General features: G+C 43.2%; 13 protein-coding genes across 19 annotated transcripts; 6 read left to right on the forward strand and 7 right to left on the reverse strand.

Annotated features, from left to right (window-relative positions):
• Nucleotides 1-10046: 10046 nt before the first annotated feature.
• On the reverse strand, nt 10047-17810 carry arf2a (ARF GTPase 2a). Its single transcript, XM_080487478.1, has 5 exons — nt 17728-17810; nt 12670-12824; nt 12467-12577; nt 12255-12379; nt 10047-11626 (listed from the first exon to the last, which is right to left on the reverse strand). Exons 2-5 carry the CDS (start codon nt 12812-12814, stop codon nt 11465-11467), a joined length of 543 nt encoding a protein of 180 aa, XP_080343604.1. The 5' UTR covers nt 12815-12824; nt 17728-17810; the 3' UTR covers nt 10047-11464.
• Nucleotides 17811-19917: 2107 nt separating this feature from the next.
• Nucleotides 19918-25350, forward strand: wnt9b (wingless-type MMTV integration site family, member 9B). Its single transcript, XM_080488213.1, has 4 exons — nt 19918-20149; nt 20608-20861; nt 22268-22533; nt 24017-25350. The coding sequence occupies exons 1-4, from the start codon at nt 20064-20066 to the stop codon at nt 24476-24478; spliced, it is 1068 nt and encodes a 355-aa protein (XP_080344339.1). The 5' UTR covers nt 19918-20063; the 3' UTR covers nt 24479-25350.
• Nucleotides 25351-35863: 10513 nt separating this feature from the next.
• gosr2 (golgi SNAP receptor complex member 2) lies at nt 35864-39576 on the forward strand. 3 transcript variants are annotated; one of them, XM_080486901.1, is made up of 6 exons: nt 35864-36050; nt 36247-36311; nt 37167-37275; nt 37713-37845; nt 37958-38098; nt 38374-39576. In XM_080486901.1, the coding sequence occupies exons 1-6, from the start codon at nt 36022-36024 to the stop codon at nt 38533-38535; spliced, it is 639 nt and encodes a 212-aa protein (XP_080343027.1). In that variant the 5' UTR covers nt 35864-36021; the 3' UTR covers nt 38536-39576. The 3 variants fall into 3 exon arrangements, with proteins under 3 accessions (XP_080343027.1, XP_080343029.1, XP_080343028.1); XM_080486903.1 differs by having other exon boundaries at nt 38164-39177; XM_080486902.1 differs by having other exon boundaries at nt 38210-39173.
• Nucleotides 39577-40531: 955 nt separating this feature from the next.
• On the reverse strand, nt 40532-68399 carry gpatch8 (G patch domain containing 8). Of its 3 annotated transcripts, XM_080487056.1 has the most exons (8): nt 68314-68399; nt 63604-63681; nt 56083-56155; nt 47751-47818; nt 46266-46352; nt 46001-46144; nt 45773-45903; nt 40532-45622 (listed from the first exon to the last, which is right to left on the reverse strand). In XM_080487056.1, exons 1-8 carry the CDS (start codon nt 68356-68358, stop codon nt 41668-41670), a joined length of 4581 nt encoding a protein of 1526 aa, XP_080343182.1. In that variant the 5' UTR covers nt 68359-68399; the 3' UTR covers nt 40532-41667. The 3 variants fall into 3 exon arrangements, with proteins under 3 accessions (XP_080343182.1, XP_080343184.1, XP_080343183.1); XM_080487058.1 differs by lacking the exons at nt 63604-63681; nt 68314-68399 and adding an exon at nt 50647-50676 and having other exon boundaries at nt 56083-56118; XM_080487057.1 differs by lacking the exons at nt 63604-63681; nt 68314-68399 and adding an exon at nt 50635-50676 and having other exon boundaries at nt 56083-56107.
• A 4110-nt stretch (nt 68400-72509) lies between these two features.
• map3k14a (mitogen-activated protein kinase kinase kinase 14a) lies at nt 72510-86898 on the forward strand. Of its 2 annotated transcripts, none has more exons than XM_080488713.1 (16): nt 72510-72565; nt 80377-80649; nt 80735-80816; nt 81088-81298; nt 81592-81984; nt 82067-82201; nt 82294-82423; nt 82845-82973; nt 84415-84519; nt 84590-84747; nt 84838-84988; nt 85522-85815; nt 85910-86019; nt 86123-86261; nt 86347-86447; nt 86533-86898. In XM_080488713.1, the coding sequence occupies exons 2-16, from the start codon at nt 80391-80393 to the stop codon at nt 86701-86703; spliced, it is 2568 nt and encodes an 855-aa protein (XP_080344839.1). In that variant the 5' UTR covers nt 72510-72565; nt 80377-80390; the 3' UTR covers nt 86704-86898. The 2 variants fall into 2 exon arrangements, with proteins under 2 accessions (XP_080344839.1, XP_080344838.1); XM_080488712.1 differs by lacking the exon at nt 72510-72565 and adding an exon at nt 79209-79377.
• A 1035-nt stretch (nt 86899-87933) lies between these two features.
• On the reverse strand, nt 87934-91983 carry LOC308124134 (apoptosis regulator BAX-like). The gene is made up of 6 exons (XM_080486961.1): nt 91723-91983; nt 90719-90767; nt 90457-90615; nt 90137-90272; nt 89952-90056; nt 87934-89163 (listed from the first exon to the last, which is right to left on the reverse strand). Exons 1-6 carry the CDS (start codon nt 91751-91753, stop codon nt 89065-89067), a joined length of 579 nt encoding a protein of 192 aa, XP_080343087.1. The 5' UTR covers nt 91754-91983; the 3' UTR covers nt 87934-89064.
• A 3449-nt stretch (nt 91984-95432) lies between these two features.
• On the forward strand, nt 95433-105552 carry tubg1 (tubulin, gamma 1). The gene is made up of 11 exons (XM_080488575.1): nt 95433-95601; nt 96299-96411; nt 97830-97997; nt 98439-98507; nt 99672-99751; nt 99829-99955; nt 102094-102180; nt 102792-102941; nt 103027-103179; nt 103265-103426; nt 104606-105552. Exons 1-11 carry the CDS (start codon nt 95553-95555, stop codon nt 104801-104803), a joined length of 1356 nt encoding a protein of 451 aa, XP_080344701.1. The 5' UTR covers nt 95433-95552; the 3' UTR covers nt 104804-105552.
• A 398-nt stretch (nt 105553-105950) lies between these two features.
• Nucleotides 105951-141598, reverse strand: plekhh3 (pleckstrin homology, MyTH4 and FERM domain containing H3). The gene is made up of 13 exons (XM_080488576.1): nt 141011-141598; nt 135854-135909; nt 126693-126787; nt 121549-121731; nt 119894-120051; nt 116423-116546; nt 114385-114682; nt 112201-112408; nt 111851-111978; nt 110655-110775; nt 109742-110230; nt 109398-109589; nt 105951-108095 (listed from the first exon to the last, which is right to left on the reverse strand). Exons 1-13 carry the CDS (start codon nt 141143-141145, stop codon nt 107925-107927), a joined length of 2358 nt encoding a protein of 785 aa, XP_080344702.1. The 5' UTR covers nt 141146-141598; the 3' UTR covers nt 105951-107924.
• A 12049-nt stretch (nt 141599-153647) lies between these two features.
• On the forward strand, nt 153648-174029 carry cntnap1 (contactin associated protein 1). The gene is made up of 24 exons (XM_080487692.1): nt 153648-154494; nt 159109-159210; nt 161468-161661; nt 161950-162103; nt 162772-162975; nt 163169-163353; nt 163443-163592; nt 163759-164020; nt 164136-164285; nt 164375-164549; nt 165166-165272; nt 165393-165515; nt 165800-166003; nt 166092-166248; nt 166330-166457; nt 166542-166715; nt 166808-167026; nt 167126-167365; nt 167439-167678; nt 167760-167887; nt 168901-168994; nt 169119-169349; nt 169432-169476; nt 171815-174029. The coding sequence occupies exons 1-24, from the start codon at nt 154440-154442 to the stop codon at nt 172012-172014; spliced, it is 3921 nt and encodes a 1306-aa protein (XP_080343818.1). The 5' UTR covers nt 153648-154439; the 3' UTR covers nt 172015-174029.
• A 2266-nt stretch (nt 174030-176295) lies between these two features.
• ezh1 (enhancer of zeste 1 polycomb repressive complex 2 subunit) lies at nt 176296-194225 on the reverse strand. Of its 2 annotated transcripts, XM_080488095.1 has the most exons (21): nt 193851-194225; nt 191970-192153; nt 190872-190997; nt 190254-190376; nt 189932-190049; nt 189092-189325; nt 188594-188696; nt 188161-188324; nt 187061-187152; nt 186791-186953; nt 184853-185037; nt 182589-182680; nt 182367-182395; nt 182138-182263; nt 180178-180356; nt 178367-178462; nt 178187-178268; nt 178014-178094; nt 177843-177927; nt 177686-177731; nt 176296-177464 (listed from the first exon to the last, which is right to left on the reverse strand). In XM_080488095.1, the coding sequence occupies exons 2-21, from the start codon at nt 192147-192149 to the stop codon at nt 177330-177332; spliced, it is 2439 nt and encodes an 812-aa protein (XP_080344221.1). In that variant the 5' UTR covers nt 192150-192153; nt 193851-194225; the 3' UTR covers nt 176296-177329. The 2 variants fall into 2 exon arrangements, with proteins under 2 accessions (XP_080344221.1, XP_080344222.1); XM_080488096.1 differs by lacking the exon at nt 176296-177464 and having other exon boundaries at nt 177522-177731.
• A 6991-nt stretch (nt 194226-201216) lies between these two features.
• On the forward strand, nt 201217-206236 carry ramp2 (receptor (G protein-coupled) activity modifying protein 2). Its single transcript, XM_080487880.1, has 6 exons — nt 201217-201532; nt 202097-202159; nt 202255-202284; nt 204267-204296; nt 204394-204571; nt 204654-206236. Exons 1-6 carry the CDS (start codon nt 201373-201375, stop codon nt 204901-204903), a joined length of 711 nt encoding a protein of 236 aa, XP_080344006.1. The 5' UTR covers nt 201217-201372; the 3' UTR covers nt 204904-206236.
• Nucleotides 206237-218446: 12210 nt separating this feature from the next.
• On the reverse strand, nt 218447-220284 carry LOC308124102 (echotoxin-2-like). Its single transcript, XM_080486919.1, has 4 exons — nt 220169-220284; nt 219984-220032; nt 219380-219522; nt 218447-219287 (listed from the first exon to the last, which is right to left on the reverse strand). Exons 3-4 carry the CDS (start codon nt 219481-219483, stop codon nt 218834-218836), a joined length of 558 nt encoding a protein of 185 aa, XP_080343045.1. The 5' UTR covers nt 219484-219522; nt 219984-220032; nt 220169-220284; the 3' UTR covers nt 218447-218833.
• Nucleotides 220285-220734: 450 nt separating this feature from the next.
• Nucleotides 220735-223136, reverse strand: LOC308124701 (uncharacterized protein). The gene is made up of 3 exons (XM_080487899.1): nt 222585-223136; nt 222340-222448; nt 220735-221420 (listed from the first exon to the last, which is right to left on the reverse strand). The coding sequence occupies exons 2-3, from the start codon at nt 222441-222443 to the stop codon at nt 220991-220993; spliced, it is 534 nt and encodes a 177-aa protein (XP_080344025.1). The 5' UTR covers nt 222444-222448; nt 222585-223136; the 3' UTR covers nt 220735-220990.
• Between the last annotated feature and the right edge of the window lie 49523 nt (nt 223137-272659).

Here is a 272659-nt window from a genome sequence, read left to right on the forward strand (position 1 = left end):
ACGCTCCATCTCCTCTCTGGGCAAATGAGCTCAAATTAACCAAAAGAAGAAAATGTGAGGAAGTGAGATGTGCGGAGGGAGGTAAAGCATTGCAGTTGGTCAGTCCTGTCGCGGCTAATGGATCCTGATCAATTGAGAAGTTAAGGTGGAGGGAGGAAGCACAATGGCAGGAGAGCGATGGAGAGATAAAAGAGGATGGAGGGCGTCTTCGTGATGAGAGTGATGAATAATATATGATCAGGCTGCTCATGACTTACACAGCAGACTGGACTGTCCGTCATGTCCAGCTGGTCCACGGGCTCAGGGAGACGATACGTCAGGTGCAGCCTGTCCACATACATTACAAAGAAATTACACATTTTTCTTTCACATTGACAAGGGAGTCACAAAGACTCTTTTTTTTTTTTAAACTGTAGGTATTTAGGACCACTCAAGACAGGGAAGATCTGTCAATGTAATTCTAGTTTATTTCAGAGAACTTAATCCACATTTAATTAATAACTTCTCCCATGTTATTTTGACTTTAGATTTTATTATTAAAAGCCGCTGGGATACGTTGGCAATTAAAAAGTCTGAATTTTATTGTCCTTTTATTTGAATTATCAGCTAAGTATTTTTATACAGAAATGTATTACTTTTTCACTTTCTTTTTCGTGACATTTTTTTCACACGTAAAAGAGAAAAAACATGTTTGCCAAAGTTATCCCAGAGCACCGTATTTTTCCAGCTGCTGGAGCTTCCCTGAAGCTCCCTGAAGCCCCCCCAAGGAGAGAACCACCCCACAATTTAAAAAGCAATAAATTCAAGAATGTAAAAAAATAAACACACAGCCTAGTGAGTATTTGCTCATCCCAACCAATAAAACTTGTCCCTACTGAAAATGTTTCACATTTTTTTGAATATGTGGTATTTCTGTTCTCAGATATTCTGAATTTTTGAATACCAGCTCTATGAAAGTGTGTGTGAATTCATCTGGAGAACAAGCAGAACAGTCAGACCTAAAAACAGAAAGACAAACAAACCCAAAAACATAAAATGCCTCCAGTCCATGGTTGTCGCTGGCATAAAAAGTAAATGAGGTTGTCAGTAGTCTTGCTACTGTTTATACTGACGCTGACAGAGAATTACGTTGCCACTGATTCAAACTGGCACATATTTTAAAAATTAAATTAGTCCCTCAAAGGCAAGTAGTAAAATTTAGCTCCCCTTGAAGAACAGAATGTTCCAACTAGAAGCAGTAATTCTAAATGGATTATTTGGATTTTGAATAGCATTTATTTGCAAATATTCAGTGTAAAACAAAAGAGGGTGAGAAGGGAGACAAGCAGAAGGGAAGAAATTAGAAATGCGGTGAAACTTGGTGGTAAAATATTCTGTCTCCTGCTGTGAAGCCAGATACCCGCAGCAAAACAAAGACTCTTATTTGGATCTCCATCTACCGTAGCAGAGGTGTCCAAACTTTTTCCACTGAAAGCGAAATACCAAGAAATATACCGACTGCAGGTACGTGCGCTACAGGAGAAATCTCTACACTCACTTGATATCTAGTGTTATTTTTGTTGTGTCTTTTTTGATTACCAGCTACATTTGTAAAGTAAAACACAATCAAGTACAAGTTTAACATGTGAGCCATATTCCAGGGAGGATCAAAAATACACCACAGGCCACAGTAGTTTGGACACGTCTCTGTTCTATACCTGTCTTATCTAGCACAGGTTTGTGGCTGATCTCATCTGACAAAGGGCGAGAGACGCAACTCACCCTGAAAGGTCGCTGGTCCATCACAAGGCGGAAAGACGCACAATGACGAACACACGAAGTCACACCTACAGACGGCACAGTTTACCTTATATGATTATCTTTGGGACCTGTCCAGGTGGGATTGGCTCCAGCGCCCTGCGACTCTGCACAGGATTAAGCAGGAGAGGAGATAAATGGATGGATTATATTTGGATGGAAACTTGATTGATTACTGAACATGCAAACTCCACACAAAAGCCCTCTCGGTCCTCAATCGAACTGGGGATACTCTCAAGGTGAGGTGAGTGGGCTGTAGCCACTACATCACCGCTATACGTTATATCCAATATCCTCGCTCGCTCAAAATCTTCTCGGTAGCTTCAATGACTGGAGTTTACACAAACACTCCACAGGACCACTCTACCTTCGCGTACACCAAAACCAGTGGTGTGGTCATGTAGCTGAGAACTTCCAGATTTATCACCGAGAATTCACCTTCACCGCAGCCACAAAATGTTGCGCCGTTTCACTTCAGCAGACATAATATTATATCCCCGCTCGCTATTATTTACATCCTGCAGTGGCTTTTCCAACAGTCCATTTCATGTGATATACAATATGTTGACATGAACACCTTGCACCAAGCATGTGGACTTGACAAGGAATATATATGTGTCAACTTTAAGTTTTATTGCTCCTTATATAGCACTGCTGTGCGGCTATATTTCACATTGTGTATATGTGCACAGTCAGTAAACAAACATAAAAATGCTGCTGCAGCTCTAATAGATTATCAGCCCGGAGAAGCCACAGCTGACGTGCAGAGATGATCGCTGTCATCTGCCTCATTTGTGAACCGAGCTCACCGTATTCCCCTCTGACGCATGCTTGAAGAAAATAATGGCGGAGGCTGGGCAGGGCCGGTCTCCACCTCGGGTTTTGTAGATTTTACCGAGCGGGAAGATTATTGCAGAGGTGCAACTTGCTGAGTAAGTGGCTCTAAGGAGCTGATGAGCGTGCTCAGCCACTGTTTTCTAATAAAATGGCATCTGCCGATTTATTGCTGGCTCCGGAACTGACCATACTGCAGAGTGATTTATTAGTGGGCTTACTCTTAGAAGAAATTGGCTTTTCATTTTAGTTTCAGATTCATGTTCGTAGAGGGCATTTTTTGGTTGGGCCCTAAGGAGTTAAAAGAACCCAGTTTTGCCCTGGTTGTCCTCCTTCCTTCTCTCTATCTCAGCCCATCGACCCAGAAACCCTTCAGTACATACAGCGGCACAATAGATCTGCCCTCGCTTCAGTGGAAACTGGCCATCTGAGGTTATTAGAGGGGGGCTGGGGAGGAATGTCAATGACAGATGCGGGAGGATGAGACAACCTTGGCAGGCAGGGGGCAGAGGTGCTCTAACTGTGAATCAAAAAGAGAAAAAGAAGAGCTGTCATAACAGATCAATTATGTAAACACTCTATATGCACATACCTAATGCACACAGTTGCATTTGTGCCATTGTAACCTTGAGACCACCGCTCAAAGACACTGCAGGTTTAGCAATGTGGCAGGTAGGACCCTCCATGTCCAAAGGTAACAGGTAAGACAGACTAGTTATAATAGTATGCAGCGAGCCTTCAATAAACAGTGAAACAAGGCAAAAACCTTCCTCATTTAACCAATTTCACAGCAGCGGGATTGCTGCTGTCACATTTGTTACTGTGGAAACAATACAGAACAATGTCCACTGGACGCGGCCAGCCAAGTTGAAAAGAACAATAACAAATCGCTGCCAGAAACTACACTGGACAAAAAGACTGTGGAGCGCACAAACTTTGGTCCGATTAGATATAGTGTGCGGCCGGTCCCCTGAGAGGCGCCTTAAACCACCAGGGAAATACTCCATGATTACTGAGATACTGTGGCTGACTGAGTCAGGAACCACACAGAGCATTGTTCATACTGAAACCTGTCAAATACACAAACAATGATGTCATGAAATGAACTGCATCACAACACCAAAGACACGTGTGCCACCCTGAAGGCAAAGAGCACATTATAACCTCCTGCTGGAAACTAGGGTATGGTTGTGGCAGCGGGCCAGCGAAGCAGGAGGAGGTAACTACCTTTTAGGGAAACATGGTGCAAAACTGTTAAAGCTCATAACTGGAGGCAAAATGTAATTAAGTACATTTGCAAGTGTTGCACAAATTCAACGCCATGATTTCCTTTATACACTTTATAACAAAAAATGTTCCAGAGAGGTGAGCTAAGCTACTATTCTTTATACCACACCTACTAATTCCCAGTTTACAAAACAGTGAATCTAACAGTTGATTTGAGGTCATCATTTCAAAGTCCAATGACCTCTGATGTTTACAAATAATTTCTAAAGTTGTTAAAACAGTTCTCCAAACATTCCCACCTGTGTGGCTATCAAAACGGAATTCATGCGCAATCATTTTCATTATTTGTGTTCAAGTTTGACATTTTAAATTCCACTTTTGCCGTGAAATTGCCGAAACGTGCTGAAAGCAGCAAAATCTCAAGAACCCGAGTGCATTTGCATAAAACTTCTCCAAACATTTTGCTTATTTTAAATTACTTCATGTCGAAATTGTTGTTCATTGTCTGGCAGTGTGGGTACCCAGTTTCTTTTGAATTTTATGCACACTTAATATGAATTGGAGTTATTTTGAGCCATACTCAGCTCAGTGACGCTGCTGTTTGTGTTGTTAGCATCTTAGCACAAACAGCTAACACCCGCCTGAATCAGCCACAAACAGGTTATAACAAGTAAGTATCTGATGAGAAGATAAACAATAATACATCTCTCTGCATAGAACATTTTTCAAGTTAATGTGGGCTTGACTATACGTTTTTTTTTAAACAGGTTTTGGCCTCACCTGGTTGATTAAGCCTTAATTTACGCTCTTTCCGCAAACGACACGCCTCTGCGTCACAGAAGTATGTTGCAGTTGCGCGTAGTATCGACGCAGAACGTGTGCTGAAGAGGTTCTCGGTCAACGCATCGTGTTCGCGTGTCGTTGGCGTATGGAGTATAAATTCCTCAACGTCGCATTGACGGTGAACGTCTCACCAAAGCACATTCAAACAGCCCCGTGATGTACAGCGTGTAAATAAAGAAAGGCCCTTTTACTGCTGTTTTATGATGTATTTTACTTTGAATCCTGGCACGCTGAAGAAATATGATGTTATTTTGAGACCACTATAACGCACTTTGCAGACATAGCAACAGTTTTGTACATTATAAATCCCAGTTCACGTCCAGGTAATATGTGCGGATCGATACAGTAATGTCATACATACGACACTAAACGTGTGTTTTTCTCCTTTTTTAAAAGAATTGATTCTTATGTTGGCAGATGAATGTTTACAGTTTTTTAATCAATTTGATTTAAACGTGTGTCTTCATCATTAAGGAAAGGGACGTAATTCAAGTCGAGTGGTAGGAACTACTTCTTCCGCCACTTCATAATATGAACTTTATACATTCAGGTACAAAAAAAATGAAATCGGCTCAGATGCTTTTTGTCATGTGCTATAAACATGAATAACCATATTTCTGAAATATTTGAAACAATTAGTGAGAAAACGTGTCATTTTATGGACATATCTTTTCACAAACCCTCCCATTTCTCAACACATTAAGTTTCAAAACATTGAATTGGTGTTGTTGATACCACTTGGCTTGGGTGATAGTGACAATATTCCTGATTTCAAAGCTTGTGGGCCTTTCAATGTGGGGTTTGCATGTTCTCCATGGGGTTTCTGTGGCACTGTTGTTACCCCCCACAATCCACAAACATGTATTTGGTGTGAATGTGTGCGTCCTTGGTCTGTGCCTGCCTTGTGATGGATTGTTGACCTGTCCAGAGTGTACTCGCTGCTCCCCACGACCTTGAGTTTGATCATACAGTCCACAAAGATGGATGCATGGCTTTTGCACGTCACATCACATTGTTTCCACTGTCTGGATTCGAACCAACAACGTGCTGCTCTGAGCACTCACAACATACTTCCATTGACAGTTCCAATAGAGTGAATTTTACATCATTTTCAATGATTTACTACTCAAGATACATTTAAGTCAAATGATCCAACGTTTGACAACAAAAACAATCATTTTACAAATGTTTCTTCTTTAATTACCACCAGCTGCAATAATCATGGCATAACTCCACAGATTAATGATAATTCTTTGACAAAGGCAGCAGTTCCAGGTTGGAAATCATTAAAACTAAATTTACATTAATCATCTTGAGCAGTTGAAAACATCACTGAAATGTCATATATGTCACACTTCTCAGCTCTACTGTCAGATCTAATCATTTAAGAGCACTCTGTGGATAATTACCTCATACATTTATGATTATTTCACCGTTTTGGGATCTTTTTGTTTTTTTCATTGCGAGTGAAGGAGATGTAACGTGTTGAGTCTTTCTCATGCAATGCAACCACATTTATCCTTCTTCACGTTTAATGATAGAGCTTGTTCACGGAATTCACAAATATCGGCTGTGAAACTGAGGCATCCTTGACCTCAGTTTTAATCCGCTGCCAATCAAGCGGCCGAATCCTGTGTTTCCATGGCGATGTGAAAGGGTAGAGATGACTCGTGTCTTAGAAAGGTGTAGTCACAAGTGAACTCTGCTTTCCTTTGGCATTGTGTGTGTGTGTGTGTGTGTGTGTGTGTGTGTGTGTGTGTGTGTGTGTGTGTGTGTGTGTGTGTGTGTGTGTGTGTGTGTGTGTGTGTGTGTGTGTGTGTGTGTGTGTGTGTGTGTGTGTGTGTGTGTGTGGTCAGGATTTCCAATACCAGTCCAGCTAGAGGCGCACTGCTGTGCACCTTCTGTGACTTCTGCATGCCAGCAAACGCAAGCAGACCGTGAATGTTCCACACACATGCATCCGTACGCAGGGGACAATGATTACACACCAGATATGAAGAAGAACGATCTTGTGAACCGGTGTACTGCAGCATTCAGTTAAGGATGTTTTAACTCATTAAAAGTAATGACGTTTATGCCCTTTTCAATTCAAAGCGAGTGCCCATTGATTGATCCACTTCATTGTTATAGCAGATCAATATAACCTGATGGTGCAGTGTCTCCATCCCCTGGGATCGAGGTCATTGATGGTGGAAGTCCACCAATAGAAATCCAGATTCAAGATAAGATGTAACTGCAAATACATATTCAAATAATTAGGGAGAGTTGTACATTTACATAACTACAAATGTGTGAAATACAAGTCAGAATATGTTAAATATACACACACACGGTTCAATGTTAAAATGATATCAAGTATAAACACATTTTACAGATGTACATAAAAACAGCACAACTGAAAGAAACAAAAACATTTTAAAAATCCATTGAGGATGTCAGCGTGTATTTTTGAATACTCAATACTTTCCAAAGAGAGATGAGTAGAAAAGGAGGCTCTGTTTTTCATATGTTAGCTTTTTTGTATTAATGAATCCATGAGATATATATATATAATATTCGTCTAAACAAAAGCCGCAGCATCGCCTTATAGTTTTGTGGTTAAATTCAATCACCCGAGAAGTTTAAATCAATATTATTGTAGGGTTTAATGTTGTAAGCATATCTAATTTTTCCACTGATCTGAAGCCGGGCACAGAGGAATGCTGCAAAGTGGACATCCCAGCGGGGTGGATGAAGGGTTAATGTGCTGTGAAAATAAGGAGTGTGATGTGACACTTGAAGGTGAGATTTGGCGGCGCCACAGCCAAAGGTCAAATAGAGCCCGGGTGGGTTTGGGTGGAGTGTGATTCTACATATCTTGGACAAATTATTTCAGGTCTTTTCAGCTTTATTTGACAGCTTGAGTGTGTGAGAGGCTCACACACATTTCTGGATGGCTAACGTGAGGATCAGTGACAGTAGATTGGAATCCACAGAGGCTGTGCGGAGGCGAGCAGCACCCCAGCTTCCACTTACAAAGCAGGACGGTTAAAAAAAAACAAAAAAACAAATGACCATATCGGGTCAGTGATCGTTGTGTAATTGAAATGAACGGATACCAGATAATGTGAGGTGAGAGTGGACGTCTCTGGGACATCCTCTGTTCAATTAAAAAAAAACAAAAAAAAAACCCTCAACGAATCAAAACCCATCCTCATCCCTGTGCACCCCGAGCTAAATGAAACCCACTCTCACAGTCCTGTTCTCCGTTTTCTTTTTTTCCACGTCTGCTCAGTTGCACTCTATAAATACATAAGGTGCTGTTTCCAAGGTAACAACTCTACGGAGGATTGGCCACCTGAATTTCAGATGGAGCGGGTAAAGGAGGGTGAGGAGCGGTCGGCTGGTCTCAGACTGGCAGGAATACACCCAGACTGCTGATGTGTGTCCCACAGCGAGCATCAGTCTTCATTAACCCGGCGTGCCGCCCCAAAAAGCCTCACCTCAGGCCTGTGACACTAAGACGTGTCGTTAAAAAAAACCCCAAAAAAACTCTATCAGTCTCAGAAGGAGGACGTTTGAACTCTGGGTTTATTAATAGCTTACACAGCAATATTCCCACGCTGCCTCCCTGTTACTGTGATTACACACATCAGACAGCAACAGTTTAATTATATACTAATAGAGTCACCTGTTGAAATAAAAGCACGTTTTTATTAAGAAGCTTTAATTTCTGGATAGTAGAGATGAATTTAAGCTGTATGGTTTCAGGGTGAATTTATTAACCAAGTAACACTTCACCTACAATTTGTTTTTCTGCCTTGAAGGCAGAATCAGAAGTGTTGATACGTTGAGCAGATCATGTTTGCTCTCTAGTGGTGAAAATGTGGAACTGCAACCTTTTTTTTTTTTTTTTTTTTTTTACATCAAAACTCAATGCAGGAGCATCAAATAAATGTTTTACATTATCTAATAAAAAAAGAGTGACGTTTACAAATAAATACAGATTTAATATATAAAATGAAATATTTTAGCATGAGTCCAAGTCAATGAAACGGTATATTTCATAAGACATGTTTTTTTGTGTGTCTAAAATACTTGAATATCAACTAATATGACTGACTAGATCTAAAATGACCAGATACACATTTTTTTCAGCTCCACTTACATTACGTTGTGTCCAACACTGTGTTAAAGCAAAACTTTATTCTATTTTTACAGTCATATTTTACTGGAAGACTAAAACTCTGTGCCAGAGAGTCAAGACATTAAATACAATTGTCTAATTGTTTCATACTTTTATTCCGATTTCACTTTAATCCACTTCATTACTTTTGAAATCAGCATTTTTTGTACCAAGAACGTCAAGAATTTAAATTAACATTCAAACATTTGCATCTGCACATATACCTAATAGGTGCAGTATTTTAACTGAGAAAAGTGAGGATTTCTATAAATTGTTTTGACATTGTGAATTTCTATTCTTTTATCTTGAGGAAATGACTTTGAATATAGATTTTATTTTGTATTTGAAATGTAAAACTCAAGAACAACTTCTCAGGAGTGTGTTAAACCCTCAAATCTCAGAACCTGAAGGAGATGAAGTGTAAATGTCACGCTGGGCACGTCGGTTTTTAATCATTGTGGTTCTGCTTGTGTCGTCTACATATTCTGGGTTTTCCCTCGCACAGGTGATACCAAAAGGTATAAAAGATGTACGAGTGAAATCTGGATTACTTGTTTGGTATGAATTATCCCATCAGTAAAAAACTAATCCTCGATCTGAAAGCTCCCGAGTGATGACTGACAGGTACCGCTTTCAATATTAAACATGCACTATAAGGCATATCACACAGAGGAGCGTCAACAAGGATCAATATAGTAAAATATTCCGTTTAAATTTTCACTAAGAGCCATTTCAGACGCTCCGTCACCTACTACTCCATATAATCCATCCGCTGCATTAAAACCTGGGCACATTGTGACATTATGTTCAGGACCGAGAGGAGAAGCAATTTTACCCAAAGTAAAAAGTGGAGGCACAGTAGATGTACAATAGAAATCTGTATTATAGTGCATTTATCAGATGTTACAAGACAAGTTAAAAAAACAAAAAAAAACAAAGCATAAGGTAAATAAGAAATACATATGCACATAACCATGTCATTTGTACAGAAACCATTCTGAAAATTAAAGCTTCACATCTGAACATGGGGACGTGGAGAGATGCCGAGAAGAAAACACACTTTCTTTACTGGAGTTTATATACACTCAGGTTTCTTGTTCTTAAAGAAATATTAGAAGGACGAGAGCTTAAAGGAGAAACGTCTAAATGTCCAGTTGTAAGAAAACAAAGAGTGTGTCTCTTTTTGAGGTCACGGTGTGACGTTCAGTCGTCTCCGCCGAGTCGAGAGCTGGTAGCTTCTGATTTCATAGCGGTTGCAGGAGCTGTGTGTGTGTGTGAGAGTGTGAGAGTGTGTGTGTGTGTGTGTGTACGTACTATTGCTGCGGGCCAAACTCATGCAACCTTTTAACTGTCTGCTGGTGTAGAACATTGAGGAGGGTTAGTGTGTTTTCACTGCAGATGAGGCCGTGCTGATGTAAAAAAAAAAAAAAAAAAAAATACTATAAACACGCATTGTATAAAAAAAACTCAATCCTGAAGCATTTACAGAACGGACTGATACACCTCCGACACAAATGTACCGTCGATCAATGAGATGGAGGGCGTGTGACCTTGTTGCTCGTGGACGAGTGGAAACCTGAACACAACGAGCCGTTGGTCCCCGAGAGCTTCGTCTCCCCCCCCCCCACGAGGACGACGCACCTGTCGCTTCGGCTCACGCTAAACTGAAACCAGGCCATGCGTGGATCCATCAAAAATCAAAACACCTAACCAAGGGAAGGACATAGGAGTAAAGAAAGAGTACAGTCTACCAGTGAAGAGAAGAAGAAGGAGTAAAGGCCTTGTGGCTGCAGCGGGCTGGATGGAGCTGAGACACCCGGCCTCACTCGCTGCAGCGACACTCGCACACCTCCACACATGTAAACATGCTCTGCCACTATTATTGCCTTTTCTAGAGCCAAACCACTGAACGAAGGAGAAACACGACACCCAGGAGAAGCAGAAAGTCACCAGATTGAATTGTTTTTTTTTCAAACTAAAGATACATTTTCTCTACAAGAATAGAAGCTAAATATGACTAGTCTCATTAACGGGTCCTGCAGCACACAGACTTTATTTTATTTTTACATTTTCAAAACAAACAAACTGCCTTTTTTTTTGTTTTGTTTTTTGCAAACCTGACACAAGTTACATTTCAGTCCCCAGTGCGTCTCCGCTGGGTGCATATGATAATGAGCAGTTCTCAAAATGGCTTTTGACGTCGCAGGGTGAACCGCCATTACCTTTTTGGTTGTTCTCTTTACAGACGACACACACACACACCTTGCCTTGTGGAGCTCGGAGCCGACACCGGAGGAATGAGGCGACTCCAGAGCTGACTGTGATCCAGAAGGCACAGCCGAGGGGGGGGGGGGGGGGGGGGGGGGGGGAGGGGGACTCTGCTCACACTGCCATGCACACACACACACACACATATCCATCCACACAAACCCATACAGTTCACAAGATGCAGGAAAAGCACTGGCCAGAGGTCCAACGCTTCGGAGGAAACAGAAAGAGAATAGAGGAGAGAGAGTCTAAGACCAGGACCAGTGCAGTCTCCCAGAACACTGCAGACACGCTGACAGGCGGCGGCGGGGAGGAGGAGGAGGAGGAGCATCATTTCACGTTCTTCAGCTGGGTTGAAAGCCAGTCCAGACCTTCGTAGAGGCCGTCTCCGCTGGTAGCGCACGTGGCCTGGATGTACCAGGAGCGGTTCCTCAGGCCGTGCAGGCCCAGCCTGTCCGTGATCTCGGCTGCGTTCATGGCGTTGGGCAGGTCCTAGAGCAGCGGGAGACGCTTTAAGGAACGATACTGAGCCAAGCTGTCTTACACGGAGGTCATGTGACTCGCTGAGTGCACAACATGTGACTAGTCACATGACGTGTTGGGACTTCTGCCGGGGAGAAGTCATACACTTTGTGTTTCCACAATAAGTTGTACCCAGTCAAATGTTTCTTCTTTTACATCTTTTAGAGACTCACTGACTTATAGAATGGAGCAGATATTTCATCAGGAACATTTAAATCTTCAAACTTTATTATGGGTGGATTTTTTTTTAATCAAATTCCCTTATAAATGGTGTCAAGTGACAACCCCCGCCCTTTAAAGGGGTGTTTCTTAACTCATCATAAAATAGAAATACAGTCTTGTCTGCGTAATCTGCAACAGCAGCAGCACTTTTCAGAGACCAGCTCAAACTAGTGGAGAGATTAAAAAGAAGGCTTGACCACATTGAGAAGGTCCATCAGTTCTGGAAATTGTCTACTCTGAAGTCTTTTTCTGAAAATACAAAAATCTAATCTGACTTAAAGCATATTTTACAGTATATTAAACTGTCATGCAAAAAAACATACCAAAAGGTTCAAACGTTGTCATGTTAAAGGGCCCAAATGACTCCATCTCTCACCTGTTTGTTGGCGAACACGAGCAGCGTGGCGTCTCTCAGCTCGTCCTCAGCCAGCATCCTCATCAGCTCGTCCTTCGCCTCGTTCACTCGCTCCCTGTCGTTGCTGTCCACGACGAAGATGAGGCCTGAAAAAGGGGAAAGAGGCCACGTTTGTGGGGCGGTGGCTGAGGCAAGTCTTCACCCATTAGTGGTAATACGGCAAATTCTCTCACCTTGAGTATTTTGGAAATAATGTCTCCAGAGTGGCCGGATCTTGTCCTGACCGCCGACGTCCCACACTGTAAAACTGATGTTCTTGTATTCTACCGTTTCAACATTAAAACCTGCACACAAGAGGAAGACGGAGGATTGGTCGAGTCGTCTTGTGGGACGTGCCGAGGGATCGGTTCCTCTAATCATGCAGCAGAGCGCTTACCAATGGTGGGAATGGTGGTGACAATTTCTCCCAGTTTGAGCTTGTACAGGATGGTCGTCTTTCCCGCAGCGTCCAGTCCGACCATCAGGATCCTCATCTCCTTCTTGCTGAACAAGGATCTAAAAAGGCTAGAAAAATTCCCCATCGTGGCTCTCCTGTAGAGGGGGAAAGAACAGGAGTGAGTTTTTTTACTTTGCAGCCACTTTAAAGAACTGTGGAAGATTTATGTTGCTCCAGTTTTTTGTTTTGTTTAATGGCTGAAAAATGCTTCAGCTGGTTTCCTAACTTTTTCTTGATGAAATTGATTGTATGTTTCTTGCAGAGACTAACTGAAGCCTATCCAAACCATTTCTGACAGCAACCTTAAGGCCTCGTACACACTGCAGGCCCAATTCAGATATTTGCTCACAAGTGACCCATATCCCACCTGTTTTGTGGCCGTGTGAAAGCTCTAATTCAGATTTTTTTCTTTTAACCCGATTTCTACTCAGGCTAAGATTTGGGCTGGCTTTTATCGAGGTGTGTGGTTCTTACATTGTTTGGGCTGGAAACCGAGTTACATCTGGCAACTCTGGTGCTGACCGGCGTGCCATCTATATTTACTTGCTTTAACAGCGTTTTCTACGCATGCACTCTGAGGCCCGAAACCGTCGGGTCGCATGACTTTCACACGGCAGTCTGATAGAGGTCACGATTGTAATGCAATGTGAAAGAGCACACAGAAAAATCGGATCCCAGCTAAAAAATCGGAATTGAGCATCAAGCCCTGCAGTGTGAACGTAGAAGTGACACAGAGTAGAAAGCAGATCAGGCAGGGCTGGATTACGCTCTCTGAGGTAAATGGGATTGAAGTTCAACCTGCATCACTGTGTCAGTTCAACTGGGCAGTCAGGTTCAGCTGCATAGTTGAGACCATCTTTACATTCCGGTAAGCGTTTCCTGCAGTGAATGCTGCTCTAAGTGCAGAAATTCATGCTCAAAGAAGAAATACTACAAGCTAAATCAAGGGAGAACACCTAGTTTCTCTGATAAACGACAGTGGTTTTTCATTTTGTTCCCAGTTTTCTGTTATCTATAGATACATATCGTCTATACTGTATGTATATACATATATATGGCAGGAACCAATCAGCCGAGTAAAGAGAAACGACAGTTCATAATGACTTTAAGAACTGAAGGTCAGTCAGTCCAGAAAATTGCAAAAAACTTTAAATGTGTCCTCAAGTGCTACGACGAAACTGACTCTCATGAGGACCAACCCAGGAAAGGAAGACCAAAGCCCTCTGTTCCACTGCGCAGTACGTGGCCGAGCGGGGCAGAACGGGAGGTTACGGTATGGCAAAGCGCACCCAGGACCAACTCTGTGGCGCGTTCCCACCACAGAAAGTACAGTAAAAACGTAGGCGGGGTTGTGAATCGGAGACGCGTTCAGCGAAAAACAGGAAGCGGCCGGCGGCCGTCCCAGTCGTTCTGAGTGACTCAGGTTAAACGCTCTCATTGTGAACAGAAGCGTCCAGCTCCTGTTGAACCTCCTCCTCCTGTTCCTGTTCCTGAGAGGAGCGTCTGTATTCCGTTAAAAGACCGCGATGTTGTGTCGCGCGCCAACGTTTTAATAAACCCAGTTAACAAAACAACCAGTGAGCGGAAAGCGCTGTATGTAAACAACGGACGGTTTACGGCCGATGAAATAATTCAATATTGGGGGCAGATGGAGAGTGACGATTGTCACATTGCATTGTCGCTCCTCCACACGGAGCCGTTCTTCGGTGCTCGGTACCCCAACGGAGGGGAAGCAGAAAATCGTACCCAGTGGTCACGGTTTCTTTCCATACCATCCACAACTTTTTCAGTCGGACCACATGAACACCCACCCTGCCACGCTCAGGCACAGAAAGTGCGGTGGAACCTCTGCTGCTAAGGATCCGTTCATCGAGGCACCAGCCTCAGAAATCCCAAGCAGCTCAGATCAGAGCCCAGATAAATACCTCCAGAGTTCTAGTAGCAGACACATCTCTACATCAACTGTTCAGAGGAAACTTTATGGTCAAATAGTTGCTAGGAAAGCACTACAAACGAAAAGCAACAAACAGAAGATATATGTTGAAGTCCAGAAACAATGGCGTGCTGCCAGATGACCTGGTCTCCACAGTCACCTGACCTAAACACAATCCGGATGGTTTGGGATGAGATGAACCGCAGAGTGAATGCAAAGGGGCCAACAAGTGCTCAGCATCTCTGGGACTCCTTCAGGACTCCTGGAAAAACCTTTCAGGTGACAACCTCATGAAAGTCATCCAGAAAATTCCAGGAATGTGCAAAACAACAATCAAAGCAAAGGGTGGCTATTTTGAAGATGTTTTGAGATATTTCACGCTTTTTTTGTTTACCCCATAATGCCATACGTGTTCATTCATAGTTGTGATGCCTTCACAGAACACACACTTCTTCAGAATCTACAATGTAAATAGTCAAGAAAATAAAGAATAAAAACATTGAATGAGAAGATGTGTCCCAACTTACTGACGGGTAGTGTGTGACATCCTTCAATTGTTTGTTACCAGTAGAAATGTGTAAACTGCTTAACAGGAAATAACATAGTTCCCTTTCATATATACGTGAATTTCTACATACCCAAGCAGTATTAGCAGTAAAGTATTACTCTGCATTAATATGAAATGCACAATATGACCTCGATAAGCCCAAAATATAGGAATCAAATGTCTTTATTGTGAATGCATTGATCTAATGTCTTATCCCATCTATCACCTCATATTGTGGCTTGACAAATAGTGTTAAACTGTCAAATCTACTGATAACATTACTGGATTTAGATGTTGTATAAGTCGACGTTTCCATGCCACAGTCTCTTCCCCCCCCCACAGATTTCATTGATGACATGTCTCAGCTTGTTTTCATCTGCTGTTATCTGTGAAGGTGAAGACTGAAAGAGATAAGCATCAGTGAGGTGGGGGAAAAAAAGGTGTGATCTTCTGGTGTAGAAACTGAGTGACAGAGTGAGAAATTATTGAGTCATTATTTGTGTTTGGGATGGTTAAAAAATGATCCAAAACTCTAAACCGCTGCTGTGAAGTTGCAAAGGCAATATTGATATTACCTTACACCGACTGCCAGATCTAAAATGCCACAAATAACAATGGCTTCATCACCAGATAAAACTTAATTATAGGTGCATAATGAAAGTGAACAATGTCTGGTTTTGACAGCAGAACGAAATGAAATGTATTCAACAATGCAAATAAATCTCTCGACACTTTCACAGATACAGTGTGTACTTGTGATCAGCAGCTGAGGAAGATCATATGGCAGGAGCGCGGCAAACGCACCAGGCAGTGTCACATGAGGAATGAGAAGTACGTCAAAATACCAATTAAACGAGAGCTGTTATAGAAGGCGAGTAAACCAGTGAAGGATTATAGATAAATTAAATAGAGGCAGTGACAAGGTGAAACCGGGGATTCCAGCTGAAGCGCTTTCAATCCAAACAGTGACATGATTTCTAATAAATTAAGAGATGGGTTATTAAACTATTATTATGGCCCTAATAAGAAGATGACTTTATAAGAAATCTTTTAGCCAAATGCATTAGTTTTTTGTGAAAGCAGTTCGACAAATGTATGGAAAAATTTAAATGTTTGTGTTGTGCGTGTTTGCCTCCAATAGGCAGAGCCTTGGGGGGGTGGGGGGGACAAAAGCCTCATTGGTGTACAATCTAGATTCATTTTGTGGGAATCAACATCTGTTTGGGTATTTTCTCCTTTGTGAGTTATTTGCAATTTGTTTGTAAATAGTTCGGTCGATTCTTCGTAGTCCTTGTTTGTCAATTTTATTCTTCCAAGCTCATACCAGGCACCATTTACTGTTAAGCCCTGTATGTGTATATATCGATCTCTAATATTACTTGTGGGTTTTTTTTATTTATTCTAATACATATTTTAACTTGTATTTATTCTGTGTGTTCAATGCTGTGTGGAGAAACATTGCAGGGAATGTCCCTCTGGGATTAATAGAGTATAAAAGATGAATGCTGGATATATTTTGTGACAGATCTACGAATCCTGAACAAAATTGTATTACTTTATGGTACATGAGAGGAGAATTTAAGAGTTTCTACAGAGACTCGTCAGAAAACAGTGAAAAAAACAATTGAGCCAATTCAATATAGTACTTTTATAGAACTACTAAAAATGTTGATCGTGCATACTTTAAAGAGGCTGGACGTCACCCGTCTAGAGTTAAACTCAAATGCCAAACAATAACCAGGGACATCTGCAGATAAATACTTGCATTTATTTTATTTATTTTTTTTGATTTTGAGTAATCTGCTCTAATCTGAAATGCACGTCAAACGATGTTGAATCACAATGGAAATGAACACTACCACCACTTTCTACGCTGATTAAAAAAATAGCCCAACACAGAGATAACAAATGTCAGCCAGTATTTCAAGTTGGAACAAACGAGGCCGAAGCTTATTATCACACAGGAATGAAAAACACTCTCGGGACGTCATCTCATTATTATGAATACTTCATTGACATATACATAGCCGCGGGGTTAAATAACACGACGGAAGAAGAATACAAAGATTCAACGAATTTGGTTTTAGTTTTAGACGTTTTCAGTAAATCGTGCTGCTAATCAAAGCTGAAAGGGAAATAATCTGAACGTTATGTGACAGCTTATTGACGATCGCTAGCTAAACTACTGGTATCCCTACTAATATCGCGCTTCCATTAACAGCAATAAAACACTGAAAGTACAACTAGCAATAAAAGAAAAACGCAGATATGTTAGTACGTGGTTTTGCTGAAGGGCGGTCTGAATGAACAGAAAAGAGGTGAAAAACTTCCAGCAGAGCTAAAGTTGAAGTGCTAAGGAAACAGCTAACGAACTTTACAGTGTCACGCTGAGCTTCAACAACTCTGAACCGAACCAAACACAGAGCACGTTAGCGGGTCTTCGGGGGTATACTGACTTAAGCGACACATGTACACAGAAAAAAAATGACATTGAATGTTTCCAGAAGGAGATTTGTACCTCTTTCAGAGCTTCTCGGTCCTTCTTCTGCTCTGCTCTCTAACAAAATGGCGTTTTCCGGCGTCGTCTTCTTCTTCGTCATCACCGCCGATCTTCTTCTTCTACCGTTTATCCTGCATTGAAAAACAGAAATTTGGCTCATTTGCGCCAAAAAAATGTGCGGCGTAGACTGGAATGACATAATTCTGTGAATCTCTTTTGATATAGTATTACTGTAAATAGTCTATTATTATTATTATTATTATTATTATTATTATTATTATTATTATTATTAGTAGTAGTAGTAGTAGTAGTAGTAGTAGTAGTAGTAGTAGTAGTAGTGTTGTGGTTGTTGTTGTTGTTAATATGTATATTTTTTATTATTGAATTTCTTTGTTTCTCTTTTGCTGCGACACTGCAATTTCCCCCTAGTGGGACTAATAAAAGTTTATCTAATCAATCTAATCCAATTATTATTTTTCCATTTTCTTTTTCAGAATTTATAAAATAATAATATAATACAATATAATAATATCTGTGTTCAAATAGCGGCCGGGACCTTTCAGCACAGAGTTTGCATGTTCTCCCTCTGCATTTGTGGGTTTCTTCCAGGTCCCCCACAGTCCAAAAACATTCAAGTGAAGTTAATTGAGGACCCTAAATTGCCCCTTGGCGTGAGTGTGTGTTGTTGTCTGTTGCTCTGCGTTTGCCCTCTGATAAACTGCCTGGAGACCTGTCCAGGGTGGATCCTGTCCTCACTTAAGCTGTAATTGGCTACAATGTGCCTCGACATTAAGGGGTATGGCTGGATGGATGTATGGATGTATGGATGGATGGATGGATGGATGGATGGATGGATGGATGGATGGATGGATGGATGGATGGATGGATGGATGGATGGATGGATGGATACTCAATATGTGCTTTGTGTGTAACAGTTGTATTATACGTTGTATTATATCAGGAGTGTCCGAATAATTTGACATCTTTGATCGAGTTAAAGACCTCAAAGGCCAAGAGTCCTTGACATCATTATTTGAAATGTTTAAAAAAAAAAAAAGATCTTGAATCAATTTTATGTACTAATGTGTAAAAAGATAGACATGGGTGATCAAATGTATTATGTTTTGGCATGGAATGGAATTCAACCACACAACAGAGGCTTTGATGTGAGTGTGTGGGAAGGTCTCCCTCTCTGTGTTTAATCTGATCTGTGATGGACTGGTGACTTGTCTAGGTGTGTATCATGCCTCATCATTATGGGATTCAATCCAGGAATAACCCAAGGTCCTTTGGACAGATCTGTATCAAGGATGGATCATATACTATCCCTGTGTTACATCTAAAAATACATGCGCTTCCGTACAGATGAAAGATATCAATTGATGATCCTTATTCTCATTTAGTCGGGCTGAGCAGACATGAGGTTGACCATTTCTTTTAGGGTGAATCCATATTTCTTCCCAGCTCCTCTGCATTTACTCCACTAGATGGGGCTCCTTTCAAGGTCATCCTTTACTTTTTCTTTTCTTTTTTTTAACGCTATAGCTTCAAGTGAGTCGGAGAGCAGAAGTTGATTGAATGAACAGACTTTATGGTTTCAAGTCCTTTAATTTCAGAGTTCTTGGATCACTCCGCTCTCATAACATTTTGGTCTTCTTGATTTCTTAGCGCTGTTCTTTAATTTGTTTGCATGGCTTGGCAGGTTTATTCACCCTAATGGCAACGGTTATAATGTAATAACTTGGATGACAAAAACAGAGAGAGGATCTGTTTCTGTATTCTAGTCCCCAGGCCAGAGTGTAGACAGTAAGATAGATGGATAGATAGATAGATAGATAGATAGATAGATAGATAGATAGATAGATAGATAGATAGATAGATAGATAGATAGATAGATAGATAGATAGATAGATAGATAGATAGATAGATAGATAGATAGATAGATAGATAGATAGATAGATGGGTAGATGTTACAACACTTTTGACATTTCTTGATTTCTTTTGGGGCCGTAATCATAATGCATCCAGACCCGAGTGTGTCTGTGGTTTAAAGTTTATAAAGCCAATCTATCACAGTGGTCGTGCAGCTCCGTCCACCTGGGTGGTGTTACAGTGGGAGGGAGCGCGCAGTGTTGGAGGCTCCAATGAGGGTGCAGCAACACGACGCCCCCCCCCCCCCCCCCCCCCCCCCGGAGAGCCCTGCCTCCCAGCGGACCGCTGGGCCCGCCGCACCGGGCTGGAAGTCTCAGAGCTTGTCCGGGCCCCCCGCTTAAAGAGAAGCGCCGATCAGACGGCACGGACTTTCTCCACTGAAGAAGAATCATCGCGATGAGGAACAGCGCCGACCCGGCACCATGCGCTCCAGGCTCCCGAGGACCGCCTGCCTACTGCGGATCATTGCACTCTGCATCCTTCTCTCTCACACTGCTGCTTACTTTGGGTTAGGTTTCTTACATTTTTCACAAAGATTAACTGTTATACAATAAAATACATTTTTCGAATTTCAAGAATTGTTTAAAGTTTACGAAGTGCGTAAAATAACTTTTACGCACTCCATATTGCGCACGCGTAATAAAGTACTTTAGTTAATGCGTTGTTTGAAACTTTAATTTCGAGCTCTATTTTCAAACATTATATCAGAATTTACTGCATGTCATTACTTGTGCGTTAAAGTGGATTTCGATCAGGGGAAAATTAATTAGTTTGTTATTTTTACGCGTTGTTCTAAAGGAATTAATATATAAATTTAAAAAAAAAAAAACTGAGGAGAAATCCAGAAATTCTGTGACATTTAAGTCGGATAAAACAAATACCTGGAAGAAAAATAATTATCAGAATGAAAGATTGTGTTGTTTGTTGTTTACAACGTCTAACCCTTTTTTTTAATGGCGTCCGCAGGCTGACAGGTCGGGAACCCCTGGTGTTTCTACCGGGTCCCTTCTCCAATGAAGCTTCTACAGGGAAGGCCCACCTGAAGCAGTGCGAGCAGATGACTCTGACCCGGCGGCAGAAGAGACAGTGCCGCCGGGAGCCCGGTTTGGCCGAGACGCTCCGCGAGTCGGTGCGCCTCAGCCTACTGGAGTGCCGCTATCAGTTCAGAAACGAGCGCTGGAACTGCAGCCTGGATGGCCGAGGAAGCCTCCTGAAGAGAGGTGAGACATCCACTCAGATCTAACTTTACTTTGATTGGAAGAGTCAAAGTAAAAATGTGTTAGTTTTTGCTTGAATTTGTTTTATTTTGATGCTTATTTGCCACACAGGTGCATATCTCCAGTGCTTTATGTTTTAATGATATACTCTCATAATGTCCTTCTTTTCCAAAAACAAAAAAGCGTGTACGAGCAGAACACAAACTTGCTGCTGAAACACACTTATACCTGCGGGGCTCGGATGTTGGAGATATTCTGTCAAAAACAGCAAGATATACTGGTGGAGTCATTTCCAGTTACATGTTTGAAAAAGAAAAACCTTTAAATAATCAGGCACATTTAAAGTCATTAAAGTTGGCTTTACAAACTTTTAGAGTTTAATTGTCATGTAATTCCACACTGCATATTGGAGAAAATACGATCAATCAACATAAAGTGTGCTGACTGTATTTTTTTTTAATCAGCAGCGTGAAAATACTATCAAAGTATCTTGTATTTGAGCTATTTTTAGATGTTTTAGTGGAATTAAAACTGTTCCCACAATGTATCTTTAAAATAACCTCATATTACCGAGTGTTTCCACCTCAGCTGCCTTCAGAGGAAAATATTTGCCCTTTTTTATTTAATGGTTGAATTCAGTTCACCTGTGCAGAACAACACCACTTGGAGTTTTTGCTGTTACAAATAAGCTTTTTGTCATTTGGAGAACTGCTCTGCCTTCGTGCCTCTTGTTAAAATTCTGTTTTGTAAAGTTCACCTCCCTCCAGAAAATTATTGCTACTTCTCCCTGAAGTAGCTCATTTGAATATTGCATAGTTTTCCATTCAAGTATTGATTAGGATCTTTGTACTGCACACAGCTCAAAGCCCCCGCAGATCCACTGTGCAGTAGAAAATGCCCCCAGGATGCTCCAGGCTTTCAGCATATGGATATCAGTGTGTGGGAGAACATGAACAGGTCAGCACAGAGGTAATGAGGGAGTAGAACGCCAAGAAATGTGGTGTGGCGGAGAGCGCTCGAGCCCTGTGGTTATTTTTATCTCGGTAAAGTGCCCATTCCCAGAGGAAAAGGGTGGTGTGATTACCCACTTTCATCTGGGAAAATCCTTCCTAGTCAAAATAATAATTAATTGGATCAAAATATACCCTGGCGATGGCTCTGCGTGAAGCAAATAACAGTGCACAAGTAATGGGAAAGGTCAGAGGAGGAATTATGACACGAGAAGCGCTGCAGAGTCGCTGATGTTTTTGTAAACCATGACAACCCAGTGAGCCTTTTGTAAACACTTGGTCTTCAAGGCTTAATCAGAGGTGTTGGCGACTGTGACTTATGAAGCGTTCGAACCTGCATGCAGTTCCTGTAAAGAAAAAGCTGAGATTACATTTTTTTTTATTATGCTGCGTCCCCAGCGTTCAAGGAGACAGCGTTCCTGCTGGCGGTGTCCTCTGCAGCACTGACCCACGCACTGGCCAAGGCCTGCAGCTCGGGCCGAATGGAGAGGTGCACGTGCGACGACTCCCCCGGCATCCAGCATCGAGAAGCGTGGCAGTGGGGGGTCTGCGGCGACAACCTCAAATACAGCACCAAGTTCCTCAAGAAGTTCCTCGGCCAGAAGAGAGTCAGCAAGGACCTGAGGGCTCAGGTGGATGCCCACAACATCAACGTTGGCATTCGGGTGAGCGCGGGAGCATCCCCACAAATGTCCTGCGACAAAACAAGCACACCTCTCTCGCACATGATTTACGATTCCGCTGCTCTTGGAGCCCATGGCGAAAAAAACAAACCAAAAAAAAAAAAAAAACACACTGCCAAAGCCACAATTAGCTCAATTAGTTGCGTTGCGATTGCACACAATAATTACACCAATGACACGCTTCCACGCATCAGTTCTTACAAAACTCTAAACTCCACCTGTACATATTTCTCTTTGCCAGCCAAACAACCCCCCCCCCCTTACTTGCTGCCACTGCCGTCCCGGGCGGATATCACCGAGGCAGCGAGCAAAGACGTGCAAGTGAAGGAGACAAGATGGCTGTGGGATGGTTGGAGCCAGGTGTTTTCAGGCATGATAAAGCTTGCTGTGCGGGCCAACAGAAAATTAAAGGTCTCCTGTCGGGGAGAACGATTATAACCGTGGCCTCTTTTTAATATACGAGCAAGCATTTTTCTCCACTCACTGGATCACTGTGCTCTTCATAAATCCGCCTAATGTTCATAACCACCACTGTGCAGCTCTTGAAGCAGGAGACCCCCGGGGGGGGGGGGGGGGGGGGGGGGGGATGGGGGTCCCACTCTGTGCCGCTCAAAACCTAGACAGAAAAAAGATAATGGGAAAAAAACAGGAAGCGGAACACCTTTATGTTATCTCATCAGTTCACTCTTTTCCTCACTTTACACCGGGATGTGATCGAAAGGAGACCAGGAGCCAGCGTGAACAAAAACGTGAAGTGCTCGGCGTCCGTCCCCCCCCTCATCTCACAGTAATGGCGCCCTGAAGACCCTGAGGGGTTCATACCTGTAAAGGGAGGAACTGAGCAGAACTCTTCAACCCAAAATTTGCCCTCTGGCGTTCGTTCTCTTTCTCTCGCGCTCTCTCTCTCTCTCTCTCTCTCTCTCTCTCTGACCTGTCTCTGGCCTCTGCCGAGACAGCAGCTCTCAGCCTGACTGATTGTACCTTCATCAAGCTCAGTCAGCGACGAACCCGGCGGACGGGCACTATTACAAACCGTCTTCGGGAACAGAAACTCTTATCAATGTTTTGTGTGAGTGTGGCTGTTACTGTACACATGGCAGAGAGATTCCACCGTCTGAGCAGCCTGTACCTTCTGCCCCGGGCTTCGGGAGAGGAGCACACAGAGCTAGTTTCAACACATTGAGGAAAAGAAAACAGCAAGAGCTGTCCAAGTGAGCAATGTGAGGTGGATGAAATACAGCATGCCGAACAGTCCCCCTCAATCCATTATGTCAAAATTTTTGACTGAGGTGAGCTAAAGGCACATATCCGCAGACTGCCACCCCTAACCCCGAACCCCCCCTCTGCAGGAAACGGTCTCACTCTGTCCAGATAGACCTCCCAGATAAGAGCCCAGGTAATGAATCAAAGTGAAGGAACTGACATTTTTCTCTTTTTTTTTTTTCTTCCTTCACTCCATTCTCAGGCGGTGAAGAGCGGCCTGAAAACGACCTGCAAGTGTCACGGTGTCTCCGGCTCGTGCGCCATACGGACTTGCTGGAAGCAGCTGTCTCCTTTCCACGACACCGGGCGGCTGCTGAAGTACCGATACGACCTGGCGGTGCGGGTCCTGAGCGTCACCAACGCGGCCACCGGGGAGACGGAGCTCGCCAGCCCGCGGCGCCACGGCCAGAGTCTCCGCACCACCGACCTGGTCTACCTGGAGGACTCGCCCAGTTTCTGCAGGCCCTCACGCTTCTCCCCCGGCACCGGCGGCCGGACGTGCGCCAAAGACACGAGCTGCCAGAGCCTGTGCTGCGGCCGGGGCTACAACACCGCCATGCGCCTCACCAGCCTGTCCTGTCACTGCCAGGTCCGCTGGTGCTGCCACGTGGAGTGTCAGACGTGTGTGAGGGAGGAGGAGGTGTACACCTGCAAGGATCCATGAGTCTGTGGGCAAATGTGACTGAACTGTACTCCGCCGATGGATCTCACACCTCACACATGTTAGTATGGGAGGAATATACAACTGTAACATTATGACATTGTTGGTTATTGACTAAGCATCACCCATTTCACATTCTCTGACCGGATGCACTGAGACACCCACTCTTCTGGGAAAGAGGGAAAGAAGCGCTTAATAATACAGGTACTGGACTGGATTGGACGCCACCAGCCGTACAAACTCTGCCCCTCAGCACAGGGGCAGCCCACAGTGACTTTGTTGTATTGTAATCGTCCTCCCTCATTTGACTATTTATTGTGCCATTCTTTGAGTCTGTTGTACTGCTGCTTTTACACTTTAACTCTTTGAATCAAGTGTTGCCTGAAGGCTGGAAAAGGCCTGAAAAGGAATTCACCTGTCTGTCTGTCTGTCTGTCTGTCTGTCTGTCTGTCTGTCTGTCTGTCTGTCTGTCTGTCTGTCTGTCTGTCTGTCTGTCTGTCTGTCTGTCTCTCTGCTGGATTGTATTTTCTGCTGTGGAGAACGTAGTTTTTCTCTCAGTTGGAAAAAAAAAAAAAAAAAAAAAAAAGCACTTAAGTTGCTATCGCTATATATGATACAAAGTGTGTATTTAATCTTTAATAAATATAAAGTTTTCAGATCGAACCACTGGAATTTGTGAGGGCCGGTTGGAGACCACTGAGTAAACGTCGTATCTACATGCATTAACAGGGTTACCGTGTAAAGAAAAGGAGCCGGGTTTCAGTTGATCTTATGGAAATGTTTATGGAAATCTCCACATGTGGACTAATAATGTGTGCAGAGGAGAACAAAGGGTAATGGCGAGCGAAACACGCACTGTCTTTGAAATCTACTTTAAAAAAAAAAAGCTAAATTTGTGAACACACCAAACCTGCTCTTCTACTTTATTTTATTTTTTTTTATTTTTACTATTTATAGCAGCACACACTTTACTACACTTTTAAGTTTCAAATTGCCAGGCTGAACCGTTTTGTTTTCTTAGTCATCCACATTTCGTTTCTTTGAAGTCGGCCAATCACGCTCCTTAGTCTCCAAACTTGCTAATCAAAGAAAATCACTGTTACTTACTCTTCTCATATCCGACTTTATGAGTCCATGTGTGCGGGTCAAAAGTGCACGTTGGACCCAGAAGGTTCATTTTAATTGGCCAGTTGACTTTTTTTTTTTCTTATTTTTTTTTTTCTTTTCCTGTGTGATTCTGAACTGTGTATATACGATATGAATATAACTCATATCAGGGCTCCAGGCGTCTGACAACGTGGAATCGTAATTTTCTACCTCACTTTATCTTTTGGCAAATATCAGTGAGATTTATGAGCTATGCAGAGTTTTCCTCTCTGTGGATACGGCTTTCCTTCTGCATTTCACTTGTACAGTTCTTTTGAATTGGTTACCCAATATTTCAAGAGTTAATTTTTTATCATTTTTTTTTTAAATATGTTGTTGCTTTGCATTCTTATTTATAACAAGGTGAATAAATGGATGCATATTTGTAAGAGCTACGGGTTTGCTGTGTGGTGTTCAATTGCTGCAGGCACTCCTTCATGCCATCAGACACACACACACACACACACACACACACACACACACACACACACACACACACACACACACACACACACACACACACACACACACACACACACACACACACTCAACATGCAGTAGTTAAGCAAGCGCGCTGCACCTGCCTAAAACTCTACGACCTGCATCTGTTGAGCACCAAACCACTTCCTCCTGGTACGGCCCTGCCATGCTTTTCTTCTGTAAATGCTGTGGTCTCTCTGCGTCACACTCAAACACCCAGTAAATGCAGGAAGAGGGCGAGGAGAAGGGCACGCTTACAGGTGTTGTGCCTTTGGCCCGGCGCACCGGCCATGATGACGGTCCTCGCAATGTCAAAAATACTGATGTGTCATTTGGTGACTGTCGTACAAGCATCTGGCCCCTCCAGTCACCATTAGAAAGTTCTAATCGGCCGCCCAGGAACAATGATGAGAGCACTTTACAGCACTATTATCCGTGAATCACAACTTTCCACTTATTCGTGAGGCTTCAGTGAGCCTACAGCACACAGAGGGCTATTGTATGGGGAATTTACTGGTGTGTGCCCTGGTGCTTTTGATGTTGCTCTCTAATTACGTTGATTACACATGATTATTCCTTATTAGAACATCAGCTTGAGGCCCAAAGTATTGCAGAGAATTAGAAGATCGTTTTGTCATGACTTCAAAAAAAAAAAAAAGGTCAGTTACCTTAAACATACCGTTGGGCATGTACAGGTATCGTTAGAGCAAATTATCTAAGACTGATGAGTACAGTCATCTCAATATTGATGGGAATTTAAGTAATTGCTTTCAAGTAAAATACAGCAGAAAAGATTATAGCAAATAACACAACTTCTCGCCATTGTCAGGTCACGTGTAGGTGGGAAATAAATGTGTGTTTTGTTATAGTGCAGAAGAGGAAATACACTTTGAGAAACGTTTATATTGCCTCTCAGATTCAGACACTGGCTACAAAACAAAAGCTCTCGCCACTGGAATTAGAATACAATATTTCACTTATATAGCGCTTTTCAACCACTTGAGCAGTTTCCAAAGCACTTTGCACCGTTAATCAGATTCACCCATTGACACACACATTCTCACAGCAGTGGAGGCAGCGAACATGCGAGGCACTCAGTCCATCCGTTAGGAGCAATTTGGGGTTCAGTGTCTCGCTCAAGGACACTTCAAACATGTTTGACAGAGGGAGATGGGGAATTGAACCAGAAACCTTCCGATTGAAAGACTACCGCTCTACCATATTAACTGAATTGATGCATAAGTATTTGAAAGATACCTTCAAAGCACTTTCTCACAGAAAGTTTAATCAGTTTTTCATTTATAAGCAATTAGTATTTTTACAATAAATCATAGTGAAAAGGAAAAGTGAATTTCAGGTGTTATAGCAACTAGATAAAATTCTAAAATAAGCTTTACTAGAAAGCCATAAGTCACACTAGTTGCAGACTTAAGATTGAAGTATTAAATCTAGCCCAGAAAGAATGTTGCCATTTATACCCTGAGGAGCTGTTAACAGCGATATCTCATAATGATAAAATTCTGCTTTCGAAAGCAAAAAATGTACATTTGGTGCGGCCTGAAAGTTGAACTCTCACAAAATTCAACGGACTTTCAGAATAAGAACAGGGTTGCTTCTTTGTGAACCACCATGTTGTCGTCTGTCAAGCAACAGAGTGATATTGCCTGTGCGAGCCTTCCCTCGCATCCTCAGCTAAACTAATTTCCTCTTTTCGACATCAAAGCCCGAGCTTTTATTTCAGCAGGACATGAAATGCGTCAGCGTCTTTCTGATGGCTGAGGTCGAACGAGTTCATGTGGGTAGACTACTGACTCACCGTATTAACTCACCATATTATAATATCACAGATCAATATTTAACTTTCGTCAACATGAAAGCTGCATAAAAAAAAACAACGAGCCACATTCCTCTCAGCAGAGCTGCAGGATAAAGAACGAGACAGAGGAGTGTGTCACGGGCCGTGGCCCGGGCCCGGCCGCAGATATTGAGGGGCATGAAGGAAAGAGATGAGGATGGAGGGATGAGAAGGGATAGCTCGTGGCCCCAGGAGGCCTATCCCCCACTGCTGTTGTTGTTGTTTTATAATGAACTCCTAAAGCCTTCATTTCCCTCACTCCCCTGAGTGTAGGGGGGGCAGTGATGGGGCCTGCTGAGTCCACAGCCGGTTTCGCACGCACAAGCCCCGAGGGTGGTGGTGGTGGTGGACCGAGCAGAACGGTGTGGTGTGCAAGCTCCCCTGCCTGTGCCTTTGAAACAGTCCTGACGGGTGAGACAGGTGAGGGCAGAGAGTTTTTTGGGGGGGGGGGTTTGCATACGTGTGCCCTGCTGAGCACACCTGTGGTCACTGCAGCAGGAGTGATATGTGAGTGTATGTTTGTAGTGAGGGTTTTTTTTTTTTTTTTTCCTGTGCGGGTATTTGCCACAGCCGGGATGCTCCCTGCTGGAGCTTCTCTCACACATAACACAGGTAATGTAGGCTGGTAGTAACACTATCTCAGAGAGACTGCATTGGTTTGGTTCAGGTAAAGGTTACTACGCCGGGCTGAGCTGAAGTGCTCTGATAGATGAAGATGAATTAGCAAACCAGATATATCTCATATTTTGAGTTGCCTGGCAAAAAGATATTATCCATAGCAACTTACATAGCTGTCGGGTTTATACATCACTCATTTACGGAAGAACAGTAGATGGCAAGTGAAGCGTGGAACGTTGGGTAGATACCTCCCTCAGGGACACAAGGCATGGGTCCGTCCTGTAACCGGAACCTCCGAGCCCCCAGGTCAAACATCCAAACCAGACCTCCGCCTCTTATGAGACGATTCGAAGATAGCATCAGGGCAGGGCCTGATCCCCACACCCCGAAATCCCACCGAGAGAGTGAAACGATGAAGACGAAGAGGAGGAAGATGCGGGGGTAAAAGAAAAAAAAAAAAAAAGAGGAAAAAGAGCGGTGGAGAGTTGTGAATACGACATGGGGTAGGAATTTGGAATGTGAAATGACTAATGCAATTGCTCAACCCACAACAAGAACATGCACTGCCTCGAGCTATCACAAGGCTGAGTGCATACCTCGATGGGGGGGGTCCAAACTCAAGTGGCCGGGGCAAGCCGGGGTGACGGCGGCAGCTGAGCCTCTCGCGGTGGGCGATGAGACGCGTGCGTGTGGGGACGGTGTGTACATGTGTGACGGTCAATTGAGCAGGCGACATGATTGATTTCCACCTGCAGATGGAAGGAGAGAAGGATCAAGTACAATCTTGTTACAGTATGAATTATCGGGTCGTAAATAATGGCACATAAAGTTATGGCAGACAGGAAAATAACTATTAAAACCAAGAAAGGAGTGGTCCAACAACCTGCATATTCTCTTTTCCAAAGCACATACCTAAAATAATCTGTCCAATCAGTTTGAAAAAAGAGATTATAAAATGATTCAGAATCAATTCAATCAATCTCCTACTGGATTTAATAGAACATCTTGAGCTTTCATACAATTGGCTGAATGAATCAGTACTTTGCTCAGTATTACTCTATTGATTAGTCAAGTCACTGCTTTAACCAAACTAAATATCTCCAAGGATTTCTAACAGATTACTATAAAAATGTGTCTCAAATGTGATGAATCTTTCTGACTTTTGTGAAGATCTGACCCGTCTGTGACCTTTACTCCATTGTTGCTCTTTTTTTTTTTTTTTTTATCATTTTGACTTAAAAACCTTGACAAAACCTTTGAGCTTACTTGGATTTGGTGACCACTTATTCTGGTTGTCCCATTATAATGATTGAAACAAAGATGGGATCTCTGTGATCTTCCTATTTTGTTAAATAACTCTTCCCCATCATTTTTAAGCTCATATATTCCTTTAGTTTTAATTTGGAAATTAAATTAGGGAGGAAGTAGCAGATTTTTTTTTTGTCAATACCTTTCCCCATTATATCATTTTTATGTTCATTTAATCTACATGAGGCTGCCATCGCAATATGGCGACTAAAGTAACCCAGACATCTCTGTCCCGTACAGACGTCTGCTCTGGTGGATCCCCAAGTTGACCATCAGGGAGGTAGTAGTCTTTCCAGTGCTTGTGCTGGTTGAATGTACCTGCTTCACCCCTCTTCCTAGACTGTGGCATTCAGAACATGACAAAGGGCTTGTGTGGCCCAGCGATCTCCAGAGCCTAACCCTAACCCTAACCCTCAGGAGCAATATGCTTGATGTACAGTCACCCAAGGCACACAGATCTACAGCACAAGGCAATGTGCTTGGGGCAGTCGGTGGACGGTGGCCCAGGAGTCCTCTCCCAGGCTAACCCCCAGCACACAATTATTGTTCCACTATTTGACTTTGGCTTGGGCACCTTTGTCTACGCTCCCTTCGTGTGATTAGTAGTGGGCAAAATTACTTTATATTATATTGTTTGACAAAGTTTCCCAGTGAAATAAACACAAACACTGGATACAACAGAGCTGCCAACAAGATTCCTAATGCTACGAGCAGAGCCTTAGTTTGAGAACCGAGGTTGAGGACTGTATCTGCACAGATAGATGCAAATGTTTACTGGATTCCTCTGCAGCCCGCCCCACGCCCCCCCCACCCACCCCCACCCATTCATTGGGAAGCTCCTGGGGGAGGCTGTTCCCATGCTGCTCCGCCGGAACACCTGCAGCTCCAACAACAGGGTTTACATGGCAGCCGGGAAGATAGGACACGATAAGACCTCCTGCAACCTTCATGGACGACTCCTCCGGCTCAACGTATGGTACTCCTCTCTGCTTTCTCTCACCAACGCACTCACATGCACACTCTGACCTCCATCGCACCCAAAACAAAACGTTCCCACGTCAACAATGTCCAAGACAGAAAAACACCCAGATAAAGTCCAGACCTGTGTGTTCTCTCTACCCAGCAACACCGTCTGAAAAATAAGTCTGGTATGTTGTTTCGACAATCGTTTTGTAATATCAAAATAGCTGCTCAATTATTCTGTCTTGGTTTTTCATTTTTTTTTTTTTTCCATGACTGTGCACAATTAAGTTGTCACTGTCATGACAGGATTCAAAGGCGAGCGTTGTGAACCACACGCTCCGGGTTACAGACACGCACGGCTTAATCACGAGCCCACGTCGGGGAGCGGGCGCATGACTGTGGCTCCGAGGCTCGCAGGCAGGGGAAGCCCGGCGCGGCCGTCCGTGCCATCAGTGTTTATGTTCCCCGCTGGGCCGTCATCCAGCCACAGGGGTGGACAGCATCTCTCATCCTCACAGGTCTGGGTATCACAGGTGGTATGGCCGCAGGGAAGCGTGCGAGCCGACAGCTGTACGGGCCACTTTGCTCCCCACGTGGACAAATGAAATCAAAGAAGAAGACTGGAACCGTCAAAGCCACTAAAAGAGAGGCAGATTAGGTCAAAGTGGGGCGGTTTTCAAACATTTTTAGAAATCATAAAAGGTGATTAGATCGGAAGCTGTCAATAAAAACTCAGATCAGGGCAACAATGGAAAAACAAGGCCGCAACAAAATGTGTTGAATTCATTCAATTCCCGTCTTCGCAAATGAATGTTTAAAAACAAGACTGATTGATTATATAGATAACATGATTAATGTGTTGTTTTCATTATTATTGTCACAGTCATTCATGTACACCTGACGTTCACTGCACACCTATAGACAACGGGAGGAAAATAGATTTTTAGCTGTATAAGGTTGAATTTATGTAAAGTATGCTGTATCGGTTTGAAATGAACAAAAAAGAGCTCTCACTTAAAATAAAAATAAAAAAGAGTCTTGACATACAAAGTTGTATGCCTACCTAATAACAATTGAAAAAGAGGATCTGGATCTCTTGAAAAGATCATTTGACTGAAGAAGACAGGTTTGTTGGCTTCAAGTTGTCATCTTATGCCAAAGCAACTGCTGGAGAGAGTAAAACTGCCAATGCCGGGCCGATGTCTGGAGCTCATCGCAGCTGACATCAGACCAAAGTCACTGTGAGCAGATATTGGAAAGTTCCAGTCACCGATTGACTCCTCACACGGAGAAGGACAACACGCAAACGCCACACGAAAAGCCCGTCACGCTGAGCTGTGAGTTTCTCACCACAGCCACTGCCTGTTTACTTAATGAGCCAAATCAGTTTTTGCTGTACCAATGTCATAAATGAGGATGAAGACATCTGAGAGCTGCCAAACGTTAAAAGCAAGAATAAACAGCTGCTTGTTGAAGCACCACTCAGCCCGCAGGCGTAAACACATTACAACACGATGGACATCTGCTGGTTTGTGCCTCGTCTCGGTTCTTCTGCGTCAGCTTGTGGGCGCTTTCCTCCTGCTCTGCAGCCGTGCCGCACCTTGTATCCACTCGCTGCATCAACTCCAGCAACAATCGACGGGACACAGAGGTAGAGCCAAGACACCCCCCCTCCCCACACACACACACACACACACACACACACACACATACACCCACCTCCAGAACTGTGTCCGGACCCCCTTTTTCCACCCAAAACCAGGGGAGACTGCAGGCGCTTATGAGTTTCTCCTGTCATCTCTGACAGGCCTTAATTTTCTTTCATTCAGCGTCTCATCAGCGTTTCAAAGGCGAGTGGCTCATCTCCCCCAGGGGAGGAGCGAGAAGATCAGTGTGCCTTCCAAAAATGACTGGTATCCAAAAAATTGTTGACCCAGGGCAATTTTTGCTCCTCCATAATTGGCTTCTTCACTCTGCCTGTCTTGGGCAATCACTGCAAAGTTATGATTTGTTTTTGCTGCCTGGAAAACATCATTAAATACATTGTGCACAAGTGATTCAACAACATATCATTTTCCCCCTGGTGCGCAAACACAGCGTTATTGCGGGGAGGTGGGAGGTTGTGTCGGAGGTGGTCTTTGGAGAACACCGAGTGCTTTCTTCTACTGCAAAACAATAACTCTGCAGCCACGTTGGGCTGATCCGCCTTTAAATCTGCTTTGGTTCCAGTGAGGACCCCCCAAAGGGATCAAGTCTGCGTGATGAGAAACAGCATTCTTGAACACGACAATGAGCGGACCTGCTTGAGGAAAACAATGGGATTTCTCTTTTTAATCAGGGAAAGCACAAACATTTAAGTAACTGCTGTGATTAACTGCTATTTAAAGCCCTTTTGCATTTGACTTGATTATTATACACATTAGCATTATACCTCAATTGCACTACATGTATTCTCTCTTTTTTTTTTTTTAAACAGGTAGCTCTTTATATCGATATTTTTTATGCGAATATGAAATAAGCTTGATAAAGAAAAACAGTGGGTGAAGCTCAAGAAAAGTAGAATAAGCTGACAATGACTCCTGTGATAACCATATCTTCGATCTGTTGGCTGGATCTCTAACAGCAGACCTGGAGGTTTGTGATCGGTGTCACCTGCCTTTATCAAGTCTGCATCAGGTCCTTCATATTTCTCTCCTAACATCCTCTGATCCTCAGCCTCAGATGTAAGAGCAAAAGACATACAAAAGATGCGGCAAAATGGCAAAGAAAAGCAATACACAGCCAGCAGCCTTCTGTTACACACTGAAAAAAATATATATTCTCAGTCATTTCCACAAACACAAAAATCATTTGTTGAGTTAATGTAATTTAATCATGTCACACATTTCCATCTATTCACATTAAGTAGATTGAATCCCATTTATTCATATTATCTGAACAAGATGTATTAGAATGTACCACTTAACTACAAGGGACTCAATATGCTCGTGTTACTCAAACATATTTCTGATATGTCAACTGAAAAACTGCATCGTTGATTTTTTGGAGTGCACGATGTGCTTTTTAAGCGCTTTTATTCGTTAAATCCTGACTCTTGATTTCACTTATTTTGACGCACTTTGACTTAAACCATGTTGTTTACCACAGCTCACCCCCCCGGGAACGTCACGGAGGGAAAACTCTAAACCGTGTGAGAGAATCCTAACTATGCCCTACAAATTCATGCATGACAGTGACGTCTGTGGACGGACGGAGTGGAGTGTGTGATATCTCGGTCAGTCGGAGTGGCGTGATGGAGCTCCACACCTGGAGTCTGGATTCCAGTTTGTGCCTGTGGTGCTCAGGTGTGGAGGGAAACCAGTAAGCTCATCTCATCCTCTCCTCAGGGCTCGAACATAAAGGACAGACGGAGAGAACCCCACGACCTTGAGAGAGGGATGGAGGGAGGTAGGGTGCCTCACGAAATGCTTTCGGGGGGGGGGGGGGGGGGGGTTGGGATTACTCCTCTCTCTCTCTTTTTCTGTCTGTCTGTCTGTCTCTCTCTCTCTCTCTCTCTCTCTCTCTCTGTGCACATCCAACTGCGCTGCCCTGGAGTTATGTTATGACAACCAAAAACGGTGAGCAGCCAGAGCAAGAAGTGGCATGAACGGATCTCAACGTTTCTGACATGTGGGGGTGGGTGGAGAGGACCTCTGCTGAGAAGTCTCTAGCCTGAAGATACAACCATCATCTCTGGCAACAAGCTGTCTGGGGCCGACTTGCTCCCGATTGCCGAGCTCGAAAACAAACACACCGGCAAACGGGAGCCAGGAACTGGCCCACGCCACCGATCATACTGGGGGGATGAATTTGCTCCTGCTGCTTCCGGGGAATCATCGATCTTTTAATGAGGCGGCGGCACTGTGATGGAGGTCTGGGGCAAAAGACGATTGAGATGTGGTTCGCCCCGAGCATGACTTTCCTCATTATAAGTCACCCCCAAAAAACTTAATGTAAAATGTCTCCCAATCCGTCTGGGAAGTCCAGTCATGCCACTTTCACACAGTACTCCATGACAGAATCCTATTTTTCCCCTTCTCCGACGTCCTCTTAACATGACTCGTAATCTCACCTGACAACTAAATCTTTGATATTGTTACTTTTGGTGTGTCTCGCAGCTGGCGGCAGGAAAGAAGCGTCTGGATGGACAAACAGGAATACTCTGACACCTCTCTGTGGAAAAAAAAAAAAGAAGAAAAAAGAAAAAGGATGGAGTAATTAGACAGAGTCAGGGAGAGCTGACAAAAGCTGGCCTCGGGACATGTTTCTCAGAGTCTTTCCTGTCACATGTCGACATGTCAACAGATTACGTCGTACGCTCTCACAGCCTGTCTCGGGAGGCCAAGAGATCTCTGTCAACTATTACATGTAAAATAATATCAAATGCAATGGGAAAAAGAAGCCTACAGCCCGGCTTCAGATAGAGCAAGTTTAGCATCAAGTGTACCACTGGCAGAAAATTGTCATTATAAAGGATTTTGAACAAGTATTCAGTGTCTACGTGACCTTAAAGTTAACATTTACTGTCTTGTATTCACCTCAGGGATATTACAGTGCTTAGAAATACAGAAACATGGGTCATTTACGAAGGTAAGTTAAGAAAAGGTATTTGTGTTTTTTGAACAAGATGACTACGACAAGTCACTTTTTTGTGTTTCTCAAATGAAGGTACTAGGATCTCTATAATCGTAGTTTGGAGTGAAGAAATTGTTCCTAAAACTTTTTACGACTGTATACTACATCAGATATTTTCATTAAGTATCGGCCCTGATTTATCATAAGTATGGGGGAGTTTGTAATCTTTTTCTATTTAATTTAAGTATTATCGTTGGTTAAATAGTAACTGTACAGTGTCTGTCACCTTAAATCTGTACTGAATGTACCTTTGGAACTACAACCGTATTAAAAAGCCAGTGAGGAGTGAGCGCTCTTCACTTCCTCCTTCTCCTCTCGCCTGGATGACGCCGCGCGACTTCCGCTTTCCTTTCCGTACACAAACTACCGTTGATGACGTGTAGCTAGCCTCTTAGCCTTGCCACCTGTCTGAATAAAGGTGTCCCAAACAGAGCCAGCAAAGGACAGCAAAGTCGGGTTATAAGGCGAAGCGACGCGGAGCACCACCGTCACACCGCCAGACATGGAGACGCTTTACCACCAGACAAACAAGTGAGTGTGTGAGAGTGAAACTGTCTTGATTTCAGCTAATATTAGCCTGTAAAGTTCATCTCTCACTACAGCAAACCGTTATAATATGTGGGATGTTTAGTTTACAGCTTGTGTTGATACATGTTCGGTAGAAGAGTATTGATTTCATTCATTATTTGTGCTGCTGCTCACTAACGGTTTGTCTCCTGTGGATCAGGCACATCCAGGAGGTCCAGTCTCTGATGGGATCCCTGGAGAAGACAGACCGTCAGTCAGTGCACTGTGAGTTGGGCTGATCTCCGCCACGGCCCCTCCACACATTCCACTACACGTGTCCCCACTCATGTGTGCTTCTTGTTGTGGCTGCGTGTGGCCGGTACACTCTGGGCTTGTACTGACAGAAGGGGAAGCAGGGCTCCTGGCTCCCAGCAGGGTTGTTATGGTGCCAGGGCAGGAAGCAGGAGGGTGGGCACCCAGTGACACACACACACACACACACTGGGAGGGCTTCTCGCAGATGATCGTGGGAGCCGAACCACCCTCTTCCACCCACTCTTAAGAAGATGACATCAACTTGTATTTTTGACCCGAGAGGAAGGTGATGTAAGGCCACGCAGCTGAAAATGAGATAAGGCGATGGCCGGGTCCACGGAAACTCAACAGGCTCGTCAATGAGGAACCAAAAAGGGCCGTTTCCTTTTCAATTAACATTTATTATTTAGGCAATCAAGGAAAACGCACAATAATCCATCCATGGTCTATATGGCTTCATCCTGCGCAGGGTTCCTGGAGCCAATCCCACCCTGGATAAGACATCGCTCCATCACAAGACAAACACCGAGACAAAACAACCACACACACTCCCATTCACACCACCGGGATATTTAGGGTCACCGATCAACCTCCCATGCATGTTTTTGAAACACGCGAGGAAACCAGAGAACCCGCATGGGAAACTTGCCTTTAATATTTATTCTTGAGTTCAGTTTTTTTTTTTTAGCTTTCTGGTAGTGTTGAGCGTGAAAATCCGTTTTGTCCAAAAGGAATAAGGTCTTTATTTGGGTGAGTTGCAGTTGATGTTTCTCAGAGATATAAAATGAAAACAATTCCGTTCTAATTTTCTCTCTGTTCCCCCAGTGTTGGAGAACGAGCTGCAGGCCAGAATCGACCAGATCTTCACTCACTTGGAGCGCCTCGAGATCCTCGCCAGCAAAGAGCCGCCGAACCGCCGGCAGAACGCCAAACTGTGAGTTTGGAATAGAAAAAGAAAAACTTTCTTTAAACTTAACGGTTATTATGGCACTATTTTATTAGTCTGGCCCACTCAGGGTGAAATCGGATCTCGATACACATTAAATACACTTAATTCTAAAACATGTAATGTACTTTTAAGCCATAAGTCATGACTGAGTATATCCACTAGTTCAGTTGAAAATAGAACAATTCGGTTTATTAGATTTTCCCTCATTATATCTACATTTGTTTACAAAATCTTTGTTTACACCTTTAATTGTGTGCTTTTGTATTTGAGTAAAATTGAAGCAATAGATTCACTTTTAGTGTAATTTTCTGGTACGAGTTCCACCTCTGGAACCTCGTATGAGGATCCAAAAGGAAGTTCTAACCACTGATGACAGAGAAAATAATCAGACACATCTCTCTCTCTCTCTCTCTCTCTCTCAGACGAGTGGATCAGCTCAAGTACGACGTCCAGCACCTCCGCACCGCCCTGCAGAACTTCCAGCACCGCCGCTACGCCCGAGAAGCTCAGGATAGGGAGCGCGAGGAACTGATGAGCCGCACCTTCACCACCAACGTGAGTCACCGGAACAGAGGCGTAGGGCGCGAAGCAGAACGCTTGTTGTCCGGCAGCGGCGGCGGCGGCGGCCGCCAACAGACGCTGATAAAGCTGTGATCTGACCTCCCAGGATGCAGACACCTCCATCCCCATCGACGAGACGCTGCAGCTCAACTCCAACCTGCACAGCGCGCACAGAGGCATGGACGACCTGCTGGGCAGCGGCAGCGGCATCCTGAACGGACTGCGGGATCAGAGATCCACGCTGAAGGTGCGTTCAGACGGGCGGCGTCTCGTTGTTGGTGAGAGAGGGAGGGAGTGACTCCATGTTTCCAGGGAGGAGACGGGCTTCCTGGTTTGACCCCCGGGCCTCTCTTATCAGGGCGTGTCGGCTGATCGCAGCCCGCTCGTCTCCCCGCGAGGAACTCGTGGAGGGCGTCGGCGTCGGACTCTCAGAGCTCCGGACAAATGAACCGTAAGATAATCCCGGCACTGTGGTGCAGCGTTTTAACTCTGTGTGTGTGTGTGCATGTGTGCCGCCCGCAGGGGACCCACAAGAAGATGCTGGACGTGGCCAACATGCTGGGGCTGTCCAACACGGTGATGAGGCTCATCGAGAGGCGAGCCACGCGGGATAAGTTCATCATGATCGGCGGCATGCTGCTGACCTGCGTCTTCATGTTCCTGGTGATCCGATACCTCGGCTGACCTGGCTCCCCCCCGGACATTCCTGCGTCACGTCATCCCTCACAATATGAATTTTATATATCGTGCCGTTACCTTTTACTCTCTTCAAACGGTTTTTCAACCAGTTTTATTGCCGGCACTTGTGAAAGACTTGAGGACTGACGGAACCTTCGCCATGAGACAGTGTTAAAGAGTCCAACCGAGGCTGGAGGAGGACGATCCTGACCGCCACTGCCACAACATCCACTTCTACCAAAACCACTCTGCAGAACGACAGGCCTCTCACTTTGTTTTTTGTCCTGTGATAGTCTTTTAAAAGTAGAGATACTTCCGTAAAGAAGCTTCGAACACTCAGTGTTTCATTACAATAATCTGAGGAGAGTCTTGTGCCCTCAGTTATGGGGAATACTTGGCCAATATCAATAAGGTATCGCTCCTCCTAGAGTATGAAAAACATGTAGCGGGCGGCTTTCAGGAGAACAAGAGAGATGTCCCACATATACTGAGTACACAACGGTGAGCTCCAGCTCCAGCTCCAGCTCCAGCGGAAGTGGACGGTCTTTTCTAACCGTGTGTGTGTGTGTGTGTGTGTGTGTGTGTGTTCGCCCTCTCGTCTCACTATGAGTGATTTCTCTGAGGAAAATAAAATCTAGCATTTCCTTCTGTCTTCCTCTCGTGGTTCGGCTGGGAACACGTCGCAGGATCCGGTCCCATTTCTTGTGGAGATGTTAAAATGAATCAAGATGACATTTTAATGTTAAAACTCAGTGGAGCGCCATCTGCTGTTCATGTACTGCTATAACAAGCTCCAGGTCTTCTCCGCCTGCCTGGCAGCTCCGTCTCCAGGCATTAAATCCACTTTCCTTTCCCAACTTGACCCATCGACCTCTGGTTTGTGGGAAGATTTCAATAGTTTTTCCTCTAAAAGTGGAATGGCAACCAACAACGGAGTCGCACTTATTTGAAACCCAATTTCAAAGAGTCATTTTCATGATTTCCCACCAAAGTTTGGAGTTACAAAACATTCCCACGATCCAGATCGAAGAAAAATAAACTCAAAATTACAAAATCAGAGTTCACTCTCATGAAATGTCTCAGGTACAATTCAGATATAGTTTTAGAGTTTGTTGGTCATTTTATGCATTCGAACTAATTGAGCTATTTTAGCTGTTAATAGTTGGTTTTCCTCCTTCCAAACAAAAGCTATACAAGCAATATTTGTCATTTAAGTGTAGTTTTTTCACCCGTATTTCTTCATTTTGGAATACTTTGAACCATTTTGTCTATTGTCCATCGAAATCCAGCTAATCTGGGTGTTTTTAGCTCCGCGGTCTGGAGCCTTTTTGACCAAACGAGGAATAAAACATGAGCCACAAAACATGTTTAACCTCTAAAATCAGGCTGACAAGACTTAGAAAGGTTTCATACTTGGTTTTCATTTAAGATGGTAAAAAATATATTACAGCCATTTGATCATTTGATTCAGCAGTTTCTTTTTTAGCCGTTTTTTTTTTTTGAGTTTAGTTTAAGAAGTTTTGCACTTTTTTTTCCTTCAAATTTGAAACTTTTTTTTTTGAAATTGTAGTCATTTAAGCTGTTTTGGGAGTTTTTCCACATTTCGTGTGGTTTTAGTTTGTTAGCGATGAGTCCTTTTGAAAATAACAGGTAAAAATAAAATAAAAATGTATATTTCTGTATAATTTTGAGAAAACTTCAGGGAGCTGCTGACAGAGGCAGATTGAGGTAAATAATAGTTGTACGACTTTTCAACTCTGTTTCCACTTAAAAAGTTCAGTGCTTGTTAGTTCAGTGAACTTCGCGCACAAATATGATACAAAAGGTGGTTTATTAAGCTCATATTTACATGTTATTGAGCATAATCCAGCACACTCATGTACCGACCAGTCCTCATGTGAGACGGAGCGATCTATTCCAGGTGGGTTTATGAAATCAACCATCTAGATTAAAGTACCTCGATGACTCTTTGACCAACATGTGGGGGTAAAAAATAAGAAAGTGAATTCAAGATTTTATTTGCTGAAACAGAGTTTAGGGTTTTTGAAAAATACAGAATTGCTCGTTTTTTTTTTGACAGATCAGTACTGCTCTCCATCCTGGCGCGTCTCCGGCAGGATGATTTAGAAACCACCTGGATAAAAACACACGCGTCCGTCACCCAGTTCGACTCCTCTCCAATGTTATTAGGTTAATCTACAGCAGATTTATTTACAAAAATACACAAAAGCCAAATACGGCTCTTCTCCCGAAGAGCATTTTTGGAAAATAACTTAAAAACAGAAGAAAAAAAAACACAATTATTGCAGTATACTACAATCTTATTGTTAAATGATGCTGAAGCACCATCTGGATGTACGTAGTTCAGTGCAATTCATTCAGATGTTCCCTCACTGCGGGGAACACGCCTCCATACCCCCTCCCCCCCCCCATCACATCTCTCCTCATTCAGAAAGGAGCTGGGATTCTCTCTGATGGTTGCGGGTGGGATTCTTCACATTACACACTGATATATGTACAACTTTACTGCGTTACAAACTATTTGGAGACCATTAAGGAGCGAGTAGTCATATGACAACATAAAGAGAGTTAAATCAGTTAAATCACACAGTCCAAGCTCTCTACACTGAAAATACCTTTTCCTTCTGCGCTAACGTGATACATGGTTCCTGCTGCTGGCTCGCTCCGCTATGCGTCTCTTTGGCTGCCGAAATGAGCAGAAACTGTAACATTATTTTCATTTGAAACAAAAAAGAAAGGAGGGTGGGTGGGTGGGGGGGGTCTCCAGTGCTTTTCTCAGACTCCTCTGGCTGTTGGAATATCGGCCAATATCGAGAGGAGGTCTCTTTAAATCTACACCCTGTTTTATAAATTCAGCAAAAACCTTGAAAAAACAAACAAAAACAAAAAAAAACCCTCATGAACTAGAAGAAAACGTTAGTGTCAACTGTGAAGCCGACGCCGGCCGCGGCGCTCTGTGGCTCCACCTCTCCGCGCCGTGCAGGCCAGGAGGGCGGAGCTGAGGCTTCCCGCCTCGCTGGCCGAACGCCGCAAAGACTTCATCTGAAAGCCCGAACCCAGACGGAGCAGGTCAAGTCTTTCTTCTGGCTGTGAACTCCACGTCACTGCCACCGGCGCTCAGGAGCCGTGATTGGGTGGATGCTGGAGGTCCTGCCCTGAGAAGATTGGGTGGAGGAGGGGGTGGAGCTGGAGGGCCGCTGCCGCCGCCGCCTGCGAGGGCCTGGGGGTGAAGAGCGTGGGGTAGAGCGCCGTGTGGGGGACGTGGTGGAGTGCCAGCGGGGTGTGGTGGAGTGCAGAGGCGGGGATGATGTGTATGGGCTGGCCGGAGAGGAAGGCGGTGTGGTGGGCGGGAATCAGCCCGGCGTGGCCCAGCGAGTGTCCCAGAGAGTGACCCAGAGAGTGACCCAGAGAGTGGCCCAGGGGCGACAGGGAGATGGGGGTGAGGTGGTGCTGGGGAATGTGATGTACCTGGGCGAGCTGAGCGTGTGCGGGGTGCGGGTGGTGGGGGTGTGCTGGGTGGATGCCCATGGCCGCGGCTGTGGCGGCGTGGTGCTGCAGAATGGCGTGCTGTACGGTGGTGATGGACGTGCCCGACGCTACAGACACGGTTGGTTGTTGAATGTGGATCTGCTGCAGGGCCGGTGGAGGCGGAGCCGGAGCCAGGTTGGCGACGGCTGCCGAGGGGAACGTCTTGACCTGCTTGGCTAGAAGCTGCTGCTGGATGTGCTGCTGCGCCGCCTGCTGCAGCTTGCTGTACTTCTCCATCTCCTCCGGGGTGAAGGTGATGGGCTGACTCTCCAGAGGAGCCAGGCCGTCCTCCTCCGCCTCCATGCCGTCCTCCTCCATGTTGGGAGGGGGGTAAGCGGGGTAGGCGTGCATCGGGGGTTGCTGCTGCATGTCGGGCATGAGGGAGTCCATCATGGGGTTCTGGGAGGGGTCCTGTCCCGGTTCTCCCGGGTATTGGGGCATCATGATGGCGGGCTCCTGCTCAAACAAGGGCCGGGGTTCCTGGTGCACCGGCTCCTCAGGGGCGGGTTGTTCCGTCTCCTCCGGCACCACTGTGATCTGAGGGGCCTCTTCAACCTTCTGGACCGGTGGTGCTGGAGGCGGCGGAGGAGGAGGGAACTCTCGGATGGGCTCCACCAGGATGACCTCCCTCTCAGCCTCAGAGCCTTTCCCTGCTCCTGATTTCTCGCCGTCGCTCGGTCTGGTGAGGGGAATCACTGGCTTCTTTCCCGCCTGCAGTTTTCCAAACAGTGGCAGCATAGCTTTACTTCCCAGGGTGGGAGGAAGTTTGGGCCCGAAATATCCCTGTGGCGGGTCCTTAATCTTGATCCCGGATTTAGTTCCTGTGCCAGAATCATCAGAATTCTTCTTGGACTGAACCCTCTCCAGCAGCTGGCGAGCGGTGAGGGAGTTCTTGTGTTCGCCTGCATCTCGAGACCCACCTGGCCTCAGACCCAGCGAGCTGGACGAGTGCGTGTTGCGGTTAAGGCCTCTGGATGAAGAGGAGCGCGGCGACTGGGAGCGGTAGATGCGAGAGCGGTTGAAGTCTCTGCGGTGGGCGTCGCTGTCCCCTCGGGTCCTGGGCGCTCGTCTGTGGGGGGAGCCTTTGTTGGAGCTGGAGGAGCGGCTGGCGGAGCTGTGGCTACGGCTGTAACTGCGCCGCCACGATCGGGCGCTGGTGCTGCGGCTCCAGCTGCTGGAGCTTCTGGAGCTGCTGCGGTGGTGCCGCCGGTGCCTCTTCCTGCGGCTGTAGCTGCGAGACCGAGATCGCGAGTCCTCTGAGGAGGAAGAGGAGTACTGGTGTCTCCTGGACCGTCTGCGGCTTCGGCTGCCCCTCCGTTCGTACTCAGAGTCCGAAGAGCGTTTGGAATGCCTCCGCCTGCGACCCTCCGCGCTGTAGTCGCTGTAGCTGTCGGAGTAGCTGCGGCTGCGGTGGCTGTAGGCGCTGCTGCCCGCAGAGGAGCGCTCTGAACTGCTGGAGTAGGAGCGACTGCGGGAGTTCTGGCCTCGCTGGTGTCGGCGGTTGCTTCCCCGCCGCTCGCCGCGCCTCGACGAGCGGCTGCAGGAGCGTCTGGACTCCTCGCTGTGGTGGCGCCGCTGCTCCCGCGGACTGGACCTGTGATGACGGGAGCGCTGCGTGCTGGAGCCTCCTTCTTCTTCGCTCTCGCTGCTGGGGGGCCGGCCCGGCCCGGGGCTCTTCTGGGCCGAGGTGGAGCAGGAGGCACTTTGAGATGCACTTGAGTCGTTCTTCTGTCTTTTCGGCCCGCTGTGCTCTTCTGATGCAGTCGCTTTATCGGTACTTTTCCCACTTCCTCCATCCTCTCCTGCAGACTTGGAAGGCACTTCCTTGGCAGGACGTTTCCTCTTCCCCAGCTCTGCCCCCGTGCTCGTGGAGGCTCCGCCCCCTCCACTCGTCTGCTGGGTGGAGGAAGCAGCGGCTTTATCTTCTGACTTTGGTTTGGCTTTGTCTTTATCAACCCCCGTCGCCTCCTCCTGATCCGGAGCCTTGTTTTTGCTCTTCTTTCGTTTGTGTTTTTTCTTCTTCTTGGGCTTTTCCTTCATTACCGCCGTCTCTCCTTCAGCTCCTTCTCCTGCTGCTGCTGCTTTTTCTTTTCCTTTGCGCTTTGAGTGCTTGGCAGACTTTTTGTGCTTCTTCTTCTTCTTTTTTTTCTTGCCACTGCTGCCAGTTGTGGCCTTCTGCTCCTCACCCTGTGGCTGGCCGGGCTCTGCTTTTGGTGTTGACTTGTCTTGGTCTGTGCTGGTTCCTGGTTTGGTAGCAGAATCAACTTCAGCTGTGGGAGCAGCTCCTTCTTGTCCCTTGTCATCAGGCTCTTCGCTGGCCTTTGGAGACTTTGTAGCTTTCCCGCCGCGCAGGCCTTTGTTGCGGGACAGCTTGAAATCAAAGTAGAGGGGATTGCAGCTGTAGGAGAGCGAAGGCTGAGCTTTAGTGAACTCGAGGAGCTCCGAGGGCCACTGCAGGGTGGTGCTCTCATCTTTACTCAGCACTGGAAAGAAGGGGCCAGAAGGGATCTTCGGCCCGGTGTTTGAATCTACAGCATCTTGTGTGCTCTCTGCCTGTGGAGTGGGTGAAACAGGTGCCTTAGAATCTGTGTCTGCCACACATGCCGATGCCGATGCCGATGCCGATGCCGCCGCCTCCTCCTCCTCCTCCTCCTCTTCCTCCTCCTCCTCCTCTTCCACCTCCACCTCCTCCTCCTCCTCCTCCTCCTCCTCCTCCTCCTCCTCCTCCACCTCCACCTCCTCCGTTTTCACTTGTGGTAATGGAGACATCGTCTCTGGCTCAGCGCTTGATGTGACTTTTTCTTTTTCCACTTTGGGCTCGGTCTCGTTGGTTTCCATCTGTTCTGTGCTCTCTTCGGGCATTTTCTCCTCCGGCACATCTTCTTCATCTTCATCGTCTTTGCTCTGACATTGCTCAGAGGCCTTCATGAACAACAGAAACTGAAAGTGTGGCTTCACCCGGCAGTGAGCTGGAGGTATGTAGTGGTAGTACTGAGGCTCCTGTCCGGCGTATCCTTCTTCCTTTTTCATCATCATCTTCAGTTTGTTGAGAGTGGAGGCCAGCGAGCCTCCGTCATCGGGCTGCTGTGCCTCGTCCGTCCCCGTCACACCACCTGTTTCTACAGCTTCGCTTCCGACCGATACTCCCTTCGGGCTCTCCGTGCCACAGATGGACACTTCCTCCTGTACTGCAGGCTTTTCTCCCTCTTGGCCCTCTTCTTCCTCCACGGCCTCCTCTCCGTGATCTGCAAACACAGCAGCTACCGTCTCCAGCTTCACGGGGGCTTTCTTGGCAAAGGAGAAGGACACGCTGACTTTGGACGCAGCGCTGGCGGTCGGAGACGACGAGGGGTTCTTCCCCAGAGAGAAGCTAATGGTTGGGCTGGGCTTTGGAGAGGTTTGACCACTTTTATCTGCCAGCGATCCTTCTAGAAGGCCATCTGTCAGAGCGGGGCTCTCGAGGATCACGCCGTCAATATCCTCTGCTTTCTCTCCGTCCACAGCCACTGTCGTGGTTTTGAACATCGGTCCACTACCGGGAGTCCTGAAACACAAAAGCAGGACAAATGGTCGCTGTGGCTCATAATAAATCCATTAATATCAACAAATAAATGACCTTTTCAAGCAAAGCAGCCAATAGATAGTAAATGTTGACTCTGTCCAGCAGAGGGCACTCCAGGAAATAAATTCTCACCGATCTTGTTGTTTCCTCTGCTCGGCCAGCTCATGTAATCGTCGCAGCATCTTTTCTTGCTTCTTCCCACCTTTCCGGGAACGGGACGACACATTACGAGCAAACTCTCTCTGCTTCAGCTCTTTCAGCCTCTGCATGACGATGACGAGAGAGGGAGAAACCAACATCGAAAGGGTCAGCGTTTCCATGCCTCTCTCACATTTTCACATCTCAACAGAGCACAAGTACCTGTTTGTGAGCGTGGTCGTAGGAGTTAATGTGGTTGTCGAACTCCTGGTGTTTGGTGTACTGTTTGTCACAAAGCTCACAGTAGAAATTAGCTCTCAGGTCTTCCAGGGCCTTCGCGATGGCTTTTTCCTTTTCCATCTGGTCCTATTGTAGTGAGAAACAAACGTCAAAATGAAAAAAACGAAGAGAGCGAGAAATGTATTCCCTTCAACACCCTGATTACTGCATTTCTCCTGCTTACAGGAGTACAGACAGAAAGCCTCACCTTGTATTTTTGCCGCAGTTCTTCCGTGTCCTCCTTTTCGACCTCGAGCACTCTCCTCTTCTCTGTGGCATCCTCTGCATAGTCCAGCTGAAAAGGACAAGCACAGCAGTTAAAAACTCCAGCACAAAACACTTTGGAATTAACAACGGCCGCTCAAATTCATCTAACATGACATTCAAAACATTAACCCATTAAAACCTGGACTGACATTTGTGGAGCTTCTCCGTGGAGCAGGATGAGATTTGAGTGCACTTGTGATGATACAAAGCAATGGAAAATTAAATGGATCATGGTCCCTGTTATAACTGATGGACGCATGTCATTCTATACAGGAGAGGCATCTTACGGTCTCCGAGTTCATATAATGTGAAGATGTGCAGTTTTACTTTCACAGTTCCATGGAGTAGAAACTAATAACCTAATAACTGCTGGTGTTAATATAACTAATAGCCTAACCCACACATCCAGCCTCCCTCAGTCAAACAGATCATGATTTTGTACCTCCCATTGTACTATAGTCTATGTCAAAAATGTGATTGGGACGGTTTCATTTAAATTGAAGGAAAATGTTATTTTGGAATTTGAAATATTCTAGATCTAGTTGAATCATTATATTTCATGGAGGTGACAGCAGGCAAACTAGTTGTGGGCAAAATGACTCGAACATTTCAGGTTTTTGTGCAATACATACATTTGTCTGCAAGCAAAAGAGCTTTAAGGAATCTGTTTTGCTTTTCATTAGATTCTGTTTTGATTGTTTTTCTGTATTCCTTGAGCTGATGTATGTCATAGAGGAACATAAATCAATATGAAAATATTTCTGAAGTAATAACTGTCATTGAAGGCTTGATGCTTTACAAAGCCTCACGAGTCTCCTAACTTATGGTGGATTCCTGCTTTTTTTCTTCCAGGCATACTTTTAGATAGCAAGCCCTTAAAACTTGTTGTGTAGCCAATATATAGGCGACCCACAGTCAGAACACTTGCACTGAAACACACTCTCTCGGTAGATGTTTGATCTATACATTCGATTGTCCAGGGGTAGCATGAATAGATCCACGTTGACAGATTAGTATGTGGTGTGAGTGCTACATTCATGATGTGTTATCCTGTCATAACAATGTGTCAGCAGCTGGTGAAGCATGACCGATAAACCGAGTCGTGTCCAACGCTGCCGAGCTTTACATGACTCCAGCTGAAACCGGGCCCAGAGCACAGCGCGCTGGGCTGCTCCAGCATACGGTTTCTGCTGTGTACATTACATGGATGCTCCCAATGATTTTTCCAACAGGCTCCCCCGGCTACCAACCATGAATACCAGAAGACGAAGGATTTTTCCCCCCCGTTAGTACGAGACTGAGTGTAGCCAACTGGCAGACATCTTTGCGGTATTGAAACATTTATCGCGTTGAACAATAGGAAACAGATTTATTTTGCTCACACACTTGGAACTAAAGGTGATAATGGATAAAACAGGCCTCTTACCTCCATCTCCATCCGTCCCATCCCCATGACATCATACTTAAGGATAATGGGCACAGGGTCGGTGCGTCCTGAGGGAAAAGAGACAGAAAGACGGCGAGGTGACTTTTTGAAACTGGGACGAAGGACCGAGTCGGAGACAGCCTGCTTTTAGAGCATAGGGTGCTGGGGTTAGAGAATTTTGCCTTGAAGTGCAAAGAGACCAGAAAGCTACAGTGAACCAAACGTCAGCCATTCTCACAGCTTACTGCAGCCACCTGCTACTGGCCAATGGAGCCTCCCTGTTCGGTTGGATGTGGCTGCTGGTTTGCATGTTGAATAAGTCAAATTCGCTGCACTCTAGCCCTGAATTAAATGAAGATAAGGGCAACAGGACTGTTTTGTCGTAGGTGTTACTAGTGAGAGATAAATATGCCAGAAACCAGCTTTGAGCTTGGTCTGTGTTTCTGTGCGTTTCAGTGGAGTTGTGTCGCACTTCCTTCATCTGTTCACAGCAGAATCCCGTTAAACCAGAATGCCAAGTTTATCAAGGACGCCACAGCTTGAGGGACTGTGAGTGGTGTTTGCGCATGTTGTGTGTGTGTGTGTGTGTGTGTGTGTGTGTGTGTGTGTGTGTGTGTGTGTGTGTGTGTGTGTGTGTGTGTGTGTGTGTGTGTGTGTGTGTGTGTGTGTGTGTGTGTGTGTGTGTGTGTGTGTGTGTGTGTGTGTGTGTGTGTGTGTGTGTGTGTGTGAAGAGACTTGCACGAGGCCTGCGCAGCTGCACACTGATCCACTGCGACATTCTCCACGAGGGGGACAAAGCCTCCCAATAATGTTCAGAGGCGCATTGCATTATTTCATACTGTCTGCACGCTGCCTGACCCTTTGCAAGTCCCTGCTTACTGGCCTGAGGTCCAAATGTGCTCCCTTGTCCTGGGCCCCCTTCCTCATCACGACTGCAACTGAAATATTTTCTTCCAACTACTTAAGCTATTTTACGTAAGCTGTGAAAAGGGCTAGATCAGAAGGAAATTAACTGTAGAAAAAATAAACCAAAGACAACCAAAACAAAAAAAGAATGAAACATTAAAGATATAAAATAATATATATATATATAAATCATAACTACTTTGGAGATTGACAAAGAATTGCTTAATCCACTCATAATCAGCCAAACAAAGCAGAGAGAAAGAGTCAAATCAAAAAAAGGACACAAGCACTGAACTACAGCAGAGTGACGTCACAGGCCAGGTATCGCCATGGTGACAGTGCAGGGATGGGGGATACTTACCTGGTAAAACATGGGTATGAGTAGGAGGAGAAGGAGGGGGAGGACAGACAGGTAGAGAGATAGATAGATGGATAGACAGACAGACAGACAGACAGACAGGGGAATCTCAGAACAAAAAGGCATAAAAAAAAAAAATTTGGACTAGTCTGCTGCTCCTGATGCCAGCCAGATAAAAGAATCTGTCTTACTGATAGTGATTATCAATTCAGTTTGGTTTCAGTTTTTTTTTCTTCCCACATAGACAAAAATTTTATCCACTTATGGATTTTCTCTGTATACCGCTGGGCATATGGTAAAACCACACCACTGGGCTGAGACAGGTCAGACAAACTGCTGTGAAGCTCCATCAAACGGTCAGTGGTTTAAATGTATTTTTCCTCTGTGTCAAAGTCAATTATATTCCACGTTAAAAATCAAATATACAATAAAGAGGCTGTAAACAAACAAGTTAAGTAGTAAGGCAGTAAAGAGAAACTGGAGACCCATTTTTACAAATAGGTCATCCAATAGGTTAACTTTTAAGATTGTATTTGGCTTGGTCCTTTCACGGGTTGCCAGTTAGTCTTTGCAACTTGGCTGGCTTTAATTTTTTATTTTTTTTTAAAGGCAGATGTCTCAGTCAAAGTTGAAACTAAACAGATGGCAGTGTTTTGGTGAGAAATGGATACAAAAGCTAGTCTCATGTAGACACTTGTCTAAAACGTCTGGCTGAATTTAATAACTGCAGCGAGTAAATACCCACGCTATGATTTGAAGTTTTACAATATACCACAAAAGCAGATTTGAACGATTTTTCACTAAAATGTAAATTTAGTGCTGCAAAGTCATCAGTAAGCATTCTTTTAAATTCAATGCTTCCCGGAGACAGGAATTTGAGAATATGATTTATGTAAGTGCATTGTTTTTGATTTGATTTGATTTGATTTGATTTGATTGCCGTCTTTGATTAACTGAGTCGTCCCAGCCCGTCCCATGTAAACGGCCTGCCTGGACTCTCAGTCCCACTGCAATGTCTGTCAGCTGGGCAGGCGTATTACTCAGTAGCTTACTCTGAAGATTGAGGAGGACATGAGAAGGAAACCACTGACTGTATGATTTAGGCATCACAGCGGTCAACTGGTGCACATGTGCTTTTGTGGTCTTTGTCAAAAAGCGGCAGAGAAGTAAAAACAAACAAAAAAACATAATGGTTTTGGTTTGTTAGCCAGCCACGGCAGTGGTCTGTCTGAATGGAGTCACGAGCCAGGCCCAGAATTAAAGATTAATGAACAATTACAGTCATCCCAAACTATCACCAATCTTTAGACACAGTGACAATACTTCCACATTACCCATTCCAGTGGAAAAGAAAGGGACCAGACAAAAACGATGTGCATCTAAATCACAGGGTGTGAATCACAAGGTTTAAAAAAAAACAAAACTGAAAACAAACAAAATGACAATGTTCTAAGAGTAATACATATGCATGGTAATATACAAGCAGCAGAATGAGGACTAATACAGATAATTTAAAGCCTATGTAGCATTGGTGCTCTGATGAGAGGAAAACGAAACAAAAAAATGGGAGAAATTAAAACAAACAAAAACAATTCAATTGGGGGATAAAATAACATTTACCACTAAGTTTACCATCAGCACAACATGGGCAGGATCAAATCGCTGTAAAAAAGAAACACCAATTGGTTAAGCAGGAAGATTGAGGCACATAGAGAAGGGAGGGTGGGATTTGGGGGTGTGGTTGTGGGGTTTGGGGGGCGGTCATTACCAGAGGAGCTGTCATGTGTCACCCCCCCACCCCCCCACCCCCCTCATCCCTTCATTAAAGGGCTAGGTGCTTACAGGGATTTCCTCTCACCACTCGAACCCAACCACTTGTCCCAGTCCCCAGGCCCCTCGCCCGGCATCGCCTTGCTTTCTCCACCAGAACGTGCCCCAAGGAGCCGGACTGTCACCCCTCCACACACAAGCCTTTTCCACTACAAGAACTTAGAACCACGAGCTCAACTTGCAGCTGTTATTGCAGGGCCTGCCTTTGTTTCCACTGTCCTCCCAAAAACAGAAGAGTGGGCTAACGCGAGGCTAAACCTAAGCACGCTTAAGGAGGCACTATTACATCTAATGAATGCAAGTGAAAGGGAGTGTGCATACAGATCTGTTGCAGGTGATTGATGCAAAACTCCATAATAATGAGTTTACCTTGTATTAAATACACACTGAGGCGGAACCTCTCAAAATCCTTTAAAACCCTAAATACCAATACTCTGATGTTATTGTGTGCCTTTTGTGATCAGTCCTTTTTAACTCATTTTGCATCCCCCTCATGCTTTATAAGACACCCTGAGCAGCTCTATCAAAGCCAGCACAGAGCAGAGCAAAAGTCTGATAATGACTAGATTCACTGTTTGTCCAATTCACTGTTGAAGTTACCTTCCACATATACATTAAGAGATTCAGTTACCCAAGAACTGATCCTGAAAGTCAATAAGGAATGGGGATGCACAATGGTATTGGCACAACATGGGTATCTGCCGATAAACACAAAGAAAATGAAACATCGGAATTAAATATCAATGGTTGCATGTCGGATATCGGCACATATCCCTAATTAGAACAATTAAATCACATTCTGAACAAACATAAAACTGCCATATCAGTCTCACGTCCTTCAATCACTTTCTTCTGATCTCTCCATTTTGTAGAGCACAGTGGAAAAAGCAAAGAGTACCTCTGCCCAACAATTTCTCATAAGGTTCAAGTTATGTGTGGCTGCGGGTCATTAAGTTCCTGCAGTGTAAAAGCAGCTCAAGTATAGCAAACATATTGTACACCCATATCACTGAAAACCCCGCAATCCTTCACAATTTACCCGGGGCAAGCAGGAGAAAAAAAATAAGAGAAATCCCATCAGATAAGTACTTTTGGAGGAGCTGTACTGGGTGAGGGAATGACTAAAAACAGCCAAGTTTCTGATGGTATATCGCCTCTGACAGGTGGCCCATAAAAAGAGCCTTACTGTCTGACAAATTCATAAATCAAAAGTCTGATTTTGGCCTTTTTCTCTTGTACGGTCGAGTACGCAGTCCGAGTGGATCGATGCCTCCAAGAACGACCACCATTTTCCCCCAATGAGCCTTTTGCCTCGCAGACGCTTGTCAGCCCAGTTAGCAAATCTCCCTGAGATTCTTTCATTTCCTCACTAGCCTGCAGCCAGCAAGCTCATTTTGGGATGTGCTTAACCCCAGAACAAGTGAACACAAGACACACATAAAATGTACCTGAGGGAAGAGCCAGCAAGGCTTTGAGCAGTGCTTAGAGTGGGTCGTGTGCAGCCATCACAGTGCAATCTCTACTTAAGTGCAATTATATATGTGAACCTGTATGAAGCGTTAAATTTCCCTATCATGTGCGAGATGCATGTGCTACCTCCAACACTGCTTAAAGCCCCAGGTGATTGACAGTTTGAGGCAGGCAGGAGTGCACTTCTGGGACAAACATGCTGTGCAGGAGGGGCAAAGAAACAGGGGGAGGATGGGAGCCTGTAACCATGGGGACAGAGACACTTTGGGTGCAAAAGGGTGGAGAGGTTTTCCCTGTAAGTTGACTGTATGGCCCGGTCAGTAGCACACACGTACACACACATCTCAGTCCCACATAATGACCACACACATACACACAAGTTTCACAGGTTTGGAGGTAGAAACAGGCAAACAAGCAAAGGGGGGAAAACTTTGTCTACTCTGCAAGCCATTCAAAGACTGAGCCGTGGTTACAGCCAATCAGATTACCCGACAGCAGCCACGGAAACTCAAAGAGAAAGAAAACAAATCTAAAATATGTCGAGATGATGATTCTAGACGTGATGAAATCATGGCTTCTAAATCTACCTTGATTTCAAATGGATCTTTGTTCTTTGTACAAATCAAAGCACTTTGCTCTTAAAGCATATTGAAATAAAGGTTTAGTGATTATGAAGCAAAGAGGAGGAAGCTGACAGAGGCCATTAGCCTATGATACACTGTAAAAGGGGTGTTACACTGAGGTCAACTGCAGAGTGGGAGAAAGAAAACACACCCACACGCACGCACACACACACACGCACGCATACACACATACTGACATACAGAGGGGATCCAACAAACCTTACCTAAAAGGGGCAAAAGGGACAAAAGAAGAATAAGAACAAAGTCAATACAGTGAAAAACTTAAAAAGGGGACACAATGCTTTCACTTCAAATATCTTCTGGTAAGGAGGACAGGAAAGGAGAGGAAGATTACAATGATTATCCAGCAGACTTCAAAAAGAGGGTTGCTGTGGTGCGATCGTGTTGTGAGCCGACTCCTAGGTACACATCCAAATTTGAACTGAGATAGCGGGCTCCGATGCTGGGCCAGTAATTCCTACACAACAACTGGACACAATTTGCCGCAGTCTCATCTGCCCACAAAGCAGAATGCTTATGTAACCACATGAGTGGTGCCAGCGGCAAAAACAACAGCACAGTCAGCCCCTGCTACTTGTTCTCTCCTCCACACAAAGCACACATCCTTATCACATCAAATAGAATGCTATTCAGCCGTTCAAGGCCACGTAGAAAAAAGAAAAAGAAAACAATGACGGACACTGAATGCTAAGCTCTGAAATTTTGGCCGCGTCTTAAACTTGACAGCCTTCCCATGGTCTACTCTGGTCCCTGGCTGCAGTGGAGCTGAGAATACCTATGAGACGACACAGGGAACCAGCACCATATATGTGCATGAAAGAGAGGTGCTGCAGCAGCGACAGCTCAACAACCAGAACGTCCCTGCAAGATCAACCTTTACACGCTCGACATTTTAATGAGAGAGAGGAAGCATGCTCACCTGATAATACCGATACCGAATGAAAAACGATATTCTACTACACTGCAATGATCAAACAAGGATATGCAAAAGTAGATATGTGGTAAAGTAAAGACATTTCACTAGGTTCCCTGGTAGGTAAATAGATGGGATTGTGTGTTTTTATATTGTCAAGCAGATGCAGCAAGTATTTATCTTTTGTTTCTGGTGTCTGATATGTCACATATTTGAGAATGTCCAAGTCCATAACAACAAATAGGTTATGCACATGACAGACTTCCCATAATCTAACTATGCTCTCAACAAATCCAGTTAGGCAGCGTCCATCTGGACGCAGATTTCTCTATCTCTTTCCATTTAAGCTGTACATTTCTGCAATTACTGCAAGCACTGTGAGAACCTCCAGCGTGTGGAGGTGTAATGTGTCTGTAGCATGTGCTGGATATACAGCACTGTAGAGGGAGCAGTGTGCTTCTCATTAAAATGCTGATATTGAGAACAGATGCCACTGCTGGGGCTGAAAGGGAGAGTAATGCATTCGAGCAAGAATTGCACATGAGCAACAAAGAGAGACGAATGGATCCAAATGGCGAGAATACTATGAATGCAGAGGGCAGAAATGTCCACGGTAAGCCAGACTAAGTGGAGAACATTATGCAGAGAAAAGTAGTCCCATGTTTTATGGTGACATCACTTGTGGACAATGCTTTACATCATCCACTCTTGGCAGAGTTCACAGATGGGCGAGGATGTGAGGAAAGACTTGGGAAGAGTCAGAAAGTCAGAGAAAAGTGAAGATAGTGATTGGAACAGGAAACCCAGCGAAGAGACAGGAAAGAGCGGCGTGGAAACATGCCAAGGCTCTGCACCACAGTCTCTGAGCCAATGAGCACAGCAGGGTCGAGCTAATGAGGCGCAAACGTCAGCCAAGACCAACCCACACACTCAGCTATGCTCAGTCTTCTACCTCTCAGAGCAAGTCAATATCACCCAGGCCATTCAGTTTGAGAGGCAAGCCAAGAGAAAGTCACATCTTCAATGCAGCTTTTCAGCAGAAGCTCTCCACGTCTTACAGGAATAATTGAATTTGTAGAGGTTACAATACAGCCATGCACTAAAAAACACCACACTTTACCCTGGGGGAGAAAATTCTTTGAAAAAAAATGACATGTATAGATTTTCAGTAATTTGCATGTTAGATGGGATTTGGACCACAAGCAATTGTGGGTTAAAACACCATTCAGGTGTGATTTCTGAGGCACAGGTAACACAATAATAGAGAACAACATGTTTAAAGACCTATCAGACACCAAAATGCTGCACAATCACTGATCACTAAACTTGATTTTACTTGAAGTGGCAACTATTTTGTATGAACAGGAGTCACACGGTGCCAGTGTTGAAGGTAATTTATCGGGAATGTGCAGCGAATGCGAAGTGATTGTCTAACGCAGCGTCTGACCCGGTGATGTTATGTGGCACGGCCACATTCAAAATTACAAGAAATAAACCAGGTTTAACTTTGGTACTGGATGATGCAAATGACAAACCTATAGCAAAACATTTGAGTGAACATTCCCTTAAATCCAGACAAGACCTGAGAATTACTGGCTGATTAGAGTGTTTAACACACAGCCATGTTGGATGTAGAGGCCGTGGGCGTTTTCAAAGTCTTTCATTGGGCGCTTCTGTGCCCACCCAAAAAAAGAAGAAAAAAAAAGCTCTTATTCTAACTAAAATATCATTGACCAAGATGAAAAGCTAAACATGTAAACTGATCAGATTGTTTACAACTGAGGGATTGAGAATGACGCCCAATGAGGAAATGAATACAACAAGGCCGGAGGGCAACAAGCACCCTGCCACATCAGCCAACAGTATGCTTAGCTCACATACATGTATCCTGTTCCCTTTCATCTACCCAGCCCCGGGGTCTTTTCTCCCAAGAACATTTTCTCGCTTTTTCAAGTTGGAGGGAAGGGCAGCAGAAGATCAAGAAGAAATGGTATGGCCATTAAATAAAAATCCATTTTATCCAGCAACAGACACAAAGGAAGAGGTCAGAAAAAAGGATGTGAAGAGAAAAGGAAATCTGCTAGTACACGAAAAAAAATAAAAATAAAAAAAATTAGAAATGGGAAGGGGAAAGAAAATGGCATACGGTAGAGTCACGAGTTTCAACAGCATTTAATTCAACAACAGGGGTGCTACAGAGAGTGGTCTTACCCTGCATGCTTTTGCCAAGGCCTTGCCCCAACTTCCAGCCATGTTTCTGAAGCAGCCGGTGCCCGATGTTATCCTGGTAGAGAGAACAGAGGAGAAAAAAACCAAAAATATTCCAATAATAAGAGGAGCTTTAGCCCGTGGGCACGGGTCAAAATAACAGACAAACAAACAAACAAAATAAAACACTCAGATCACGCTATCATCATAAGCACAACCACCACCACCATCACCATCGTCATTATCGTCATCACCTACAGCGTGTAACAATCAGTGTCTTCCAGCATAAGGAGTGATAAGGGCGGCTGGGGAGGGGCGGGAGGGAGACTCGGAGGAAGGGGAGGATTTCCACTATGATAAATACATGAGGCTCTATGTGGCTTGTAAACTACGAGATAAATCCTTCTACAGGAGTCAAGTTTAAATACCTTTATATTTCCAGGCAAACAAATAGGGCATGAGCTACTCTAAATGTGTTTGATGATTAAAAAAGAAAAATACACATTGAGTTACATCCACTATCTAAGTTAGGAGGAGGACGAGGAGGTAGAAGAGGGAAATATATGTATCACACACGTACATATATGAACTACTAAAGAGCAAGATCGTAGCACACAAACAAAAGTGACACAGAACAGGTATGGAACTCTAGCATTAACAAAAACAAAGACCAGAAACTCCAAGCTTGCTGTGATTCTGTAACCATGACAGGGGGGAGCACCATGAAACATACGCAGCTGTCACAAAATAATATAGCAAGAGGAAGAGACAGACGTGGAGCTAGTGGGCCTTGGATTACCATTACAAGGCCCAGGGTGAACAGAGAATGCATGTGTGAGGGGGGTATGTGGGTGTGCAGGTGAAGAGAGGGACACGGTGTGTGCATGTAGCCCCAGGATATATACTAAAAATAGCTGCTGTGAATGTTTTTGGACGCCTCCAGCCTCTCTGATCCGTTATCGTTTGTCAGATCCCAATCATGTTCACACTTTCTATTTAAAAACCTGATTAGACATAAATGCTGTTAGCAGGTGGATTATTTTTAAATGTTTTTATAGATAACACTAGTATTAAGAAAGCACACTACATAACAGACAGCATTTTGGTTAACATTGCTGTTTTTAATCGCACATAGCTAAAGTCACCATGCAACAGGGTCTTAGTACTTGAAACACACAGCTGTGATGTTACATTTGTCTAAATGACACCAAAACACAATAAATACTTAAAACAGTGTGTATTTCTGTTCACATGGTTGCAGTAAAAAAAATGTATGTTTATAATAATCTGCTTCTTGGTTATATGGCTGTAAAACATCAGCAGTTGTTTTGCTGCTGTAGTAGCAGGTAGTCAGATTGTTTCTCAATCAAAACTAGTGGGGAAAAAGTCCACATGATGTATTCAGGCTCAAAATGGTGCATTCACGTCCCGAAGGCTAAATTTTCAGTAATGTTAAATAGGAAGCAGGTCTTGCAAGTCATTGTCATTATAAGCTGTGTCATCTTCTCCGATTGGGTATTTTCACAGCATTTCCCGGTAAATGAAGTCAAATTAGCAGTACGGCTGACACTGCCAACAGCAGCAGCCGTCGTTCAGTGCAGGTTACAATCCAAATGCCTGCTTTTTTCCCTGACATAGCTTATATGCTATCTTGTTCCGATTATCTGACAAAACGCACTGGTTTTACTGGACAACATCTCTTCAATTTTGAATTGCAGGTTGCAATAGCTTCGACTAGTTGTGAGCAGCTGCATGATAATGATAGTTAAGTAGCCTTGAGACTTGAGGCCATCTACTATAATCATTTCATGCCCTCTTCAATAGAAGCATTTTTTTCACTAAGATTATCTGACCAACAATGTGGACAAGATCAGGCCATTGATAAATAAGCCAAGATGCAAGAGAGGAGTGCAAGAACATACACAACAGAGATCCCTAGCACACCGTGGGGCTAAATGTGCATGTCGGAGACCATTATATCACTAGTATGAGTCAGCAAGAAAACAAAAACATTAAATGAAATGCAAGACCGTCCCACCACTACACACTACAGTACATCCTCAGGCACAAATAAACAGGAAACAATGAAATTTCTTGATAAGCAGTGTTGTTCTGTTGTGATTATAACTATTCCAGGCTTGTCTAACATTCACCAGAGTGCTGCATTCTACAAAAAAAGACCATACAAACCAAATAAAAAAGGATATTTATAATCACAAAGAGATTGACAACTTTCACAAACAGAAGGTGAAGGGATTGGAACAAAAACAGAAGAAAAAAAAAAAACAGCATGCAGCTTTTTGTTAAAACGTTTTAACAAAAAGGGTCGTCGGTGTTAGTAGCTTTCTGTGAATGGCACACATACAGAGGGGTGGGCTGGGGGCGGGGTGTGGGCTGGTGGGGGTGGAGGGTAGGTTAACAAAACTGCAACTGGTGTTAGTCTCAGGTGGATCAGGCACAGAGAGAAAGGTGATGGCTCAACAGGGCTCGATTAGCTTCTTTTTGACAGGAGGAGGTTGAGACAAAAGGGGGGCAGAACAGAGCAGGCTGAGCCATGGTGAGGGTGAGAGTTCTGGGAGGTGGAGGTGAGCTGGGCTTGTATGGGTTAGTGCATGTGAAGGGGAATGGTAGTCTCACGCACACAGCATACACACTGCATCTCCGCCCATCGTGCTGCAATTGGGATTGCTTTGCTTTTTTCAAACACAGTTGGTATTTCAGAGCAAACTGTTGCCTTCCTTTACCCAATTTTACTTTCCTGGAAGAATAAAGTATGTCAGCTGTAAACACATTGAAATGCCACTTCACCACCAAGTTGATTAAAAGAATTTATTCATTCAATTATCTGGCTGACATTTTCCTCTGGGCCTCTAAAGAGAGGTGGAAGTGCTTTGCTTTTGCTTCCCGCCTCTCTTTTTAGTATTTAAATCTTGCATGCTTGAGCTGCCGAGCTGTCTCTGTGTGACTGCCAGATCCTTTCCACTGTAGGATGATACAAGACAAGACTCTAAGTTGAGCCTCACGTGTTAGAGTAGACTACATCACGAAATACACGCTAACGGATCCTGTACATCACTGAGTAACTTGTTGATCATTTGTCATTTCTGGATGTACCTTACAAGAGGGCATTTCTTCTTATCTAGCACACACAGCGCCCTCCCTAACTTCATTGTGTAGGGGAACGCTGCAGAATTTGCTGCAGTGAACGCCACTGCTGGCACTGACATTGGGCTTCATTTTGTCCTTTGCAGCAGTATAATGCTGCAATGAAGCTCCACATACGGGCACTTATCGATTTGGGAGAATTAGCTGATCTGTGAGGCCAGAAGAAAGGGTTCCTTTCCTTTTGCCTGTTCACTGGCTTGTTTATTTTGTTCAGCCAAGTCAGGCCAAGGACAACATAAATATAAACCTCTGCAAGTTTGCAGAAGTCAGGCTTTCTCCTAAATGAAATATCTTTCATCGGTTTTCATACTTTTCTGAGCTTCATAAACAAAATAAAAACAGGAAGGCAAGGCTGGATGAGGCAACAGTTGCAACAGTTCAAAGATGGGCTCGGTAGAGGTTAGAGGACGGAGATGAGGCGCAGACTGAGTGTTGAACAACAGATGGGTGCACCAAAAGTATAGACAGACAGACGGATGAAAGCAACGACGGCGAGTCCAACAGCAGTGCAAGTGGAGTGAAGGCATTTCCATACGAACCTGGCTTTAAAATACTGGGCTGTCAAAAAAACAGTCACACGTGACACAACGTAAGAAACCGGCCAAACGCTTTCAACTGCAATTCTGCTAGCTTCTCTAGATCTTAAAAATTACAAAATCTCTCTCTGCTATTAAACAAACATAACACTGTATACAAACAGAAAAGGTAGGCATTTCAATAAATCCACCAACTGACTGTTAATACAAGAGAAAGAAAAAATAGAAAATGTTAACCAAACAAAAGAGATCTACAAGAGGGGGTGTTTTTTTTATAAATTTTTTTTTACAAGGTGTGCAATGTGCAGCCATTGGCACAATTCATGGTAAAAGATATGGAGGACAGTGATATGCAGGGGACCCCACCTCGAGACCTCAGAGGATTTAGTATTATTGATAGAGTCTGTGAAAACCTTTAATGGTACTAAATGCAAGTTTGTTTGTCCTTGTCTGGAAATGACAAATTACTTGGATGACTAAATTAGACGTAATGTCAAATATACAGACTAACAGTAAGCTAAATAAGCTCAAGCATTTACTGACTTTATCCACATAACACACAAAAGAATATTTTAGCAGCTCTGTGCATTTCTGGACAATCGTACCCACCGCAAGTGAAAACCACTCTCTTGGTATCTCAAAAGACAAATCCCAGAAAGGAAAACGGCCTTTTTCTTTCCCCCAGTGGATGACAGCAAGTGCAGATGTGTCAGATTGAATATGAAGGATTTGAAGATTTTATTAGGTGCGAGATGGTTTAAAAAAAAAAAAAGAAAATCCAAATAAATTGAATCACAAAGAAGCAAATCCAGATTATTTTATAAAAGTTTATACAACAATTCAAGAATACTTACCTCCTCTTTCTGAAGCCCCATTTCAAGGACTGGACATTTAGCAATGTGTAGTTAATCAAGGTGACCAGACTTCTTCTCCGTGTGTTTCTATCAGTTAGCTTTTAACACTCCACTTGAGCTCCAGCCAATTTAAAAATCCCATTAAGATTTTCACCAAGACTCCATCTGTTTATTACAACACTTCACAATATACTACCTATTAATATTAAAAACAAAAAATTCTATAGGTTTCCTTACCAACTCCAAGATAACAGCTGTAACAGTGAGACTTTGACCTGACGTAGCAGCTGTTTTACCTAAAATATCCTTTCAGGCTTTGGAAGCTGCATCAACAACAATCATATGTGACTTTTAGATTGGTATGTGTGTTTCTCAGATTAGTGGTGTGTTTGTGTGGTTTCTGTGGCTCTGAGGCTGCCCGCTGCATATCGCTCTGGCACTGGGTCAGGTAAGGAGAGGGGAGTAGAATGGAAGGTTTTGAGGGACCAGAGAGGGACAACAGATGTTGGGAGGAATGAGTTCTGGGAGAAACAACTGCAGTAGTGATTAAGACAAAGTGTTTAGAGTAAAATCGTACTGAATGCTACCAAGTTAACACATGCAATGCAAAAAACAGTGTTAGAGAGAAACAGCAGAGACCAAAAGGGGAAAGACAGGAAGAGAAAAAAGATCCCAATAAAGTACCACAGACCTCTAGCTGCCTATAGATCACACACAGTAAGTGGCAGGGGAGGGGGTCCGAGAGGCTGGGCCGAAGCATTGAAATACTGGTGGACAGCTGAAGCGAGCCCTGCCACCTCCGAGGTTTGCACTGAGGTGGCAGGGACAGGGTGTAAACCTGATGACTGGCTTCAACATATCAGGTGGCACTGAGTAAATAACTTGATGTAAGTTCATTGTAATTGGAATTCCATCATAAATAATTTGTTCCTTTCGTCACTTAACATTAAACATGCAGTGAAGTGAAGTGTTCGCCGCATTAAGCTGCTGAATGCTGACATTTCTAAAAGTTATTACAACTCTTCACAATTTAAAATGTCAGTAATAATTCATCCTGTCTGCTTCTTTGTGAATGAAAAAAGTCGGGTGTTTTCACTTTTATGTTGAAAAAGTGAAGACAAAGACATGATGTGGTTGCTTTTTTCCACGGCCGTTTGGACTGTGATGCTGTGGCGCAGCCCTCGACACCCCTCCACAAATAATAGCGCAGGAGCAACGTCTCCACTCAAGCCATGTGAGCAGGCCACCTCTCTCTTTCTGTTCTCCCTCTCCACTGTCCAGACACATTGGAATACTTTAAGAACATTTTAATGTTCCTGGCTTAGCTTTGACATCAAAAAAACACATGCTCAGGGTATGAATACAATCACGTAGGGATAAGAAGCACATGTAAATGTCATTTGTGTGATGGTTACGCTTCCTCTTGCTATTGCCTAAAACATGTTAACATCCATTTGTAGCCTCCATCTCAACTGTTTAATGTATTAAAGTAGCCATTCATGTTGAGTATCTGATCGTTTTATGCTTGTTTTATCATTTTAATAATGATCTTCAATATGTTTATGCATTTTAATTCACAACAAATAAATCAATACCATTTAAAACAAATGGCAATGATTTGCTGCTGTTTAACCGTCCTGCTTAAAAAAATGTATCCTGACATTGTGGAGCTGAGAGGAGTCCGGGCCTGCTCACCAAATGCTTCAGAGACAGAACGAGAGGAGGGGGGGGGGGGGGGGGGGGGCAGACAGAAGAGCGCTGCCTGCGCTATTATCCATGTGCCTCTTCAGCGAAAAATGCAGTCCCAGTTGCACAAGCACCATGCCAGCACAGAATGACAGAGGGTACTGTACACCGAATCACTGTGTAGTAGGGAGGGAGCGAGAGAAATAGAAGGAGAGAGAGAATAGGTATCAAGAGAAAAAAAAAGAGAGAGAGAGAATAGGTATAAAGTCAGAGAGAGAGAGAGAGAGAGAGAGAGAGAGAGAGAGAGAGAGAGAGAGAGTCAGAAGCGTTACAAGGACCCTAAAGATAGGAGTAAGAAAGCAGAGCGTGCAAATACAAACCGGGTCATTGCTGCTTAGCTAATAGGGGCCAATTCGCTGCAGGAGAGAAATGTCGAACACCCCAAGTTGTGTACAATAAGATAACTGTCCTATAGACACAAACACTATACACTAACACAGAAATTCTAAAGCTACAAAGACACACACTCACTCAAACACAAATGTAACCATTCACACCATCTGATGTGCGCTATCTTGTTTGCTAAATGGGGTTGAATAAGCACTGCCTGCATTTCATCAACAGCTGCAAAATAATCAAGATACCTCAATGGAAACTCTTACTAATCTGTACATTTTCAATAACTTCATCATTTTCTTTTTGCCAGCATGCATCTACAGGTTTTTTTTATGACTGATAAGAGTTCACAGAACGAATCAGAAGAAGATTGAATGTTACACAACTCGGCAGTGTCCTCGATCTAAACAGCTGTTTCAGAAATTAATCTTTTCATGTATTCTTTGAATGAGATTAAAAATTGATGGACAGCTCGAGTATTTGGATGACAGTGCTTCAGCCACCCCATGCTTTTAAAGTTATCTCTTCTCACAGTGCTAAGATGACTAACAATGACTAATGACGGACTGATACAGAAATCTGACGTTTATCTGTAAGCTCTTCATCAAACACAAAGATCTAGCATTTACTTCATCAGGTAAACTATCGACACGGGAGATGGAGTAGGCAGAGGACATGGGAAGTTGGAGGGACTTAAAGGGTATTAATGGACATGAGACAGGTGATTCTACAAGTTAGGTGGCAAGTGTGTTCAAGAAAACACTGGATGCATCTATACGGGCAGTATGAATGAAGTAAAAAAAGGTGTGGTTCTTATTCCTCCCTGGACCAATCATATCCACTCTCACAGCTGGTCCAATGGTGCAGATTGATGGATGCGGCCTTACCGATTCGATGGGCTTGTCCAGGGACGCCTGCTCCAGCTCCAACTGGCCCTCTTCATACTGGTCAAAGTGATTCCCACCCTGCGAGAGACACGGTTCAGTGTTTATTCAGGAAGCAGTGCCTACTGAAACATTACTTGGATAACCAGTGAAGAGAATATAATGAAAATAAATGGCAGTTTTGAGGTTCAATTTTAAAAAAGGAATAATTAGTTCCTGCCCTGATTGACACCCATCCTTGAAAAACAATGCGGAAAAAGTATTCAGTGATGTGCACAAGAGAAACTGGATTTTTAGAGACCGATTGGCTTTATTGTCGAAACAATGAAACAGCGTTGTGCAAGTTGACGGATGACCTGCCTGTTTTCTGCACTGAATGACAGGCAATCACATAAATTGAACAGGACAATCGCTTTGTTGTGGTTTTGCTTTTCAGAACCCAAACATGTTCATTGAGACCGAGGTCACATCTCCGCTTGTGTTATTCATGGTGACTGACAAGACGGGTGTCTTTTATCTAGTCATCCATCTTCGAAGTTGCTTTATCCACCGCAGGGTCATGATGCAGTGGGATCGATGCCAGATTACAGTAAAAAGAGGCAGGTTACACCCTGGACAGGTCACTAATCCAGAGCAAACACACAGAGACAGACACTCACAACTACATGCAAATAACGCCCTGTTCACATAACGTCTTCAAGTGGAAAAAGCTCAATTTTGGTTGCATTTTGGGCATCCGTTTACATGACAACGGTGCTCGGGGTCACTGAAAAGGCAACTTTATGAGAACAGCTCTCAAGGTGGAACTTTTATAAAATGCTTGGGCTCGGGCTTCGTGTACACAGTGGAAAAACTGCGACTCTGCATGCGTACCACAGCTGTAGTAAATATTTCTTCTGCAACAACAATGGTGGTCTCCAGAGTGTCATGACTTCAAGTCCATATTCTCCCGGGTCTTGGTAGTTTTATAATATAACTGAGTCACTGTAATACCAATTCAAATTTGCTGCATGTCTAAACAAATGTCTGTGTGCTCCCACTGATAATGTTTATAGCATATTGTTCTATCATGCATGTTTGTGTGGTTTCTTTACAAAAACAAACAGCACCCACTTGTGGTCCTGAAGGAAAATACTCTGTTTTCAGCTTTTCTGCAGTTTCTCTGAAAATGTACATCATTTTCAAAACGTTGCAGTGTCAATGCAAAACCTTTCTGAAATAAAGAATGCAAAAACGATGCAATTTCACTTGAATTGTCATATGAACGAATGCTAAAAGTCTTCAGTAAACCTCCCAAAAATTTTTATTTTGACAAAACCTACTCATGGAGTACATGAAAAGCCCACACAGAAAAGCCCAACACAGACGCAAACTTGTCACATCTTGGCCTAAATCTTCACTCCATGTTTTTCATTACATACAATGAAAAGAGGGAAATAGTCAATATTTACAGAAATATTTAGAAAATCGATATTAAATGCTGTATCGATGCAGTTCTTGATTCCCATCACATTTTCATTCATTCTGAAGAGGATATTTATAACGACTCGGGGTGAAGTGGACGATTGCTTTCTATTTGTTCAAACAGTAAATGAAGACTTCCTCTGCATAATTATTGTCCCAATTTGAAGCAAACTGAACACTTCTGTTTGAGCCCACGTCTTGGGTGGGACAGAGTGTGAGTAATAGGATCACTCCTCCGACCGAAGGTGGGAGTTGAGAGAACAGTTTCAGCTCTGTGACAGATGGCTTCCTCTCTTCAGCAGCAGAGGAGAGACGAAGGTCACGTTTGTGATGCCTTTTACTGACCTGCTCACAAGCAGAAATCTCACTCTGAACCCAAATATGTATATATCAAATACACACTAGCTGAATCAAATATACACTAGCTGAGAACATACACAGTTGGGCATTTACATTGAATCTACTTGGATATTTTTGAAGTTTGTCTGACTTTTAAGGCTGAACTGGGGCATTGTAAAGCATTTTGGAAAACGGCAACGCTTAAGTGCTCTGACAATACAGTAGTATAAGCTTTACCCATGCAGTAGTTTTAACCACTGCACTCTCCAGGGAATCTGGTTTTGCAGAGATAAGCAATTGTTCACATAGGCCCACCATAATGAGGTGATTTGATGCCACACGGGCAGTCATTAATTTAGATGAAACAGGACCCTGCATCGGCATGAGTAAAGCCCGGGATTATGAGGAGGGGAGTTGCTGGGGAAGAGCAATGGATTTATTTATGAACAAATCGATGGCTCCCTGCTCCTCCGCCCTCATCTCTTTTCCTCCTGACTTTCTGCTCAGACCACTTAATGTGCTTTCAGCACCGCTCTGGCCCACCACGGTGACTTCTTATTTTCCTCTTACCTCAGACTGCACAAATACATTGATATTGCTGCATAGAGAGATGATCCTTGCACTGTCCTCTGATTTGCATTACAAGAGTCCATTGCCATTTGTGCTCCATCAGCTAAGTGGATGCTATGTACCACATTAAGAAACCAGAGAGCCAGTGCTTTTCTGCAGGTGCACCTAACTGGCTTTGTATTGTTCAAATGAAGACATACCAAGCTTCAACAACAATGTGAATCAATAGAGGGGACTGCGCTGTGTGTGTTTGGATATTACCTAGACCATCTGTGGGTGTTTCCTGTGCTCTGTTGCTTGGCTGCAAGCTCAAATCCATGGAGTCAGAGAGAAACTTTCTGAATACTGAGCATATGAATGCCTTCACAGCCGATCTCGCACACAGAGCTCTACTGTGCTGAATTGTTGCTCCCTTCAACTGACTCATTCAGATCACACAGTGATTTAGCTCTTACTGGCAAAACAGCTGAAAACAGAATTCCCCAGGCAACAGCAAGACATTTCACCAACTGTTTGTCATGCGCACTGTTAAAACTTTGTGTTTGTAAATTCATTTTTTCCTGACACAATAACCCTGTAAACACTGGACACTTAAAAAATGGCTACAAACTGGACAAAGTTGAACACGGGAAGAAAATAGAACTAGAAAAGCCCATATTGGACAAACCATAAAGCACGTTCTTATCGAAGAACACTTACACATCCGTTAGTGGGCGCATAGGGGGAAAGCGCACTATATCACTGAGATGTAAGGAATAGGAATGAAGCAAATACATACAGGCATTTCCCTCAGGATATTCATTCAAATCCCCAATCTGAATAAGCCTGAGCATTACCATTGATGCAGACACTACTTTTCCTCTGCAATATGTTGGGATGACATAAAGAAGTAATGTCTTTTACATCAGCAAACATTTTAGCCATCAAATCTGTTTGCAGGTTTCACATTGAGAATTGTATTGATGTTTGTACAGCACAGTATTATCACTCTTCTAACCAGACAATGCAATGTGTGAAAGGTTACTTCCTCGGTTCACAAGTTTGGAAGGAATTTTGAAGTCACACACCAGCCTGTACTGTTATCAAGAATGGGGTGAGAGTTGTAGGTTTTGGAGGACGCCACGTGACAGATAGCATGTGCAGCAGGATGACATCTGAGGTGCAAATTACCACAGTGCAGCTCCAGTATCCCCAAAGCAGACATCAATTTACAATTATAACCATGGCTGTTGAACCAGTTCTGTCACAATGTTTCTGTGGATGACGACACAAGCCAATGAGGAAACCCAAGGGTTAAAAACCAGTCCAGTGGCTTTGGTATCAATGGTTCATGAACACAGGGAGGAAGCATGATGTCAACTGTTTAAGTTAACAGAAAGTACTCAAGATAAAGCAAGTGTGTTTACATTTGCAATCACACTACCGGCTATCCACTTATGAATAAGTTTATTCTACAGTCTCGTCAGCTGTATTAGGATTTACTGGGTGCGGTCTGAAGATCACAGATAAGACAAGTTGTGAAATTGAGCCACTCAGCTCCAAAACTACTGCGAATACACAACCCTAACAGGCCTCATCACAAAAACAAGGCTGCAAGAGTAATTCAAAACCATAAATGACCTCGAAATGTGGCAAAACATTGGATTTCTTGTCATCCCAGAGCTGAATAGGCTTCCTATAGACCTAGAAATACACTTTCGCGTTAAAACAATCCACTGCCATACAATCACAACAAAAACGCGTGGTCCAAATGTGCATTCAAGAAAAAAGGGAACAAAACACATATAGTGCTGTTTAAAGCAAGGAGTTATCAATAAAATATTTGACTGAACCAACACGTCGTGTACTTTGCAGCGGATGGAAGACAGAAGTGTCAGAAATGTGACTGTCACTGATAGTATAAACATGCTAAGTAGCTTTTGGAGTAGCTGTCAAAATGATGCAGCCATTTCTCCCCGTTGATGTGCGTACAGGCTAGGCTACATGCTAACCCGCTATCCATCGTTAGCATATGTCGATAAATAACGAGTAAACTCAAGGTCACAAACCAACGTGTTTCACAGTGGACTTGCTTTAACTGCTGCACGCCTAAGAGGGTTATAGTAGCCGGGGCGGGTTGATATTGACGCTGATAACTGGTGACATGAGTCGAATATAGGACGTTATGGAAGTTCACCTCAAAAGAGCCGCAGTTAGCATAGTTAGCTTGCAGTGCTAGCGAGCGGAGCTAAAGCGAAATGCGGCAGGCGGTTTGTTACAAAGCCCGGCGCTCCGCGCAGTGTTCAAACACCACGGCGTGTTAGAGTAGGTCGAAACGGGCAGACGTTTAGGATGCATTACCTGGAAATCACGCTCTTCGTTGAACCGAGAAAATCTGTCGGCCATTTTCTGAAGGCAGCAGCAGCTTCTGTGCTCGCTCCGTGTGTGTGTGTGAGTCCGTCAGAGGAGCGCGGTGAGCTGGGGACGCGCGCACCGCACCGCACCGCACCGCACGAGTCGCACGGAGTTTAGCAATGAAAAATACAATATCAGTCGATAAAACTCAATCTTCGGTAGCTTACAGACGTCTGCTCGAATATTAAAAGTTTTCTTAATCGTTAAACAATCTTCTACACATTATGTTATGGTTTGTAATTTTTTGTAATTGCTTTTATAATTAATTATTTTCAGACATGTCAAAACATATACAAAATACAGGGAGATACAAAAGAAAAAAATATCCATTATAGTAATATGAATTTTATTTATTTATATATATATATATATATATATATATATATATATATATACTGTATACACACACACACACACACCCACACACACACACACACACACACACACACACACACACAAATATACACATGTATACACATGTATACATAAATATACACACATATAAACCCCTTGTAAATAATCTATATAACTAAATCTATATTTTATCCAAAAAAAAATCCATCCATCCATCCATTTGCTATAGCGCTTACTCAGGGGGTGCTGGAGCCAATCCCAGGTCACCCCAGCTTGTGGACAGGTGGTAAGTGGAACACCCTGAACAGGTGCCCAGTCTATCACAGGTCAAAGACACAGAGACAGACAACAACACCTCCTCACATTCATACCGAGGGTCAGTTGAGGGTCACCCATTAACCTCGCATTCATGTTTTTGGACTGTGGGAGGAAACTGGAGTACCTGGAGGAAATTCACGCACGCGCGCACACACACACACACACACACGGACACACACACACACACGGACACACTCACACACACGCAGAAAGAACATACTCCTCACAGAAAGCCAGTATTTCAACCTGGACCTTCTTGCTGTGGTATGAGAGCGCTAACCACTACTCCACATCACATATACTGTAATCTATCTCCAAGTCACACACATCTAGAAAAACATATACCTACACATATAAAACAAATATAACTAATTCCACATGTCTGAAAGGGGGTAGAAAGGCAAAACATAAAATCCACATTTCGCAAACTTCTAGACCAAATACTTTTTTTTTTTTTTTTAATTTGAGCCAAGATTTGTTTTTGGATGGAGGGATCGATATGTATTCGATTTTGTTAATCGCATCCAGGCTTTGTTTTGACTGCAGCACCCTGGCTTCACAGACAGAAGGTTGCGGGTTCGAATCCAGGCGAGACTTATCTCTGTGGAGTTTCTCCCTTTGCATGTGTGGATTTTTCTCCAAGTTCCTCTCACGGTCCAAAAATATGAACGCGTGGTTACTTGGTGCCTCTGAACTCCAAACTCCTTCTGGACATTTAAAAGCCGAGAATACCAACAAGGGACACAAATTTGGGAAATTTGTAAGTTGTAAAACACTGCATGGTTTTTTTTTTTGTAACAATACAACTCAGTAGGAACTTAGAAAGCAAGTTTATCTTTCTTTTAAATGGTTCCACACTTGTAAGGAACATGCATTTGTAGGAGGAGCCGAGCCATTCCACAGCAGTTCTGTGAATGGTTTCCACCACATGCAACTGAGATAAATTCATTTCTGCAGCTCATTCCATCGATGTATGTTCCTTACAAATGTTGCACCTTTACAAATGGAAAAAAACACGTTTTCTACAGTTGTGGATTAAGAGGCACTGATACAAAACAGAATATCTGATGAAAACACAACTATCCTTCCAACAACTTTGTAGCGTTCATTTTTTAATTTTAAATTAATAAAGCCCTCACATGAACGTCACTAGTGTTTTGCAGCCTTGTTTGGCAGGTTTGTGTCTTGGCCTGTAATCATGTAATAAATATCCCACATGTTGTCTGTTTTATATTTGATGGACAAATTCACAGATCACAAGCTCAATGCACAACAGATGAAAACTACGTCAATGTACAGATCCTGCTGAAGATTTTCAGATGATTGTTTTTCTGATTTCTTCTAGACTCAGACTCGAAATGTTTCTCTTTCCAAGTGTCAATAGCGCAACACACTTACCTAAAATATGTCAAGTTACCTGAATCTAGTGACCTAGTTGGCTGAAGTTACTTTTTTGTTGTTGATCATCTTTTTTTTCTGTTTGGAAAATTAATGCTCACTAATCCATTCTGAGCACTCTCAGCTCACGGTGAGATTGTCTCTTTTGTGCAGCTTAAAGTCCCCAAACAAGCAATCAAAGCTAATTGGTGACTTTAAAATTGCCTGTAAGAATGAATGTGTGAGTGTTGTTGTTTTTATTTCTGTGTTAATCCTGTGATGGATTGATAACCTGTTCAGGGTGTATCCTGCATTCACCACTAAGCTGAGATCAGTTCAAACAAAACCACAAATCTGAGTTGGATAAAGCTGTATGGATGTATGCATGATGAAATTATTAAACAATTTTGCAATTGTTAGTGTGAACTGAGGTAAATATCGGTCAGTCATAACAATCAAAACAAAAAAAAAAGTAATAATATAGATCTGTGTAAATATTTAATTTCTCAGAAATTGTCAAACTCAATGAAGAGCTGAAAGAGCCATCGCTCATTGAACCATGTGTCACGTGCTTCCAAAATATGAAATATGTCTTCATTTCAAGCTTGAAATGAAACAAATCTCCCACAAAAGGAACAATGGGTTGCATAGCTGTACATGAGAACAAACTGAAGCCATTATGACTTTTCTAGGCCTCATTTATTTATATGGAAACGGCCTGAAGAGAGGAGCACCTGTAATGTTTTTTTTCTACTGGAACAAATTGCATAACTGTGTCATCAGATTATATGACAACGGTTCATAAAGCCAAACAGGAATATCAACAGAGGTTGATATTTTTTTACTCGTGGAAAAAGCGTTGTGAGGAAACCGATTCTCCTTCCTGCTTTATTCATGTTGAATCTCTCACAAAATTCACTACAAAGGAGACTTCAGGGAATTTTACACTGAACTGCAGCAAGAACTGTCACTCTCTTTGGCCTGCAAATATATGACAGTAAGATTTCACTATTTCAGGAGCAAATCTGTGTAAAATTCATCAACCGACATTGTATGCCACAGAAATATGAATATCAGGATGAATGTCAGTCCTAATGAGGAGCTCATAGCGCTGTATTTCAAACAAAAAGTGCCATAACATCAAGCTGTTCTAGTATGAAGGATCACTACCTTGGATTGGCCAGTACTGGAAACTTTTGGTCATGTAAGTCCTCCTAATTACAGAGTATCAGCATGGGCGGCATTAAACTCAAGGACTGATTGAGATGTTTATAAAATTATTGAGCATGAAAGACACTGATGTTTAGTAGTCCAAGTAATTACACTGAATTACATTAAACAGGTCATTAACTGGGACAGAACATCAGGCTTTATCTAATATTGCATGTAAACAGACTCTAATGTGGTCTGTTGTGAACTGAGACATGTCTGGTTGCCTTTGGTCAGTAGACTATGGCTCCACCTAGTGGCAAAGAAATGTCAATACAGCAAAATTGGAACGTAAGTAAATTGAAAGTAACTAACTATTGATTGGTTTGAATTACGTATATAACGATGAATTGCAAGAAAAGCTGGAAAGAGGCCTAAAATATCAACAAGATTTTGAAGTAGGAGTTAAAAAACGGAAATGTGAAATAACTAATACAATATACCCCCTGAAAATGTGCAAAATGCAATCCAGAGTAACCCCAGAATAGCTGTAATTGTCCAAGGATATGCAATGTGCAATGAAATTTTCGTAATATCATCAGACATTTATCAGAAATGGAAATATACATGCACTTTATTTGAACGTTTTTTGCACTGAATGCAATTTATGACAATTTTTTGACCAACAAACTATAATTTTAGTTAAATTTTAAAATGAGCGCATGTAACGAGGACGGGTCGTTTAATTACCAAAATAAATTGTCACTTCCGGTTACATGCAGAAAGTCCTACTGCAGCGCAATAACGTTTGGTTAAAAAAATATATCCACTCGATTTTATCAATGAGAAGAGCACACATCTAGATTCTGTGGCCATACTAATTACATTTATTGTTACAGTGAACGAACATCTTGGAATATTCTGAAAACTAACCGGAAGTTACTATCTAGGTAGAGAGGTGAAGATCGCCATCGGCCGACGCCTACAGACTGGAAGAACGGTAAGAGAGAAATTTACCTTTTTTACCTTATAAATAAAGAAAATGGGCAAACTCTCGCGGACGTCAGGGGTTTCCTCGGTCTTGGGAAAACACGTTTTAATGGTTCAAATGTGTGACTTGTCGACGAATAGCGCCAACTATTGTGGCAAAGTTTTGAGTGAAATGGCGCTTACTGTGCAAGAGAAGGAAGTTATGATTTTGGTACATCGAGGAGGAGTAACGGTACTCTCAGCTTCAACTAAAAAAAAAAGACAATAACAACAACAATTTAACACATCTCATTCAGTTTGAAGAGGACTGTGAGATTTATTCCAGTGAAAGCCTTTCTCTTACATGCCGTTGTGGAGCAGATGTCTCCAATTAAAATCTGCTTTTACCCGTTTTAATCCCACAAATAAACAACTTTTAGCTCCTACAAGCTTCTAATTAATTCGACATTACAAAATGGAATACTGTGCAAGGTACGAAAAGCTTTAATAAACCTCTAATGCGCTGAAGAAATGGGAGTTATTAGTTATTGGTTGCGACTTTGTAACTCCCGTGTTGTCCAATGTGTTTAACTTGGTGTGTACATGGTTGACATATGAAACATCAGGCCGCTGTTAGCTGACATCTACGGGATTGGTTTGTTTACATGAGTCACCGGGGCACCAGGCATTGTTTGTCAGCTCCCAAGTTGTGTGCTGCCTCTTCGAGCACAAATGCAAACCAGGGACCATTCCCATGGCCCTGACTCAAACTCCTGGTCTGCATTTACAGCCTTGGCCTGCATCCATGTTTAAAACAAAACCCCACAGTGCAAATGTCTTATCCCCATGCCCTTTACTAAATGGCAAAGAAGTGCAGATAAGGCTTTGTTCTCTATGTTGTGTTCCTTCTTTACACACAGAGGGAAGTGCACCCTGGATTCTAAGCAGTGCACAAGTACTATAATGATGTTTGCTTGAGTTATATTTTCGGGAACTCATCATTGATCTACCCACTCAGACTGCTATCCGTCAGAACGGATATCGGACAGTAAAGAAACCTCATACAATGTGAAGCACTGAGGACAGAAACCGGTTAAATCAACATTTTGTGACTTCATCTTCGCAGGAAAGTCCATGCGATAGATGACCATTTAGGTACATCTCTTGATCGTTAAACATTATGTTTGTGCCTGTCAACAACAATTCCCTTTTCTCTTCCTGTAAAAGGGTGTCAAATTTTTAGATGACTCATTCTGCATTTGCAGAAATTCACTGTTTCTCCGTCCAGTAGAAATGCAGTTTAACTTGAACCTCCTGTGCACCAACAGCAAAGCTTTGGTTAATGGTGACTGAAACGATGTGTTCATGTTACGTGTTTATAACAACATATCGCAGTAGGAAGTGACCCTTATGGCACCGCTCCATGTAACCAGAAGTCATTTCAAGGTGACGTCTTTAAATGTCTTTTGTCTGACCAACTGTTCAAAACATGTGCCATGTTTACAGTAACATAAAACTGAGAATGGCGACAACACGAGCAAACTGGGATAAGAACGTCTCACACGTCTTCTGAGCGAAACCGATGATTGTGCTGGAACGTGACATTGTTTCAAATCTCCACAGTGAACGAACACGACTTCATGTCATCAGGTGAATCCAAATGATTCTCAGCCTCGACTCCGCACGCATACAAGGACATCTTTCTTCGTTTTGTTTGTCCGGAGCGATGAAGTAACTGGAAAGAGGGAAGTTGTGAGACGCGACACAGAGAAGTTGTGCATTGAGGGTGATTCTGAGGAGGTCCGAACATGTGCCGTCCAGGTTGGGACTGGAACATTTCCTGAGAAGCAGCAGATCCCTTAAGTTTAACTTGGCTGTATATTTTCTGTGTCCCACTCCAGGTTGGGTCCCTTTTTCCCCGTTCTTACTAAATGCTTTGGAATTTCATTAATCCGTGTGAGCGTGCAGCTGAGGTTGGCTCAACATGGCTGCGACCTGTAGAGTTTTACTTTGCATAGCTTAACTTTTGGAGCCATAGATTGAACCTTTAAGGCTGTAATGTTGTTATTCACAGTTTCAGGCTTATATCTGTAATAACACAAATAATACATAACATTTTTTTTTTTTTTAAGCCTGCCGTTACTATGTGACACCTTTACTGACACAGCGAGTTAAACAAAGCGAGTTTCCAACAGTTTACTTGCTCCTGGATATTGCCCTGGTTTCTTTCTTTTTTTCCGCACAGATTTATTTCCCGCTTGACAACAACGCATTATAATGGCATTTAATGAGAATTACCACGTACGCTTTTCATACAGCTGCTGGTTAGAGCCTGACCCTGGACGATAGGGGGGGTTGGCTAACCCTACACCCCTCAAGAGGGATCGATGTGTTCGCTACTCAGCCTGAAAATAGATTCACAGTAAGGAGTGTTGAACAATCTCATACAACAAGATTAGGCTAGTGCGCTCTCCGAGTTCCCCTAATGCCAACACCACGCAGTCAGTCTGGGTTTACATGAAGAGACTTGTTCTGGTTAAACAGTCTGAATTCAGAGAAGAGCCGAGGTGAGTCCTCTAACATTGCTTGCAACAACTTACTAAGTATCCCATGTGTATCTGAATTAGATTCTGATGTACTAAATATCCTTTAATTAAAAGCAAAAACAACTGCAGGATTTCTTCTGCTTTATTTGATTGCCCGACACTCCAGACGGAGAAACAGTGACTTTTTTTCTTTACTTGATGCTATTTATCTGTTAAGGATGCATTTTCTTACAGACGGACTGACCTTGCTTTTTTGGTTTTATTTAAATATTTGAGAAACTTTTAACTGTCAGATTATTTGACCTTATTAACAAAAACATTTGTACCATGGGAACTCTTTGACTAACAGAGCATCAAAAGGCAACATCTGCTCCATATGACAGTGTTCAAAGCAAAGAGTTGTTTGATGACATTGTTGTCATGACAAACGGTTTGGTTATCACTCAGTGTGAAGTGCAAAATCACTTTAAGCCTTTCATTTATGGCTTCTCACATATGTCGTGCATGACAAAGCCTCTGAAATGATATTCAGACCTTCCTGCATTCTGTTGTAGTTTTCGTCTGAGAAAGTCATTGTGCAGAGTTCCCTGTGGTATAATGGTTATCACTCTCGCCTCACGGCGAGAAGGTGAGGGGTTTGAGGCTTTTATTTGTGGGGTCTGTATGTTCTCACTGTAGGTGTGGGTTTTCTCTAGCTTGCCCTGTTTCCTCCCACTATTAAGTTCAATTCAGAGCCAATTACAACATGGTCATGTCATTGTGCTTTTACCGAGAAAAACCTCGAAATCCCACACAAGCTGGCAAAAGTTGAAAAAGTAAAAGCTATCTTACGAGGAGGAAATCTCTGTATAACAAATAGCAACTATCACCTGTTCTGGTGGGTTAGGTGCATGTGAGGGCACGTGATGTCGGTCAGTGACCGTTGCCTTTAGGTGTGACTGTGACTGTTGTTTGGCTCTCAGTTTTCCCCGTGATTGACCTGACACCCATCCAGGTTTGACCCTGCCTTAGTTAGCTGGTATTTGCTGGTATTTGCAGTGTATGGTATTTTGCTGTCGATAGAGAAGATAAGCAAGATTGTTTTAGGCCAAGTTTATGCTACGACATGTTACGTGAAAAAGCATTTGTTTTTGCATTTTTGTTTTAAAAAAAAAGTTTTGCGTTTACACCGCAACGTTTTGAAAATGCACTCCGTTTACACGGAAACAGCAGGAACACTGAAAACTGTAGTTCTCATGTTGGGCCACAACTGGGTGCTATTGTTTGTTTTTGTAATGAAAATACACAGACATGCGCGCGGAGAACGGTAAGCTATAAACATTAACTGGGAGCACACAGACTTTCATAATGATAGACGACCAAGTTGGATTGCTACTACGGTGAATATCAACTATAAAATTACCAAGTCCCATCAGAATATGGACTGGGAGTCATGACACTCTGGAGGCTGCCGTTGTTGTTATTTTCCATCCACTTGAAAAAGAATTATTTACTGCGACCGTGGCGCACATTTCAAAAAAGTTGCATTTTCCTCCGTCTGTACGAAGACGGAGTCAGCGCGTCGGCGCGGTTGTTAATCATTACATCCAATAGAGGGAAGTGCAAATTGTTGGTTTCTTGCGGGACAACGTTTCTAATCCAAACATTGATGAAACAGGATCAAAACTGTTAAAGTAAGTATTTGTGACCCTAATGGTATTTAAATTTGGTCTGGGGGGGGGGGGGGGGGGGGTCATTTGTTACCTTATGATTTAACCTTTGCTTCACACCCCGCCCCACACAAACCGCTCCCCCAGGTTCTTCAGACACTCTCACAGATCATAGCATTACAGTGAAGCCAAACTTTGGTGCAAACCACTACTCCCGGCCACAAGTCAGGCAAAGCCCGGCATCATCATTTCAAGCACTTCTGACTCAGACAATGCCTGGCACTAGTGAATGTGAAAATAACTAATAGTCCTTCAAATTGATAAATGATGAGAAAGTGTACTATGCACTGTCTGAAGGAACGATCAAACGCACTGAACTGAGGTTCAGATAAATAAGATACAAGTTGTTTTGATCAAATAAACATATGGTTGTATCTTATTAAGCTGACTGCGTCTATCGTGGCCACCCGCAGTGAGCACTGAGCCAGCCTCGTGCTGGAGAAGCAGCACCTGTGAGGCCTTCATGACATTTGTATGAGTAAAAAAACACACAAAAAACCCAATTTGTCTGAGGTAATACACTTGTAAACTGCTATTGTGTACTGCTTTTTGCAGTTGTAGTTGGTTGATGAGGATCTTTGCTCACAGCAGGATCTTTATGGGGTTGGTGAGGGCTGGCCCAAAGTTCAACTTAATTTTTATTTCTCAAAATGACGACATGCAATATAAACTCAATATTTTTTTCTCAATAAAGTTTTGCCTCAAAGACAATTCTGCATCAAAGTCACTGGCGCAAACTGCAACATTGGCACTTTGATTAACCACCAGCTGCAATAAAATAAACACGTCAATACTTCAGAAAAATGGCGAAAAAGAAAAGTGGCTTGCATTCAAAGAAAATAGATGTTTGTCGGTAACGATATTGCAGAAACATCCACAAATCCAAATGTTTTAGTGCAAATAAATAGAAAGCATGCATGAAAATGTAATATCTTCAAAATAAGTACAATGTCAACATCATGCCAGTTTTAAAGGATGTATCCTGGCGTCAAATACAGTGAAATGTTTCTTCCAATACTGCTGCAACTCACAGACCACATGTTTGACACAACTTTAGGCTCATCTATTACCTGATGCGTTCACGTATTCAAAGGTCACAATCTCGCTGAGTCAGTTAAACTTTATGGCAGAGGTTTCGTAAAAGTCAACGAGAAGCCAGTATGAAATCATATGTTAATGCATGGGAATATAATTAAAGAAGACCCCATGTGTTTAATACCCACTCGTGTGCGTTCGCGTGTCTCCCTGATCATTCAAAGGGTTTTTCTGAGGCAGAGCAGAGCACAATGACAGAAAACATGACGGAAACATGCGTTCTCTGCAGATTGTGTTTTTGTCGTCTTTGTCCGTTGCTATGTTATGTCTGTCTGCAAATCAGAAAATCTCGATAAATCGTAAAATTTCAGTATATCGCCCAGCCCTAGCGATGGGTGAACAGCTTACGCAGGATAGTGAACAAACAAATCTTCGTACAGTTTTGTTGTCTGACATTCCTTTACGGGTATGATTCACACAAGTTGTTTCCATGGCGTCTGAGGGTTAACCTTGTTGGTCGGGTTTTAAAGCTAAAGTATTTCCAATTGAGTGACGTGATGTTTTTCGTCTACGCACTATTCACCTCCTGCTGATGGATATCAACGAGCTCACAGGGCGACAACAGGACGATGTGATTTATCGCAAGATCAACTTTAATTAATACTTAGCTTTCTTTAAACTCTATCCAACCTCTTAAATCACCACCAGGATGAAGATCCGCCCTCGTTCATCTGTCAAATTAGCTGTCAGATTATCAATCAGCTATGGAAAACATTTGGCTTATAACTTGTGAGTGCAGACTGTTGATCCACTCTTGACAAATATTTACCAGTTACTGCCTAGTTGTCTGTTGATGTTTGAAGGATTAAACACATAGAGAGAGTGTGTGTGTGTGTGTGTGTGTGTGTGTGTGTGTGTGTGTGTGTGTGTGTGTGTGTGTGTGTGTGTGTGTGTGTGTGCGTGCGCTGGCTATAAAGCACATACACAGTAGTATCAGCTCAACCAAAAGGTCACGAAACTCCAACATTTTACTCAGTGTGGAGGTGAGAAAGTCATAAAACTAATGTGTACATTACGTGTATTCACAACTGTATGCACTCTACCTACGTTGTGCATTGTTGATAATGTCCTTTGTTATTTGTAAATGTAAAGCCTATCAGATATGTCGAAGCTGTTTAGAACAAAGAGCTGGCATGTTTTTAATCCCAGTTAAACGTCAGGCTGATAATCAAACAGGTTATCCTTTAATCTGCAGCAGTTAGTGATAAGAGTGAGAGAGGCAGTGCAGGGAGAGAGTGAGTGAGGGAGGGGTGAATATGAGGAAGTGGAGAAGCATTTCCGATAAGTCACCATCAGCCGGCACCTCCCCCGAGCTGGCAGAGAGCCAGCGTACAGCCGCACAGCAAACAGAGCGGCAGGGAGCGAGCCGAGACGCCGCCAAGGAACGCGACATGGACGAGGTCGACAAACAGAGCTCCTAATACATGTAGCTGGCCGGTTATTCAGAGGCGACACACAAAGCGAGAGAGAGCGGTTCAGATTGGCATCCAGTGGTACGTCTACATGCTACTCACACACACACACACACACACACACACACACACACACACACACACACACACACACACACACACACACACACACACACACACACACACAGTGATTTTCGTGGTTGTGTTTGTTACACTGCATTTGTGTCTTTAGTGACCGTTCTTCAGCAGACATGAGGATATCCATAATTATCTCATATGGCTTTAATTTCCATCCATTCATGATTTGATGTCAGTTTCTCGGCTGGATTGCATTTATAAGATTAGTTTCTTTAGCATCTGCTATCGTTTCATTTAAGATTTCAGGACTCTGAAGCTGCATTCAGGTGGGAATTACTGTCTGATGCAATTGGTTTTGTGTCGGCCAATCAAAGCCACAGGTGGAAAACCCAACATATAGATGTGGCCAGTCTTTGGTGGAAATTCAGCTGGACCGCGCTTTGCCTCGTTTGCTTCCGCTACAGAGCGCTCGCGTTCAACGATTCAGTTGCATCTGTCAAAACAAGGCCGGGGTTGTATTTCCTGTCTCATCTGCTCACCGCAAACTTTCAAAGTTTCACTTCAGCTCGACGATCAAGTGATACTCATGCCCTTGGGTGTACATGGCACAGTTTACTGGGTTCAACTTCAAACAAGCGCCAAAGGAGCAAATTAGAAGTCATTGCACATGTGTGTGTGTGTGTGTGTTTTGTGTGCTATGTTGAGTCACGATTTTGAGCTTGTCTGCTTTGATTGTTTACAATGAGTGCTTATTGGAATAACATGAACTGGTTAATCCTGGTACTCGCATAATCAGGCATGACTACAGTAGAAAAGTATGAGGAACCAAACTGAAAAAAATAAACAGACCTCAGTTGAAATGGTTTCATATATTGAAATGAAGTCCAACTATATGGATTTTAAGCTCTTGGGTCCTATTATGTGAAAACGTTATTTACCAAAGGGATTTTATCACACCTAATATCTGACCGATCCATTTTGTACGATGTTCTCTCTTTCCAGATCCAGCAGACGAAATGGCAGTGAGTCAGAGGATTTTCAACTCGACGGCGCCGTTCTCCGGTTCGCCCAAAGCCGAGCTGAAGGGCTCGTACCCGCCGTGCTGCAGCGCGGAGCAGGAGACGGAGGAGGGGGAGGAGGAGGAGGAAGGAAAGGACAGCAAAATGGGCTACATGCATAAATGGGCCACAATTAACAAACTCCTGACGCGCGGGACTGCAGAGCAAGTGGGAGAAATGCCCTTTAAGACCTCGACCATCATCGCTCAGGCAGAATGTGAATATGCCACTTTGTTCATTACATTTAATATTATAAGACAAGGAATAGTTGTGCTTGAATACATGTTAACTCTTTCCTGTAGGTGAAACCCAGGACTCCCAACAGTTTAGTCCCTCCTGTTCTGAACGAAGCTTTGTCCCCTCTCCTAATTGCTTCACGAGCAGGTATGGCCTTTACTTTACAACCTTGCCAGCATTTTATATTCATGCCTAACTGTTGGGGCGTTTCAGTGATGCAATCCATTTAAAATGCAATCTTCTGCTGCAGTGTGTACAATCCCAAAAACCCTGAGTAGATTTGTTTCCCTCTGTGGTGACGTGTTTACCAGTTTAGCTTTTCCTTGCTTGCTCGCTGAGATGGCTCGCAGTGAAAACATAGCTTCGCTTGAATTTGTACTGAACTGTAAAACCCCGTTTTGGACTCTTCCTGGTCCAGGATTTCTTCTGAGCAAAACAACGTGGCGTGCCCAACGACAGCCTGCGTCCAGGAGCCGAGCGGCGTACCAGAGCGCGTCGCCCCGAGAAAGAAGACCCGGAGGAGGCAGAGGCGTAAAGGGAAGAAGCAGCTGGTGAAGCAGCGGCAGAGACACAACACGTCCTCCGGAGTCCCCGAACAGGAGAGTGGGAGGTCTCTGGTCCAGATCCTGGTGAGGACCGAGAGTCTTTTACCTAGCGCTGGCTGGTGTGAGCCGTGAGGTTTTATTAGGTGAGCTGAGCGGGGGTTTTCAGTGTGAATCATCTTCACAGATAAATTGCCACATTCTTTTGCAGTCAGGAGCCGAATCCTTTGATACGACCATGCAAACATGGGCCGTTTGTAAAAGTGAAACTCTGATTTCAGACAGCGCGGTCTCTCCTGGCCTTGAATGTTTGACTCTTAAACGAGTTAACCTGAGAAAGAAAGGATAATATAAATTTTAATTTTTTTTTGTCTTTGCAGGATGAGTCGTCACTCGGAGGGAGAAGCGACCTCAGCACTTCCTGCTGCAGCAGCATTGAAAGCTTGGAGGATCAGGACCGGCGGCGTCCTCTCAACAGCCAGCAGATCTACACATGCACGGGCTCCAGCTGCTCTCCTCTGAACTGGCCCCGTCAGGTGGTGAGCCTCCTCTCCGGCCTCCCGTCGTACGAGCAGGGCAGCAGCTCGGACTCCCTCAGCAGTGTGGGAGACTGCTCGCTGGCTCTCGCAGGCCTCCGGGGCAGCGTCAGCCAGGGGGACCCGTGCTACGCTGGGCCGTTTTTCAAAGACGTGGAGAGGGACGCCAGGGAGGACGAGGATGAGTTCTACAAAGCTTACTCGAACGGCAACGAGGGGTTAATCTTTTACGATAAGGTACCTTCTTGCCTTACTTTCATCTGCTTTCTCACTGTAAAATGTGCTTCAACCAAACGTTCTGCTGCTCTTCTCCTGACAGAAAATTCAGCCTGTGGACTGTGAATACAGGGAAGGGAGGGAGTACGTGCTCTCACAGTTTATTAAGCAAGGTTCATTTGGGGAAGTACACAGTGCTCAAGATGTCAACACAGGATTTAAATTTGCCGTCAAAAAGGTAATAAAGGCACATGGTTTCTCTTTGATATGTCCCACTGCTTAGTGCAAAGCTTTAAAAGCCTTTTCTTTCTCCTCATTGTTTTCTCGCAGATTGACCTGAAGAAGTTCAGCAGTGAGGAGGTGGGTGCGTGGAGTACCTTCAGCTCTCCTCGAGTGGTGAAACTCTTAGGAGTGGTCAGAGAGGGGCCCAGCATTTATCTCTTGATGGACCAGAAGTCTGGTAAAGAAACAGGATTTTCATCTCATCGCTCTTTCTTTCACATGGAGCACATTACCGTTGCCACTAAGAACCAACACAACACATCTGATTTTCATTGCACCCTTTAAAAAAAAAAGAAAGAAGATCTTTTCATTAAAAAGACACACTCCAGACTGTTTCTTGTCTCTTGTAATCCCACAAAATCTCAGCTTTTCATGTGCAAACACATGTGCAATAGGTGAGATAACGATGACGTAGGTGACTCTGGGATGTCAAGCTCTCCTCCAAGTGTCCTGGAGTGATGCCTCGATGGTCACAAAGACTTCCCACTTGATTCTTTTATCAGAAAACTTCACAAAACATTTCAACCACATACCTTTAATCTGTCAGAATCACCAGTGCCTCGCTTCTTGTCCTCCTCTGACCTCCTCTGTTATTGCAGAGTCTCTGGGTCAGCTGATAGTGAAGCGTGGCCGGCTGCCCGAGGATTTAAGTCTCCACTACCACTCTCAAGTCTCCACAGCGCTGGAGTACCTGGTGAGGAAAAAAGTGGCGCATCTAGATATTAAAGGTACGTTATACAGCCGTTTATTTAAATCATTTTGAAATGTAAATGTTGATGACATCTGGAAAACACACTTGAACTCCCCTACACATCTTTGAGTTCTACTGTCTATCTATTTTATTCCATAAAAAAAAAAAAAGTAAAATAGAAAGCACCTGAATGTGATTGACGACATGACGTAGACTCACTAAAAACTCTCAAGTGGACTGGGGTGATGTTTACAGTGTTTCTGGTCAAATGGTCTCATCATTAACTGCGTGTTGAATGTGATGAATTTGTGGTCAAAGTAAAGCAGAACCTACCTCAACGTTTGGCACAACTTTTTAATCATTCTCAGTCTATCAGCGTTAGGTTGGAAGAAACAGGAAGAAGCGTGCAAGCTACCCAATATGGTCACTTACACAATAAAGGGCAATTCAGGTTTTTCCCAATGAACTGCATGAACTAGAAAAGAAACTATCTTAATAGCTAGTATCTCCTTAAAGAAGGAAGTGTTCCTTCATTGTTGTTTTTAGAAGATCCTCTGCCTCAGCGAGCGGACGTAAATGTGATGGCGAGACGAGTAGAAAGCCTATTTGGCGTTTGAAGAGTCGCAGCTTAGTAAGAACAGTGAAACGAAATGTGTCACGTCGACTTTCACTTGTTTTGATCACCTGCGTGGAACATAAACAGGATGAGAGGGTAAGTCCGGTTCCTAACTCGCTCTAACTAACTTGGAAGTTTGAGTCTCCGTGCAGCTGTTCAGTGGAATGAAGGCGTTATAGATGCGGGCTACAATTGATCTTCAGGCACCTGTGTTTTGAAACCAGATTGCCACAAGACGGGCTGGGAATTTCCCACAGTGTGACTCACCGCCGCTCTTTAGAAACGGCGCATGTGCGGCGAATCAGGAGAGCGAGCCATAAATGGGAGAGTGGAGCGGAGGGGGGAGGAGAGCAGGAAGTAGAGAGAGAGAGAGAGAGAGAGAGACAGAGAGAGAGAGAGAGAGAGAAGGAAAAGGAAAATAAGAGCACACAAAGGGCAGGAGATGAAAAAAAAAAGTGTTGGAAAAAGAAGGAAAGTGAAAAACTGAAGAGGAACTGATTTAGAGGAGGTTGAGAAAAGAGAAGCTGGCTTGTTGGGAAAACTTATTTTTTTGTTGCTGTAGTGTGACTCAAGCGCCACCTGGTGTCTGGAAAGCAAGCACCAAATGTCTTTGTCTGCTTACTGTTAGTTCCCAGTTTCCACATTGAAGTGTTTTGTGCAGCAGCTGTCCTCCTGTGACTTAGAGTTTCCCCTTTTCATTTGGCTCCTTTGTCTTTAGGCCCGTTTCATGTCCATGCAGCTGCCCCGTAATGATGTAATCGGCAAACTGCACAGCACAATCGTGGAAATGAACCAAGTGCCATCAAGAGCACAGATTAAAGAGGAGGATTACTGACTCTGCCTGTCTTTTTTGTCCCCACAGCTGACAACGTGTTGCTGTCGGAGGACGGCCGAGACACCTTCCTGTGTGACTTTGGACACGCGGAGAGACTCGACAATCAGGGGCAGAGTCTCAGTCGGTCCAAAGGTGAAGAGTTACTTCATAGGTTCATGTAAGAAAAGGGATTGTTTAACCACTGTCTCCTCATTCAATACAGACCTAAAGGGCACGGAGACCCACATGGCCCCTGAGATTGTAAAAGGGGAGCCCCGCGGAGCCAAAGCAGATGTGTGGAGCAGCTGCTGTATGTTACTGCACATGCTCAATGGGTGTCAGCCCTGGACCAGATACTACACCTGTAGACTTTACCTGAAGGTGCTCCTCGCGCAGCTCCGCCACACGCGCTTACCTTTCAAAGGATCCTCAGCAAGGTGTGACTGGATCTGCTCTGTCTGATGGTTGCAGATCGCCAACGAGCCGCCGCCCCTGAGAGAGATCCCCCCCGACTGCAGTCCCCTCACTGTGGAAGTTATCAAGGCGGGACTCCAGAAAGATCCAGCCAAAAGATCATCAGCATCTGATCTCAAAGAGAAAACGAACAGAGCTTTAAGAGAAGGTGAAGCTATGTTGCACTAATCTTTGCAGTTTTTAAATAACACATATCTGGATCTGAAGTACTCGGTCTCGACAACAAAAGGGTTTTCTATGTAACTCCAGGGTTTTAGTTTCCTTTAGAGGTTTTCGGAGTGTGAGCCCTCTCCTCTCAGAGTTCAAACCACATGGCAGCCCCCCAATTCTCACACCACATGTGCTTTTTCTCACACCAAGTAAAAATCCTCCTGATGTTTTTCACATTATGAGATATGGCTAACTGCTGTTGGGTTCCCCAGACAGTCAAATTCCTCTCATTTGAAATCTCCAGTGTATCTTTACAATCAGCAAATGTCCTGCCTGGGACTTACGTGATTCTTTTAGTTTGTCTTTGTTACACTTCTAATCTGAATCTGTTCAAAGTCAGAAAGGATTCCTCAGTTTCCCTGCTGCGCTCCCCCGATGCTCTCTGTTACTGTGATGAGACTATTAGATGCCAACCTGCCTCTCGTGGTTGGAGCACAGGAGATAATGTGATGTGATGTATTTGATGTGCAGTGGGAGGACTCACCAGTCCCGTCAGGGGTCCCTACACAGAGCCCCTCTACACACCCAACAAACCCCCAGACTGCCTGCAGTTCCTTTACAACGACTTCCAGGATGAACATCAGGAGTCTGTGGAGAAAGCAACAACGGCAGGGGGAGCAATAAAGATGCCATACCGGGAGGAAGACTCCGAGGCGGAGCAGAGCTCACCTCTCGGCCCACAGATGCTGATCTCTGAGCCAAACTGCAAGAGGAGCAACAAGGCCAGCACGGTGCCTGAACTCGAGCTGCGCAAATTGGAACGAGGTGAGTTTTGGTTTTTTTCTACTTAGTTAATGTGGCGTGAACCTGGTGCGTGTTTTGGGTCCTGCTCACTGCTCTTTTGTTTTTGTTTTTGCAGATTTCTATCTCAGCAGCCTGTCACAGCTTCACTCAGCTGAGATGCAGGAGCAGCTCCTGTCCTGTCTCAGCAGTGATCCGTATTCCAACTGGGAGCCTTGGGACAAAAAGGTACCGTTAGAATAACATATACGATTGGACTGAACACATGTCACAATAACAGTTGGTCTCATGCATTAACCTGTCCGTTGTTTGGTTTTCTCACCACCCTCAGGACTCTGGCCGCTGGTCGCTGAGTCTCAGAGACGACTTGAGCTCCGGCGTCTTCTCCACCAACAGTCAGCCCAACGTGCCGGTGTTCAGCGTGGATCTGCTGGGTCACGCACAAGTACCACCACCCTGCTGCTTTGAAGGTGCGATGTGAAACGTTACAACACATGGAGCCTCCTGCCATATTCCCAAAGTATCCGTCTCTGACATGTCTGCTCTGCGGCTCAGGTGTGGATGTCTGCATCAGAGACTTCAGCCGGAGAAGCATTCGCATCCGAGAGGCGCGCCGGGTGAAGGTGGGCCACATCGCCACAGGAATCAGTGATCAGGTGAAGACCAGCAGCATCACACTCACTCATGTCTCACTGCCTCAGTGAACAAAGACCAAAGCTCACATGTCCTTCTCCCGTTCAGATCTCAGAGAGAGTGTTCACGCTGGAGACCCCGCACGGCCAGCACGTCGCTCACGACGGCGAGGTGCAGGACTCCGGTCTGGAGCTCTGCTGCGTCTCCGCTCCAGACTTCTGTCCCAGCTGGAGGTGGAGGATCAGAGACGGAGTGCTGGAGACCCGGTCCAGCCTGTGACTTTCATGTTTTCCCAGTAGCAGTGTATGTGACTTTCACTTCTGTTGTCTTGTGCCCTCATCTGTGTTGTACAAAACAACACTTGCTGTTACAATTCCTTTTTTAGTTTCATTACAGAGATTTTGACTGAGCTGTTTACAGGTTGTGCCTTTTTATATGATGTTTACATGGAGTCAATAAAGATATTGAACTGTGCAGAGTGAGTGAAAGATTTCTTCATGCTCATCTTCTCTGGGATGGTTATCATGAATTATGAATACATAATAAGTCTCAGAGACGTTTACTACTTGGAAGAAGTGAAGAATATTTGACTTTCAGGTGAAATTTATGGAAGATGTAAGAAGTTCATGCCACACTAACACGACAGGTTATAATAGCCAGTAACACAATCTGTGACGCTCTAAACACACACGACGCCATACACACACTGCTATTTGCCCTGTACAGTAAAAACCGCGATTCATCCATGAAGGTCACACCTAAAGTGCCATCGACTGAGCATTTGGCCACTCGACTCGTTTACGTCGACGGACTTCAGTTGGATGTAAAGAGCAATACAAATAAAATGCATTATTATTATTGTCCTGGCATATTAAGGACATGGGTTTTGTGCTGGTTGGAGGGAGAAGGAATTCAAATTTCTGTGTCCACCCTTCTATGAATTACCGTCATGCGTGTGAAGGAATTACAGTTCTGGGATACAGATAGGCGACCGGTGGGCCCCGATGTGGCCCAGGGGCCACTTATTGAGGACTATTGGTTTAAGTAATGTGATTAAGAGAAGTAAGATTCTTTCCCAGCTTAAAAAAAGAAAAGGCTCAAATTTTATTCTTACAGGAAACAAAAGGTAAATCAGCAAGAACACGACAAACTTATTAAACAACCTGGCTTCAAAAAACCCTATTATAGCTTCATCAACGTTGACAATATAATAGGGGTAGTAATACCAAATTCTGCCCAATTTGAAAGTTGTAGAGAAATAAGTGATAAAGATGGACGATATATCCTGGTCAAAGGCAAAATATGAAGTGAGACAGTAACACGAGTTAACGTATATGCACCCCTGGAGAATAGGAAACGTTTGTTCAAGACCCTATTTGATCTTATCGCATTGAAAACTGAAGGTATTTTAATATGAGGAAGTGACTTTAAAGTCATATTACAAACCCGGGTTTAACTGGATATAAGAATTTTTTATCAGCGTAATTAAGGAATCCCCACAACCACACATTGACTTAAAAGATTTATTTTCCTTATTACAACAGACAATGTCACTGCAAAAAGATTTCCAGGGAGACTTGAAACATTACAAATGTGCTAGAAAAAAGGTGAGAACTTCAGAGATTATCAAAGGGATTCCATTGTTTAAAAGAAAGAAGAAAAACCCAAACACCAAGGCACTGACAAACAAGAAGAATGTAGAAAAAGCTTTCTGCTGTGTTGGTAAGGTTGCAATTTGACTTACTGGTGTAAAAATACAGTACTTGTAATACATGTAAAGTGAGGTAAGCATCCGTGAGAGCGATCCAGCACATTGTGTGTCTGCGGCTGCTTCTGAGAACCAAAGGAAATGTCACAGCTTCCCTCCCCGACACAGAATTTATATCAGCGGGAGAAACGCGAAGGAGAGGAAATCTGTTAAAAACACCCCCAAAATGTTTAACAGGAGATTCGGTCCGTCATTTTATTTATATATATATACCAGCGGAAACAAAACTTTGCTCACGAGTCTCTGGCCTGGGACCTTTATTGTTGCCTGAGAAAAGGTTTGACAGATCTGGAGAGAAATAGCGGAAATAACTGATTGGAGCTGTGAGCTGGCTTCATCTACAGCATACATGAAATGAATGAAGAGAGTTGGGAAGATCAACAAAGCAAGGTGCATGAAGAACAGAAAACCCAGAAAATTAAACAAAACCACCCCCAGCCTATAAGAAGAAACTTCTCAATTGAATGAAAAACAGAAAGCAGTGACTTGTTCTTAAATCAAGTAACTCCAGCGCCATGTAAAAAATAAATTACTTAAAAAGCATTCCTTGTTCAAGTCTGACACCCTCTCCGGCGTTCCACGTTGTGCATTTGATCACACGCTGCTCGCTTCCGCTGTGGCTTTCAGGGATCGTGGGCAAGGCGGCGCTCGACATCCAATGCGCCCCGTCCTCGCACGTGAATGGGGAGACAACGAGCGCTTCTTCAAATACAAGCTCTTCCCATTCAGCTTGTTCACTCCGTCACTTATTCTGTTGTCTTTCAGATGTTTTCACTTTATATTTGTTGTTGTTGTTGTCGACCCTGTCCCCGGTTCCCTCGCCGTCGGTTCTTTCCTGTCTTCCTCCTCATCTTCTCTTCGCGCGACCCCGCTCACATCTTGCGAATGACGAGAACGGTGGTGAGAACTCCCGCCAGGAAGACCCCCACCGTCTGCCATGTTGGCGTCCCGAAGTGAGAACGGATCCCCTCCTGAGGACAGTCACACCAGATCATGAACAGATCGGAACAGACAAAAACTCCTACGTCAGCTCACGATAGCACCATTACACCAAACATAACCGTGGCTCATTAATGTGGTGTTTGTTCATCTCTTGGCTGCTTCGCTCTCTGACGGCCATAGAAGATCAGAAGATCAGCATTCGTGCTTTTGGGTCTCAAACAGCAAACTTCTGGTAACAACACCGTTTCACAACTTCTTTGTGATCACCAACTTAAAAAAAAAAAAGTATTTTCACATCCAATACTCTTATTTTCCCCTTCCTGTAAAACTACATCAGACGTCTCATCAGAACCAACAGCAGCTCTGGAAATGGGCTCAGAGTGGAACGCACTTCGTATGGGACCACAACGTAAACACCAAATAGTTTCATTGGTTGGTTTTGTGAAAAAATTCACATTTTCATCACGTATATTCTCACTTTAAAGTTCAAATATAAAGGTTGTTATGGCACAATTTTACCGGTCTGGCACACTCAGGATGAAATAAAGCTGTATGTGACCCTGAACTAAAATAAAATAGATATCTAAACACACGCACATGTTAATAGAGAGACCTCTGTTATACGACTGTCCGATCACACGCAAGATTCATTCAGAATATGAGCTCCTCAGTGCCATCCAAAACAAAGTGATACTGAAGCCCTTCCAGATATTAAAAGGTGATAGCACACTCTACAGCCTGCTATGCTTTCACACTGTAGTGGAAACGGACTTTTAACCACCTCCTGGTGAAGTTAAAAACATTTAAAGCGTCTTACCCAGCCACCTTGCTCCTGGATCCAGTTGATGACGTGTTCCCGGAGGTAGTCAATCGTCCAACTGATGATGATTCGGATGATATCGGGAACTTTGGTTACGAGAGCCTGGAAAGAAGCAGAGACAAAGTTTATAAACAACTCCATGAAATCTTAGAGTTGAACATCAGAATCACGATGCGGCTTACTTTGATGACGAGTCGACAGGCGAAGTAGAAGAGCGCCACCACCCTGCCCCAGTTAAATTTCCCATCTGAGAAGATCTCGATAGCAACTTTCATGAACATGTCCTTCGTTGGACTGAGCGGCGAGTCATTTATCAATCTGGAGGGGAAAAAAAACAAAACACACAGCGATTACTCTACATCTATTTTGGTCAAACCTGAAAGATCTGAGCATGTTTTAACTTTCCATAAAGTTACGTTTTATGCACTTTGTCAGCGTCACTATTCTATGATCAATTAATGGTTATAAAACACACACTGTTATCAATGGACCTCAGGCCTACCTTTGCAGTTCTACATTTCCATCCAGCTCGTCTCCGATCTGCTGCAGGCACTGGGCGAGTTTCTTTTCGTTCGGGTTGCACAGTTCTGGTGCGCCCAGCTGTGCCCTCGTCACAACGGCACAGTTGTCTCCATGCCTCTGGACCCGCTGATAGATGAAACTGCAAGAACACAGTTACAGTAAGTGAACACAGTCAACTCCCATCTGATGACTCTCCGTTTCAGTTTCACTTAGAGGAATCCAACCGTGTGGCTCCTACTTACTCCTTTAACAGAACTGCCCCGATTTCCAATATCTGGTCTTTGGCATTTCCTGGAAGACAAACATTTATGAGCTACAATTCCTGCTATAGTCATCAATCTGATTACAGTAATAAATTACATAAAAGCCTGCTTGTTTATTTGCACAAAATACGAATATACAACAGAATTAGAAAAAGATTAAACCAGAGAGGAGATAAGCTCTCCATCAATAAACATTAGGTTACTGAAAATAAAGACAAAGAATCAAGGAACAACAACCAGTGGAAATTAACAAAAGTCACCCAAACCACACAACTATATCAATAATTTGGCCTTTAAAAGGAGCCATAGAGCATTTTAAGTGATTTATCTAGAGAATCCCAGAGTTTGGGTTCACGACATTTGATAGAAAGTTGATGTTTGGAGGCAGAACAAAGTGGAAACCTTTGTCTTTTGTGTTGAAGTGGAGGAGGTTAGAACAAATACAACATGTTCAGTACGGGCGTATTAAACCATGGCAGTTCTCACATCAGAGACATAACACTTATTTCGTGCTGAATAAATGACCTATTATTAGTGCTGTTGTTGAGATTACCTCGATGTTTATCTTGGTATTTCGATATTGAAAGAAAACGGCACCGCATGAGACAAAAGTGTGTTCAGCTATGTTAATTCACCGAAGTTAAACAATCCTGTGACACCAAAATACCTCGACATTCTCTACGCTTAAAAAAAAAGCTCTCTGCATTTCAGTTTTTTTTTTTTTTTTTTTACAAACATCATCTAACTCACTAAGTTGATATTTGAACAGTTGTTCAGGAAAAACGCAAAGTGCATGCTAACCACGTAGCTAACAGTTAGCGTCTGTTGCTAAGCTAACTTCTCGCGGGTCAACTTCGTTCGAAAACGACAATCAACAGCCACAAACTGAGAGGCAGTCACTAATTATCCAGATTAACGGCGTCTGTCGTGCAGTGTATCGGCTCTGTGGCGGTGTAATAGTACAAACTGCGGCTCGCTGGTACCTTGGTCGCCTCCTCCCGGGTGTGATGCCATCTTGTCTGCAGCTTCTACTTCTGTACAATCATGTGACAATATTTATATCGTTTCCCCGGCCGGCTCAGGCGTGTTGGGTCATATGTGCCGGGGCCACAGTCAGAGTTAAATAAGAGGCCGTGACTCTTTTCGGGAAGTCCTATTTCGTTACGGTTTTTACCACCGTGTTGTTTATCAGAGCTCATGCTAAAGTTAGCCTCCGATCCAGCGCGGCTGATTCGCGCCGCTTCAAGGGAAACTCAACTGACAACACCGAGTCGCCGATTCTCCAATTTTTGAGAAATTTAAAGCGGCAAAAAACATGTCAAGACATTTAAGTTAAAGCCTCGGGAACATAACTGAAATACGAATGTATATTTTTATTAGTGTAAATAATACAAAGAAGTGTTTTCTCTCTCTCTGTCAGAGACGTTTATAAAGTGTGTTTGTTTCCTACCTAATCTAAAACTAAATATATTTTATCAATCCCCTTCTGGAAACTCTTACATTTGTCTCTCAGTTTTCTGGACTGATAAAGCCAGAGATGTGCAACCCTTAGTGGTTCTATGAAGCAAGTTATCAACTCATTTCAACCATATGGAACAGATCACGTGCTCTTTCAATAAACATCACTCATCGATTGATTATTTCTCATTTTAAGCACTTTGGGTAGAAAAGAATCTGGCTAAGCCGACATCGTGACCCTAATAAGTCAAGCTGGGGGCGGGGATATATCTCAGGTCACTACTTAGTGTGTAGAGTAGACAGATGGCCACATCTGCCCTGAAGCTGATCAACCAGTGACCACTGTCAGGTTGTTGGTCTGTGGACATCGTTGGGAAGATGCAGATACTTGAGTGAGTACTGTTTTATTGTATTTTTCACTAACAGTATTCATGTGGTCACTGGCTCTTTCAATAATCACTGTCCATTGTTTGACAAGCTGTTAAAGTACTCTGGGTAGATAAGAAGCGAACATCGGGATCTTGATAAGTTATGAAGGGTAGAACTCAGGTCACATCTTAACGTGGAGTGTGTGTGTAGACAGATGGTCACATCTGCCCTGAAGCTGGTTCAACCTGTGACTGCTGTCAGTATGTTAGATCAAACATCGATAGGAAGTCATACAGATGTTCAAGACATCATATTGGTCAATGTAACACGGCAGCTTTTTGAGAAAAGTAAATTCACACAAACAATTTGATGAAATGTTATTTATATAGTGCCAAAGTCATTTCAAGGTACTTTTATAGAGAAAAACGCAACAAATCCACATGAGCAAGCATCAGCGGCTGTGGAAAGGAAAAACCCCTGGAGCAGGAAGAAGCCTTTATCAAACCAGGCTCATAGGTGTCCACACACACACACACACACACACACACACAGACAGTGGCTCTTTTTAAAAGTTTCACATCACTGCATTTTTCCTGTCAGAGTCCAGGGAAAATGTAAAGCAAATGCAAAATGTGACTGAAGATAAAGATAATCATTGTCACAGGCTACAGTAAACTTCCAATGCCCTATATTAGTTAACAGTATACGGAAACTTAAAAATTACTGAACAAAAATCAAAATGTACAGTATTTTACCACTACAGTAAGATGCTGTTTGACAGTGCCTACAGCATATTGCTAAATGACAATGAAATACTTACGTTAATTACCCTAAAGATATGGTGAAGCAATTTGTATCATTGCAGACGTGTGTGTGTGTGTGTGTGTGTGTGTGAGAGAGAGAGGGACACTGAACAATCCTAATTTGTCTGGAGCGCTTTCACCTGTTTGTTGTTGACTTGCCCCTACATAAGGACCACAAAATTCCTCCAAAAAAAGCAACGAGCATTACAAAGAGATTGTAGAGTGGAAACTAAACAATCGTCTACCTGATAGCCTCACATATCAAAGACTTGTCATGTAAAGACGAGCAGAGAGTTTTGTGGTGCACGGTGAGTTACGTCATAGGTGAAGAGTTTCTCCAGATTGTCTCTGTGGCAAAGAGGTGAGGCAGCACACCTGATTCACATCAGGCACTTAATTAGGAAGTTCTCCTCACTAACTTCTCGGCCCTTTCAGTTGCCACCTGAAGAAGAAACAAAGTTAGACATGTTCTGACAGAATCCTGCCCAATTTGCACAGAAACACTTTAGTCAAATAAAGTTAGGGTCTTACCTCACACTCCGGAGGCGCCTGAGATGGATAATGTGCCTCTCTTCCAAAAAGGAAATATGGACTATATTTGGTGGTCAACTGTTTTTTTGTTTGCAGAGCAAACATTGACTGTAGATTTTTGTCCTTGGCCAGTTTGAGGGACCTGAAAATGCACAGTAATCAACCTCACAATAGCTTTTCTTGTGTGCTACCAGTCCCTTTAGTTAACTTACCCCTGGATGGTGCCATTGAGCTTTTCAACCAAACCATTGGTTTGGGAGATGGTATGGCGCACAGAAAACCCGCTCAATACCCCGTTTTAGGTTCACCTTGGGAACGAAATTACAGGTAAAAAGTAGGTACTCACGCTCTAAGAAATATGAACATTTGTTGTGATCATAGATGACTGTACCTGGTTCTTGAATTCCGTGCCCTGAGCAGTGAGTGGTCTCTGCGGTGCACCAAATTTGAGGTAAGCAACAATGTACAGTGTGACCTCATCAGCCGACTTCGTTTTCGGAGGGTAGGCCTTGGCCCACTTTGAAGTAGTCAACCATTACACGTGTATTGATTGGCTCCCTCATTGGGTCCATGCCCACCATTTCAAATGGCTCAGTGACCTGAAAATAGATTTGAGTTTGTTGCCAGACACCTGGGGTCAACATTTATCTGCTCAACAAAATAGGGCTGAAACTCACCTGTGTTGATTGTACTGGTACTTCTCTTTTAAAAAGTCACCCGTTTGGCCTGGCAATGTGGACATGGTAATCTGGGAGACAAAAAAAATATGTAAAGAACATTAACGTACAAACGATTGCATTCAAGTTATTAGGATAATTGGTTATACACTGACACATCACCCATGTAATGACAGTTTACTTACCCATTGGCAGGCGTGAAGCTCCGTGCAAGGCCAATAATACCAGGTAATGATGGCATGATGAGTTTTCAGCACCACAGTGTGGCCCGAAGGCACTGCAATGGAATTCCTCAGATGGCGTTTACCTCTGCTGCAGTAGTGATGACCTTCGCTAGGTGTTCCTCTCGTTTTGCCTTCTGCGGCTAATGTACCATAAAGAATCACCTGACAACGACAATAGCATGTTAGAACCATGAAGTGACACTGTGGCAGATCCGTTCGTCCACATGCAGTGACGGCTTTTCCACACACCATTCTTTATTAATTAACAGAACGCAACACGCAGCCACTTTCAAGCTCGTGCCTGCGCTTCTCCCGCTGGCCACACCTGTGTCCGAGCAGCTCCTCCGTTATGGACAGAGAGCTAATTAAGCACCTGATGTGAATCAGGTGTGCTGCCTCGGCTCTCTGCCACAGACTGTGAGGCCACGTTTACACGTAACTGGGTATCTGACACCAGGCTGAGACGCAGTACAATACAGGGTTGCCTGATTGTGGTTCGGTGTTTCTTTATGATATTGTCATTGTGTCTTCATTCATTTATCTCCTTAAATGTATCTGTGACATACGCCGGTTTGGATTGAAGCGCTTCACCCTCCGGCCAGCAGGTGGCAGCGGGCGGCGTGACGTCACTACGCATAGGAGGCAGGGTCAGAAGAAGTCGCGTTGAAGTCGTCATTAAGCGGGAAGGGGTTGCTCTGTTTTTATTTTTTAGCTTCCAGTTTGGCAAATTAAGGAACGACTGAACTCAAACATGCCACGGGAGATCATCACCCTCCAGCTGGGACAATGCGGAAACCAAAGTATGTTATATTACGTTAGTTTTATGACTGCTCGCGCGCTGACCGTTTTGCTAGCAGCAGAGTTAGCTTGCTGAGCTGTGGAGCTTTGTGAGATGTAATGTGACACGAACAGTCCATTTATCTTCAAATGTAACACAAGCCGCAACGCTGCTGTTGCTTCTTGTCTTATTTATGTCTCTATTTTGTACGTGCACGTTCGCTGTTCTATTGTCAGCTATAGGTGATGTATAATCCACATGAGACGTCCCACACACTGACTGAATAGAATTACTTTAACTTTGCTCCACACAATAAATAGAATAGAAGTCAAAATACCAATGTGACAGAATAAAGATAAGTATTCTTAAGCTTGGGGCTAAACCGTGATTATTTTAAGCACAGAAAGAATGAAATTAACAGGAAAAACATTCCTGCAGCTGACCAGGACATCGTGGAGGGGAGGAGAGAGATTGTTCAGGATGGAGCTCAGTTTGGACCAAGTCCTCCCCTCTGAGACCTGCACCAAAGACTCATAGAATTCCTTCAACATAGTGCAAGATGTTGCCTCAAAAAAATACTGACCGCTTTCACCCTTCTGTACAGGGTTTCGGTGGTCCTCACCCAGTCCAGTTTATTGTCTTATGTATACCCCAAGGTATTTGTTCTCCAGAAAGCAACACTGTCTTTTCGCTGACGTGTCCCTTATTTTGCTCTGCAGTCGGCTTCGAGTTCTGGAAGCAGCTGTGTGCAGAGCACGGCATCAGTCCAGAGGGGATCGTGGAGGACTTTGCAACAGAAGGCACAGACAGAAAGGATGTGTTCTTCTATCAGGTAATGATAGCTGACATGTACACCTCCACCTCATCACCTGGATTCCTTGAAGTTAAACTCATAGAAATGCACATACTGTATGTATCAAAGTCTGTTCAAATCGTATCTAATCATGATGATTGTGTGGGAGCCATTTCTGCCCAATGTTGGCAGGCTATATGATTTATATAAATATTTGTTGTTGTTACCTTATTTGGACTGTTGGTGGCAATAATTAGATACAGGTTGGATATGTAGAGGGCACAGGTGATGTGAAGAGGAAGGCACAGGTAAAGGGAGGGCACACAGTTCTCACCAGATCAAGAACACACGATTGGGACAAATCTACGCGTTGCTACAAGAAAACCCCCGCATAGTCATCATTTACTTTCATCAAAGAAACCATCGACTAAACTGCAGAGAGACTGACTGGAAATTCTGTTTTTGGTTCAATCCTTTTTCACCTGTGTAGTAACGGCAATAACTGAACATTGAAAAAGTGTCACTGCTGATTGGCTTGCTATGAAGCTTTCTGCAGAGCTTCATGGTGACGCCTCCATTCAATTTGGTTGTGTTTGAGCAGGACTCTGGCCCCCTGGATCAGGAGTGCCCATCCTTACAGTGGTGACTTGAGAAAAGCATTCAATTACTTTAGTTTTGTACTCGAAAGAACAGTCCAGTCCACAACCAAGACAAAGAAACACTTATTGACTTTATGTAGAAGTCTTTTGTGAAAGCGTTCTTTATAAAAATGTTTGTATGTTGCTTCATCTAGAAATATGAGGAATGTTTTTTAGAGCCGAAGAAATTTCTTTATAGAACCAGTAATTTGAAATCTTAAGTCTTGCGCCCTGATGGCGGACATTTCATTTAACATCACCATTATTTGATGTCTGATGAGCCTCCACGGAGTACATCTGCTAGTTTTTTACTCTCTTAGTTGTGAAACTTCTCTGGACTGGTCATGTTTTGAATGCAATATTTACACCCACCACATATAATTCTGGTCAATTCATATCTATTTCCATATCCTTTTACTTTTTTTGTAATTCTTTCTATAAAACTGTCATTATCCAGTGGAGATTCATATGCAACACTGCTTGTGTCTCTTCTGTACTAATAGTAGCACTTGCTTCAGTTCATACTTGTGGATGAATGAAATAACAATGTGTCTCTTTTCAACTCACTTTCCATTTTTACAAAAATAGCTCACAATTGTAGACCTTGCTTGTACATAGTTTGATCATGTTATTGTTTTAATTACTTGGGTTAAGACGTGGCAGAAGTTGCCCTGTCTGTCATTTGCCCTGCTATGAGTATAACATGAGTAGCCACTAGATGGCAGACTTGTTGTCTAGAAATAAAGGTTAAGGTACATTCACAGGTACAGCCTGCAAAGCATCCCCACATAACCTTTATGTGTTGATAAAACTCCACAGGCTGATGATGAGCACTACATCCCTCGAGCCGTTCTGCTGGATCTGGAGCCCCGTGTGATCCACTCCATCCTCAACTCCCCTTATGCAAACCTGTATAACCCGGAGAACATCTACCTGTCAGAGCACGGTGGCGGCGCTGGAAACAACTGGGCCAGTGGCTATTCACAGGTGGATACTACACATAATGTTTCTTTTAGCCTTCCTTCTTCAGCCCATAATAAAATACACACATGATCTAGATCAGTGTTAGTCCGACCTGATGCACATTCTATTCTCTCAGTATCAACTTTTACCATCAGGTAGGTAATATAGAGGCTGAACCATTAAAGAATGTATTTGTACTGATCAATCAAAACCTTGTGTGTAGATTTTAACAGATTATGCAAGGAGTCTTGACACACACTCACACACACTGTTTGATGAAGTATAATATGTTCTGCATGTGGGCTGTATTTCAATTGTGATTTTATTAGTTTTCCCTAAGCAGCTCCATGTGACTGCACTGAAATCTTCCTGAAGAGACCAGAAAGTCATTCCTATCTGATATGATCAAGTGTGATAAGTGTATTGCCTCTGACGCTGTTGTTTGGATTTTACTTGGATTCTCAGGGCAAAAAAATTCAAGAGGACATCTTTGACATAATCGACCGGGAAGCAGACGGCAGCGACAGTCTGGAGGTGAGCTCATCACTTGTCACATGTTTACGTAGGACGGGGTGTAACTTGGCAGTCTGGCTTGTGATACGGCCGTGAGACCTATTATATTGTCATGACACTTAAAAGCAGCCGGCTACTGAGGTCTGAACCTCAAACCTGCAGGAAAGGATCAAACATGTGATACTTGGAGCTGATGGTTATTTTTAGAGCGAGCCTGTAGACTTAGACTTGTGGATAGAATTGACTCTTGTAGTTTTTCTGTTTATTTGCGATCGTTTAGCATCTCTTTGTAATCATCTTTTATGGTCAGTTTCATTGAGATGGTTTTGCTTGGTGCCTCTTGGCTGTCATCGTGTATTTTTGATGTCTTGTCTTTGTGGTAACACTGTGTTGCTTTGTAGTAGTGTGGCTGGTGTCGTTTTGTATCTTCTAGTTGTCGCTGTGTGTTTTTGTGATAAAGTGTCTCTGGAGTTGTGTGGTTTTCTTTCCTAGTTGGCTTCAGTGACATTTTTCAGGTGATGCTCAAAGTGTCTAAAGTCACAGCGTGGCATTTTTAATTCCACTCATACGTAACTGCTGCGCTGTTCAGACATACTCTCGTAATCTTTGTTGTGGTGACGTGCACGTAGAAATGAATGAGTTGATAGAAACAGCATGTTAAGCTGGTGCCGGAGCCTGTCATCTCGAAAACCAGCCGTGCCCCTCTATTATTCTTAGCCTCCTTTTTTTTTTTTTTTTTTTTCTTCTTTGGGTGCACTTTCTTCAACTCCCAGCCTCCCATAAAATAACACTCCCATTTCCCCTTAAAGGTCTGCAATTTCTGTACCTCATTCATATTACGACCCCACATTATTATTTAGTGTGTGCCCTGGTAGATGGAGGTGGGCCGTGCTGCCGTGGGCATGTGTATGTTGGCAGGGTGTGGCGTGCAGCACGTCTGGTGATAATAGCCGGGCGAGCATGGAAGGCAGGTATTACAGGGCTGCGTTAGGGGGTGAGGGAGCCTATTTGTGAGGTGGGGCCGCACTCCATTTATATAACTGCTAAGGAAGAGAGGCATTTGCTCACCCACACACACATGCTGGGCTTTTCTGCATCAGTAGTTTACAGTAAGCTCCACACACCCGGCGGCGCACGCTGTAGCCTGAAATTGCAGGCAATGAGTAACTCTTTTGTCCTCTGTAGGGATTTGTCCTGTGCCACTCGATTGCAGGAGGCACGGGCTCGGGCCTGGGATCGTACCTACTGGAGAAGCTCAACGACAGGTCCACAAACACACATCAACCTGCGTCCGATTTCCCTTGTGGCCTGGTGTGTGAGCGTTATATTTCCCGCCCTTCAGGTACCCGAAGAAGCTAGTGCAGACGTACTCCGTCTTCCCAAACCAGGATGAGATGAGCGACGTGGTTGTTCAGCCGTACAACTCCCTGCTCACACTGAAGAGGCTCACTCAGAACGCAGACTGCGTGGTGAGCGCCAAGACTCAAGAATTACTTCATAACTTCACAGCATAACATGAGAAGTGTGGCATTTCCTCTCCTCAAACAAGCGGTAGTTAGTTTATAACTGAGCAACTTCTACCAAGTGAAGTCACAACATGGAAGAAAACATCTCCCGCTGAGCTCAAGCAGGAAAGTGAAATAACTTCTCATAACGACCGGACAGTGAAGCTGCCAGTAATGTAGTGATGTGATGTCAGACTGTTAAACGAGTCTGGCTTCAGGATGTAAACTTCAGCTTCTGCAGTCAAAATGCAGCAAGCACCTCTGCGCAATCTGTTAGCACATCAGAGAACACGAATTCACACACAAATATGTTTAATCTGTCTCCAAGGCCTGTTATTGTCGTGCATTAAAAACTTGTGTGTTTTATAACACAAAGTCGCACTGAGACAAACCAGCTTCTGCCAGGCTTAGTTTATGAGCGTTTTTATAGATTAAAATGATCCTTCACACCCTAAAATAATGACTACTGATATGAAAACAGTGCTACTTTCTTGCTCAACAGCACCATTCTCATATTAGTCTTGAAAAATATGTCTGTTGCATTACTGGACTTGTTTTACGTGTGCTGTGTGTAGTGAAAGATGATGATAATGTGGTAATGAGGGATGTAATATTCCACAGAAGAGCCCAACACGTAGAAACAACCAACAAAAATGTGTATGTCCTAAGGTAGAAAGAGAATGGCAGAAGCAAAGTTTCCTCTCTGCGTGTGAAGCCTCGGGTAAATACAGACAGAAAAGTCTACTAAAAAATGTATTAACTTTAGAATTTCAGTGATCGTCATCTTGTCCAGCCACCTTGTTGACTGCATGTGGAGGGAATATCATTGATTCGTTACTAAACAATATTGATAACCGATTAAAAGAAGCACATGTGTAAAAAAAAAGCAATAAAGCTTTGTCATCACAGTCGATCCAGACCTCTAAAAAGCTTCTTATGGACAATGTTCAATCATTTTTACTGATATTATGAAAGTTCAAAATGACTCGGCTGTTTTTTTTAATATATTCCCTGTTTTTTCAAGAAATGAATGAATGATTGGTCTCTGGCATAATTTGACATAGAAATTACAAACGTCAACAAATGCAATTTAACTGACCAAGAAGAGGAACAGACTGAAGCCAGTGAATAATTTGTCGGTCCTATATATTCGGACTGACTTAGAATTTATATAACTTCCAGCTACACTTATATTCATGGTTTGTTTCTTTTTGTAGTTTTTCCTGACTGACCGAACTTGTTTACACCCGTTAGTTCAGACCTTCTCTCCCATGAGTCAACCATAATAACTCCAAGGAAGACTTCCAGATAAACATTCACACCAGGATAGTTTGAACAGGAAGTGAGGAAAACTTTCACCCCTTTACTTGGTTTGGTTTACTCTCCCCACTGCACAAAACAGACGGAACCACTCCAACAAGGTCATGTAGTTAAAACATAGGGGACCTGGCTCTAAGTTTTGGATGATATTTTAATATTTGCTCGTTGATCTGGAGAGTTCTGTAAATATACTGCAAATGTGCTTGGTTGGGTTTCCTTCAATCTATTTGTTAGTCTGAAGGGTTTTCTTGACTAAAACTCAAGAGGATTCGAGGCTTTGAGCCCTTCTGGACTCCGCACGCACACACCAAAAGTGATGCCCTGATGTTTCTCCTTTTATTTAAAACCTCCTTGTAGCAGACTAATAAAGACGCGGCTTCACCAGTCCAAGTTATTTAACGTCGGTCTTGAACTGGTTATTGTATCAGTCCGCGATGCTGCGACAGTCTAATGGTGTTTCCTCTTTAATGCCTTCTTCCTTCAGGCTCTCGCACAAGACTCTCATGTTGATTAGATTAGCCGCAGGGCTAATAGAATCTGCCCAAGAAGCGGTCCCCCTGTTGCTACTGCACAGTGTTTCTGTTATGCTGAGCTCTGCTAACAACAGTTCACTGTGTGGCTCCTTGAGAGCTTCCTTCACTCTGCTGCAGTGCTTTCTCACTCTGTCTTCACCATCAGGCCAGTGGATTGACTTTCACTGTGCTGCTGCTCCTCTCGCAGGTTCTGTCCTGGTCCGTCCGCTAATCACTCCCCCTGCCTTCCTCCCTCCCTCCCTCCCTCAGGTGGTGTTGGATAACACAGCTCTGAACCGCATCGCCACAGACAGGCTGCACATCCAGAATCCCTCGTTCTCCCAGATCAATCAGCTGGTGAGTAACAGGCAAGCTGCCACGCCACGGCCTTGGCAGGTTTTTACGGTCTACCTGTCTGAGTCTGAACAAAGACGGACTGTACTGAACATAACAAAAAAAAAAACAACAAAAAAATTTTTTTTACAAACTAGTTTGGCGAGTCAGTTGCACGCCGGACTGGATTTCAGTTTTCTTAGAAACGAGCCGCACATGGCTGCACTTTTCTGTTGGTATGTTCGCTGGTTTCAAAAGGAGCCTCACTTGGAAGTTTAAGCTTTTTTTGGTCTCTGGTGGGAACAGCAGGCCAAAATATACATTTCTTTTTTTGTTTCTTTCTCCAACCTTATGGTCACTTCTCAATTGTTTTATGATATCTTGAAAGATGAAAACAGTTAAAATGTGAGACTGAGCATTGTCTGTCACAACTTTCACTTCATGAGATTTAATTAGTTTGATTACATTTTCTCACAACCACAAAATAAAATTGAGCCACTGAAATTACTTGAACCACTCCAGTCATGTGGCCAGTCTTACGTAACAGAAGAGTCCTGGAAGTGACGTAAACGCCTCTACAGATTCCTGATCTCAACCTCACGGGCTCAGGGTGTTATGAACTTCCCTCCATGCAGGTCTCAACCATCATGTCCGCCAGCACCACCACCCTGCGCTACCCAGGCTACATGAACAATGACCTGATTGGCCTGATCGCCTCGCTCATCCCCACGCCTCGCCTCCACTTCCTCATGACCGGATACACACCGCTGACCACCGACCAGTCGGTGAGTCGTGTGTCTTGTGGTGATGGTGCACGAGATCGAGAAGATCGATTGTTCTAAAGAAAAATGTCACGTCGCTCTGTCTCAGGTTGCGAGTGTGAGGAAAACCACAGTGCTGGACGTGATGAGGAGACTCCTGCAGCCCAAGAACGTGATGGTGTCCACTGGCAGGGAGAGACAGCCCAGCCACTGCTACATCGCCATCCTGAACATCATCCAGGGAGAGGTGGACCCCACTCAGGTACCGCGGGCAGAGTGGAACTCTTCTCATGAAGATCAAACATCCTCATGTGTGAGCTGTGATTTTAAAATGTTGTCTGCTGTAGGTGCATAAAAGCCTCCAGAGGATCAGGGAGCGCAAACTAGCCAGTTTCATTCCCTGGGGTCCGGCCAGTATCCAGGTGGCTTTGTCCAGGAAGTCTCCTTACCTGCCCTCAGCGCACAGAGTCAGTGGCCTGATGATGGCCAACCACACAAGTATTTCCTCCGTAAGTACACACGGTGACGTTGCGTCACCTCAGCCTGTTCTGTAGCATTCTCCTCCAGCTATGTGGTGTAGCGGAGCCGTCCGTCTGTCTTCCGTTGTGCTTTAGGGTGTCCAAAAAACCCCCATAAGCTGGAGCTTTAACCACCACAGCAGCAGATCCAGGGACATTCCACAAAAAAAATAACATTTTGGATTGTTTTGCCACTAAACTAGACATTTCCCCAGATTTATTTTTTCTCCTTTTGTCCAAATCGTTTGCTGCGGAGTTGAAATACAGTGCAGCTTTGTTTTGGCTGTGGCTCAGTTGGGAGCGCTGGTCGTCTTCCTGTCTGTCGAACTGTCCTCGTGTCCCTGTGCCATAGATACTGAACTCCAAGCAAGTGCGTGGAAATTCAAAGTCCGTTCACTGTTTTTCAATGTGCAACTTAAAAGCAGTATGATCAAAAAATCTCTACTGAGAGTTTCAGGACACCTCATAAACAGACATGTACATGTCCTTTTTGCAAATATGTTAGAAATCGGGTTAACACAGCTACATTTCTCCTCAATACTTTGCAGTCTCAGAGCAAGTATTTCTGTTTATCGATGTTTCATTCTTTTGTATCTGCACAAGTTTTTTCAAAAACAGAAGCCACAGTCAGATTGTGTGCTGAAGACGAAATGAAACAAGCTAAAAGCATCGGAGTCAGAGAGCCACTTCTGCTTAAGAAAAGATTATTTTAATGTCAAATTGAACGAAAACCCTCTGCACCGCTAAGACAGTTCCAGATGTTTGGAAAATAACGGGAGCTTTGAGTCTGACATCACCTTGTATGTACTCCAAAATAAATCTTTTAATGGTTTTTCTCAATTAGTGTGTGTCAGTGCGTCAGATCCCGTTCTAATAATCTGACTTTTACGGTCATTTACATGACTTGAGAAGAAAGCCAGCTGCATCCTGAAGGACCCTGCCCACTCTGGACGTCACCTGTATTGCTGTTGCTCGAGTCCATTCTGATTTCTGACAACTTTAAGTCTTTAATTTTCCGTAACGGGAAATTGCAGCTATTAGGGGAAGTTAGTATATAGTATTGGTTGCAACACAGCGGCGAGGCGGAAACCGCATGAAATTTGTAAGGGAATTGGCGTGTGACCTCCGAAACTCGCTGAGAATCCTTCCTCATTGTCTCCCGTCCCGCAGTTGTTCGAGCGGACGTGCCGGCAGTACGACAAACTGCGTAAGCGCGAGGCCTTCCTGGAGCAGTTCCGCAAAGAAGACATATTCAAGGAAAACTTCGATGAACTGGACAACTCTCGCGAAGTCGTCCAGCAGCTGATAGACGAGTACAGTGCGGCCACGCGGCCTGACTACATCTCCTGGGGCACACAGGAGCAGTGAAACAGACTCTGTCTCGGCGCACATGCTCCGATTCAGTTCAGGTTCCGTCTTGACTCCCCAACAATGTGTCACCTACATTCAGGTGTCACCGTTTGGCTGAAGCTGCTGCTGTAAAAATGTATTTATTGGCTTCGTATAGCATGTTATAAAGCGTTTGTGTCTCAAAATGCAAGAGACTAACATGAATCCATCGTATTAACCAAAAAGTTAACTTTATTTGTAGACGTGCTGGTGATTCGTACTCCTGTTAACAGTTCAGTGGAGCTCGTCCTGGAACTTCTGTTGTCTACAAAGAAACCCACCTGTAAGTGTGTATTGTTGCCTGCTTCAGCCATGTGACACAACCTGTTGCCTTGTTTTGGTCTATTTTTATACAGATTACAATACTTTAGTGTCTGCAGGTGATTTACAGTCGAACGTCCACAGCCTACAGAGCTTCCTTTTTAAAAGATGGGACGGACATCCCAGACATTTGTCTGCTGCCGACATACACAGATCTCAGTTATCACCGCACACGACCAGCAGGAATGTCCTTGTTGAGGCCGGGCTCCAGCCATACATTAAAATACCTGCTTTGACATTCACTTGCTTAGAAGAAAGTAACATTTGCACAGATGAACACGACGTACAGGATGAACCTTCCACGTCTCCGCCTGTAAAGACACTCTTCTGTGAATATACCATCTCGCGTTGCTTTGCTTGTTGGACCTGTTTCAAAATGATGAATAAACACATTTTCTAGAATTCTGTTTAGTTTTTTCAAAGGTGTCGAGATGCTATCTGAATTTACGCTCGTATCGTTTGACTTCCTGTATCTTGGCACTAAATGAAGGCAAAGCGAGTCCGTCTGCAATATGATATAACGGCGTGTTGCTCCTCACCTGGAGCCGAGGGGACCCTCCATCTAACTCGGTCAGGGCTCATTAGCCCGGGGGAACGTTACGGCACTTAGCAACGCCTGCTCAACTGGCCATTGTTTTCCACCAGAAGACCTTGGGAGGGAGGCAGCGCTCAGCTGAGCGCCTGGCGCCAAACTTTAGCCCTTTCTGAAGTGTGCCTGGCTGAAAAGCAAAAGTCTTACCAGTCTGGAAACATACAACATGATTAAAATGGTGTTTTTTTTTTTTTTTTTTTTTTTATTAATTACATACAGTATTTATAGTTTCTTATTGCACTCCCAAGTTAGTTAGAAACAATAGTGCAATTAACTGTACACATATTACATAAAAAGGTACCATGCAGCATACAAACCAGCTTAATACAAAGCAACATCTGCAGTTTTGATTCTTTACATACATGTAGCTTGGAGCTGCCTGCAGCTGCAGTAGAAAAAGCAAAAGACCTGCTTTGTGGGCAGGAGACGGGGCTGACTGTGCAATGACTTGTCAAGGCCTTTCATGGTGAGACGACTTCAGTTCTGGTTATTGCAATGGTGGGGGGCGGGTAGCAGACAGTACAACAGTATTATCTTTAGAAGTCTCTATGGTCACTACTATAAAAACATAAATTGTACAATCTACAGTACAGGAAGTCTGGTGTTTAGGAAAAGTGAGAATAACTGACTTGAGGGTGTGGGATCTGTGTGTAAAGGGTTAATTTCTTGTTAAAGCTTATTTATTGAGGAAATAAAAAAAAAACGTCTTTGGTCCGTGCTCAAACCCATGACTTGGCAAAACTTTGGCTTCGCAAGAATACTCAGATGGTGAACACAAACAGGGAGCAACGCAGGATTCACATATGAGCTACTTCGGGGAAACCGAGCCACAAGAATCTGTTCGAGCAAATCTAATTAAAAAAAAAAACAAGTCTGGGTCTGCAATTAAGACATATAGGACAGTAAAAAAGAGTTATAAAAATATCCACGGCCTGATTAGAAAAGTTTAAGGGGACAGACGGGGCACTGAGTGAGAAGCACAGAGCCAGTTCTTCTGTGAGTTTCTTCATTACTCTGGGAAAATAAACAAAGAAGCACCTGTTATTTTCAGCAGAACAGAGCTGAATTAGGATGGCAGCTGACGTACATAAAATTATCCAATAAGTCAAGTGTTAACCAAGTTTCCTGTCACGGATGACAGCCGAAGACAAGCAGCACGGACAACGGTGGAAACCAAACAGCTCGGAAATGCTTTGGTTTCTGTGTTCAAACAAGAGGGGGGGGGGGGGGGGGGGGGTGGTTATCAAATACACACGCAATACCAGCGCTCAGTCACAAAACTGATAATCCTGAAGGTGAGAGGCTCCGTAGCAGCCGGAGTGACTTCACTGCAGAGCTCAACATCTGTTTCCAGTTCCAAGTTCACATGGCTCGCTGCATCAACAGTTCCAGGTAACGCTCACCCGGCCGGGACCTCATGAGAACGGCCCATCTCCTGATGGACGTGTCAGCATGAGGGCATGTGAGGGAGTGTTTGTGTCACTGAGTGTTCTCAACACTATTCCAGCAGTGCATGAAGAAGAAAGGCGACCCAGAAATGGCACACTTTGAGAGTGCGTGTGTGTGTGTGCGTGCGCGTGTGTGTGTGTGAGAGAGTGTCTTTTCACTCCAAGTCAGCTTAATGTCGCCGCAAGTCTCGACTCTCCCCGATGTCGCAGGAAGGCTCACGCCAAAGTCTCACATTCTCCAGGAGGTGGCGAGGGGAGGTGTGCGTTGCCATGTAGGGGAACGGAGACGGTTGCGTGACAAGACGGGGTGGGGGTGTGTGTGTGCGACACCTCATCAGCAACCACATTGGTTTCTGTGGGTTTTCTGGCCCTCGCTTGCTAAACAGAGCCCCGTTGCCTTCAACCCAACTGCCCCCCACCGCCCCCCCACCCTCCCCTCCCCTCGCCCGACTTCTCTCCTTCATTGGCTGGCTCCTCGGACTGGAAAGCTCGAGCCAGGGGTTTATTTTTCATGGATGGGGAGTGAAAACAGCCCTCTCTTTGTTTTGGCTGTGCTGCCGTTCCCAGCGGAGGAGGCGCCCAGGGTCCTAAAGGAACTGGGACTTGGCCTCATTGGGGGGTGGAGGGAGGTGGTGGTGGTGGTGGTGGTGGTGGTGGTGGAGGAGGCGAGACCACGTGTGGAGAAGTGAAGATGATGGGAACCTGTGGTAGAGGTTGTGAAGGTTCCTTTTTTTTCCTTTCAGACCGGGTGCGAGGGCAGCTCCAGGAGGGCGGTGGGCGGGGCGGAGCCCAGGTGACGGAAGCCCACCTCGGTGCCGTCTGTGATGGTGATGTCCGAGTCCTCCCCTTTGCCTCGCTGGCGATGGATGGCACTGAAATACGCATTCATCAGCTGCATGATCTCAGTCAGCTGTGGCAGAGAGAGAGAGAGAAAGAGGGAGAGAGAGGTCAGATTAGTGGCAGTCTCTCAGTGTCTGTCTGGCGCTGTCGCAGCAGGGCGGTGAGCGATGATGTCATCCAGCTGCTAGAAAAACTGGATCCTCCAGAAGCAGCGGATGATGTCTTTTGGCGGGCGCTCCGGGGACGCGCGCACACCCCTCGATCGGGAAAACTTTACAAGCCGTACATGTGTGTGCACATTTCAACACTTTGACATATTTTGTCCTGCAGCTGTTGCAGTAAAAAAAAAAAAAAAAAAAGAGACCAGTGTTCGTGTCTCTCTCCATTACCCGGACCATGGCGACCCAGACCGCCGAATCAAAATGGGAACAAACTTCTTGATTCTTTGGGGTTTTAACCGTCACCTGCTCTTCAACTTTAACTACAAGCCTCGAATCGGCGGCTAATCTCGCCCTCACCCTCAGCTCCAGGCCTGACCATAATCACCCCCTGCAAATCTGCTCCTTCCTCCTTCCTGCTCCTCGCCCAGCAGCGACCAAAGGCCCCGTGCACTCCTCTCAGAGCCGCTTCATAAAAGCCTTCCTGAGCTGCACTTTAATTCGCCTGTGCCTCCAATAAATAAATAAAAGCCACTTTTGTGCCCCAGTAGAGATCACAGAGGGATTTTTTTTTTTTGTTCCATGTGGGAAGATGCAGGCGAAGTCAGCTCAGTGAAAGGCGAGATTTGTTCTCAATGGAGAAAAAAAAAAAAGTTTGGAAGAGTGTCCATATTTCTGAGAAATGTTTTGCCTAATATTTTAATCTAACCGCAGCAATAAAACTCAGCCGCGTTCAGTTTTATTGGCAGGAAGTTGGACTCTCGGAGGTTGCCATCAGCTGCAGAGGAGACGCAGGTTGTGTACTCTCTATTTAGGACAAATTAACGTGCGTCTCTAAAGTGGGACGAGGAGCTGGGGGGGGGGGGGGGGGGTCATGAGCAGTGCAGAACAGTATGTGATGATAAGGCCACTTGACGCTGCGCTGTAAACAAATCGGATCCTGGAGACACGATGTCAAAGCTCAATACAGAAACATGTAGAGGGACTCAGGTGCGTCGCAATATATTTACATATACATATATTTTAGACTTTCACGCATAAGATGGAATGTTTTGGTTTTTTTTTTTTTTTTTTACCTCAGCCTGGGATTATCACAATCTGAATTCCACAAATACTTTGAAAAGTTTTCTTTTTAGTTTATATGTTTTGAGTGGAGGAGTAACAGGAAATGTTTCTTTTATACACAGACCTGTACACTCTGGTTTGGTTTATACCTTGGTGGTTTCGAATAGCAGATCCCGATCCCCGGCTGTGATCTTGAAGGTGTTGCTGTCAGAAACACCGTAGGAGCAGATCTGGCCATAAGGGAAGGACTCCAGCGCCTCCGACTCCCCTTGCTTGTACAGAGACACAGATGTAGCAGCTACACCCAGCCACAGCTTCTGGGAAAAACTCCCCGTCGAACTCTGCAGGCAGGAAGAGGCAATGAATGTCAGAGCTGCTCTGAGTTTATCCCTTAATTCACCTCAACATCCAAAGTGGCCCCGGAGCCCTGAGGGAGCAAAACCTCCAAGAACAAAAAAACAATGACAGTGAAGCGAGATTTCTCAATACTCACAATATAAAAATCCACTTCGTAAAGAGTGCATCCAAAGCCTGACCACTGGCGTGCAATTGTGAGGTAGGCGGCGATGCTGTCCCCGCGGCTGTAACCGGCCAGCCCTTTCCAGCGCTCCAGGATGGATCCCATGACGGCCGCCGCCTCCTCCTTCAGCCGGCTCCGCAGGCGCAGGTCCTGCTCCACCCTCTGCTTGTGCGCCGCCGTCGCCGCGTGGCTCCACAGCGTCCCCGCCAGGAGGCCCGTGTGGAAGCGTTGCGTGGCGGGGCAGCCCTGAGCCGCCACCTGGCACGGAGGCAGCGCCGGCGGGGCGGCGAGCGACATGAGGACCCGGGCTTCCAGCATGTCGCCCGGGAACAGCTCGTCCAGGGGCGGGCAGGGGGCGTGCGTGCTGAAGTCCCCCATCAGGCACTGGAGCCTCAGGGCGGCCAGCGCCTGCAGGTCCTCCTCGCAGGCCGGCAGCTGACCGCGCACCACCATCTCGTGGCACTGCGGCACCGAGGTCAAAGCAAGGACAGAGAGGAGGTACAGATCATCAGTGAAAGCCCCAAGTCCTGTCATCAACCCTCTCCACCCCTCCCTGTTTTACTTTGTCCCATAACTCTTTTTATAGGAGTCCTCGGGAAAAATGTTTTAATGAAGCCAGTGCTGGCTGTGTGTTTTACCCCCGCTGCACTCCAGCCAGTGCTCTTAGTCATGCTTTTTATTGCAATCACAGCCCGTAAGACATTACAAGCTGTGATTGCAGACTGTTGAGTAAAAACGTAAATGATCCCAATAAAATCTGAGGAATGAATCACTGCAGGACGATAAATTAGATCTCATTATCAGCGCAGGAACGGTCACTTGCAACAAAGACACACCGACCGGGGAGCTTTTCTGCCCTTTTGAGGCTCGTGTTCTGCTCCATTACCTGCTCGAAGAGGAAGAAATATTCGATGCTGTCCACTGATATGCTGTCAGCATCGAGCAGGCAGTAGAGCTTGAAACACAGCTTCCACTGGGCTTTAGACTCCGACTCTTTGGCGGTGAGGCTGCGCAGGAGAGAGAGAGAGAGAGAGAGGAAGACGTCAGGGAGGCAGACGCAGCGAGCTGAAGGCTCTGTGGCAATATGTTACGCATTAATACGGTTACATAACATGTTGAGATATCGCCGACCCGAATGTGCAACACCGTAGGTCAAAGCTGTAAAATAACATATCGATTCTTCAAACTGGCTTGTTTTAACCACTTCAAAACAGCAGGGACAGAAATTGTCCCTGCTGTTTAAAGTAACTGTATAATGAGTGCTTTTAAAGTAATTCTTTATTTTTTGCTTAAAATTGTCTTTCCTGTTACACTCATTCTAAGTTATAACTTTTACTTTTTACTCTATCTTATACTTTATTTAGAATGTTTATCTCAAACTGTATGTCTTTTGTAATAATAAGTAATATTCTTATTAGTCAAGGCACACAGTAAGTACAGTTTAAAACACTTGGGCTTAACTGCACTGTATCTTTCATTGAAGTGAACACGTTAAATCAGTACTTCTGTCCCACTCAGTGAGTACTTTCTCCACCTCTGCTGTACTTTAGCTGGTTTAATGTTTGCCTGAATGCCACTCGATGCTGACTGGACCTGCTAGAAAAAACACGGGTCCTTTTTATTTCCTTATCGTCCGACTATGCCTTCAGCAATCATATGACATCAGGCTTCGCCGCGCTTATCCAACAGCGGGCCGGCTTCGCTGACACACATACGGACACGAGTCCAGTTTCCCAGCAGAAACTGGTGTTTGACCAACCAGACCAGACAAGGTCGGCAGCTATCTGCTGGATATACCAGATAACATTCTGGAGAAAACAAATACAGTGTCGATCACAGTGGGGTGTGTTTTCCTTGAACCGGTGACAAAGTACTCTGCTGCACTTTCGGACGAGGTGTTTTGACTGCGCGACTGTCCACTTGGGTTTATTGTGTCATCGCTTCCCTTGGTTGTTGTGTTTTGAAATCCCCATGAAAAGAAAACGACATCTTAAGAGTTTTTAGCATGAGCGCATGGGATTATGTTTCAATTATCTTTTGATCGGCGTCGAATAATTGTCAAAACAGACAAAAGGTCCATACCTGGTCAGGATGTCTGCGATCAGAGCGCCCCCTGTGACCGGCTGCTCCCACAGTGCATTCTGCTTGTACAGTGCAAATGTGTTTTTACTGTCCTGCAGGCCCAGCTTCTCCTGCATCCTTCGAACCAGCTGGAGAGGGGGCAACGGGGACGAGCGGTGGAAAAAAACAGACGGGACAGAGAACTGGTTAAACTCGCGTGTGTCAAGAATCACAAAGGAGGCAGGAAGTCAATTTTGTCGATTCTCACGGCATCGGGCTACGCTAAGAAGTTCTGAGCAGGAACACATGAGAAGCTGGAAGAGTGGGAGAAGCCGCTCTGCCAAGTGGAATACACATAAATGCTCCCAAACCTCATTGGCAGTGGTGTGAGAGCTGATGTAGAGCTGGCAGGATCCGGGGCCAGGGTAGTGCACAGTGCACAGCATCTCCTGTCGGCTCATCAGCATCTGGATCTCCTCCCAGGATGGCACGCACTCCCGACACTTGGTCTTCTCCAGGGCCTCGCTGATGAATGACGCGTAGTTATCCATCTCCGACTCGGGACTCTGGCTCTGGATTCTGCGGAGAAATGCAACCAGCGTGAGGGCGTGACACAGACTGGTGCCTTTGTTGGTGTTTCTACATATTTGCCATCGAAATGAAAACGTTTAATCCCCAAATAAGAGAGAATTAGTTAATCCCAGTGATGTCAGCTGTGACTGCGAACCTGCAAAGTATTATGTTTGTGATTACAGACTCTGCGTCATCCTTTTTTGATTCTTTATTTTCTTTTGGCCGGCGATGCCGGAGCGTCAATGAGGCGAAGAATGACAAATGTTCTCACTGTAGCTGTGAGGGACTTAAAAGCCTCAACATCCCTCAATCCTTCAAAGAAAGGGAAAATAGCAAAGAAAACATGTTTGACTTTGGGTAGCGCACGAAACAGGAAGAGGAGTTTCCGTCCCTGTGAACCAGAGTGACCTGCAACTTCCTCCCAGCGGAGTGTCCACGAGTGATCAGTGTGTGTGTGCGTGTGTGTGTTGTTTCAAAAACACAGCACACAAGCAGCAGACAACACGCTCCGCCTGGAGTCTGAGGCCTCGCACACTTTGTGAGTGTGAAAGGTGCGAAACACAACCTGCCCGAGTTATGAGCCGGGCCTCGTGTAAACACCGAGGGACAAATAGGAAGGAAACAATTATCCTCCAGAATACACAAAGCAACTGGGAGGACAGAGGTGGACAGCAGGGCCTCAAACTTTTTAACCAGATCCGGAGAAAGCCGCTCAGTCACTCTGACGTCCTGCTATCTCATAACTCCGTGGCCAAAGGGTGGGATTTGTCCTACTGAAACATAATTAGGAATGTTCCACTGAGTCTCTGCGATCCTTCCCCTCTCCTCTCTTTGCCCCTTCTCGGATGTTTCCTGCCCCCCCCCCCCGCTTTCTCTCGGCCCAGCCGATTCTCTCTGACAGCAGACATTCCCCGGGGGTTTCTCAGGGCACTGGGGAAATGGAGGAGGGTTTCTGGGCCCGCTGCCCAGCTCCAGTCTCAGCTCTGCCCAGCTGCAGCCTAAACGCTGATCCGCCGAGCGAGAGAGTGCGTGAGAGCGACAGCAGGGCATATCAAAACACAGAGCCAGCGAGTTCCACAGCGTTATTATGAATTGCCATTGCATGCAACTGTTCCATTAGCTCAAAGGCGATTCCCAGTACAGAAATATAGATAGAAGGCTGTAGTGGGTTGATGGCACGGCGTTGGACAGGGAATCTGGAGCAGGAGATTAACGCTGCTAAAAACTTAGATTAGCATGCTTGACAGCGGGGGCTAATTCAGACCTGCAAATCCAGCAGTCGAACACTGGATCTGTTCGGGGGTCACGCTAACAATGTGAAGGCATATCATGCTACTATATCTAAACTGGTGGTCAGGGATGCTGGCGCCTGCTTTCTTGTCCGATGTCTGGACCTCAGATTTTTGCTGCTCCTGCAAACTGCTGCTCCACGTGCCAGTTCAACCTGTTCTCTATCTACCACCGCTATAAACAATAGACTAGATGAAAGGGATGATATCTTGTGGCTTAAAGTCAGTCTCACCATCACTGCATCCTGCTGCTAAATGTTGGAAGTGAAATCCAGAAGCTGTTACTCGTTAAGTGTTTTTAAATCCGGAATACATGTCTGAGTCACCCGTGGACTTCAGTACAAGTCCGTGAAATCCCTTTTGTCGATATAAAAACAACACGCGACTCTGCAGTGAACTAACCGCTGCAGTTTATTACCTCAAACTGTCAACATGGGCGGACACGCTGAAGTGTTTTGCACCTGTCTTCTAAAAAGTCATGTTTCCCAGTGGGTCCCACCAGAGCCAGGAAAAACAACCCCATGTTTCCACTTTTAATTACAAAGTAGGAGATGATGTCAACAGCTTTCTCCAGTCAGGATGATGCCAAATCAAATATGAATAAATGCCACCTGAATGATGGTTGTAAGCTCTCTGGAGGAAAAACCCACGGAGGGTGCATGTTTAACCAGGGCCGGTCGTTGTGTCTCTCACCTCTTGAGGTGGAATCGTAGGTACTTGAGCACCGTGGGGCCGGGCAGGAAGGTGCAGCTCATGCAGGTGAGGAGCTGCCAGTAACGGAGATGCGCGGCGGTGTACGGGGAAGGCGTGTAGCTGGTCTGCTTCACCAGCTGGCAGTAGACCTCGTCGCGGAGCGGCCGCAGGTCCAGGCAGGTCTGCAGCACACCCTGGATGATGGGAACCGGCTCTCGCGTCGACTCCAACTGCTGCAGGCAGTTGAAGAGCTTCACGGCCTCCTCACGCACCGAGCCGTAGCCTTTCCCACTGTGGTCTGCAGAGAGGAAGAGGAGGAAGAAGAGGAGGAGGAACACAGTGTTAGGCTTCAGCAGAATTTCTATTGCTTCCCCCTTTTTGAATCATATTTCTGAGAAATGTTGGTGTTTTTGGAGGTACATTGTGCGTTTTACAGAGTCTGTCGCCACAAATTGCACAGCAGACTTTGCTAGTTTTTACGCTGTTTGTTCTTCTTGCTGCAACCAAGATCTGAACCAAGGAGGGGACTGTACATGGTATAATTTGGCCATTTTGACATCACTAAAGTCTGCAAATGACACATAAAAAGCCATAAATCGAAGTGAAGCAGCAGTAAATCTCACACGTTTCACAGAATCTTTTTTAGAATTTACATTCTGTTTTTAAATTTAAATTTTCATTTTGAACTTTGAATAAAACATCCCCCCTGAAGGTTGCATCTCGAATCGCAGCCTGGATATACTAAAGCTTTGAGTATCTTGTCTAATCTACTTTAAGTGCACCTGTTGGCACTTGTTTTCATGAGGCAGCCGAGCCAGAAGAGGTGGTTGTATTGACCTAAATTACGCTGCTTAATACTGCCTCTCAGCAAATCAAATAACACAGTAATCATAGCGATTACACTTCCACTTGGAAAAACTGCAGCTATAGAAAGCGAAGTCTTCGTCAGACAGAGCCAGTAGTGTAGCAGTGCCTGGAGAAGTGAGCGCGCGCCTAATAAAACACAACAAATAGATTATTTTTCTTTAGGCAACCTCACTATAGAGAAACACCTGTGGTGCAAACATTGACACATTACTTGCATTTTGGATTAACCTAAAAATAGGCCAATGTTATACACACAGTCTCACTTAAACTTTGCCTACATACCTGCAGCATGGAAAGACGATTACTATTTCATTATTAGACACAAAAAAGTAGACGAAAGCGTCCAACTGACTGCAAGCTACTAAATAAAAATGACATATTCATGTATTTCGAGAAAACTCTCCTTTTATCTTTAGTCCACTCACAAAGGAAAGTAACACGTAGTCTGCAGTTTCTTTTTTTAAACTCTCTCTTAGAACAATGTCACCCTGACTGTGCCACCACTGTTTACGCAGCTTTTCATTAAAACTAAGTTTGGTGCAAGATGCAAATCGTCGAGGATTTAAAAGTGGCTGCACACGACACTGACTGAGCAATGAGTTGGTAAATGCCGTAGACGGTGTCCAACTTTTAGGCAGGTGTCGGTGCAACTTATCCATTCATTCATACAAGAAAGGTCTCTGACAGGGTATAGATTTATTCTGCAAGATCTAGACTACACACGCTCATAGTCACACTTTTTGGCAAATTTACAGTCACAGATTAGCCTCAAAGGCAGGTTTTGATGTGTAACTGAAGAAAATCACACACCAGGGAGAACATGCAAACCCTAACTAAAGATAGAAAGGCCCCGGAGAGACTATCTTGCGATGAGGTGACAGTTCTCACCATTTCAGCATCAAGAAACTATCTGAAAGTGTACCAAGGGTCACTGCATTTGAAAATGAAAACAAAAACACTGTTGTCACTAATGAGTCCTTGTTTTTGCACCAATGCATAAACATTCTGCAGACTTTTACTGTACATTTGACATTGATTTCATGTCAAAGCGAAGGCAGATTCAACTCGTCAGCTCTTCCACAACGTGGTGTAAACATGCACCACCATACCATTTTCACCTGTGACTGCACGTGTTCCGATAGAGTACGACATGTAAATGTAGAGTACTCACATGTGTGCTCCAGGCTGCCGTAGGGGAAGGGCAGCAGCGGTGCGTACAGGGGCCCCTGGGTGTACTTCAGGATGGCGTTGTGCTGGTAGATGTGCTCCACTACCTCGGGGTTGAACTTGTTCTCCTAAAGTACACATGGAACGGAATCAGTAAACACGGAGCTGAACAAACACTCACATGCATTCAATAAATCTGAAGGTGGTCATTGAGTGTACGGTTGTGTGCCTGAGTGTGTGTGTGTGTGTGTGTGTGTGTTTGTGTGCTCGGGGTGAGCGGGGTCGATCTGACCGGGGGGTCACAATTTGGCGCTGGCAACTTTCAAAGAAGCAGAAAGGTCAGGTGGTGACCCAGCAAACCACACTTGCGCGACTGACACAGTATATATTTTATCTGCCGGTGTCAATGAGTTTAGTGTGCGTGTGTTTGTGTCTTTCAATGCCCGTGTGGATAGATGCCTTCCAGCGGTACAGATGGCTTCCACGCCGCTGCCCTCTAGCACCTGTTGCTCATTAGTAACGTTGCCACTGGTCTGGCTCTCTCCTGACTCTGCAACTCTCCCCCCCCGATCTCGTCGCCCTTTCTCTCCGGCTACAAGACGAGCCAGCTTTCTCCCTCCTCAGTGGGGCAAAGTTGACACATTCTTCTCAAGTGTTTGGTGCAGGCTGGTGACAGAATTGTCTGTTTGAACTGTGGGAATAAGATGCTGCCCTGTGGACCATGTGCACTTGGATACCGTGACATGACTGCCCAGATGATAGCCGTATGCTGCACATACGTACATGCTCCGGCCCACAGACACTCTCTCCTTCCCTGTGGCCTTCTTGTGCCCCATGCAATAGTTTGACATTTTGGGAAACTTGTGGTCTTGGCAGCAGCAAGGTGAGAATAATGATACAGCTCACACACTTTGGCAGCAGTGGGCGAACTGCGCTAAACTAAACTTTTCACTTCCTCTTTTTGGGCCGTTTTAGGTTAAACATGGATAAAACTAACAGTTAGCTCTTTTTCCTATAAATATCTTTGCTGGGATTATATGACTGTTTGGGTTTAACGATGCATCCATGCAACAGGGAACTGGAAAGTTACAAGTTGGGAAGCTCCCACTTCCCAGTTTACAGTGTTTTTACATGACAATGACAAAGCAACTACAAGGCCGCTCCCACCAGCTCGGCTATATTGATGCTTTCACAGTCCAAAAAAAGTGACAAAGCCGCCCTGTTATCACCTACAAGAGAGGGATAAACTGAATTTACTCTCACATCACATTTTCTGTGTTGTCATAACTATTGCAGCAAAACTTGTGTAATTTATTTCTATGAGTATCAAACAAAAATAAGATTTGCGCTGCCATCAATTCAGTGAGTTCTCCCTCCTCCCAGTTCCCAATTTGACCACATTTCAGATTTTCCCCACGGGGATGTGGGAACTTTCCCACCACCCTATTAGTCAAGACTTCAACATAAAGTGTCAATAGAGTGTTATAGTTACCAAATGGAGATTTAACTTTACTTCTGTATTGAAAGAAGCAACATATATGACTTTAACGTCGGGACTCATTTACATCTAAGAGATTATTGACACACAGAAAAGAAAAAAATACTCTTTTGTATCCGTCAGAACAATTCGAATAGCGCCAAATGGTAGAACGGATGAGAAAAAGATGTGATCCCAAATACAGGATGCCCACTCAACGAAATGTCTCGGACAGGGAAAACTAGTGGCCACGTCTGAATCAGATAAAAGTGACAACAAAGAAAGTTCAGCGTAACAAGACCATGGCTGCCACTCTGGATTTGAGTTAATTCTACACTCTCACGCTACACATGCCCTCACCCACACAGAGCAGCAGCTATTAGTTGTTTTTCACATTAAAAGCTTTCGTTATTGGCTGTGGTGGGCGTCGTGAGGTTCCCCACTTATTTATTCAATCATAACTTACTACCCTTGCAGATCGTATCCAACATTCCTGACTTTTAATAGGTCAAATTATAGTTTTATCAACAGTAAATTGAATATTTTTATAAAAACCTTAAAGTATTCACTATTATTTTATGTCATAAATTATCAGGAGCAAATCAGATGGAACCATTAATCTATCTGGCATCCAATCTTCTTTCAATCTTTAAAACGAACCTGCTTGGATTCACTGATGCATATTTTCAGTGTTTCAGAAATAGATGCAACTCCAAAGTGTTTACATCCTGCATGCCTCAAATCGAACCGCAAGCTGACGTTAAGAGTCCCTGAGCACCATATTCACCGTTCATAGATTACTCAGAATAAACGAGTCAAGAAAAACAGAAACAGTTTTTCTTTTTAGGTTCTGAGCTCTACCTTTCACCAGATGTCACGTTTCTTTTTTTTGGCTGGTCTCATCCACATTTTAATAAACTCTTACTTCGGGAGAGCTCAGTTTTCCACATTTAATGTGTTCTTCAGATCCCCTCCATATTTTTCTCTCCCTGTCACAAGTGGCCTCTGGCTGTGGGTCCAAGTCTAAAACTGGAGCCCCTCGCTCCCCTTTGTGTCTGCGGCTGGAACATGAATCTGTACTTGAAAGATAAGCGAGGCAGCCCTGTTCACACAAAGCCACTTCTGTTCATTCTCTCTTTGATTTTTTTTTTTTTTTTTTTACAGCGTCCTAATCTCATGCTGGAGAAGGAAAAGGCCTCACCTATTCGACAGAGCGTGCCAATATGTAAAGGTGACAGAGAAAGTTTCAAAGACAAAGGAGGGGGTTTATGATGCAGTAAAAACACAAGATAAAGCGAGAGGAGCACCTTCATCGTAGGCCCCCTCTGTTGGACCAAAATATAACCCTGGCCCCTCCTGGCCAAGCAGACGGGGTTAGACATAGGCGGGCAGATTAAGCACTTTCTTTGAGATTAGAGACTCTCGTTGGAAGATTAGTGCTACAGGAGGCCAGGCAGAGGACTGCTTATCGGGTCCTGCTGCTTCACGCTGAGCCCTCCTCCTCCTCCTCTCCAAAACTGCCCTGCTCTTCACCCCGGGGACAGACTAACGCAAGACGAGTCATCTGTCTACTCAATGAGATTCCAGCACGCTGTGTTCTCTAGCAACCCCATGTCTAAAAATATGGTTGTCCCTTATAAACACGCTCCCTGCACGTGAGAGGGCAAAGCAAAACACGTCCTCTCAAATCCCACAACGTTTGGAGGCCTTCAATAAGTGGAAACGCCATTATCTGAAGAGTGACCTTTCTGCTGCAGGTCTGTTATTGTTTCCTGTCCCGGTGTGGTGGAACACGATGAGGTCACTGAAAAGAGAAAGACCGGCGGGGTAAACTTTGGACTCTGGGTCCAATGTGGTTGTGTAGTTTTTATCGTAACAGACTCCGGGGGGGGGGGGGGAGTGACGCCGAGCCCGACTGTTTGGTTGTTCTTATAACAGGTAGTTTGGCACTGTGTGTGTGTGTGTTTGTGTTTTGTGTGCCTGCACTGTGTGGCCCACCTCGATGTCTCGGATCAGGAGCTGCGTCGGCGTTTCCACAGGCGATTTGGTATCAATGATTTTCTGGATGGCGCAGGCCCAGTGCACGGCCTCATTGAAATGCTTGGTGAACAGCCTGTAGCAGTGTGCTCTCCCATAAACTGTAATGCTCCAGTAACCTGCGGGGAATCACACACATACGCAAGCAAAATTCACATTCATCCATATATCTGAATTCAAAATGGTTAATGACACACAATACACCTTTTTTGTTTTGTCATTTAAAATGTCAGGATATACTTGAGGTCATGACAATCAAAAATCTCAAAATTTGAGAATATTACATAAAGATATTTTGCTTTTTATAACCAGAGGCTAAAGGTATAAACATTAGGATTAAAAAACGGTATTGAAATAAACGACAAAGCATATTTTTATTGATATTGTAATACTTTTTGACATGTCTGTAGACCATTAAACCATCAATGTACGCCTGGAATTAGAAAGCGCTCTTTGTAAATCGTGTCCACAGCCAAAACCAACAATACAATCTGCACATTATCTCACAGTGTCATTTAATTAAGAAAAAAAAGAACAATAATGTCCTTTTTATATTTGACAACCTGCATATTGGCCAAGACTCTCTTTCCTCCACTTCCTCTCTCAGTTTCACTGAGGATCAGAGGTCAGCTTGTGGAGGAACCTCAGACCACACCAAAACCAAAAGAAACAACAGTTATTCTGCAGACGTGTTCCTGTCAAGCCCTTATTCATTGGACAATACGCAATAAAAGTGAATAAAGCGCCACGCTTCCCCCTCGTGTAGAGGAAGTTTTAGACGTGCCCCAGACAGCATAACATAATCTGCAGCCCCACGGCTGTTATCAGCCTTTCCTGCTACGTGACTTCGCACCATGTTCCTCCTCCTGAAGTACAAACCCAACATATGGAGGTATTTCAACTGTAATCACAAGTAGGGTGCTAATTGTTTATTTTGAACCTGAGAGGAGCCTCTAAATTACTGTTGTAAAGGCTTAATGACACAAAAAAAAAAAAGAGCTCTTGAAGGATGTGACTTTTATATGACAAGAGGAACACATAGCTGTTTGGAAATGAAACAGAAGGGACTGTTGGATGCACACTTCTGTTCAGAAAAATCCCCTGGCATATTGAGTGAGTAGGAATTATATATGGCTTTTGGTTTCGGCATTTTAAGTGGTTTGCTGATGTCAGCAGTGGCTAAATCCTGTCCACTGATGGACGGACAGGCAAGCGTGCATGTGAGAGGATGAGACATGCAAACTCATCCTGGTGACCTTCCCCGTACAGCAGACACTTTCCTTTTAGTTAGTTACGCCTTTTGTTTCCTGCATCCGCGAGGGAGAAGGGAGATCCCCCCGGAGATTACAGAAATGAGAGGTTTGTAGCCCAACCTTGGGTCAAGTTTGGAACTTCCCAAACAGGAAGGGACGAGGGCCGACAGCAGATTACCGACACACGCTGAGTTTAGAAAAAAAAAAAAAAAGAAGAAATTCCCAGGAACTTTTAAAAATGTCACTTCACCATGAAGGGGATAACCACAGGTCTGACTGGATTTCACAGAAATTAAGGGCATGTATACATAGCTGTGAGTCGGCTGTGCCTCAGGCCAGACTTGTGTGCTTGTGTCCACTCACCTGTCTCCTTGTACGTCTGCTTGTCTGGCCAGATGACGGAGCAGAGGTTGGTGAGCACCAACGTGCCCAGTCTGCGGGCGCCTTTCTCCGACCCCATGTAATAGTCGAGCGAGTCCTGGCTCAGCACAAACCAGTACCGACGCTGCTTGATCCACTTGCCTCGCACCTCTAGTAACAGCCAACCTTAAAATAGGACGCACGCACACACACACACACACACACACACACACACACACACACACACACACACACACACACACACACACACACACACACACACACACACACACACACACACACACACACACACACACACACACACACACACGCACACACACACGCACACACACAGAGTGGATCATGTGACGAGCCAACCTCAGAACGAAGCAACATGTGCCGTAATTGACTGGCAACAGAAACAAATCTGTTTTTAAAGCTGATTACTCAGCCATTCACTTACACTTACCAGATCCCACCCAGAAATTTGGATGTTGTGTACAACAGAAATAAAAGCAGGATGCAACATTTCATAAATCAACTTTGTATTCACAATAGACCAAATATCAGATGTTAAATTTGAATTTCATGGCACCAACACAGCACGGATACAGTCACGGAGACAAAGGTAAAGAGATGTTATGAAGAGATGTGTTTCTTCATACAATCTGACGCAGAGGACAACAATCTCGAATCATTAAGTGCTATCTTAGGGTAAAAAGATGAATTAAGAGTCCTCAAAGTTCTGGTTAAGTTCTGATCTGAAGGTCTGTTAGGGTCTGTTTACATGAAAAGATGAAGAGATTTAAACTAGCCTACATCCTCGAGCATCCTCTTTCCTGCAGAATTCCATAAAGAAAATGCACATTCACCTCGAGGAACTGATGCTTTTTTAGGGTGCAAAGGGTAGTGACGCTAAAACGCTTCTGTTCATTCACTTTGCATAGCTCTAAGTATTAACAATCAACTGCTGACATCTAATTTTTTGAGTTTAAAGTTCTTGTTTTACACTTGAGAATCAACTCAGATGGTAGCATTTCCTAAACAATAAAGTTAAAGTAACCAGTACCGCCATCAGTACACTCGAGTCCAGCATGAGATCCATTTTTTACTTTCCCTACTTGCCACAAGAATAGTGGAAAACACAAAAATCTGAATTACACACACCAAGACAGACATCTGCCTTTAAAAAGCTCTGTGGGCTCGGTTGGTGACGACTTCAGCCATTGCCGCGACACCACATCTCCATTAAGAATAAACCTAAAGCTATGTAATTGTTGGGGTCGAGATGAGCGGATAAAAATGCATCCAGATAATAGCACACGCTTTATAGGTAGCGTTCAGCCAACGTAATTACCCCGTCAGAGGTTGACAGAGTGAGGAGAGAGAGAGAGAGAGAGAGAGAGAGAGAGATACTGTAACAGTGTGACAGAATCAGACAAAGACTTGCTCAGAGGCATGACTGCTGGTCTCGTCGCCACAATGCAAGACTCTTGTGTTCAAACTTCTGAGGGACTTTAAAATGACTGCACCAGCAGAGAGCCACTTGTTCACAAAGCGGGGGCTTCTTACCCCCCTCGGCTATGCGTGCAAATCGTCCCACATACGTATTTAATCCCAGAGTAGATAAATTAACTACTTTAGTAAAGCTCCGTCTCGGTGCTGGCCGGAGGGAATCTGGCACAGGAGGATTGAAGAGTGCTGGCAGGAGGGTCAGAGTTTATCCAGAGGGCTGATGGGGAGTGATTAACAAGAACACCTGGACCAATATAAAGCTGAGTGGGGCTGCAGAGGGGGGCAGGGCAGCGCCAGATACGGGTAATGTCACTTACAGGCGGCAGGGTTGGAGAAGTTGCACTACAGCAGTTTAGTGATCGCTTTAGATTCTAGTTGCATTTTATCACGATGTTGTGTCACAGGTTGATCAAACTTCTCTTTAACACACATCAAGCATGTGACTTCTCATCAAATACTTTTGCTCGCCAGAGCTGGGAAATGGAGATATGGAGGCTTTGGGGAATTCACATTAACAGAGCAGAGCTTTCAGCTCTCAGGTTTTGCGTCTCAGTTCAGGAGGTTAACTCTGTCTAAACCATTAATACCCGATTGAAAAGTTGAGGCTGCCTCTGGTCACACTGGACCATTTTCTCAGTTATGCTGCCCTAGGTTTAGAGTGGAAATCTGATTCCAGGCACTTCTCTCTTCACCTTACTTATATCTGTATGCATGTTACTAACTTTGTCTATGTATTACTATAAAAAAAGAGCCCTAAAATATAACTTTTTGCCCATGTTCTCTTCATTAAAGGAAGGATTGTGCTCATTATTAGAAGGGAAGCAGGAACTTGGTAGCTATTTTTTTTTTTTCAGGATTGGCCAAAGCGCAGATGTGGTGCGAGCTGTTCATGTGACTGCATATGGCTTGTGACTGCTTTTAAAGCAACAATTAGGCAATATACCCTCAGCTTTCAAACCCCGTGAAAACAGTAATGACGCCACGCCAGCATCCCTACTTCCTCTGTGGTCAGAAAGCTGCGTGCCACCTGTCAGCCGGCGCTCATTTCAACAGCATCACTCTTCCCCCTGCTCACACCCGCCTCCTATTTACTTTCCTCTGCTCTATTTCTCCTCTCTCTCTCTCTCCATGTTTTTTTTATCCCTGCCTCACAGTGGTTTTCCCAGGCAGTCGAAGATACCACTGTCTCGCTTCTGCTGTGAAATGAAAAAAAAAAGAAAAAAAAAAAAGAGAGCGAGGAGGGGATAAGGACTTGGACTGCCAGGCTATGTTTTCTCCCATATATGATATAAGTAGCAGCCTTGAACTCGCCATAAACCCACCCAGTATAGCCCAAAGTAAAAACCCTGTAGGTACTTAACACCACCTCGGGGGGGGGGGGGGGGGGGGGGGCATCAAACCCAACGTGAAATGGATAAATAAAACTCATGAGGTAAACTGGGCTGAGCTCGCTGACAGACGGCAGCGTCAGACAAGCCAACCGGGCACGCCACTGCCACCCCGACGCCCTGTCACAGACTCTGGACGTCCCACAGACGCCGCTCTCTAAAGCGACGGGGTAACGAGGAAAGCCACAAACGGGAGAGACGGAGAATAGAGGGAGAATAGAGCAAGAGACTCCACGGACCCCCTGTGCCCCCCTCCCGTGGACTTCCATCTGGATCCCATCTCCGCGGCCTGCTAATGTCTCCCCCGGGGGCCACGGCTCGCCCTTAATTTGTTTCATTTGTGACCTGTGACCCCTCAGTGCCCTCCCCCCTCAAACATAGACTGAGAAAACAATCTCTCTCTGTGCATTTTCATCTTTCTGCTGAAAGCCTGCTGTCACTGACTGAGTACTCAGTGCGTGTTCCATAGATTTACCTGCAAATCACATTAGGATTGAATGTGAGCAGTACAAATATCACAAAAAGAAAAAAAACAAAACACTAAGAAACTTTACACAAAACTAAAAAAAAATCAACTACACATTTTTCAAAAGCAGCCAGGTTATTATTATTATTATTATTATGACTGCTGCATCAATTTATTGGTATTTCATCAACACAAATAAATAGAATGGAAAACTGATTGATATATATGTTTTCAAATCTTTGCGTGCAAGACACTCAGAGTTAACTCTTGATGATATCCGACAGATCCAACGCGAGGTTACTGGAGCATGAGTGACTGAATCATGTGAGGAGTCATTTTCACTGGAAATCAACAAAGGTATGTCAATAATCCAATGTGGACATCTAGCTTTACGATTCATCCTCGCATCACCACTCTATATCTGCAATGTTGGTGTCCTATTTTAGATACGGGGGCGACATTCACCCCGCGTAGCCTCAGGCTATCCTGCCAGAGAAAAAGAAAGGGACAAGGGAGGAGAGACCATAATGGAGTCACTCTTGAAAACATAGTCTAGTGCAGCGTATAGAGAAAAGTGAGAGGGATTATCTAACACCCCAAGGTGCCCCGCTGTGATTGTGTGGTCTAGTGAAGTGTAGCGACCGATGATGATGATGATGATGATGATGAGGTGCAATAGCTCAGATCTGGCACGATGGCAGCTCAAAGGAAACCAGCTGTCCTGGTATTTTGGAGGGAAACCCTCCTCTTGTAACGGTGAGAGTTGGGGCAGCACTGCGAGGGAGGGGCTCTCGCTGAGGGCGCATGGTAACTGCTGTCAGAATTAGGCAATGAGACTGTCGCCGCTCCAAACAGGACGTAACATATCCCAGCGCTGGCATATTCCCGCTCCAGTTCAGTAGCAGGCCAAGACAGAAAAAAAACAATTAAAATGCACGAGAATATCCTCTGAGATCATTCCTCAAAAGCATCAAACACGCGTGATGGGGCTCATGATGCCAGGAGCGAACCTTGACTTAAATACACACACATGGAGGGAGGGAGGAGGTGAGCCACAAAGAAAGAGGCTGGCTGCAGGAGCTCTGACACGAGACAATCAGCCCCGTGAAATCTACACCGACAACAAGAAACAGCAGCAGAGAGGGTTTATTTATTAACTGGAAACCAGATCACAGTTGCTACTAGACATTTGTTTTTTTGTACCTACTGCTCTACAGTTAAATTCCTGGGTTTGTAAAATAAAAAGTCAAATGCACCATAGTGAAATACAAATGTACACAATAAAAAAAAGTGGATCAAACAAAGTTCGGACTTTACATTTTGACTTCTAAAAAGACTGACAATCAACATTTTTTAATGATTATTTGCCAATTCAACAACAAAATATATTACTTTGTCACAATGTGAGAATACGGTAGCGTGTGTATTTCCCACAGCACCTTACTTTTCTTATTGATTAAGCATCAAAACATCCTGTTTGATTGGGAACAAATGAACCCTTTGCATATCCACGTGTGCATGTCAAGCAGAATATATATAAATACCTCAGTAAATTGTCCTTCTGGGAGCTTTATTCACTATATCATAATGACTATAGTTGAAAGCTCATATTTCTATTTGTTTTCCCAGTACTTTTACTTCAGCGAAGTCTGTGTTTTTTGTTAACTGACTTCAGCATGGCAGTCTCATAACTGACGGCACAGGTACAGATCTTCAAATCAAGGGATCGATGACAGTGATGTGATTTTCCGTGTGTGTGCTGCAGAAGTGACACTCACCTTTGACCAGCACCTCGGGGTCCTCCTCCAGGCCCATCTTACTCTTCTCAATGATCAGGCTCTTCATCTCGTCAGGCGCTTCAGAAACAGTATGCCTGTGAGGAGGAGTGGATGGAGAATGTAAATAACTCGGCTTCCCTCTCAACTCGAGCGTTCTCCTCGCCGCTCCCTCCTATTGGACAGCTAATTGCCCCAGACACATGGTTGGCTCTAACCAAGAGCCCTCTCTCCTTCATGAGGCTCCGTGCCAAATTCTGATGTGGGGGGGGTACTCGAAGAAGTGCCACAAATATCTGCCCTCCCTAGCAGCACGCAAGCCCACAACACATACTGATGTCTGCCACGCTGCCGCGGACAGCTCGTCCCTCTTTTATCACTCTGACCGGTGAGCCGAGTGGGCGACTGAAAATAAACGTGACACCGGCGACGCCGGGCTGACTCCCGGCCAGCCGGCTCACGCTGGTCCCGGGGAAGAGAGAGAAGGTTCACAGGGTCACAGCCTCGGGTAGTTAAAACAGTACACATCAAAAACATCTGTAAAGCGCTGCTCGCTCTTCGTCTCTTTAATGCCCCGCCATCTGATTGGTTAGTCCTGTGAGCAAACTGAGTGCTGCTATCGCAAGTCAAGGACCAATTCCAGCCAATTGGAACTGTGTGTGTTTTATCTCTCCTCGCTTGTTTATCTGATTACTTGTTTATTTCCTCTACTCCTCTGGGTGAGTAGTATCTGAAGTTTAGGTGACAAACGGCTTCTTCCTTCCTGTCCTCCTCTTCCTCCTCCTCCTCCTCCCCCTCCCCCTCCTGGTGGGATCACAGCTCAGGAAATGAATGGAGCAGTCCCTCCCACTGTTATTTGGCCTCGTTGTTACCTGTGGCTGATTTATGTAGTTATTGATCTGTTGAATCCAGAAGGTTCCTCCTTATGGTACGTAGCGATAATCAATGAGTCCAAATATAGCCTTATCTGCTTCGACTCAGCTTACACGAGCCATTTCCTCTCTTCATGCGTGACCCGATCCTGTCGATATCACGGTTTGTCTGGGTGACCTCTGTGCCATGACTTCTCATATGGAGACTATCACGCGTCTTCTCTCCATATGAGGCTGTTGAGTCCAGCCGACTGGCATCTCTAATTCGAGCTAATGTCCAGACACTGTGAAACTCTATATGGAGGGCCAATTCTTCTATATGTGTGTATAAACTGGTCTGGGGCATCACCAGAAAGCTTAAGACTCCGGAGCTCTGTCACATTACACTCTGTTATGTTGTTTAACTAAGCCTGCTCGCCTGCGACTGCAGCAGCCTGCAGGGGCCTCGTCAGTACGCAGACCCCACTTAAAGGCATTAAAATAAACACAGAAATGTGAGGACACCTCTTATATGAGGTTGTTAATAACCAGTGCTACATCACGGAGACATTCCCGCTGCCCCGATGAGACAGAGGTGGGATCTACAGAAAAAAAAACCACAGCCAGAGATCAGTATGTAGACGGCTGTAAACAGGGCATGTAAATATTAAATGACAGGGATTACCGTCTGCTATTGTTTCAGCGTCTCAATTCCGAATTAGCCGGGTCCGGTTTGACCTTCTAACCGACCGGTGCAACCACCAGCAGGATTCAAGTCGGTCATTGACTGAATTTCAGTTTCAGGCCATTATTGCTGTGGTGCAGTACTCAGATCCAAAGCAGAATAAGAAAAGATTGCGTGCTAGTTGGGTTTGTTTTGCACTCGCAATTTCATTTTCACATCAGACCATGACATGTCAACACAGGCCACGCTCGGTGAAAATTCTGCCAAAAACTCTCAAATCTTCCACAACCATCTTGTGTGCAGATCCTAATGCACTTGAGGAATTATTATGTATTCGTACCAGCTGGGAGCTCACCAAGACATAAACAGCAGAAAGGCCTCCCAGTATCTCCACTGCACACACAGCAAATGCAGATCCCAATCTTCAGCATGTAAATAACACCAGCGCATGCGTTGATATGCAAATCCCATGAATTCATTATTTACTCAGAAAAGACACTATAAAACATATCAGATGTTGGAAGTGAAATATTTTATCGTCTCATTAAAAATATGACAAAAGCAACAATAGGCTGGGAATGATAATAGTGATATTAAAAAAAACTGATTAAAGCTTATTAGCAATAGCTGAGTAACACGGCAGGGTATCAAAAGAGCATTTTGGAGAAGCAGACTCATTCTGATATGTCATCTGAATACTTTTTGCCAAACTAGCACATAAATTAGATTTTCTGCCAGTCACAGGACTCTTTACATCTTTCACCAAACAAGTCAGCTTCAGGGATAAAATGGTTTATATTGATGTAAGGCCTCCGACATGAAGGTGAAGTGATTAAAAACACATTAACTTGAGAATAACAAAGGGCTGGTGAAACCACTGTGGTTGGACAAAGAATATCATCGAGCCTCCTGCAACCAGTTACCATTTTAACCTTTTGACACGACAATCTTTCAGCTGAAAAGGCTTTGTTTTCACGCCGAGCCACTAGTGGGTGCTGCTGTTGGTTTTTGTAATGAAGCCACACACACATGCAGGAAGAGAACAACAAGTTGGTATTACAGTGACTCTCATCTAGATAACTATCAAGTCCCATCAGAATCTGGACTGGGAGTCATGACACTCTGGAGGCCACCACTGTTGTTATTGTCCATCTACTTGAGCACGTGCAGAAGAACTATTTATTACGGCCGCATTGCACATACGCAGTAGCTGTGTTTCATTAATGTTGCGTTTATTTCCCCCAGTTTGCACGACGACAGACTTGGAGCTTTGTCAAAACGTTCCATCTTGTGGCAGTTTCCAAAAAGTTGCATTTTCAGTGGTTTCAAGCACCATCGTCATGTAAACAAAAACCCAAAATGCAACAAAAGTTTTGCATTTTCACGACACCTTAATGTCTGTCAGTTTAGGCAGTTACTGCCTTTTAGTTTGCGCACGTGTGGCAGTCGCCATGCAAACACCTTGTTGTCGATCTTAATAGACAAAACTCTTTATCTATTTCACAATGCTGGATTATTATCCTATTATTATTCTCATTATCATTATTATGCATTGTGGTTTCAGATATGAGATCATGAAAGGCTTCCAACAATTGGAGCTAAGGTAACGTGGACCAGACAATGCACTCCGTTTGCAGCTGTGGTAAATACACGCTGAAATTAAAGATCCACAAACTGTATAAAAAGGTAGTTTCCTGTGGTTCAAAGGGAATAAAAGACAACTGATTAAAAAAGAAAATCCCTAGTGTTGTTCAGGGTGAATGTCTGAGCCTTGTTGATGTGGGAGCTTTGGGTCTCCACAGCTGTCCAGCAGCCCTACAACCCCAACCCAGCCTCCGCCCCCGCCCCCGCCCCCTGCCCCCCTTTCTACCTCCCTCGCATTCCCAGAAGCTCCGGCAGAGGTTGGATGGTGGGGCCTTTAGCGGGCAACTTCCTGTGGAGCGCAGGAAACAATTTGACATGGGGATTAGACAGTACGAAGAACAGAGCGACGCACATCCACAAATGGCACCCCTCTCTCTCTCTTTTTTTTCTTCCCCTTAAGGACTAAACATCAGGCGCTCCAGAGGAGGAGCATCATTTTAATGTCCGGTGGGAAAAAAACAAAACAACATTTGCTCTGATTTGAAATGGATAAATGCTAGAGTAGCATTACGATTAGCTTTTAAGTTCATGGAAGTAAAAGTGCAGATGAGAAAACAGACTTTTGGGGAGTGAAAAGAATTTAGATCAGAGCAGGAGAGAGAGAAGGGAAGTTGCAAAAATAAAGAGTGATTTATGAGCGGAAAAAAACCCATTTCCCTGCATGCATATAACCACAGATATTGCATGCAACAGCAAATCTAAAGCACATATTAACTTTTTGTGCAGTTGCCTCTGTAACAACATCTGTCTTTCATGCTGAAGTGAAAGGCCACGTCGTCTACAGCCAGCGAGGCCTTAAGATATGGTGGCATGTGGCTGGCAATGAGTCAAACTGTTCAGTTCAGATTTAACCACCACTATTTGTCAATACATGCATGCCGTGTTTCCCCCTGCTCTGTCAATTTCACAGGTGATTCTTCATATGTCTTTGATTTCGTTAAATACAGTAAATAACAATAATTAGAAAAAATTCCACACACACGCACACATATTCGTTTCCTGCATACCAGGTCAACTGTCATATACTGAAGCTGTGATCATTACTGGAGCTTTTTCTACCTGCTCATTTGAAAACCTGTTTCGCTGCTTTTCTTGTGGGCTGTTAAGAATGACACATGTTAACAGTCGAGTGGCGGAAAAATGTCAAGCTGTTCCACAACTGACTCCACTTTTAAACTGTGACATTATTGTACCAAGCTGACAAACACATATATTACAAGCCTGTATTATTAAGTCAAACACAGGTAATAGACGTTCCCACCCTGTGGTCAGGTCGAATTAGGTGAATATTTGCTGAAAACACGAGGCGATGGAAGTCTGTGCAAAAAACACTTCAAGGTAGAGGTGTCAAACATAAGGCCCGTGGACCAAAAATGGCCCGCAAGAGGCTCCAATCCGGCCAAAACACCAAGCAAATGGTAAAATAAAAAATAAAAAACACTGAGACTCAAGCTGAGATATCGGTGATGCTGCCATGAAAGATAGCAAACTGCTCAAAGTCATGCTGTCAAGGTGAATTTGTAAAAGCATGCATAGTATGGATCAGCTATAGGAGAACATTTTTGCACATTTCACGGTACTTGGCAGAGGAAAGCTTCATTAAAATTTGCTTTATGTTGAGCTTGTAGTCATTTTTTAGAAGTAATTGTTTTCTTTTGCAAAAATATAGACATTTTCATCACGTATACTCTGCACCACAACAAAAACAAAAATTGAAAGTTTAAATTTAAAGGTTATTATGGCACTACTTTAAGGTCTCCCTTCCTTCTCACGGCCCCTCTCTTTGCCCCGCCCTTTGGGTGGGTTCAACATAACACACAAGAGAATCAGGGCGGTATCAGTCATGCACACGCCAACAAAGGCCTCAAGAGACGTCAAATCGGCCAAATCGGGCGAGTTATAATGTGTAGTTGCCACTACCTCAGCGCACCTTTATTTAGTGTGGAGCAATACATGCAATTATTGCTTGTAACGACTCTTTACGTGGCACTGGCCCTATCCACTGCTGCGTTAATGTCATATCATTCCAGGCTATAATTACAATCAATTCAGTCAGAATTGCATTTTTTACTCGTTATAATTCCAGATTTGTGAATTACTGAGAAGTAGAAAAACAGAGTGAACAAATACAGCATTAGTTCATCAAATTGTCATAAAAAATAAAATTTGAGCTTGAAAATATTTAGCATTTTATTTATATATTATAGTTTCGTAGAATTATGAATTTGCTAATACTGGGTGGACTTCCTGCCAAACCCATCAAGTGGATGCATTGATTTCTTCAAATCAACAGCATGTATAGTATATATACACTAGTCCTCCACAGTGTAGAAGGTTCGCCCTAATTAATGAGTAGATGAGTTTTCATGGTGACACACTTAAAGCCGGCTGGGTAAACCGTTCAATGAGTCGATTACTCTGCGTCTGGTGGCTGCTGCTGGAACGATGAGCAATTGATTTCAGTCCAGGGTCTAATCATGAAGCCGAGACACTAATTAAAGTTAGAAAAAGCGGCGCCCTTGCTGTCGGGCTCGAACGACCGCAGCAGAAACATGTCCCGGCTTCCAAAACGAGTCCTTGAACAAGTGGATATGCAGGAAGAGCGATCGGTTAGCTCAGATGGGTGCAGCAGCAGGTAACATCTGAGGTTCAGGAGGATGAATTTACTTTTCATTTGGACGATGAAATTGTTGATATTTTTCATCCAAACACACATTTATGGGTCAAAATGTTTCTTGAAGAATGATAAAAGTATATTTTTTTGTCCAAACTCACAAGTGTGACAGTTATGACAGTTGCTGACTATATATAAAGGCTTACCAGACATTCAGAGAGTTTTGTTGTTTATTGGCTGTGGCCCAGCCTCTTAACAATAATATCTAATCTTATAAACTGGAACACATTGGGAAGTCCAGCATTCACCCATCCACATTTAGAAAACTCATTGTTAGAGGACAATCTGCGATATCTTTGACAATTAAAAAAATAAAAAATACAGCAAGTTAGACTGTAGAAGTCAGTAATCATAGATTCTCTCTTTTTCTCCATCCAGTCTTGATCCCCTCCCCCACCGCTGACTGCATGGGCCTCTGGCTGAAACTGGGCTGGTGGGAAAATGGGAATGTGGTGATTAAGACTGGGCCTATATGACCTCCCAGCTAAAAATACACTGTTTACTCAAGACCACTGCCAAGAAACTCTGGACTAGGCAGAGGGAAAGGAGAAAAGTCATGTTTTGAGACCAGAGGAGGAGGGGTGTGTGACAGGAAGTCTGAGTTTGTGCCTTGGCGAATCGAGCGTGTGCTGTCAGCAAGAAATCCTACAATACGGGTACGAAGACGAGCGAGTGAGTTTAGTCTGAATGAAGTCATTCTGATTGTGAAACGTGGAGGGTGCGAGTCAAAACCTTCTATTTCTGTTTGATGCTGCGAACGCGGCCGGTTTGTGATGACTGGACGGGTGACGGACAGGACGACAGACATCCAGACAGGCAATTAGCAGGGGCCCACTACTGAGCTTTATGCAAACACCCGCTTGTTTCATGCACACACACACCCTCTCTTTTTCTCTTACGCATACATTCACACACACACAGGAAGCACAATACTAAACACCGAGGCCATTACTGCCACACAGCTCGCATAAAGACACGTCCAACGTCAGGAGACGAATAGGGAAGCTGATGACAAAGCAGAGGGAACAGATCGTGAGATGGAAGTTCTCAAGTGTCACCTTTCTTTTTGGTACAGTTTGTTCTCAGCCACGAGAGTGAGGGTGTGAAAAGATAGTGATGATGTAAGACGGAGCCGAGCGTGAGCACATGATGCCGACGGGACAGGAGAGGCATGTCCATCACCCAGAGCTCCAGTAACAGGCCTGGAAGAGAATCTGGTGCAAACACACATTTGTCCCGCATCTTGTCAGGATGCTAAAAACTGCACCATCAGATTTGTCACTGTAGTTATACAAGTTATAGATCTAGTCAGCTGAATGGCTTTTCTCTTTGCTTTACCTATTTAATTGAATTCTACTCATGAAATTACCTTTTCTGTCTCTTGATTAGTTTTCTTTGCTTGATCCACTGCTTCCAGTGCACAGAGGCATTATTTTACTCATTTCTGTGGATCCTCCAATAATGCTGGTAAAACTCTTAGTATTACTCAAGGTATTTACCATTTCACTGTCTCAACATAGATTATGCATTCATGCGTCGATGCAAACATGCAATGACTGTTTGTTGACCCTTTTCTGTTGAAAGTGATTGGGTCATTTGTATGTATGCATGTCTGAAGCATGTCCAGACATGCCCGCCTGCTTACATGTTGCTGCAGTGCTTATAGTCTGTTTACACTGGAAATTAATCTTTTCAAACCATTTTTATTATCTGTTACAGGTGGGGTTTTTTTTCATATCAGTTACAGTATATTTATTATTGTCATGTCAAACAAAAGCCCCAAACACATTGGAATCTTACGTTTTGTGCTACGTGTAAACGGGGCCTCAGACATGTACCCACCGCCCTGTGTGGCAGGATCTATCTTCCTCCTTCATCACATGAGGCCAACAGCGTCACAAATGATCAGCCTCAGTCCGGCAGAACGAATCCCCTCTGTTCATCACGTCACATCAGAACTATAGCTCAGTATAAAACCTTTTATCTCTATTTTCAAACAATTAAAATATATAAAAAAAAAAAATTAGGAAGTAATCCAGTGTTGCGTGCTACATTAAGCGAAACATGATATGGCACATCACAGTGTTCCGACCTACAGTATCAGACCTTGATTTGGCTTTCCCCTCACACATGTGAAAATCTGGGTGTGTCTGCTCATTGGCCAGGTAATGACCAAGGACCCTGCTCTCTAATCTCTGCACCCTGCCTGATGATTACAGCCAGGCTTTCAACACACTCCCTTTAGAACCAGCAGTTAATTATGCCATGTGGCCCGGGGCCACCTCCACTATGCCGTCGAAGCGACATACACACACGCACGAGGCACACCTCTTCTGGGAGTGCTGCTGAGGTACGACTGAGTCACCCTGTCCTGTCCTCACTTCTTTCCTTCCTTCTTTCTCTCCAGAGAGCGTCCAGATACAACAGGTCCTGTATGACCGCGACAGAACGGGCCCTATTTCAGCACACCTACCCACTTCCTGAGGCAGCTCTATTTCTGTTAAGAGCCGTCGCAGACCCTCATCTATTCATTTGTGGTGCATTATATGTCCTACAAGTCGTGCTTTGTGACTCACCGCCTGTGATTCGGCAGATGTACAGTAAAGATTGTGGACGAGGGGGGGAAGCAGGGGCAAGATAAGGGCACGATGCCAGAGATAGAGTGGAGCAGCGCCTGGCTACATCACTGTCTGAGATCACAGCCATGCACTAATAGTCTGGATCAAGCCCTCCATGAATCACTGCTTTTCATTGTCACTTGCATTCACTTGTAAACCACATGACCATTTGAATTTCATTACATGTGGGATGCATAGTGGCTCCTCAGTACGCAGCCTACAAACTCACAACGTAATTGGATTTGTTGATGTGGAAGATGGGGAGAGTTAGCCTGACATTACAGGTTTGCTCACCATTGTATAGGCATTTAGGTCACCTCGAAGATTGACATATTGGCAGATGTAGCCTCGAATGACAGCTGCGCTATAACCTCCACAACAATCAAGAGTTTACCAAGCCATGGCTGACTTACAATGGGCACAATGTGAGTAACTGAAGTGCAACTGCAGCTGGGAAATGTCCAATTATCTGCCAATATCCATGTGACACTATACCATTCGCTTGCAAACTCGTGAGGAGAAGCTCATGAGGTACGGCAGAGGAAGTGAGAAATCAACTGTATACCACTAAATCTGCCTGAGAACAAATTTAAAAAAAATCCACAACCCTCAGAGGAACTACATATGAAAAAGAGGGAACTACTAGTTCCCTCTTGTTGCGGGGGAGAAACTTTTTCTTTCTCTTTTCTTACCCATTTGTCCCATTGGCTGTGCGTGTTGGCTGAGAAACAGTCACCTCAGCTGGAGTCTGTCAACAGAAGAGAGAGAGAAAAGGGTAAATAGACGATAATGTAACACAAACAGAAGTTTATCCTGCGAACCAGTGCACAGGTTGGAGCAATCCCTCAATGGTTTGCCTTCAGTGGCCATGTTACAGTGGAGCATGGAATCGTTGCTGGCAGCCTCAGCACATAGCTGCACTGTTCCTGTAATGCTTGGCTTTCACTTGCAAGGGGGTAAAGCTGGTGGGGAGAAATATGGCATTCAAAACAGGATAGTTTAATGTAAGAGATGGGAACACAGGGATCTTTTGTGCGAAAGCTGTTTGCACCCTGATCATCACAACCTCAAATATTTTTATTCAACAATTTCTCCAACAGAGTTAACCTAAAAATAACCTCGGTTTTATAGATTGCGCTGAAGAAACGGGAGCAACTGTCTTCAACTAGATAGTTAGAAATGCTAAAACCTCAGGGGGGAAAACCAGCTCTTTTTCTTGTAAAAGCGATTATGTATAATGTGGATTATGTGACAAACACAGCTATAAATCTTGATCCCGAGCCAAATATGAGAGAACTGCATCCAGCGAATGTATTAAATTGCGTGCATGCTTCTTGGACACAAGCTTTGTGTGGAAATTGGAGTTAGTGCTGCCACTAACTTCCATTGGCTGACATGTAAAATCTAATTTCATGGGTGGAACAATGAACTTTTCATACCAGGACTCCCCCTGTTAAACAGAAGATGGGAGAGGATGTGTCCTTTCAAAGTGCCCTGGACCCTGGCTTCCCAACCTGACCTTGGAAAACCCCATCAGACATCAGAGCTCGCCTGTGTGCAGTTTGGACCGATTGCCTGGTGTGCAGAGCGGCCCTGTGTGTCCCCGCGGCCTGACTTGTTGCCTCTGTGAACCACAGCCTTGAGCCAGCTTCTGCGGCTGCCGCGGCCCAACTCGGGGGTGTTGGCCTACCTGAAACACTATCCAGGTCAGCTCTGGGCCCCCTCACAGTTCATACACCACACTTTACTACTGGGCAAACTATCCTAAGTATAGCCATGGCCCCACAAAAACAGTCCACCTCTTCTTTTTAGATGGCTCCAAAATAACAAAGAAAACATGAACTGCAAATTTATAGGTCCGTTTGTAAGCTGCGCGTGCGTGTGTGTGTGTGTGTGGGTGTGTGTGTGTGTGCATGTGTGGGTGTGTGACAGATGGACTCTGAGTGCAAACGGGAAAGATGAAGGTTTGGATGATGAAATTTCAGTAATGTTTAACTCAGAGGAGGTATTGTAAATGTCAAACCAGACAGACAAAAAAAAAAAAAAACCTGAACAGTGTCATAAAGTTACTCATCAATGGAATAGAGTGTGTATGATAATTCCCTATCCTTGCCCATAACTGTACAGTAAATGATTCAGCCAAGCCAGAATCCCTCAAGGATAAATCGATACAGACAGCCATGACCAAAAAACAGCAGATCAACTCCAGTCACATCAAAAATGAGAGAAATAAACCAATATTCTTTCAATATAAACTTATAGGCTGATCAAGAAACTATGCGACAGGTAGATGGAGTCAGAATACTTTGAGTCAACCTTCAGAAACTCCAGAAATTCACAGAAGACGAGCAGTCCAATAAGAGTTATTGGGCTGTGGGATGAGGAATAAGGATAGCGTGCGACGCAGAGCCCTGGCAGAAAATCTCTTTTGGACGGGCAAGGGATGAATCACTCCAGTCTCGAAAGGAGCATGGAGCGAAAAGAGGGAAAGATGCCGTGATGTGTTCGTTCCGTAGCCGACTTCCGTTCTCGCTTTCCCCTAGTCCTCGCTCTCTTTTCTCTCTCCCTTCAGCTCTCCTGGGAGGCTGAGTAACCAGGAGGAAATGCTTGGGCTCAGCCAGTGTCGGCCTGAGGACCAGATGTGTGGCCTGGAGGTGGTGAGGCAGAGACGCAACGGAAACCAAATATAAACCAGCGTACCGTGACACCTCTGAAGGCAGCAGTGATGGTTAATGGGACCCGCTCTCGGCGAAGCTTGGACTGTGCCCGTTTGTTCCACGTTCACGGGATCCACTGCAGTGCTACACAGTCCACGCTTACTACGGCTCGGGCCCAAACACTCTGCGGTGGTAGTTTATTGGTAAACGTGACTTCACATTGCATAAAACTCAATAAAGGTTTCAGTGGAAACATGGAAAGGAGAAAGAATGACGGATGTCCTGAACTAAAATTAGTTCCTCGCTGTCCCAACACTGGAGGCATTCAGCTCAGGGTGACTGTTTGGGCAGCTGTTGAAGAGCAGTTTCTTTGAATGAGGACTGTAAACATCAAGGAAAAAGGTCCTAACATGGCCCTGTGCACTCCAAGGCCAAGCCTTCACTGGCGTCAGCGCTGACTCACGATTCCAACCTCAGTGTGAAGAGTCCTGGCGAGAAGTGGCGTGTCACCTACGGTTTTGGTACTATTGGCGCGACACAGCGTGGCGTCCTCCCCGACAGGTTGCGCTGCGTTGCGTGGCATTCCCTGGCAACATGTCGGAGGAGGTTTTTAGGAGACTCCACCAGGCGGGTCACCGTGGTCAACCCGGGCAGGGAGCTGGACAGAGGGCCACTAAACAGCATATTTGAGTATTCTGAAGCGGTGCTCACACGGAGGTCTGACTCGCTGTCTACAAGCGTGAGTGAATGTAGCCCAGAGTAAATGATGGGCCGTAGTCCTGAGGGCCTTTCCCCTCAAGCCATCTTCAACCTACCTCCACCCTACCCCACCCCCTCTGCTGACACTATGGAAAGCCAAACACTATCAGCTCAATCTGTTTATTCTGTGGGGAGGGGCTACAGGCAGTGCAACAGTTGTTCTGTTGTCAAATATTGGAGAGCTGATGCTATTGGCTACGAATTATTGGTCCAACCTCAGCAACTGACATGGAAATTCAGTTGTCTGCACTAAGCGGCGACACGGACACAGAGAATGAAGGATTTGCTGAAGTGAATCATTTGCCCGCAGGAAACAAAAGATCAATAGTGGACGACTCCACACAATCTGGGTGGGTTTATTCTGAGGAGGGCAAGTTTAGCCCGAGTGAATAATTCACAGCTTTTGGTTGCTCGAAAAATACAAGGCCAAATGCAACAATCAATAGGGCGAGTCCATCTATCAAGCCCTTATCTGCCAAACCAAACAACCCTAATCATGTGTCAAAGATCGACTGTTTCTCAAATGAAATATATCAAGTAGACACATATTTAACCGCTATTTCAATATAAGAACACGCTAATTAATATTGATGTGGATGAATAAAGGAAGTCATGACTTTAAACATTAAATTGAATATTGCTGTTGCAACGAGCGTAGAAAAAACATTCACCGCTACACATAATAAAGAATCATTTACATTCACGTGTTTCCACATTCAGCTTTCAAATAGATTTTATTTAATCATTAAATAAACTTTTTTTGGCGCCCACTATGATAGTTTTGGGTAGCTTTTGTACCATTTGCCTGGTGCTCATGGTCCACTGGTTCGGCTATAATCCAGTGAAAGGGCCCTTCATCTTCTCTGATCACAAGGATTGAAAGTGGCAGCACTGACTTCAGAAGGCTTGGCTCAACACGCACAGACTGATAGCGAATGACTAACAAAATCAAACATAGTTAGACTTTATTATAGCTATGCTACCACAGTTTTCCACAATCCAATCACTGTCCGGGTTAACATCTGTACATATCAGTGAATACGGTCAATGTTGACGTCAGTGATGTTACTTTTTAAAAAATGAACCATGTTGACGACTTCCATGAGAGCTGGGTTGGGATCTGGACTTCACATGTGCAACTTTAGTGAGTTAAAACTGGCAGGTTTTGTCAACATTTATCTTTATAGGAAAGAAATTTTCATCCAACAGTCCATTTGTTTCTTTGAACGATCTGCAATTCAATGAAACACATCAACCACATACAATTTGGCACCCAGAGCACAGTTTCATTCTCATGACAGCCTGGGAAGGAACACAACCTCTGTGTCTCACTTCAGAAAGCCATCAGGCAATTCCATTGGGACAGGTCGCAGCGATCTTGTATTGATTGCAGATTTAAAGCACAGTTAGGTTCTTTTGACCCCCGATGGGGAACCAGATGGTACATTATGACCACGGTAGGCTGTGCACACCACCTATCTGGATAACCCCGAACAACAGATGTTGCTGTTATCTGCTGGCTGTTGGAACACCGTTAGACTCCTGTTGGGCAAGTAACCGTGCAAAACGTTTCTGGTCGCATTGTTGTCATGCAAATGCATGCTGTGGTGTTGCACTGGTTGGTTGCAAGCACACAAAAGGGCCAATAACAGATAAGCTAGATAACCAGGTGGCTTTAAGTAGTATTACCTTTATCTGCAGAACTACACTGCTGATGCAACACTTATCTTAGCTGCACATAATACCTATACAACACAACACCAATTTAGTTTACACTGCAGTTAAAGGCAAAATCATGTGAAAGTTGTCCTTACGAAAGTAAGTCTGATGTGTGTATTGGAAAGAAGTCCATGAAAAAATCATTTTACAGTGGGTTATTCTAAGACAGTGTAGCTAAAGAATTGCACGTTGGGTTATACAGAAAGGGCCTACCTCGATTCAAAGCAACAATGCCCCCTCACAAGTGGGTGGACAATGCTGAACTCTCTCTGGCTGATCAGATGACTAACATTACAGAGAAGACAAGGCCACTGTCTTTACTTGCAATCTAGCAGATAGAGGCCAAATACACGGGGACGGGTCAACACACTGAGCTTTACAGCTTGCGTCTGAGCGTGCACGTGTGAATGTTATTGCTCAATGTTGCATATAAAACCGTGCAAAATTCAAACTTAGTGGAACATAGTGCGGATATAGGGTTTCACCATGCAAACACACGATTCCCACAAAGTTAGCAGCTTACACCGGCTGCTTTTATTATCATAAATCCTGATCAGAATTTACTTTGTAAGAAAAAGCAATTTTGCACAAACTGCATAAAGGTGTAATTACAGTCCTGAAGCCGCTCAACTTATATGGTGTGCAATGCAATCACTGACTGACACTACAAGTGTGCAGAGAGAAGCAGTGTGGTGCAGGTGGAGAGCCGTTTACCCGTCCATTGGGAGTCAAGTCCTCCTTGTTGCGCAACTCAAACGACTCTTCCTCCTCTTTCTCCCCATAGTCCCGTCCGAGCAAGCTGAAGCCCTGTCTGCAGCACAGAAACCAGCAAACTCCTTGCAAAGGCATTCAAATGGGGTTATGTGCGCCGGGTCGTGCAGCCCAGGTCGGTGAAGTTAACAGCCGCCGAGTCGCCTCGGCTGCAAGTGAGTCCAGGAGCTGCTGCGTAGGAGCAGAGCGCCTCTCCTCTCCATAGAGACCCAGCAAACAGGAGGAGGATGGGGAATTCAAGATTATTCTGTCATGTCTGCCACGGAGAGTGAGACATGTCCATACTCTAACGAAACCAACAAGAGATTTAAAAAAGAAAAAGAAGAAGAAAAAAAAAGAAGAAAGAAAGAAATCCTCCGGCCTCCAGATGCTTTCTGTGGTGTTCCTGTTTGGACTATCATAGAACAAAAAGAAAAAACAAAAACACTTCACACAGAAACACCAAAGCTCTATGTGTCTGAGAAAAGCGGCTCTGTTAAGTCTATATATATTTTTCTTTCTCCTGTCCTGCGCTCAGTAACGTGAGAGCGCACCTTCGCCGCGCAGCGACCGACTTGTGAGTTTGAACAAAAGCGTGGAGACGGGATAGTAGAGCCAGGCGAGGCCACGCCCGTTCAGCGCAGATCCTCGCCTGCCATTGGCTGAGCGCACACACTCCCCGGAGTGACCCGCCTCTGGCCACGCCCCCTCCGCACTGACAAGCGCATCACATGTCCGGATGACAGTAATGGAATAATCCAAAGCAGCAGATGGATCCATAATACTCAATCTGTAGGACTCATCAGGTCAGAACGTTTCAATGTGTGGTATGAAAGCACAACCCCACACCCACACCCCTCAACTCCCTCTTGTCTCGTGCCAAATACTAATTTATGAATGTTGGATTTCAAATTTTTTATACTGTGGCATACTGTTTATTGGTAAATACTTTTAAGTTCCATGAAATTCAACTGTTTTCCTGCAAGTACCACTCTTTGAATTTAAATTCTGCCACTGTTATTACACACGTCTGGAGCAGTGATTCCCAACCTTTGTCTTTGGGGGAGCCACATTTTTACCGTTGTAAGTCTAGGCATCCCCACCACACCACGCCATGCCCTGTACAAGTACAGAAAAAGTTGAAGTAACCTCATAACACACTATTTGTGAAATACAGTTTCTTTTTTATACTGCAACGATGAGTTCCTTTTCTCTGAGGATAAACACTTTCACACAGTGTCAGTGTTTGGTGGACTGGTGCCACTTCCATTTGCTGGTTGTTCACCAACTGTGTCTATTTCTTCTGCTAAGACACATATTCTACGCAACTCTCTTTGTACACTATTTTCCCTTTTGACCGATACCTTTCTTCTCTTTCTGCCATTTTATCTCTCCGCCATTTACACTTTGAATGTTAACCCTTAAAGCTACTGTTGTGACATAAGTGACATCTCTTTCCTCATGTTCCTATTTCATTTGCAGCACCATTATCCCGGTACCTGTGGCCTCCAGGTGATGGAAGCTAGAAGTTTTGAATCCCACCACTGTGGTTCCCTCGACTGCTCAGGTTTGTATCCAGGAGGGCATCAGGTGTAAAACATCAAATTATCAATTTGTGTGAATCACATTATTCACTGTGGTGTCTCCAGAAAGGAGCTGAAACATATTCACTCTCTCACCTGCCTGATATCATCATGCCAGCTATGAAGCGTTTTCCTCTCCTATGTGTATATAAGTCTGGCTCCGTCTAGAGCAAGACGATATCAATGTTATGGAGCCAACAAACAGAAAATGATCTTAAGAGTGCTGTCCGTTCTCACTGGTTTCCACCTCATGTCCTTGTTGGATCAGTTGAGTTATTAGTGAGTGTGTGATTAACAGTGTAAATAGTATAAATCACCATATACATTAAACCCATTTATGATTTGTAATCCTGTATTGTTTCTCATGAGACGCTCTGTTTCACTTTTGGATCTCATTCATTCCCCTCTTTGTTTAATTCCAACTTTATTTCATTGGATATATTTTTAAAGCTTCTGTTTGATTCACACCATCTCTTAATGGTTGCTTTCGATTCTCAACTTCTTCCCTTTGACGTCATTGGTTGTGGATCAAGTCGAAGATAACAGGCAGGCTGCAAAAATAAAGTCACTTTTTTGTTTTTGCATTCTCTCATTATATTTCTCTGTACATCTTACTCCTTTTACTTGTCGTTCTTTCTCTTGCTTTTCTTGCTGAAACTCTCCTCCCCCACTCTTTCCTCTTCCACTTTACTAGACGGTGCACAAAGATGCAGCAGTAGGAGGTAAGGGAGCTGGTGCTAAATCGACACACGTGACATATTCAGCCCCCTCAGCACTCATGCTTATTCCTCCCTTAATATCCCTTCATTTCCCCTTCTCAGCTCTGTGCAGACTCCCCCCACACATCTCAGTCAGCTGGCTTTAACTCATTCCTCACCAAGAGGAGCCCACAAGCTCTTCCTGTCTGCTTCATTCACTTTGGCGTGATGGAAACGCTTCTTTAATTCAGTTTTTCCACCGGTTCTTGCATCGTGCATGCACAGACACGCAACCCCCTATCTGATACTTTTAGCCCGTGTTTCCCTGAGGGTTTTGTAAATCAATAAAGAGGCTCATGGATGCACCTTTTCAGCTCGCCTGTACTTAGCATTATGGACAGTAAGCCTGGCCGCCCCTCACCCCATCTCAGAAACACACACACATATTGCCCCACTTTTTCACACCGAATACACAAGAGAAGAGAGGAAACAAACTGGTTTCATGTTTGAATTTGATAAGTATTCATTCCAAAGTACTGATTTGAAAGCCAAAGAGAAGATTTCCTTGTTTCTCTGGTTGAAACTACAGCAGCTCCTCTCTCTCTCTCAGTATCTCTCTCTAGGCCAGATCCTCCCCCATATCCCAAAACAATACGCTGGGGGCCCCTGCTCCCACAGACCTGGAGGAACATATGTTTTATTTTTAGAGCTCACTCCCTCAGCCCACACTAGTAAAGTGAAAAAAGAGAAAAACCCTCCCTCCATATATGGTTTCTGAAAGAGTTGAAGTACAAAGAGCAAAAGTATACCAGCACACAATCCTCAAATATCATTAAAGTGTGTTACTCACAAAGTGTCTGGCATGACTTTTTTTTTTCCTCTTAATTCTTGTTGTGGAGACAAAAGTAGAAACTGGAGCGACTGCAACCGTCTCATCCTAGTTTCTCTCTCAAACTTTTGTTTCAGGCTTTCTGCCTTTTTCACTGTCTTCTCTCACTTCTTCTACTTCCTCCCCCCTCCTGTCGCTCTTTTCCCTTCTTACCAGGAGATGACACACGATTCTCCATTTACATGCGCACACACACACACACACACACACACACACACACACACACACACACACACACACACACACACACACACACACACACACACTTGAATACATGCGAGATAACCTGATACAGTGTGTCAGGTTGAGGCTCCAGATCAGGAGTGGGGCAGTTTGCAGCATCGACCCCGATCAGACCGGCTGACTTCCAGCTGCTGCGGGACAGGAGGAGGAGGAGGATGACTCTGGACTGACAGTCTTGCTACAAAAAACTCGCTTGAGATTCATAGAAAAGGCAATATTGCTTTAAAAGCACTTGAGTGTCTCAACCGTGGTTTTGTGAGAAGTTTCTCAATCTTTTCTTTGTTGGTCTCCTCTCACTTCCTGCCCGCCGCTCCTCTCAAGCTCTATTGAAATTGGCATACGGGGTTTCTACAGAGACGAGGAGTCGACGCAAATCGCACATGTCAAGTTGATCAGACGCAGAGCAGAGGAGAGTGCCGTTCCCTCTGCTCTGCGTCTGTCTCCTTACTTTTCGCCTTTGAGTTTCTGCCTGCGGGATCCGGTTTCACTGCAGCCCACATCACAGCCAGACTCTGGTGTTGGTGAACCAAATTGATTGTCAACTGAAATGGATGTGAAGCCTGGCCTGCCAGAAAGCTCCTTGTATGGTTCACATTTGGGTGGCTTGTTTTTTCTCTTTAGTCGATGATTGATGATGAAATTGTTCATTGTACTTAAAGAGTATGGCAGAGATTTCTGCTTTTCAGGGCTGATGTAGTCAAAAGGTATGGGGTGGGGTGGTGGGGGGGGGGGGGGGGGGGGGGGGGGGATGAAGTGCTGCTTCCCTTCAGAAGTCAGGTCCAAGGTCAAAGTTTATCTGACAACTTCAAACTGAGGATTTAGGATAGCGACCGACTCTTCGTGACCCTCACCTCTGACTTCGACAGGATTTCCTTCCTGCTGCGTTTCACCATTGAACTTAACCCTGGTCCTGCTGTGCCACCGTCCCTTCGGCCATCACTCCGCCGTGTTGCGGCCAGGCAGGATTGTCGGCTCCAGGCTGGTGAACAGAGGGCTGCTGTTTGATGGCTGATGGTCCATGTAATGGGATCCGGCTACTGTGAAGCCCTTTAACTACTGGACCACTTGACCTGAAGTTCTCACTGTGGAACATCCAGCAGCGCAGGGGGATTGTTTGTGACAGACTGGCTGTTTTGTTATTTTGTGTGTGTGTGTGTGTGTGTGTGTGTGTGTGTGGAAAATGAGTAGAGATAATGCTGGAAGATAGCTAAGTAAAACATTAAAAAGGTCACACACATCCTGCCACAAAGAGTTCTGTAATGAGGATTTTAAAGGAGCTGGTGAGGCTTTATGTGCGGCTCTTCGGCACACCACTGGGCTTGTATGGATAACAAGTCGAGGATCTTCGTTTTTCCTGTCCTAATGTGTTTCAGAGACAGTATTTAACAGTATTACCGACACCACAGGGAGGTTGGTGTTTCCAACCCGGGCTCTGGGCACATCTGTTCCCTGGGACTGTGTGGCACACGGGCTTCCATCGGTGGCAGGCCAGGTTAAGGAAAACATTCCCAGCTTCAACTTCTGACCCTCTTGCCCCAGTTAACCCCTCACATTCCCCATTTCCCCTCCTTGCCTGGCTTCATTACAGTGACCCTTAGCACTCCAGACTCCTGCACACGGGCTCAGCCTGTCAATACATAAACTGCCTGCTGAATTTGTGTAATGGATGAATGTGTTGCAAGGAGCCTTCTCAGGTTTTAAGAGACTGTGTGATATTTTATACCTGAGGCATCTGTTGTGAGCACCGTTACACCAGATATCCATTATTGACCGCATATTACTGCAGCGAGTGAGGAGAAAGTTATCGAGTCATTGCCGGTAATTTCCCTAAGCTGATGTGCTTTGGCCGAAAAACAAAAGTTTAACTGCGGGAACATGCGACCATCTTCTTTCCAAGAAGCATATTAAAAGGTTTGCACTTAAGTCTTCAGGTATTTTACGACAGTTTCTCAAGCCATTTGTTGAATACACACAATCCAGTCTTTGTGAGCTATGAACCCACACACAGGTGGGTCCAGCTGACTATAATTTCAAAATCTAATGTTTTTTTTCAGTTATTTCTCCACTCACAACTTTATACACTACTTTATCGAATTTTTATTTTGTGAGTTGCTGGACCCGATAACGACCCACCGTGGGCGAAGGCAGAGTGCAACCTGCACCGATCACCAGTCCATGGCCACGCAAGTCGGGTCAGATACACACTCACACTCAAACCTACAGGTAATTTAGAGTCACCAATTAAACTCAAATCAATAGTTTCCCTCCCAGTTACTGTGTAAGTGAAGAAATAGTAATTCGCCACATGAAGGCCCCAAGCCTGAGCTTGAAAAGAAAAGAAACATATCTGTTATCTGCAATTATTGTAATAATTAGAGATATTTTAAATTGGATGAAAAATTTAAAAGGAAATTAAATATTTCATCTTTTGTGTAAAGAATCGAAACTTCGTGGCCGATATAGAGATTTTCATTTTATTGTAATTTATGGGATTGGGACAACTGGAGTCTGATCAGCAAACATTCCTCTGCATGGAGCAAAATTAAAATAAAGACAAACCCAATGCTAGACCAACGTTATCTCTCGCTGTCATCACAAGGCGTGTAGAGGAGGTGCAAAGGATTTCAGAGGAAGAGGGATGGACGTGAGATTGATCACAATCAGCTGATAAAGAGCCGAGACTACAACTTGCAGAATAGACACAACAATTGGCAAAGCAAACAAACAGCGCAGCTCTGCCCTCATATCGTCTGGTATTTTCCACATCAAAGGTAAAGAATAGACAAGCCCACCTTCGGCTCATGTGCTGAAAACATGGTCTTATTTCTGCTTTAACTGTCCTTCCCCGACTAAGTCTCTCCTAAACTAGAGACTACTTGGTATCACATTCTGTACAATGAAACCGTTTTAATGGCAACGGTTTTGTGAGGATTTTGTGGCTTTGGGGGAAAGTCTTGCTGCTGCTTGTGGTACAGTCGAGTTAGAAAGTGTTGGAGTGGAGTGGAAGATAACGTATTGACAGTTAGGTCGGCCGGGCAGAGAGCCAGACTCCTTCAACTATTTTTAGGGTGCTGAGTGTGTGAAAGTGCGTTGAATGCAGAATTGATGACACACTGCCAAACTCTGAACCTGTGTCGGATTAGCGGCTTGTGTGGCTGCACAAAACTGCACGAAAAAAAAAGCGTGTGTCAACGCTTAATAATGAAGGACATTCGTCCTGGGCAGAGGACGCGGGGCCTGACTTCACGTATGCACATGTGCAAATAAAGCGTGTGCCGATGGGTGGTCAGCATGGAGAGCGGCCGAGAGATGGACGCGTCGAGGCCATTTGCAGAATCACTGCGAGAAAGGCTGCGGTTTGTCAGAGAGCGTGGCCGCGTGTGCCTGTGCTCGGTCGTGTTTCCTGTGTTTAGATATCAGCCTTGAGAGTGGCTCTTACCCGGTACAAGCTGTATAATTACTGAATATGGAAAAAGTGCCCACTGCTTTACCTCAGTCTGAGAGCAGCCCTTCGCAGAGCGACTGGGCAAAACCTCGATTCCCTGAGTCCACTTCGCAATAGCTGGGTGTCTTTTAATGAGACTCCCCCCGTGAATCCTCCACCTCTGAAATATGTAAACAGGAAATCTCAGGTGAAGACCAGTTTTATAGTTTTTTTATTGAAACGTTCATTTGAAGGTACAAAACAGAGCGTAAGAGAGAAACATGAAACATTAGGAGAGACGGACAAACATGATTCAGACTTCAAACTCAATTCAGCTGGTTAAATGCTGTGGTCTTATAATGTGTTTGCAATGATTGTTGTAAAAGATGGAGGCCAGATTTATAGATCCATAGAATAAATGGTCTTGGTACGAAGTGAGACACAATATTATTCTACACCGGAGTGTAAGCATAGGTTCTGATCAGGCCTGATGATCTTGCAAAGTATAGAAATGATGAAAAAGACTTTAAATGCATTTACTTTTTTCAATAAGAGCACTGCAGGTCCTAATTTGTACACTTGAAGGTCCAGCTATTCTTACAAGAGTAGAAGAAGTAACCCAACACAAATGTTAGGAGCCAAAAGATCAGCAGTGAAAACCTGGCAACCCGCTTTCTAGTGAAATAATAGTATCAAAGCCACGCTATGTGATTAAGATTGACGAGAAGAACTACAGCAGGCAGGATTTCAGACTAATTATTTCTTAAGAAAAGAAAAAGTATATAAAAAAAGTGCTTAAAATATGAACAATTCTAGGATCTATTCTTACTTCATCATAAAAAATGTAATATTTCTTCAAACAATTATTATTTATAGATCATAACACTCTCATCTTTTTGATCCAATTGAGATCAAACTGAACTGTATTCGACCCCTGAACTAAAAAGAGTTTGACACCCCCGCTTCTAATCCTCCGTTAATGGTACTGAACTATGAGCACAGTTACAAACTTAATCTGTGTTTGAGAAAATGTCACTGCATAAACCGTGTGTGCGTGTGTGTGTGTGTGTGTGTGTGTGTGTGTGTGTGTGTGTGTGTGTGTGTGTGTGTGTGTGTGTGTGTGTGTGTGTGTGTGTGTGTGTGTGTGTGTGTGTGTGTGTGTGCTGTCTCATGTTTGCTTCAGGACCTGATCCAGGCCGTTGCCATGGTGCTGTGACCTCCAACAGCAACATTCACTGACAGAGGGTGAACACGGTAAGTAGGAGCGGGACTGTATTTTATTTCCGCACCTCCCCCTCCACCCCAAACACCCACTGTATACCACAAACTCCCCACGGACCCGTCCTGTCACTGAGCTTGTTCACTAATGGTTCATCATCTTGAACAAAAGCTTCAGGTCACAAGTAACGACTCCTCTCCTCTATCTCCCCGTTTCACCCTTGTTTTTAGTATTAAATTCTTCCCATGTTGTAAAAAAAAAAAAAAAAAAGCCTTCCTTTCTATTAGGTGGTCATCAGATACTCATTACCTCCACATTACCTGCAGGTTAAAAGTCCAACATTGAGGGGACAAGCTGTCCTGCAACGTCTCTGCCAAAGGTACCTTACAGGAGCTCCATTCCAAGGAGGTGAGCCAGTGAGTGGGAGGACACAAGTATCTCGGAGTGTGTGCGTGTGCACACGCTTGAGCTTGTGAGAAAAGCAGACCTTAAAAATTAGCCCCGCTATTTTGCAATTACTGGGGTATTTTCCAATACTCATTTTAGTCCAAAACAACCATTTGGACATTACTTTTGAACTGAAACAAGAAAAACAAGTAGCTGTTTATACGCTGTGATCATTGTCATATTTTGTTCCATAGCATAACGCCCGTCCGCCCCGCTCAGTCATCATCCTTCCAGCTGAAACGGGCGGCAGCTCTCTTCAAACAAAGGCCAGGGCAGAGCAACAAAAGATGAAAGATGGTGGGCAAACAAGCTCCCAGACAGACTAAATAGCTGTGGCTTGTTTGCTGCGTGAGGAAAATACTGCCTGGTGTTTGTGTGCGTGTCACTGGATGGGGCTTTACGTCTGTGTACTTCAATGTATACGTGTGTGTGTGTGTGTGTGTGTGTGTGTGTGTGTGTGTGTGTGTGTGTGTGTGTGTGTGTGTGTGTGTGGTTGTGTGCAGGTCATATCTATTGTTGATCTTTTAACTTTATGCAGGTGGTGGTGCTGTTTTCTTTGTGTAGCTGTCTTCACGTGCATATATCATGACCGTGTATCAGTAATGCTGACAATCTAAACCCATACATCTCCTACATCAATCCAGTCTCATGGCGGTTCTGGTCCCATCTAACGATGAGTGAAAAGACTGGACGGGTCAACAGTCCATCAACAGTCCAAACACAGAGAAACACTCAATCATATTCACACTTAAATCATCAATTTACCTCAAATGCATTTTTTGGATTGTAACTTGAGTAACAGGAAAAACTTCAGGCAGCCTAAACAGAAGAGGTAATTATTTAAAGAAAAAGGTTTAAATTTAAACTGAATTTAATTGATTAAATCCCAATTTTCTTTTTCAAACTTAATTTAACATACTTGTAATTGTGGTGAAGACAAAGTGCAAAACCCCATAAGAGACACAGTTATGAGAGTTACAAATTATTAGTAAAAAGGATTCATAATAAGAAACCTCTAGATTATTTAATAAAACTAGCACAAAGGAGCTTTTTATTGCACATGGATCCACTCTTTGAAAACATCTGGGACAAAAACATAATTGTACTGTAACCAATGATTAGCTTCACCCGTTTCAGATTATTTTCCTGGATTTTCCGGATTCAATTCTTCCCCTGAAATAGGTAGAAAACATTCATTAGTGTTTCTCAAACCTTGTGATACAGCCTCAAGTGTTTTCTCCTCTTACCCAGCAGTTCTCCATCCACAGATAAGAGTTTATTATTAGAGGGGACAAAGACTCAGAAAACATATTTGTATTTTTAAGTCAGAGGATATCTGAAATGTTACTTTCGGTTTCCTACTGTTGTTGGACAGCAACGATCTGGCTTTCTGGAGAGTTTGATGGAGACACATTCATTAGAATTAGGTGTGTTGAAGCTGGGAGACATATAAAGCATGCAGGATTGTGGCCCTCCAAGGCAGAGATTGGGTGTAGTGCCCTACATCAACATGCTTTGTGTCTGTGCTTACCCGTCTGCAAACATGACATACTGTATAACCACTATAACTTCAAAGATGGTAACATTTGTCACTATCCTTTCATGGTTATTTGGCAAAGTTTCGCATTTTCTTTTGTGTGATTGCTCCTGATCATGACGTTTTTCCTTCATTATGCAAACTCAATGCACTGTTAAGCACATATTTAAGCTGCATCATAGTGTTTAAACAGGATATTGTGCAGTAAGGTGAGGCAGACTAACACTTCTGTAAAACAAAGCAAAAAACAGATGTAACAGCACATTACAATATTGCTTGCTAAATATTTGTCTTTATGAAATATTGCTTTTTTTTTACTGGTTACTGCTGAATTACACCCTCTGAAAGGGAAAAGGCAGAGCCTTTGTGTGTCGTTCACATTAAAACTTTACTTCACATGGTATCTTTAATGTCTCAATTGTCTGAATTAGTGAGAAAAGTTAGTTTTTAACATCCGCCTTAGATTAAAATTCAAATCACTTTAACTTACGAGTGGACGACTATTTCATTCTGTTGATTGAGACAGTCAATTATATTTTACCATAATATAATATTTGTCTAATAGTGACATAAGTGAAAGAAATCCATACATGTTTGCCTTTAACTACATTCATATCGCTCACTTTAATTTCTTTACTTTCGCACAAATAAATCCTTATTTTTCTTCAATGACAAACTGATATTTTTAGCAGCCTGGTGTCTTCAACAAGGCCAGTAAATTAAATCATGAACAAGACTTGGACAAAAGCTTACTTGTCAAATCATACCCAGGATCTGTAAGAGACAGAGACAAAACTGGGCTTTATCTGACATCTAGTGGCGAGTAGTGAGCGTTTCTATCCCACCCCCCCCCAGTAGAGTTCCCAAGTATCTACATGGTTTACGCAGAATAGAAACGTCACAGGAAGTTGGAGCCCACCCCTACTGACATCATGTGAAAGGCAGCGCAGATAGGTGACCAGTCCACCACAGGGCAAACACACAGGGACAATTATACACAGATATAAACTTCAGTTTAGAGTTTTCACTTAACCAAATAAAAATGTCTTTGGACTGTGGCAAGAAGCCAGAGTGCCAACTCACTGTGAAAAACTCTACAATTCCGTCCATGAATCTGTACACTGTGTAAATAACTGTGCAGGTAAAGTTTATTACTATTTCTGCTTCTTATCACAGTTTAACATGCGCTTGATCCAAATAACAGTATCCCATGATATGACTATGCATATTACCAATGAATGTGAACAAAGAGCAGCATCTTGATGAGCATCACTGAAAGCTCAAAGCATATTGTTTATTTGTCAATCACATTATCACTCCTGATTTGTTTTATCCATATGAGAGGTTTAACACCAGTTAAATCGCATTAGGTCTTCCCTGAACCGGTCTCCATGGTTACCATGGGGTCAAATGTAAAAGGCCGTAATAGAAACAGATGGCAAAGCAGTCCAAAGACAAGCCTCTCATAAACAAATGTGCAGATGTGTGAAAGAGAGGGAGAAGGTATAGCTGTACGGAGTGGGAAGACAGTGTTGTCTTTACAAGTTGTAAAGGTCACAGGGCAAACAAAGAGACACACACACTCATGTTCACACAGAAAGGCTCACGAGGCTGGCTCTGAACCGTTGATATTTATGCATTGAGGAGTGAGTGCTTACCACTGGTGTAACATTGTCTGTAATAATGATCTCCTGGGGATAGTAAAGATTTCCACTGTGACTGAGCTGGCTCACGCCTCCTCATCATTTCAGTATCTGCCACTTGTCAGTTAAATGAATTCTCCCAGAATGCCTGCTGTATGGGGTCACGTGTGCAGACACTTTCCCCTGCTGACTTCGTGTCCCACTTCACCTTCCACAGGCCATTTTCTCCCATTTATTCCTTCTGATGATATATTCCTACACTCTTACGGTGTTACGGGAGCTTACAAACTGACAATCTGATTTGATTGAAAACAGGATAAATCCTACGCTGGCCGGGGCATTCAATCTCACATCATCACCGACACACTGCCGTCCCATAAACCCACTTCTTAATCCCAAAGCCTTTTTATTTTGTGGTCAGTGTGCCACCCATTCCCCCATTAATCCCTCTCTGCCTCAGTGTCACCCTGCCCCCACTCCATTGTGTGTGTGTGTGTGCGTGTGTGTGTGTGTGTGTGTGTGTGTGTGTGTGTGTGTGTGTGTGTGTGTGTGTGTGTGTGTGTGTGTGTGTGTGTGTGTGTGTGTGTGTGTGTTTGTGTGTGTGTGTATGTGTATGCGTGTGTGTGTGTGTGTGTGTGAGTGTGTATATCTCTCACTGTGGGGACTAAAAATGTTGCTTTAAACTCAGGGTTAGGTTAACATTAGGGTAATTGTTTAAAGCAAGAATCCATTGCAACATCCCCAGAAGGTGTGCCATCACATCTCAGTGTGTGTGTGTGTGTGTGTGTGTGTGTGTGTGTGTGTGTGTGTGTGTGTGTGTGTGTGTGTGTGTATGTATGTGCGCGCACGCACACGCAGGGATGATTCTGAGTTCAGGCACAGCTGGCATCTCATCCTGTAACCTGTTCTGCTCAGGGCACATTGACTATGAACTTGATCCAGTCAGCGCCAGTAGAGCTGAGCAGCCTGCAGGTTTAATGTGATTGCCATTTCTTTCTTTCTTTATTTTTTTACTTCTTCTAGAGGATGTCTCCATCCTGATTGTGGGATAAGTTCTGATCTGAGTTCCTGGGGAGAAAGACTTCCTAAACACCCACCGACTCAAGCAGGGGCCAGTCGTGCACGAGAGCAATGCCAGATGAAGATGGGACCAGCGTGGGCCAAAGGAAAGAGGAATAAATCTCTCCTGCTTTCATGTCCACTGCCCTGATGGAAAGCTAAATGCTGTTAACTGGCTCCAGGATACTGATTTAGGGATTTGAAGAGCAACCACATTTTTGGTGGATTTATTTGAGAAGATACTATCATTCTGCAGAGAAAAGTTTTTTTTTGTTTTTTTTTGTGCCATTGGCTCCGACCTGGGACAATCTGAAAATCCAACAGGAAGGGACGTCCCACCCATCGAGCAGGGTTCTTCACATTTACAAATATGACAAATGCAGGGGCCACGGTCTCGCACGATGCTCATATAAATAAAACAATTTAAAAGGATATAAAAGGAAGAAGTGCGCGCTCTCGGCGAAGCGCAGCATCGGCGCCAGCAACCGATGCGCGTCCCCGTCCCGGTAGAGGCTGCCCGAGATCCCGGGGAGAGGAGTTGGAGCTGCGCGAGTTAAAGTTGGGCTTAAAGGGGGGTGAGAGGATGCTGCAGACCAACCTACGACCTTAATTGACATAGCCTGTGGCGGAGAAACGCGTCCTAAGTGAAGGATGATTTGCAAAATACTGAGCCTCTTGTTTTTGGGTTTGCAACATTGCTCATCACGTAAGTCCCGTGAAACAGCCACTCTTCATGCTCTTGTCGTTTGTTTCTAGTCTAATTTAAAACAAAAAGAATTGTCCAAGATGTTTATAGCCTGTGGATTGTTTGTTGTCGGATCATTTTCAATAAAAGTTGCAGGTCTTAATAAGTGTAAAATACCATCGGAGGGCAAAATGTAGCCTGAGGTTGGGATGTTTGAAGGGCAGCAGCCGCAGAACACGTTGCGCCAGAGGCGGATATAGTGTTGATACTGAGCTTATTCATTTTTTTTACATGAATTGTTTCCAGATGTTGCAAATTCTCCGAGCATTGGTTTTGCGCAATAACGCATTAAAAAAAAGCAAAGTGCGGCGGTCCTGCAGGAGGCGCGCACGCCGGTCCGCTCCGCTCCGCGCTGCACTGTCTGCATTGCAGTGCTTTCCTCTCAGCCAGCACGCAAGTTTCTGCAGCCCTGCAGCCCCTCATCTACTTCTCGATCACGATTGTCTTTCTCACAGAGAAAAAACATCATATTGTAGGATAAGTGTGAATGTGCGCTCTCGTGCATGAAAATGAGCTGGATATTTTGTGCATGGTGACGGCTGAGAGCGCAGCGGTGCTCCTGACCGGGACCAGCCCACTGCAGTACTTTTTTTTGGGAAGCCTTGTGTACCCATCACCTGCCCAGAAAGCCTTGAATAATCACTGTAAAAAAAAAAAAAAAAAAAAAAATCACTGATCATCTTGTGGTGTATTCAGTTTTGGAGAGAGGTGGCATTTGCTTTGGGGGCGAGAAAAGGTGCAACATTTATCCAGGAGATTGTATGAGAATACTAATGAGATTTATTCGTGATGTCAGCAGAAATACCTTGGGGGATCTTCTTGTTATTTTTATCTATACGGTGCCATTGCATGACTCGTTAGTTTCGGCAGGAGGGAGGGGTTGCCACGTGACATTATGGACTGACTGTCAAATTTGGGATTTGGGAATCACAGTGAATCACTGCCTGTTAACATTGCATATGAAAACCTTTAATTGAATTTAAAGGCTTTACAATTTGGTGTGATTGATTTTTTTAAAATAGTGAATCCTTATGAGGGCTGCACATAAGAGGTTTTCATTCCCCGGGCTGGGGGTCCTTTCTGCATAGAGATTGCATGTTCTTCCTGGGTATGCACGGCTCTTCTCTCACCAACTTAAACAACATGCGTCGCTCTGTGACGGTCTGGTGACGTCTGCAGGCTGTTGATCGGGATGATATCCAACCCTACAGGCTAAATTAGACACTGATCGTATAGAAGATGGATAGTTACAATTATCTGGATTTCTCCAAGCAGTGTAAGCCTGTTATTGCCAGTTTTCAATATAAACTCTTGCTTTCTTTATCTTTTTATTGTTATAGCCTCAAGGTCTGAGTTCATATTTTATACTTGTATCATTACTCTTCTGCTTGAATCGAACATCACTTTGTAATTTACTCATGCGTTAATACAACAATAAAATTACTTTGGATCCTTGAAGGTCCATCTCACATTTGTGTAAGACTCCACTAGTTTTGCGATTACACTGGGAAAAGACAGCCGTGTATGAGGATGTATGTGAGCTGAGTTTGGTCTCAGATTTCTCGCCCACAAGTGGAGGCCTGAGTGTACGGCTTGTAAATGTCCATATGATGCTTTCCAACTGGCCTGCAGTATATCTCCAGTGGCAGGGATTGTACAGTGGAGCTGAGATGTAAATCAAGCCTCATGCCCCAGGCCACTGCCGCCCATCCTGGGGTGTGGTTGAGGCATATCCTCTATAGTGATTTTGTGTTTTGAAATCAGGGGTGTGTGATATATACATACATATATATATATACGTATATATGTATATCTGCATAAATGGGGAGTTTATACTTTGGGACTGACCTTGAGGGGAATTTGTCTTTAAGAGCAGATGCTTGATTATTATAGGGAGCAAAATGAGGATAAAGTTAAGCCCAAAAGTATTCAGTTTCTCGCTGGTTTGTAGTTTTTATCCCTGGCAGCAGCAGACACCACCCGCAGCGATGCCTCCTGTGGTATGAATTATTTAGTAAAACTCTTATATGAGAACATGCCGTGTTTTTACTCCCTTACATCCTCTTCCTGTATTTTTGTGGATGAGATCTTGGAAGATGCTTTAATTCAGCTGACGTCTACACCTCAGCCACGCTTTGCAGGCCGGTGACAGCCAGGAGGAGGTGTGCTTCCATGCATACTGTATGCAGCCGGCAGCAATGATGTGTCAAGCCAGACAGGCCAGCCTACACTTACAGCAGACTGATGATTCAGCAGGAGTGCTGCCAGAGCAGTGCATCGCCACGCAGCTCGCCACAGCCCCTTAATGATGAACAGAGAGAGAGCCTTCTCTTTGTGGTGCAGAGAAGGGAGGGGGGTGCGAGAGGAGAGGGGAAAAAGGGCGAAAACCCGGTGACTGGCTGCTCCGCGCCGGCTTCAGGTGCACTTCAACTGCAGCAACATGACAACGCCCACTGGGGGAGAGGGAAGCACTGAGCCGAGCAGAGAGCCGCTAAAAAAAATGGAGAAATGGTGATAAGCCAGGGTATGAGGTAATGGGATTCAGCGAGGGGAGCATTTTGAGAGTTTTGGATGGAGGTGAAGAGAGAGGAGTCAGGGTGGAGAGAGGGAGGAGAGACAGTGAAAAGGTGGGGGTGCAGAGTGCGTGACAAGCTTCTCATATGGAGGTATGGAGGAGCTGAGTGGCCTGGATTAACCTGCCACAGTCTGGGACGAGGCCGTTCTTCAATTTTAAAGCCAAACTACCCTTCCCTTTAGTTGTAACTGGGGAATTAAAGCAAATCAATGTGTAAGCTATTAGCAGCAACTAAGCTTTGCTTGTGGAAGCGCACCACACTTCTTCTAAATGTATTTTGTGTGTGAATGGACCCTTCAACAATGGATGTCGTGAGCTGCTTCACCAGTAAAGGAATGATGCAGCAGATATCTGGTATCGATCATCTGCTGCATCGCTGAGATTTAGGGAAAGTCACTGTGGAGGCTGAGGCAGGAAGTCAAGGTCACATTTCACTTGCTCAGCATGTTTCCTCCACCTGGATGCACAGCATGTCCTTGATGGACAGGTGACAGAGCCCATGACAGCTTATACCAATGTATACAGATAAATCTCTTTATGAACTTTAACTCATCCAGAAGAGGCAGAAATTGTTGCCTTCATGCTCATTACTGGTATGTTTCACGCTTCATTTAATGCAGGGTAAGGCAGTGAATGAGAAATCCCTCATTCATATTTCTGCTCTGAGACTCGGGGAAGTTATTTAGAATTTGAGGCTCTGCGTGCGTCATCTGCAGTCTGCACGCTAATCCTCCCAACAACATCTCCCGACTGTAGCTATTGTTTACTGCTCCTTCTCTTGTGCTCCATGACCTCTGTGATTGTAGGGACAGGAATTACTCTGCCAAACTCCTGCTTACCAATGAACAGCCCCCAATGTTTTTCAGAGGATTATACTGATGAAAGGCAAACAACAGACTTGAGCTGCTCGCTTTTATTTCATAGTTGCAGATTGAAACACCCATTTCTTTTTTTAATGTGCCCGCTATCTCTTTCAAGAATTAAATCCACATATGTGGTTATATTTTATCTATATTAAATCACCCGTGTGGATATTAAAGGTCATACTTAAAATGAGACCTCTGGCTGCCTGAGGTGAAAGCAACAAGCATTCCTTCACAGTCACGACAGAGGTGAGATTAGGCTAAATTATGGTCACTTTTAACAGCCTGATTGTGGGGAGAGAGCCCGAGCAGATGGGTCGCAACCCTATCAGTCTCATAGCCACACGCGGAATAACAAATTCACCGTGACAACGCCACAGCCTCACATACATTTGCATGCAATTGTGAAACATGAAGCTTCATGCATGCTGTTTATTACCATTAATGTCACAGATAGTGTGCACCAGCTATTCATCTGTCTTTTTCACTGCTTCATCCTGTTGATCATGGAGGCGGGCAGGATTCACCCTGGACAGGTCACCAGTTCATCATACTGCAAAGACAGAGAAACAGTCCATTATGTTTACATCTGCAGGCAATTTAAAGTCACAGATTAACCTCAAATGCTTTTTTATTGGACTGTGGGAGGAAATCGGAGTATACCCTGACAATCCCCACAGATTTACAGGGAGAACATGGAAACTACATACAAGAAGGCCACAAGTGCTAAATACTACCTCAACAAGCTTGCTCCACACACCCGTGAAGAAATGAGACCGACACGCTGTTAGATGCTTAAGATGTTAGTTACACATATAAGTTCTGCTCCACCTGCTCAAAAGGAGGCTATTAACAGACAGACTGCTATCTTTGTACGGGTGCTTGCAATAATCCAAAATGTGTTTTTGCTTTGCTTGGAATTGAATGAAACAGATTCGGGTAAATGTGTTGTTCTGTTGTGCAAAGTGTGCAGTAAACCTCTAATTAAACTCCAAACAGCGTTGTCTTATCGGGCCCTGCCTGCCCGACAGACTGCGCCGTCCTTTGTCACCCAGAACTGTGAAATCTGAATGTCGCCTTATGAGAAGTTCTTATTAATAACTCCTCGCCCTTGTGCCCTCTGTGTTGTCACTGCAGAAGAATGTGTGGATCCGCTCATCTCCGGGCTCTACGCCTCCTCCTTCCTGGCCTCCTCCAGATATAACTTCCTGTACTCTGCCAATTTTGCCAAACTGTATGGTAAGTTTTTTGCTCTCAGACTTTACTCAATCTGAACGCAGCTTAGATACAAAGCATGTGATGAAGTATTGATTAGCTTCTTTCTTTTGTACCGCTGGGTGATATCAGTGTACACATACAAAAAATATTCTATCCCGGGGTTTGAATGGTTCTAATATCAACTATCAATATTATAATATCATAATATTTTTCACATGAAGATTTTCCTTTTTAATTTTAGCAAAAAATGGGTAAAAGCGCTTGCATCTTTTAAAATTATTGTTTATTTTATATAATTTTGGCTTCAACCATAGTTAGTAGGCTCATATTTCATAAAGAAAACATAAATCCTGATATAAGTTGCTCAGTTGCCCTGAAAAAGAGACACAGTAAATCACACTCAAATAAAAACCAGTATTTGGATACCTGAGAATCCTAAAAATACTGCTGTCACATTTATTAATTGTACATGGATGTACAAAATAAATGGACATTTCAAATCACTAAATATTAGAAAATTTCCTACGATTTGCACTGCAACACACCTTGTTACAGATGGTGACTCATCGCTTTCACCCTGATGAACAATCACCTATATCTGCTGCTATTTATTAAAGGATTCTATAATCTGTGTTGTTTCTGGTTGCAGCTGTTGGCCAGCATTCCTTACTTGGGCTCCTGGTTGGTGGACACAATATCTTTGGCAACAGGAGAACATTTCGTTCTCGGGGGCGTTGAGTTAAGAGGTTGTAAAAGTGACGAAATGTAAGGATTTAAGAGGGTTGGACAGCGACAAATGATAGTGGATGAATGAGTGGGAGCATCTATAAAACTGCCCTGCAGTGGTTAATATTTATCAAAAGTAGAGCAATGAAAGATGGACTGACATGACTTGAAGAATCACCATCAGAAGTTTAGTGAAGTTAATGTCTCAATGGTTATAATGTTATGGCTAATTCAATGTATGTTTACAAAGAGGTCCTTAAGTTTGAGCTGCTAAAGTGTGAACAATTCTGTGTATTTTGAGTAATTCCTTCTCCAGTCCGTCAGAAATTGCTCAACCAAGTTTCATTAATATTAAAATTCCTGATAAAAAATTCACTTTTGAGGAGAACATATTTCATTTTTGTGGCTTTAGTCCTCAGTAAGCTACAGTCATACTCAATATCAGTCATACCACATGTAAAATAACATACATTTTTAGATTTGTTATTTGTAAAAGCTATTATGTTGGTGTTTTCTGTGTACTTGTTACTACAGTCGGCCGAACTTCATTTACATAATAATAATATGGCCAAACCTTCCGTACAGAGTTATTCATACTCTTGACAAAATATTTACACAAATGTGCTTTTCTGATCATGCCCATTGTTTTCACTTCCTGTAAATGTGCTAATCTTTGTCCAATTGTGATTTCACGATGTTGCAATGAAATCAGTCCTATTCAGCATCGTTCCAGGAGTTTAGGAATTGAGGAAAAGTGTTCTGATCACTCTGACTTTCCGGCCAAGAACATGGAGTTCAGTGAGGACCCAAGTTAACGTCTTGTAAGAGCCCACTGTGGAGCAAAGGGTTACAAGGTCATTTTGAAGCAGTATGATGAACAACAAGCAACAAGCAACAAGCACAAGACGTTCAACACTGATAAAAAACCTCAGTGCACATGTCAAAAAGTGCAAAATATCCTTTAAACTTGCCAGGAAACTCTGATGAGAGTTGAGCAACAACCTCCAGGCCAAAACCAAGGCCATAATTAAAATGCTTGAGAAGGCAGGGACAAAGATATCACTGTCCACGACGCGGGTCCTGGAAGACACTGCTGGTCAGTAAAAAATAAAAAAATGAAACAAGATCTCAGTTTTTAGTCAACTGACCTGTGGTCTGATGAGATGAAGATGGAGGATGGGAAGATGAATACTTCAGGAGAAAGAAAGGAGAAGCATAGAAGCCGGAGAACACTGTGTGTCTTTCAGTGGTGCAGGAAGCCTCATCAAGGTCCGAGGAACCATGGGAAAGGAGGATTGCTTCAGGATCCTTCATGAAAACATGAAGGAATCTGCTGAGAAGCTCCAGCTTGGCCTTAACTGGAAGTACCAGGAGAATGAAATACCCCTGAAATGAAGAATTGTCTTTAATTGTGTATTGGTGTTACTTTTGTTGGTCACAAACTTGACAAAATCCATTCAGTCCATCACAAAAATTCACAGGGGTACGACTGATTATGAGGAAAACTGTATCTATTCATTCCATATCAACCCTCCTCCTTTCCCCCTCTCAGGCAGCAGTGGCTGGTCGCCTTCCCCCAGGGACAGACAACCATGGCTGCAGGTGGACCTGGGCAGGAAGTACCGACTGAGGGCAATCGCCACCCAGGGGACCTTCAACTCCTACGACTGGGTGACGCGGTACACGCTGCTGTACGGAGACCGCCCCGACTCCTGGACGCCATACATCATGAATGGAGGCAACTCAGTAGGTGTCAGTGGGCTGCGACGGCGGGGGGAGAGGGATGACGGGCCTTAACGGGGATTAACTAGTCTATCGTAATCTTTATTGCCGATTCCGGATCCACAGTGGAATGTATCATATTTGTTGTTGTCGGAGCCCAAAACAAAGACAGCGCAGCATATTATCTCTCTCGGCGCTGACAAACCTGATCTCATCATCAGTTCATCTCCACTCGCTTAATAAGGCGCTAACACCATCGCAGCGACTTAATAACTTCCCCCACCGTCCTCGCCCTGCCTCTTCTGTTTACAGACCATGCCTGGGAACTGGAATTATTATCAGGTGAAAAGGAATGTCTTCCATTACGCCTTTACTGCTAAACACATCCGTCTGCTGCCTCTGGAGTGGAACACAGAGAATGGGGGGAAGATCGGGGTGAGGCTGGAGCTGTTTGGCTGTTCTTACGGTAAGAACGACCGACGGGCGCCACACGGCAATTCACTGATTATCAGTCACATCCAGGGACAATCTACAATCCCAGTGCCTAATCCTCTTTGACAATAAGCCACTGGTTCTTAATGCCAAATATGTTCCTGTGGGATTATTATTTCCAGCATCGCTTGATTCACATTGGAAACCAGGAACAGTTGGAATATTTCTGTCAATATCTCAAGGCTTTAAAAAAAAAATCTTCTACAAACTAGTTACACATGTCTGATATTGAATGGTGGAAGTGTTTTCGCTTCTCACACAAGAAGTGAAATGTTACAAGTGACCCCATCGTTTGGGTTAATTGTAACACAGAACGTTGTTTGTTTCTATTAGTTAACAGAAAATACAGAGATTTAGCGTTGTTAGAGTTCAGGCTTTCACCTCCACTCTTGTCTCTACGTCTTAGACAGACTCTTGATTTACCACAACAAATCGGATAAAACCCATCATAAGAATTATAATTAAAGGGGATTAAGTTTGGCTACATGGTGATCTATGATACCATAAAAAATGAAGTAAAAATGAGGTCTTCCATTCCACATTGTACACGTCTGCAGTGGATGCAGTGAAGTGTCTCTTGTTCTTTGCTGGAGAAGATTGAAAACGTCTCATCAGCTCGAGATCTTTTTCACCTCGTTTCAGATTCCTACGTGCTGCAGTACAATGGCGATGACTCAGTGGCGTACACGTACCCCGGGAAAAGGTCCCGCACGCTGAGCGATCACATTGCGATAAACTTCAAAACCCTGGAGCAGGACGGCCTGCTGCTACACAGCGAGGGGATTCAGGGAGACCTCTTCACCCTGGAGCTGAAGCGAGGCCGTCTCTACCTGCACATCAGCCTCGGTACGGTCTGAGATCACATCCTGAACATTTATTGAGGTGATTTTGTTGTAGCAGGTAAAGTAAATGATGAAAGTGACAGCAACATCAATCTAGAAGAAAAATGATCCTGTTAAATGAAGTGGAGCTGTCTGTCTAAAGTCGGGCAATTCTTCACTTAATAAATGATGCGTTATATTTCTTTGTTTTTGTTCAGGAAGCAGCAATGTACACAAAGTTAATGGTCGAACTACTTTGACTGCTGGGAGCCTCCTGGATAATCTCCACTGGCACTATGTCACCATTAAACGCTATGGGCGACAGGTGAACTTCACAGTGGACAGTCAGACAGTGACGGCCATCTCTAACGGGGAATTCACTCACCTGGATCTGGATTCTCAGGTACCTCGGCGTCTGAACACGTGCTGACTGGTGAGGGGCCATGATCGTCTTTAAAAGGATAACTTTAAGTCTGGTTGTTTGTCACTCAGATCTATGTAGGGGGCGTAATAGAGCAAAACGTGCCCCACCTTCCGACCACGCCAAACTTCCGAGGCTGCCTGGAAAATGTCTTCATCAATGACATCAATGTGATCGACAAGGCGAAGAGGGAAGAAAGTGACATCCGCATACCGAGGAAGGTGAGTCTTCCCAGTGAAAACACAAGTGCCTCATTAAAACGGATGTCTATTCCTTGTAATTAACTCCGGTATTGGCAGTTTCATCTCTTCTTAATTTGTGCAATCGCGATCACAGGAAACTCTTCCTCTGTGATGAATCGAGTCTTCTCTCTCTCGTTCCGCCTAGAAAAAGATGCATTTTGCCTGCCGAGACATTCTCCTCAAACCGATGACGTTTGCCGGGCCGAACAACTACCTGCAGGTGCCGGGCTTCTTCAGGAGGCCACGCATGTTTGTGAAGTTCAAGTTTCGCTCCTGGGACTACACCGGCCTGCTGATGTTCACGCGCTTCGCCGACGACCTGGGCGCCCTTGAACTGGGTCTGAGTGAGGGTCAGATCAACGTCACCATATTCCAGCCTGGCAAGAAGAAACTCCAGTTTGCTGCAGGTGGGAAAACGGAACATAAAAGTCATTTCTATTTTTAGAATTGACTGTGTCGGATTGCAAAATTTTGACTTGAAAGCCTCAAGCCAGCGAACAACTCTCAACTTTGTGATTTTAGGATACAGGCTGAACGATGGTTACTGGCACACGGTGGATTTAGCAGCCAGAGACAATCTGATGACTCTCACTATTGATGAGGAGGAAGCTTCTCCACTAAAGATCACCAACCCTTTCACTATCCGGACAGGAGACCGCTACTTCTTTGGAGGTGTGGCGATGAATTCAATTGACGAAAATGATAACAATGAAAAGAAAAATCACATTTGTCACTCTAAACCTTTATTTTCTCACACTCAGGTTGTCCAAAAACCAACAACACGATACGGAAGTGTGAGACGAAGCTGAATCGCTTCCATGGCTGCATGCAACACATCTTCATCGACAATGAGCAGCTTGATATTGACATCATTCTGCAGCGACAGTGGGGCCGTTATGCTGAGCTGTTGTTAGGGACCTGTGGGATCACTGACAGGTAGGACATCCTGTACATGCACCGCTGGCCACATCTGGCCGATTCCACTTTATTCTAAAAGGACTGGCTTTGTGAATGATCATTTAGAAAGTCACAGCCACACAAGTAACTCCACCACTTGATTCACTAATCACTATTTTCAAGCCATTGAGAGCTTACTACTATTAATTTTGATATTAGCCAAATCTGTTGGATGAATGGTTACTATTTCACTGAAGTCCTGAAGGAGAAGAACTTTGTATTTCATAAATTGAAAAGAAAATCATTGATGTGCCACAATGACTCATGAATACCTTATCCCATGTCCACATTGTTTGCGGTAACTTTGTGGTGTGTTACCTTGCTTTTATATGAGCTATCGGCCGTCTCCATGTTTTTAGTGTTTTTCAGCTGTTTTGTTGTTTCTCATCAATACTTTATATATGTTTTAGTTTTAAGATGTGTTGACGTACACATTATAGAGCATCTTCCTCCAACCAGTTGATGTATCTTTAGGTGAATTCAATGAGTGAATCAGTCATTGGCCATACTGTACCTCATATTCTCCTAATGAATCACCGAATGTGAAAATAAACACGCCTTTAGACATGCTAATAGACATGCCTTTTATATACAGATGTACTCCAAATCCATGTGAACATGAAGGCAGATGCATCCAGTCATGGGACGACTTCATCTGCCTGTGTGAGAATACAGGCTATAAAGGAGAAGTCTGCCATATGTGTAAGTGCCTGTCGAAAAATGTTATCACTGTAATAATTCTTATGTTACACCTAATTGCACCTGGCCAATATTGTATTTATTCCTCATGATAACAAATGGCTCGTCCCTCTCCTCGAGCAGCGGTTTATAAAGAATCGTGTGAGGCCTACAGACTCAGCGGCAAGTATTGGTCTGGGAACTACACCATCGATCCTGATCTGAGTGGACCGCTGAAACCATTTGAAGTGTACTGCAAAATGAAGTGTGAGTATCCACTGGTCCATAACAAAATACACTCTTTACCAGCAATATTTGACAAACCATCTGTGTGCTGCTTGAAGACATTGTGTCAAGCTATTCTACTTCAGTTATGACAAAGTTTGCAGTGATATTTCAAGGGAAATAAAATGGTTTATATAGCACTGTGTAGAAATGTTATTATTATTTTTTTTTTAATCAGACATTTAGTAGATTTGCATTTGCTTGTTTTTTTTCCTATTTTCTTCCCTCTCCGGACAGTGACCCATATCTGCCATACCTCTTTACAGCGTACAAAGCATGGACAGTAATAATGCATGATCGAGCGGATGGAACCAAGGTGAGTGGAAGTTCAATAGACCGGCCGTACATCGGAAACGTCAACTACTGGAACGCCTCGTGGGATGAAGTCACCGCTCTGGCCAATGCCTCCTTGTACTGTGAGCAATGGATTGATTACTCCTGCTATAAGTCTCGTCTCCTCAACAAGCCCGGTAAGTAGGGTTTCGTGCCAGTAGTTCCTTCTAGTCATTGAGAGAGGCTTCGATGACAAAATATGGCATAATCTCTGTTCTAAAATAGGTGAAAGGCCTTTCGGTTACTGGATTGGTCGCAACAACGAGAGTCACTATTACTGGGGTGGAACATTCAGGGAAGTCAAGACATGTGGGTGTGCCATCAACCAAACCTGCGTTGACCCCAAGTTCCAATGCAACTGTGATGCTGACTACAGACAATGGTGAGCGGAGGCCACGTTAAGGAGGTTAACTTGGTTTTCGTGAGGATTTCAGTGCTCTAAAACGTCTTTTGTGGCTTTCAGGTATTCAGATAAGGGCTACTTGGATTTCAGAGACCACCTGCCCGTGAGGAGGGTGGTGGTTGGAGACACCAACAGAACTGGCTCCGAGGCACAGTTTACAGTTGGGCCACTCCGCTGCCATGGCGACAGTGAGCTTAAAAATGATGGGTTGTGATAACACGTACGCTCACACGTAGATCTCGCTGCCTAAATCCGTTTTTTTTTTTTCACAGGGAACATCTGGAACACCATCGCCTTCACAAAGCCCACCTACATTACCTTTCCCACCCTGCGGCCTGGAAACACAATTGACATCTCCTTCCACTTCAAAACCTACCGAGAACACTGCGTCTTCCTGGAGAACTCAGACGACCACCTCAAAAACTTCATTCGAGTGGAGCTCAACAGTGAGCGGACTTTACCTGTTGGCTGTAGTTTGACTCGAGTTTTCCTAAACTGGAGGTGAAATGAAAATATTCTGTCTCTTTTTTCTGTTCAGCCACCCACAATCTTGCCTTGGTGTTTATGGTTGGCGATGGCATCCTCAACGTGACCTTGAAGTCTCCCGTGCTTCTCAATGACAACGAGTGGCACTTTGTCCAGGCTGAGCTCAACGTGAAGGTTGCACGCATCAAGGTAGATTATCAGCCCTGGACCGTCAAGCGGCTGCCGGGTCAGACCTTCATCACCATGGACTTCACACACCCTCTGCTCGTTGGTAGGTTTTGCTTAACGTGAGCTCAAATTTTTGAAATAGATCCTGATTTAATAACCTAACTTTAAGTATAACCACTGACGAAGGCTTTCTTTGTCATAGGTGCGGCAAACCGCACCCTCAGACCCTTCCTGGGCTGCCTGCGAGGGTTACGGATAAATGGAGTTCCTCTTGATTTACAAGGGAAAGTAAATGAAGAGCAGGGCATCAGGAGGAACTGTACTGGACAGTGTCTCAATGCCACCATACCGTGTCGAAACAGTGGCCAGTGTATCGAGGGCTACGCTTCCTATACCTGCGACTGCAACAACACAGCCTTTGACGGTTTCTACTGCCACAAAGGTGAGTTCACGGTCAATATACATCCCTCTACAGCCCCGGTGTCCAGTGTCTAATCCCAAGACTCCTCTGTAAGATATTGGCGCCTACTTTGAGATCGGATCGTGGCTGAAGTATAACATACGTAAGAAACCCATATCGGATGAAGCAGCGTGGGCCAACTGGATAGATCCACACTACGACAACTTCAGCCTCGGCTACAACGACACGGCCGAAGAGATAGAGTTCAGTTTCAGTACGGTTCACAAGCCCGCTGTGTTGCTGTACATCAGCTCCTTTGTTCAGGACTACATTGCTATCCTCCTCAAGTATGACGGTAGGTGAATCTCAGGATTAACATTCTTGACACCAAAGCAGCTTCTGCTTTTGATGCGTTTTGTTGCATCTCCTCCTGCAGGTAGCGTTGATCTGAGGTATAAACTGGGACTCATAACACACAAGTACCAGCTGACCAACCGAAACCTGGCAGACGGATACCCTCACTATGTGAACATAACCAGACACAACAGAACCATCAAAACACAGGTTTTTAACCCCACTGCCTCCACCTTTTTTATCAGATCTCCAGCTTTGCATCAGTTTGAGGTGCTCGAATGACAAAACTCACAAAAGTGAAGGAAAGCAAGTGGATCAGCCAGAGACGCAAATCTACCTTCCAGGAATAGATTTCTGGTTAGATACCACTCTAATCAGTAGAAACAACCTGCAAACTGCTCATCTCAGCTCAGTGTAATAAATAAAAACAGCGACTCTGCTGCAAAGGAAATCACAAGCAGGTGTGCCATTACCTCCACAATCACACATTTGATCACTTTTACTGAGAGAGCCAGACTGGCTGCTCTCCATATTATTCCTGATTATGGCTCAACATTTACAATGCAGACGTAAAAGTGGCATAAATGTGTTGAACTGAGCCTCACAAAATGTAAAATTATTAAGATCTGTTGAGTGCTTCTCTCTTATTACTAATAGTAGAATTTGAAAGCAAAATCATTTATTTGAAAGTACTTTCATGCAAATCGTCATTTCAAGAAGAAGGTTTTGAAGACATGGGCCTGAAGTTTTTAATTAGTTTAAAATTTTTTTCATGATAAAATTAAATTTGGATTGCAAAACTAATGATTCTTTTTTTTTCAAATACAAATACACTTGTGAAATATTCATTGGAAGTGAAATACAGACAATTGAACATGATAAAATAAGCTTTCATGAGTGTAGCACAGTTGTGACACTGTAGAAAGACATAACAGATATATTTTTTTTAAAGCATGTAACCAACATGAGGTAACTTATGGATTTTTATTGCTGATAGATTCCAACAACTATTAAATTACATTATATAATATGGAAAGTATTAGGGAGTGTGGTGAGACAAAGAATGTGCTGCATAAGCGTTAAAGGGCAGGAGTTCAAACTCTGTGAATTTATTTTCCAACACGTTGAAAATTTCTGTTCCTGACGATTCACAGGCGTTTCATTCACAAGTGTATTTAATGTAAAAGATGAGGTAATACAACTCTCTTATTGCCTGCACATAGGTGGATTATATGGAGCCTATCGTGGAAAAAATCACTTTGGTGGAAGATGCAAGATTCGACTCTCCTAAGTCCATGTTCCTGGGGCGCGTGATGGGTAAAAGTCTTATTTACTACTGCTGTCAGTAAGAAGTTACAATATATTCTTCCTCTGCTGGCAGGATTATAGCTGGGTGACTCACTCGAAGCCTTAAATCGTGTTTAATTATCTTCTCCTTCAGAGGTTGGCGACATCGATTATGAGATCCAGAAGCATAACGCTCCAGGCTTCATTGGCTGCATATCTGGGGTGCGATACAACGTGTATGCCCCTCTGAAGGCCTTTTTCCGCCCGAATGAAACAGACCCTCCGGTTACGACACAAGGTTATGTCTCTGAGTCCAACTGTGGTGCCTTCCCTCCTGTGCTGGGTTACGTTCCATGGGAGGTGGATCCCTGGTTCACGAGCATAGGTCCGTATAGCTCCCCAAAAAAACACAGAGGAAATATTATCTAAAGTGTTGATCCGCTAAACTGTGTGTCTGTTTGTTCCAGAATATATTTATATCCACGATGACCTCGGTCTGTTCTGGATAACAGGTAAGATCCGTCTCTGGTCGTGTGTAACTGACTGACTCCATCAGAACAAACAGTCATAGAACATTTAGCCGTTTCCTCAGGTTATTCTGAGGCGCCACTCCTCCCTCTCATTTCTATTTTATTCACTTCTTTCCGCCCCGTCCCAGATGACACAAATCAGCCTTTTGAAACTCTTTCTTCTTTTTTTTCCTAAAATCCTCTAATCCTAAATTAGAGCCGAGCCTTCAGATTCCAGCGAAAGCTTCTGAGTGTTTACTCAAGCACCCGACTGGAGACATGATTAGAATACATATGGGAGAAAACCAAAGAGCCCAAATCTGGGAAATAAACAAACAAAATCTGACTCTTCGTATATTTTTATTTCATGCCAAACAGAATTGTTTCCATTCAGATTTCGACAGATTATTTCTTTAATCTAGTTGCGAATGCAAGAAATACTGTGAACTGTGAAATGCAGGCATTTTGCGATGATGCGGAATCGCTTAAATACCCGAATACGTTAAGATGTGTTCTAGTAAGTAGTTTATTGTTGAATGGGGAATATTGTGGACTGAATGTGAAGGACTTTTCTTTCACAAAAAGACTTTTCTCCCGCTGAAATCATAACCGTTACTTAACCTATGTCATCCACATTATAACCTTATAAGAAGTGGACATGTTGAGTGATGAGAGCAGATCAGCGGCCTGCAGCGCAGCATTACAGATGATGGGAAAATTAGAGCAGGTCCCCCTGATGAGCAGGAGAGGCTGGAGACTGGGATTATACTGCGGCACAGAGACGCCCCGCTCCATCCCTGTCTGAGACCTTCACCGGATCAGCTATATTTAGCCTGCACGGGCCCGGATTACTCGTCATCATTGATAGATGCTTAGGATTAATAGATCATTTATTATCGGAGTTATTATGCTAATGCAGGACATCAGCACGCCATTAAAGATTAGGGCTCAATTCCGGCATCCAAACAATAGTGCGTCCTTCGATGTCACATATTGTTCCCGTCTTGTGAAAACCCTTTGAGTGAAGATATGAGCCTGCGCTTTTCCAGCACGCGTCTGTTGTGGGTTTTCATCCCTTCATCACACAGTGAACGGCCTTGACTGACAAACAAACACACACCTAGAGGCCGTTTCAAGCCTCCACTTCTCCTGGCCTGCATGTGAAGGCAGCGCAGGTGGAAACACTCTGACGTGGAAACATTGAGCTGCAAGGCCACCAACATTCAGGAAGAAAAGGACTAACAGCTGTTAATGGAATATGTCATCACTGGCTTTTAAAATGAACAACAACAGTCCCGGTTTGGATTTTAATTAATTCTATAACTCATCCAAGCATTTCCACTTTACAGTCATACAACATTCAGCTGAAGCCTTGCATGAAATGCTGCTATTTCAGAAAGCAGCGGCTTGAGGAAGCGCTGCAGTCTTCTGATGTTTTGACCTCCTCCTCTGCTCATTTCCGTTCTGGCACAGCTGCATATATTAGATAATCTTCTCAAATTACAAAAGTAGCCGGACCGTCAAAGGTCAAATCTGTCTTATGTCCTGAAAGCCAACTCAGAGTCTACATTCAATATTCATGAAGTGAAAACATACACTAGCTGACTAGGTTGTTTTCAAAATGTCATTTCACTTGAATTCATCCTTCAGGACATTCAAGAGTTCATCTTGTTATCGTTTCCCGCTCTGATTCCTACTTCCTTCTCTCTTCGCTTAAATTGATCAATTAGACAGGACAAAATCTGAGACAGTGAGACAACGAGCAGCAAGGGTTCACATTGCGCCACATGTTGCAGATGTGCAATCAACAGCATAATTATTATCATTATGCTATCAGACCAAACATAACATCAAGTTTTTACTTTAAAAGTGACAGTCTTGTGGGTGCTTTCTTATATATAGACTGCAACTGCCACACCAAGTATTCTGATTCTTCACTGCAGCTTGAATTGTATGTTATTATTCAACATCATTACATTAAGACTTAATTACATCTGTCTAGCCATCAAGAAAATAGCATTTTGATAAAATAAATAACAATTTTGAATGTCCCTCGTTTGTTTTTTTTTATCCTTATTTCTTGCTAAATGATCGGTGGTAAGATAAGAAAAAATTTGCATCGCCCGGCCCGCTAGTTAACTCTATGTACAACTTCAAACCATATTTCTATGATTGTCGGTGATGTGAAGGCGATAATCTTGCAGTGGCCTTAATTAACCCAAAGACTCAGTTTGTCCGATTGCTGTTTTACCACTGGAAACTCAGCCCTGCCGCCTCCTCCTCATCAGTATTTCACGGGGCATCTTTTCCCTCAGAGTCTGTGTCTATTTTTATCCTCCAGTTATTGTCATCCTGGCGCTGCTGCTGCTGTTCGGGGGCCTGTACAGCATCTACGTCTACGCTTACCAGCAGAAGGGCAGTTATCACACCAATGAACCCAAAAACCTGGAGTCGCCCAGCAGCTCGCGGCCACTGACGGAGACGCTGAGGAGAGAAAAAAAGAACCTTCCAGAAATCGAAGAGGAGTTCAGGAGCGACTAGCATCCCCGGACCTCTGGGACAATGGGTGGGCTTTGACTGGGGGTTGGAATGGGAAATAGCACTAACAAAAACCACAGATACCTGTATTAAGTTTTGAATTCTTTTCTTTTTGTTTTTTTTTCTTTACATTTTGCTTTGTGTCCTGTTCCCCAGGTGAGTGGGATATGATGCCCGGTGCTCTACACAGTATGTATTTTTGGTGAATTCTAGTTTTGATGGGTTTAAAGTTGAAAATCAAGCCCCATGTTGCACGAGCAGCCAACAAGTCTCACGCTGTATTGCAGGGTGAAATACTGAAGTGCCTCATCTGAGTAAGCTTGAGCTGAAGTAAGTACACTCAGATAGGGTTTAGATTCGACCCTGTAGGAAAGAAGATTTTGCAGAAAGTTAAATTGGCACCATCGATTTTAAACATTCAGCCTTATTCTGACTGATTTATTTTCTGAGCCATTTTTGAGACCGATGAAGGCTATCAATAACCTATTGTATAGATTTATTGCCATCTAAAATGTACCTTTTAATGACAATCTCTCGCGGAGCCATTTTTGTCATCGTTGCTTGTGATCTGTCCGCGGGTTTGAACAGTGTGCACGTCTAACAGCTGGTGACGTCAACCAGTGCCACAAAGACACAAAATCTAAGAGGACAGAATTAATGTTCGCCGAGCGTACAGAGACTGTTTCACAAGCATGGAGCTATGAGAGGTTGACTCATATAAAGACTGTAAGAGGTATATCTGCTTTGTTGTATTGCAGCCTATAACTGTGCATTACCTATACAGAATGACACACGTACGTGGTTCAGATTTGGCCTATAGTGTCAGTAGATAGCAGCTTTTCCAATCGCATTGTGCTCAGATCTCTAGATTTTTAACTATCGGGCTTTGGAAATGCAAATGTGACGTACCTCCGGGTGTGAGAGCTTAGCCGACTGTAGGTGCAGGGCAGAAAACTGAAGAAAGGTCATGAAGCTCGAAAGGGACGGAAAGACTGAAATATCCAAGTACTTATTCCTTCTGTTTTATGTGTAGTTACTTATTGGGATCGAGCTGTCAATAGCTTGGTGCTACAGGGTGCCTGACTTGGCAGACACGTCTAAAGAGAAAAGGAATCCACCTTCAATAAAGAACAACATTCAGGGAACAGCCATGGTAATGTGGAGAAGCGAACATCTAAACACACACACACACACAATATCTTATGTACAGTGGACCACAGGAGCGTGAATCTTTTACTTCCAACTCTGCTTGAATATGTTTGCATATTGCTGTAGGACAGTGGCGGACCACATCATTTCTGCTGCTGCCGCTTGTTTAGCTGCTTCCAGTGGAAAGTTGAAAAACAAAAAATATATGAACATAAAAAAAAATCCCACCGATAGTTGGATGAAATTTTCCCTCCTTGGTGAGGTGAAATTTCATTTGCTGTGTGGTGCAACCAAAGCTTAGGGCTCTCATCCCTCACTACAGCTCACCTCATCACTGGAGCACCGATGTCTATGTGGAAAAAAAAAAATCTAAAAGCAACAAAAAAAAAGAAAAAAAAAAAGGAATACACTTGCACCATGATAGCTATGCACATGTAGAGCATGAGCGCACTTTGCAGTAACATGCAATAATAATAATAAGAGCTTTCCACCACCAATGATGTTATTAATGTCTTGGTTTAGTTTGCAGATGCAGAATATCAAATAGGATGTACTGAGTGTATACGTGAATATATGACTAATGTGTTAGGCGACTTTTTTTATCTAATTTATTTTTTTTTACTCAAAAACAGCTGAATTGGAGCGTTGAATGTAAATCCTTTGACTCTGTAATGTATGAACTGACGCTACAGTGACGTTCTCACTGTAGACTGCTTAGCAATGAAACTTATTCATGGTGGCTTTTCCTTTTGGTAATGCTCAGGATAAAGAAAGTACAGTACTTGTTCTCTGTAGCACTGTTACACCTCCAAAAACTCAACGTTGTTGGTTTGCTTCCATTACAGATGGGCAGGGCTGTGCGATCTTGTACAGTGAAAAAAAAAAAAAAAGGATGTACAAAGAACCTGTACAGATTTGGCCTAAAAAAACAAAACAAAACAAGAAAAGTGGCATACACAGGCTATATTTTTCAGAATGTGCTGTGACAGGGTGAATGACAGTGAAAAGTGAGCAAACGGATTGGAGCTGGTTGTTTGTGAGCGATGCAAAGATTTACGTTTCTATTACATGGACAATCATCACGCAGACTCTCATGTCAGGCACAACAGACATGCCTATTGTGGAAAAAAAAAGTCGACTTATGTTTTATATGAATGTATACACCTCACTGTATTCACTATAAACATTCAGCCTAGCAGTGTCACCATTATTGCAACTGTACTGGTTCATTCATGTGTGGTCCCTGGAGCGTGCGTTTGTGTGATGGACTGGATGCTTCCATGTTCGTGCATTTACAGTTTTTCCCCCACCAACGTGCAACCTGAGGATGTTTATGTGCACTCATGCCAACTCTCACTTAATGTAGTGCACCAAGAGTGAGCAGGGTGAGACAGGAACAAGGCTTGGTGTTTGATTCAGTGTGGCTCCTCCACCAGTAGTGCAGAATGTCTGTGCTCAGTTATTTCTGGAGTGATCTTTAAAAAAATGGAGGCAGGGCTGTGGCTAAATTGGATTCAACGAAACGGCCACTAGAGGGAGCCATGTCCTTATCTCAGACAGGGTATCTGCTTAACCTTTAACATGTAACACTTACTGACTAATGCTCCCCGGAGAGGAATATTAACTGATTTTCAATTACAGAAATGAATATACTCAAAAGCAAAATGAAGTTAAATGACGCTCTATAAAGGATTAATAGCCTGCATGTGATTCTGTTCTGATTGCGTTCTTAGAGATTTCAATACCTACCAAGGCCTTAATACATGAGCAGACGCCCTGTCAGTGTGTGAAACCAGGTGAAGCAGCTCCAGAGAGGAGCAGGCAGGTTAGACCAGGTTAGACTTATCTGCACCATCTAAGTAAATCCCTCTGGAACAAGTACTAGACATGAAGATTGCAGCTGTGTTGTTTTCAATCACGTTGAAATTTAGAAAGTTGTTTTTGTTGTTTTCTGTATGCTCAAGTTTGTTTTTGTAATAAGTTCACTGTAAATGACCATTACTGTGTAAATTCAAGGCAAAGCCAAACTGTCATCCCAATAAAAGACGCTTGAAGGAAGATGTCCGCGTGTTATTGAAGATGGGTGCAGGCAGTACATTGGTACTGTGTTGAGTAATGTGTTTCTTGTGACTAATAACAGAGCTGCAGACTCTTCTGCATTTGACATCGAACCAGAGGTGACAAACATGTGACTCAGGGGTCAAAACTGGACCGTCGGAGGATCGACAGCAGCTCGCAGGATGATGTAAAAAATGACAAAGAACACAACCTGACTTTATAGGAACTGTTTCATTAAACGCGTAACAGACTTCACCCAAGATCAGTGATTCTCAGAAAAAGCAAAGTCGCATCAAATGAATGGGAATTTGTAAACACATGCCTGCTCAAGGTCGCAAAGTGCAGTACTTTAAGGATGTGATTTTCAGATGTTTCACTGTATTGTGCAGCAAAGGGCGTCATTAACATTGGATTTACATGCCAGTTGTATGGATATGCAGGTTTGTTTTGCAGCCTGTGATATAATTTTCAAAAATTGTGATGCAATGTTGAAGGTCAAATATCCATATTTAAATCTGTTGCAATTGTTCCTTCAAAATTGAGAGCTAGACGCATTTTAAACTGGAAATATTCACATGTAATAAGCTTTAGTTCACCCTTTATCTTATTACTGTCTCTCTACTCTGATCACAATGTTATTTTATTACATCTTCTTTATATTTATTTTGAACACTTGTTGATTGGCATGTCATCAATCCTGAACTAACTCGGGTCTCATTAACATTTGGCTGTAACCATGGTAACATTAGTTTACCTTTAAGGACCCGTTTATGTCGGCTGTTATTAGTTATTTGTTACTTTTAAGAGCTGATAACATCCAGATTACAGAGAATCGGAAGCTTCATCTGAATTAAATGAGTATCAGTCCTTATCTGACCCACACAGTACGTCTGTGTCACGGCTATGTGACAATAATACAAATGTTAAAGAAAACTTTTACACTGGCTTGAATGTACGAGACTAAAAGTAAAGCATGAGCCCTTAACCTTCAGTTGCTGAAATCGGCTTTAAAAGAAGTAACAAATACACATTTACATTAACTTGATCGACACAAAACAAGACAGGATTGATAATGTATAAAGTTAAACCTTTATTTTTATAGGCATACACTGTACATATAGCATTAAACTTTCATTTTGTTCATCTCTACTGAAAATGATCTCATTTCAAAGTGAGCCTTCAATGATTTCAAATTCAAAAACAGCGAATGAAAAATCTGGAGGTAAAAAAATGAAAATAAAAGATGGCAAGTGATACTTTACATTCACATGTTGGGGGACTTTGATATTTGGTCGAAAGAGACAGATTTTAAAATTTTTCCATGGTTAAAAACTTGTAAAGGTCAGCTTTAAAAGAGCTCACTTCATTGTACATCTCGATCCACGCGGTTTTTCAGCAGTTTTCTCTGTGGACTCATTTGGCACTTTCTGTGACTTTTAAAGGAAGACGTTTAGTCTGTGACTGGTTTCATAACAAGAAGTGAAGATCTCATGATCATGTAAACACAATGAGAAATGTTTGTTTTGAGTACCAAAAGAAACAAAAGAAAAGAAAAGAAAAAAAAAACAGGACAATGTTTCAAATGAAAAGAAAGATGAGACCTCTTCACCATCTTCTGGTTACATTCAGTCAGTCGGTCGGTTTCTTGTCTGGTTGCCTATTTTTGCAGAACAGTGATATAAATGCACAATAACTTATTTTTTACCACAGAGGTGGAGATGCGAGCTGTTGAGAAGTTTCTCCGAGGAACGACCAGAGGGGAAAAACATCATACTACGATACCGAGTGACTGCACGGGAACGGCGGCTGACGGAAGCTAAATTCTGTGGCTAACATGTTCAACGGATGGTTTGTCAAAAAACAGCACATGCATTTTACTGATCATCATCATCATCATCATCATCATCATCATCTAGGTACGATGGGAAAGCTTTGCAGTACGTATTGAGATGTTAAACGAAAAGCCGGTCTATAAGTACAGGAACAAAACTGCTGAGAGTACACACCGTAATAATCTGTGACTGCAGCCTCTTGTTATCAGGTGGAATAAAATCAACCGTGTGTGATCCTCTTGAGTGCAGTAAGCTATATGGATTAATAGTATTTCCACTTTAAATAGTTGAGTTTAATAAGCTTGGCGTATACAGCCTTACAGGTAGGTGGGAGGGTTTGGGAGCAGAGGGGGGGGGGGGGGGGGGGGATCTCTCCCTGACAGAGGCGCTGCAGCGTTTGCAGAGTCGGAGCACCTGCAAACAGCAGAGAGGGAGAGAGGAGGGAGGGAGGGAGGGAGGGGGGAGGGAGGGAGAGAGGGGGTTCTATTTTTGGAAATGCAGCAGTGAGGGCAGAGACGGTGACTGTTGGTGGAAACTTGTCAGCTAGATGTGGCGCTGCGGAGAGGAACTGAAGCATTAGTGGGTGGCCGAGGAGTTAAGGACGAGGTGTGTCGGTAGAACTAAGTCATGTCTACCTCCCGCTCTATTCCCACATATTTGAGGGCATCGGCTTGGCTGTATCTGTGGAAGGAATGATCGGAGAGGTTTTACACAAGGAACAGTGGCCACTTTCAATTCTTTTCTTTTTTTTTTCTTCTCAATTTTAAAGACGTGATCGTGGTGCATCCCTACCTGTAGTCGAAGAAGAGCTCCTCTCCTTGCAGGATAGCACGCTTGGCGAAGATTCCGATGCGGTGGTCTCCGTTCACCATCACCACTGCAACGTCAGCGCGCACAGAGTCAACCAACAGGCCAATCCTCAATCGTCAAAGAGTTCACACACCATCACACACTCACGCTCACCTTTGGCGTAGCAGTTGGGATTAACAGAATGATTTGCAAAGCGGATTTTGTTCCCCTTTCGTGTGGCGTCCACAACGAAGTCTACTGAGACAGACAGGCGCAGACATTATGGGTATCTCAATACGGGGATGTGTCAGGCTTAAGGCGCGATGGCGACAGCAGGGAATACTTGCCATTGTTCAGGTTGAAAAGGAAGCTAGACATGTATTTGTCATAGATCCTTCCACGTCGGTCGGCCTCATCCTGGGAGATCAGCTGCTCGTGAAGACACGCGGGAACAGTGAGACTCCAAGTATAAAACCTTTGAATAATCCATGTCGGAATCAAAATCTGCCTAAACTGCAGGGACTTGCCTCTCCACAGTACTCGGAGATTAACTCATTCTTCTGAACGTCCTCTTTGATGAAGGTGCCCCATCCGGCCACGTCTGACGGGGCCAACAGCAGGTGCTAGGAGAGAGGTCAAAGGTCAGGGACGGGCACAAGGTGCTTTGTCTGCTGTGAGATTGTCAAAACTAGATTTGTCCCAGAAATCCAGCATCAGACTTCGTAAAACATAAGAACAACACACCTGGGAAACTTTGGCTCAATTTCAAGGGTTAAGATCGTCAGAGTGGGTCACCGTGATGATTTGACAGATTAGGTCTCATCGACTCGACAACGTCTTCAAGTGAAAACGGAAAACTTTCGCTGCGCTTTTGGTGGCCGTTCACACGACTGCATCTTTTTGAACATGTCTCCCAAGGTGGAACTTTTCAAAAAACGTTCTGACTGTGTTAACAGGGGGAAATGTAACTTTTGCATAAAACACAGCCCACTACTGCCCCAACATTATCACTATTTTCAGCATTCCTGCCTATTCCGTGTAAACGGATATCATTTTCATAACGTTGCTGTGAAAACGTGAAACTTTTCTAAAACAAAAACGACTTCTGTCATGTAAAGAGTTCCTTAAAGCGTGGGGGCGGGGGTGGGGGCCCACCAACTTTCTTTAGAGGCTATCTGGAGCTGTTTTAATAACAAAACCATGAGTCAGAAAACTAAGAGCTTCATTTACTGAAATCCTACTGAAAAAATGCTAAAAATAAAAGCTCTGGGACTAGATTGAACTTTCAGATTGTGTGTGTTTTGTGGGTGTAAGTTATCTCACCATCTCCATTGTGTGCATTAGGTCCAGTTTACATGAGAACAATCGGCTAAAATCTGTATAGCTCTTATGTTTATTCCACCGAGTTGCTGGATGAAGTCCAAACAAGCATCTCAAACATTTCATAATGAAAATATCAACTATAGGGAGCCAGATAAACACCACCTTCTCAAACACGTTCAAAACAGATGCAATCACTGTAAACATTTCAAAATGTAGGAAATCACATTGTGCATCAGTCCATTGGTCCTAAGCTCTCAGTATTTTGTGGAGTCTGACACACGCCCAATATTTCACGTTCAGTGTTATTTAGCGAATCTGTCGGTAGTGACCTTTTACTCGTGTTTGTGCTGGGCAAACCTTCAGGAAATCATCCCCAGTCATAAATTATCCATCAAATCCATAAAGTCTTGAGTAATATATGAGTTACTTACTGTTTTATTAGTACGACTCCATCAAAGTACAGTATTACTATTTTGAGTAGTTTGTGTGAATACCCATGAGAGTCTGAGCCAACATCTAAAAGCGAGCACTGCTGTTGATGTTTATTAGAAAATATGAGGAAGTTGGTTCTGCATTTTGATGAGAATTATTAAACACCACAGATATTTGAACTGGCTTTAAGAATACATCAGAGACTTTGACGTTAAAATACTTCAATAATAGTTTTTTTGTTGGCACAGCTAAAGTGATAAATGACTTAAAAAAAAAAAAAAAAAAAAAAAGCCCCAAGACACACAGACAAAAAGTGAGTAATGTATTTTTCCTTTCATGTGATCTTTAAATAGGCCACATGTTGTTTCTGGTTCACTTCCAGCTACACGATTCCAAATCCACATCAAATAAATAGGAGTCTTTTTTTTTTTGGTTCCTTTCTTTTTTGTTCTTATGTCGGTCGAGCATGAAATACAGTGGATCATACACAAGTTGATATGCTATTTTATGCGTTAGTTATTTCAACCTGGAAAAAAAACACAAACACAATGCCTGACAAATGCTCGCCGCTCACTGCAGGTACCTTTTTCAGGCCTCTCTGGATGCTGCAGTTCTTGCAGGTGACCGCCTTGCTGTCCCAGTGGTCCGCAGCGCCGCAGGTCATGCAGAGATCTGGGTCACACTCTCTCACTGCCAGGTAGCAGGGACACTGCTTGGTGTTGCACTGAGTCTTACACCTGCAGCCCGGGAAGCGGTTCTGGCCTGGAAAACATGTGGACACACAGCTGCTCGATAAAGGAATTTGCTGACAGGCTGTCTGTGTATGTGTGTGTGTGTGTGTGTGTACACGTGTGAACAGCAAGAGAGTAACGTAATACTTTATACGGTTTGGCGAAACAAGATATGATTATGATAAATAATTCCATCTCAAAATGTCGTTGCAGCTCTGGATCTCAGCGTCTGAGTAATGGCGGGAGGATCATCAGTCGGAGACCTCTGCTGGCAGAGGTGCTGAAATACTATTCTGACAGGCGTAACGTTGCACGCAGACCACAGGCACAGGAACGTATCAGGCATATTCAGTGCTGTACTTGCTACTGTACTTGATAGCAATGGCTATTTGCTTCTATGGGAAGTACTTGAGTTACTTTAGTAGTAATATTGTGACTTCCCACGACAGAAAAATGACATCTCTCCATTTATGAAATACTGATAAAATACAAAGCATCTGATGAGAGACACGTACTCTTTGACTGGTTTTCATTTTGGAGGAAAACTCACAAGAATTGAGAGAAATTTCTTTCAGCCATGAGAAAGTTGGACCACGACCCACTTTACTGTGATTTACAACAAAAGTTTTGAGTCACACAAGCTCATGAAAACCTCAGCAATCGTTACTGTGTCACTCATTTCATAATATCAGATGTTATTAGCATCTGACTGCCAAACGGAGCGGCGATAAAGTAACGTCAGAGTGAAACAAAAGTCCTCTTTGGCCAGGACTTGTCGTGTTTTCACGTTATGTCTGCCGCGTGAAAATGTCTGATTTTCATTATTTTTCAAGGGACTACTCAGATCTTTAGCATTTTTATACATTTTTTTGCCCATTTCTACAGAATACTACAATACTTGATGGAATTTGAGTAAACTTACGGTATAATTTCAAGTATAACCAGTGTCTTTATTTGTGAAAATTGGAATATGATCCTCTAACACTTCCCTTAATTGCCCTTAACGCAACTAATATATTGAGGAAAATGGCCTTTCTCTCGTCTCTGATAGTATTTAACCTCCTGTTCTCAGCCTCCATATGTTTCATGCATCAGCCTCATCAGATGCAGCAGCGTTGAGCTGTGGCCACTTGACCCAGACTGACGCTGGAGACGATGTTGTACATCAGGCACGGAGCCCATCACATCCCTTTGATTCCTCTCCAGGTCTTCAGAGCATGCACATGTGGAGCCGGGGGCCGCTTCCTGTTTGGCCCCGGCTCCGCTCAGCTACGGGAAGAGGCGAGGTAAAGAGGAGGAGCAGCAGCGGGAGGAGGGAGAGGTGGTGACTGAACCACAACAGATGAAATACATTTAAAAAAAAAAGAAAAAAAAAAGAGGTAAAACCCTCCTTTCACAGTTCTTTGTATCCTTTCTCTGAACTCTATAGAGGTTAAAACAAACAAAAAAACAAACATTCTTTCACCATGTGGCCATTTCAGAAAACACCAGTTCTGGGTCATTTCTGCTGCAGGAAAAAAACAAAAACAAAAAAGAAACTTCATTGTGAATGCAGGTCTGTGTTAAACAGGCACCCACCTATCACTGCCAGAGGACAGCTTCTCCTCTGACTGAGCGCTGCAGAGTCATTTTACATTCTGATGCACGGCTCTATTGTGTCACGGTGAAAAGGGCTTTGAAGCTTTCAGGAGAGAATGCGGCGTGGACGGACAGGACCGAGTGGGCTGCTTACGTGTTTTTGTTTGTGCAAGAAAGAAAGAAAGAGGCGTACAGTATCGGTGACACGGCAGGACAGGGGAAGGTGACACTCACACTCGTGCTCGCACTGGCAGAACTTCTCACAGAAATTCTGGGTCATCACACATGGGCAGGAGCTGTCGCACGGGTGGTCCGGGTGGTCACATGGCTGATAGTTGTACACCTGATTGGAGGAGTTATCTGGAGCAACAGAGGACAAACATCCTCAGACTGGCGCAGGAAGCCGTGCTGCTCGAGGGCGCGGTGTAGTGACGGCCAGGCTTTTAATGTGACGGGAACGTACCTTTTTTCAGCTGAATCTTTGCCCATAACCTGCAACAACAATCAAAGACAGGAAAAGGGTTTATCAAACCTCCTATCGCCAGTATTTTGTCACCAATTGTGGCAACTGGGTTGAGAGCTATTAATAGGTAGAAGGTAAAGTAAAGTAATTCAGTAGAAGACCAGATGGAGAGTCTATCCACCCAAACATAGAAATCCCCATTCAGTGTTCAACATATCTCACCTGTGTTTCCTTTTCTTCTTCTGGGGCGAGATGCCGCCATCCTCCAGAGGAACGCGATGGATCAGAACCTCTTTGATAGCAAATTCGTACACCTGTGGAAAATTACAACGACATGAGCAAAAACACTGCATCCGGTAAATCCATCACAAACATTCAAGGCTAAGGCAAAACAAACAACAACTTGATTCTCGCCATTGTAATTATGTTTTGCAACATCGGGCCGACCACCAGAGCTGAGAACGATACTGCTGCGCTCGTGCACTAAACTGCAGAGGCCACACACACACACACACACACACACACACACACACACACACACACACACACACACACACACACACACACACACACACACACACACACACACACACACACACACACACACTTGACCACTCCTGGCTGCCAAAAGCCAGATTTGACCTCCTCCCTAAGACGCAGACGCACATTATGATGCAGCTGGTTTCAGCATTTCCAGTGAGTGAAGCAGAGGCCGGGTTTCTCTGAATATCCCCGCAGTGAGTGACAGTGCAGTCCAGACACGAGGATTCTCTGGCAGCGGGACAGGAGGCGGGGGTGCCGGCACGATTTGAACGCGGAGGAGCAAGGCTGCTTCATCACGTTCGTCATGTATTAACCCGGAGCACAAAAATCTAATTTCGAAAGTCACATTATGTTCTGAAGCCGAAGCTCTTCATGCAGGGCCCAGCTGAAGCTCCGGTTACACGAGGCTGGGAATGTCTGAATGACTGCATCATGAGAGAATATGAGAGACGTCACATCTGGTAAGCATCCCTGTTTATGGTGCCACATGCCATTCTCTCTGTAGTCAGCCCAATTATCCACACCATAAAACCGCAGGCACAGGACGTGTCTGTTATTGCACTCGCTCTGACGCAAACACAACAGAAATCACATTATTTCGAAACAACTGCGCATCAAGTTTCTGGGAGTTTTAGCAGGAGTTCATGGTTTGACTTGACAAAAAACCAAAAAAAAATAAAAAATTGAAGTCTGTTTACAGAGAGAAGAAAAGCCTCTCGTGGTCATTTCTCCAGAAAACAATCATGGGGTTAACCACGCTGGAAAGTGATTTGTGACTACTTGTTACGAGAAATTTAACAGATTTAAACTAGATTAAAGCCTAAATTTCCATTCGCAGATGTATTCCTATGCAACTGTAAAAAAACATAAAGATAAATATCCCCAATATAATACATTTCTTTGCCAATGAGAAAATGCAAAAAATATTTTTATATGGGCTTTATTAAAGCAACCATGAGAACATTCTACTTTTCAAGGTGTAACCACAGGTGATTTGATTATTGCAGCATCAGCATGAACTACAAACACAGCTGATCATCTGATTATGCAGATGATACAATACTGAATGTATAACAAGCACCGACAGGCTTTATTGGTAACTTGGGCCCCATTCATACGACCATGTATCAAGTGAAAACACATTCTTTTTCTCGCCTGTTGCTCCTCTCTGCGTGAGGTTTAGCCTGCAGGCAACATGGGCCGCTCCAAACATAACAAACTATAAAACAGACTCTCAGCAATCAGGTTACACTGTTGGTGTCTGGATAATGAGAACAAGGAAGAATGGAAAGGGAATGGAAAAAGATCACAGCAGCTCAGTTTCACATATATCAGTGAGCATTCAATTATGGTGAAATCATACCAAAGAAATAGATATACAAATTGTAAATAAGAATAATTAAAGGCAGATAAGCTGAGATAAACTACCAACATGCAGCAGACAAGCTAATACGTGTTAGAACTTGGTTAACCTTTATTTTAAGCTGTTAATGCAGTACTTCAGTACTCAGGTACTCTAGACTTAATATTGATGGTACTTACAGTCGGACATTTTCGTGTCGGTGTGAGAAAGAGTGACTCTGTTCTGGATTAATGGGGTGTGCCTCCTCCAGTAAACATGAGTTTAGGGTGATAGTAACTAAGTTCGCGTTAATGCTAATTATAATTACTGAATATAGCCGAGAGCAAGTAGAACGTTAGTAACTGAAACTATTATCAATGATCAATATCCTAATAATAAGTTAGGACATTGCAGTTCCATGTTATTCCCAAACTGGTAGACGCATGATTGCCAGTCAATATTAGTCAGACTGGTGTCGGACTACATCGTCTGCTGTTAAAACCATTAAGGCATGCCGTAATGTCAGAGCCGACTCCTCAGGCTGTGGTGCCAAAGAAAACATGCTGCTTTTAGAAAACTGTCAAGTGTGTGAGTACTTCACCTCCTTGCAGTTCTTAGTGCCGATGAGGCGGGCGATGGAGCAGAAGTTGTTGAAGTACGTGCCGTGCAGCACCCTGAACAGTGACTCCTCTGCTCCACTCCACTGGACCACACAGCACGCCTGCTGCACCGCGTCATCGTCCCCTGGACGCAGCTTGATGGGGGTCTGGCAGCGTGAATTCCCCTCTGTTTCAGCCACACATTCACAGACGCACATGAACCTCACTGACTCATTTGGCAGAAATAATAGCCATGTCCCCCCCCTCCCCCAAAGATCTACGGGCATGTCGCTGCATATGCAAACATTTCTGGTCTTGGCAAAGTTTTTGAAACCTCGTCTCTGCACACACAACACATCAGCTTTACTAACTGAACCCCAATGTACAGACTGCTATTTCTGGAGGAGATTCTTGCGGCTCTCTGGACCGTGCGCTTTCATTTACTGTTTTGGGATATTCAGCGTCACTGCTCGTACACCCACAGCTTGAGCCGAACGTTGCCTGGCAACAGGCTGAATGCAGCATTGCCGTAGCCACATGCTCAGCCACTGCGTAGCTTTATTAATCTGCTCGACAATCTGTTTTTTCCACATTATCTCCACACGTGTGAGAGAGAGTCTGCTGAGTCACCGGCTGAGCACCAGTGGTTTCCAAAACTAAGGAGGGAGGCGTTCGGCGAGGCACGGGCGCTGATGAACAAGGACCTGAGATTTCTCGGGGGAGATAAACCTAAATATGTCAAGCGAGAGATTAAAAAAAGAGGGGCGAAAACACAAAGTAGAAGGCAGGGAGAGACGGGAGGAAGATGTTTATATAGAAGCTGAAACATGAAAAGCTAATGGTTGGTTTATTTTGCTTGGCAAGAGCGAGCTGATATGAAGAGAGGAGAGGAAGGAGAAAGCAGATTCAGACTTGAAAGCTGGCGCCTGTGGCCGAATTTCACTTTTCTAAGGAGCAGCTCCAGTGCCTTCAGAAAGGGAGGGGTGTGGGGGAGGTTATGGTAAATGATGCACCACCTCAGTTGTAAAGTGACGAAGAAAATCCTTTAAAACGAATCAGAGTAGCGTCTGCACCGGGAACGAGACACTCTGTTATCACTGTCATGACTGCAAAGGACATTTCCTAAATCGCCATGCTTGGCTCTCGCTCATACAGGGTCATTACAATTAACATCTGCTTCAAACGTGGCCAAAGGGACCGTCCTCCCATCACATGTAAAACCAATAATTTCTTCCTGATTTCTCGTAACTTTGCTCATAAGCCTCAAAGAATGAAGCCCGTAGGCCACCAGTCTGGGTGGATCTACGCTTCCTTCCCCCTGAAAAAGGCTGAATTCCTTTTGCAATCTATTTCTGTCTAAAGGGGATTAAAGCTCCTTCGCCAACAGATAACACAAGATACATTAAATGATTGAAACAAAGTAAAGCTGTGAGCATATCGTCAGTAAAAGTCACACTATAACCTTATCGCACTATACTTTATCACGCTGAGTGAAAAATATGTTGGATTTCTGGAAGATTTTCCACAATAAAAGCCTTTTCGTTGTGTTTCGTTTAGCTGCTGGGAATATAAATCTTTATCGCAGCGGGGCTAATAAGTGCCTCTTTTTCTTTGGAAGTGGAGAGTTCTTGATATATAAGCCTGAAAGTGTCAAATCTGTCACACTTGTTCACTTCAACTCATCATTTTAATTTGTCTCCATTACAAAATTTGTGAAAAATGTGACATTTTTAAAGCTAAAAACACATGCTGTGGAAAGTAACCACTCCCACTGGAAACATCCTGCCCTCTGGTTTCTTTACAAATTGCACCCTGTCTGTACTGTAAGCACCCGCAGGCCAGAGAGCCTTAACTGCAATACCAGATTTTGTTTTACAGCCTTAAAAAAAAAAAGTAATATGCTTGAGGTTTTTAAAGCGGGACGAATGTCAGTGTCATACCTGAGGAGGAAGTGGTTTCATGGTCACTCTCGCCCTCTTTGCCCTCCTCAACAGACCCGGACGGTCCGGGGCAGCTGGAGCTGGTGGGACGCTGCTGCCTCCGTCGCCTCCGAGACCTCTGTGACCGCAACATGTTCTGATCCACAAATTCTTTAGCCCCTTTCTTCACCAGAGCACGAGGGATGGGGAGGAGACAGGAAACTTAGTAAATGGCAAAGCAAGAGGGAGCAAATGGCGGGTGCAGAATGCATGATGTCACAGTGGACGCACCTGTAACAGGAAGCAGTCGACGCCACATGGCTCGGTTTCCATGTGGATCTCCTTACTCTTCCTCTTGTAAACATTGGGTGTAGCATGAAACGCTTCAACAACACAATCAAACATATGAGACTTGCTATTGTACATGAGACCGTTAGTGGTTACCTAATGAAAGCAAAGGATAAAGAGGCACATCAACACAACTCAAAAGTCAAACGATTCCAGAGGACTTAAAATGTGCAAATATTGTGGGACGGTAGGAAGGCACACATCACAGTCTGCTCTTTAAAAATGTCTAATCAGGTTTGGTTATAAGCAATTGCATATACCAATAACAGGCACACTCTTCATCTTTTAAAAAATTGTTTGTGTTGTCAGTTTCTAGTGCTGAACCACTACTAGAAAGCCCAATAGGGGACCGGAATTAAACATGCCACATGTGCAGAAATCGGCCCACAAAATGGGTTCAGACGGCATTCTATTGCACTTTTCTAATAGCTGCTTCTCATTGTTGCTATTCTGAGTTTGCCCACTGGGGGTTGTACAGTTTCAATAGTGAAACTTTTTGGCTTATTGCCAAAATAGGATCAGCTTCACACTCACACCTCGAGGGTGAATTTGTGAAAACATGCATGCAAAAGGCTGCAGAAACACTTTGTGGAGAAAAGCGACAGTCTTTTGCATTTCTTTAAATGAAGATGTTTATGGTTGCTCATTTCCAGACTTGATTTGTGAACTGTGACTGAGTGTTTGCCAGAGGAAACGAAATCTGTCTTCGAAGAATTTGACAGCATTGATCAGAAGGAACTAAACAGTTCGATCATATCTGATCAATGCATTGAGATCCACAAACAATGGACACACTTGGCAAAATGTCCATCGAGATCTGTTCAGAAGGATCTGGAAAACTACAATGTCCTCGTGAGGTTTTGTCATAGTCGCAGTTGGAATTTTCCATAATAATAATAACAAAAGAGATATTACATGATCAGTGGATTTTACTGCCATTTTTACTTAATTTAGTAGTCGAACTGTTTGTTGTGTGACTTAAGCCCTTCGGTGTATGAACTGAATTTCAATCATGAACTTTAGAAGTAAATAAAAGTCATTACGGTGGAGAAAACAGTCGTATTTGAAGCATCGTCTGCAGAAGAGCGTGTGGAAGGAGTGTAGCGACTGCTCCCTCTGCACAGACTTTGCAAAAGGCCCGTCGAGGTTCGGGGTGCAGAGAGGGGGCAGCTTCACCGGGTTGGGGGGCTCCAAGAGGTCCTTGTACCTGCGGAGGAGGGAGGCAAAGCTTTAATGGCGTGTGCCATTGTCTGCGGCCTTTTATTGCGTGGACATGGGGAAAAAGATGTAGATGTTTCTTTTTGGGACAAGCCCTTTCAGATGCTGATGCAACTCCTTGTTTCACTCAGAGAGCCTGAGAGGGAGCCACCATTATTACTTTCCTCCCCGACAGCTTGCGTCTCCATGGTGAACACTAAGCAACAGAATGCTCCGCATTGTGCACATGAGTCTTTGGAGTGACTGCACTTTTCTTACTTTTCCTTCAGCTCCTCTGTGGTACCCTTGTAGGGGAACATCGAGGCGATGGCCGTAAATATCTTATCATCCGGGATCTTCTTGCTGCTGGACGAATCCCGCACTTTGGGAGACATTGAACGGAGACCGTTAGGCAAATCTCCCGGATCGAATACTGGTGCACGTATGTTTGACTCATGCATATCTACTGTGCTTCCATTTTCACCCGATAAGCATTTGTGTCTCCTACACAGTCCCGTTTCCCATAAAAGCGGGTACAAGAGGTCATGACTTCTGTAATGAGAGCCAGGCGGTATCAGTGTCATGGGCAAACAGGTTCACTCACACACAGGAACTGTGCAGGGACACAAGGGCAGCTTTAAAACAAACAAAGCCAGCTGAAGAGCTGCTGTGGCAGGGCGACCTCGTGGAAGCTGCACAGTGTACAGACACAGACAGTGTCTGCCTTGTTCCCGTCCCTCACCGAGCGATCGCACAAGCGCACCACTAAGGACTCACCCTCAGTGGTGCTCCTCCTCTTCCTCCTGATGAAGGCCACAGCTCCAGTTTTTGTCTCCTCCGAGCTCTCGGCGGAGCTCCTCCTCATCGCTCTCTCGTCCTCTTTCTTTCCGGTCGCCTCGGCTGCAGGTCCAGCTCCTCTCGCCTCCTCCTCTTCCTCCTCTTCATGGTCAGAGTACTGGCTCAGAGCTTCAACCAGCTCTTTAAAGAGCTCGTCGCTGATGAATCCGCCCTCTGGAACACAGTACAGATGAGAGTATGAATACTACCATCTGCACCAAACAAACATGTCAGGTCTCGGTCTGTTTTCAACCAACTCTGGTGTAGTTTCATCAATATTTACATCCTGGATTGATATGATTAGTGTGACGAGCATTGGATCCAGTGTTTCACAGCTGGTGTGGGCAACAGGAAAAAAAGTCCTGCTTCTGTTTTCTCTCTTTTATAGACGATAAAAGCTCTCAGTGAATTCTCAGATGGTAAAAATGCCACAATTATCCAACTTGGAGTCAGAAAAACAGCTTTGTTGTAAACATTACAAAAGGTCTGCTGCATAGTATATGTCGTAAACATACCAGTAGGCTGTTATTTCAGTTCAATGTGAAGACAAATAACTGTGAATTCTAATGTCTATCTCCTGTCTAGGGGCTGGAGCCGATCTCAGCGAACAATTTACCATCATCCTGTACTCTGTCTTTGCATTGTGCAATAAGGATGTAACCCATTCATGAACAGAAATGACATGTGAACAAACATGTCCTGTAATTAACCTCATGCACCACTTGCAACACACTTGTGATCATATCCTTCAATATCTTTAAATAGGTTTTGAAGACGCACCTCTGTCACCATGTACACCATCATAATTGTCGATGAGCTCCTCCAGAAAGGCCTCATCCTGCTCCAGAACCTCGTCGCCCATGTAGGGGATGTTGTGAAGAAACGTCTCATCCTCCACCTGGAACACACGCACAGAAGAGTGACTACCGGGTCGCATGTCCCGCTACACCACTACCTGAGGTTTGTACGTAAACTATGAATTTGGTGAAAGCTTTTGCAGGAAAAAATTGTTTTCTGTCAAATGATTAAGGTTGTCCAACTGGTTTTGATGTTTTTGATGAAACAACAGTGAAGTTAGTTCCTGCTTCCTTTGAGTTCATACCATAAAGTTGTGCTGTAGTGGTGACCACGAGTACATGAAGGGGATTCCTGCCACCGTCGACAGAGCCCTCATGGCAATGGCTTGGGTTTTGAATCCTGGGAAGCCGAACTCCACTGTACACATCTGTAGGAAATACAGAGGCGGGTTGGGAAAATCAGCAAAATACTCCACACAATCATTGCAGTTTTAGCACTACGTAATCAGATAGATATGTCGCTTGACCCCAAACGGGAAGAATAAACAATATAAAGTGGACGCCGTCAGCAGGTGGGAGGAAAACCATGTTCTGCCCTCAGGCTGTTTGTGTTCTGAGCTCCCACAGGGCCACAGACCAACGTCAGGCTGCTATATGATCCATCCGTGGCACCCTGCTCCGTCCTGAGATATTCTACTAACCCCTGACAACCAGGACGGGATCAGGGCAGAACAGCAGGGCTTGTGTTGAGGATTTAACATGATCACTATTATGAGATTTTACCGACAAACCAAACTAGATAGCTGGCTGGGCTGCAGCTGCCCGGGCAGGAATATGCTGAGAGATGCAATATTTCACCAAAAAACAAAACAAGTGTGGCGAATGGCATTATTTCCCTGGTCTTTTTAAGACACCACACATACCTTCTTGTTGGCCTGGGCTCCTCCAGATGTTGACAGGGGCATGGACTGAATCCTGAGCTTGGACCACTCTGCGTTCAGGAGATTTGTCTGCTGCTCAATCTTTTGCCTGTTCGACATGAACAGGGTCTAGAAACACAAGAAAAGCCAAATCTCACGTAAGATAGAAACACATTAAATCACAAAAACACGTGTCTTGGAGCACGACACTGTCCTGCAAAGGCAGCAAATACAGACAGACTGCAGCAAAAGAAGTTATTCCAAAACTGGTGGTTTTATCCACAACATGTCATTTGAATAGAAAATGTGTTGAATAGGTAAGTTTACAGTTTGCATGTTGTCCCAGTGTGTGTTTCAGATTTGCCCCATGGTGCAAATACAGGCCTTTGAGGCTGTAGATAATTCCCCCTGTTTTTGACCTCAACTAGTTACTCTCCCTGTTCAGCTGTTAAATGTAATTTTGTTCAAAAGCTGATCTTAAAAAAATAAATAAAACATCACTTGTAAGTTGTGTTTCATAGCATCTGAGTTATTGTGCTGGAGCCAATTACATCTGATGACAGTTAATCCACAAGCATATCTCTGGTTTGTGGGAAGAAGCCACCATGCAAGTTCAAATGCGGAAACTTCCGTGGTAACCACTGCAACTGCATCGTCTGCCCTCCATATTTGACATTAAAGTGATATGAGCTATTTTAAGAAATGCTCACTGTGTCACTTTGTCGCTTAGGAAACTTCTGCATGACAACCTAAAAAGAAAGTTGTTTCCTTCTCAGCTGGTATTCTAGGTTTAAAATGGCGACACCATGTCGAATTTAAGTCATGAATCTGTTGTATGTTGGGCGGCAATTATATTGATTTAAACCCCCCCACAAAAAATATACATATTTTACCATTAAATCTTAAAATTATTAATATTTTTTGCAAACATGACTCATTTTGATAACTCAAACATCACTAGGCCAGGTTCTTGTCTGCATTCACAGCATTTTGGCTGCAGAGCAGAACATTTGAACACACCTGCTGTAATTCAGAAATAAAAGCGTTGCAGTGCATATGGCCACATTTCTGCAGCGGGATGCCTTTAACAGATTGACCCACCTTGACTTGCTCTGCTTTTTTAAGGCGTTTTAACTGACGAAGGCGCATGTATTCCGACTTCACCCTCCGTCTCCACTCCAGCAGGCTGCGGGAGTTGGCCGGAGTGACAGGTGGAGGTTTTGGAGTTGGCGCGGTGACAGTGGCGCCAGAGGCAGGGAGTGCAGCTGCTGTTTCTTCCATGACTCTTCAAAAAGACGAAGAAATGTTCAACACCGATTCAATTCTACAACAAAAGGACCATTGTGGATCACATCAAGACCTGATGAAGAGTCAGGGTTAGCCCATCTCTTTCTGTTTAATTAATGTGATTATAGGGAGAATTATCATAAAATGATCTTCTATTCTAGAAATTAATATTACTTCACTGGCAGACAAAATATATCAAATGCACAGGGAATCAAACCAAAGTAAAGCAGATCTCTAATGCATTAACTACACACATGCAACACCTTTTCCTTGTGTTTACCAGTAAATTATGGTTGAATTCTGAGTTTATTCTCTAAGTAAAAGGAATTGATGTTAATGGTAGATCCGTAAATATTCTTGTCCACATATCCTCCTTCGGACGAAACCCAGTATTGTGAGTATGTATGATCGAGTGTATTGTTAAAAATGACAGATGCCTATGCAATATCATTTGTCTACAAGTGTGAGTTTCCCTGCATTACATAATGGCATTTAATCATGACATTTATTCCAGCTACACATAACATCAGAGCTGATGCATTGAGAGTGCAATGGGTGATTAACTCTAAACTCACACAGAATATAGCTTACACATAAACAAGTCATAAATGTTGATATAATTCGGATTTCATCTATTTCCAAAACTGCAAATGTCAGATCTGGCAATGTATGATTTTTAATGATGGGTGCTAGTTAGATTGGAGCAGGTAATTTATTTGTTATGGTCTTTCATTTAGTTTCATCTGCAAAAATCCAAGACACTCAATAGCATTAATTTTACTACTACTAATAATAAATCACACCCTGATCTTATCTGCTTCCTAATCTTCCACTCTGTCCTGATATCACCACTAAAACTAAGGCAAAGTGTTATTTTATCGGCGCAATAAGCTTTTACACAGTCCACTTGCAGTCTTAAAACTATAGTAGGAGCATTACGTGTTATGTGGCGTCTTGAAAACATGACGCTTCCCCATTCGACCCGACAGAGCCTCTTTTGAAAGAGTGCCCCCCTCTGTTGGCAAAACAAAATAGACATCTGGTGTAAAAAAAATAAAAAGAAGCCCTCTCCAACGCTGCTTTAAACGCCTGAAGTGGGCTCTTTTTCTTTTCTTTTTTCTCAATCGTGGGTGGCCAATGATCAAATGACGGAGGCAGAATAAAACAATGTGGATAAAGTGTTGCGATAGAACAGCATGGGGCATCCACATTGCTCAGGAGTGGGCGTGCCTCTCCAGGAAAGCACAACAGAAAAGTGCGTAGTACAGTTTTCCGTTTCATAATCGCCTGGGTGGACATCAACTGCCCTGTGTGCGCTAAAACACTCTCAAATAGGCGCAAAGGGCATGAAAGAAAAAGAGCAATGGAAACTGGTGTGGTGTGGTGTGGTGTGGTGTGGTGCGGTCCGGTCCCCACCCCCCCCCCCCGCGCTCTCCTCTCCCTTCTGGAGGCTACGGTGCGTGCACACGTTCCCCCCACAGCCACGGAGTCCGCGATGTCCTGGAGGTGCAGCTCGTGCCAGCGCAGCTACGCAGCTCCCATTTAAATGCACAACTCTTTAAAAAAAAAAAAAAAAAAGGGGAAAAAAGACGTGCGCACACGGCGTCGCCACAAATGCCTTGCGCACGCTATTCTGGCGCAGGCGTGTGCGCGTCGAGATTCCTACAACCACCAAGTGTCGCAGTTATTAAATACCTTCAAATCCTCGTCTTTTGCGTCCTATTTGGTGCGTCAAGATCCCGCAGCGCGATCAAGTCTCGTGTTTTTTTTTCTTGGGTTTCTTTTTTTTTTTTTTTTTTTTGCAGAGAGATCCGGAGCAATTTGAGTCCGCCTTTCTGCTATGGATCTGACGCAGATATCATGTCCACACGGCGAGGGGATCTCAGCGAAATCCCTGCGTTATCCTCGGGCATGGTGCTGCTGGAGGTTGTTGTTGTTGTCGCTTACAAATAGCTGCGCACTTGGTCGAGCCAACCCGAGCAAGGAGGGTGACGTCTTTATTATGATCACAGCCTTTCCTTTCCTTTCCTAGCAGAGGAGGATTTATTACTACGCTGCGTCCTGGGAATTAAAAAAAAAAAAAAAAAAAAAAGTAGCGTGCAGGAGCCACTGTACGGCCGCTCACACGCGCACACAGGAACTGATGCAAGTGTCCGGAGTGTTTAGATCGCTAAATGTGCGAAGTCACACTCCGAGTTTTTTTTTTTTTCTTTCCTTTTTTCTTTTACAGATGCTTGAAATTAGACATTATTCTATTCGGCGCTGACGAGGTGTGGTACTACTAAGTTAATAAATAGAAATAAATACATCGCAAACAATTTCAAACCATTATTCAGCAAAAAGCAAAATAAAAGAAGGTGGTTTACAGAACAGCTATGGATTGATATGGATTTATTTATTTTATTTTTATTTATTTTTATCATTTTAGAGTTGGAATGAGTCATTTAGTGTGAGAGTGAGCAATGATTGAGAAACTCGCCCACCGTTTCCTGACATTCCTATGGACTTCTGTGGGATGGAAAACTGATCAGATGCTGTTCAGCTGTCCTCCTCCAGGGAGAGCTCAACACAATTTGTCCCCCGTTCAGAGAGAGAGAGAGAGAGAGAGAGGGAGAGACACACAGAGACAGAGAGGGGGGGCAGTAACATCAATGAAAACTACTCAAAGTTTTATCCAGTTCAGGGTGGCAATTTGGGGCTTGTATACAATGATGCATACCGGCAAAGCATCAGTCCATCCTTTATAAACACAGAGAAACACACAATCACACAAGTGCTCACGTTCACACCCTCAGGTAATTTATGATCACCAGTTATTATGAGCTTGTGAATCAGCATCAAGTATCATCAGCATTAAACCTTCAAGGTGAAGGTGAATATGATTCCTGCAAAACACCACCAATACAGGGCTCGGTTTTGGGACATTTTACTGTATTTTGCAACACGGAGCATCATTTCAATTTATTCTGGCTTATTTACTCATTGCACAACATGCTCATACCTCTTTGGACATTCATAGTTGTTATGCTGTCACATTGCTGCCCCCCCTCAAGATAGAATGAGGCTGTAGCATCTGAACGAAAACAAGTTTTGACACCTTGAGTTGGAATAATGAATCAGATTCATGAATCCTATAAGGATCTCATACCTGATGAAAAGAATCCAAATCTAATTAAAGCTGCAAGCAGCCTTGGTCGAGACCTCGCTCTCTGGCCCGTTGGGGTCGGCCTTTGGCCCGTTGATAAAATATACATTTTGAATGTTTTAATAAACAAGGACTTTTATCTTGAAGGAGTTTTTGGCTTTTATTTTGGAAGCCATCTCCCCTCTGGACCATGTGAAAGCTCCAATTCCGATTTTGTCACACCAGACTTAGGCCCCGATCGTATGTGGTACCAATTTAGATTTTTTTTCTACATGAGACTGCCTCGTCATTGACGTGTGACTGACGTCACGGATAAGCGCCGGAGGCTCTCTTTGTCCCTCATTCTCCTTCTTCTTGCACTCTTCATGTTGTCTAGATTTTGTCGGCTCGTATTTGACAATCACTTGAAACTTAAAATAAACGGGTTGATCAGCGCTGCCAGATATGGCGGGTATCCCCCAATTGTGGAGTCAAATTCCCGTAACTTTTCAACTTTGTATATTTTGTGTTTATGGCGTGTTCTTTATTACACATCTAATAGTGTTACGGTTTTAACAAGATTCCTACACAGGCTGAGATTTAGGCTGGTTTTTATCAAGGTGTGTGGGTTTTATGTTGTTTGGGCTGGAAACAGTGAGTCACATCTGGCAACCCTGGTGCTGACCAGTGTGCCATGCGTAAATAGCATGCGCGGCATGACTTCAAGTCGTCTTCTGCGCCTGTGCTCCGGGGTCGACAAACATCCGATCCGATCGCGTTCACACGGCAGGTCGCGTTTGAAATGACGACGCAAAAAAATAGAATCCCAGTCAAAAATCTGAATTGAGCATCAAGACCTGCGGGTTGAACATCGCCATGGAAACGAAGCCTGGGTCCGCTGTGAAAAATTCAGAATTGGCGCTTTCACATGGCCACAAAACAAGTCGGATATGGGTCACTTGTGAGCAAAAAAAAATCAGAATTGGGTCGCATTTCCCTGCAGTGTGGATGAGGTCTAGATGTCTTGTGTCCTCACTATTTTCCTCCCGTGTCTACTTTTGTGTTTTAGACCCTCAGCTTGTTTTTGGATCCTCCTGGACTCCTTCACCTGCTCCTGTGAGACTGTAAATAAATACCTCTCTTTGAATGTGAGTCCCTGTGTGAGAGTCTGCCCTTGGGTTCCACCCTGGTTTGAGACACTCCCGAACGTTTTGACGTGCGTTTTGTGTTCGTGCCTTACTCGCAGAAAAATGACAATAAACATCATAAAATTAAACAGCCTCCGAGGATAGTAGTCTTGTGCCTAGCCAGAGTCAGGCACAAGACAAAACAATAGTACAATATGCCAAATGGTAATGGTGTGCATGTAAATCCATTAGGTAAAATGAACCATGGGATTAAAATCTGGAAGGCGATGTTCATACATGTTTATTGATCATGTTGTGCTTCACCCTAAAATCTGGCCTGCTGCCTCCTGCAACTGTGCTTGTTTGGACTCCAGAACTCTGACCTGGGTGCTTCAATCTTCCTTTTCTTTCAACAGTTTTCTATTGTCTTCTTCCAAACTGCGGAGTTCTCCTTCAGTTTATCTAGGCACCTCTCCGGGGTGGACACCAGAGTCTTCCTCAATATCACATCATTTTTAAGGGAATACACTTCCACTTGAAGGTCAATGGTGTTATCCACACATTGTCCAAATATCCCTCATCTCTTGCAATTTGTTCTCAGTATTTCAAACATGACTGGGATGAATCACTTTGAACAATTGTCATTTCTGTATCAATATTGATTTTCATGAAAAATATCTCTGTGTCCTATCAATATAAAAAAATTCCAATAACCATTACCACTGAATTACACCATAGTGGAAATTTTGACACACAAAACCCTTTTCACTCCTGGTTGCCACCTTATTAATATTAAACTAAACTATATCAACTAACTAGCTACACAAACTCATCAGCAAAAGCACAACACAATCATTACCAACACTAACAAGCCTAATATAACCCCAAATAAAGACATTTGAAACACCACCAACTCAACTCCCATAATGCATTGCAGCGATCAGCTCCGTGATCGCCGCAATGCATTATGGGGGATTTGCGTTCGTTGTTCGGGCTATGAAAAGCACAAAATGCTGTCATTTTCAAACCTATAGGTACTGTAGGCTACCCGAAATCGAAAAAAATACATTAGAATTGTATTATAATTAAAACAAATAATCAAAATGAATGTCACATTTGCCAACCCTGCCTACCCTGACACTGGTTGTGAGTAATTGTATTCTACAAATATTTGCTCTCCAAACAATAATTAAGGGTAGGACCCTTGCCTTCTTTGCATTTACACTTTATCTTAGATAAATAACGATATTAGCTTGGCCAAACAGAAAATAAAGCAATCACACCATCTGCTCAGGAAAGAAAGGAAGCTGCAGATGGAAAGTCTGAATGTCAATAGTCCCAACAAGTTGCTCACTTCCTAGATCATTAGGGTTGTAAAAAGTCAAGGCTTTCCTGCAAAACTTTACAGTTTGTCTGGTGACTTAGCGGGCCAAATTAGAAACCTCTTGCAGAACAGCCTTGGCCGGCAGGCTTTATGTTTTACACAAGTTTGATTGGGTACAGGTTTTACACCTCTCTGGACACAGTTGGGGGTTCCTGTCCTTGCTCATGGACCCATAAGTAACAGAATTCAAACAAGTGAACATCGGGTCACAGGCTCCATTACCTTTAGACCACCGTGTTTATGTGAAATAATATTGAAAACAATCTTTTTACCTCAGAGCTGCATTTAATCAAGTTAATTAATTTATCCAATCTCCAATCTACTGAAAAGGTACAATGAAACCAAATACTGGCAGATTCTCTCTCTCTCACCAAAGCGGAAACCTTTAAATAAATGGAATTGACCAGTTTCCCAGATCTGCTCTGGTTTCTAGAAATGCCTTATGGTTTTCTTAGAAATACGCAAAACTAAAAAATAATAAAAAACACAAACCTTTGGCACCTCTGAAGGTGGTCCTGACCCCAGGTTGACAACCATTGATTGAAAACACATTGTTAATGGACACTGGGTATTTAAAATGACTGTATAAAAGGCAGAATAATTCTATTTTTGAAAACAATATTTTCTCAATTTGAAACTCGTTGAAGAGAAAACAAAGCACACGCAGCAGCAAATACAAACATGGCAAGTTCTGGGATACAGATTACAGATGAGGCGAGGGCGTGAGGAATCCCAGAATATGGTGTCTCAATACAAAATACATTGTTTAGGTAGAAATTCAAGACCTTGCTTTGCAAGGATCACACTTTACATCAAAGGTCTGCTCTGTCATTTGGGAGATGATTTAAGAGGAAGGGTGCACACAGCATGAGCCAGCTTCTCATTTCCTTGTAATCTAGAGTTTAAATGTTCTATCAGCAGAATCTTGAAAATCTCCCCTGATCACTAACGGTGAGGGTCTTGATTTAATCCACTACAAAAGAATACATCTTCTTGCCAAAAGAGAAAGTTAATTAACAGCTTTTGCTTTGTATTTGAAAAAAAAAAACGCCCCTCACCTCAGGAGAAACAACACATGTTTTTAAATTTTTTTTTTTTTTTAATGTTTTTGTAAAACAATGCCTTGCTTTTTGCTGTGCCTTTTGCCCGAAGCTAAAGTATAGGATGGCAGCTCCAGATGCAAGCCTTATGTTTGACATTTGATGTGAAGGGTCCTGTACTGAATCTCCAATATGAATTATCAATTTTCAAAATCTAACTTTGAATAAAACAGATTGAAATATTTTAGATATCGTAAAAAAAAAAAAAGCACATGTAAATAGACAAAAGAGTTATGGCTCCACTTAAACACATTATAACATTAACATTGGCTTTTATATGCATAGAAACCATAGAGAATTTGAAAAAAAAAAAAAAAAAAGTCACATTAATCCCCTTTCTTCACATGAAATAACTGTTGCAGTCATTTCAATGAAAAACACACATATATAGTGAAAAAGAGCATAGAACATCACTCTATGTACAAATGAACTTCAAACTCAACATCAAAAAGGCCACACGTGACCTCTGACCTCACTGTGACCCCACTGATCTGTCTGATCTCGTGTCTAATGGTATAATTATTCCGAATAATTAAAAGTTCTACCACAGACAGATCTTTCCCTAACTCACACACAAGATGGCACTGTTCAGCTACTTTTACTGCAACTGCACAAGAGACTCATGCATTTAATTAGAGGAGAAGCAACCTGATAACATGTGATACCAACATACTGGCTCAGTGTGTCTCCCCCACTGATCTCGGTGTTGCTGCCGCTCCACTCTGTTCTCCGGTTGTGGTGTTTAATGCCATGCATTCCAGGTTGTTAATTATGCATTCAGTGAGCAAACGTCTCTCAGATCATACAGCATGTTTGGCATGTCTACAGTTGGTATTTGAAGTGGCCTGTGCCATGTTGATAGTGCACTGTCAAACAAAAGCAGACACACGCAGGAAGATGAGCTTGGGGAGCGAGTCTGCTATCAGCAGGAAGTTTTTGATTCCATATCATGCAAACTGGGTTTTTTGATCTTGGCACCTCGCACTGGGACTCGATTCTTCCGGCAGGCTGCTTGTTTTTTGTTCTGTGGCGAAGGCTCGAAGATCAAAACATGAGGAAATCAGCTCAAACACTTAAATCGTTCAGAAAAGCGATTGCTATTAGTCATATAGAGGAGAGCTCATTCATATGAGACACATGGGCCAAGTTAATATTTGTTCAGTGTTTCTATCTCCAGCAATATATAAAATATGCTTCACGCTCTTTGTTGTGGGCAAATACATTTGGTTGTTTAGTTTAGTTCACATGCAAGTTTGCTATTCAAGCTTCTCTCTTCTTTGATTTGTGAAAGTCGGTCTGTAACACGGAGAAGAGTGGTAACTCAAGTGAAATGTGGAAGTAATTTTAGCCGGAGCCGTCTGGCTCCTTTCCAGGCTCAGCAGCTGAGAGAGAGAGAACTCATCCATCAGTGACGTGGACGAGTGCCTCAGTTTCACTGGGCTGGACGTCCCTGCCACCTCGCCTCGCCACAGAAGCTCAAAGTGACGTCAGTGAATGAGATGGAGGGAAAAGGAGGAAGCTCGTCACAAGTGCAGATGGTGTAACTCCTTTATCTTCCAATCTACGACAATATGAACAGCCTGTAATCTGAAAAACGCATAGTTTCCAGGGACTCCACAAGTTTTACAACCAGTGTGCTATCTGTAAATACATCAGGGAGATGAAGGAAGCATGTTTCTATCAAAACTATTACTCTTGTAGGTCTGTCCATATATGTAAAGACCAACTACCCTTTATTTTCACGTTTTATTGATCCCAATAGCTATCAACAACAGAATCTGTTAAAATTCCCGAAGAAGTCTGAAATTAACCAATATTTACAACATAGTACATGCAAAATTGTAATTGAATCTTATGAGCACCACTCTTCATGTGTGAGTACACAGCTTTGCTATAATTACAAATATTGTATAGCCAATGTATCCCTCTGTGATGTATAAAAAAAAGGGAGACATTGACTAAACAAGGGATAGATCTTCCATATGACGACAATTTGCTTCCTGATTACAGCTAAAGTTTGACGAGAGCTCTGCCAGGGTCTTGAAAGATATAAAAACAACTGAATTGTATTGACTTTTCTGTTCCAGGTTTCCAATCCAATAAAAGTGTAAAAAAAATACATGAAATCTCTCAAGATTTATAAAACTACTGCTCAATGAGCTTATTTCTGCAATCAAAGTATTGTCTGGATTGATCAGATCCTGAAGCAAAGGTGGAGGGAGACGGGAGAAATGAAAAAAAAAGTAAAGAGGTGGGGCTCCTCCAACTTCTCCACTTCTGTTTGAAAACAAAGATTGGGATGGAGATATAGAGAGAGAGAGAGAGAGAGAGAGAGAGAGAGAGAGAGAGGGAGAGAGAGAGAGAGGGAGATAGGGAGAGAGGGAGAGGGAGAGAGATGGTATTGTTCCACCAATGGGCCACAGTGGTCCTAACATTATCAGAGGCTGGATGCCCCGTTTGGTGAAGCCGCCCATACTAGGAAATGAGGACTTCCTGTTGTTTTATAGAGCCTTCCTGCAAAAAGGTTGAGATATGTAATCCTCACCCACCGGGGAAGACGAGCAGAGCATTGTCAGACACAATGACAGTCACCAGATTCTCACTCTTGCTCTCTGGGTGTTTTGTGACTCTTCTCATCTGGGGTAAGTAAGGAGGATTTACACTGTCCCTTCCTTGTGCTCCTCTGAAATAACGGCTCTGCGTGCCCTCTTGCTCACCTCTCAGGAGGAATTCTTTGGAAGTCTCAGTAATTGAGAAGCTTTTAGAAAAGGAGCTTAGCCCGGTCTCATGATTGAGTTTTACACTTCAACAGGTTGATTTAGGGGTCGTAGAGTGATTTTGATCAAATGTTTAATTAAAACGAGGATTGTGTATCGCCTTGCAACAATATTATGATCGCAAATGCAACATTTTGATGTATTTATAATCCATACAGTTGCTATTGTTTGGTAGCTTTGTATTTAAAAAAACAAACAAACATGTGATATGTCTAAATGTCCTGTGGCTAAATATATTAAGACTTCCTCACAGCAGTGGGAGACAAAGGGAGGATGCACTGTTCACTCCCTATAGCTTACTGTTATTTCCCTTACCTCCACGCTCACAACGGCAAGGATTTCTCATAAAAATCACTTTAATCTCTGATTTACTGCAAATTTTTACTACTTATTCACAATTTTTTTGTTCTATTTTTCTTTAATTCCCAGGATTCTCATCAGCGGTTGGCCTCCTCAATGAAAAGGTAACAGTCCAACCTGCCACGACAATAGGTATGTGCTTTTTAAATATCATATTTATCTGTATCTACATCCGTCTATAAGATGAAAGACAGTATTTTGACTAACCTGAAAGCTTTGATCTGCAGGTTATCACTCAACAGCGCTGACGGCTGACGGTAAATTTACATCTCTTTTCTATCATGTATAGCTGATAGCTCCATGTCTCTGTCGTGCTACTAGATTAAAACATCCAGGTTTTTTACTTAATCCAACTCTCTTCATTCAGCGGATTGTACGTACGTTACAGTTCCAAGTAGTGATTAAACAATTGTATCCACTGGGGGATTGTTTTGGACGGCTTCCCGAAACCTTTTCTGCTTGGCCTGGAACTGACAAACCCAGAAAACACAGCTCAGAGATGGTGCACGCTGCCAAGACATCTCCTTGTGTGTGTTATCGTGAGGATCCAAGATAAACTCCCAGGGAGGTCTCCACCACCGAGGAGTGCGCAGCAGTAGACGTGAGGCTCATAATGGTTTGGGGTTGAAGGTTAACTGGAACCTCATTATAAGCAGACCCCACCTGGCTTCTCTTCCTGAATTTGTTCGTCATTCACCCCATGCAGCGTCCGTGATCAACGCATGAACTCGGAGTTGTGAAACAACTGGAACTTTGGAGCGGCGCCCCTTTCGCTGTTCCTCATCCTGTGCCTTCCCTTTTTTTTTTTTTCCTTCTTTCCCTGACAGTCCCCCCCACCACCCCCACCCCCCCACTCCACCCACCCCACCTCCTACCCCTGCCAACTCCCCCCAAACTCTGAGCTCCTCCTCTGCTGAAAAGACACATTTCCTGTTGTCATTACTAAATCAAAATGCTGCTCGGCAAACAGATGTTGTGAGAGGCCCAACGTGTGGATTCAATGACATAAATTAACAGGATGGTCGTGAGAAAAACATGAACCCGAGATCCTCCTTTTTAATTTTTAAATGCCCAAACAATGAGGCCTCCTCTGTTTGCACTACTTTTCAAAATGGCATGAGGTGAAATACAAGAAACTTTTTTTATACTCATAAGGTTCTCATATTAAAAAAAAGCAAAGGTTCCCACACTTATAGTCGAGACTTTGTTTCTTTTTTTTTTTTTTACGAGAACAGAGCTCGCTGGCAACTTGTTCCATGTTTGACAAAATTAACCTAAATATGAAATCGTGGCTGTCTGTGCAGCACACCCTGCAGAGTCATGATTACGTCCACCCCAAAAAGCTAAGCCCTAAATGTTTACTTATGTTTCCTATTTGGCAGAGGCAGCCCAAAAGGCAAATAAATCACATGCTGTGAGCTGGCCAGGCCTTCGACTGTGAGAAACTGAGACTAAAAAGCAGAACAAGAGTCAAAGAGTAAAGGGTTTTCAGATGTGAGTCCAGCCCCAGCTTGGGTGTGCTCCCTTTTATTTGGGAGAATGGAGAGGACAATCTCTGTTGCCTCCACCCCTTTAAAAAAAAAAAAAAAAAGGAAGGACAACTTAAAGAAACGTGTCTTGGAGAGGGGAAGAGCTGCTGCCAAGGCGCAGGGCCATCAGACAGATCTTCGAAGAACATCTGGTAACCGCGGGTAACATTGTTTGGACATCTGGTAACCGAAGATTACACTGCATCTCTTCCATCCTGTCCGGCTTCCTGTTATGCCTCGCCGTACACAGTCCAGTAGATTCAGCTTTAGTGTACATGCTCATCAGCTGGGGAAGAGGCACCTTGACTCATTTTGTCTGACATGATGGGAGCGCTTGGTTTCGTTGGGGTATTCCTCTCCTTTCTCTCTGGTGAGTGTGTGGTCTCCCTTCTACAGCTGTGAATGCCTGTCTCAGTGTTTCAGTGTCTCAGTGCCTCAGTGTCTCAGTGTCTCAGTGTCTCAGTGTCTCTGTGTCTCAGTGTCTCAGTGTCTCTGTGTCTCAGTGTCTCAGTGCCTCAGTGCCTCAGTGCCTCAGTGCCTCAGTGCCTCAGTGCCTCAGTGCCTCAGTGCTTGTAACGTGAAAAGAGTTTATGAGTTACATGTGACAGAACTCCTCATTGTGCTCATTGCTCATTGCTACTTAAAGAAGCAGCCAATGTTTAGCGTTGAGAGTTTTTACTATTCAAATTCCTGTTCTCTTCCTCTTTCAGATGTTACTGGAAAGTCTGCCTTATCGTTTAGTAAGTGATAATTTGACTGAATATCATAGAACTTTTAGGCCAATTACTAATTTATCTCTTCTGCTTTTTTTTTCTTTCTCGGGCTGTTTTAATGCAGCTTGTGGAAATAATTCTCACCGTTGTATGGGCATTTGTAACGTCTGTGATGAGTTCTATGCTGCACCGACAATGGAGTGCCTTTCCAGCCTGTTTGAACATTTGTGCCTGTCCAACTTCGAGCAAGTCATGGCATCGCTGAACAGCACTGACTGGTGCATTTGGAGAAATGTGAACAGGTGAGCAGCGTGCGCTTATCTCCACAACTCATCATTTATTGCTGTAAACATCGTCACTGCTAAATGTTGCGTCTTTCTCCAGTTTGTATAGCAACTTGAGCCTTTGCACGGAGGAGATGTCTGACTGTCTCCTGATCCCATGGCCCAACCGTCTGGTGGAACAGACCTTTGTGGACATTCACTCCAAGTTTTTCAAGGACTGTCCATCAGAAGAGCTGAGCGACCCACCGCCAGCCATCATTTTTGCTCTGGTGATCACGCCCATCTGCCTGATCCCCATCATGGTTAGCCTGGTGGTCCTCAAGACCAAAAACGGGGACGGGAGCTCCTGATGATCCAGACTGACCTACACCCCGCCCGTCCCTCCCACCCTGAGGACCGCTTGTTTACACACAGACTGCTGCCTTGCTTTCATCTCACCAGTGACCTCAGAGAGGTCTGGATTTCTCCAACCTGTGCTTCAAAACCTTTTTTTTTTTTTTTTTTTTTCCAACTTTGAATCGATTTGGACGAAACAACAGAGAGCCAAGAGACACAATCATTGCTGTTTGACAGCAAATGTCCGGAGACTAATAGAGAGTCACTGTGGCAAAATCTGCCTTTTACTATCTTATTAACACAAAATGGCCGTGACAAAGAGTTTGTGTTCACTCAGCTGATCACCTGAGAGGTGATGATGGTTTGACGTAGTGCTCACTTCCAGTGTGCACCAAATGTTCAGAAAGCAGAGCTCCACTCCTCCAGGGGTGTTCAGGGTTTTGTTGACAAAAAGCTGTGCAGCTTGCAAAGGAGACGGTAAAATGTTCTTGTGTTGACGCATCTCTTATACTAGCTTGTGCTGATAAAAGACAAAGTAGTTTTTATTTACTGTACTGCTCACTTCACTCAACCTTGTTTTCTTGTGGACAGACTCGACTCTGCATTGAGCTACAAATCAGAGAGTGTGGAGACGACGTGTGTGAGCTCAACTGTTTTCACGTCGGAATTGGATAAAGGTGTCCATGTTTGAGCCATGACAGGGGTCTGCTGTGTGTGTGTGTGTGTGTGTGTGTGTGTGTGTGTGTGTGTGTGTGTGTGTGTGTGTGTGTGTGTGTGTGTGTGTGTGTGTGTGTGTGTGTGTGTGTGTGTGTGTGTGTGTGTAGGGAGGACAGGAAAATGAGCACGGTCTAATGCATGGATCTGGTTATATGAGTCATGGCATATGGAAGGTTTGGGGTCAGAGGTCACAGCTGGGACACAATGAGTGGGTGCGCCAAAAAAAACCAAAACAAAAAAAAACCTTTTCTATTTTTGACCATGCAAACAATGGCAATCATAATGTGATTGGAGGAAAGTTTGTTTCCATCCAGACAGAAGACATTGGAATTGTCCGTGCAGCGTAGAGATAAACACTGAGCAAAGACAGAAAGATAAAAGTGCTATCTTTTGCTTGAATCATGATGATATGATTGTGTACTGTTCAGTTTTAAATGACGACAAAGCCACTGCCGGTGCTTTCAGACTTGTATTTATATACTTGTTATATTCTGCTATTGTCAGGATGAAGTGGACTTACTGTGTAGTCCGAGAGAGCTCATCCTGCCTGTTCTCACACCATGGACTGTATACATTTTTATATCCTTTTTTTTAATTTTTATTTTAAAGCATTAAAAAACTATTGTTGAACTGTTGAATGTTTCCTTTTCTTTTTACCTATCTGGACATTGGAGTGAAGGATCTCATGATAAAGAAAGCTTTGTGTGAAGTCCGGCTCACCTCCACAAAGATATATTAACAGAGTTGCGACATCACTGGTGCACGTACCCTTTCACCTTTGTCAGTATTTGATTAAACACTCCTGTCCCTCGAGTGCAATGCAGATGGAAATGCTTCCTGCCTCAGGTAGTGTTTCACTGTATCTTCAGCGTGCAGTATATTGCTGTGCAGTTGCTATGCTGCACAAGTACTGATGTAGAGAAGGAAGCAGTGACAGCAGTCATGTATCACACCCTCATCTGGCACACGCAACACTGCAGGGTGGGCCCACACTTGTGTGAGTGTGTGTGCGTGTTTGCTGGGTAGGAAAATGTGTTCGGTGACCTTCTTCCTCTGTAGATTTAGGGTCATCTGCGTCCCCACCCCCCCTATTTCTGATCTCATCCCATTTTGAGTTACTCCTTGTTAAAGCAGACCAGACACCATTTCAAAGCCATGATGCAAACCGTGGCCGTGCAAACAATATTGATGTTTTTTTTTTATTTTTTAAGTTAGATTATATGATTCGTTTCACATATGTAGTCAGTAAACACAGTCAATATGAAGCACGCGAGATTTTAAATGTCTTATATCGGGAAACTTTGCCCTCTAGTGGCTTCATGGTATACTGTCACGCACAGCTTTATCCCAACACACTGGTCAGTTTGGAACCCTGAGCAGTATTTTTTATTCATAGATTACTTCAACACTGCGTAAAGAAATTCAAAGCGAAGCAACGATGCTGAAATCATGATGTCACCAACAGGACATTCTTTCCTCCTGCAAGTTCCCCTCTTGATTAACAGCATCTAAACGTTTGTCAGAGTAGGTTATGTTTAAACATGGTAACGTGCAGTGATGTGCAGTCATGGTAGGCAGGGTAGGCAGCGCCTACCCAAGGCTCAATGGAAATGAACGTAACATTCATTTTGATTATTTGTTTTAGTTAGAATATAATTATAATTTATTTTTCAATTTCCGGCAGCTTACAGTACCTAAAGGTTTGAAAGTGTCAGCATTTTGTGCTTTTCATAACCCAAATGACACAACACAGCCACCCCCTCTCCTCAAAGCAGTGTGAACGAGGCCTATGTGGTACCAATTCTGGTAAAAAAAAAACAACAGCCAATTGTGAAACTGCTCTGGTGAGTTGTCTGTACTTTTCAACAACTGTGCCTTCGGGCCTCCTGGATGATTGCCTCCCTTGCCCGGTAGTGGAGAATGACCACTCTTGGCTTGATTCCGGGCGCTGGCTTGGCAGTTAGGGCTCCGGGGTGACGGTACGACATTGCCACCGAGGAGCCCCATTAGCATTTTGGAGAAAAATTGCGTTGGTTTGGCCCTTCAATTGATTCAGGAAATCCGATTATTCTCTTGCTATTCTTATGTTATGTTTCAATTCAAAATCGACTCTTTTAGCCTATAACTTGTTGTCATGCTGCTCCATAGCTGCACCTTCAGTCTCCAGCGCGTCCATCTTGTCACGGAGCTGCTTCACGTTGTCTTTGAGGGAGGTCAAGCGGTGTCGGTGGTCTGTGAACGTTGTTTGAATGTGATCCATCTTCATCTGGAGTGATGTTATGGGCGATTTAACTTCCACAGAGAGGGATGCTCGGTGATTCTCCAGCAGAGCGGTCATGGTGGCCACGTTCACGGCCACAGTGGAAGCAGCGTCGTCTCTCTTACTGTCTCTTTTAGTTAGTTTGATGCCATTTTGAAGTCTTATTAATAACAACAAAGTATAAAAGATGTAAAAGATATTGGATTTACTTTTATGTTTGTAGAATTGAGGCTTTAAAGTTTGTGTTTTAAATTAGGTTATAAAAAAAACTAATTATATCATGTTTTGTTAGGTGTAAAAACTTGTCAGAAGGGATCAACGAGGTGAACATAATATTGTCTTATATATCACTTTGCATAAAAATGATCTATTTGTTGATGACATGTCTGGAACATCAGCATGTTATGGAAGAAAACCTAGCAACAATCTCAAAACTGACTGGTTGAAGAAAATGTTTTTAATTGCAGCTTCTTCTCTTCAATCCCAGAAGAGGTGATGAAGTAATAGAAGTTTAAAACTTGAACCTAAAAACACACTGACTCTGGTTTTTGCTAAAAGCTAAGTTGAGGGCTTGCCCCACGCATAATTAAGTCATTTTCAGAATACTTTTGCTTGTTCTCACAGGTAATAATTCCAGCACTCCCTTTCACCACGTCAGTGGAACAGACCTGCTGTTTGTAGATAGAAAGGTTCACGGCAACAGTTGGACGAATTGTCAGAGTTTTTAACAGCAGAAAACAAATATTGTTGTTACTGCCTGAGTTCCTTTTCATCCACCTCTTGGTTGATTTATGTGGTGACAAGTTTGTTTGTCTCCTTCTTGTACCCTGACAGCACTGATGATGATGGCCATGTCGTTTTTTAAAAAAAATATTTTTTTTACCTGCTTGGGGACAATCCAAACTGGAAAATAGGATTGGAATCTATCCTGATTTCTAGCTGTATGAATGCCTCATTCAGTCACAAATCTATCTGTTTTGAATTTTTTGTGTACAACGTGGAGTCTCGACCTGTGCAAAGCGTGCTATTGCACGTATAATTGTACATCATTTGAGTAGGAAAATAGGCCCACAACCTGAGGCTCCTCCCGCAAACGACCTGTTCTTCATATAAGAAGGGATGGCCCCGGCAGCCGTCCCTAAACTCTCTGTGGAAAAGGCCTTACGTTGCAAAGGATGCCTCGATTTATGCCCCAATGACGCACAGAGCTACATTGGGTTTCTTTGCAATCAGAGAACAATTTTGTTTCACAGTGAAGCCGCGGTTACTGGCAGAGGAGGGGAGGAGACAGAGGAGAGTTACAGTTTTGTAAACGTATTGTTCAAAAGATAAATGGATGCATCCCACAGTAAAAGGTTTGATGAGATATAGTTACTCATTTCAGTTACTTATTTTATCATCCAGTGATAATGTTAAGAGAGCAGAACCTTCCTTCTGCGATGGTCTGTCTTTAATACCTGCTATGATAGCTTTATCCAATGTTCTGATTTCACATCATGTTCACTATTTCTGAATTTATTCAGTAGATAACTCCGCATTTCCATATCCTAATAACACATTGAGGACAGTTTGATGTTGACAGGGGCTTTATAATTACAGTTTGTCTTTTTTTTTTAAAGAGAACACAGGAAGGGATGTTATGATGAGTGTTGTTGACTCAGTCTCATCAAAAAGAGTTACATAATCCAGTTTTAAATATATTTGAATCAGAATTAGGTGTCTGTGTATCATACAGATTTTAAAAAGCTTCCTATCCGTAAAGTGCCTTTTAATCTTTAGTTTAACATCCAATTATATTTATTGACATTCAGCTTTACAATGATTTAGTAGGCCTACTTACTGTGCAATTGGCAGTAATAGTGTGGAGCTTCAATTTACCATAAAGGCAGGCTTATAAGCATGGGTGTAACCTTAATAAGGTTATGTAATAACTATAAAAAAAAAGAAGCTAATAATCTCTGCACGGTATCTTTGTCTTGAGATTGGGCTTTCAAAAATAATCTAAATTGTTCAAACGTGATCAACTTATCGTGTGACTCCGATGAAAAGTGTCTGAGCAACTTTGTTGCACCTCCAGCTCGTCCTCCAGGAAGTCAAACCAACAAAATGAATGCATGAAACCAACTTCCTCTGGTTGTATTCATTTTGTCTCACAGCACAAACATGTCAGATACGGTAGCTGACAATGTAAAGTAGGCTACTCAGACATATCTGGGCATCTTTTGGTCGCACTGTGAAGTGTGCTATCACCAGGAATGGTTGAAAGCACTATACGGGGCCAAAAGGTTATTTTCTGGTCTTCCAGCTATCCCACAGCGCAGTTACGTAACACACTGAGATGATTTAACTTACATAAATCAGTTGATATGAATGCAGTCCCATGGGCCTCAGTCTCAAGGATCTGAGCTGACACTGAAGCGGGCTGTCTTGAAGCTTTGGGGCTGGGATTACGCTCTGAAATGGATCAGAGAGCGTGTCACCAGTCCCCCAGAGACACCGTGTTTTGTTCTGTAAAATATGACAGCATAAAGGCTGATTGAAAAAACAGGAACAAAGAAGGGAAATACAGGTGGGAATGCCTGCTCAAACCTTTAAAAAGAGGTAGTATATGCATCATTGGAAAAGATAAATGTTTTAGTCTTGAGACTGATATAGCAAGTTATTATTAAATTACACAAAATGTTCACTCATGTTTGACTCTATGTAGTAGACTCTCATCTACGAGATGAACGTGAGGGCTGAGTGATGTTTTCATCTTGCTGACGCTGGAGGTGGGTGGCAAGATGGTGCACTGAGTTGCTCATAGAAGCAAAAGGAGAAAGGTTTACACAACAATGGCTGAAGCTCTTTGCAACTACATGGTGATGTACAACAGTGGTTCACAACCTTTTTCATGAGGGACTCAAAGTTTTACCACGTAAACTGAGGTGACCCTCCCACCACCACACCCTGTACAGTGTGTGTATGTGTGTGTGTGTGTATGTGTGTGTGTGTATATAAATAACATTTACCTGGTACACATACAAGAAGTGATGTGCACAGTCTGCAGATGAATAAAGAATGAAATACCCCTGTATTAAGAGCTTTAATGTTGTTGTTTTTTTTGCTATACCAATATAATACAATTAAATACTGCAGACGTTTTATGTACTTATTGTAAATGACCCCTCACTTCAAACCTGCAATACCTCAGCGGGCCATCAGGGGGCCGCGAGCCTCACCTCCACCTTGCAGGAGTGACCAAGCAGCTGAATCCCTGGTTGCAGGTGGAGGATTTTGGCTCTGGGTTTGGGAGCCCGTGGGTCTCCTCACCGCGGGATCTGAGGTTTGTTATGTCCCAGAGATTTGGCAGCAGCTGCTGGCAGGACTGCAGGTATGGACATCTTTGTATCGACTGCTGCTTGGCACAACTGAGCGGTGTGGCTGCAGGACTTTGGCATCCAAGGTGGCCAACATCGTCAGCTTCACAGCTCCATATTGAGCATTCAAAAGTATTAGTGACAGCAGATGAACTCCCGCAGCTGGCTGAAATAAAGGAGAGTTCTTGCAAGTTCTCCTTGCCAAAATTATTGTCAATTCATTTGCAACTTATTGATTTGTGGATTTTATTCTGCACAAAAATCAGTTTGCATCACATGCTTGAAGAGTTGGTTCACCGGGACATAGCACACAATAGACACAATAGAATTTTGCCAGATTTGAGGAAAATTAAAAACTTGCACCCGTCGAAGCGAGTCATTCAGTGTGACATGAGTAATTACTTTGCTGTATGACAGCCAGGCAGCTGGCACTGCTGTGTCAGAGCTGACCCTTCAGCTGGCTGACATCAAGCTGGCAGCAGATCACTGTATATTCAAGTAGGTCTGACATCAACACTGCTGCTCGATCAGTCAGAATGAACTCCAAAGATACACAGAGCATGAGCAGCCACGTTCCCCTGCCAGCTGAAAACTTGAGTGAGGAGATGGGTGAAGTGTGTTTCAGCTGACCATGAATGACAGATACAGATACAAGTGTCCACAGGTGAAGAATGCTGAATATATGGAAAATGACAAATCAAGCAGGCTGGAAAACCCAAATCCTGAATGAAGAGTCAGTGGAAAGCTCCACATGGGAGAGACAGCAGATGGTTCATTATTTTTCTGTGAGGTCATTCCTCTGAGAGTCTCTTTTCTCATGCAAGTGTTGATCGTTTGTTAGCATATAAACAGTGATTATAGTCCCTTTATGGAACGGCATTGTGGAGGTGTTTGCATTGTTGGTTTGCAGACTGATTAACAAGCACCGTCTATCTATGAAAATAGCCTGATTATCTCTCGTACGATGGTCTGAATGGGACATCAAACATCATCCACGCTCATTCTGAATACCGTGAATCCAAAGGGGAGTGTATTCAGGCCGCTCTCCTACTGCCTCTTCAATACGATGCAAGACAGAGATCAAGGAATGGAGGCACATTGAACACTTGGCCAGGAGGCAGAGGGTGGAGAGCTTCAAAATTCTTGATGTCCACATCTCAGCTGACCTCATTAGACTTACAAACATTCAATTCAATTTTATTTCCTTTCAATTTAATTCGATCAGCTCCCTCATCCCCGACTGACTAAGTCCCTGTTTACAGTGTTTTCAAGGGAAAGGAGCTTTGATCTCAAGTTCCGGACCGGTAACTGAAAACATTGTTTACATAACTGTTCCACTAAGGCCCCGTTTACAGGACGTTTTCAAATGAAAACCGAACGTTCGTCGCGTTTTGTATGTCTATTTACACAACAGCATTGCTCGGAGCAAAAACTCAGCTTTTTCAAAGCAGCTCCGAAGGTGGAACTTTTTTAAAACTCTCCCAATCCGTCGCCATGTGCACGGAGTAAAACGCAACTTTCTGGAAAAGCTCAGGCTCTGTCGACTTGTGGAAACACTGGTACTATACATGCACACCACGGCATTATTTGAATATTTACATCGCCAAAAGCAGAAAACATTTCTACAAACGAAGCTGGAATTCAGAAATACAGTCGGCTGGTTCATATTACAATCAGAATAACTTGAAGAAAGAAGTCATATTATCCATCTTTTCAACAACTTCACATGGGTCTCGTTGGTCCAAAAACATTGTATTCAAAGTTTATTGCCTCAAATCCGGCTTTTCCTTGATTTTCCTCCATTTGAATATTGGATCATATGAGCTGCATTCAGAATCTGCTGTGTCTGTGTGAGCTGGACTGGCTCCGCCCACACATGCCCATCTTGGGAAGAGGAGGAAGTACTTCATCTCGTGGTGCAATGTGGCAGAGCAGAGCTTCCTAATAGTGGGAGGGTGAAAGGGAGGGCCTACCTTGATTGTGATTGGCTGAACATCCCCCCACCCCCAACTCTGTATCGGGTTTGTTTTCTGATTCACTTGTTGGAGCGACACACTTTTTAAAAAGTGAAACAAGCCAGGGAGAGAGATGACAGACTTTTTTCACTTCTGGGGCGTCATTCCAGGTATGGGGACGATTATTACTGTTGAAAAATTATTAGAAAGTGAATTTTGCACCTTTGATGTTGACACATTTTTACATCTTTTAAAGCTCAATTAGGATCAAGTAAATCAAAAATCCAAACTGGACTAAAATTAAAAAAAAACCCAAAGACGTGGAGATCAGGAGAGGTAAATTGAAGATACAGCGTTTCATTCAATCTCGCTAGAGCAGCGATCACAGAAACAGACGCCCAATGGAAGGCACAGACAGCTGGTGAAGACAATCACACACAAGTGAAACACATCAGGGTGCAGCAATCTGACACGAGGAGAGGACATCAAGGAGCCTGATGCCAGAATATCAAAATAACACAAGACATGAAATCTGCAGCATGACTCTGGATGAGGAAGCTGCAGCTGAAATCCACTCCCATCGTGTATTTCTTTTCATTTTTTTCAAATTGCTCCTCTGAAAATATACAAAGCGCCATTTTACATTACTTTTTTCTCTGATACAATTGAAACATCATAAGTACAGTTTGGAAGTTAAAAGACCACATGGAGAGGATAATAATGCAGCTTACAAGTCTATAGAGCAGTTTGAGAATGAAATAAAACATTCACATGAACAGACGCATTCTTATGTCTCCAGTCGGATTATATAAGTATTTTAATTAAGAATTTATTGGTATATTTTATGTCTTTGCAGGATATTTTAGACGATCAGTTAAGATGATGAATTAAAATTAACAAGCTTTTTCACTCATTTTTGTCTCCAGAAATTATTTCAGTTAATTGATTCCTATCATATTTACCCAGAAGCCCCCCTGAGGAAAGGAGCTGACATTGACCTCAAGTTTCCCCATCAGATCATATCCGCTGTGTGAGAAGTCGAGGACACCTCAGGTTTCTGGAAAGGTCTTGAAAACCTCTGGACGCACTGGCAGACGCGCACACACACTCTCGTCAACACACACGAACAAGATCCCTTCAAATAAAACATGACGCAGTTTTCAAGGTCTGCGGTCGATTCAACAAAGTGTATTTCTTTGCATTTTCTCTCTTTACTATAGAAATTGTTTCGACGACTTCAAAGCAATAAAAAAAAAAAAAGCCTTGCACTATTATTGTGCATTTATACATATTTGTCAAGGTATGATTGGTGTAATAAAAAAAATGTATGTGTATAACTTAGGAAACATAGTTTGCACCTTTCATAATGAAAGCTGCACACAATGCGCACCGGACAAAACAAGCACGCACATAAAATGTGCACCGCATGTTGAGTTTCGCCCCCTCCATTGAAACAGACATCGTTTTCAAGACATTGCCGATATGCCAAACCTTTCGGAAACGAGAAGCGATGTATTTTAACTTGAAAAGTTGTTGTGCAAACTGGGCCTAAATGAGCGATCAGCCAGAGAAAACTGACCCACAGCTAAAGACTAAAACAAAACTGCTTCCACCCTCAAGTACACAAATTCTGATTTAAAATCAGGAGAAATAAAAGAACATGTGAGGTGATGCACTTTCTATAAAGTTTAACATCTATAAACAAGGAGACGGATAGCCACATTTTCCCACTGAAATTCAACATGATTTAGAGGTTCGCTTCTGGAGGCATCCAGAAATGTTCTTGTGAGACTGTGAAACAGAACATTTCAGATGCATTGTTATGCAATACTCTCCTCTGTCATTGTGCACGCTGTGAGATCCCGTAAAAAACAAACTAACACATTGAGGCGATTCCCAAAGCCGGCCAGGAATAACATGACTTTCAACCCTCTTGTATCATTTTCAGGAATTATGAAGAGTTGGCAGAATATAACACTCACAAGTCCATGAGCGCAACATAAACATGCAGAACGGTATAATAATGTTTGACTTTTGTTTTTGTGGAATCTCGGGAGATGAGATGAGACGAGACTTTATTCATCTCACATGGGGGAATTCAGTTATTCCAACATTGCACAGAAGATATGAAGATAAGAAGATTAAAGAATTATAATGATCATAATGTAGAAGAAAAAGAAGATGTAGACAGTAATAAGAATAGACACATTACAACATAGAATAACTGACAAACAATAGACACATTTACAATATTTACAGTGAATGAGTTCCATCATAAATCTTACTGTTCATTCAATATGTGCGCTGAGAGCCTCATGGTGGTTTACAGATCTATTCAACTCCAGACTTTTGATTCTTTTAATGAGTGGAGTTTCCACGTTCTCCCTGTTCTTGTTTTTCACCGGGGTTTCCTCGTTCTCTCCCACAGAACCAAGTCTATTATTTTGACATTTCACTAAATTTGACTCCATGTGGAAGAGTGTGGGTTTTGGACAGCAAACATCATATTTGGCCTCTAGATGGCAGTCTGTGAGAGCATATCCTGCAGCCGAAGACTCAAACGTGTACCTTCTGAATTGACTTTGTTCTCCCTGAAAGAGAATATGTGGCATAAAAGCTGTTTGTAACCGCCATTGTTTACATTCAGCGATTCGGCAGTGCTGCAGTCAACTGAGCGTCTTTACTGCTTCTGTTTGGACACTCCCAGTTTGACTCAAAACAGCTCTCATGGGTTCGAGGACTGGCTTTTAAAGTAAATAGAATGACCACATTTAAACAAAACATGAAAGCTGAAGAGTTAAAACTGGTACATTTCATGATCTTAATAGAGCTTTAAGATTAAATTGTATCAACAGAGTGATTTTTTTCAGGAGCATTTGGAGACTCAAATGAAGACAGATGGCAGTGCGAATGAAAAAGGAAGATATGCAGAGATAACTGCTCCTGTTTTCTTTGTTATTTTGCCTTTTTTTTTTTTTTTTTTTAAAGTCTATTCCATTTTAAACCAGATAAAAATGAAACTACCAAGACAGTGTAGATTTGTTGTATGAACAGAGAAATACTTCTGTACTTTTAATAAACAAACAAAGAAACAAGTTAAGGTGTGTCAGATATCCCTACTCCTGCCTTTCAGGTGCTTCTTTCAGGACGACTTTTAGGAATATTATCCTCTTGTTTATATCTGTTGATCTTCCTGCTGAGTTGTAGTGGTGTTTCAGTGTAATCAGCTGATATTTGTTGAGATGAAAAGAAATGCCAGCGTGTGAAGTTTGACGGCACACCTGCACCTATCCACCCTCCCTTCACTTTTTTATTTTTTTACACCCTGGAAGGATTTCGACAAAAGCTTTAAACACGAAAGCAGGTAGCCTCACTCCTGTTAGCAGGTAAATAGCATCTGTTTCACTCCACAAAGGCTGAGCTTCTTACATTTATCCACACAGAAAAATGCTTTCCCCCTTGGTTTCTGTTGTTTCCAGTTTAAGAAGTCTAATCCTGCACTGCTCTTGAAAGGTTTTTCCACACGTCGAATACAAATCACCCAACGCCCAATGCAATCTATGTGATATGAAATATCCATATCTATATGTGCAGGTGCACACCACATGCTCACTGTACATACTAACACACATCCAACAGTAAACAATAGAATACAAAATATGAAAGCAGACTTATGTGCTGGTATCATGAACGCAGAGGGAAGCTTGAAAGCAGGAACATGAAAGGAATGTGTGGAAACTTATCTTCATTTTAAAGATGTGGCGAACAAAAGTTCCCGCTTATAAACCATCTGTTTGTATGGACCACGTGTCATCTGGCTAATTCCTGCTTTGGGTATAGTGAGCCCAAACAGACCTTAGATTTATACCTCAATATCATGTGTGGCTTTTGTGGAAATGCAAGAATGACAGTGAGCAAAACCTTTGATCTGGGCTCCTTTGTGGCTCGAACAGCGACGCTGCAGCAGGACTCTAATGCGGGAACACAATGAGCAAGGCAGTATTAGGTTTGCAAATAGAAGTGGCAGCAGATGATAACTTCCTATAAGATGTGAATTAGCAGATGATAAGCCTCCGCCTTTCTCAGAAGCCCATATCTTCCTGAGGTTAATGGTTATGTCCATGTGGAATTGGCTGTGAAATTATAGCAAAATAAGGTCTCTGATGATGTGATAACGTGTTAAGTTTGTACTTTCTCTCTAATTAAGGGTTATATAACTTTTAGTGAGTGTGGTGAGTTACTGAGGAACAATATGAAGGTTTTCACCCAAAGCTTGTTCACCCTGCCTGTAATTGGAGAGAAATGTATGAGGACATTTAGGCAAACACTAAAAAAGACACAAAATAATAAAATGCATTAATGGCCTTGAAATTTCAACTTTAAGGTTTTATTAGTTGTGGCGCAGATTATCCGTGATGAAAATTGTTATATTTTCATAAAAAAAAACCACAAATTACTGCCAAAAATGACTACAATCTCAATGTATTGTCAATTTTAACCATACCGGTGGAAAATACAGTCCAAAAAAACTTTACAAACGAGGTAGCGAGCTGTCATGCCAATATCTCAGCTCTGGTGTCAGTGTTGTGTTGTGTCCACCTGTTTAAAAAAACAAACAAACAAACAAAAAAATCTATGTTTTCGCATAATTATTACCATTTGCTTGGTGGTTTGGCGGCCAGATTGGTGGCCAGTTTTGGCCCACGGGTCTTATGTTTGACACTCCTGCTTTAATGGAATAATTTGTTGTTTTAGTGTCATTGTGGTATTTTTTTTTCAAACATTAAAAAACCACAACAACAACAAAAACCCTGCTGGAGAATGCTTCACGCTGACCCTCATATTGTTTGTGCTGTTCCTCAACCTCCAGGTGAGATAGAAAATGATAAAAGGAAATCAAATCAAACTTTATTTATATCGCACTTTTAGTACAATAAAATGCAGCACAAAGTGCTTTACGGGCTAAAAACCAAAAATAAAAACAGGGTAAAACCCACCCACCTGCCCACCCCCTGCCATTGTACATACATATCAAGGATAAGTAAATGCGGAAATATAAATTCTAAAATCCTACAACAGGTAAAAATGGGTCTAATGCTATAGCAATGCAGAAAAGATTGCACAGTTTCAGGCTGATTTGACAAAACACATATAATTTAGCAATCCAATTTTTCAGTCTCACCCCCCCCCCCCCACCCCCACCCCCCACAACACCTTTTATTTTTAGCACTCACGTTTCTAAACTCAATGAAAAGTCACACACAAATAGCTTCAACCAAAAAAAAAAGGTTTATTTTATTTCTCAGAATATAGTGTCAAGGTAAATACAGACAAGCTCTGTGTGTATTTTATTAAGCTGTGTGCCCTCATCCTGCTGTGAGTCATCCTTTGATTTCCATTTCTAAAGATGCCATTTTAAAAAGCAAACGCTTCTGAAACAGAGAGGGGCTTTCGGCTATAAAAGGGGGGATATTTGCTGCCTGGATTTATACGCAAACTAAACTCTGATCTTAAGCAGATTTGCTTGAGGGTAATACCCAGGTATACAGACGCCTGTCAGCAACAATACAACTGGTTAAATCAGGCATGCTGACTGTATTTGAAATGTTATTTAGATCACGAGGCGAAGGGAAATACTGGCTACCGGGAGGATCTAGTACGTCTGCTGGCCTGCTGGTGTGAACAGGTTGTCCCACACCTCCACGTTCATGATGGCTTTGCCCAGAGGACCCATGCTGGCCCTGATATCTAGATACTTCCCAGGATAATTGATTCCTGTCCCTGTTGCTTCTTCCCTGACAAACTGATTCTCCTTTTGTTTCTTCTCGTAGTACAATTGTTTGTACAGCTCCTTGTCGCACTTGACACCTTTAGGTTTTATGCCCACTGCAAACCAGTTCTTGTAGAGGTTGTAGTCCCAGGGGATGGAGAACATGATGACCACTGTCTCGATGTAGTCGTTCTGTGACTTCTCGAAAAGGTCGTAGGTCAGGACGCCGACGCAGCCGGTGGCCCCGCCGGCCTTGGTGAACGTGCAGACCTCCACTTTGAGAGGACGCACTGTGGGTTGGGGCGGGTTGTACGTCTCGCCGTTCTCCAGGTGCACCCTGAGAACACAGGAACGCACAAACACGAGAAGTCGTTTCACACACACACATGCAGCTGGGAAAACATTCAGCTGCGCACAGTCAGGGCGTACCTGGGGTTCACCAGGCAGTAGCTCTTGGTGTAATTCTTGATTTCCAGTGTCACACTTCTCTTGCTGTCCACGTCGGCCGCTACAGCTTCAGCTGACTCCGTCATGTTGAGAGGTTTTTATTGGGAAACAAACTCGACGTCGGCCTGTGGAAACAGAATTCCTCTTTAACGCACCCGGGATCCCAACAATCCGACTGATTACAGTCTAGAATCTGACTTCTGCTAAATCAACGTACTCATTAAACATTACCCTGACCTTCAAAAACACACATCAACAGCCACCGAGCGCGAATCAAGCACAAGCAAATGAGATTTGAAAGCGGTTGTGAACAATCAGAGTGGCAGCAGCTGAATGAGAGAGTGTAGCACTTCAGTCACAGCCCCGCGTATCGCACAATAATGAAGTTAGACTGAAAACACTTGAGAAAATGATCATCTTCTCTTTTTTTTTTTATCAACAGACACAAGATACACATCAAACAACTGCCTCATCACATTTTTACATTCTGCAAATCGTGCCTCCCCGAGGAGTCATGAGCTAAAGAGGCAGTTTATGCAGTGTTTCTGATCAATTTCCTTTTGTCCCGACGCTCCGAGTGACTTACCTGCTCAGAAACCCTGACGGTATGCCGAAGCCCAGGTGAGAGAAGCTACCTGGAAGGGAAAATATGCCGTCATCCACAAGACCCTCCCTTCCCATAGACTGACCACACCCTGTTTTTAAACACAGCTTTCCAAGAGAGAGGACTATGGGAACATGTTTTTCCCTCTGGGATAAAAACGACCACACCTTATTCTGTGGCAGAGCTGGACAGGTTCCAACAGATTGGATATCAACCCACGAGGCAGTCTGGGATCATGCACTCATTCTTTTTCTCCAACAATACACATAGGACACGGATGTCTGGTGGACTAAGGGAGGTGGTTCGGGACTCTCATTCCTGTGGTATTGAGTAAACAGAGTGAGTAAAAGCAGACATGTTCAGACTTTAATTCTGTCTCGAACCTCCTTCCTTTCAAATACCACACAATCAAGGACGATGGAGAAGCTGATCCCTAGTGAAGAACAATGTTGCTGTCGTGCCGATTAAAAAAACATCTATGCAGATATTCCATCTGTTGCCACTCATTAGAATTGGATGGATTAGGATAAGAGACTAAAAAATGATTACAGTTTGTCAGTAATAATGAAAACATATCCACATAAAGTAACACACACACACACACACACACACACACACACACACACACACACACACACACACACACACACACACACACACACACACACACACACACACACACACACACACACACACACACACACACACACACACACACAAGGTCTGAGTCGGAATGTTTTATTATCGTAATCATAGAAAAGGCGGCGTACAATGTACATAAGCCAAGAAAAGTAAGCTAATGGGGAATCAATGAACTGGCTGTCAGATATTGATATCTTTCAGCAGGCACAAAATACAGATGACAGCAAAATCAGTCTTCCGCCCCTTGAATGTTCTGTTTTTCACGACGACAACAGTTGTCAAATCAAATAAGGTTTATTTGTTCTGGGGAAACAAAAACAACAGAGCGCGAGACAGCTGAACAACAACTAACGACCCATTTTATCATACAGCTCCACTTTAACGATGGCTTTGCCCACAGAAGACATCGTGGCCCTCACGTCCACGTACGTGGCCTTGTACTCCAGCCCGTTGCCGCTCTGCTCGGAGCGGGTGAATTTGCTGAGGTCTTTCCCGTCGTACATCTGGCCATACAGCTTTTTGTCACAGGCGCGGGATTGCTCCACCACGCCCACGGCCAGCTTGTTCTTGTATAAGTTGTGGTCAAAGGGCACGGAGAACATGACGGCCATGCGCTCGGAGCAGACCCGGCTCTGCATGTGGAACAGGTCGTAGGTCAGGAGGCCCACGGCGCCCGTCACTGTGTTGTCATCCTTGGTGAAGGAGCACACTTCTGTCTTGCTGATGGGAATCGTGGGCGAGGGCGGGTGCTGCGAGAAGCCGCTTTCCATGTAGACCCTTAAAGAAGAGAGCAGGAGATCAGTCTCTGCCATCACTGCTCATCCATCAGCTTTCATGTCACACTTTCCTTACTTTAAATGAAAAAAAAACCCAACACACACACACACACACACACACACACACACACACACACACACACACACACACACACACACACACACACACACACACACACACACACACACACACACACACACACACACACACACACACACACACACACTTTAGCAAGTTTTTGTGGAGGTTGTCGATGTACTTTTTGAGTGTTGGGCTTTCCAGGGTGAAACATTTTATGCTGATGGATGGAGTGTGACTGGGAGTACTACTGTGGACTTCTAAGCAACAGTGAGTGTACCTGCATGCGATGTGCAATGAGGCAGTGTGTGTCACTGCATGATGGATAGGTGGATGTTCTCAGCAAAGTAATGTCACACATGAAAACCACCCATCCAAAATATGGCTTGTCCTGCCACGCCTAGATAAATGCACAAGTACGGCACAAATTCCAATAGATGATATGACAATATTTCATTGTGGTTTTTAAAAAAAAAAATTCATCTCAACATTTTTTTTCCTCTGAGTGATAACACCCATATTTCATTGTTGAGAAATACAGTCGGCGGGGAGAATTATAACACAAATTCCTTATTAACGTTAAGCCATTTGTCACTTGCGATATCGTCTCTCCTACTGATTAAGTGCGGTGTAACTACGCAGAATTAACATTTACGTTCTTCTTAGAAATCGGCGCTTTTGCACAAGTTAGACAGAAAAGACTTTCGCTTTTTAGGCGACCAGACCTTGTAACAGGCAGTACAAAATAAGTTTAAAGGTGAAAGTGAAGTCTGACCCTAATGCTTCTCTTTATTTAAGGGATGTTGCTTCTTTAACACCAGTGAATACAGTACAGACTTACTTGGGGTTGATGAGGCAGTATCCAGCTGTGATATTGGATATTTCTATGGTGCAGTTTCTGTTGGTGGTCAGTGTGGCTGACACAGTCTCTGCTGTTCCTGGCATCTTAGCTGCAAGAGTAACGCCACAGAAAAATAAGTACAAGGTGTCTTTCAACAAGTGAGCGTTACGCAGGCGTTGTGTAATAATACATAACGAAAACTCCATAATAATAACCAAACATTTACAGATCTCAATCATATTCACCTTTTAGAGTTAATCCCCTGAGTTGTCCAAGGCAGCGGCGTCGAGCACTCTTTCTCAGGTCGCGCAGAGAGGTGGAAAGAGTCGTCCTCCACCTTTTGTGATAGCACCTCTACAGTGTTTGCTCCGACACGAGTACGGGCGTGTCCACTGTGATGAAACTACTGTGAAAGTAACAGGGAATCGTATGTCAACAAGAAGCACATTGGGCTGGCCAGTATTTTCCGTGATCCCACAATACTGTGATATTTGAACATGACTTTGTGTTAACGGCACATTCACATTATTCATGAGCGTCCAGAACATTGTTTTGGTCCATTCTAGAGGAAAACCTTCATGATATAATTCATTCTTCACATAAGTTTAATTCAATTAGTTTCAGCTCGCTGTTATATTACATTCGATTGATAGCTTTTCATTCATTTCAGATGCATCCCTGTTGCTGTAATGGGACCGATTGAATGTTCCATAATGCATTTATGAGGCAACTTATGGAACATTTCATGTTCTGTCTTGCTGAAGATGAAGCTCCCTTCTCTTAGGCATTGCTCAACTGGTTGCTTGTTTGCAGGTGATGGCTCACGACAGATTCCTGAGGGACCCTCCCAACATCAGTCAAACATTTCAACACCCACTGCCAGACTCTGCACTCCCTCATTCTCACAGCTTCTGCTGGATTATGGAAAAGAGGAGGAAGAGGAGGAAGTATGAGGAGGAGGAGGAGGAGGAGGAGGAGGAGGAGGAGGAGGAGGAGGAGGAGACACTCCCTTTATTTTCAATGTAACTTAAAAAAACCCAATGTATTATGTAAGACAGCATGGTACGATGCAGTGTTATATTTATCCATAAGATTATGAGGCCCGGGGGTCTGCCCAATTAGGTATGTTTTGCAATGTGTTCATTATTTCTGCAACCAGCCCAAGTAGTATTATAGCAGCTGTTCTAGTCCATTTATCAGACGGCTGGAACTCGATTTAAATCCTTCAAGTCAAATGCTTGAAGTCACCAGATGGCACCAAACATGCATTTGCAAAAAAAAAAAAAAGAAAATACATTTGCACTACACAGACTTCGTCAGTTAATGTTTGCTATGTGATGAGTTGCCAGTGACTGAGGCAGAAAATCTCAGAGAAACATCTCGTATTCAGCAGGACGGTCCCGCAATGAAAGCATTCAAATAGTGATAACACAGCTAATAGTGGTGAGGACTGCAACTGTGTACACACAAACAACGATGAAACTAAACTAGAAAAAAAAGAAGATGAAGCCAATTAACATATTTTAACATATTTACAAATAGGAACAAAACTCTTGTCCTGAATCAAGGAGTGAGATCCATCACATTGAGCTGTGGATGAAACCGTGTCACAGCAGCTGTGAAAGTGAAGCTTGACCTGCCCATCTGAGTCTGAAATGTCCTAAAATGACCAGCACACAGAGATGAATCTCTTTTGGCTTGACCTCTCCTCTGCTGCCACCATCAGGCTGAATGTAGCACATTTCATATCAGTGGTCTGGAAATTGTGGGAGGATGAGCCCCTGAACCTTAAAGGTACATGAACTACATGAGGCCCCTTCTTGAATTCTGGAAGTCCAAATGTTTTTTTTACACATTTCAAGACAATATTATTAATGGCTGTTGTGATCCATGCGCAATCAAACAGGTGACTGCTCCTGTGACGGTAGGATTCCCTCATGACTTTGTATGTAAATTTAATTTGACTCCTTTACACTGTTTAATTTAAGGTAATTAGTGATCATTTTAATGTGTAGCTTTTCTTGTAACTGTAATTTAATCCTCAAAAATATATTAATAGGAAAATAAAAGTGTAAGGAAAAGGCATCCATCTGAAATTCCTGTTTTCCTGTTGCCGCATCCCACCTGACGCTGTCTGTCCGCCCCCCCCCCCCAGTGACTGATCATCTCTCGCCAGCATGGAGCGGTGTCTTTCCCGTTCTCCGCTTTTCAGGATCTCGATGCAGGCGTCGTTTGTCACACATGAGCACCACTTTGAGAACTCACCCAGAGCCAAACTTATGTTATTAAGCAGGTGTGTAAAAGCTAATCACACTTGAGTTATCTCTCTACGAGCAGTTCGTATAGAGGTAATTAAGAAGGTGACAAAAGGACATAATATCAGTAATCTCCATTCATGGCTTGCTGAGCTTTTTGAAATGTAGAAATGACAATGATGAATGTACGCCGAGGACAGAATTATATCTAATTACGGTGGCTGCAGTAACAGCATCTCCTCCTTATTTCACTCATGTCATTTATTATGCCCTTTACACACCGTGACTGACAGCAGTCCATTTTGCATGAGAACAGAAAATACACCCTGACACTGGAATGTATATTTTTTTTATTATTAGAATAGCATGATAAATTGCCCCAGCGTCCATCTTAGCTCCAAACAAGAAAAGATGTTGCACCGATACAACATTTAGCTGAGTACTCTTGAGTCCATCAGAGTGCCTGTTTACTCTTTTTGTCCATTCAGCCTTGATTAAACTGTAAAGTGAAGTGTTGTGTCAGCATCTTGACACCATGGAAGGTTTAGCTGCTCCAAAAATAACAGAACCAGTCCTGCACAGTCCTGGCGTTATGGAGTTAAGATTGATTTAGTTTTTTTTAATTAATGCAGCATACTTATGAAACCTGTTAAAAATAAAGTGGCATATGTAAACTTTCGCCACCCCCCCCAAAAAAAACGCTGCACATGTAATTAAAAATAGCAATATGGAGTCACAGGCATTTTATATGAAGTTAGATGATAAAAAGTTAGAACGATAAAGTGGGCGCCCACACATTAGATGGAACAATAACACAGCCTTCACAATAAGGAATAAAGTAATATGAATAAAGAAGTTTTCACCCCACAATGTGGTACTTTTCTGTGGAGTTTGTGAAGGTGAAAACCAGATTACTGCAGGATGTCACCAGGTCTTGCCAACAGGCTAACATTATACCACACTATATTATCTTTGTTTTCTGAACCCCTGTGCCTGGAGTTTGCATGTTCTGCTTGTACTATGAATCTTTCTCCCATCGCAAAACATACCAAGTTTAGATCAATTGATTACCCCGAATTGCCCTTCAGGTATATCTTTCTGTATTTGCCCTGCCACCATAACTGAAAGCAGTTATATACGTTGAATGAATGATCTTGTGTCTCTTGATTGGAGGTTTCTTTACACTTGATGTATTTTTATTTAAGACAACAGGAAGCCTTCATATAAACTAATATACATCCATATTGATCCCCATGCCTGATGAAGGTACTGGCAAAGATAGAGAGACATGCTGTATTAAAGGGAAAACCTCCCCTCATTGTAAGCGTTATTAAAAAAATTGTATGCCCTCTCCTTTGATATGGGATTTCCGCACCTTCAAACTGTAGAACAGGGGGTCAGTGGTTTTTATTATAGATCATGCAGATTCTTCACTAATGTCTGTTCACCTCAATGGAAAATTCACATTTTGCATTCCTGATGTGAGACTGGACTCATATGGACATGCCTCAAAGCAAGAATAACTCCGTTCTGGATTAACATGTCCTACCGATATCGATGCTAGTAATTATTAAATACCTAATTTATACTCAAACGATACGTGAAGGGTTTACGTTGCCGTGAACCACCTCCACAGACTCCATACCTGATAATGGTATTGGTATCAGTGCATCTCGAGTGTTACTGTGCAGAATCTTCATGTTCTCCCTTTGTGCACACGTTTTCCACCCACAGTCTAAAAACATTTGTTTGAGGTTGATTGTAACTTTGGATTAGACATGGATGGATGGAAGTCCAGACTGAGTACAGCGAGGACACCGTGTGGACAGGTGTGGGATAGCAGATTTCAGAATATGAAACAATCCTAGGTTGGACTCAGGTGCAGAGGAACAGAAGACGTGGTTAAAATGGATCGGCTGTTTCCATGACAGCATCAGTGTCATATTCATAAATAACATTGCTGGCTTGTGTGTGTAGAAATATTTGTCTTTGGGTGACTTCTCACTAATAACAGATCAGATTAGTATCAGAGGATTCAAATGCACCTGCACTGAAAAGATACACTTTTAACAGGATCTGTATTTAACACCCACATTAGCACTCACAAGTCTTTCTCTTTTGATTTTCACAAAAAGATCAAAAACCTTCTATTCACATTTTCAGTTTGATTGCTCATGTTGTAACCCCGTGACTCTTGTCTGATGTGAAACTGTTAAATACGCACAGACAAACACCACCGGCGAATTCCACACACTCTCCAGAACCTACAAGATCTCCAAGCAGCAGGCAGCCACAATTAGGATGCCATAAATTGTTGTTTTAAGGGCGTTCGCGCTAACGGTTATTGATTTTAAATGATGTAACAGTCTGTTAAGGATACCTCCCGGCTCTTAAAGCGTGTCCATTATCAGGCAGGCAGTCACGCCTTGTCATTCAATGCTTCATGCCTGGTTTTGTTTTTGACCTCTTCCCAGAATCCCCCCCCCCCCCCCCCCCCCTTTCTCTTCCAAATGTGATCGCAAACATTACGGAGGTCTGGGCTGCCGAATTGGCCACTTAGGATGTGTGAAAACAAAAATCGTTGTAAATTGCTCCTCCGTCGCTGGCTTCGGCAGATGTGCCAGACCTATTTTAAATTGACTTTGTAGATCTGAGAATTGGTATAAAACCGCCACATGATATGGTGTTTAGATTTTTTTATTCATTTTTTTTTGCTGCTCTTTCATCACCAGGAAGCGAACCATCGCATTCATACATCCACCACTCACAGCAAGTGCTTCATTTTAAGTGTATAGTTGAAAGTAACACAACATCGCCCGTTTTGCTTCAGTTAAACACTAATATCTTGTGACTTATGGGCCCGTTCTCTTTCCACCCCCTTTAGTTTCCAGCGCAGCATATGAAGTCACCTCCTCTGCAGCTCTAATGATGTGTAACAACAGTGACATTTCTCCCTCTTGAGGGAACAATTTGGCTCTGTCTTAATCTCTTTATCTCTGTTGGTTTACCTGATGACTGCTCACTGCTTCCTTTAAGACGAGTACAAAGCGCAGCCCAATCCAAGCTGCCATCATAAATGTATTTCCATATTTTTAAACTGTTTCCCCACTTTTTTCCATCTCACGCCTCTTGTGTTTGTTTACGAAGTTAAGTGTATGAACACGGAAAACAGCAGAAAATGCTGTTTCTGTGATGCAACAGAGGGATACGAAGGCTGCTTCAAATACCCACATTTGTCCATCTTCGAATGCATAAAAAGGGGTTTATATTTGTAGGAAATTCATACTGTACATGACATTTACCAGTGTTTTCGGACCCCACGAATATTTACAAATAATAGGTGGAGAATGAAAAGTGCACGTCACTCCGAATTATTTAAATTCATTTTTAACCTAAAAGTGATAAAAAGGAACTCCATTACTGATGTGCTTCCGTTATAACTGGACTACAAAGAAAAAAAATCCACCTTCAGTTATTCAGTTCCTTTTTATTCATCATGTTTTATTAGTTTAGTTCTTATCCTTTTTGCATATGACTTCTTAAATTTACAATCTTCATATTCTGCCTCCGCTGTGCAGTTAGTAAACTATTCAACAGAATCACAAGCTGCTTATCAGATTAGATAAGTGTAGTCATACAAAGTGCTTTATGGCAACAATGAAGTGATGACGTTGAGTTTTTCCCTGTTTCAGAAATACTTTTTTTACTACATTATAATATACTCACTCAAATGAACTGTGTTTTATTGTGTCTTCAATTGGTTTTAATTTGCAACAGAGAGAGATATTTACTTGCAGGCGGGTTTGTTACTTGATTTTTCCTCTATTTTGCATATTTGGTGAGTAAGAAAACATGTAACAAGACATGCCATTGCATTGATGAAATAATTAGTCATCTAATTATATTTTCTACAGGAGTTATAATTAAGTTTTAGAGACATTGTGCTCCTCTCACTCCACCCACCCACCCACCACTCATGCTGCAGGTTTTGTCTGACATAATATTATATTCTTATCGGCTGTTGGGATCCACAGGCATTAAAGACAATATCTGTAATCTGGCAGGTCTTTATAGATAGTCTGCAACTGTTGTTACAATTACCATTTTGCACTAAAGCTTATTTTATAACTCATGTCACTAACTTATGTGATACTTCCAACCTCTTCAGTCATACACATTTATTTCAAGAAAACCATTCATTCATTCTTACCCTGCACCTATTAATTATTATGATGATTTATACACACAGATTAAAAGGAAAAAACATATATTTTGCTCGGAAAATCTCTTTAAAAAACAAAGAACAAAACAATGCCTGATCCCTACTATTAGAGGTCTATTCAACCATTCCCAAACTCAAGAATGACAAAAACCGACTTATCACTTAAAAGTTAAAATGGCTTTTCTGTTGAGATTTTACTCATTTTTATTAATAATTGTCTGGTTCATGTATACTCTGCACCGCAACAAAGAAAATCTTTGACGTTTAAATCTTTTACAGCACTACTTTACGGGTTCGACCCACTCAAGATGAAAATGGGGTGCATGTAACTCCTGAACTTTAAATTCAAAACTTTTGTGAATAAATCCTCTAAAAATATCAAAGAAATGCTGGATAGATTGTATTGGTTTATATATTTATTATTATTATTATTATTATTATTATTATTATTATTATTATTATTATTATTATTATTATTATTATTATTATTATTATTATTATTATTGAAATTACCACTAGTTAATCACAATATAGATACATTTTGATTTGGATTATAAATTATAGTGCAGAACACATGAGAATAATAAGCTCCCATTTATTTATGCATTCTTTGGATGCCTTGTTTAGCTTTTCAATTGTTAAAGAGGCATAATACCTCATCCTTGATAACCTCCTCGCTTGGTGCACATGTTTACATCTCATTTGAGCAACATGTATCATGAATAATCACTAAACAGGGTTACAAATAGTTTGCAACTTCTTGTTCCACTTCTTTCAGTGATTCTCACACTAGCTGGGTAACATTTGGATGATCAATATCATGGATTTGATTTTACACCATTTCTTCACAGAACTAGGCATTTTTACATGAATTGCGATGTCGAGGCAGATCTCTCATTACCCTCTCGTTTAGTCATGCTACAAGCTATAATTACCCTCTTCAATATTTACTGGCATTTCACATTTAACACATTTCGCTATGTAAATATTGTATATGAGCGATCCAGCCGTCAAACAGCCAGTCTTGATCATACAAATAAACCACATACAAAAGGTTTGCCACTACAAATAGGATCCAAACTGAATTATTCACTTATATAAAACAATATATAACCATGCAGGTGGGAAGCATGCAACATTCATTTTAGGATGTCTCTATTTTTGGGAAATATTTGAAAGTTAATGAACTAACACACACGCACGCACACACACACACACACACACACACACACACACACACACACACACACACACACACACACACACACACACACACACACACACACACACACACACACACACACACGTATTCAGACACACAAACAAAGTATAAATGTGTGAATTGCCTGCATAAACTTGTACAATTTCATCATCAGCCTTGAGAATGGGAGAATGGGACGTTCTGATTAATCCCTTCAGTCATCCAAATGGTCTTCAGAGGTAAAGGTTCTCAAATGTGGGGTAATGGGTGGAGGGGGGAGTGTTGGAGGGGGATTATGCAAACTTCACAGTGATTAATTTTGGCCTGAGACGTATCTGCTCTGATGGTAGCCGGGAGAGGAGCATATTGATTGATTGCTGCAGGGGGCGCGAGGTTCTGCACATTTACTTTTTGATGAATAGGCTGTCAGGGACACGAACAACCAAATATGGCCCTGTAAATGAATGTTTAAGCGATTATGGTATAAGTGTAAATATTACACATCCATTAAGGCGGATTACATTTTGGTGCCATTTGAGAAGGGGGGGGGGGGATAAAAGGGACATGCCGGGCAGAATATCCCACAGCGGAGTAGGTGCAATGTGCTTTTAATCTGCATGTATAATGTTTTAGAATTCTAAATAGCAAAGTCCTTGACATTAATCTGTGTGAGCGTCGGTGTCCGCGCATGCAAGTGTGTATGCTTCCGTGGGGTTGTGTGTGTTTTGGAGAGGGCAGGACTAAAGACGGGGGCTTTAAGTTGACAGAGCATGCCAGTGCATCCACCCGCTCAAATTACCACACGATATAACACATCCCGGGTGTTGCACTGGAGGTGAGAGTGGGAATAAACACTTGCTTCAAAGATGATTTGTGCTTGGCGCGGATTAATTCCCCCATCTAAGAGAAATCAATACCACCTTGTGCAATAGGAATACATTTGTGTCACCTCTTGGGGACAAGGAAGCGAAAACACAGCTCAGAAGCAGGTTCAGACAATACACATCAAAATGACTAAAACCCAGCCAACAAGTAAACTGGTTAGAAGGCTCATCCGGGGGAGACGCCTGTAATTAGGGAGTTTCTCTTTTTGTCTGTTCCCCTGTAACTCTGGCGCTCCAACTCACAGCTCAGTGTGAATTAAATTCACTTTCCAAAATAGAGCTCGTGTAATCCTCAACATTTGAAAATTCTGCATCTGATCTGCTCAAAATATGCAAATATATTCAACATATTCATCGTTCATTGTTCACATTAACACTTTCCATCTCGTTTTCAGCCTGGATCTCCTTATATTCGACATTTGTCTTTAGTGAAAAAGGAAGATTGATTTCAAATCTTTTAAAAGTGCACTTTCATTTAAGTAATGTCATGGTTGTATGTAAACGCCAGCAGCTGATGAGTGCATGCACAGGAAGCATACGTGTCACGAGCAATTCAAAGAGACAAACTGATTCCAGACGTAAATTCCTGTGGGAGGAACCGAGTGTGTGTTTTATGTTTTTTTCTCTTCCTCGACAGTTTGTCACACCACTAAAAACAGATCTGTCGTCGTCATTGTGGGAGCGTCCTGCCACATTTCTGCTGCTTAACATATGTGACGAGTCCCATCTGTCTGAAAAAACATCTTGACTTTTGCCCTCTGTGGCCTCGTTCTCCTCTCAAAGACGTCCTGTTGGTATATCTGCATCATGCAAACATGCTGTATTGCAGAGTTGGCCGCCCATTTCCATATCCCCAGACAGGGCGTCCTCACCCTCCGCATTGACTAAATGATAAACACCAGGGCCTCTGTTTGCCACTGATCTTCTGAAGAGAAGACAGACAGGAGATCGATAAGCTCCCCATCCTCTATCCCATCTGTAGGCATTGGCTTTTCTTCTGTTTACCCCCCCCCCCCCCCCCCCTCATTTCCCCCCTCAAACCAACACCTTCCCCTCAGATTGTGGCTCTGGAATGGCGTCCTCACGAAGCCTCCCTGACGACTCCATGCACACGTCTTCCACCCACAACCCTGCGCCGCCCTTCCCGCCACCGCCGCCTTCCTCTGCTCCAGCCTGCTTTATAAGAAATATAATCCCATTGATCCGAAACCCGATGGGAAGCGGTGATCTGTAAACAGACGAGTGCTCAATAAGAGCTGTCCAGTCCTCCGGAGAGGAGATGGAGGGATGGCGGGCGGCGTGGTGGGCAGGTGTTGGTGTTGCAGGCGCAGCTGGTACAGGAGAGATGCGCTCACAAAAGAAGAAGAAAAAAAAAAAAAAAACTCTTGCTGTGCGAGCGGTGAGGGTGGGGCTGGTATCCATGTGTCTTGGCATCATTTATCAGTTTTATTGCTTTCTTGTCTTGTTGCTGACTGCCATCGCCCCTCACCTGGCCCTCCTGCTCCCGGCAAACCTCGATCCCCATCCCGGCGGCAGCCTCGCTTCGATCAAACCGTGTTCTACCCCAGCAATTAAAAGTCCGCAGCTCAGGGTGAACGGATGAGAGGTGTGACATTTTGCTTTTGACTGACGATGAATTCAGAGTGACGGGCCGGACAGACGCATCCAGGCACAGATATGGATTTATTTTTCCCCCGTACGTTCCCACACCCACCCCAGCAATCTCCCTCTGCCTCCCCTGCTGTCTTATTCTGCCTCTTCCTGAGGTGATGGGGCCTGGCTGCAAGGGAGTGTGCCCCACACCCCACCTCATCCTAAATCATTACTTGACAGTTTAAAAGGGCACATCGCAATGGATGGCTTTCTCTCCGTGTTTCCATGGTTATTTTCTTTCTCTTAACCCTTTCCCCTTTTGTGCCGTTGATAAAGTAAGTGGGTCTATCTGTACTTACGCTGCTTGTGTGTCAAGGTCATTTGTCACCAAGAGAGTGAGGCCCAGACTTGATGGCCAGATGGAGGGTTTTTTTCACTTGCTGATGTGTGAGAGGTGCAAAATTAGGATTGTTTCTAGGTGTTAGATTTATGAGCGTCACCGGTGTCATTTCAGTCCAGCTCCACTCCAACACATAAGGGGGGGCATTTATATGAAGGTGGGCTGCTGACCGGGCTGTAGGGGCTCCATCAAGGAGACAAGCACAATCTACGCTAATATTAAAAAAACACCCAAACAACCACTTTATATTTATAGATATATATGTTATGATAGGAAAAATGGAACATACTTGTGATTCACACGTTAAAACCTAAAATTTAATTTATTCATCGTCAGAAAATGCTGTTAAATCAAAGATTCTTCAGGTACACTTGTGCTATCTTATATATTCCTTTACAACATTTTTTTAATTTTAATTTAAAATTTTTTTTTTTTTACCGTGTATGCTGTTTATTTAAAAGTATGTTGCACTTTGCTTGAAATGGTTTGAGATTTGGGCTCAGTTAGCCTTTACACTGTTATTTGAGAGATGAGGCGTGTTAATAATAATGGCCGCCCAAATAACACATCAGGAATACCTGTAATATGTAGGAATCTGCCACATAACCACAAACTACAACAGAAAATAATAAATATTTTGTTAAAACGAAGAGTTTCTAATGATCTCAAGCCGAATTTAATATTTTTAACTTTGTGAAAAAAGAATAATAAGGGAGCTGGCGTCCTTAATGCCATTAGATTGCACCAATATACCTAATAAAGTGGATTTCTACTATAAAGATATATCATTTTGTTCAAAACCTGACATGAAAGCAGGAATAGGTAACTTAAGTCATTGCTACCTTAAGTCAATGTGCTATACATTAACAACGGAGTACACAGACACTCGTATGGACAGACGGCGAGGTTGAATTGTTATTACGGTGACGGTCCAACCATAAAACTAAGTCCCAGGAGTCGTGACACTCTGAAGGCAAACATTATTGTTTTTTTCCATCCACTTCTTCTGCGTCTGCAGAATAACTATTTACTACAGCTGTGGTGCTGTTTCTGTTTCAGAAAATGTGCGTTTTCTCCCGTTTCCATGAAGACAGAGTCGGAGCGGTTTGGGAGCCGTTTTCAAAAGGTTGTGTTTTCAGTGGCTCCGAGCACCGTTGTCATGTAAACGGATACCCAAAACACAACGGAAAGATTTGGTTTTCACTTAAAAACATTGTGTATTTGAGAATACTCATTAAAAAAAAAAAAGATCATGAGAAAATGCTTGAATGCTCAAATAATAATGTAATAAAGTGTAAATGGGCAACATATGGAAACTGGATAGAGGCAACATGTGACGCCTCGCCTATGACTGCCATCTGTTATCTGAACTGGCTTTTTCCATCTTAATAATATTCACAAGTCTTTCATTCCCTGTCTCACCTAAACGTCTCTGGACAGGCTGTAACTGGTCCAGGAGACGCTGTTATAAGACGCTAAACCTCGGAAAGATCTTATATATTATTAATCTGATCTTCTCTTCAGCTTCAAGGTATTTCTTCAAACAAGCGTATGAAGCTCTGTTTGATCTGGCACCCATCTATGTTTTCAAATAGTTTGAACAATACATCATCAACAGGTTGTTGAGGTCCTCAAATCAGGACATGTTTGCAGCAACGAGCCATATTGGGCGGAGACAGGGCCGGATATTTCAGGACTTGCGGCTGGTTTTCCCCATTTCTATACAGGAGTACTTCATGGAACGGGATTGTTAGTCCTCTGTCCCACCTCCAACCTGGAGATTTCTAAAGATAGAAAAATTACTCCTTTAGAAAGGTTCCAAAATGACTCCATAGATACATAATAAATACACTAAATTCAAAGTAATTACTAATAGCATCTAAATGTAAAGTTAGAAAATTATGTATGTAATAATCTTTATTTTAGGGCATCTTTTATCTTTTTTTGGAGACAACCAGATCAGAAATTAGTGGTACAGCAATCGACTTTTACAACTTTAAATTCAAAATAAAGGAAATTTTAGCCTAATTTAAATGAATTGTCACTGTAAAGTTTTCCAAATGTAACTATAATGTAAGAGGCAAACTGTTCAAATAAAGATTAAATATATGAAACTAATTCAATATCTGGTGTATTTACTATGAACTACCTAGAATAAACAATCAAATGTGATAGTCGGAAGATTACCTAATGTGTTCAAATATTTATTTAACTTTTCGGAGTTTGATATAAGACTTGATAATAACCAGACCGTCTCCTCTCAATGTGTTGCACTTGTGATTTCTTCATTGGAGCACTCGGTGACTATTTCTGGGTGAAGTGCCTCACCAGATCAATAAACTAATTCATTACAATGAAATTAGCAGCACAATGGCGATGCTTACAGTTACAGGGAGATATCGGACAATAGCACTGTAAACCCAGAATTTTGATAAATGAATAATGGAAATTTTATCTGGATGAAATCCGACTCTGTGTAACCTGCAGAGAAGAGTCGGCCGGCAACATTGATCCAAATGCCAACAGTGGTGCATTCATGGACACGCCCACGGTATCGACTGAAACGTTCTGGAGAACCAACAAACACCTTAAGGTCAAAGGCACAGTCTTGCTAATGACCTGTAAAATAAACTGTGGAGATAAAGGATGGCATCAATACTGACACCCTGAACTCTTCCAGCAGGATGTGCACGTCAATGAAAACTCTCCGTCCAGGGTTTCTTTAATCCAACACTAATCTGATGCAGATCTACAGTAAAACTCATCCGGCCTCGAGCCCCGGCAGCATTAGTTGGACTCCGAGCATGCGGCATGCATGTTTTTCTCCCGTGACTTCTCTTTACCACGCAGTCCTACTCTCCCTAACTTCCCCCAGATATCACAGATACTGCAAACATGCTGCTTAACCCTGAGAGCAGCAGGCCGCGCTCCGTTCAGAAATGGGGTCAGCGATGGTCCGAGCTGCGTGCTGTGCACACGGGGAAAGTTGTTATTTTCAGTTTGACCCACAACCTGTCACACAATGGGCAAGAAAAGGCTTTTTGATTTGCAATTACGGTGCAGCGTCCCCCTTGGTCTAACACACGTCGTGCATACACAGTGTGTGTGTGGTGCGTGCGAGGGACAAAAAAGGCGTTTGTCTTTTGAATTAATTGACAAATTGCAAGTGGCAAGCAATCCATCAACACTTACCATGACCAAGCAGCACAATTGATCCATCAAATGTAGCAGTCAGCACTAATCAGAATTCTGTGGCTCCATTATTTACTTTACATCCCAACACACAGTCCTTCTTTCTGACGATAACAGAACTAGATGTCCATCTGGGCAACGAGTAATAGAATTTTATTTATTTATTTTTTTAAAACATTAGAGACAAAAGGTTGAAAATATAGCAGATCAGCCCAGGAAGTGTTGGCCTATAGCAAATCTGACTCATTAAACAAATCTGTGGCATTGCATAAATAGGATGAAAACAAATGAACGTTTCACATGAAAGATTTATCAAACATGTGTTTATGTTTGTTTTGAAATCGACTCGAATTTTTCGCTAAATCTGTGCGGTCCAGGAAAGATTATCCGCGTGGAAACGTGGAAGCCAAAGAAATTAATAAACAGATTTCCCCCCCAAATCGGAGCTCATATTGGATATTGTATCATTATGGTTGTTGGGCCAGCTGTAACCTGCTTTTATTGCTGTTTTATTGTTTGTCGGCAGTCACACATGTGACGTATTGACGTCTTACGAATGTCATCTTGACTGCCATTCCTCATCCTGTGTAAGATTTGGTCATTTATAGTGCGCCGCCTCCCTGTTTTCCACGTGTAATAATTCACTTGTTTTGGCTTCCGCTGCCTTTCTTTTTTCTTTTTTTTTCTTTCAATCACAAAACAAAATATTTTAAGTCCAACAAATCCAGCATATTCCTTTCAGTCTGGTTATGTCAGTGGCAGATTTCCACTTTGTAAACTCTTGTGTTTGAACTGAGAATCCGTTGCGGTTCGCAGCTCACTCCGGGCGAATGCTGGCCTTGGAATTCATCCCAAATATAATCGATACACGGTGCAGTATGTAAAGTAAACTTTTATTTCCCACGGTAACGCTGAGTGTAATGTATCCTGTCAATTCCAGACAATTAAAGCGAGTTATGTCAAAACTACATTTTGCCGGCTCTTCACATCTCCGAAACCTCTGAGATCTCCAGCACGTCGAACTTTTGTGTTACTGTGGATTTTAAAAAGTGTGTATTTTCCCACTGCTGCAAACAGGCTTAAAATGGATAATATTCCAACCTTGAGTTTTGAGTGATGATTTCCTGCATGCTTGATCTCCCTGGCGGTATACTCGTCTCGTTATCTATAAATTGCAGTTGCCAGGGACAACCCCAGTGTCAACTTAGCAGGCAGACAGATGGCCAGGACAGAAGAATTTAAGCCTTTTAATATCAGTGAGCATTAATTTAGGCGGAATGTGCATTGATATGTGTTATTGTGATGGTTTACCTCTCATGTTCCTCACCTGTCGCTGCTGATTGGATTTGTCTTGCATGCTTTATATAATCGTAATTCCTGGACCGTTTATGAAAATTCAGAAAGTGCCATAAAGCAGAGGAATATTTGTCCATATGGTCATAATTAATTCACCTGTGCTATCACAGAAATTACATTAAAAGTTTTCCTGTCGGAAGAGGCAGATAATAATACGTAAACCCCTCCACCCCAGCAAAAGATGGATAAACAGGCCGTTTCTACACATTTTTTAACATAATTTTGCTTGTGTACTTCTCTGTTCAACGCTGCAGCAATAGTCATAAAAACTTGGAGAGATGGTAAACAAAAAACAAAAAAAAACCCAGTCTTGATCAAACATGGCTCCCGTGAAACAGACAAGAAGCAAACTATCAGACCTCAGACTACTGTGGCACCTTGTTGTGACATTGTTTGTTCCTCGTGTACCTGCTGTGCTTGTGTCTGCACAAGTTTCCTTCAGCATTATCGCAGTAGGAAAAAAAAAAAAAAAAAAAGACTCCTAGAAGTAGAACAAAAACACGATTTGGGAAAAAAAAGCTGCGGCTGTCATTAGTGATTGATTGGATATTGACATGCGGCGTCAAAAACTGCTGTGGCACAAAACAAAATGTTTTGACAAAAAGCAGCGAAAATATGCTTTTTTTTTTTTTTTAAATGGTAATTTTTGTAAAGCTCTTCCTCGGAAAGAATACTTCTTTATGCATGAGTGTGAACGCTTATTGCATGTTGCTATAAAACGTGTGAGGGCAGGTTTTCTTAGGTGTCTGTTTCCATGAAAATGTTGAAAATGCAACTTGTTGAGAACGGCTTCCGAGGTGGAAATAGGGGAAAATGCAACTAATTGAAAATGGTCAGGCGGAAACACCGGGGAATGCCTTTTCTCTGTCCTCTCCCAATTCATTTTATTGAAACGCAGAATAAGAATAAAGACTTTATATATAAACTTGAAAACATCTAACTTCTGCTTTCCATTGCCTCGATCCCAACAATATCTTATATTAAGAAAAACATCAGAAAACCTGTCAATTTAAATCAAAAACTTCTACTTGGCTTGGGATAAAGCGTGTGAGATTTAAAGAAGCTTAGAGGTTTATTGCAGTTCAAACTCTGCTAATTATCTCAGTTACAAGGTAATCCTGGCTTTCAGAATTCAATAAGCCTGTCCTGAAAGAGAGAGAGAGGGAAGGATTCCGAAAATGGCCAAAAGTGTTTTATGTGTGTCACAACCAATACGAGACTTCATCATAAATTTTCAACTAACCTTCCTGTTAAAAGCTGATTTCTCTAACCTTTAGTCCATCACTGCCCCAAGGGAGTCGGTCCTGCCCACACCTGAGACCAATGATCCGCGCTACATTTCAGAAGCTATTAGCTTGGTAAAGTTTAAGAAAATTATACCTGAATCAAAAAGCAGTTGCAGTTTACTTAATAACAAATAGTTTTGCTCAGGTGGAATTTTTTTGGGGTGAAATTGCGACTCATGGCTTCATTTCCCCTCATCATGTTTGGTTGCTGTTCTCCGCCCTGATGTGTTTCACCTGTGCCTGAGCTTGTGATTGTCTTCACCTGGTGTCTTTGGTTCATGTTGGGCGTCTTTTTTATGGCTTTTCTATTCAAAAATAATAAATGAATAGTAATTTCAGAATATTTCAATGATTTCCTCATTACGAAAAAAATATATGTGGTGCTTTTCCAGTAAAGCGCTCATAATTTTTTTTTTTTAAAGTTGTTGTCGGAGGAGACATTAACAGAAAAGGCTGAGATATAAGAGTTTACTCTAAAACTTTTCTTATGAGACAGATGAATGGGCTGCACCGTCGCTTACTCTTACATTGATAGTGAGACGTTGCCCTGGTCTTTAGCCTCTATTCACAGCTGGCGCTCGCGCAGGAGAACAAAGGTGTTGAGAAAACATGAGCAGACCCCTCAGAGATAACCTTTACGCCATGCTTGAGGATGGAGAATAAACACGCACTGCTTTTTTTTTTTTTTTTTACTCACTCGCCTTTTGATTCCTTTGATTGTCTCCAGTCTCCACTACACCTCCCCAAAGGCCACTGAGCTTTAACTGAAGGACTTTGAAGCTGCAGGCTTTACTTAATTGTTTTGTTCACTTCAGGAAAATCATTAAACGTTTGACGATGCACTTACACGCGCACGCACCCACACGCGTGTGTGTATGCACGACGGGCCATCCTAAGAGCCGTAGGGACCTGGGGAATAGGCTCAGATTGATTCGAAGACATCCAGTAGGACTCCCAGGCTGTGTTTTGGCACCTGTGCAGATGGCAGACCTTAAAATATCAGTTTCATCACAGAGGTGAGATCTTGAGAAAGCGAGGCACCCGGCTCCCTAATAAAAGTCACACCAACACACTGTCAAAGGGGGGGGCGAGAACAATGTGCAATGTGTTGACTATGAAAGTTTTGGCTATGTATGGACAAACATAAAGAGATAATATAGAATAGTTAAGAGAATTGAAAAAACAAAAACAAGCTCAATGTTTACTGTATTTCCATTGTTTCTGTCCAAACAGAATTGTTTCTGTGCAATAAAGCAACTTACATAGATGCACCGTTCTTATAGTGACAATAAGAGCATCTGTGGTATGTGCATATACTTCACAATGCTCAGCCGACCATGAAAAGACACACAGAGCATTCCTGTTGCAATATTCACACACGGGGAGACGTGTGCTGACAGCTGAATCATGGTAGGAGGATTGAGTCGAGGAGCGCTCATGTTGTAAGCGAAACGCCGAGTGGGAGAAACATCGAATAGCATGTCCCGCCATATGGGAACTGAATTAGAAATGACTCACTCCATTAAAAACAAATGTATCAAGTGACCTTTCGCCGAGGCTATTAGACTTACCGTTGCAACGCCTGCCAAGGAGCAAAGCTGATTGATCAACGCCAAAGTAACTGTAAATGAGCCAGATTTAATACGGAAGGGTCACTTTTGTTAGTAATCCCGGGCCAATTCTCAGAACAACAATATATAACGATAAAAAGCTTTGCTTGAACAAAGCCATTTGATATTATATTGTCAGTTTTGGGAAGAACGTATGATGAAGACGAATCACTATGAAGACATTATAAATGCAATTAATACTGCAAGAACAAGATTACAACTTGTTCTCTTTGTTTTACACAAAAGACGTTGTCGAGCAGCCGGCTTTTAGTTTCCTCTGACAATGTTATCCAAAAGATTTTTATTCCACTGAACTCTTTAACTGGAGAGAGAGACAGCATCCAATTAATCTTGATCTGACAGCAGCATTAAAGATGTACAACTAATAGCTGTGATGTATTAGCATTACATAAATGTTCACTGATCAATGTAAGAAATGCCTGCTGTTGTCTCTTCCTGAATGAACTCAAGTGAAAAGGGGCTCCGTTAACACAATATCGCTGCTTGGAGTCACTGGAAATGCACGTTTTTGAAAACAGAAAGGTGAAGCTCTCCAAAACTACTCCATGGAAACAGGGGATGATGCTACTGCACATGCGCACCACGACTGTAGTAAACAGTTCTTCTGCACATGCCTGAATAAACGGACAATAACAACAATATATCCTTCGGAGTGTCATGACTCCCAGTCCATATTCTCCCTGGACCTGGTAGCTTTATGGTTAAGAGTCAGAGAATAGCAAACTAACCTGATCGTCTCTCCATACAAATATCTGTGTACTCACCGTTGTTAATGTTTAGAGTGTATTGTTCTCTGCACACGCGTGTGTGTGTAGTTTCATTAATAAGACAAACTGCACCAACTGGTGGCCCAACATCCAAACTACATTGTTTTACCACGTTTCTGCGTTCCCGTGCGAATGTCGATCTTTTCTGAAACAAAAAAAGCAAAAACGATGAGTTTTCACTCTATGTCTTTATTACATGAATCCATTTCTTTCAAGACACAAGTCACGTCCATATCGAGAGCATCTTCCTCCAACTAATGCAGCTTCATCTGACCCTGCCGCTCTAACAGAGCTAAACTAATGTCTCTCACCAACCGTGAAAACTGAATAAAACAAAAGACATACAATCAACACCTTTTATTTTCAGTTCCCAGTAAAGTGACTCCATTACTTCTCAAATAGGTAATTGTTAACTGTAATTCAATAGCTGCAAATTTTCAGAAAATATCACTGTTCATCTGATGCATTCATTCATTCATTTTCTTCTGCTTATCTGTTTTGTGGGGGTGACAGTCTGAGCACTGTCACCCAGATCATAATGCTCCATTTAAGAACCTTCCTGCAGGTGGTGAGCCCACGGGAAGGTGGCGCCCGGCGTGGGACACGAACCCACTACCCTGAGATTGTGAGTCTCATGCTCTACCAACTGAGCTAGCCGGGGGACCTCTGATGCATTCACTGATGCCATTTTGTGGGTATTTTCGCTGTTACTAATTATTACTACTATTCGTACCTCGTGATATAAAAAGTGGGATCTCGAAGTATAGTGTGTGCTGAAATGGTGTTTTTTTTTTTTTTAAAGCGCGAACGAGCATGCTGTTTTCTCACCTCCTGATTTATCAATTAAAGCCTGATGTAGGTCCACAGACGTGATATTATTTTGATTACAGACGTAATATCTATTTGATTGTTTAGAAATCCGCAGCTGAGAATCAGCAGCATAAATCATCCAGAACAGACAGCCAGAAGAAGCAGAAACTGGAAAAGAGAGAGAGAGAGAGAAAGAAAAGGGAGAGAGTGGAAGGCAGGTGGAGCCAAGCAAGAAAAAGATGGGCAGATGAAATTACACCTGCAGGTCTGTTGGCTTTAGCAGCCTGAGTCTAGCAGTGTGATGTCCCATAACATACCCCATGGGTCCATGAGGAATAAAGAGTGAGTAAACCTCACATATCAAAGTTTCTTTTCTCACACACTTCTGTTATTGCTCCTGTGCCTCTCCTTGACAGCCCCGTGATTCATTTCCTCCCGCCTGAAAGACGGGAAATGAATAGAAAGCTTGGATATTGTCAGGCACTAAATGGGAAAGCGGCTGCTCTGGAGACACAATACAGGTGCGGGTAAGAATGGCGAGCTCAGTTTAAAATGCCACTCAGTCCCACGACACGGCACACAGCAGCGGCTGTCTCACACGGCTCGGGAAAAATGGGGAGGGCCGGTTGATTGGATGTATAACACATCAGCGCGGTTTAGGTTTGAGTGGGTATTCATCTCTTTGCTGTCAGGCAGCCGGATCCTGACACTTTATTATGCACCTGCACCCCAGACCCAGAGCAGCACATTCATATTTGCATTTGATAAAGACGCACACACAGCTGACCTTAACGTTTAACCTCTTTTGTGAAAAAACAAACCGCAGAGTTGTTCCTGTTTTGCCGAGTTTTTTCCTGCGACATGAATCAATGGGGACTAGGAGTGCACGTGGGCCGAGCAACCGTCAACATACCTGGAGTTTCCTTTGTGCCTGCTTACAGTGGTCTGCACTGAACCAAAGACACTTAGATCAGCTCACAAGCTGACACACACACAGAGACTTTATGGGGCTTTTTTCATTGACGCAACGCATTCTGTAATTCAAGGTAGAGCTCACACGTCCTCAAGTCTCAAGTCAAGTCGTAATTTTTGGTCAAATTATGGACTTTTTTCACATGATAGGATAGCCCCGTGGGGCTCCATAAGCAATAAAAAGCATAGCTCTTCTCATACGAGCTATGATTTTACTGTGAAATATGTAGTGAGCTCATTAAATGAACACAATAATGTTTAATAAAGCCAAACTCCTGAATCCGCAGACTTGATTTGTAGACTTCATGACCAAAAAACACTGTTCTAGCATTTTCTCTAATCTTAGTCATTCCAACTGTAGCAAGTAGTTTTCCTAACCCTCAAACAATTGTCCCTCCATCTCCATGGAGACCATAGTAAATAGTTCTGCACATGCATGCGTAGATGAACAATAACAATATTTGAGTGTCATGACTCCCATATTCCCCTGGGACTTGATGGTTTTATAGTAAAGAGTCACCATAATAACAATCCAACTTGGTTGTCCATTCATACGAATGACCATGTACTCTCATCGTAAAATATGAATAATTCTGGGAGAAGGCATAGCGCAGACCCCTAGATTTTAGAGTTCCTATAAGCTCCAATCAGACTCTTTAATCTGTACGTGCAATTATATATCATATTTTATCCCTTTTATCTATTACTATAAATATTTAATGTTGCATTTATTGTTCATTAATCATTAATTATTGCTCATTAATGAGAGTTGGGGTCTGTGGGCTTGTTTGTATGTTTTTAAAAGAATCAATAATTTAGGAACTTATGGCTCAGCTGGTAGAACGGGTCATTTCCTCAATGAGGCTGTGATGCTGTTTATATATTACACACACGCACGCACGCACGCACGCACGCACGCACGCACGCACGCACGCACGCACGCACGCACGCACACACGCACACACGCACACAGCCAGATATTTAAGCTCTTAAACTGTGGGGGAATGAGCATCAAATATACCAGAATCAGATAAATGTTGTGCAAAGTGTTGGGGTGAGTTATTTCAGAGTTGTGGATGGTTCACTTCTTTTCGCATGGACACTGGTAAACGACTCGCAGTTGGAAAACCTCCAAGAATTGGACGGGCTTGAAAGTCTTCCAGTTGAATCATCAGCCAAAAGTTGAAAATACTTACTGGATGGAAAGAGATGAAGGCACATTTCTGTCCTCGTGAAGAAGAGAAGTTAGAATTAACTTTATATTTTTTTTAATTTTTTAATTTTGGAAACATTAAGTCACAGCTCTCCACCTAGTTACTTTAGTAAAAACTAGTGAATTGAGTTCAGCACATTTTAACTATGAGTCTGGACATTCAGAGCTTTTTCTTACCGCTGCAGTTATTAATCTTCCAGCATTGCAGGAGTTTCAGGAAACGCAGATAAATGATATTTTTTTGCCTACAGGTTTTTTTTTTGAAAGAGTCCAGTCTTGTGCTCTAAGTCAGTCTGAATAAAATCCACAATTACAGCGCTGTCTTTAGTCTCCAGTTTCCTGAAATTGCTGCGGCTCTGATTCATACCTCCGATCGGCCCCTTTTTCCGCTGCAATCGCAGCTTATGCTTGTGTGCATCATAGTACTTTGAGCCATCTGCCATACCTTTTTTATGTTGAAAAACACAGAGAGCATCTTAGATAAAGCATGACATGGCAGTTTACTGGGAGGGAAATACAGACCGTCCGGCCTGACCCCTGGAAGTTCATGGCTGTAGATGTGGCTCTGAGCTGAAATGACTCAACGTTCGCAGCTCAAGGTTTTCATACTTGACGATACGGAGCCGTACTCGAGGTCGATGATCTCTCCAAAGTAAAACTGAAGTACATCTGGCATAATCAGGACTAACATACGTTAACTTCAGTCGAGGAAAACAGAATATGGAAGACATATGGACGCTTGCCTTGTTAACATAAAAGATTTTCATGCGACTGAAATGTCTCCATACATTTTTATCAGGGCCAACGTGTGATCACACGTGAGGCCGCAGTCATGACGCTAACAGAGGCTGACAGACACGGAGCTACCGGGGGGGCGTCCAGCATCCGAACCGGGGGGATCTCGACAAGTTAGCGGTCTCAGACGGGCGCTGGATGATGCTGTTTGTGTTCGGCTGGTTCAGCACGGTCTGTGACCTTCTCTCCACATGCGTCCTCCGTGGGGTCTCACTCTTTGTTTGTGATGGTATGGGCCCTGCCGGTGCATGAGGCTCGGCATGGCGTGCGCCTGAGGTGACGCCCCGCTGGGATCTGGACTCCTCCAGATGTGAGTCAGTGATAATAGTGTTTGTTAGGCTAAAAACAACAATGCTTTTCGTCTTCTTGTTCTTATTTCTTTTTTTTTCAACCATGTGAATGTGAAAATCATTCAAGTTTATTGGACTAATTTCTTTTTGATATTTCGATATTGATACTTTTGATGAAGATAATAACATATAATGAAAATATAATGATCCCCAATAAAATAAGACGAATTGCTTTATTTAGCAATGACTTCCTAGGGGAAAGGGCTATATTAGGGCAGTGGTTTAAAAACAAAACAAAATGCCAGTGGAATGACTTGTACCAACAGGATTTTTTTCTTTTAGATTATGAAAAGAAACAAAAAGTACTATTTGGATTACATTTATGCGACAGCGTTTCAAGTGAAAACACATTGTTTTTGAATTTTCGTTTCAGAAAAGCTTCACGTTTAAAAGACAATGTTCTGAAAACGATGTGTGTTTTCACAGAAACTGCTGAAAACTATGTAGTGAGGATGCAGGTCCACTAGTGGGTGCTGTTGTTTGTTTTCCCGAAAGTTGTGTTTTCCCCCGTTTCCATGGAGATGGAGTTGGTGCATTCACAAAAACTTCTACCTGGGATGCCGTTTTCAAAAAGTTGTGTTTTCAGTGGCTCAGAGTATCATTGCCATGTAAATCGACACCCTAAATGCAACGGACGCTTTCTTTTTTCACTTGAAAACATTGTTGCGTGAACAGGGCCCTTGGTGTGGGATAGAATGTGCAGAGTGGGAAATAACCTTAAAATAAAGAAAATGATTGGTGAAGCTCACACCTAATTTTCTTGTCACTTTACCAAGTTTTTAAATAGATATGAAATAGTTCACAAAACTCCAGTATCATTCCTCAAATATATTTTGTAGGAAAGTATTCTTTGATGAAGGAGGCTGCAGCACGTCTTACATCCATCCATGGAAAAAGATGTTGCGAGTCGACTCCGTGGCCATCTACGCACAAACAATCTATTTGAGTCTTTACCGTCAGGATTTAGAGCTCATCACCAAGTGTTGGACTGTTCAACCACAAATAGGGAGCGTGAGCTGAGATTAGGCAGTCGTGAAACAGGCTGATGAGGTGTTGTTGGTAATTGTTTCAAAATGTTCCCTCGTGCTCACTAATGGACCAAGAGATACAATAGATATACCAAATGAGGTTCCTGAGACTTCAAATAGTTTTGTAGTCTATTCCATGAAGTGCTGCAGCGTTTTGAATGCATGACTGTGTGTGTATGATGGTCAAATGTGCTCTCACCTTGTGTTATTGTGTGATTTATAAAGTTTCAATTAATCATGTGGTGGAGGAGACTAATCTCAGTTTTTCTTTGGGATTTCTGCCCATGGATAAAAAGTACAAGCTTGGCTATTCACTAAAGTCTGCAGTAATGACATGTGTGCGTGTCGAGTGTGTGTGTGTTTGTGTATTTTGTCACCTTGTTTAATATTCATTCCGTTTTTCTGTCCTTTATGAGCTCAAGGCTGTCAGAAACAGCACATCTTCATTACGGCAGGTACGTACCATTCAAATCGTCCTCAGACTTGGAGCGTCTGTCAAAGCTTTCATGGTCGCAATAATATGTTTTTTTCTTTGTATTTGAATTGTTACAACAAAAACTTGTAGTTTGTGATTCGATCTGACTTTCATCCAAAAGTCTTTAAAAATCATCTGAATAACTTCATGACCTTGTTTTTTTTGTCCTCATCTGAAGACGTGCATTTGAAAATCAACTTTAAGGGAATAAATGTAACTACGACTTGCAGATGGATATTAACGTTTGATGTAAGTACTTGTAAATGAGTAAAAAGCTTGCCTGTGCTTCGTTTTGCTGAAATATTTGACAAATTGCGAACAAGAGCCAATAATTTAGAGCAAAAAACAAGAACTTTGAATTCAGAATAACGAAGACCTACTACATAGATACAAGTGGACATAAAAATAAAACCCAAACATTTAAAAGAACTATATACAGAGCAGAGTAAAAATAGGGCCTCAAGAATACACACAGAAGTGTTTAAGATACAGTGCAGCATAAAAACTGTTTCTTTACTGGAATAAAGCAGCAAACGAAGAGATCCTCAGCCTGGAACTCACAATCGGAGCCATCTTGCAAGTTCCAAATATTCATTGCATAAAACCTAAAAGTAGCTTCTGCATGTTTTGTTCTGACTCCCAAAATTTTTTTAAAAATCAGCTTTGAATGTTTCATAACATAACAGAAGGTCTGAGATTTATTTTGGGCCTGAACCATTCAGAGCTTTTGTAGACCAGAAGTGATATTTAGACCAGAGTGACTTGAAGACCTGAGAATTGGATTGATGTGGCCTCAGTGTTTTTTGACAACTTGAGCGGCAGTCAGGTCAACGAAACATGAATAAATGATCGAGTCCCTTCAAATTCTGTTCAGGAATCCATGATCATCTATAGTGCTTGATCCAAAGCCCCATTTACAACGATTTAGAAAGGTTTCACTTTTACGAGTGAAAGTTTTGAAAATGATGTCTGTTTACATGGAAACACTGAAAACGATGTAGTCAGAATGTTGAGCAAGATCTGTGTTTCAGGTTCCACAGAGTCAGAATATTTTTCGTTTGGGTTGTTTCTTGTGTGCAATGACAATAAAAAAAAGTTATTATATTCTCTTCTATTCTGGCTTTGTAGCTGCTTTTTAATCTTACAGATTACAGCTAAACACTACTACTCTTATTGTCAAATATTGTCATCAGTTTCTAATTGATGCAATGACAAATAAGTGATTTCTGGAAGGATTGTTAAATATCTTCTGCTAATATGAAGACAAAAGTAATAATTAACTTTTGAAATAAGTCTGTTTTCACAGCTCACCGAGAGATTGAGACAAGAGAAAAGTCCTCCGACTGGACGGTAAATGTTTTGTGTGACGCTGTCACTCCTCATTATTCAATTACCTCCATCTCCTTTGGGTATCATGAACAAAATGTTTTAACTCCTAACAAAAGGACGCAGGTCAATCAGGAGGGAGGCGTCACTGAAGTGGGCTGATTCCGCCACTAACTGTGTAATCAACATGCGCTTGTTGATTTTTTAATTTCATAAAATACGTGTTAATTACAGTATCCTCAAGTGTGCCTTTTCTCCGTTCAAAGCACTGTCGAGCACGGTGGGAGAGCGAGTGCGCATTATTGTTTGCGACACTGGGGATTACGAGTAAGCCTCGTCTGTGCCAGAGCCTGCTGCTGCGGAGTCAGACCGGCTCTACATTTAAAAGTCTTCATGCCGGGATGCTGAATTAAACATTGCGTGCGTGCCATCCTCAATCTGCACCCTTTCAAACATTCCAAGAGAGTGTAATTAGTCACACACGGTGTTGTCTTCGCTTTTGAAGGAGTGACACAATGAACACACACACACACACACACACACACACACACACACACACACACACACACACACACACACACACACACACACACACACACACACACACACACACACACACACACACACACACACACACACACACACGTCCTGCTAAAGTTTGGGATTACCACATATGGGCAGAGTGTCCCACAAAGAGAAAGGACAATTATGACAGCTTAAATCCCGCAGCATGTCCCCGTGGGCGCCATAGTTTCTTGCAACATTGTCTCACCGATTTTACTGCTGCTTTTGACAATCAAGCCACCTGTCAATTACGATAAAACACCTGCAGGGAGACGACAGGGTGTGTGCTGTGGGGACGGCGCAAGAAGAAAGTTTCTTTTGTTTCAACCGAGACGCTTGACAGCGCCGCTTCATGACCGGCTTCAGAAGATGTGAGATCAAGATCCGTGCTTCTGGTGCCACCGAGTCAGAAGAGTTAAGTAGTCCCCTGCAGACAAGCCATATGGCCCAGGAAGACTTTCATGGGTGTCTATGTGTGGCAGCTAACACCATGCCAGTCCCTCTGCTGATTTCTCATTATCGAGGAATAAATAGAACAAGACAACAAAACAGTGGCCCTGTTGTGTCATACCCATTCTGACTTGGGTGTGAGACAGATGGTACAAACTAAATGGCAAGATTTGAATACTTGGGAAACTGGGCAGCGGCACTAAGCACAACAAACAACAAACTGTGATGAAGAAAGCGTTCTATCCTTCCCCCCTTTTCTGTGAAGAACGCCTTGTCACCTGCTCCTTGCTTCATGACCCAGTGTCACTTTCTTACGGCGACCAGAATGACTACGCTCGCGCATTATTGCTTGTACATGCCCAGCGTGTGTTTGTGGCAGTGGCGTGGGAGGCTGTAGGGGAGTCACGGGGTACAGCAGATGCCAGGTCTCCACCGAGGTGGCTGACGGGTGGGCAGGCAAGGCAGACAAGCACGGGATGAAAAAAAATATAAAGAAATGGAGGCAGAAAGACTACCTGTAAATATAGCACTGCAGCTCAGAAGCTTGGGTTTCCATTAAATAGCCATGTATTTCCCAGCTCCTGGCTTTATTGCACCGTTGCTTCGGGAGCGGGAGCCCAGGAGGCTCTTCAACATTATTAGCAGCTCACAGTACATAATCCCACAGCAGATACTCGTCTATCTTCAGACCAGACTGAGATATATAGAGTGAGATGAGCAGCAAGAAGAAGGGCGGGTGGTGGTAGTTGGATAGAAGGAGAGGAAGGCAGTGTGGTTGAGATTTATTTATTTTTTGGGGGGGGGGGGTTTGTGTGTGCGTCCAACTCATTGAAGACACAGACAGAGAGACTGACATTGTGAAGCCTCTATGTTTGTCATCACGGTGTCAGGCTAATTCAATGACAGACACCAGATGGTGGCCGGTCTTCACTGGTCCCATGTGTCTCACTAAGTCATGAGGCCAGACACTGTGCCAGTGCCCTCGTCTCCCATTCTGTTAGAGGGGAGTGAAGCCACCTCTTACAGCCTCCCAGATGTGTCGGCCTGGTTCCACGTCAGAGTTGCTGCCCACTCTCAGGTGATGCTCCCCACTGGAGGGGCTGGAAAGAGGTAAATAATTCAAACAAAACACCTGCTCTTCTTCGTCGAAAACTCCCAAATATCCTCAATCTTTATTATCACACAAAGAAACAGTCAATTCCATTTGTCATGTTCAGAGGTTGCAGTGATTTCAGCCTGCAGGATTATTTACACAGTTTAGGAGGAAAACATGAGGTAATGACAAGACCAAACCTAGTTTGGTAATCACTGAATGGCTGTGATTAAACAAAGAGACCACGAAAACCAGTGTCACGAAGACAGATTCAAGTCACATGTCAAATGCTGATTAGGATTCCTGGTGGTCCACTCTCTGTTGCTCCAGACGTGTTTCTATCACACATATGTCTTGTGTTTCACTGGTTGGTTGTTTGTCTTCTATGTTTAATTTCTTCTTTCAGGTCTGAGATATTTTTAGTCTGAGCCCACGTTTACACGCACCCGGATATTTAAAAAACTGTGATATTTCTCTGTGTTTGGAACGCATTTACACAAAAATGCAGATACGAGTCACCACAAACGATGATTCATGAAAACTCCGGCCACAGTGGGAATCTGGAAAAACTTTGTTTCTGTGCGAATCTGAAGGGGGGATAGACGGGGATTTACATCACAATGTGTTTTTTCAAGGATTCTGATTGGATATCATGGCTTTATGCTTCTCGTTACACTGCCCCCTACAGGCTGCTCATAGCAGCGCTTAACCAGGTGTATAGGCGGGTCCATATCAATGAAGATCTTTTTTGTTAACGGAAAGGCGGAAATATCACTTTTTGTAAAAACACGGGTACGTGTAACCCTGTCCTTCATTCCTAATCTGTCTGGGTTTAAAGTCCTGACATGATTCCTAGTCCAGTTGGACCAAGTCTAGTCTGGTTCCCGCCAGTCTTCCCTGAGTCCAGCCTGTCTGTCTGTCAGCTTCAATCTGCATCGTGCTGCTCTTTGTTCTGGCTGACTGTGTATTATTTCTTCATACTTATTCCAGATCCGGCGTTGCTTCCTCTCATTTTGTGTCTACCTGCTGGTCACCTGCTCCCCCACCCATCGTCTACACCTGAGTCTTCAGTGGTATATTGAACACGTAGAGTCGAATCAGTTTCTTCTGTCTCTTTAGCTGTCTGGTTACTGTTCTTACTCCTTTTTTCTTTTCTTTTTTTCTAACTCTTTGGACATACAGTAGCTGTCATAGACCGTTCACAGAAGAGCTTCACATTTCAAGATTAAAAAGAAGCTTGATGACGAAATAATGAAGAGCAAACAAGAAGCAGTGTTTTCCTCAAAGATTAAACCAACAGCGTTGACGTAAATTAGCTGTCTCATTTCCATACATAATACATAGTCATCATAGTAATAAAATGTAAATAAACTGAATGTTTTCCCCCAATGATTTTTGACCCTTTTGTACTTGTACTGATCAGAGCAAAGCCCCACTGTGCTTTGTGTTGCAGTTATTTGGGCCACGCTCCATAAAGCTGCTGGATGCTGAATTAATGACACTAAAGCAGTATAAGCTTGTTCTCACAATATGAGGTCACCAAGAGAAACATAAAACCTCAATTCCATGAAGGCTGTATAAAATGTGAATTGAAAAAAAAAAAAAAAAATGCACTAATTTTTCTCCCATTAGACGATAGATAACATCGGATGGTGAAAGGAAGACATTTCTATCAATTCATAATGAAAGGATGCACTATACAATCTGAAATATGCCAGACGATTCCTTGTAAAGAGATGTTTTTTAGATGGGAGGTTGTTGATCTTAAACCTCCATGCACTTTAGTATTGATGGTGTCTTTCCAGATGTGTAAACTGCCGGCGCCATAGGCTGCCATGTAACCCCACACCTTTTAAACTTTGTGCTGATAACAAGCTGGGTCGTCCTTCTCTTTTCCAGTCTGCAGAACACCGTTTACTCCGCAGTTCATTTCAGTTTACCTTTGACCCTCAGAGGACGCCGGCACTTTTGGGTTAGTTCCATTAAAACTTCTTCTTGGCATAACACAGTGGGTCGATTTCAACCTTTCACGACAGTCAAAATAAACGAATACCATTCAGAAAATGCTCAGGTATTTTACTTTTGACCCCTGTAATCTTATATGAGTTTAACTGTTTCAACATCCCAAACTTTGAAGACTTTAGGTTGTAAAACAAACTAGATTAAATGAAAGCGAAGGAAACATTACAGCGCACTAACCAGAATTTAATCCACGCTGTCATATCAGTACGTGATATGTTCTTCAATTAGACGAGCCCTCAGGATGCTGCCATTCCACAATTAGACACTGTGCACAACAACTCATCGCACACTGTGTTGTTGACATCCTGTGTCATAAGGTGAAGCTACAATCTTAATATCCTTCAGTGAAATGTCTCATTAACATGGTTAACGTATGTGGTATTCACAACTCGCAGCACTGGGCCGTTATTAGATAATCAGTAGATTAGAAGCCATGAGGGACAGGATGTTGGAGAACAGGCACCACAGCACAACCTCCCCCATAGAACACGCTGCTCCGATGTGTCGGAAACATGGAAATGTGTCGCAACAAGACGAAAGAAAAGAATTGAAAGTACTTTGAAAGAATAAAATAAAACGATGCATCTCCTCGCCCGATGTGATCACAGGATCACAGTCAAACCAAAAACTGAGCTCACTCACACTATTTTACAGTTAAATCTGCCTTCGATTGATCATATGAAACCTGTAATGTTAAACTTGAAGTGAAAACAGAAACTCGTCTTTGATTGATTAAAGGGATTTGAACCTAAAACCACAGATACTTGAGGATAAATTCTACAAACAGAGAGAATTACAAAGTTTCTTTTTATACTGTGCACAAGCAGTCTTAATTTGTTGATATACCCAGATATTATATATTTCAATCCAAACATGTAATATAATTGCAGTCAATAAAAGTTAGAAATTCTTTCTTCTTTTTTTTTGTTGAATAAATGCTCTAGATTATTATTTGATTTAAAAAAAAAAAAAGAAATTCAATTTAATTTAATTGAATGTCGTATCGTTTCATTTCTTTTCTTTTTTTATTAATATTAAAAAATGAATCTGTCACTCTACCCAAAGGCATAATCCTGACATTCAGCAGAAAATCTCTCTTTATCTTTATTTTTGTTCTTAAACTGATCTTTGGAGCTTTTGGCCAACAAGCTAAATTTCAAACATCTGTCCACAACATCTGTTTTTTAAACAACTGTGGGCTTTCCAGATGGTGCCATGTGTACCTAGACTCAGTCATGAGGTAGCAGGCAAGAGTCTTAGACCTTTTTGTTCCCTAATCTAGCAGATTGGAAGGGTGCTTCCACTAAATTAAGGCTTTTACAAAAAGGGCCGATGTGTGGGAGAGTGTCTCATCGATATCATCTACATAAAAGATTAACAGAAGGTCCTTAAAGCCCAATTCATGAAACATTTCAAGAGAAAGGGTGTTGTTTTTCAGTTTTCATTTCAGAAAAGTATTCAAAGAATTATGTATTCAGCGGCTCCGAGGACCATTGTCCTGTCAACGGTTTCTTTAGGCCACTTTGTTTTTAAATACAGGACCATAACTTCTTCTTGCTGCATTTAGATTGTTTCATGTTCATTCATCATTCAATCATCTTTGCTTTGTGTCTGTTGGATGTCGTCAGTGAGCGCCCTCTATAGGTGGTGACACTGCCACCCTGCCGCCTTTAAAAACCTGCTGGTGGAGGCTGATTGGGAGAAAATGTGCGGACAGATACGATCATTGACCTCTGCTGCTCTCACTTTAGCCGTTGCATCTTTGTATTTTTTTTTTTTCCATTCTTTTTCACTTGCAATAAATTACCAGCAAGAAAATCTCTCCCATCTCTCACTGCGAGTCTGACATTATACCTGCTTTCTTTTGTGTTCTTTCTTTATTTCAGAGGCTTGGAGCCTGTTCCTGCCAACACAAGATGGAAAACACCATGAAGGGCTAGAGAGTCCATCACATGAGTAACATGGACACACACTCCACTTTTATACCTAGTGAGTTAATAACACCAGTTTATCAAACAATTGTCAAAGTCACCAAATTCTCTTTGATCTGGAGAACTGCATCAAAACATATGCAGGGATTGGTTTAACATGCAAACATTTCATACATTTCTAAGTTACTTTATTTCTACATTACAGAGTTCAGGGATGTTAAAGTCCTTTCAGTACAGCCCACTTGGGTCTCAATTAGCAGAATAATCATTAAAAATTACACTTCTTTTTTTTTAATTTTTAGAAAACTCATAGTGGTTCCCTTTGTTTTTGTTAGATTGTTATTGGCAAAGGGCAAATTTAATTAGATATCTCTTGTAAGTGCAGTTGCTACCTTATGTCACTTGGACATTGCCACTTGGTGTAAAATACAACGAATAGTCCTGAATCTGCAGCATTATGCAGCCTTCACCGTGCATGTTTTTACATATCAAGGCTCACAATATGGCTTTTGTCAATAAAGCAGCCAGCTTTTCTCTCCGCACCACTGATCTATGTTATGTTCAGTACTCTTAATGAATCAGTACAATACCCAATAAATAAATGGAGATATTCCAGTGAAAGTCTTCTGGCTGATATGTTTCTCCTTCAATTGTCATCCTGATTAAAACCTCTGGTAAACCAGTTTTGGTCTCTCAACAGTAAGTTTTACACTCCTGGACAATACACTGCCTTGTATGCATATGATATCGTAGCCTCTAATAATTTTTTTAAATTGATATTACACATTTACAGTCATTTTATCCAACTCATGGCCATGATCTGGTGAACCAATCTTAGCTGACTGAGTGAAGGTAGGTTACATCACAGGACAAACACACTCTCACATTCACACCTACGAACCCATTAAGACACCAATTGTTGATTGGTCATGATCATTATCATCCGTCAACACTTACTATCCTGCTGCAGCAACACCCCCCTCTCTCTCACTATTCCCTCGCACGCTGCAGCCGCTCTGCTGCCTGGTTTGACATTTTCCATTTATACAAGGGAAAAGGGACACTTATCCAAACCCTGACCTTTCCCTCTTTGGCATCACCAGCCCCTTTGCATCCAATTTAAGTGGCGATGAATGTCTACGAATGGAACTGAAATTGCACATATTGTATGTAACCGGCTTGTGTTGTGAGCTTGTTTCAATGATCTTTACTGGGTAACCTGTCTGGACACTATACCTAACTGCCTCACTTAATTCAGGTAAATGCTGCAGCTGCAGTAAAGGTTAATGAATGCTCATTGAATGCCACATGCCATGGGCTGCTTTGGGCCATTATGGATTCAACTTATTCAGGAGTTGGCCAACTGATCGTCTAATATACATTTTCTTTCCACAGCAGAAGTATTAGAAATATTCTCCTGAGATGGTATAAATATCTCATTATAAACAGACTGTATGTGAAGGACAAGTGCCTAAAGTTTAAGCCCCTAGTGCTATTTCTTTGCCATATTAAGGAGACAACTTTACTGCCAGAGCAGTTAAACAACAGGTAAAATTGGGTAGACTGCTGTTGCACAACATGTTTCAACTAATTTAAGTCAGGGAAGAGCTCGAAAGTTCAGAAGTGTTTGCCGAGATACGGCTTACCTGACATGTCAAAGCAAGAGCTATCCAACAATCACCTTGTCAAAGCTGTGATCTCCCTTTCCTTCCCTCCAGCAGCAGCGCTGGCAGCAGCAGCAGGGTGCTCGTGACACATATGGCCAATTATAGGTGGAAGTAGAGAAGATGATGTGAGCTGAAAGCTTGTTCACACGTGGCGGGTGTCCAGGCGGCCAGGGGGCTGCAGAGCGGAGGGCCGTGGGAGAGAAAAAACTCATCAATACCTCCCCTCCTCTCTCGCCTCCTCCCCTCCTCCTCTCCTCCCCTCCTCCCCTCTCACCTGCTGATGTGTGGCCAATCAAAGACTGCTTTTTAGCGGATCAATACTGCCCCTTAAACTTCCCTTTATTACTCCGTACCCAGAATAAGGGTTGGAGAGGGAGATACAATATTCAGTTCATAAATCATGCAGTAAAAAAAATGTCACGGGGGTAATTGTGGTTTTCTAACACCCTTTAAAGGAAGGCAGATTTTATTAGCGGGTTAACGTCGCCGGGCGACCCTCATTCCTTCTCATTACGGGCTCACGGAGGCATCAAGTCTTAAATGTTACAGCACTTCTCAGCGGACCCTGGCTTCATTCCTCACACAACAGCTGCCGAACATGCAGATTTACAAACAAAACGGGATTTACTTCTGTGTGAAAGTCTTGTCTCCTGCATGATCAAACTCACTGGCCTGGCTGTTTAACTGCTAATCATTCATTTATTTTGTGTATTACTTTCCCTCTCTGCTGTTACAGCAAAGACATTGAAAGACTCCTTTCTTTCTATGTACAAATACCTACCGCAGATAAGTGGAATGATTGCCTTATTAAGGTGCTACACAGCACTCTCTCTCTCTCTCTCTCTCTCTTTCTCTCTCTCTCTCTCTCTTTCTCTCTTTCTCTCTCTCTCTTTTCCCCAATGAATTTCAATTGGCCAATAATTTCCCACCATATCCCCGAGTTACAGCGCTTTTGTCACATCTTTTAGTGATTAAATGGATCGATTTCTGTTCTCTGTGGGTGATTAATCCCACAGGGTTAGAGAGATTACAGAAGGGGAGCCACAGAGAAGGCTTCTTAATGGATTCACGCTGAGAGCCTTCCATTCATAGGGCTAATAATATTGGATTAGAGCACTGGGTTTTCAGAGAGGAAAAGGGGAATACTCAGGAGAGTTAAAAAGATTAAAAAAAAAAAAAAAGGGATTTCATGATAGGAAGAGTGAGCCACATGCCAGGAGTGACCTTGAACCATGAGCGGTCCCATTGACCTTTCCTGCTTCGTACTGCGGCCCAAAACTTCAACACCTGCTTGGCTGGTGGGGATTCCTATCTCGTCTCTTATCTCGTGTGATAACCTCACATATGATTGATCATAGTCATTATTAATCAGTGGGATGGGCAGGCGGTGTGAGGGCTGGCCACAGCGAGCCACTGCAGTCACTCCAGTCATTAGGGTGTCCCATATAAACCAGCTGGCTCTGACTGCGGGGAACGAGCGTACCCGGTGATGCTGGAGCAGTAAGATCGTTCTGATGTTAGGTTACAGTGGCTTGCGAGCTCGCAAGAGCCTCGTATCTCTCTCCCACAGCTGGCCATGGAGGTAAAAAGGGGAAGCCATGACTCTTGTGGTCCAGAGGACTGGAACTCTCCCACAGCTGGGGGATCTGTGTCACGCCCCACCCCCGGCTTCAAACCTCCTCGCCGGCTCTGTCAGATTCCAGCAGGAGTCCAGAAGAGGGGGGTTAAAAAATGTGAAGCGGGAGGTGAGTGGACTGGAGGGGGGGAACAGCGTGTCGCCAAGTTCTGAAACACATGTGTGACCCACAAGGGGGATCAGAGGCCCCAATCACAGCTGGAGGTCATCCGTGTTACTGGGAGGGAATATGAAGTGACGCGAGCCGAGGCTGGTTACTCCAGGTCACCGCACAAGCTATAGCCTCATTTCATCCGCAGTATATAAACTCAATGTCTACAGTGGAGACAGATTACAGGGCAGGAATCACACTCTTTAATCTTCCTCCGGCCTCTCAATGGACGTCTGTGTCTGACGAAATGGCATAAGTGCATGTCAGTAAACGGCATTCGGAGCGTTGGGTTGTTGTAAATAATGATTTACCACGTGAGTCTGACTTGCTTTGTTTCTGAACAAAATCTGTTTTCACATGTATTCCACTGTGAACAGTTGATGGGAGGAGGCTGTTTATCACTCCGGAGTGTGGAACACATTTTTTATAATGATGATGCTAAACTCTTAGATTTAAATAGAGATTATTTATCAAAATGATCTGTTTTAAGATTTTGGTATGTGCCGCAATGTCAAGAGGGGGCGGCACTGCGAGAACCACCCGGGGCTTTTCTGTGAGCATGCTGAAGACGTTGTCATGCAAACGGGGGCCAATAAATGTGAAGGCGTGTGATCGGCGATAGGTAACTCTGATTGGTTGACTTTTGTACACTGAAATGTGAAGTGAGAGGAAACAAGGGTGCAAAAAGAACCTAACAGAGCGCCTGAGGGATTCAGTCTCATCATAGAGCAAAAGGGAAGATGCTCTGAGGAAACTGTTATCCAACTAGGAAACAAAACAAGTTAGAGAGCAGGCACCTTCAGTCACAAATTGCTCCCAACCCACCCTGTTAGCTGCAGCCAGGCCAGGATACCCCAAACCTCACAGAGGGCCATTGCTTTCTCGCACTGGCACAATTATCTACTCTACAAAGTAACTACAGCAGCACTAACGTTTGTAGAGGTTTGTTACTAATGAGTTGCTTGTCTGTGCTAATGCTCCGAGTTGTAAAAGCAAACTCAATATTTATTTTATTTAAAAAATTTTTGCACATAGAGGTCTGTAAATCTTGGAATACAGTAGCCTATTATTGCATTGCTAAGGGGTAAGTGGTAAGTGGTCTATTGTGGCTCCAGAGAGAGGTGTGTAACATCTGAAAAATTGCCTTAATTGACTTTACCTGACTCAGCATTAGTTATAGCTGAATGGTCACCGCAGGTTTGAAAAAAGCTGCAACAAAGTGATATCCCTGCTTCACTAAATTCAGGCCTGCATGAGGAAACAAATGAGGACTGTCACCGGAGCAACTTTACAGATTTTGATCTTCTAACCTTTGTGAATAAACAGAAGCCATTAGACAGGAAATGATTCCGGGCCTTTTAAAAATCCTTGCCTTTGTGTAGCTCAGGGATTTCCCAGGTGTGGGAGGATGAGCCCCCAGAGAGAGTGTCTACCACACTGCAGCCACCCAACTCATGTCACACATTCTTTGTCTCATTCCAAGTAGAAAGTATCTGTTTGCTGAAAACCTCACTCTCCAATGTGTTTCACACGGAAAGTAAAAGCGAGTTTACAAGCTTTTGCTTTCGTTTTCAAGTCAGTTTGGTGGTCAGTTTACATGACAACGGTGGTCAGGGCCAATGCAAATGCCATTCTCTGAAACGCTGCTACTGCACATGCCCACCACAGTCTTCGTAAACAGTTCATCTCTAAATATAAACAACAATGTTGGCCTCCACAGTGTCATGGCCCCCAGTCCACATTCTCCTGGGACTTGGGAGTTTTATAGTTGAGAGTCACCGTAATAACAATCCAACTTCTTCCTCTGTCTAGATGAAGGTCTGTGCACCCACCATTGTTAATGTTTATAGCGTATTGTTCTCTGCACGCATGTGTGTGGTTTAATTAGGAATACATAAAACAGCACCCAATAGTGACCCAAAATGAAAACTGTATAGTTTTTAGTGTATCTGCCGTTTTCGTGGAAACTGACATTATTTTCAAAACATGTAATCCTGAAGTTTTTCTGAAATGAAAATGCAAAAATGATGTTTCTACTTGAAATGTTGTGTACATAGGACCTCAGTGTAATGTAAATAGCTGGTATGTATTTGAATGTACGCTATTGTGCATCTATTTTTGCAAAATTGTCTATTTTTAGTTTGTTGTCATTTCACTTGATTGAATGAACTGTACGAATGGACGATGACATGTTCACACTGTAAAACTGCTTGTCAAGACTTGTGATATCATTTGGAATATATTAGACAATAACATTAGGGTTTAGTATTAGATATTTAATAGAATATAATTTGTAAGTATTAAGAGGTACAAGGAAGGACTAAATAAGTAAACACTTCCCCTGTTTTTTCCTTGAAAATTACAGAAAGAAGCTTGTATAAGGCGTCCCCTTGACCCCAATGTGTTTCAAACTGTAGCCCCCCTACCCCGGGGAGGTAGCCATACACACTTTTGAAACGTAAACAACATACTTTTACAGTCGTTTCTTTCACATTGAAAGAAGACAGAAAGATTTAATAAATAGAAATACTCCTGATCTAAACTACTGCTCACCAATAGTAGAAATACTGACAGGAATTGATGAAAGGAAATGAGAAGAAATCTTAGACATTAAGAAACATATTAAACGGTCATAAAAACCTTCCTTTAGATGTGATCTCTTTCTCATAATAAAATGCAAATAAACAATCCTTTTAAACACTGCAAGCTGTTGCCATTTTTTACTTCCAGCCAGACTCTAAATAACTTGACACTTGAATGTACTGTAACTGCACACGCACACACACACACGCACACACACACACACGCAAAAAATAAAGAAAATATTTACTGTGAAAAAATCTGAGAAAATAACTTTTGAGAATCCCCAAGGCGCTTCCACTTAGAATTTAATAAATAACAAACACAGCGGCATTAGTGCCTCACACGACTTCAAGAATCTGGGTGAGCTGTGCCAGTGCGCTAACCTAGGGTGATTTTTTGGAATCCAGTCCAAGGTTAGTTTTGTGTCACACACTTCTGACGTCAGTCGGTTGCCGTTGCTAATTATGGCCCAACGCAGGGGGATTTCTGCCTCCAGTGGAAGCTGCTCACGTGGAAGGGTTAGTCTTGCTGCTGACTCTTTCAAAAAACTGTCAGTTTGAGTGCAGCACACACATACACACAGTATAGATATATATATGTGTGTATGCGTGTGTGTGTGTGTGTGTGTGTGTGTGTGTGTGCTTGCGTGCGTGCACACAAACCAAATGTAGCCAATATTTTTTTGCAGTGCAGAAAGTCTCCAGGTGGAGAGGCGAGAGTTTTCCCTCAGTGCAGAAGCCATTAGTCAGAATGGAGGTGATTTATGGGTTGTCTCCTTGCAGAATTTAAATTAACTGCCGTGCTGTACGGCGGCGGGAGGGAGGGTACCGGTGCTTTTTGGGTTGCTCCCCTTTTGCACTCCACCTCTCTCTCTCTCTCTCTCTCTCTCTCTCTCTCTCTCTCCCTCTCTCTCTCTCTGGAACAATTTGGAGCACTTTTTGGATCCAGGTGTGTTGTCAGGTGGTCAGCTCACTCATGGATCTCGGATGGTTTCGCTCAGAAATATGCTCGGCCCTATAAAAACAGTTTCCTTCTCTTTTTTTCTTCCAATAAGCAGAATCATAAAAAAAAAATAAAAAAAAAAACAAACAAAAAAAACAGCCTACAAGGTCAAGGTCAGTAGTTCCTGCTGAGAAGGTGGTGTTTCTCACAGACTGGCACACACATACATCCGTCTACTGGCTGCAGTAAACTTGTTATAAACAGAGTGAATGTAAATATCCAGTGTACAGTGTTTCCCTTCTCGTTCTTCAACAATTAATAATGAATGCAGTCCTAAATGTGAAGATACAGCATTGCTAATCAGGAGCTTCTCATTATTTCAGGATGTGCTTGCCCTGCTCCTAGATCCATACTAATGATTTTCATATTAATGGCGTTTTTTTTTGTTTGTTTTTATACTATATAGTGTCTTCACCCTGATGGCTATATGCTGTATAACTGAGCTGGATGACATGAGTGTATGAGACAGAGGAACTTTACCACACTTCATCAGAAATTCCCTCCACGTTGATTCATCGGGAAGACTTCATGTGCATACATACATTCTTATTGCATAATGCTTAATGTGGAGTGGATGGTCCGTGCCGTGAGACAGAGGCTACAGGCCGCGGCTGGCTGGACACAGAGGTCAGAGGTCAGAGGTCGGAGGTCAGGGGCTCCTGGGTGACCGGCGAGGAGAGGGGAGCCGGGTAGATGATGGGTGAGGAAGGGTAAGGAGTGAAGTTGACTCCAGATGACACTGTGATAGCACTGTGAATATGAAGACAAGCATGTTTTTCCATTTTTCAGATTAAAAAAAGATATTTAGTTGAAATGTGTTTTTGCAGTGTTAGTTGGTCTTTTCTAACGAAGAGATGCTTTACCAGCAGCGTTATTGCTTCTACCCTCTGCACACACACACGCGCACACACACACAAGCGCACACACACGAACACACACACCTCCCAATTTTCTCCTGCAGGCTCAATGGGCTTGCAGTGAAATATGGGGTGATTTCATTATGCATCTGTTTCCCGTATAGAGCGCTGACCTTTAGTGTACTTGTGCAATACTGTTGGAGGTGAGCTGGAAGGAGGGATGAAATTATTAGCTTAGGTCTTTCATAGTTTTATTATTGATATCACCACAAGGCAAAGCATTCATCATTTTGCATAATTTACAGTAATTTCAGAATACACATTACTTTAATTTAATTTGTTTAAGGATAGCAGGAGTAAACAAAGCAACAACAACAACAACAACTGTGCGTACGAACATGCAACAGCAAGCGAGACTTGGAAATATGCTAAAATGGGTTTCTCAGGATGTTTTGATTCATGCAAACATAGGGAAGTAAAAATACTAATTGGGGGTTTACTTACAGTATGAGCTCTGGCTGGGAGATATAACCTCCCGGGGTTGAAGCACTTTTGTCCTGCTAAACAAGCCAGATATGTTCATTACAGGATCAGGCAGTGTTACAATCGGGTGTTGCTTGGAAGTGGTTCGTTGTTACTTCTAGTTAAAAATTTGACTTTTTGTTCAGACCAAAGGTGTTTCATGGATGTGTGTTGTGGGTCACCGTACCTTGCGGCCATTCAGTTTTCCTCTTGATGTTGGGAAACGGGAAACCATCCAATTTTTGTTTTCCGATTTGATATGGGTAGACAAGAAGACGGGAGACAGGGTCGTTCGGCAAATCAAGCTTGAAACAAAGGATTGCGGTGGTATTTTATTTTCCGAATTCTTTTAGACAAACGATTTCTATTTTTTGATTTCCAATTTCCAAATGAGTAATGAGTGAAGGCCCGCCTCCCGCTTTTTTGTCTACCAATATCAAATGGGAAAACGAACATCGGATGGTTGCACATTTCCCAACATCAAAAGGAAAATCGAATGACTTTTGAGCTATTTGTTACAGTAATGGTGCTTCCAGCAGTTTGTGATAAGGAGCGGTGAGGAGTGGCTTTTTATCAACATATTTCATTTACGTACAAGCAAACTGGACTCAAACACAACATGCTACTTGGTATAAAGCGAATGGTTTGTCTCATGAGTGTGTCACAGTGTTATCACTCAAACGTGAGTTTAATAATCCTGGGTAAGCATCTCTCCGCACGCCTCCTCAATTTTTACTTGAGAGGGAAAGTGTTCGTATCTTGGAAAGAATTGCTATATAACTGGTGCCATGTTTCTAGGAAACGGGCATTTGGAGGATGTGCAGCAGGGTGTGTGCATTGCACTCATGAATGATAGAGCAAATCTTCTCTTCTGTGGCCACATTTAGAGAGAAAGTGAATAAGAAGAGTTGTTACATCTAAGAAATGATGCACTAAAGGACACTTTTCTAACTTTGTGTTCCATGTGTATAATAAGTGCCTGATAACAGGTGAGCGGGGGCCTTCCAGGAAGCAGATACGTGACTCGTATTAATATTGTCTCAAGAGAATATTACAAAAAAAATTGTAATGTGTAACAATATTATCATTGAGATCGCAGTTTTAATTAAGCCGGTGCAATATAAACCTCCGCCGTAAATACTTCACGGGATGACACCTGTGCTTGACCTTTACACATCCACTAAATCACCACACAATAAATACACCGGCGAATTTACCGCCTCCCTCCTAAAACGCTTCGTCTCCTCCCGTCATCTCACCTGGAGGGGAAGTAATCTATTACACAGAAGCTTTCCCCTCTTCCCTCAGGACAGAATATGCCTCTGTGTTTCTCTCCCCTGCAGCCCCATCATGCTGGGAGCAAGCCCGCTCCGCAGCCAGCCTTTGCTGGACTCCAGCTGAGATTTTGACAGACTCTTGTCTTTAATGCCTGGGTGACGAAAACCGCACTGAGGCTTCCCCTGAGTCAGACAAAAAGAAGAAAAACAACAGCGAGAGACACATAGAGGGGGAGATATTAACACCAGATATTACATAAACAAAGAAATACTTCTGTTTGAATAGAAACTCTGCAGTAGTGTGGCCATTAGAGCTTATTTAATTTTTTTTTTTTTTTTTTTTCCCCTCAAAGTGAATCTTGATGGTTAAACAACAACTAATAAAGTATAGTATGTTACACACTTGTGATTTCTAACAGTTTACCAGACAGGTTCTGCACCACCGAGATCAACATGTGACCGACACATCACTTATCAGCACTCAACCCACGCATCAACGATAAACTGCGAGTTTGCGCGACCTTGTAGCGGCAGGAAGGATTTAGTCGGAGAATGGTTATCGATTTGCTGTGACTCTTTGTTGTACTCTTCACAAAGGAACAATATGATTCACTGAAAGATCCAGAAGTATCAAGACGCCATTACGTAATCCTTCTTCGCATTTCTGCTGCTAAACATATTTAGAGACTTGCATTCTTCACCATTACGATGAATAAAACTGTTGGAAATGAGTTTTTTCCTGCATACAAACCAGTGTAGAAAAAGTGCAGATGGACCACACTGAGCTATTCATCTTTTACGCGATGGTTGCTGTGATTGAAAGTAACCAAACCTTTATACATACTGTTACAGAGAAATGATGATTCTTGCATATCGTAAGCATTGAACTACTGAGTAAAGTTGGACTTCCAGAGTGAAACTCATTCGCTTTACCTCATTTTTAAACCTCTATTATCTTTTTTAGTTGCAGCATTATGTGACAGGAGTGCACCGATACCAGTATAGGGTCTAAGTCACAGAGTACTCATTACTCTTTACAGATGCCTGACACAACCCCGGGGAGTATTACATGACGTCATGTGTCAGCAACGTCCCACCCTGTTAAGCCAGAGCTCGGTATCCACAAGTAGCTAAAGGTTAGTACTCATACTTGTACTCGTCCTTTAAAGAAGTAGTGTCGGTGCTTCCCTGTTATCTGTTACCTGTTATTTATAACTTCACACTGGATTCTCTGTTCACTTCTATCTCAAACTTCCCCATGTTGTGAAAACCACAGGCAAACGAGCCTTTATGTTCACAGGCCCGTTTGACTGGAATAATTTAACCATCAACATTAGATCCGCTTCATCATTCACTGTGTTTAAGTAGCTTCTGTCTTCTTCGCTCGTGACGGACTGATGCTGTTATCAATGAATCTGCATCGGCTCACACTTATCGCACATCCCACTTAACTGTAATTGATAACGATCCAACTCTGTGTTCTGTATTTACTTTTTGAAAACTGTGTGGTAAGAATTTGGAGGGTTCCTTTGTGTTTCTGTCTCTCAGGACACGGGCAACCGGCATCTCAACCTCTATTTTAGCTTACGTGTGTTTTGTTGGGTCTTGTAAACAAGATGATCCATCTCGAGGGAGTTTATCCCAGAGAATAACTTTAAACATTAACATCTCACTGGATTAACTCTAATCTCACGCCCTGCACAAACACTTCTTCCTGTTGTGTAGCAATTTTTGGACGAATGCGTGATTTCCTGTTTTTACAAGAACATACATTGTAGAGAATGAATACAATCTGCAAGAAGCCTTTGGTATGTCTTGATGTAACTTATTTCATAATTCTAATTCATTACATCTGCAATAAATTCAGCTCTGAATATGAGTTTTTAATATTCTTTTACCGGAAAATCACAAAGAATATGTCATGGTGGGAACAAGTTATTTCCTATGAGTAATAAATCAATTGTGTAGTTTATAATCATTAAACCACGGCGAGAAAACGCTCATATTTATCTTCTAAAATCTTCATGATATGTAGAAAGATTAAATTCATCAATGGAATTTTCTCTTTGCATATTTCTTGGAAGAATAATTGACATCAATACCATCCATCCATCCATCCATCCATCCATCCATCCATCCATCCATCCATCCATCCATCCATCCATCCATCCATCCATCCATCCATCCATCCATCCATCCTTCTGAAGTTCTTGAAATTAGGGTCGTGGGAATGTAATACCCGTGCCATCGATAATTACAGCGATCAATGATTCAGCTCATTTTTTTCTGCTCTCCCATTAAGTGCTTAAAAATCTCAGAGTGCTCAATAAATATTGCAAATGTACTGTATCCTGAGCATATACAATTCTGACCTTTCGCGTAGGGTTGGATTCAAATCAGATGCGAGTGCAGGAGAAAAGCAGCGAAGAGAGCGATGTGAGGTGTTTAGCGAGCGGATGGGTTTTCGGGTTCACGCTGTGAGTGACGCTTCAGTCCTGGACGAGGTGGAAAGGTCACCCCATCGTTTGGGCGCCTGGAGAGGCACGAGTCAAGACTGAGTGGAGCCACAACCTGCTCGCCGCGGGCTGCGGGAACGCGGAGACGACTCTGGCTCACAGGCATAATCCATGACATTACCACGTTCATTACGACAGCGTATAACAGCCAGCCGTGGTCAGAGAGCAAGTCTGCAGTCTCCCGCCGCAGACTGGAAGAGCAAGAGTTAAACAACAGTTTCCCTCGAGCTTCGCTGCTCAGTCAAGGGAGAAAAAGACAACGTGTAAACACAGAGCAAAGATCAAGCCGTGTTCATGGGTGACAAAATTCAACTTCCTCGACACAGTCACTAAATTGTCTGTACGACATCCCCCTCCTGGCTGATATGTGTGTCAGCCAGGAAATATTTTGAGAATCATACAAAGCGTGGAGCTGAAATCACTTCATCACACTTAAGAGGCGTGCAATATGGCAGATTTGAGTGAGACAAAACATGCAGGGCGGTTACAACATGTCGTAACCGGATGTACCGTGCAAGCAGAAGCCCGCAAATGAAAATCAAGCAGCAGACTGAGTGGACGAGCTGTGGCCTGCGAAGTCAGAGTTATTATGACTTGTGAAAATGCAACGCTGTCACATGCTTTAGTAAACAGGGCAAACGTCAAGCTGGATAGGACCATGGCCGCTGTGCTGAGGAGGAACACATGGCCTGGGGTGTGTGTGTGTGTGTGTGTGTGTGTGTGTGTGTGTGTGTGTGTGTGTGTGTGTGTGTGTGTGTGTGTGTGTGTGTGTGTGCTGTGCTTTTCCTCTGGAGTCATGTCCTTCACTGTTTCTGCATCCACCTGGATATACTGTGCATTATAGCGCACGTCAGCAAGAAATCACTGAGGCAAAGAGGGCTTAAAGCAAATACATATTAATTTTCCCAGCACATATATAAAACAGCTCCTCCCCAGACTCAAAGATTGCCCGTTTCCTCCCATCTCCCTCTGTCACGATGAAAACACAACACTCGCACACACTTATATTCCGCAGACAGTTTATCACCCCCCCTCGAACTCTGCCTTTTTCTTTCCCCATTTTCCTTTAAATGCTCAAATGCACCATCTTCGCTTCACTCACCACCTTCAATTTTGACTTCCTTTGCCTTGCCTTCTATGTTTTGAAGCCCACCTCTCCCCCCTTCCTCGTCTCCGAACCACCTCAGTGGGTGCCAAGCAGTCACAGCAGTGGCTTGATCCTGGCACTTATGAAAGGGGCTCTTTGATAAGCCTTGGCCAGGAGCAACACAAGGGAAGCAATCAGAGACACAAACTCAACTAGAGATGAGGCATTGACGCTGTTTGCTTGTGTGTTTGTGATGTTGTTTTGTTTCTTTGACCTGTTAAACTTTCCTCTTGCAAAAAATATATAAAAAATCTAATCCTTGAAAGTCTGTTTTTTTTTCATATACTCTTCCATGTTTTGTGTTTTTTTTTTCCCTTGTGCACTTCAGAAACTGTTGGAAACACATTTGTTCTGCCTCCCCCTCTCTTTGTAACCAGGGAGAACAACAAAGTGATTAAAAGCCTTTGAGGTGAGTGTTTGGATGTGGATGATGTCTGGATGTTGTCCTTCTGAGGTTGGGGTTTCCTGTTCTTGCCATGTCCTCGCATCTGTTTGCTCATTGTATCTCAAGAGCGTTCCCTCTTATCGTTTTCTCCCATCAACTGCACTCCACCAACAAATACATGCCTGCAGTACTTTTAAAGGTCCCACATTGTGCAAAATTCACTTTATCGTGGTTTTCTAACATGCATTAATTTGCTTGCTCCACCTTTTAGCGAATGTTAGCTCATACGGATGAATCTGAGATTTTCCCTTCATGAGGTCAACAGCGGAACTAACCCCTCCCTCTGGTAGTGGTTACTCACTTTGACCCTCCCACAGGTAGATCAAATGATTAGTTTACTTTTTTTTTTTTTTTTTTTTTTTACATTCGATTCTGGTTCAAACTAGTACGGTTGAAAAACAGTGTTTCTATTAGCCACGGCGATAAATCCACTTTGAACATCAGCGCATGGTACCAGAACGCCTCAATTTGGGCGGAAACTTGCCCAACCTGGCAACGCTGATCTTCTCTCCGAGAGTGGTATGCAGTAGTTGTAGACAGAAACAACTCATTAGTATTAAAGGTACAGACACAGAAACAGCCTGTTCTCAGTAGCGCTCACTCGAGGGTCTTTTAGACGGGATGAAATTCAGGATCAAGGCTGCATTTGGGGCAAAACACTTTGAACCCAATGAACCCAATTATGTTGGACCTCTGACAACCATGTGAAATTATTGAATATATATGGGATCTTTAAAGCAAACTTCTGTAGCTTTGCCAGTTTTCTTGTTTACATTGGCTAAATCGAATACGGCAGCCTTGGTGTTCATTTACACTTTTGAAACATCTGAAACGGAATCCATGCATCTATACATAATCTATGAAGGTCTATAGTGTAATGCATTCATAGTGCATTTGTAACGCTTCAGGAAATAGGTTGTAAATGTTCACAATTATATATGGAAATGTATAGCAAGGTTTATAAAGGATTGATAAGCTCATCATTCACACTGATTTATACCTCTGGCGAAAACAACAGTTTATATGGAGTAATCTAAAATCCTTACTGTCATAACTATTGCTATACAACTTCACAAAAGCAAATGAATACTGAAACTCTGAGTAGAAAAAAAACCTAACCATCAATAATGTGTTGAAAAACTGTTTTATTGGCCTCAAGTGTCAGCACTTCTGGAATAATGCCTGATAAACATCAATAATATGCATGACTCTGTAAGCATTGAGCTACAAGCCAGCACGAGGTAAAGTCATTTGTAAGTATTTTGCACCACATTTACAGCGTTAGGAACAGTTGTGTGAATAAAAGTAAAGAGAATCCATTCAAAGAAACTCAATTATTTGCTCCAGTCAAACAGCTATTATGGCCTCATTTTCAGTCGAAGGGCTCCTTGACTCATTTCAAAAAGAATCATTTGAATATTATAACATGATACACAGCCCAGAAGTTCAGATTCCTCCATGGAGGTATTAACCATTACAAATAAGCAGCTTATAACAGATCATTTCTACCACCTATAATCCTCTGTACATCTTTATATAAGTTTATCATTATGAACTTTTGTAACGTATTCTAAAAGCCAGTGCACTCACAATGCATTATACAATAGATCTTGATCAGTGTTACCCATGTTATACACCCTCTGTATCAAACACACGTATTCCACACATATTTAGATTATTTAGTGTACTGTTTGATAAAGTTATGCATGAATGTCATGGACAGTCGGGTCATCTTCGTGAAAAAATACGTTGACAAACGAGAGAATGGGAAGATTAAATGCAGCTTTGAATCACTGTTTGTTTTTCTGGCTTGCAACACGACATTGTTTCATTATCCTCTCTGCTGCTGTGCAGACATTTTCCTCTGCATTTAACTCTAAAACTTGACTGCTCGCTGATTAACAAACAACAAATAGTGAATTTAGGGTAGTTGAGAATTTAGTAGTTGAAGAGGCAGACATTTCCTTCCAAGTGAAAAAGAAACATGGCTCCAAATAAACGCTACTGCTGTTAACAAAGTGCCACATTAAGATTAAAATTCAAAAGAAAAAATAAAAGTGCTTCAGTATGTTGCTTTGTACATAAATAGACAGCAAGTAACAGTTTTGTTCCTTCCACCCATTCTGTGATTTTCTAATGTCCAAAGCCAGCATGCCACAGACCTTGGAACAGATGTCCTGTTGGTCCAGTGAGAGCAGCAGACTGACAACATGCTTTGACACATACTGTCACCAGATCGCTTTCATCACTAGTCAGCTGCAGCATCTCTGGATGATAAGAGATGGATGCAGCTTTATTCCCGTTTGTCGTCGCACTGCGCAGCGTCTCAGCTAACTATTATCAATCCCCGGTGAAGTGACAGAAGCGTTATTAGCTGACACGATATTGGTAAACGCATCAGAATTAGGCTTGTTTGGAGGTCAGAGGTTTCCGTTGATCCAAAACAACAAGTGGAAATTCAACTCAAACATTTCAAAGTTTCAAAATAGCTCTTGAGGTTTAAAAAAAAAGGCCATCAAATCTATTAAGTCATGTTTGTCTATACATGTCGTAGCTCTGTCCCAACAAGCTTCAACTTATCATGCAAAACAAACCAGCTCGACTGATCGAAAGCCGGGCTGTTACAGCAGCGAGCTCCCTCTGCAAGCTGTCCTCCCCGCTCCCATCTCTGCTGCTTGTCTCCCCGTCTTTCTCATCTCTCTTTCATCACTACAGTCCTGTGTTTGTCCTCTCTCGTGTGCATTGATCTCTGTGGTTCAGAGATTTAGAGATTTGGGGCACCGTGATCCGACTGGCAGTTACAGCCAGCAGGTGTGAAGAACAAACAATGGCCCCCTAAACAAACCCCAAAACCAATTTAGGACTTGTGTGCTTCCTCATATAGGCAAACTCCGAGGCTGTTATGAAGACTAAAACAAAACAGGCAAATATGCATCGCAGGCACACCTGCTGTATGTCTCGCACACACTCAGCACTCAGTGATAAATTTGACAACCAACTGGTGATGCCATAAGTTTGCAAGTGAAGTTTAATGATGATAAAGAGTCAGAAATGCCGCAGAATAGCTGGTGATATGTCAAGTGTAGTGGTGACAAATCGTCAGGCATCCTGCTCATTGATCCATCTCAATCCGTCACCGGAGCTCAGTCCAGCTCAGACACAAACTGTTCTCTCAAAGACGAAAATAGGCAACTCGGAGATCGCCAAGAGTTTTACAATATGCCAACCAATGGCCACACGGAGGGACTTCACTAATTAACAGAAGAGTTATCGGATTAGAATTTATTTGTGAGAAGACCCATGGCTAAGAACTTGTCGATTCCTGGTTGGAAGGTGGGAAATTCCCGTTCTCGCTGAGTGTGTGCACACGATGTGAGAGAAAACCTTTGATTAGCACTTCCATGTTATGGCTTGAAGGTATAATCCAGGTACACAGGCTTTCTGTTTGCATGATGTCCCTGGGTGTGGTGGCTTTCTTCAGGTACTCCTACTTACAGTCACGGAAAAGAAAATGTTTAAGTTAACTGGCGACTCTAAATCAAGGGTCTAAAACTCATTTTAGCTCAGAGGTCACGTACAGGTCAATTTCATTTTGAGAGAGCCGGACTACTGAAAGAGAACCTTTAAATTTAAACTTTAAAGTTTTTCTTTGATTTGTTGCAAAATAAAGGTGATAAAAATGTCGACATTTTTACAAGACCCGAACAGTTACTCCCGGAAATGATTACAATCTTAACATGGAGCCCATTTTAATTCACATTTCTGGTGCAAAATACAGTGAAATGTCTATAAAACTCATATAGCTGCTGCATTGTACTTGTTTTTTCTTTTACACAATCTCACCCTGACAGCATGGCCTTGAGGCCAGTTTGATTGTTATCTTGTGTTACTCTTAAGAAATTTGTAAAAGAATCATACAGTTCAATAAACTCTATTTATATAGCACCAAATACAACACCGTCATTTCTAGGTGCTTTTTACAGAGAGAGACCTTTTCTTTGAACCTGTCCAGAGTGTACCTTCGACAGGTCACCAGTACAATGACAAAATGCGAAACATTAACTTTTGTCCATCTGGTTTTCATCCACAAGCTTCTGCATTTTCTTTTTTTTCTTTTTTTTTTTGATGAACTTCACATTGCTCTCCATCACTGGTGACGATTGCCAGACATGCATGTGTGTTGCAAGACAGTGACAAGCACCAGCAAGTCGCAACTATATCTGGTGAATCTGCAAATCTCACATTGAGCATGAATTATGGCACTTATATGCACATTTCTTTTGATAAGATTTGACCAAAATGCTGCTCTTAGTTTGTGCAACACTTGTGCAGTATATGAGAAGTATCATTTCAGTGGGATTCCCACACGTCCGTTTCTTATTTTTGTGTCTCCAGCTAATCACGGGTTGTTGTAGCCCTTTGGGAACCTGAGTCGGTTACAATGGGGATAGTAAACAGATTGATGAAATAGTATATAAACTCACCCTCAAAACACGCTGAGTCATCGAAAAAGCCACAAAGTAAATCCCTAAAAACTTGCAGTCCATTTAGAACTGCACCGGTTACTGACTTTCTAGAGTTTTACTAACAATTTAGAGTTATGGGGCGATTTCTGCAATAACTGCCGGTCAGTGCATTGATACCGAGATACGACTGTTTTGGCCTTCAGTTTGGAAATTCAATGTCAATTCAAAAAAGCCT

Source organism: Lipophrys pholis (assembly GCF_963383615.2).
Source record: "Lipophrys pholis genome assembly, chromosome: 19".
Classification (NCBI taxonomy): domain Eukaryota; kingdom Metazoa; phylum Chordata; class Actinopteri; order Blenniiformes; family Blenniidae; genus Lipophrys; species Lipophrys pholis.

Bases quoted from the DNA above. Each gene is read 5' to 3' on its own strand.
- arf2a (XM_080487478.1), bottom strand. From the start codon at position 12,814: ATGGGGAATTTTTCTAGCCTTTTTAGATCCTTGTTCAGCAAGAAGGAG. The intron at 12,578-12,669 runs GTAAGCGCTCTG...TCTTGTGTGCAG, and splicing joins CACCACCATTCCCACCATTG to GTTTTAATGTTGAAACGGTA. The intron at 12,380-12,466 runs GTGAGAGAATTT...CCCCTTTTTCAG, and splicing joins TTATTTCCAAAATACTCAAG to GCCTCATCTTCGTCGTGGAC.
- wnt9b (XM_080488213.1), top strand. From the start codon at position 20,064: ATGCGCTCCAGGCTCCCGAGGACCGCCTGCCTACTGCGGATCATTGCA. The intron at 20,150-20,607 runs GTTAGGTTTCTT...TGGCGTCCGCAG, and splicing joins CACACTGCTGCTTACTTTGG to GCTGACAGGTCGGGAACCCC. The intron at 20,862-22,267 runs GTGAGACATCCA...CTGCGTCCCCAG, and splicing joins AGGAAGCCTCCTGAAGAGAG to CGTTCAAGGAGACAGCGTTC.
- gosr2 (XM_080486901.1), top strand. From the start codon at position 36,022: ATGGAGACGCTTTACCACCAGACAAACAA. The intron at 37,276-37,712 runs GTGAGTTTGGAA...TCTCTCTCTCAG, and splicing joins CGCCGGCAGAACGCCAAACT to ACGAGTGGATCAGCTCAAGT. The intron at 37,846-37,957 runs GTGAGTCACCGG...CTGACCTCCCAG, and splicing joins GCCGCACCTTCACCACCAAC to GATGCAGACACCTCCATCCC.
- gpatch8 (XM_080487056.1), bottom strand. From the start codon at position 68,358: ATGGCCGACAGATTTTCTCGGTTCAACGAAGAGCGTGATTTCCAG. The intron at 46,145-46,265 runs GTGAGGCTTTCT...TCACTACAATAG, and splicing joins AACTGCGGCAAAAATACAAG to GACCAGATGGAAAAGGAAAA. The intron at 45,623-45,772 runs GTGAGAATTTAT...TTTGTGTTTCAG, and splicing joins CAGAGGAAACAACAAGATCG to GACTCCCGGTAGTGGACCGA.
- map3k14a (XM_080488713.1), top strand. From the start codon at position 80,391: ATGGCAGTGAGTCAGAGGATTTTCAACTCGACGGCGCCGTTCTCCGGT. The intron at 84,748-84,837 runs GTGCTCCTCGCG...TGATGGTTGCAG, and splicing joins CCTGTAGACTTTACCTGAAG to ATCGCCAACGAGCCGCCGCC. The intron at 85,816-85,909 runs GTGAGTTTTGGT...TTGTTTTTGCAG, and splicing joins GCTGCGCAAATTGGAACGAG to ATTTCTATCTCAGCAGCCTG.
- LOC308124134 (XM_080486961.1), bottom strand. From the start codon at position 91,753: ATGGCATCACACCCGGGAGGAGGCGACCAAG. The intron at 90,768-91,722 runs GTACCAGCGAGC...TTTGTCTTCCAG, and splicing joins CCCGGGAGGAGGCGACCAAG to GAAATGCCAAAGACCAGATA. The intron at 90,616-90,718 runs GTAAGTAGGAGC...GTGTTCTTGCAG, and splicing joins GGGGCAGTTCTGTTAAAGGA to TTTCATCTATCAGCGGGTCC.
- tubg1 (XM_080488575.1), top strand. From the start codon at position 95,553: ATGCCACGGGAGATCATCACCCTCCAGCTGGGACAATGCGGAAACCAA. The intron at 102,181-102,791 runs GTGAGTAACAGG...CCCTCCATGCAG, and splicing joins TCTCCCAGATCAATCAGCTG to GTCTCAACCATCATGTCCGC. The intron at 103,180-103,264 runs GTACCGCGGGCA...TGTCTGCTGTAG, and splicing joins GAGAGGTGGACCCCACTCAG to GTGCATAAAAGCCTCCAGAG.
- plekhh3 (XM_080488576.1), bottom strand. From the start codon at position 141,145: ATGCCTTTGCAAGGAGTTTGCTGGTTTCTGTGCTGCAGACAGGGCTTC. The intron at 112,409-114,384 runs GTGAGAGACACA...ATTTCTCCGCAG, and splicing joins CTACGATTCCACCTCAAGAG to AATCCAGAGCCAGAGTCCCG. The intron at 111,979-112,200 runs GTTTGGGAGCAT...CCCCCTCTCCAG, and splicing joins CTCACACCACTGCCAATGAG to CTGGTTCGAAGGATGCAGGA.
- cntnap1 (XM_080487692.1), top strand. From the start codon at position 154,440: ATGATTTGCAAAATACTGAGCCTCTTGTTTTTGGGTTTGCAACATTGC. The intron at 162,104-162,771 runs GTAAGAACGACC...ACCTCGTTTCAG, and splicing joins GCTGTTTGGCTGTTCTTACG to ATTCCTACGTGCTGCAGTAC. The intron at 164,550-165,165 runs GTAGGACATCCT...TTTTATATACAG, and splicing joins ACCTGTGGGATCACTGACAG to ATGTACTCCAAATCCATGTG.
- ezh1 (XM_080488095.1), bottom strand. From the start codon at position 192,149: ATGGAAGAAACAGCAGCTGCACTCCCTGCCTCTGGCGCCACTGTCACC. The intron at 190,998-191,969 runs GTGGGTCAATCT...TTGTGTTTCTAG, and splicing joins AAAAAGCAGAGCAAGTCAAG to ACCCTGTTCATGTCGAACAG. The intron at 190,377-190,871 runs GTATGTGTGGTG...TATTTCCTACAG, and splicing joins GAGCCCAGGCCAACAAGAAG to ATGTGTACAGTGGAGTTCGG.
- ramp2 (XM_080487880.1), top strand. From the start codon at position 201,373: ATGAGGACTTCCTGTTGTTTTATAGAGCCTTCCTGCAAAAAGGTTGAG. The intron at 202,160-202,254 runs GTATGTGCTTTT...TTTGATCTGCAG, and splicing joins CCAACCTGCCACGACAATAG to GTTATCACTCAACAGCGCTG. The intron at 204,572-204,653 runs GTGAGCAGCGTG...GTCTTTCTCCAG, and splicing joins ATTTGGAGAAATGTGAACAG to TTTGTATAGCAACTTGAGCC.
- LOC308124102 (XM_080486919.1), bottom strand. From the start codon at position 219,483: ATGACGGAGTCAGCTGAAGCTGTAGCGGCCGACGTGGACAGCAAGAGA. The intron at 219,288-219,379 runs GTACGCCCTGAC...CTGTGTTCTCAG, and splicing joins TACTGCCTGGTGAACCCCAG to GGTGCACCTGGAGAACGGCG.
- LOC308124701 (XM_080487899.1), bottom strand. From the start codon at position 222,443: ATGCCAGGAACAGCAGAGACTGTGTCAGCCACACTGACCACCAACAGA. The intron at 221,421-222,339 runs GTAAGTCTGTAC...CTCTTCTTTAAG, and splicing joins TACTGCCTCATCAACCCCAA to GGTCTACATGGAAAGCGGCT.